Source organism: Pseudophryne corroboree, chromosome 1, assembly GCF_028390025.1.
Source record: "Pseudophryne corroboree isolate aPseCor3 chromosome 1, aPseCor3.hap2, whole genome shotgun sequence".
NCBI classification, from domain to species: domain Eukaryota; kingdom Metazoa; phylum Chordata; class Amphibia; order Anura; family Myobatrachidae; genus Pseudophryne; species Pseudophryne corroboree.
Genome location: NC_086444.1, coordinates 629,972,800 through 630,261,157, shown reverse-complemented (window position 1 = coordinate 630,261,157; position 288,358 = coordinate 629,972,800). Strand labels below are relative to the sequence as shown.

The 288,358-nt window shown below is 47.2% G+C and overlaps 3 protein-coding genes across 4 annotated transcripts in view; 2 read left to right on the top strand and 1 right to left on the bottom strand.

Annotated features, from left to right (window-relative positions):
* HOMER3 (homer scaffold protein 3) overlaps positions 1-55,271 on the top strand; it is a 260,671-nt gene extending 205,400 nt beyond the window's left edge. Inside the window, exons 6-9 of the mRNA XM_063914539.1 lie at positions 22,055-22,211; positions 26,003-26,110; positions 28,887-28,967; positions 54,333-55,271. Of these exons, the coding sequence (XP_063770609.1) occupies positions 22,055-22,211; positions 26,003-26,110; positions 28,887-28,967; positions 54,333-54,521 (535 nt within the window). The 3' untranslated portion in view covers positions 54,522-55,271. The remainder of the gene's footprint in view (positions 1-22,054; positions 22,212-26,002; positions 26,111-28,886; positions 28,968-54,332) is intronic.
* A 49,114-nt stretch (positions 55,272-104,385) lies between these two features.
* On the bottom strand, positions 104,386-190,860 carry DDX49 (DEAD-box helicase 49). Of its 2 annotated transcripts, none has more exons than XM_063914536.1 (13): positions 190,736-190,860; positions 168,840-168,963; positions 161,014-161,099; positions 160,290-160,411; positions 159,897-160,084; positions 143,872-144,012; positions 143,004-143,079; positions 134,108-134,184; positions 133,306-133,403; positions 132,760-132,834; positions 115,376-115,464; positions 115,176-115,247; positions 104,386-104,970 (listed from the first exon to the last, which is right to left on the bottom strand). In XM_063914536.1, the coding sequence occupies exons 1-13, from the start codon at positions 190,755-190,757 to the stop codon at positions 104,794-104,796; spliced, it is 1,347 nt and encodes a 448-aa protein (XP_063770606.1). In that variant the 5' UTR covers positions 190,758-190,860; the 3' UTR covers positions 104,386-104,793. The 2 variants fall into 2 exon arrangements, with proteins under 2 accessions (XP_063770606.1, XP_063770605.1); XM_063914535.1 differs by having other exon boundaries at positions 190,643-190,848.
* Position 190,861: 1 nt separating this feature from the next.
* Positions 190,862-270,366, top strand: COPE (COPI coat complex subunit epsilon). Its single transcript, XM_063914537.1, has 10 exons — positions 190,862-191,107; positions 216,353-216,415; positions 216,506-216,606; positions 230,559-230,711; positions 236,126-236,179; positions 254,595-254,676; positions 255,150-255,305; positions 265,686-265,754; positions 269,079-269,153; positions 270,059-270,366. The coding sequence occupies exons 1-10, from the start codon at positions 190,862-190,864 to the stop codon at positions 270,104-270,106; spliced, it is 1,047 nt and encodes a 348-aa protein (XP_063770607.1). The 3' UTR covers positions 270,107-270,366.
* Positions 270,367-288,358: the final 17,992 nt, after the last annotated feature.

Below are 288,358 nucleotides of genomic sequence, written 5' to 3'. Positions count from 1 at the left end.
GTATGTTTAAAGGAAAGAAACCTGAGGTAACGTTTCCTCCCTCTCATGAACTGAACGCACTTTTTGAAAAGGCTTGGGAAAATCCTGACAAAAAGATACATGTTCCCAAAAGAATTCCAGTGGCATATCCATTCCCCTCTGGGGACAGGGAAAGGTGGGAGTCAATCCCCACGGTAGACAAAGCTTTATCGCGTCTATCCAAAAAGGTGGCGCTTCCGTCCCCTGACACGGCAGCCCTAAAGGATCCTGCGGATCGTAAGCAGGAAAATACCCTAAAATCCATTTATGTCACTACAGGGTCGCTACTCAGGCCTGCCGTTGCTTCGGCACGGGTGAGTAGCGCTATTGAAAAGTGGGCAGATAACTTGTCATCTGAGGTAGATACCCTAGACAGGTATAGTGTGCTTTTGACTTTGGGTCACATCAGGAACGCTGCAGCATATTTAAAAGAAGCTGTAAGGGATATTGGCCTTTTGGGATGCAGTCCTTTCGGCCCAATAAATTCAAAAAAGTACGTGGGTCCTCCTTCCTTGCTGCGAGGGGGAGAGGAAGGGAAAAAAGGTCACAGGCTGTGGCAAGTTCCCAGGAGCAGAAGTCCTCTCCGGCTTCTACCAAATCCACCGCATGATGCTGGGGCTCCTCTGCGGGAGTCCGCGCCAGTGGGGGCACGTCTCAAACTCTTCAGTCAGGTCTAGGTGCACTCGGACCTGGATCCTTGGATAGTAGACATAGTAACCCAGTGGTACAAGTTAGAGTTTCAAGATGTGCCCCCTCACCGATTTTTCAAATCGGCCTTGCCAGCTTCTCTTCCAGAATGGGAGATAGTAAGCGCTGCGATACTAAGGTTGTGTCAAAATCAAGTGATTGTCATGGTACCCCCGTCTCAACAGGGGGAAGGTTTTTATTCGAGCCTGTTCGTGGTCCCGAAGCCAGATGGCTCAGTCAGACCGATTCTAAACCTAACATCCCTCAATTTCTTTCTGAAAAAATTCAAGTTCAAGATGGAGTCTCTACGAGCAGTGATCTCCAGTCTGGAGGAGGGGGATTTTATGGTGTCGGTCGACATAAAAGATGCCTACTTACATGTCCCCATATATCCTCCACATCAGGCTTACCTGAGATTTGCTGTGCATGATTGTCATTACCAATTTCAGACATTGCCGTTTGGTCTGTCTATGGCTCCGAGGATTTTCAGCAAAGTAATGGCGGAAATGATGGTTCTCCTGCGCAAGCAGGAAATCACAATTATCCCGTACTTGGACGATCTCCTCATAAAGGCGAGGTCCAAGGAGCAATTGTTGAAGAATTTTGGCCTTTCACTTACGATTCTGCAACAACACTGGGAAAAGCTCTGGAAATACAGAACATGGTAAGACATATTCTGAAACCGGCAAAGGTGTCAGTTCTTCACTGCACTCGGTTGCTGGGGAAGATGGTGGCGGCCTACGAGGCCATTCCATATGGCAGGTTCCATGCCAGGGTGTTTCAATGGAACCTGCTGGACCAGTGGTCCGGGTCTCACCTGGACATGCACCGGAAAATAATTCTATCTCTTAGGACCAGAATTTCCCTTCTGTGATGGCTGCACAGTTCTCACCTTCTGGAGGGACGCAGGTTCGGGATTCAGGATTGGATCCTGGTGACCACAAATGCAAGCCTCTGAGGCTGGGGAGCAGTCACACAGGGAAGAAACTTTTAGGGAAAGTGGTCAAGCCAGGAAGCTTGTCTACACATAAACATTCTGGTATTAAGAGCCATCTACAACGGCATACTGCAAGCAGAACATCTTCGAGGTCTGCCGGTCTTGATTCAGTCAGACAACGTGACAGCAGTGGCGTACATAAACCGCCAAGGCGGAAGAAAGAGCAGAGCGGCGATGGCCGAGGCCACGAAGATTCTTCGCTGGGCAGAAAGACATGCCAGTGCTCTGTCAGCGGTCTTCATTCCAGGAGTGGACAACTGGGAAGCAGACTCCTCAGCAGACACGATCTCCATCCAGGAGAGTGGGGTCTTCATCAAGAGGTCTTTGCAGAAGTGACAAGTCGTTGGGGAGTTCCTCAAGTGGACATGATGGCATCCCGCCTGAACAAGAAACTTCAGAGATATTGTTCCAGGTCAAGGGACCCTCAAGCGATAGCGGTGGATGCCCTAGTGACACCGTGGGTGTTTCAGTCGGTATATGTGTTCGCTCCACTTCCACTCATTCCAAAGGTGATAAAAATTATAAGAAGAACAAGGGTTCAGGCGATCCTCATTGTTCCGGATTGGCCAAAAAGGGCCTGGTATCCAGATCTTCAGGAGTTGCTCATAGAAGATCCCTGGCCTCTTCCTCTTCGGGAGGACCTGTTACAACAGGGACCGTGCATGTATCAGGACTTACCGTGGCTGTGTTTGACGGCATGGCGGTTGAACACCAAATCCTAGCCCAAAAGGGTATTCCCAGTGAAGTCATTCCTACACTTCTTCAGTCTATAAAAGAGGTAATGGCAAAGCATTACCACCGTATTTGGAGAAAATATGTGTCTTGGTGTGAATCCAAGAGGTCTCCTACGGAAGAATTTCACCAGGGACGTTTGTTCCATTTCCTACAAGCAGGTGTGGATGCGAGCCTAAAGTTAGGCTCTATTAAAGTACAGATTTTGGCCTTGTCGATCTTTTTTCAAAAAGAATTGGCCTCCCTTCCAGAAGTTCAGACCTTCGTAAAAGGCGTGCTGCATATCCAACCACCTTTTGTGCCCCCAGTGGCCCCATGGGACCTTAATGTGGTGTTGCATATCTTGCAATCACATTGGTTTGAACCTTTGCGCAAGGTTGAGTTAAAATTCCTTACTTGGAAAGTGGTCATGTTGTTGGCCTTGGCGTCTGCAAGGCGAGTGTCTGAGTTGGCGGCTTTGTCTCACAAAAGCCCATATTTGATTTTCCATGCTGATAGAGCGGAGTTGAGAACTCGTCAGCAATTTCTGCCAAAAGTGGTTTCATCATTTCATGTGAACCAGCCTATTGTGGTGCCAGTGGCTACTGACGCCTTGGCGGAGTCAAAGTCTCTCGATGTGGTCAGAGCTTGAAGATCTATGTCACCAGAACGGCGCAGATTAGGAAAACAGAGGCTCTGTTTGTCCTGTGGGCTACCAACAAGATTGGGGCTCCTGCTTCTAAGCAGGCTATTGCGCGCTGGATTTGTAATACGATTCAGCAGGCTCATTCTACGGCAGGATTGCCGTTACCGAAATCCGTGAAAGCCCATTCTACCAGATAGGTGGCCTCATCCTGGGCAGCTGCCCGGCGAGTCTCAGCTTTACAACTTTGCCGAGCTGCTACTTGGTCGGGTTCAAACACCTTTGCGAAGTTTTACAAGTTTCATACCCTGGCTGAGGAGGACCTCTTGTTTGGTCATTCGGTGCTGCAGAGTCATCCGCACTCTCCCGCCTGTTCTAGAGCTTTGGTATAAACCCCATGGTTCTTGAAGCATCCCCAGCATCCTCTAGGACGTATGAGAAAATATGATTTTAATACCTACCGGTAAATCCTTTTCTCTGACGTCCTAGTGGATGCTGGGACTCCGTCAGGACCATGGGGATTAGCGGCTCCGCAGGAGACAGGGCACAAAAATAAAGCTTTAGGATCAGGTGGTGTGCACTGGCTCCTCCCCCTATGACCCTCCTCCAAGCCTCAGTTAGGTTTTTGTGCCCGTCCGAGCAGGGTGCAATCTAGGTGGCTCTCCTAAAGAGCTGCTTAGAAAAAGTTTTTAGGTTTTTTATTTTCAGTGAGTCCTGCTGGCAACAGGCTCACTGCATCGAGGGACTTAGGGGAGAGAAGTGAACTCACCTGCGTGCAGGATGGATTGGCTTCTTAGGCTACTGGACACCATTAGCTCCAGAGGGATCGAACACAGGCCCAGCCATGGAGTCCGGTCCCGGAGCCGCGCCGCCGACCCCCCTTGCAGATGCCGAAGATTGAAGAGGTCCAGAAACAGGCGGCAGAAGACTTTTCAGTCTTCATGAGGTAGCGCACAGCACTGCAGCTGTGCGCCATTGTTGTCAGCACACTTCACACAGCGGTCACTGAGGGTGCAGGGCGCTGGGGGGGGCGCCCTGGGCAGCAATGTATAATACCTTTCTTATGGCTAAAAATACATCACATATAGCCCTTGAGGCTATATGGATGTATTTAACCCCTGCCAGATCTCACAAACTCCGGGAGAAGAGCCCGCCGAAATAGGGGGCGGGGCTTATTCTCCTCAGCACACAGCGCCATTTTCCTGCTCAGCTCCGCTGTGAGGAGGGCTCCCAGGATTCTCCCCTGCACTGCACTACAGAAACAGGGTAAAACAGAGAGGGGGGGCACTTTTTTTGGCGATATTACTATATTTAAGCTGCTATAAGGATACAACACTTATATAGGGTTGTTCCCATATATATTATAGCGCTTGGGTGTGTGCTGGCAAACTCTCCCTCTGTCTCCCCAAAGGGCTAGTGGGGTCCTGTCTTCAATAGAGCATTCCCTGTGTGTCTGCTGTGTGTCGGTACGTGTGTGTCGACATGTATGAGGACGATGTTGGTGTGGAGGCAGAGCAATTGCCGGTAATGGTGATGTCGCCCCCCAGGGAGTCGACACCGGAATGGATGGCTTTGTTTATGGAATTACGTGATAATGTCAGCACATTACAAAAATCAGTTGACGACATGAGACGGCCGGCAAACCAGTTAGTACCTGCCCAGGCGTCTCAGACACCGTCAGGGGCTGTAAAACGCCCTTTACCTCAGTCGGTCGACACAGACCCAGACACGGACACTGAATCTAGTGTCGACGGTGAAGAAACAAACGTATTTTCCAGTAGGGCCACACGTTATATGATCACGGCAATGAAGGAGGCTTTACATATCTCTGATACTGCAAGTACCACAAAAAGGGGTATTATGTGGGGTGTGAAAAAACTACCTGTAGTTTTTCCTGAATCAGAGGAATTGAATGATAAGTGGCGTTACCGTCTCCTGATACGGCCGCACTCAAGGATCCAGCTGATAGGAGGCTGGAAACTACCCTAAAAAGTATATACACACATACTGGTGTTATACTGCGACCAGCCATCGCCTCAGCCTGGATGTGCAGTGCTGGGGTGGTCTGGTCGGATTCCCTGACTGAAAATATTGATACCCTGGATAGGGACAGTATTTTATTGACTTTAGAGCAATTAAAGGATGCTTTTCTTTATATGCGAGATGCTCAGAGGGATATTTGCACTCTGGCATCGAGAGTAAGTGCGATGTCCATATCTGCCAGAAGAAGTTTATGGACGCGACAGTGGTCAGGTGATGCGGATTCCAAACGGCATATGGAAGTATTGCCGTATAAAGGGGAGGAATTATTTGGCGTGGGTCTATCGGATCTGGTGGCCACGGCAACTGCCGGGAAATCCACCTTTTTACCTCAGACCCCCTCCCAACAGAAAAAGACACCGTCTTTTCAGCCGCAGTCCTTTCGGTCCTATAAGAACAAGCGGGCAAAAGGACAGTCATATCTGCCCCGAGGCAGAGGAAAGGGTAAGAGAGGGCAGCAAGCAGCTCCTTCCCAGGAACAAAAGCCCTCCCCGGGTTCTGCAAAGCCCTCAGCATGACGCTGGGGCTTTACAAGCGGACTCAGGAGCGGGGGGGTCGACTCAAGAATTTCAGCGCGCAGTGGGCTTGCTCACAGGTGGACCCCTGGATCCTGCAGGTAGTATCTCAGGGTTACAGGTTGGAATTCGAGAAGTCTCCCCCTCGCCGGTTCCTAAAGTCTGCTTTGCCAACGTCTCCCTCAGACAGGGCGACGGTATTGGAAGCCATTCACAAGCTGTTTTCTCAGCAGGTGATAGTCAAGGTACCCCTCCTACAACAGGGAAAGGGGTATTACTCCACGCTATTTGTGGTACCGAAGCCGGACGGCTCGGTAAGACCTATTCTAAATCTGAAATCTTTGAACCTGTACATACAAAAATTCAAGTTCAAGATGGAGTCACTCAGAGCAGTGATAGCGAATCTGGAAGAAGGGGACTTTATGGTGTCCCTGGACATCAAGGATGCTTACCTACATGTCCCAATTTGCCCTTCACACCAAGGGTACCTCAGGTTCGTGCTGCAAAACTGTCATTATCAGTTTCAGACGCTGCCGTTTGGATTGTCCACGGCACCTCGGGTCTTTACCAAGGTAATGGCCGAGATGATGTTTCTTCTGCGAAGAAAAGGCGTATTAATTATCCCTTACTTGGACGATCTCCTGATAAGGGCAAGGTCCAGAGAACAGCTGGAAGACGTAGTACAAGTAGTGCTGCAACAGCACGGGTGGATTCTGAATTTTCCAAAATCTCAATTGAACCCGACGACACGTCTGCTGTTCCTGGGAATGATTCTGGACACGGTTCAGAAAAAGGTGTTTCTTCCGGAGGAGAAAGCCAGGGAGTTATCCGAACTTGTCAGGAACCTCCTAAAACCAGGAAAAGTGTCTGTGCATCAATGCACAAGAGTCCTGGGAAAGATGGTGGCTTCTTACGAAGCGATTCCATTCGGCAGATTCCACGCACGAACTTTTCAGTGGGATCTGCTGGACAAATGGTCCGGATCGCATCTGCAGATGCATCAGCGGATAACCTTATCGCCACGGACAAGGGTGTCTCTTCTGTGGTGGTTGCAGAGTGCTCATCTGTTAGAGGGCCGCAGATTCGGCATACAGGACTTGGTCCTGGTGACCACGGATGCCAGTCTGAGAGGCTGGGGAGCGGTCACACAGGGAAGAAACTTCCAGGGAGTATGGTCAAGCCTGGAGATGTCTCTCCACATAAATATACTGGAGCTAAGAGCGATTTACAATGCTCTAAGCCTGGCAAAACCCCTGCTTCAGGGTCAGCCGGTGTTGATCCAGTCGGACAACATCACGGCAGTCGCCCACGTAAACAGACAGGGCGGCACAAGAAGCAGGAGAGCAATGGCAGAAGCTGCAAGGATTCTTCGCTGGGCGGAAGATCATGTGATAGCACTGTCAGCAGTGTTCATTCCGGGAGTGGACAACTGGGAAGCAGACTTCCTCAGCAGACACGATCTACACCCGGGAGAGTGGGGACTTCATCCAGAAGTCTTCCACATGATTGTGAACCGTTGGGAAAAAGCAAAGGTGGATATGATGGCGTCTCGCCTCAACAAAAAACTGGACAGGTATTGCGCCAGGTCAAGAGACCCTCAGGCAATAGCTGTGGACGCTCTGGTAACACCGTGGGTGTTCCAGTCAGTGTATGTGTTTCCTCCTCTGCCTCTCATACCAAAAGTACTGAGAATTATACGGCAAAGGGGAATAAGAACGATACTCGTGGCTCCGGATTGGCCAAGAAGAACTTGGTACCCGGAACTTCAGGAGATGCTCACGGAAGATCCGTGGCCTCTACCTCTAAGACGGGACCTGCTTCAGCAGGGACCGTGTCTATTCCAAGACTTACCGCGGCTGCGTTTGACGGCATGGCGGTTGAACGCCGAATTCTAAGGGAAAAAGGCATTCCGGAAGAGGTCATTCCTACACTGGTAAAAGCCAGGAAGGAGGTGACTGCACAACATTATCACCGCATTTGGAGAAAATATGTTGCGTGGTGTGAGGCCAGGAAGGCCCCCACGGAGGAATTTCAACTGGGTCGATTCCTACATTTCCTGCAAACAGGATTGTCTATGGGCCTCAAAATGGGGGTCCATTAAGGTTCAAATTTCGGCCCTGTCGATTTTCTTCCAGAAAGAATTGGCTTCAGTTCCTGAAGTCCAGACTTTTGTAAAAGGAGTACTACATATACAGCCCCCGGTTGTGCCCCCAGTGGCTCCGTGGGACCTTAATGTAGTTTTGGATTTTCTCAAATCCCATTGGTTTGAGCCACTCAAATCGGTGGATTTGAAATATCTTACGTGGAAAGTAACCATGCTACTGGCCCTGGCTTCAGCCAGGAGAGTATCAGAATTGGCGGCTTTATCGTATAAAAGCCCATATCTGATTTTCCATTCGGACAGGGCAGAACTGCGGACGCGTCCTCAGTTTCTGCCTAAGGTGGTGTCAGCGTTTCACCTGAACCAGCCTATTGTGGTGCCTGCGGCTACTAGCGATTTGGAGGATTCCAAGTTGCTGGACGTTGTCCGGGCATTGAAAATATATATTTCAAGGACGGCTGGAGTCAGAAAATCTGACTCGCTGTTTATACTGTATGCACCCAACAAGCTGGGTGCTCCTGCTTCTAAGCAGACGATTGCTCGTTGGATTTGTAGCACAATTCAACTTGCACATTCTGTGGCAGGCCTGCCACAGCCTAAATCTGTCAAGGCCCATTCCACAAGGAAGGTGGGCTCATCCTGGGCGGCTGCCCGAGGGGTCTCGGCATTACAACTCTGCCGAGCAGCTACGTGGTCAGGGGAGAACACGTTTGTAAAATTCTACAAATTTGATACCCTGGCTAAAGAGGACCTGGAGTTCTCTCATTCGGTGCTGCAGAGTCATCCGCACTCTCCCGCCCGTTTGGGAGCTTTGGTATAATCCCCATGGTCCTGACGGAGTCCCAGCATCCACTAGGACGTCAGAGAAAATAAGATTTTACTTACCGATAAATCTATTTCTCGTAGTCCGTAGTGGATGCTGGGCGCCCATCCCAAGTGCTGATTGTCTGCAATACTTGTACATAGTTATTGTTACAAAAAAATCGGGTTGTTATTGTTGTGAGCCGTCTGTTCAGAGGCTCCTACGTTTGTCATACTGTTAACTGGGTTCAGATCACAAGTTGTACGGTGTGATTGGTGTGGCTGGTATGAGTCTTACCCGGGATTCAAAATCCTTCCTTATTGTGTACGCTCGTCCGGGCACAGTATCCTAACTGAGGCTTGGAGGAGGGTCATAGGGGGAGGAGCCAGTGCACACCACCTGATCCTAAAGCTTTATTTTTGTGCCCTGTCTCCTGCGGAGCCGCTAATCCCCATGGTCCTGACGGAGTCCCAGCATCCACTACGGACTACGAGAAATAGATTTATCGGTAAGTAAAATCTTATTTTCTCTTAGTCCGTAGAGGATGCTGGGCGCCCGTCCCAATGCGGGCTGTATCTGCAGTTTGGTTATAGTTACGCTCATGTTGCGTTGAGTTCAGTCAATCTGTGACTGTTGTTGGTCATGCCGTTGCATGCGTTGTTGTTGAATGCCATGTTGTATGGCGTGTTAGTGGTGTGAGCTGGTATGTATCTCACCTTAGTTTAAAATAATTAAATAAATCCTTTTCCTCGAAATGTCCATCTCCCTGGGCACAGTTCCTATAACTGGGGTCTGGAGGAGGGGCATAGAGGGAGGAGCCAGTTCACAACCATTCAATGTCTTATAGTGTGCCCATGTCTCCTGCGGATCGCGTCTATACCCCATGGTTCTTGAAGCATCCTCTACGGACTAAAAGAAAAGGATTTACTGGTAGGTATTAAAATCCTATTTTCTCATACCTATAGTTTTATCATGTGCTAAAGCTTTATTTTCTAGAACGGCATACCTACTGTGAACAGGTCTCTTCTGCTAATTGGGTCACCTCTCCTGTGTACCTGCAACAGGTGAACTAGTGACTGCAATAAATTATACCTATTATGCAAATAAACTATGTCATATCAAGTATGCTGTGGAGTTCTAGCTAAGTTAGATCTGGATTTGGACTGGTTTCTGTTAATAAATTACCACTTCCAAATACACCTGTCACAACTGAGGGCCTGAGCTGACGGGAGGCAGCCTCAGTTGTAGGGGCTGAGATGTAACGGAACCTGGGAGGTTGTATCAGACCCCTAGACATGTAAGTAACATGTAGAATAACTGCCCGAAGGCGTGACCACGACAACCAGGATAAAAGTCAATGATGTTTATTAAGACAAACTCCGTAACACAGCAGCAGTAAAGGAAACATAAAAGTCAACAGAGCATAAATACAATTCCTGGGTACTACAGGGTGGCAAGGGCCACAGGCACTGGTAGAGTGAGACAATTCTTATAATCTTCTAGTTGGAAAGTCCTTACCAGGCCTGACTGTAGCAATGGAGAGAACCCAGGATCGTACCAGCTGGTGTTCCAGGAAAGGCTGGGTTGCTGAAGATAAAACGGCTGCTGTGGATACTGGCTGGAACCAGACTGTTGTTGGTACGGAGTGGATACTGGCTGGAACCAGTTAAATAATAAACGAACTTGAGAGCGATGAAATAATAATGAAGTTTGGAGTTTGAGAGCGGTAAAATAATAATACCGGTGGAGAGTGGTAAACTGCAGAAAGGACACCGGCCCTTTAAGAGAAGCTGTACACTGCTGGAAGCTGAGCTGGAAGCAGGTGATTGATGAAGTTGGAGTTTGAGAGCGGTGAAATAATAATACCGGTGGAGAGTGGTAAACTGCAGAAAGGACACCGGCCCTTTAAGAGAAGCTGTACACTGCTGGAAGCTGAGCTGGAAGCAGGTGATTGATGTAACTGGAAACAGGTGAGTCCAGAATGGATCGGAGAGTCAGGCTACACCGCAGATGGAATGCTGGTGCGGGTCTCTATAGCAGAAGTCTGGAGACAGGAGCTGGAACCTGGAAGACAACCACAGGAGAGAGACAAACTGGAACTAGGTTAGACAACCAAAGCACTGACGCCTTCCTTGCTCAGGCACAGCTTACTTATACCTGCAGCAAGGAAGGGGTTGGCTAGGCAATTATGCAAATCAACAATACAGACAGCAGATTGGTGGAAATGCTCAGATGACAAAATCCAAGATGGCTGCGCCCATGCAGACACTTGGAGGGAAGTTTGGTTTGTAATCCATGTGAGAATTGAAACAGTAATGGCGACGCCGGCCACAGGAGACAGGAGACGCCAGACTGACAAGCGCACATTTAACCACGCGGGCACAGCGGAGGCCGCAGCTGATGAAATCACCACTCTGACATTCTGCATGTGGAAACTCAGGAACAGCGGGATCCGGTCCTGGAACGCTGAGCCAGCCTTAGGAGGCATCTGAAGGGTAAGTAATGGCGTCCAGATACCCGGATCGTGACAGCACCCCCCCCTTTAGGAGTGGCCCCAGGACACTTCTTAGGCTTTAAAGGAAACTTTGCGTGGAAATTTCGGACCAAGGCAGGAGCATGGACGTCTGAGGCATTGGTCCAAGAGCGTTCTTCAGGACCATAGCCCTTCCAGTCAATGAGGTATTGTAACTGACCGTAACGGAAACGTGAGTCCAAAATCTTGGCCACCTCGTACTCGACTCCCCGTTGAGTCTGAACTTTGGGAGCTGGAGGAAGTGCGGAATGAAACCGATTCAGGATCAGCGGTTTCAACAAAGAAACATGAAATGTCCTGGGTATTTTCAAGAAGGATGGTAACTGTAACCTGTCGGCAACAGGATTGATGACTTGTTCAATCTTGAAGGGTCCGATGTAGCGAGGTGCAAATTTCATGCTGGGAACTCTCAACCTCAAATTCTTCGTGGACAGCCACACACGATCACCCACCTTGAGGGCAGGAACCGCTCTACGCTTTCTATCGGCAAACTTCTTATACCTGAATGAGGCTTTAAGCAGGGCTGCGCGGACGTTCCTCCAGTTATTTGAAAACTGACGCAAGGTGACATCCACTGCTGGAACAGAAGTTGCGGGAAGCGGTTGGAATTCTGGGACTTTAGGGTGGAATCCATAATTAATGAAGAATGGTGTAGAAGAAGATGAGGAATGGTATTGATTGTTGTGGCTGAACTCGGCCCAAGGAAGGAGTTGAACCCAGTCATCTTGAGAGGAAGACACATATATACGGAGGAAGGCCTCCAAGTCCTGATTCACCCTCTCGGTTTGACCATTGGTCTGAGGATGGTAAGCCGTGGAAAACTTTAACTTGACTTGGAGGGCTTGACACAAACTTCGCCAAAATTTGGCTACAAATTGTACTCCACGATCCGAGATGATCTCTTCAGGAAGACCGTGAAGTCGGAAGATCTCTTGTATAAACACTTGAGCCAACTTGGAAGCTGACGGAAGACCGGTGAGAGGGATGAAATGTGCCATCTTGGTGAACCGGTCAACTACCACCCAGATGGTATTAAACTTGTTGCAGATAGGTAGATCGGAAACAAAGTCCATCGACAAATGGGTCCAAGGTCGACGGGGAACAGATAATGGAACCAGTTGCCCCGCAGGCGACTGGCGGGAGACTTTGTGTTGGGCACACTTTGGGCAGGAGGCAATAAATTCCATAACGTCCTTCTTCAGAGTTGGCCACCAGTAGGACCTAGAAATAAATTCAAGGGTTTTCTGAATGCCTGTATGTCCAGCAAAACAGGAAGCATGGGCCCAATGCATGAGCTTCTTCCTTAGAACTGGTTTAACAAAACTTTTCCCTGGTGGAGGCGTAGAGTCCATCCCTACCGTGGAGAATGCCAACGGATTAATAATAGGATGCTTGTCTGCAGACTCGGACTCATTTTCTTGCTCCCATGAGCGGGAAAGGGCATCGGCCTTACGATTCTGAGAACCCGGACAGAACTGGAGTTTAAAGTCAAACCTAGAGAAGAAAAGTGCCCATCTGGCCTGACGAGGATTCAGACATTGTGCGCCTTTAAGATATAAAAGATTTTTGTGGTCGGTAAGAATGGTGATTGAGTGGGAAGCTCCCTCCAACAGGTATCTCCACTCCTCCAGAGCGAGCTTGATGGCTAGCAACTCCTGATCGCCAATGGCATAGTTGCGCTCAGCTGGGGAGAACTTCCGGGAGAAGAAACTGCAAGGATGTAGATGTCCATCTTTGGCCCTCTGGGATAACACTGCTCCTACTCCAACGGAGGAGGCATCTACCTCTAAGATAAAAGGAGAGTCGGTGTCGGGCTGTTTCAGAACTGGTGCAGAGATGAACCGTTGCTTCAGAAGGTGAAAGGCCTGTGTAGCTTCCTCAGACCACTTGGACGGATTAGCACCTTTCTTGGTTAATGCAGTGATAGGCGCCACAATGGTGGAAAAGTCTCGTATAAATTTTCTATAATAATTGGCGAACCCTAAGAACCTCTGGACCCCTTTGAGGCTTAAGGGTATAGGCCAATTCTGGATTGCTTGGAGTTTCTCAGGATCCATCTCTAGTCCGGAACCGGACACAATGTAACCTAGAAACGGAATGGTTTTAACTTCAAACACACACTTCTCCAATTTACAATAGAGGTGATTGACACGGAGACGGGAAAGAACCTCTTTTACCCAGAAACGATGATCTTCGAGATTATTAGCAAAGATGAGGATGTCGTCTAGATAAACCACGACATGGCGGTACAAGATGTCCCTGAAAATCTCATTCACGAAGTGCTGGAAGACTGCTGGAGCATTGCTCAATCCGAAGGGCATGACGAGGTACTCATAATGTCCGTCACGGGTGTTAAAGGCGGTCTTCCACTCGTCACCCTCACGGATTCGGATGAGATTGTAGGCACCCCTCAAGTCCAGCTTTGTGAAAATAGTTGCACCACTAACTCTATCAAAGAGCTCGGTAATCAGGGGTAAAGGGTATCGGTTCTTGACGGTAATGTCGTTCAGACCTCTGTAGTCGATGCACGGACGCAGACCACCGTCTTTCTTCTTAACGAAGAAGAAGCCTGCGCCGGCTGGAGAAGAAGATGGTCGGATGAAACCCTTCGCCAGGTTCTCTTTGATGTACTCTTCCATGGAGTGTGTCTCAGGCAGAGACAACGGATAAGTTCGGCCTCGCGGTGGAACCTTCCCTGGAATGAGGTCGATTGGGCAGTCCCATTCTCTATGAGGAGGAAGGATATCAGCAGAGGCTTTACTGAACACGTCCGTGAAGTCTTGATATGGAGGAGGCGGAACATCAGATGACCTGGGGAAGGAAGAACAAACAGGAAGAACTTTGGCTAAACAAGTCTCAGCACAGGAGGGACCCCATGCCAGTATTTGCGTAGTCGTCCAGTCAATTGATGGGTTGTGGAGACGGAGCCATGGAAGGCCTAAAACCACTGGATGTGTGGCTCTTGGAATCACTAAAAAAGAAATATACTCAGAATGAAGAACTCCCACTCTCAGACGAACTGGAAGAGTCCTTAAGGAAATGACTGCGTCAAAAATCTTGCTGCCATCCACGGCAGTCAAAGAGATGGACGAGGACAGTCTCTCGGTGGGTAGGGACCACCGTTTAACATAAGCTTCGGTTATGAAATTCCCAGCTGCTCCGGAATCAAGGAGGGCAATGACGTTCCTGTAACGTTGAGCAATTTGGAGCGACACTGGGAGGTTACAGTCATGAGGAGATGGAGAGGAGATCATTACTCCTAGCCGGCCCTCTCCTTGGCGAGCTAGGATCTGGAGTTTCCCGGACGTTTGGGACAGGCATTGATAGTGTGCGACGGAGCTGCACAGTAGAGACAGAGAGACTCAGAGAGACGTCTTCGGCGCTCAGCGAGAGATAGACGGGAACGACTAATTTGCATAGGCTCATCCTTGGATGGAGATGGTTGACGAGGAGGAGGAGCAGAAGATTTAGGAGTAGATGATCTTCCTCGCTCAGTTGCTCTCTCTCTGAAACGTAGATCAACCTTCGTGCAAAGAGAAATTAGCTCATCCAACTTAGAGGGCAAGTCTCTGGTAGCTAACTCATCCTTGATGCGTTCTGATAAGCCATGCCAGAATGCAGCATACAGGGCCTCGTCGTTCCATGCCAGTTCGGATGCCAGGATTTTAAACTGTATAAGATACTGTCCCACAGTACGTGTTCCCTGGCGTAAACGGAGAATCTCAGATGAAGCAGATGTTATCCGGCCTGGCTCGTCGAAGATGCGCCTGAATGTAGCTACAAAGTCAGTATAGGAGGATAGCAGGGGATCAGACTTCTCCCATAAAGGTGATGCCCAGTCAAGGGCTGAGCCACTGAGAAGGGAGATGATATAGGCAATTTTGGTACGGTCACTGAAGAAATTGCCAGGTAGAAGCTCAAAGTGGATTTCACATTGATTGAGAAATCCCCTGCAGAACCTTGGAGATCCATCAAATTTTGCTGGCGTTGGAAGATGAAGATATGGACTGGAAATGGGTAAGGTGGGTGGGGTTACAGCTGGTGTCACTGTAGTGGACGCACCGGACGTGCCAGGTCCACGGAGGGTCGTTTGAATCCCATCCAGCCGTGTAGAGAGATCCTGGAGACAGCGGATGATGTTGCCCTGTGCAGCCTCCTGATGTTCAAGTCGGGCTGCCAGTTCTTGCATTGGCCTGGCCGCTTGATCCTGGTCTCCAGCTGGATTCATTTGGTCAGTGCTTACTGTCACAACTGAGGGCCTGAGCTAACGGGAGGCAGCCTCAGTTGTAGGGGCTGAGATGTAACGGAACCTGGGAGGTTGTATCAGACCCCTAGACATGTAAGTAACATGTAGAATAACTGCCCGAAGGCGTGACCACGACAACCAGGATAAAAGTCAATGATGTTTATTAAGACAAACTCCGTAACACAGCAGCAGTAAAGGAAACATAAAAGTCAACAGAGCATAATTACAATACCTGGGTACTACAGGGTGGCAAGGGCCACAGGCACTGGTAGAGTGAGACAGTTCTTATAATCTTCTAGTTGGAAAGTCCTTACCAGGCCTGACTGTAGCAATGGAGAGAACCCAGGATCGTACCAGCTGGTGTTCCAGGAAAGGCTGGGTTGCTGAAGATAAAACGGCTGCTGTGGATACTGGCTGGAACCAGACTGTTGTTGGTACGGAGTGGATACTGGCTGGAACCAGTTAAATAATAAACGAACTTGAGAGCGATGAAATAATAATGAAGTTTGGAATTTGAGAGCGGTAAAATAATAATACCGGTGGAGAGTGGTAAACTGCAGAAAGGACACCGGCCCTTTAAGAGAAGCTGTACACTGCTGGAAGCTGAGCTGGAAGCAGGTGATTGATGAAGTTTGGAGTTTGAGAGCGGTGAAATAATAATACCGGTGGAGAGTGGTAAACTGCAGAAAGGACACCGGCCCTTTAAGAGAAGCTGTACACTGCTGGAAGCTGAGCTGGAAGCAGGTGATTGATGTAACTGGAAACAGGTGAGTCCAGAATGGATCGGAGAGTCAGGCTACACCGCAGATGGAATGCTGGTGCGGGTCTCTATAGCAGAAGTCTGGAGACAGGAGCTGGAACCTGGAAGACAACCACAGGAGAGAGACAAACTGGAACTAGGTTAGACAACCAAAGCACTGACGCCTTCCTTGCTCAGGCACAGCTTACTTATACCTGCAGCAAGGAAGGGGTTGGCTAGGCAATTATGCAAATCAACAATACAGACAGCAGATTGGTGGAAATGCTCAGATGACAAAATCCAAGATGGCTGCGCCCATGCAGACACTTGGAGGGAAGTTTGGTTTGTAATCCATGTGAGAATTGAAACAGTAATGGCGACGCCGGCCACAGGAGACAGGAGACGCCAGACTGACAAGCGCACATTTAACCACGCGGGCACAGCGGAGGCCGCGGCTGATGAAATCACCACTCTGACATTCTGCATGTGGAAACAACAAACACATTAATTCCTGCGCTAATTAATTCTACAAAATGATATGGCTCAGAGTTTGCTTGACTCAATAAAAACAAAACAAGAGGATAATTAAATATATTTTATATGATTCTTTTTTATTTTTATCACACATACATACATGTATGTTAAGAATGTCAGCTTCAGGTGCGAACCATATGTAAAGCTCCGTTGTGGAGCGTTTGTTGCACTTACCTATTGCATTTTGGCTGAGTGGCAATTTGATGAAGAGTGTCTAACACTACAAAACACAACGAGACGCTGTTGCAATTTATAGCTGGTTTAATTATCTGCACGATCCTATATATGGACTGATTTTTAGCAATTTTATTGATTTTTCTGTGCACAGTAGTTTACCTATGATCCACCTCCTTTAGCTTATTATTAGCTTATTATTATGTTCTGTTTTTTGCTTTTTTTGATTAATGTTTTATTTAAACCGGTCTAATCAATTTATTCTTAATTAATTCTTAACATACATGTATGTATGTGTGATAAAAATAAAAAAGAATCATATAAAATATATTTAATTATCCTCTTGTTTTGTTTTTATTGAGTCAAGCAAACTCTGAGCCATATCATTTTGTAGAATTAATTAGCGCAGGAATTAATGTGTTTGTTGTTTCCAAGTTACCGGAGACTTTAAAGTGCCGGTTTCTCTCTTTTTGACTTGATTTACCCCAAGTCAATTTTTTCTTGCAGCTTGAATACATATTGTATTGTTTCAAATATCGATATTAAATATTTTAATAGCACAACCATTACAGTTGGGTTGTGATGTATTAGCGCCTGGTTAATTTTTGCATGGTAATTCTGCATGTGGAAACTCAGGAACAGCGGGATCCGGTCCTGGAACGCTGAGCCAGCCTTAGGAGGCATCTGAAGGGTAAGTAATGGCGTCCAGATACCCGGATCGTGACAACACCACTTTCATTACCCTGCATTAGTGGTGCTAACTTCTGCCTTCCACTGCTGTCTGCTGTGCATCCCCGTTTCTGTCCTTCTCCATAATGCTTGTTCTATTCTATACTTGTTATTATGTTGTATACTTATTGGATGTCCAGTACTGTTTGTCCCCCATGTCTTTATAACTGGCTGTACCATCACACTGTACAGTGCTGGATCTTATAATCACTAATATTATTTATATATATATATATATATATATATATATATATATAAAACAAGTATGAGCACATGAAAATAATAAACTAATATTATTTATATATATATATATATATATATGTATATGTATATATATATATATATATATGTATATATATATATATATATATATAACAAGTATGAGCACATAAAAAGTTTCTTAAAAGAATGTCCTCTGTGGAACTACAAGTCCAATGTTGGATTAGTCGTTCCAGTTATACACTGACATACAGATCTTTGCAAATGTTCTTTGTCAGTCTGCACACCGGGAATACCAGCTGTCGTCCTCCCCATGAGCCCGATTCCGAGCGGGTGATAATAGTCTACAAAGATACGAAAAAGTGGGGGCGCCACTAGTGCATTAAAAGTATAACAAGTTTATTAAAATTTCCACATGAAGCAAAGCAGGTAAAATCCGTACCAAAGGTGGTGGTTATACTTGTATAACAGTTTTTTAGAAATTACCCAAAGGCATGAACACCGCGTCCTCTGACTGGGATGTTTCCTTGCATCAAACCACGCCTGTACGCGTTTCGTCACCAGACTTCGTCAGTGGGCCTGGTTTGACGCCAGCTGGCAGAGATTTATATACAAAACGGCATCAGAAGTATCCAAAAGGGTTACGCACAGCAAAACCGTATTTGTGCTCAATTGTATCCACAAAAGAGACGTAACCCTTAATCATAACACTATAACAATCACTTCTTTTAACATACATAACCGACTGATTGTGTAGATTTCACAGAATGATATTAATATTTTACAAAAGAAATACTGCAAACGGTAAGTATACAAATGGTAAGTATAGTACAAAAATGCAATAGAGACAATAATGATACTACTAAAATGGATGACAATAGAGCAGATTATAGTAAAAACGGAGTGAGTTCATAGCCGTCGTTTAATCCTTTTGGAAACAATGTATTTAAAGGTACAATCCAAAATGTTTCTCTTCTACTCAGAGTATTAAGTCTGTCTCATCCACGTTTATTCACTGGTACATTCTCAAGCCCTACAATTTTAATGATGCTGGATTACTGGATTGACATTGTTTAAAATGTCGAGGGACACTATGATTCTCAATATTATTCTTTATATTTTTAATATGTTCTAAAATACACAACTTGAGTACTCTTTGAGTTTTCCCTACATATCTCTACCACAACCGCACTGCAATAAATAAATTACTTATGTTGGGTTACAATTAATAAAATCATTTATTTTGAATTGTTTCTCTGGATTTTCATCACTGATAAATGTTTTAGTACCTCTTAATTCATATTTACATACTTTACATTTACCACAGGTATAAAATCCTTCTATTTTATTTACTAACAAGCTCTTATTACCAAGTTTAACGTTTTTATCAAGTACTGAATGTAAACTGGGTGCTAGATAAGTTTTTAAAGTTTTGGCTCTTCTAAATACCATGTCAAGTTTTTTCGACCCATGGTCAGATAAAACATAGTCCATTTGTAATATATGCCAATTCCGTGCCAGACTATTTTGGATCTCTTTATTAAAAGAATTATATTGAGTAACAAAAGGGCAAAACATCTTATTCTTCTTAATCCCTTCTGTCTTCTCACAAGTTTTATACTTTATCAGATCCTTTCTATACAATTGGCTGGCTTTTTTAACCGCTCCTTCAATCAAAGGCAATGGATATCCTTTACAAATCTTCTTTTATATTCCTGAGCTTGTTCTTCAAATTTCTGTAAAGAAGTACAATTGCGTCTCAATCTAATTAGTTGCGAGAAAGGTAGATTACTTTCCCATTTCTTAAAATGGCAGCTTTTAAAGTATAAATAATTATTACTGTCTACCTCTTTAAAAAATGTATGGGTTTCTATATGGTTATTGTTGGCCTGATAATACTGAGCATCCAGGACTAAATCAAGGAACTCTGTCTTTCCTTTCTGGAAATTAGATGTAAAACTCAAATTTTAATCATTACTGTACAAATCTTTCAAATTCTATTTCTGGCCCACGCCAGATAACAATTACGTCATCAATACAGATTGAGTATCCCATATACAAATATTCCAAAATATGGAATTTTTTGAGTGAGAGTGAGATAGTGAAACCTTTGTTTTCTGATGGCACAATGTACACAAACTTTAATACACAAAGTTATTAAAAATATTGTATTAAATAACCTTCAGGCTGTGCGTGTATAAGGTGTATATGAAACATAAATGAATTGTATGAATGTACACACACTTTGTTTAATGCAGAAAGTTATTAAAAATATTGTCTAAAATGACCTTCAGGCTGTGTGTATAAGGTGTATATGAAACATAAATGCATTCTGTGCTCGGACTTAGGTCCCATCGCCATGATATTTCTTTATGGTATACAATTATTACAAAATACGGAAATATCCGATATCCAAAATACTTCTGGTCCCAAGCATTTTGGATAAGGGATACTCACCCTGTATAACGTTTAAAAAGCACAATATTGTCATAAAAAGGATTATTGACCAATACATGTTCCTTCTCCCATTCTTCCATATACACATTGGCGACACTAGGGACACATATCGTCCCCATCGCAACCCCGCAAGTCTGTACAAAAAAAATCTCTAAAAAGGTAAAATAATTATGCTCAAACACAAATTTTAAACATTCCATTTAAAATAGAACTCTGTGTGGATCCATTTCTAAGTCTCTGTCAAGTACTGTTTTTAAACAAGATATACCCTTCCCATGCAGGATAGATGTGTATAGGGATGTAACATCAATAGTCCCCCAACTCAGTTCATCACTCCATACAAACGTCTCTAACAACTGTAACATATGTATGGAATCCTTGACATAAGTATCTAGCTGTGGGACATATTTTTATGTTTAAATATCAATATATTCAGAGACACGTAAGGTTAAAGAATCAATACCCGAGACTATCGGGCGTCCAGGTGGCTTATCCCAATTCTTATGAATGTTAGGTAAATAATATATTGTTGCAATCCTCAGGTGTTCATTCCACAAATAACCATATTCCTAATCAATAAGCACCTTGGATTTACAACCTTTACTTAATATATTTTTTAATTCTACCAAATAATTATTTGTAGGATCACCTTTCTAATTACAATATGAGGTCAAATCCGATAATAACTTATATATTTCAGATTCATAGTCAAGTCTATCCAATAGGACCAAACCTCCCCCTTTATCTGCCTGTTTTATAGTCAGTGCTTTATTATCTGTAAGCTTTTTTAAGGCTTCTTGTTCCACATATATATATATATATATATATATACAAAAAATAATTATTCTTACTAATATAATAATATACAATAGTCTGCAATCTGTGTTGAAGGTCAAATAGAGCCAGGTACACACTGGGTCAACCAACAATCGGAATGGTTTAAGATACAATTTCCCTTGAGCAGGATTGCCGGGAACACACCACAAGATTTAATGAATGATGGAACGATATATCGAAACGGCAAATTGCCCCAGTGTGAAGCCGGCGTTAGCCAACCAATTGATAATGTCTGTGTCAGTGGACTTGCTAATATCCAGTGGCGGATTTTAACTATGGGCTGTAGTCCAGGAAAATCCGCCACTTCAGTGAGCTCAGCTAAGCCAGTTACAGTCTGTGTGACTGCACTGACTCAGCGGCTTCACCGTGACTGGCAGTGACTTCCTGTTGGATGTCCTACGTGCCCATCACCTGCAGGACAGGCAGTCCCATTGGGAGGTGTTTCCTCCCTCTGGGACTGCCAGACTGGGCTGCGAATAGCAAAGAGCAGGCTTCTTGTAGAAAGACACTCCCTGCCTGATCGTAAACTCAATCTGGCTTCTATTGGCTGCAGCTGATATAGTTCATAGAAGTCAGGAGTTTGCGCATGCACACTCAAGCAGCCGCTTGTGCGCATGCATCGGCCCTGGCACCTGCAAGATCCATTCCGCAGGCGCTGGGACCTGTCTGGCCGGGGTTGGCTCTCTCTGTCATGGGTAGCGGCAAAAAAGGTAGAAGCCGCCACTGCTAATATTTCTTTAGCTTCCTACACTCTTAAGTGTGGGAATCTAAGACGCAGGATTGCACGGTAAGTTAGACTTCTCTTATAAGAAAAAAAAGAAAAATGTAGGGGGAGATCTATCAAAGCTTGGAGAGAGATAAAGTGAAGAGAGATAAAGTACCAACCAATCAGCTCCTAACTGTCATGTTTGTGGCCGTTTGAAAATGACAGGAGGTGACTGGCTGGTACTTCTTCTCTCTCCACCTTTATCAGTTACAAGCTGTGATAAACCTCCCCCTTAGTTACATGTGTAAATGTAGAAAGAAAACACATCAAACTCCTATGACTGACTTGTGAATATCTCTTGTCCAGCTCAGTGTGTGAAGTGCAGTGGGAAGCTGAGTTTTTCAGTCTTCAGGACAACAACAACAAGCTGGTGGCTGCTTTGCGGGAAGCTAATGCCAATGTGGAGAAGTGGAAGAAGCAACTGGCTGGGTATCAGGAGGAGGCAGAGGGGTTACGACAAAGGGTATGGAAGTTATGGGTTATTCACAGTATATATCTGATGATTTTGAGACACTTCTAGAACATCATCGCCACCAACGCCCAACATGTTTATGGGTTATAATTGATGCAATTAATTTACACTAGAAACTGTATACAATTAAGCAATGTTAATCAATCTTTTTTTTTCTACATTGAAAAATGTTTTTTGTTTTTTTTATAATTTTGGAAAACCTCTAATGAATACACAACAAAACTACGAATAGCAAGAAATATAAAGGAAAGCACGAAAAAGATGCACAGTATAAATTGTGTTCTTAGTAAATGTAGAAAGAAGACCTTTACATGCATAACAGGATGTATAATTATTCATTTTAGACATTTCTAAAGAAATCAATTTAAAACAAGCCCAATTCCCAAATGCTTGCTGCTTTGAGTGCTCCTATTTTCTACTACTCTACTTAGCAACTTTTAGGGGGTAAGAAGCAGTGAAAATAGTGGAGAAGTGAGCCAGTGGAGAAGTTGTGCATGGCAACCAATCAGCTGCTATGTATAATTTTACAAAATTCACTTTATAAATATTTCTTCAAAGCTGATTGGTTTGCAGTAACATTTGCAAGTGTATTTTGTAAAATTATGCGTAGCAGCTGATTGGTTGCCATGGGCAACTTCTCCACTGGCTCACTTCTCCGCTCTTCCACTCGTTTCACTGCTTCATACATCTACTCTTTGGCAGAATCTCTGATTAGTGCCCGCACTCCCCCCTCTTTCTTCTCCCAGTGGTGGTAATGGTCAGGGAGGTTTACAGCAACACTGTCCTCTTTGAAAACAGTCCTGCAGACACGCACAGTTTCCCCTGGCTAAATGGGTCATTGGTATACAATTTAGAAAAGTCCTCACAAGGCTTGTATTCGGGAGACATTGACACACACCAATTGGAGATCCTCCCGCTTTCTAAAGGCCCGTACACACTGGTCAATATATATCGGCCGTTCTCTTGAACGGCCGATATATCGCGGGACCGTCGCCAGTGTGTACGGCCGATACGTCTGTGAACTCCGTCGTTCACAGACGTATCGCGTCGGCCGCGCAGCACAGCCGGAGGCCAATATATCTACCGACATATTGGCACGTCGCTGTGTGTACGGGGCGTCGGCCGACCGCCCGTACACATGCTGCGGCGGCCGGCGGTGATTGACAGCTGAACTGACAACTGAACTGTGTACACGCCCGCCCAGTTCATGACGTCAGTGTATGCTGAACACACTGCCCGATCCGTCCATAGATATATCTGCAGATCAGTTGATCTGCAGATATATCTACTGGTGTGTACCCACATTTAGAAGAGGGATGATAGGCACCCTAACATTGTTAGACATTGACAGATAATAGAAGCAAAGTGAGACTGAGAACGCTTTCCGTACATCCTATACAATTGTTTCACTTCACTTTCAAGGTTCACTACCAGAGATTTGTGATCCCACTATTTCAGTCTCCGACAAATTAAGCTAATGAGACACAAGGAAAAGATTTCTTGCATACAGGCAGGGACGTTTCTAGGGCTTTTTTAGGGTTACGGGGCACCACAGCCACTGTATTACATGCGGACTGGCTGCCCGCATGTAATACAGCTGAAATGTCCCTACCAAAATGGCCGCCTGAGAGGAGACATGCTAGAGGTCCTACTGGACCTCTAGTAACAGGGAATTGACACAGGAGCTCAGAGTGGTACCGGAGGTGCTGGGATCGCACTGACACGCCAGTGGCAGGGAGAAGGGGGGGGGGGGAGGCTGCGGGCACTAATCATTGACAATGAGCAGACTGTGTGTGCCAGAATCTGCAAGGGGCATTACTGTGTGGGGCATATTATGGTGTTGGGCATAAGGAGTAGGGGGTATTACTGTGTGGGGCATATTATGGTGTTGGGCATAATGTGTAAGGGGTGTTACTGTGTGTTACATATTATAGTGTCACGGGTATAGCTGTTTGGCATAATGTGTAAGAGTCATTATTGTGTGAAGCATAATATAGTGTCAGAGGCACAACTGGGATGTAAGGTAATCTTTTCCTGCAAGGCCACGTCCCTTTTATTGTTGCCATGCGCTCAGCATCTATTCATGAGGGACTGGGGGTATGGTCAGCAGCTCACAGAGTGCTGGAGACTGCCCCTCAGTGACAAAAACAGAGGTGTGGCTTACAATTGTGGTGCCCCCATGAAGCCATGCCTCCTTTAGCTATTCCACACCCCTTTTGGGCGCACGTGTCTTTGCAGAAGTCCCAACTTTCTAAACTTGAATGTTGGAAGGTATGCTAAAGTCTCACTAGTATTTCATGTATTTTCCCTTTAAATATATTTACATCCATATTATGCTAAATAGTAAAATAAGATGTCTGGGTCTGCTCATGTGTGGGTGTTGTAATATATAATCTATGCTTCAACAAGTGGATATGCAATTGCATTGGTCAGACTGACAGCACAGCTAAAGGAGAAATACATTCATGTGCAGAGGCAGGAGAAACACTTAGCAGTGGAATAGGGCAGGACTTCAATCAAGCTTTCTTTTATTATACTGTCTATACTTTAAACTATTTTAAGTCTTACGGCTACTGTAGTACTAGGCAGAAATTGCTCTTACTGTATGTTGGCAACCTGGTAGTATGTCCAACTGTTAGAGGCTTAAAAACCTTTAAAATATAAAATATCTACAAGCAGGGTTTCATTTGTGGAAGAATTAAGTGGAATTTAAAACAGGTAAAAAAGATTACCAGTTAAACATTTTTGACATTATATATTACACAGTGCAAATGTCTAGCTTTCCAAGGTTGTTAGAGCAATATTTTAGTGATATATAATTACGTAGCTTTTCCCAACCAAGTCACTGACTTAAGCTTATAAATCGCCATAATACCAGATTTGTCAAACTTGTCCATAGGGAACTTGGAAGATTGTAAGTGAAGAAGATGACGTTGCCGTGTTCTATTGGATGGAAGTATAGGTATCCAGTGACCCAAACATAAATAATACTTATCTAAAAAGATGAAAAATTAAATTGTGATTTATTTAAACAACTGAGTGTCAGTTAACAGTAGCACCTAATGACCCAGTGCTCTAGGAAGGGTAGGCAAAAAGGATCAGAGAGCGGGATGTACTAATTACCGTAATTTTTTGTGTGATTACTTCGCTGGCTGCTTGCAGTGTCATCGCTGAGACCGCGGCGCCCTCCGGCCTCTTCATCCGCCTAATGTTCTGTGATGCGCTGACGGGATGCGCATGTGCAATAGGTTATGATTGCTGTCATGTGCAGTAGGGGTTTTGTACACGCCGGAATCCTGAGCCGGCGCCATTTTGGATGGAAACTACTCAGCGGAGGAGACAGGTTTCCAGGCGCTCTACTGTGAATGAAATTGTTTATAGACTTAAAGAGCGGGATGTATTATTTTTCTCTGCAGCATTATAATATTAATAATTTAATATGCTATAATATTACAGTGTGCAGTAGGATTATGCAGCAGCTACAGGAACGTCACACCAGCACTAGGACCATTTTTATAATTGAGCAGCATGAAAATTTGCTGCTTTTAAAAGTGTTTAAGGGGGGTACACATGGGTCGATTCTGGCTCAGCGTGATGTGTGCTGAGCCCAATGTGGGCTTAGCACACATCGCAGCGAGTGTCTGTACACTCAATGAGAGCCTTGCGATCTAGCCAGATCTTGACTGCATGCAGTCAAGATCTGAGCCGGTGATATCGACACGTGGGGACTCTTTTCTGCAGTTACATTTTTGTACTGAAAAACATTTATCACTACCTTGCAGGTTGCAGAGTTGGAATCTCAGTCCACCACAGTCTCCTCCACAGACCAGGAGAATGATCTCTCAGAGAGATTGCAGGATCTGGAGATCCTGCTTAAAAGCAAAGAAGAGGTAACTGGATTTGCAGGAGTGGTATATCCAAATAACTTTGTATGACTTTTTGGTAAAATTTTATTGAAATTACATTTATTTTAATAAGAAAAACAATATATTGATTTGTTTGTATTAACATACACATGTCTATAAAAGCATTTGGCCAGCAGATTAGTCTTTCCTCAATGACTCTGGTAGGCTGTATAGCCACTTTCTAAAGCAGTACTAGTTTAAAGTAAGTGTTTGTCATTTTGTTAGTCAAGCATTTTGATATCACATTATAGAGGAATGACACCACTTCACTAAAACATAACTGTGCAGTCTTCTAAATCACCAGAGTAAATATTTGTATTTATTTTACACTTTTGGTGGTCCTATTGCAATAAACTGTAAGGAGGAATTCAAGAGAATGATGTTTCCCAATGTTTATCTTGTATTTTTTTTTTTTTTGGGGGGGGGGGGGGGATCCAATTTGGCTGCCCATTCCCCCCCCCCCCTCCACCCCCCAAACACATTTTCTAACAAAACACACAGGTTCAGACTGGGCCCACTTCTCCCTACATCGAGCCACCTGGATTAGGTTGGAGTCATACCTGGCCGTCAGGCGCTTAATAACACCCAGCGATCCCTTGATCTGATACACGCTATTTGTGCTCAAAAACTTTCAGCTATGATTCTGGGGTTGGAGGTCGAAAACGCATTTGGCAGCAAAGCGTGGTGTTTCATGTTTAGGGTTTTAAGGTCGATGGGTTTCAGAGGGAAGTTCTATAATTGGCTTGCAGGCTTATATAACTGCCCCAGAGATGATTGCCTCTGCTCTTCTTTCTGTTACTAACGGCACCAGGCAGGAATGTCCTTTGTCCCCTTTAAATTTTGTGCTGGTTATAGAGCCCTTGGCGGTGAAGATCTGGGCCAGTTCACATATTAAGGGGATCCAGGTGGGTGGTCTGGAGCATAAAATTGTATTTTACGCAGACAATGTTCTGTTGGCTGTAATGGAACCAGCCTTGTCCCTTAACCACTTACTTAGAGAAATTGATGAATCTGGCAGTCACTAGCTATAAAATGAACCAACAGAAAACAACGGCTAGACTTTTATATCCGAGTGGAAATTAAACCTACCACTATCCTTTCCAGTGACAGTGGAAGTCCATATCACCAAGACTTATCATTGATTATTTTGAGCTACTTATCCCAAACTTGTTGCACAATTTAATATGGACTCTGAGACCTGGAGTTGATGTTATATATCATGGATTGGCCGGAGCAATGCTGTCAAAATGAATTTATTATCGCAAATGTTCTCCCTATTTCAAACCCTTTCTGTGTCAGTTCCCCCATATGTTTTTACATTTCTTCAACATACCACCTCACAATTAATTTGGTCCAAAACGCGTCCTCGGGTGAGTTGACACAGGGGGTGGTCTAGGTGTCCCAATTTTATAACTTTACATTTTATAACTTTACAAATACCGAATTACAGCAATTGAGGCAGAAGCATTAGGGGTAGAATCTCTTCTATGGCTCACCCGATCAGGGTGTCCTAGTTCCTGCGCGCACCATCTTGTCATTTTACATACCTTGGATATCTGGGATTTTGCTAAACATCGTTTTAAACTTGACCCCTGCCCGAGCCTCATTGTTCCACTATAACTGATTCTGGCCCAGGTATAACACGTCTATATTTACACCTTGGCTACTTGGGGAGATAAGGCTACTAAAAGATCTAAAGTGTGATCATGGGTTTCCCAAATTTGCGGATATTCAGGCTAATTACTATATCCCACATAAATATTTTTATCTATTCAGAGTCAGCAAATTAATTATTTGGTTAAAAAAACATTGGCAGTTAGCCCTCTCACTACATGTGAATCATTAGTCCTGAGGAGTGTCGGCACTAAGGGGATTGTATTCACTCTGTGTGTAAAACTCCAGCTGAGTCTTAGTCGGATTTGAGAGTTCCACAAGAATTGGCATGGGAGGCTGACGTGAGGAAGTCCTAGATAATGAATATTGGGAAAATATACACATCAATGTAGCGTCTAGCTCCATTTGTGTACAAGGAAAATTCTTATAAACTTCTTAATTGGTATAAACTTCTTTATTGGTCTTATACGTTCCATATAGACTTAAGGCAGTTAATTTGGAGAGCTCTAGATTATGCTGGAGATGTGGTACTGATATAGGAAAATTTCTGCATCCGTGGTGGGGCTGCCCAAGGCTCATCCCTTTCTGGAACAAAATTAGTTCTCTGGATAGCTCCATTGTAGGCATTATGGGTTAAACCATGCAAACTTAATGCTCGACCTTTGTGATAAGCACTTTCAAAATGAAAAGTGAGCGCAGCGGGAGTGCGCATATTGATAATAGCAAGTAAAGTCCAGAGTAATGTAACCTGTGGTAAAATCGCTGTTTAATGCTACTAATTGAATCAGCAATAGGATTAATGCTCTTGCTGAATGCAGGGTCTTCTTAACAGCATTGTATGCCCTGAGCAAAACCCATTCACGGGGACCAATTGAAAAAAATCATAACATGTCCCACCTACTGTCTCACTTTGTCTCTCCAAATACTTCCATACAGTGAATGATTGTCAGCACTCTGATTGGTGGACAGCTCCAACCATCCACCAGTTAGCATGCTGACAGCTATGTCTGGCTGTGGGTTGGGAGGTGCTCAAAGGCCCCTAGAATTGTGGGGCCCTGTCCAGCTGCCCTGTGTGCCTATACATTAAGATGGCCATGGCTGAATATTCCTGTTGAATATCTAAATATTGGAATGTTGTGTTGCTTAGGAGATTCTTCACTTGAAAGGACAGAGACCAGAGCTCACAGAGCTGGAGAGTGAGAGGGATGATCTGCTGCAGAAACTTCAGGTAACAACCGACACTGTTTTAACACTGGTCACACCAAAGTCACATAGCTAGAGCAGTGGTTCTCAAACTTTTTTGAATCACGGCACCTTAGAATATCAGAATTGTATTCACAGCACTACTAGGCAAAAAGTTTCTTTAGAAATAAATAGTTGAACAGTGGTTCAACTGTGTAGTGAGGGACAAGATTTACTTCTGTTTGTCTACATATTTTATGGTTGACAGCCACCAGCACTGGTCTTGCCTATTACATTGACCATAAATGATTTGGTCCTGGACCACCAATCCAGGGCACACAGTTTGAGAACCACTGGGCTAGAGGAAAAAATACAGCTGGCAGATACACCTCAATGAAACATGTAGTAGTATAAATAAACCTGGTGATTGGAATGACTACAGCAAAAACGTATGGTTAATAAATGTTCTATCACATATAGTTTAATGCATTACATAAGGTTTTGCAGATATGAGGAACATGGACTGTCTTTAGGGACTCAAATTTATAAGCCAATATGAGAATATAAGATGATGAGTATTTTGGACATGTCATTCACTGAGTCATGAGCACACAGAATGCATACAGAATTGTATAGGTAATTGTAGATGTGCCTTTTTCTTCTAGTCTCACACTCTCTGTCCTTGTCTCTTATTCTATCTCTCTCCCTCCCCCTCTGACTCTCTTTATCTTCCTCGTTTTGCCTTAACCCCTCTCTCGGTCGTTGTCAGCCCCCATTTATAGGAATAAGTAGTGAACTTAACTTAAAATAAAAGACGCAATTGCCAGGGAAAAGTGTCAGCTTTTATTTGTTTAGAAACAGAGAAAAGTATGGTGGAAAAGAAGGGCCTAACTGTAACCTAAAGAAAGGCTACTACCCCTTTCACACCGAGCCTCTGACCCTGGACTTTACTGGGGCAACCCATGTTCTGGCCTTGTGTGAAAGGGTCCTGTGCCCCGGGAATTCGACTGTGGTCGGACGGACCCAGGTAGTTTGTGATGTGGAAGTAAGACATGACCCGGTTTTTAGCATGAAAGGGGTCTAACTCTGACATATAAACTGCCCTCTCATAACCTCAATAAAACTAAATAAAGAAGGGGCCAACTGCCAGCTCATCCTCAGTAATCCAACTTGAAAGGGGCACCTACTGCCAGCCCATTCAGCAAAATCAGTTCAGGATGGTGTCCAACTGCCACCCACCCATATAACTTGAGGCATTCAAAGTCCCTGTCTAATAACACAAGAAGCCCACCAGGACCGGTGGTGCCGCTAACCAGTAGGATGATATCAGCCTTAGGGGGAGGTGTACTAAGCAGTGATAAAAGTGGAGAAGTTGCCGATTGCAACCAATCAGCATCAGGATGTAACATTTATAATTTACATACTATAAAATTATACAGAGCAGCTGATTGGCTGCCATGGGCAACTTCTCCATTGATTAGTACATGTCCCCTTAACTTGTGCACTGCTGGGGAGAGCACCTCAGGGCCCAATTCACTAAACATGTTCTTTCCTGCAAAAGCTGACACAGAAAGAACTAAACTAGGATAGCAGGGTCGGCAACTATTCCAGGAAAGAGACCTACCCCTAACTCTGAACAATTGTATAAACTGAAGCACAAACCTACAATATAGTTAACCCCCTACGATTGGTCCAAAAATGACTATCAAACCACTATCAAAACAAAGTTAACAGATTAACCCATTATGTTCCTAAGTGTGACCTGACCCTAAGCTTACAGGTTTATGTGATATCAGCCGCTATTTATACACATGTGTAATGAAATTAACGTAAAATATGACCTAACTGTAAACTAAATCTGGCCTTGAGCAACTTGTGTGTGCCAAAGGCATGACTTTGTGCCATCTGGTGTATGACGTTTTTGGAGGAGTGAGTGCATGTCAAACTCCCCCCCCCCCCCCCCCCATACTACCCCCCATGCCTGTTACTCGTCACGATAGGGGCATGCCCAACGCTGTGGTAGCTCAACTTCTCCCTGTCACCAGTGACAGAGTGCCCCCTAAACCTAAACAGTCTCCAGCCATGGGACACTGCGGGACAGTGGCCAAAAAATGTGAAAATTTGGAGGAATGTGTGTGGCTGTACAACTACCCAGCAAGTTGCATGTTTCCACCAAGCAGCACATTTTGTACTATGTCACACTATGATTAAGTTAAAATGGAAGTGTGACAGGTGCTGCACAGGAACTTGTAGTGTTGTTATAAGAGTTATTCAGTGCTAAAATTACTGTGATAACAATTACAAACTTAAAAAGAAAATCATTGAACTCTTGTCAGTAAAAAGCAGCAGGCGGTGCCAGTGGATTGTGACTCCCAGGAGAAGAGGATACCGGTGTGTATAGAGTCATAAAAAGACTAGATTACGGCATCTGAGGCATGTGGTTGTATATGGGAAGTATGCACAAGGGTCTGTATATGCTAGGCTGTTGGGTCTGATCTATACAGTTCTTACTTATTTTGATGTAATGTGAAATATATATATATATATATATATATATATATACATTAACATTAAAGCCATACATGCCATTTTTTTTTTACCATGCATACGCACATCTTTTTCCAGAACAGCAACGTCTGGTACATATATTTTCTCTATCGTCCTAGTGGATGCTGGGGTTCCTGAAAGGACCATGGGGAATAGCGGCTCCGCAGGAGACAGGGCACAAAAGTAAAGCTTTCCGATCAGGTGGTGTGCACTGGCTCCTCCCCCTATGACCCTCCTCCAAGCCAGTTAGATTTTTGTGCCCGGCCGAGAAGGGTGCAATCTAGGTGGCTCTCCTAAAGAGCTGCTTAGAAAAGTTTAGCTTAGGTTTTTTATTTTACAGTGAGTCCTGCTGGCAACAGGATCACTGCAACGAGGGACTTAGGGGAGAAGAAGTGAACTCACCTGCGTGCAGGATGGATTGGCTTCTTGGCTACTGGACATCAGCTCCAGAGGGACGATCACAGGTACAGCCTGGATGGTCACCGGAGCCTTGCCGCCGGCCCCCTTGCAGATGCTGAAGTAAGAAGAGGTCCAGAATCGGCGGCAGAAGACTCCTCAGTCTTCTAAAGGTAGCGCACAGCACTGCAGCTGTGCGCCATTTTCCTCTCAGCACACTTCACACGGCAGTCACTGAGGGTGCAGGGCGCTGGGAGGGGGGCGCCCTGGGAGGCAAATGAATACCTATTTTGGCTAAAAATACCTCACATATAGCCTCCGGAGGCTATATGGAGATATTTAACCCCTGCCAGAATCCGTTAAGAGCGGGAGACGAGGCCGCCGAAAAAGGGGCGGGGCCTATCTCCTCAGCACACAGCGCCATTTTCCCTCACAGAAAGGCTGGAGGGAAGGCTCCCAGGCTCTCCCCTGCACTGCACTACAGAAACAGGGTTAAAACAGAGAGGGGGGGCACTAATTTGGCGTTAGAAATATATAAAAAAGATGCTATAAGGGAAAACACTTATATAAGGTTGTCCCTATATAATTATAGCGTTTTTGGTGTGTGCTGGCAAACTCTCCCTCTGTCTCTCCAAAGGGCTAGTGGGTCCTGTCCTCTATCAGAGCATTCCCTGTGTGTGTGCTGTGTGTCGGTACGTGTGTGTCGACATGTAGGAGGACGATGTTGGTGAGGAGGCGGAGCAATTGCCTGTAATGGTGATGTCACTCTCTAGGGAGTCGACACCGGAATGGATGGCTTATTTAGGGAATTACGTGATAATGTCAACACGCTGCAAGGTCGGTTGACGACTTGAGACGGCCGACAAACAATTAGTACCGGTCCAGACGTCTCAAAAACACCGTCAGGGGTTTTAAAACGCCCGTTTACTTTAGTCGGTCGACACAGACACAGACAGGGACACTGAATCCAGTGTCGACGGTGAATAAACAAACGTATTCCTTATTAGGGCCACACGTTAAAGGCAATGAAGAAGGTGTTTCATATTTCTGATACTACAAGTACCACAAAAGAGGGTATTATGTGGGATGTGAAAAAACTACCGTAGTTTTTCCTGAATCAGATAAATTAAATAAAGTGTGTGATGATGCGTGGGTTCCCCCCGATAGAAAATTATGGGCGGTATACCCTTTCCCGCCAGAAGTTAGGGCGCGTTGGGAAACACCCCTTAGGGTGGATAAGGCGCTCACACGCTTATCAAAACAAGTGGCGGTACCGTCTATAGATAGGGCCGTCCTCAAGGACCAGCTGACAGGAGGCTGGAAAATATCATAAAAAGTATATACACACATACTGGTGTTATACTGCGACCAGCGATCGCCTCAGCCTGGATGTGCAGAGCTGGGGTGGCTTGGTCGGATTCCCTGACTAAAAATATTGATACCCTTGACAGGGACAGTATTTTATTGACTATAGAGCATTTAAAGGATGCATTTCTATATATGCGAGATGCACAGAGGGATATTTGCACTCTGGCATCAAGAGTAAATGCGATGTCCATATCTGCCAGAAGATGTTATGGACACGACAGTGGTCAGGTGATGCAGATTCCAAACGGCACAAAGGTGTATTGCCGTATAAAGGGAGAGGAGTTATTTGGGGTCGGTCCATCGGACCTGGTGGCCACGGCAACTGCTGGAAAATCCGCCGTTTTTACCCTAAGTCACATCTCTGCAGAAAAAGACACCGTCTTTTCAGCCTCAGTCCTTTCGTCCCTATAAGATCATATCTGCCCAGGGATAGAGGAAAGGGAAGAAGACTGCAGCAGGCAGCCCATTCCCAGGAACAGAAGCGTTCCACCGCTTCTGACAAGTTCTCAGCATGGCGCTGAGACCGTACAGGACCCCTGGATCCTACAAGTAGTATCCCAGGGGTACAGATTGGAATGTCGAGACGTTTCCCCTTCGCAGGCTCCTGAAGTCTGCTTTACCAAGGTCTCCCTCCGACAAGGAGGCAGTATGGGAAAAAATTCACAAGCTGTATTCCCAGCAGGTGATAATTAAATTACCCCTCCTACTACAAGAAAAGGGGTATTATTCCACACTATATTGTGGTACTGAAGCCAGAAGGCTAGGTGAGACTTATTCTAAAAAAATTTTTTGAACACTTACAAAGGTTCAAATCAAGATGGAGTCACTCAGAGCAGTGATAACGAACCAGGAAGAAGGGGACTATATAGTGTCCCGGGACATCAGGGATGCTTACCTCTATGTCCCAAATTTGCCCTTCTCACTAAGGGTACCTCAGGTTCGTGGTGCAGAACTGTCACTATCAGTTTCAGACGCTGCCGTTTGGATTGTCCACGGCACCCCGGGTCTTTACCAAGGTAATGGCCGAAATGATGATTCTTCTTCGAAGAAAAGGCGTCTTAATTATCCCTTACTTGGACGATCTCCTGATAAGGGCATAGTCCTGGGAACAGTTGGAGGTCGGAGTAGCACTATCTCGGATACTGCTACAACAGCACGGGTGGATTCTAAATATTCCAAAATCGCAGCTGATCCCGACGACACGTCTGCTGTGCCTAGGGATGATTCTGGACACAGTCCAGAAAAAGGGTGTTTCTCCCGGAAGAGAAAGCCAGGGAGTTATCCGAGCTAGTCAGGAACCTCCTAAAAACAGTGCATCATTGCACAAGGGTCCTGGTAAAAATGGTGGCTTCCTACGAAGCAATTCCATTCGGCAGATTTCACGCAAGAACTTTTCAGTGGGATCTGCTGGACAAATGGTCCGGATCGCATCTTCAGATGCATCAGCGGATAACCCTATATCCAAGGACAAGGGTGTCTCTCCTGTGGTGGTTATAGAGTGCTCATCTTCTAGAGGGCCGCAGATTCGGCATTCAGGATTGGATGCTGGTGACCACGGAGCCCAGCCCGAGAGGCTGGGGAGCAGTCACACAAGGAAAAAATTTCCAGGGAGTGTGATCAAGTCTGGAGACTTTTCTCCACATAAATATACTGGAGCTAAGGGTAAATTTATAATGCTCTAAGCTTAGCAAGACCTCTGCTTCAAGGTCAGCCGGTATTGATCCAGTGGGAAAAAAATCACGGCAGTCGCCCACGTAAACAGACAGGGCGACACAAGAAGCAGGAGGGCAATGGCAAAAACTGGAAGGACTTTTCGCTGGGCGGAAAATCATGTGATAGCACTGTCAGCAGTGTTTCATCCCGGGAATGGAAACTGGGAAGCAGACTTCCTCAGCAGGCACGACCTCCACCCGGGAGAGTGGAAACTTCATCGGGAAGTTTTTTCCACATGATTGTAAACCGTTGGGAAATACCAAAGGTGGACATGATGGCGTCCCGTCTGAACAAAAAAAACGGGACAGGTATTGCGCCAGGTCAAGAGACCCTCAGGCAATAGCTGTGGACGTTCTGGTAACACCGTGGGTGTACCAGTCGGTGTATGTGTTCCCTCCTCTGCTTCTCATACCTAAGGTGCTGAGAATTATAAGACGTAGAGGAGTAAGAACTATACTCATGGCTCCGGATTGGCCAAGAAGGACTTGGTACCCGGAACTTCAAGAGATGCTTACAGAGGTCTTATGGCCTCTGCCGCTAAGAAGGGACTTGTTTCAGCAAGTACCATGTCTGTTCCAAGACTTACCGCAGCTGCGTTTGTCGGCATGGCGGTGGAAAGCCGGATCCTAAGGGAAAAAGGCATTCCGGCAGAGGTCATTCCTACCCTGGTCAAAGTCAGAAAGGAGGTGACCGCACAACATTATCACCACATGTGGCGAAAATATGTTGCGTGGTGTGAGGCCAGGAAGGCCCCACAAAGAAATTTCAACTCGGTCGTTTCCTGCATTTCCTGCAAACAGGAGTGTCTATGGGCCTCAAATTGGGGTCCATTAAGGTTCAAATTTCGGCCCTGTCGATTTTCTTCCAGAAAGAATTGGCTTCAGTTCCTGAAGTCCAGAAGTTTGTCAAGGGAGTATTGCATATACAACCCCCTTTTGTGCCTCCAGTGGCACTGTGGGATCTCAACGTAGTTCTGGGATTCCTCAAATCACATTGGTTTAAAACCAGTCAAATCTGTGGATTTGAAGCATCTCACATGAAAAGTGACCATGCTCTTGGCCCTGGCCTGGACCAGGCGAGTGTCAAATTGGTGGTTTTTTCTCAAAAAAGCCCATATCTGTTTGTCCATTCGGACAGGGCAGAGCTGCGGACTCGTCCCCAGTTCTCTCCCTAAGGTGGTGTCAGTGTTTCACCTGAACCAACTTATTGTGGTGCCTTGCACCTACTAGGGACTTGGAGGACTCCAAGTTGCTAGATGTTGTCAGGGCCCTGAAAATATGTTCCAGGACGGCTGGAGTCAGGAAAACTGACTTGCTGTTATCCTGTATGCACCCAACAAACTGGGTGCTCTTGCTTCTAAGCAGACTATTGCTAGTTGGATGTGTAATACAATTCAGCTTGCACATTCTGTGGCAGGCCTGCCACAGCCAAAATATGTAAATGCCCATTCCACAAGGAAGGTGGGCTCATCTTGGGCGGCTGCCCGAGGGGTCTCGGCTTTACAACTTTGCCGAGCAGCTACTTGGTCAGGGGCAAAACACGTTTGCTAAATTCTACAAATTTGATACCCTGGCTAAGGAGGACCTGGAGTTCTCTCATTCGGTGCTGCAGAGTCATCCGCACTCTCCCGCCCGTTTGGGAGCTTTGGTATAATCCCCATGGTCCTTTCAGGAACCCCAGCATCCACTAGGACGATAGAGAAAATAAGAATTTACTTACCGATAATTCTATTTCTCGGAGTCCGTAGTGGATGCTGGGCGCCCATCCCAAGTGCGGATTATCTGCAATACTTGTACATAGTTACAAAAATCGGGTTATTATTGTTGTGAGCCATCTTTTCAGAGGCTCCGCTGTTATCATACTGTTAACTGGGTTTAGATCACAAGTTGTACGGTGTGGCTGGTATGAGTCTTACCCGGGATTCAAAATTCCTCCCTTATTGTGTACGCTCGTCCGGGCACAGTACCTAACTGGCTTGGAGGAGGGTCATAGGGGGAGGAGCCAGTGCACACCACCTGATCGGAAAGCTTTACTTTTGTGCCCTGTCTCCTGCGGAGCCGCTATTCCCCATGGTCCTTTCAGGAACCCCAGCATCCACTACGGACTCCGAGAAATAGAATTATCGGTAAGTAAATTCTTATTTTTAGCTGTTCTGTAATGACATATGCCATTTTTGGTATCATGCATTGTGCACTACACTAATTTAACATATTCATTTTGCAGCACACTCGATTTAAAACATAATTTTGCAATAATGCCATGTTAATTTGGCAGCATTCGCTGTGCATTGATTTAAGGGGCCAAATGTAATAGAGTGAGAGTTTCAGAAAGTGAGAGATTTGGTAAGGTTTTTCAGTTTTTTTTAAAGTGGCAATCATTTACACTACAAAACCAGGTTGATCTTGCTGTGTAAATGATTGCCACTTTAAAAAAAACTGCAAAACCTTACCAAATCTCCCACTTTCTGAAACTCTCACTCTATTACATTTGGCATAAGGTGTTAATTTTTACAGTGTGCATGCATATTTGTTCACAATTACATTGTTTATAATAGTCTGCAGTTGTATTTCCTACAGTGAGCTTTGACGGCTAGTCTTCTCTTGAGAAGGGGCAAATGGAGTACCACCCAGAGGCAGAACTCTGGGAGGCAACGGAGTCAGCTGCCGCCGGGCTCCTGCTTTGAAGGGGGGCACCTCTCCTCCTGTTCCGTGTGTTCAGAGACATTAATCAATTAAGTTAATTGACAGCAGCCGGTATCTCTTCCGTAGCCGACTTCCCCACTAGTCACTACACCTTACAAATCACACCCTCTTTATTATAGATACACTGGAAGCAGACAATTTACTGATGAAGCTATTTGCTCCTATAAAGGAAGTATGAGAATTCTAACTATATGATGTTATTTCTCAGACAATTACAAGTAACTTCATATAGTTAGAATTCTCACACTTCCTGTACAGCAGCAAATATCTCTATCAGTGAGGTGCATGCTTCCAGTGTAATAGGTTGTGGGTTCTAATCCTGGGTATGACACTTGCTAATTAATTGTCAGATAAATAATCAGCATTGGGAGGGACTGAGCAGATCTATGTAGTGTGTGGCTGGACCCCTACACAGATCTGCCTAGTTGCAACGGTTTTGTAGTAGCTTCGTATAGTTAGAATCGGCAGGCTTGCTATGCAGGAGCAAAAATAAATAAATATTTTTTTTACACATATATATATATATATATATATATATACACACACATATATATATATATATATATATATATAGGGGGCACCAATATTTTTCTTGCCTCCGGGCAACTGTGACAAACTTACGCCACTGGTACCACCACAGACAGTACTATGGTCAGGGGGGTTGGAAGAGTTGGCAAAAAAATAATGTTGCTTTGCACTGCATTGTTGCGGCCCCACGGCCCTTGTGTCTAGCTAACAGTGTGCCTGGAACAGCATCTTGTGGCCAGTAGCGCACAGGGCATGCTTGTAAGGCTCATTGGGGCACAAACTGATATAAGTGAATAAGGGGTCTATGTATTAAGTCCAGGAGAGAGATAACGTGGATGGGAGAAAAAGTACCAGCCAATTAGCTCCTGCCATGTTACAGGCTGTTTTTGAACAATGACAGTTAGGAGCTGGTTGGTTGATACTTTATCTCTCTCCACTTTATCTCTGTCCAAGTAGGGAAGCCAATACTGGGATCCGGATCAGCAGGATGCCGGCATTCTGTACCAAAAATGCCAGGATTTGAATCCCAGGACTGACGCTTCCAGTGCACATGCTCAGTTCCTTGCCTCCCTCCCCCCAACAGCCACCATCCCTCCAAGCAGCACTGAGCACTCTGAGTGTGACTTCAGATGTCACGCTGCCCAGCCTCCAGCCCTCCTGCCTTCAAGCCCTCCCGCCTTTTCAACAGCCGTTGCACCAGCCAGTCCTCTGAATGCCTGTGCTGCTGCCTCTGTACTTTGGGCCCCCTCTACTCTAGTGAGTAGGGTTTTTTTATATTCTAATTTTGAAATTGAAAGCCCCCCTGCCCCCTCGCCATATACATAAACTGAAGGACAATTCAATCCCGAAAATCACTGGGTTGAGATTTTTTCAATCCTGAATTCCAGGAATGAAAAAGGCTTAGTACATAGGGCCTAATTCAGCTTCAGTTGCAGTTTTGTTAAATTAGCAAAACTGTAACTAACTGCATACGTTTGCATGCTGGGAGCTGCCCAGCACAGGGCAAGGCCGCCCAGCATGCTAAGTGCCGACCAGCGATGCAAATAGAGGTAGACCCCCTGCATACAAAGCAAGACTGCATATGCAGGCACAGCATGGCCATGTTTTCCCCCACAGCGGCCGCATGTGACATCACGTGATCACCCTTAAAACGGTCCGGACATTACTGCATTGTCCGGACCATGCCCTATAATGCTGCATTGCCGCCCATCCAAAGCCCGTCGCTGTCAATCACTGTGTGTTTGCATCCTACTGGGATGTGAAAGTCCGTGCACACGCTGTGCAGCCGCAGCGTACGCACAGACGTCCGATAATTTTCTGACATTTGCAACTGAAGCAGAATCAGTAAACACCAAAAAGAAAGAGAATTGCGCTCATGGGCTCATAGTGAGCTACTCATATGTTCAATAGTATAATATAATCAGAGCCGGTAAATAGTATAAAAACAATTTAATAAGTATTCTACTACAAATCACATCCATATAATATAGCCAATAAACGGTTAATAAATCCTAAGTATATCAGGCTAAAAAAATTCCTTGCTGGCCAGCAGTATTTAATAGCAAAGAGTATTTTGAATAAAGTATCTCTTCTAAAAAATCAGTGCACTGATTAGGCTGTACTGTGTTCAGATGGCAGATGGTAACTTAGTATCAGTCAATGAATGAACTGTAGCGCACTGAAGTAGAAATGTAGCGGCTCGGAGTATTAATTACAAGTGTCCGTTTGCCTCCTGGAGCAAAACAGTGGTGTGGTCTTACCCCCAATGCCGAGCGTCCTCGGATAGTATTACCTTTCCACGGGGGTTGCCTTTTCTGTCACCAACTGTGTGTAGTGAGTTGATCCACGGAGGAAGTGTAGCAGGACACTTGATGCCGATGCTTCGTCCAATATATGAAAACAGCTTACGGCGGGATGGACAGATGGCACAGTCCAATAGAACTCCCGCTCGGCTAAGCCGTGTTTCCCCGTCTTTGCCACTATCACTGCTGCAGCTACGGTAGAGTGGGCGGAGACTAACGCGTTTCGTCACGAATGCCACGTGCTTTCTCAGACTTTCTCAGAAAGTCACGTGGCATTCGTGACGAAACGCGTCAGTCTCCGCCCACTCTACCGTAGCTGCAGCAGTGATAGTGGCAAAGACGGGGAAACACGGCTTAGCCGAGCGGGAGTTCTATTGGACTGTGCCATCTGTCCATCCCGCCGTAAGCTGTTTTCATATATTGGACGAAGCATCGGCATCAAGTGTCCTGCTACACTTCCTCCGTGGATCAACTCACTACACACAGTTGGTGACAGAAAAGGCAACCCCCGTGGAAAGGTAATCCTATCCGAGGACGCTCGGCATTGGGGGTAAGACCACACCACTGGTTTGCTCCAGGAGGCAAACGGACACTTGTAATTAATACTCCGAGCCGCTACATTTCTACTTCAGTGCGCTACAGTTCATTCATTGACTGATACTAAGTTACCATCTGCCGTCTGAACACAGTACAGCCTAATCAGTGTACTGATTTTTTAGAAGAGATACTTTATTCAAAATACTCTTTGCTATTAAATACTGCTGGCCAGCAAGGAATTTTTTTAGCCTGATATACTTAGGATTTATTAACCGTTTATTGGCTATATTATATGGATGTGATTTGTAGTAGAATACTTATTAAATTGTTTTTATACTATTTACCGGCTCTGATTATATTATACTATTGAACATATGAGTAGCTCACTATGAGCCCATGAGCGCAATTCTCTTTCTTTTTGGTGTTTAATAATTTTCAGCTCAGGGGTGTATACAGCCCCTGGAGAGAAGCGAGCGTGGGCTCAGGTGTGTTTTGTTTTATTTTTTAAAGGAAAGTAAGATTTTTTTGTATATATATATTTATATTTTTCATGCATATTTTTATTTATCTATTACTTATTTGCTGAAAACAGACACAGGCGCTTCATTTATTCTGTTGTCATAATGAAGCAGAATCAGGGCCATAGACCCCTAAGTGTTCTCTGAAAACTGCTGTGTAATATGTTAGCGCTGTAGAAATACAGTGCAATTTGGAAAGTATTCACAGCGCTTCACTTTTTCCACATTTTGTTAAGTTACAGCCTTATACCAAAGTGGAATAAATTTATTTTTTCCCCCACAAAATTCTACACACAACAATGTGAAAAAAGTTTTTTTTTGAGATTTTTGCAAATTTATTAAAAATAAAAAACTAAGAAATCACATGTACATAAGTATTCACAGCCTTTGCTCAATATTTTGTTGATGCACCTTTGGCAGCAATTACACCCTCAAGTCTTTTTGAATATGATGCCACAAGCTTGGCACACCTATCTTTGGGCAGTTTCGCCAACTCCTCTTTGCAGCACCTCTCAAGCTCCATCAGGCTGGATGGGAAGCGTCGGTGCACATCCATTTTCAGATCTCTCCAGAGATGTTCAATCGGATTCAAGTCTGGGCTCTGGTTGGGCCACTCAAGGACATTCACACAGTTGTCTTGAAGCCACTCCTTTGATATCTTGGCTTTGTGAGCTTAGGTGCATCCTGTTTCCACTGATCATCCTTGAGATGTTCCTACAGCTTAATTGGAGTCCACCTGTGGTAAATTGAGTTGATTGGTCATGATATGGAAAGGCACACACCTGTCTATGGGCTTAATTCAGACCTGATCAGTGCACAGCAGCCGATCAGGTCTTAACTGCGCATGCGTCGGTGCCGCAGTGCGCTGGCCCATGCCAGACAGCTGATGGCTGTCTCAGCCCTGTGATTGCCTCTGCTTGATTGACAGGCAGAGGCAGTCACTGGGCAGGAGGGGGCGGGCCGGCTGCGTTTGGATGCCATTTAGGGGGCGTAGTCCGGGCAACGCAGGCGTGCCCGGACCATTGAGGGCAGGCTACGTTGGCTGCGTGACGTCACATGCAGCCGCTGCGACCCTCACAGTGACGAGTTGCTCCTGCCAGCGTGCAGTAGCTGTGCTGGCAGGGAGCTACTCCTAAAGTACAAAAGCATTGCCGCTGTGCGATGCTTTTGTACTTGTGCGGGGGAGTCAGGCCTGACATGCGGGGTGGACTAGCCTGTGATGGGCGTCTCCCCGCATGTCTGTGTGACTGATCATAAATGTGCTAAATTTAGCACATTTAGAATTAGGTCTGAATTAGGCCCTATATAAGGTCCCACACTTGACAGTGAATGTCTGAGCACAAACCAAGCTTGAAGTCAAAGGAATTGTCTGTAGACCTCCGAGACAGGATTGTCTCGTGGCACAAATCTGGGGAAGGGTACAGAAAAATATCTGCTGCTTTGAAGGTCCCAATGAGCACAGTGGCCTCCATCATCCATAAAAATGGAAGAAGTTTGGAACCACCAGGACTCTTCCTAGTGCTGGTCGGCCATCTAAACTGAGCTATCGAGGGAGAAGGGCCCTAGTCAGGGAGGTGACCAAGAACCCAATGGTCACTCTGTCAGAGCTACAGCATTCCTCTGTGGAGAGAGGAGAACCTTCCAGAAGGACAACCATCTCTGCAGCAATCCACCAAGCAGGCCTGTATGGTAGAGTGGCCAGACAGAAGCCACTCCTTAGTAAAAAGCACATGGCAGCCCGCCTGTAGTTTGCTAAAATGCACTTGAAGGACTGTCAGGCCATGAGAAACAAAATTCTCTGGTCTGATGAGACAAAGATTGAACTCTTTGGCATGAATGCCAGGCGTCATGTTTGGAGGAATTAGAATCATCTTTAATGGCCAGGTATACTTGCGTATACTAGGAATTTGTCATCGGTTTGCTATACAACAGCCAAGTAGGTAACAGATAAGCAGGTGTGGTGGGGGAGGAGCAAGTAATATCAGACAGATAGGTATAGTGCAGGGACATAAGTGAGTTACATGTACTGTATGTCTAGTCAGTCAATGCTCAGGAGTTCAGCAGGCGAACCGCTTGGGGAAAGAAACCAGGCACCGCACATCACTAGGCCAATACCATCCCTACAGTGAAGCATGGTGGTGGCAGCATCATGCTGTGGGGATGTTTTTCAGTGGCAGGAACTAGGAGACTAGTCAGGATGAATGCAGCAATGTATATTGACATCCTGGATGAAAACCTGCTCCAGAGCGCTCTTGACCTCAGACTGGGGCGATGGTTCATCTTTCAGCAGGACAACGACCCTAAGCACACAGCCAAGATATCAAAGGAGTGGCTTCAGGACAACTGTGTGAATGTCCTTGAGTGGCCCAACCAGAGCCCAGACTTGAATCCGATTGAACATCTCTGGAGAGATCTGAAAATGGATGTGCACCGACGCTTCCCATCCAGCCTGATGGAGCTTGAGAGGTGCTGCAAAGAGGAGTTGGCGAAACTGCCCAAAGATAGGTGTGCCAAGCTTGTGGCATCATATTCAAAAAGACTTGAGGGTGTAATTGCTGCCAAAGGTGCATCAACAAAATATTGAGCAAAGGCTGTGAATACTTATGTACATGTGATTTCTTAGTTTTTATATTTTTTATAAATGAGCTAAAATCTCTAAAAAGAAAAAAAAAATTCACATTGTCATTATGGGGTATTGTGAGTAGAATTTTGAGGGGAAAAATGAATTTATTCCATTTTGTTATAAGGCTGTAACATAAAATGTGGAAAAAGTGAAGCGCTGTGAATACTTCCTGGATGCACTGTAATGCTGCATTCACACCGCAAATGCCGGGTCCTACCCGGTAAGACAAACGTGTACTTACCGGGTGGGATCCGACATTTGCGCTCCGTTGCAGGCTTCCCGACCCGGCAATATACCGGGTCGGTTGCCATGACAACGGAGGCCGCAGCAGCAGCAGGGGCGGGGGTGGAGGCGGCGTCGGGAGATGAGCTCATCTCCAGCGCCGCCTCTCCCTATCTTGTGAATGGGAACCGTGTCGCATCGACACGGCTCCCATTCACACCGCACCTGACCCGGTAATCAACCCGGGTAAAACCCTTCTTTTTTACCGGGTTGATTTACCGGGTCAGGCGACCCGCTAAATCGCCCAGTGTGCTTTCACATCGCACACTGACCCGGTTCGACACGGCAATATGCCGTGTCGGTACCGGGTTATTTGTGCGATGTGAAAGGGGTATAACTGTTAATAAAAGATTTATCAGGATCCTCTAATATGATCAGTGAGATATTGGGGCTTTCTAATAAAAACTAATATACCAATTGTTGCAACTATTTATGCCCAATTTCCTGTGCAAACAGGCTGCCATGGAAAGTACAGCCAGCTCGAGGGCTTCTCCAGCAATAAGATCTGTAGAGCAACAGTTGTTCTTCATATGAAAAATGTGTTTTCATATACTGTGCTGGTGGTGGGGATTTCAGACAAATGCATTTGCCTTTGATACAGTTATATACAACTGTGTCTGAAAATGTATATGTGTGTAGTGACTTATGCGGGTCTACTTCGCTGTGGATTCTCTTTGTCTGTGTGCTCTAGGTTGCCATGGAAATTCTTTGCCCTGATGCTTTGTTGAAGGATGCAGAGCTGGCTCCCTGTTATTTTAGCATGTTGGAAGGGAAAAGTCTGTAGACGGGGGGAGCAATTTACCCACACTCTGTGCAGCAAGCTGATCCATGATCATTCTATAGAGCAGTAGTGCTCATGACCTTGAAGTATGTTTGTTTGTTTGTTTGTTTGTTTGTTTGTTTGTTTGTATATGTATGTATGTACCCTAATACATACGTATAGACGCACACATGAATGTCGTTGTCTTACAATGTAACAGATTTTTACATTTCTTTATGTCTGTTACATAAAAGAATTCATGGAATAGTCACCCTGCTGGTACATGCTTATGTATTTACTGCCTCTAGTAAATATGTTCTGTATGCTCGTGTTTTTTCCTACTGACTGCAGTATACTGCCCTGTGTGTGGCAGACATAGGGATCAGCTGACTATGATGGGCTTTTGTCATTGAGGAAACACACTTTAGGAAATCCACACTATGACAGTGTGTGAGAGGGTGATCACTTTAAAAAAATAAAAACAAGAGGCTTTTAAGTTAATAAAATAATGATACATTTAATCATTCAGAAGGCACATTTTCATGTGATACATAATGATGCTGCATATATACACCAGTACTTGCACTTGTAAGCTCACCAGTCTCCTGTCCAGTCTGGAGGTAAAGAGGACACCAGTAGTCACCAGCAGCTGGCCGGAGGGGTCTGGGCATGGCCTATATAGAGTATGGGAGGGGCAAGCACAGGACCCCACCTCTCTGCCGGCGCACAGTATATATAAATGCAGCTAAGCCGATTATCTGCCCCCTTCTCACCCGCATCATCTGCAGCCCCAGCACCGACCCCTCTTCCTTCCTCACCACACACAGGGTCTCACCCCTTCCTGCCAGGCTAATATTTCACCTTCTCCCCTGCCAGTAAGTGGCCACATGTGCCTCTGGTCACTGAGGGACCGTCTGGTTACTCCTGCATCTGTTTCCTGGTTACTGCTGCTACTTGTTGCCGAGTCCCGGGTTGGCAAGTAACCTGGGGTTACAGCATAGTGTATGGAGGAGGGGGTGCAGAGTATGCGGTATATGGTAAGAGCAGTATATGGAGGAGGGTCCCGGGTGTATCTGTGGTACCAGTGCTCGAAGTGGGCCAGTATAAACGGTATGGCATATCGGCAGTTCTTTGAGCACTGCAGTCTTTAGACCCCCGCCGCTGCATCGAGCTCTCGCTCCTATGACCGCGGCGCTACTATTTCAAATCTGCTGTGGACCAGCAGCCAATCCCGTTCCTGATTGGTTGCCGGCCTGCGGCAGATTTGAAATAGTAGCACCGCGGTCATAGGAGCCGCAGTGTCGCCGACCACAGCCTCCTCCTCCTTGCACCACTGCCGCCCTCTACCTCCTACTCCGCTACACTGCCGCCGCCCAATCCTTCTGTGCACCTTCGCACCATGCGGACCACAGCCTCCTCATCCACTGCACCGCAGACCACAGCATCCTCAGCACCGCCGCTGCTAAATAGGTAATGTTACCTATTGTTACTAATACTAAAAGCGAGCCCTACAAGGGTATGCCTTTCTACAATCGGAGGTCCCAGATGACAAAACTATCTACACAAACCACAAAAATGCAAAAAAAAATGGTGTCTACCTTTTTTGTGTGGACCATTTTCATGTCGACCTTTTGACCCTGTTGACCTTTTGTACTGTCTACCTTTGTCATGTCGACCTTTTGACTGTCCACCTAATGTCTGTCTAACATGTGGTGTCTACTTATTGACTGTCTAACCACAGTTTATCATCCCACACCCGTGAATTTCGGCTCATACCATGTGCTATAATGTGAATTTCGGCTCATACTGTGTGCTACAATGTGAATTTCGGCTCATTCAGTGTGCTACAATGTGAATTTCGGCTCATTCAGTGTGCTATAATGTGAAAGGGGCACCAGTACTAGATAGTATGAGGGGTCCTAATATTGTGGTGCACAATGTGTATAAGGGGTATATGGTGTTGTAAACTACACTGATGGATACGCCCCTTTTGATCGGTCACGCCCCCTCTTCTGGAGCGGAAACCTTCACTTTTCCATACTCCCACTTCAAAATTTCCACTTCGACCTCTGTGTGGCACTATATGGAGAGGTATGGGGGTGCAGTGTATATAGGGTATATGGTAAGGAGTGCAGTGTACACAGGGGTATGTGTGTCTGTGTTGAACGGAGTGGTGCACTTCTGAATCACAATTCAACCTAATGCAAGAGTAAGACAAGGCTCAATCTCCATAACTTTAGATGTGTGGAAAAAAAATAATCCTTTTGCATAAAAATGCAAGCGCATGCCCTCCTAAAATGTAAACTGATTTTAAATTATCTTGTCCTGCAAAACCAAATCTAGGGGGTCATTCCGAGTTGTTCGCTCGTTATTTTTTTGTTGCAACGGAGCGATTAGTCGCTAATGCGCATGCGCAATGTCCGCAGTGCGACTGCGCCAAGTAAATTTGCTATGCAGTTAGGTATTTTACTCACGGCATTACGAGGTTTTTTCTTCGTTCTGGTGATCGTAATGTGATTGACAGGAAGTGGGTGTTTCTGGGCGGAAACAGGCCGTTTTATGGGTGTGTGCGAAAAAACGCTACCGTTTCTGGAAAAAACGCGGGAGTGGCTGGAGAAACGGAGGAGTGTCTAGCTGAACGCTGGGTGTGTTTGTGACGTCAAACCAGGAACGAAACTGACTGAACTGATCGCAGATGCCGAGTAAGTGTGGAGTTACTCAGAAACTGCTAAGAAGTGTCTATTCGCAATTTTTCTAATCTTTCGTTCGCAATTTTGATAAGCTAAGATTCACTCCCAGTAGGCGGCAGCTTAGCGTGTGCAAAGCTGCTAAAAGCAGCTTGCGAGCGAACAACTCGGAGTGAGGGCCCTAATTTTTAGATCTGGGTGTGGCATAACCTGTCACCATTCCAGATATCGATATTATATTATGACGACACCATGTTTTAATGTAGAATGTACATTATGTTTAATGTAGGTCTGAATGTAGATACTGACATGCTGATCTGTTCCTTCTGCCAACGTTATGAATGGTAAAAGTCATAATTATACAGTTCTATTTTAGCCTAACCCTAAATCTAACCCTAATTGCAACCTAAACCAGACTTTCAGAATGCGGAAAATTTTGGATATGTTGACATTTTGTCAGTATAGATGTGTGTCTACATTTTGAAGGTCAACATTCTGTGTACATCCACATGCAAACATGTAGTCTGCATTAAGTAAGAAACACCCTCAAACTGTTCAGTTCCACATCAGGCATTTTGCACTTTCACAGATCACATGACACATAAATACATATGCTTATCCAAAAAAAGGTGCAATTGCAAAAAGGTTGGGTATTTAAAAAAAAAAAAAAAAAAAGCATTTACATTTCAGCTTCATAAGGTACTACCTTACCCGCTAAACCACTGAGCTGTATAGTTGTTTGAAAAATAAAAAATAAAAAGAATCCATGCAACTCAGAACAGGTATAAGACTATACTGAACTCAATCAAAATGAGAAGTATCGTATAAAAAGTGTATTTCACTAAAATATATGCTTTTTTTTTTCAATATATATACATATTCTGTATTAATTATTCAGCTGTGAATTTATATCCCTCTTTGAAGCTTTATTTTGACATCTTTCATGTATTCTTGCTGAAGAAGAGGGAAAATGATATAATACGGATGACCTTGGGCAGATACTAATGAGCTAAAACAGCAAATCTGTTTGTCACAGTTAATATGGTTAATAAACATTGCATTAGTAGTGTGAAGAGCAGAAAGAGTCTAGACCAGGTCGCATCTGCACATTTATTTCAGCCCTCTCACATTGATTATCTACGCTGCTTGTCTAGTGATTTCTAGAAACTTTGTGAAGGATGACATACACAGTGCAACACGCATATATTCATTTGTAGGGGGAGGTTTTATATATTTGTGCAAGCATTGTGACTTTGAAGGTGAAACTTAAAGGCACATATCTTGCACAATTTAAGATGTGATCACTAAGCAAGGCCTTTGGGGAGATTTAGGGGGACATTTACTAAGCAGTGATAAGAGCGAAGAAGTGAGAGCCAGTGGAGAAGTTGCCCCATCCACCAATCAGCAGCTCTGTATAATTCTATAGTATGCAAATTATAGATGTTACTTCAGTGTTGATTGGTTACCAAGGGCAACTCCTCCACTGTCTCACTTCTCCGCTTTTATCACTGCTTAGTAAATGTCCCCCTTAGACTGCATTTTTTTCAATATAATAGTACTGGATTGACCTGTTTATGTTTATTATTAATCATATTTGCCTTTATTTCCAATGACCAATATTTTCATTTCCTTAACAAAAACAGGAATACTTTTAAATATATATTATATACTCTCCTTGATCATTTACACATAGCTCAAGTGTCTGGTTGCTATGGGTTACAGCACACTTACACTTTCTACATAAATAACCCCCAGGTTGCATTGCACTTTGCACTCAAGGATTTAGACAGAATTTCCTGGTGAGAGGCAAACAAAAATCATGAGTTAGTATCTGACGGCTCACAGAACAACTGTTATAATGATTGTCCTTCGCATTGCTTTATATCAGTGTTGGACTGGGGCATTAAGGGTCTGCCGGCGGAATGCAGTATAAGGGGCTCAGGTTATGGGGTGTTGCCAGCCACCACAGAGGCTTGGCTAATCATAAGAGAGTGCATGGTCTGGGCCCTTTGAGATAGATAGATAGATAGATATATATATATATATATATATATATATATATATTGTGACAAGAACACTGGGATAGTGTTTGAGGGCAGGTATATTTGTCCCAGGTTCTTGTCTTACATGTTTTAGAAAATGTTAACTTCTAGGAAAAATGCTTTTTGTTTTGTCTGAACCTTTTCAGTTTGCTGTAAAAGCTGGGTAAAGGCTCTGAGAGAGAGATAAGGCGAGTTCTAGACATTGGGCCCAGTTCGGGTCTTTGGCCTCACAGAGGGCTAATCAGGGTTTCAGCTGTGTAAGAGTGATATAGTGCTTCTAACCTGATTAGTATGGGCAGACTGCCTGGGAAGGCTGCAGGATCTGTGTGTGAGAGACACGCTTTCTGATGCAAGTAAGCTATACAGTATGTACTGAAGAACTCTGTGTTTTGTTTAGTGACAGTTAGGAACATCTTATGTTTAGTTAGTGCCGGACAGGCAAGGTATTTTTATTTTGGGGTTTGTTTTATTTTCTGTTTCAATAAAACTGGCCGGGGTCAGTTGTACCAGAAACTGGACTTGTGTTGTTCCTCAGCTGCTGCGTCCTGCCATATTCCCCAGGAAAAGGCACCTTGCACCCCTACAGTGTTACAACTTGGTGGAGAATGCGAGCAGGCCGTTCTGCGCATAAGTGAAAGCAGCAGCTTTGTGAGGCCTGCAGAAAACGGTGGTTTATGCAGATACAGCCCAGTGTGAAGTTACTGAGACTCACCCCTGAGGGTTTGATATATGTCCTGGGTGAAAGCAGCTGCAAAGCCGCCTGAAAAATCTGTTGACATGGAGGATCTGCTTAAAGCCTTGCTGCAAGCTACAGCGGCTCAGCAGGAGGCCAACCGACAGCAGCAGGTGGCAATGGAGGAAAATTGGAGACTACAGCAGGAGGCCAACTGAAAGCGTGCCTGACCTGGAGGTAAAGAAGGATCTGTTTGCGTCTGAACAGTTAAAGGATCCTACCTTAATAAAGGCTAGAGAGAATGTTAAGATTGTTAATGGGGAACCTGTGGTACCAGGTGACAGGGTTACGTATCCCCACATGGCCATCTGTAATGAGCTCTTGTACCACATTGTCAAAAGGGGTGAGGATGTGGTGGAACAGCTGGTAGTTCCCCAGCCTTATCGGAGAACGGTACTAGATTTAGCTCACAGTCACGTTACCGCAGGACATTTAGGGGCAGAAAAAACCACTGAAAGAGTTTTACAAAGGTTCTTTTGGCCAGGGGTTTATAAAGAAGTGTCTGAATATTGTTCTTCCTGTCCTGAGTGCCAGTATCATGCCCCTAGACCCCATTTCAGGAGCCCACTAGTTCCCATGCCTATTATAGAGGTCCCGTTTGACAGAATAGCCATGGATCTCGTGGGGCCCTTGTTAAAGTCTGCTCGGGGCCATCAGTATATCCTGGTAATTATGGACTATGCCACTCGATATCCTGAGGCTGTCCCTTTACGCACTATCACAACCAAGGCGATAGCTAGGGAGCTGGTGCAGGTATTTAGTAGAGTGGGAATACCAAAAGAAATTTTGACTGACCAAGGTACTCCATTTATGTCAAGGATCATGAAAGAATTGTGCAAGTTATTTAAGGTCACTCACCTCAGGACGTCCATCTACCATCCCCAAACTGACGGGTTGGTGGAAAGGTTTAATAAAACATTAAAAAGTATGTTAAAAAAGGTTGTTGAGAGAGATGGGAAAAACTGGGATTGTTTGTTGCCCTACTTGTTAATGGCCATCAGAGAAGTTCCTCAGTCCTCTACGGGGTTTTCTCCATTTGATTTGTTGTATGGTAGACACCCCAGAGGGCTGTTGGATGTTGCCAAAGAGACGTGGGAAGGACAGCCCACTCCTTATAGAAGCGTTATTGAGCATGTAACACAAATGCAGGATAGGATTGCAGCCGTGGTACCTGTTGTCAGAGAGCACATGGAACAGGCCCAAAGTGCTCAACAGAGGGTCTATAACCGGAGTGCCAAGATACGGGAATTTGCTCCTGGAGATAGAGTTCTTGTTTTGGTACCCACTGTGGAAAGCAAATTCCTAGCTAAATGGCAGGGTCCATTTGAGATTAGGGAAAAAGTGAATGAGGTTAATTACAAAGTATACCAGCCGGGAAAGAGAAAACCCGAACAGATCTACCATGTTAACTTAATCAAACCCTGGAAAGATAGGTTGTCTCTGTCAGCGGAGCCTTGCCCTTCGGTGTCTTCACCCCGGTTGCTTCCCGCAGTGAAGGTGTCAGAGACATTATCAGCTGATCAGAACAATCAGGTTAAAGAATTTCTCATCCAAAATAGGGAGGTATTTTCAGAGCTGCCTGGCCGAACGACCATAATAAAACATGACATTGTCACAGAACCAGGGGTCAGGGTTCATTTAAAGCCATATAGGATTCCTGAAGCTCAGCGAGAAGCTATTTCTAAGGAAGTTAAAACCATGTTAGAACTTGGAGTCATAGAGGAGTCTAACAGTGAGTGGTCCAGTCCCATAGTGCTCATCCCGAAGCCCGACGGTAGCATACGCTTCTGTAATGACTTTCGTAAGTTAAATGAAGTGTCCAAGTTTGACGCATACCCCATGCCCCGTGTGGATGAGCTTGTAGAAAGGCTGGGAACAGCCAGGTTTCTCACCACATTGGACCTGACCAAAGGTTACTGGCAAATACCTTTATCTGATAGCGCCAAAGAAAAAACAGCCTTTTCGGTTCCGGAGGGGCTGTACCAGTATAAGATGTTACCCTTTGGGTTGCATGGGGCTCCAGCAACCTTTCAACGGGCGATGGATAAAATTTTGAGGCCCCATAGAAAATATGCAGCTGCCTATTTGGATGATGTGGTAATTCACAGTACAGACTGGGGGTCACATTTGGTTAAAGTACAAGCAGTACTGGACTCAATCAGAGAGGCAGGGTTAACTGCTAACCCAAAGAAGTGCTGCCTCGCAATGGAGGAGGTCAAATACTTGGGCTTCACCATAGGCAGAGGTCTGATTAGGCCCCAATTGAATAAAGTTGATGCTATTCAAAACTGGCCTCGTCCAGTGAATAAAAAACAGGTAAGGGCTTTTTTGGGAATTACTGGGTACTATAGACGGTTTATTCCTAATTTTGCGACCACAGCGGTGCCGTTGTCAGACCTTACCAAAGGGAAGCAGTCAAATGTGGTGAAATGGAACCCTGATGCAGAAAAGGCGTTCCAAGCGTTAAAAGTGGCTTTGTGTTCACAACCGGTGTTGATAACACCAGATTTTTCAAAAGAATTTGTGGTACAGACAGATGCCTCAGAGGTAGGGATAGGTGCTGTGCTGTCCCAAACCAGAGATGGGGACGAACACCCTATCATTTATTTGAGTAGGAAACTCAATGAGCATGAAAAAAGGTATGCCATTGTGGAAAAGGAGGCTTTGGCCATTAAGTGGGCACTAGATACCTTGAGATATTACCTCTTGGGTAGACAATTCAGACTAGTGACAGACCATGCCCCTTTAAAATGGATGTATGTAAATAGAGGCAAGAATGCTCGTGTAACTAGATGGTTTCTAGCGTTGCAGGACTTTAAGTTTACTGTCGAACATAGACCGGGAACACAATTGGCCAACGCAGATGCATTGTCTCGCATCTTCTGTTTGGGGGCTACAAGTGTTCCGGCCCCTAGGTCGAAACAGGGGAGGGGGATATGTGACAAGAACACTGGGATAGTGTTTGAGGGCAGGTATATTTGTCCCAGGTTCTTGTCTTACATGTTTTAGAAAATGTTAACTTCTAGGAAAAATGCTTTTTGTTTTGTCTGAACCTTTTCAGTTTGCTGTAAAAGCTGGGTAAAGGCTCTGAGAGAGAGATAAGGCGAGTTCTAGACATTGGGCCCAGTTCGGGTCTTTGGCCTCACAGAGGGCTAATCAGGGTTTCAGCTGTGTAAGAGTGATATAGTGCTTCTAACCTGATTAGTATGGGCAGACTGCCTGGGAAGGCTGCAGGATCTGTGTGTGAGAGACACGCTTTCTGATGCAAGTAAGCTATACAGTATGTACTGAAGAACTCTGTGTTTTGTTTAGTGACAGTTAGGAACATCTTATGTTTAGTTAGTGCCGGACAGGCAAGGTATTTTTATTTTGGGGTTTGTTTTATTTTCTGTTTCAATAAAACTGGCCGGGGTCAGTTGTACCAGAAACTGGACTTGTGTTGTTCCTCAGCTGCTGCGTCCTGCCATATTCCCCAGGAAAAGGCACCTTGCACCCCTACAGTGTTACAATATATATATATTAAATACTGCTCATGCATGATAATGTACCAGATTAACAACATCAACATCATGCACTGTAGAAAATACACCATAGTCCTGCGCAGCATTGGGTTATATAGATGCAAATGCAAATGTCACACCTGGAATCTACTCCAGGCCTTTTACCTGCTTAATTGATGATGAAATAACGAGGGAATAGCCCACCCCTGTCCATGAAATAGCTTTTGAGTCGATTGTCCCATTGCTTTTGGTCCCTTAAAAAGTGGGAGGCACATATAGAAACCGTTGTAATTCCTACACCGTTCACCTGATTTGGATGTAAATACCCTCAAATTAAAGCAGAAAGTTTGCAGTTAAAGCACATCTTGTTTGTTTCATTTCAAATCCATTGTGGTGGTGTATAGAGCCCAAAATATGAGAATTGTGTCGATGTCCCAATATTTATGGACCTGACTGTATATATAGTATATATATTTCAAGTGCACAGTCTGGAACAGTCGGGCCCACCAGGAGTTTCCCCTGTGCTCCAGTCCAACTCTGCTTTAATTATATGGTAGTTTTAAGGACATGTCCATACTGAAGACATTTCAGTAGTTGTGATTATCTGTGTTGTATGACCTCTGTGTTGTCATTGCACAATACCACATAATCTTTTTACTGTGTGTTTTGGTAGGAACTTGAAGATCGAAACCAGGAGTTGGAGAAAGAGCTACAGAAGGCCAAGCAGAGTTTGAAAGAAACACACTTAGAAAGAGATAAGATACGGGAGGAAATCAACAGAGCTGGGGATGAGCTGGACATAAAAATTTGTCAGCTCAATGAGTTGCGTTTGGGTCTCTCCCAACTTCTAGAAAGCAACTGAAAATGGATGGGTAGTTGCTGACTAAAGTATTGATTATGATTGTACAACTATTGGGATTTGAGACCTGCTCCTGAGAACTTACAAGAGGCAGAGAAGCCTGAATTACTGCAGGACAACTATAGCTACTCAACATTATACTTACTGGCTTCTTGAGAAATAAAGGTTTCTAGGCCAGTTAGCTGTAGAAGTAGCAAATCCAGGTCACTGCACATCCAAGACCAGCATACTTTCTGCTCTTATTTCTTAGAATTATGCTTCAAGTATAATAGAAATAGTATTATTTTTTTGCGCAATTTTAACCACTTTCCAACAAGGAACAATAGCCATGAAACAAAACCAAAACTAATTATCTGTACTGTGAAACAACTGGTATTTTCCATGTAAAGCATAAATGGAATATTTCCTATTAAGAGGTACAGGACACTGTATAATCACTGTGTATTACCACTTCATAGACCAGATTTATCAGGGCTGTAGCATCATCCCTTCCCGTGACACTTGGGACCATCTATGTAAATGCCTTAATTAAATGTATAGCCGGACTGGCATCATTCTCTCCCAAGGTGGGAATACAGTGACACAGATATTCTGTCTTAATCCATTTTATTAAAGGTACTTTTCATCTACAGGACGAACAGTGATGGTACTGCAGCTTCATAAGACTTGCACACAGATAACAGCAGTCCTCCTTGTCAGGGATAATCCTTTTAAAATGCATGGAATAATTTCTCGATTAAAAAAACAAATGTGTGTGTTTATGATTTTTGTCAGCCAGGCATAAAATCACCAGTAGGTAAATGGTTAGTAATTGTTACTTCCTACAAGTTGAGTTTCCATTTTGCAATGCTTGGTAGTGAGAAGATGGAAACAAAATAGTTCCAGTATGTACATGTCACTTTTTATGCACCCAGTCTGTTGCTTTGATGTGTTTTCCATAATCCTGTGAGCTCAGCATTAATGCACCAACAGAAGATGAGCAATCATAGTGAAAGCAGGATAGTCCATAGCCACAAGAAAATAGAACATGTTATAACTATGGCCCTCATTCCGACCTGATCGCTAGCAGGCTACTTTTAGCACTGCTGCGATCAGGTAATCGCGCCTACAGGCGAGGGGGAATCGCTGTGCAGAGCTGCACTCGCTTGTGCAGAGAGCTGCACAAACAAAAGTTTGTGCAGTTTCTGCACAGCGCAGGACTTACTCGCTGCGATGATCTTGTCCGGAGCGGACGTCAGGAACCCTCCCTGGAAGCGGCTGGACACGCATGCGTTCACCCGGACACCCCCGGCCGGCCTCTTCCTGTCAATCTTCTAGCGTTCGCCGCTGCAAACGATTTCTTCGTTCAATTCGTCGCTGCCCGGTGAGGTGCATATGGCTTATGCACTGGCTTATGTAAACACAATTCAGTATACACTTCATACCGAGGCTGTGAGTGCCGCATTATTATATTATTCAGTCATCTTACATCTAAGTATTTAGTTATGTACAAGAAACATGGCGGAATAAAACCTCTAGCCCTGTCCATAAGGAGGAAAGTGATCTCCCACCTACCTGACTAGTAACTGTTATCCCTTATTTTTTATTCCTTCAGGCTGCAATTTCTTGTCATTATATTATTTTATTTCCTGAAGTTACAAATAAATGCTGATCCTACAATTGTTCCTAGGCCACCAGGGTGTCCTCTAGGCCAGGTAAATATATTCTTAATTCAAAGGGATAGAATACAGTTAATTTGGAGCCAGCTTCTTCTGACTGTTATGGATCACTAGGTCGACACAAAATGGTTGACATGGTCCAAATGTCGACAAGGAAATTAAGTTTTGAATGTTTTTTATGTCAATTTTTACTTCCAGCATGTGGAACCCCAATTAGTGTACTGCTTCGTTCGCCATGCTGCAGGCATGGTGCCTCACTGCGCTCGCTATAGGTTACTATTCCCAATCGTAGTCCACATGGATGGTAAAGTATGAAAAAGTAGAAATGTAGCATTGTGCATATGGATAAATACGCCGGTTTTCAGATATATCTTCTTCACCAAGGATAGGGCTGGTGCAAGAGTGCATTGATAACTAGCATTTCATATAGATAGTGGTGGCCCGGCCTCAGAGATGCATACAACTTAGCACACCTGTGAATAAATGCATTTCCTTCTGTGCACAATGTGTGTAATTACTGCTGATTTATGCTGAACTCTGTATAAAGGTGTGTACACACGGTGAGATAAATCTGTGAGATTTTGACTAAATAGTCAAAATCTTATGAAAAGTTAGTGCATATCTCATGGTGCTAGGCAGCTTGCGATACTGATTAGATCCCGATGCACACTCCCGTGGGGTCGGTATCACAATGCTAGACAGACTGTGCAGGCAAGTCAATCTTGTATAATCTAGTACAAAGTATAGTCAAAACTGGCACTTAGGGGGTCATTCCGAGTTGTTCGCTCGTTGCCGATTTTCGCAACGGAGCGATTAAGGCAAAAATGCGCATGGTACGCAGTGCGCATGCGCTAAGTATTTTAGCACAAAACTTAGAAGATTTACTCACGTCCGAACGAAGAATTTTCATCGTTGAAGTGATCGGAGTGTGATTGACAGGAAGTGGGTGTTTCTGGGCGGAAACTGGCCGTTTTCTGGGAGTGTGCGGAGAAACGCTGGCGAGTCAGGGAAAAACGCGGGAGTGTCTGGAGAAATGGGGGAGTGGCTGGCCGAACGCTGGGCGTGTGTGTGACTTCAAACCAGGAACGAAACGGTCTGAGCTGATCGCAATCTGTGAGTAGGTCTGGAGCTACTCAGAAACTGCTAAGAATTTTGTATTCGCAATTCTGCAAATCTTTCGTTCGCTATTCTGCTAAGCTAAGATACACTCCCAGAGGGCGGCGGCCTAGCGTGTGCAATGCTGCTAAAACCTGCTAGCGAGCGAACAACTCGGAATCACCCCCTTAGTCAAAGTCGTACATAGACAAAATCTTTACCACAGATAGTCAAAATCTGTACTATCTGGGCTCTGGGGGAGTTCAAGGGAAATCTCATAGTCAAAATCGGGCATAGCAGGGATCTCACCGTGTGCACACACCTTAAGAAACATAGGGGCAGATGTATTAACCTGGAGAAGGAATAAAGCAGTGATTAATGCAAAGTGATAACGCACCAGTTAATCATTACGGATTTGAAAAGTGACTGGCTGATGCATTATCACCTTGCACTTATCACTGCTTTATCACTTCTCCAGGCTTATTATATCTGTCCCACTGTCTACTGCCTGCGACCCAATCACTCATCCATAGAAATCCAGTCCTATAATACCTATCCACCATATGGAGGAACCTTCCAGACTAGACAATGGAGCTATAGAAAAGGAATCCAATCTAGGACTCCTTAAAAGTAGGCCCCATCTACTCCTGCCCTAGTATGTACAGGAAATAACTTTCAGTAGAAGAATCCATCTTATCAATGGTGTGTGATCTTGGGATGTAGTAAACTGATCAGTAACTAGATATTTGTTTCAGTAGCCCACCTTGTCGTAACTAAACATCAAGCTATAATAGTATTGGTTGCTATTCAACTAAATTTACTTGACTCTCAAGGACCAGTTTAATAGTCTGGGTCAGGAGTAGAGCAACATCATTTTATTCCGTGCTATGCTTATTCTTTGTTAAATTTAGCATCTGCAATAATCTGTGACTTCCCTGCATGTACCACTACTTCCACAAAGGAGGAACTGGGTAGAAAAGGTATAGTTAAAAAATAAATGAATAATAATTACAATAACAAAATAAAAAGGATTACCCCTGAAGAGGTAGGCTGTTATCGCACAACTAAAATATAATCTACACAAAGTAGTTCTGAACAGGTTTTCTTTTATTGTCCATTAGAAGCAGATGATCTACTAGCTTCACTGGCTGACAGAACCATCATTAAAAGTCAGCGAGGCACTCACCCCACAGACCCATACACTTGGCATCTACAAGCATTAGGACCAGAGGGACTATAAAAGGGCTGCTTGCTACATTCTGGAGAGTGAGGGTTTGTTTGTCACAATGATTGATACATGAAGACTCCACTTGTGTTTAGGAGTTGTCCCATCATATAGACATGGTGTAGGAAGATCATAATCTCATTTGTAATACTATTACAGTTGCTAACATTGGATTTTTTTTTTTGGCCGTTTTTTTTTCTTTGTGATTCTGATTTCCCATCTTCCCAGCATTCCTCTTAAATCAATGGAAAAATATATGACCTTGCACTTGTGGTCTCAATATCTCAGGAATGCAAATTGATTGATAACTGGGAAACACTGGGCTTGCTTCAGAGGCAAGAAGCACTGCACAAGCATCCCGCTGGTCACCACCTGAATTGAAAGATACCATTCCTCTGACACCGGCAGTCAAATACAATTGGACTTTCTGGACCATAGGGTTGCTCTGAAGTCTGATGGTGTGCCTGATGTCCGCTCAGAGATACGCACCACGAGATTAGGGCTGCAGCCAGTGGGCATCTCAGTAGTCGGGCCCTTTGGCTGCAGCATTAGCATTAATTGGCAGCTGCTACTGCTTATCGTCCACCTCTGAATCAGGCCCAAGATTCCATCATCCGTCAGCAGGTTATAATACTACAAGGTAGGTTCATTTTGGCTACACTTGCTGTTCAGGAACAATCCTAATCTATAATAAGGGGAAAAGAGCCATTTGTCTTTGTTTTTATAAAAGCACAAATCTTGTTTGCTACTTCCCTTATTTATCCTTCAAATAGCAGAACACCACAATTCTGTGCTTGGACATCTTATGGACACTTTGGAGCATTTCTCAATTTTAATAAAGCTTCGCAGCTTTGAATAACCTTTATGCATTTGACTTTTTTCTTTTCATCTACAAGGCATTAATGACAAAAATAAAGTTAGTGTGTACATACACACACCCCTTCCTTTTAAGCAGGTATTTTGAGTCAATTCAGAGTTCTATAGCTATATATACCGTATATACTCGAGTATAAGTCGACCCGAATATGACCCGAGGCACCTAATTTTACCACAAAAACCTGGGAACACGTATTGGCTCGAGTATAAGCCTAGGGTGGGAAATGCAGCTCTAGCCGTACACAGCCCTCATACTGCCAGATATGCCCTCACACTGCCAGATATGCCCTCACACTGCCAGATATGCCCCCACAGTGCAAGATATGCCCTCACACTGCCAGATATGCCCCCTCAGTGCCAGATATGCCCCCTCAGTGCCAGATATGTCCTCATAGTGCCAGGTATGCCCCCTCAGTGCCAGATATGCCCTCATAGTGCCAGATATGCCCCCTCAGTGCCAGATATGTCCCCTCATAGTGCCAGATATGCCCCCTCATAGTGCCATATATGCCCCATCAGTGCCAGATATGCCCCCTCAGTGCCAGATATACCCTCATAGTGCCAGATATGCCCCCTCAGTGCCAGATATGCCCTCATAGTGCCAGATATGCTCCCTCAGTGCCAGATATGCCCTCATAGTGCCAGATATGCGCCCCCCCTCAAGTGCCAAATATGCTCCCCCAATGCCAGTTACTTACCTTCTGCCGTTCCCGCGCTGTCTTGTGAAGGAGGGACATGGAGGGCACAGCGCGCGCCTCTCCTGTGTCCCTCCGGCGGCCGCGGCGGGTCTGTTAAATGAAGTGCCGGTTCGTGAGCCAATCAGAGCTCACGAACGGGTACTTCCTTTAATAGACCCGCCGGAGACGCAGGAGGGACACAGGAGAGGCGCGCGCTGTGCCCTCCGTGTCCCTCCTTCACACTGCACTGCACTGCCCTCAGTGTCCCCTGCACTGACTCGAGTATAAGCCGAGGGGGCTTTTTCAGCACAAAAAAAAGTGCTGAAAAAGTCGGCTTATACTCGAGTATATACGGTAATAATATTAGATGCAGATACAAAATTCTGTCACTTTGGAAATAGCACTTGGTCTGAAATCTGACTCTTCCCAACTGTGGGGTATATTTACTAAAATTCGTATTTTCCCGTTTGAGGTCAAAGTTCAATCACGAATGACATCGAAAGTGTAAATATGCAACTTTTTGAATTTAGTACGACTAATTTACTAAGCTGCCGTATTCTGCATTTTCGGTTTTACCGATGTCGATGTCATTCGTTTTTTTAGGCAGTGTTTTACGTGAGTGACTTGTAAAACACTGCCGACTTTAATACAATGAATCTCGGCCGGATCTGAGAGATCCGTGCTGGGCTTCATTGTGCACCTTGTTAAAAAAAAAACCCAGTGTTAAAATAAAAAATAAAATTGCGTGGGGTCCCCCCTCCTAAGCAAAACCAGCCTCGGGCTCTTTGAGCCGATCCTGGTTGCAAAAATATGGGGGAAAAAATGATAGAGGTTCCCCCATATTTAAACAACCAGCACCGGGCTCTGCACCTAGTCCTGGTTCCAAAAATACGGGGGACAAAAAGCGTAGGGGTCCCCCGTATTTCTGAAACCAGCACCGGGCTCCACTAGCCAGATACATAATACCACAGCCGGGGGACACTTTTATATAGCTCCCGGCGGCCCTGGCATTACATAACCAACTAGTCACCCCTGGCCGGGGTACCCTGGAGGAGTGGGGACCCCTTCAATCAAGGGGTCCCCCCCCTCCAGCCACCCAAGGACCAGGGGTGAAGCCCGAGGCTGTCCCCCCCATCCAAGGGCTGCGGATGGGAGGCTGATAGCCGTTTTGTCAAAAAATGAATATTGTTTTTAGTAGCAGTACTACAAGTCCCAGCAAGCCTCCCCCGCAAGCTGGTACTTGGAGAACCACAAGTACCAGCATGCGGAGGAAAACCGGGCCCGCTGGTACCTGTAGTACTACTACTAAAAAAATACCCCAATAAAAACATAAGACACACACCTTGAAAGTATAACTTTAATGCATACATACACACCTCCATATACACATACTTACCTTATGTTCACACGAGGGTCGGTCCTCTTCTCCATGTAGAATCCATGGTGTACTTGTTGAAAAAATTATACTCACAAAATCCAGGGTAGAAGGCTCTTCTTCTTGTAATCCATTTGTAATCCAGGTACTTGTCAAAATAAAAAAACGGACATCCGACCTCGCACTGAAAGGGGCCCCATGTTTTCACATGGGACCCCTTTCCCCGAATGCCAGAAACCCCCTCTGACTTAAGTCTAAGAGGGTTCCATCAGCTAATCAGGGAGCGCCACATTGTGGCACCCTCCTGATTGGCTGTGTGCTCCTGTAGTGTATGACAGGCAGCACACGGCAGTGTTACAATGTAGCGCCTATGCGCTCCATTATAACCAATGGTGGAAACTTTGTGGTCAGCGGTGAGGTTACTTTCGGTCAACCGCTGACCACAAAGTTCCCACCATTGGTTATAATGGAGCGCATAGGCGCTACATTGTAACACTGCCGTGTGCTGCCTGTCATACACTACAGGAGCACACAGCCAATCAGGAGGGTGCCACAATGTGGCGCTCCCTGATTGGCTGATGGAACCCTCTTAGACTTAAGTCAGAGGGGGTTTCTGGCATTCGGGGAAAGGGGTCCCATGTGAAAACATGGGGCCCCTTTCAGTGCGAGGTCGGATGTCCGTTTTTTTATTTTGACAAGTACCTGGATTACAAATGGATTACAAGAAGAAGAGCCTTCTACCCTGGATTTTGTGAGTATAATTTTTTCAACAAGTACACCATGGATTCTACATGGAGAAGAGGACCGACCCTCGTGTGAACATAAGGTAAGTATGTGTATATGGAGGTGTGTATGTATGCATTAAAGTTATACTTTCAAGGTGTGTGTCTTATGTTTTTATTGGGGTATTTTTTAGTAGTAGTACTACTACAGGTACCAGCGGGCCCGGTTTTCCTCCGCATGCTGGTACTTGTGGTTCTCCAAGTACCAGCTTGCTGGGACTTGTAGTACTGCTACTAAAAACAATATTCATTTTTTTACAAAACGGCTATCAGCCTCCCATCCGCAGCCCTTGGATGGGGGGGGACAGCCTCGGGCTTCACCCCTGGTCCTTGGGTGGCTGGAGGGGGGGGACCCCTTGATTGAAGGGGTCCCCACTCCTCCAGGGTACCCCGGCCAGGGGTGACTAGTTGGTTATGTAATGCCAGGGCCGCCGGGAGCTATATAAAAGTGTCCCCCGGCTGTGGCATTATGTATCTGGCTAGTGGAGCCCGGTGCTGGTTTCAGAAATACGGGGGACCCCTACGCTTATTGTCCCCCATATTTTTGGAACCAGGACCAGGCGCAGAGCCCGGTGCTGGTTGTTTAAATATGGGGGAACCTCTATCATTTTTTCCCCCCATATTTTTGCAACCAGGATCGGCTCAAAGAGCCCGAGGCTGGTTTTGCTTAGGAGGGGGGACCCCACGCATTTTTTTTTAAAGAAAATAACACTTTCCCATCCCCTTCCCACTGATAAACATGCACAGATCTCATGGATCCGTGCATGCCTATCCAAACACGGGATAAAAAAGCAGGTCTGTTTTTTTTTAGCACTTTTTCACGAATGGTATTTCTGCACGGCAGTGTTTGGCTATTGTCGGCAGTGTTTGTGATTTGTACTTTTTAGTAAATTACCGATTTCTACCAAATTGCAGGCGTATTTGACCGATGGTGTATTGATTCGTGATTTTTTCCTAGGACTTCCAAAATATTACGAATGCCCTCATCACTGCCGAGATTTTTGCTCAGTAAATTACCGAAATGACACTTTGAAGAAAAAACGGCATCTCGGTCAAAATCGGGACCTTAGTAAATATACCCCTGTGTCAGTGATGCTACTTCCAAAAGGTTCTGGCAAAACACCTATCTACAGTCTCCCAGTGTTGGATTGAGAGTTTGGGGGCAAGGGGTCTCAAAACATTGACAAGCAGGCATTTTTGAGTCAGAGTCCCACACAGATTTAATAGCCGACAGCTCCTGGCTCAAGCCCTGCCTCCCAGGACTGCGGTTATTAAGCTGCACCTCCCAGTTATGTCATCTGCAAATCACCAGGAGAGCAGGGGGAAGCTGGCTGCATGGGGGTGTGGCCTCACAGGACTAAAAGGGTGCATGGCCCAGCAGTAGGAGCAATTGTGACCCATCGGCTGCAACCTATTAAGGGTGACATTTACTAAGCAGTGATAAGAGCGGAGAAGTGAGCCAGTTAAGAAGTTGCCCATGGCAACCAATCAGCACTGAAGTAACATCTATAATTTGCATACTATAAAATGATTGAGCTGCTGATTGGTTGATGGGGCCACTTCTCCGCTCTTATCACTGCTTAGTAAATATCTCCCTAAGTCTATAAAGACTCATGTTCCCAGGTGTAATGTCCCGCAGCACCCAAACATTAGGAGGGGGAGGGCGTGGAACTGCCATGAGGGCAGAGATAGTTAAAGATAGTAAAGTGTAACCTCTGAAGTGCCCTGCCATCTATGAGGAATCGGAAAGCCCCTCTAATAGAGAGGCCCCTTGAAAATACCCCCACATGAGAGAGGGAAGCCCCTGAAGAAAAAAAGAAAGGGACCCTGGGAGACACTTGAAGGTGGCAACACAATATAGAGTTAAGGAGTGCTGTAGAAATGAGATTCAGCTGGAGCCAGAGTGCCTGTGGAGTGAGAGTCACGACAGAAGGAGAGACCCCGCCACACGTAGAGGATCTGAGGGGGGGAGGGAGCTCTCCTTTGAAGAATTAGCCCCTGGGGAAGTGTCCCATAATGAGGGAGATGTTGAGAGATGGCAGCGAGGATAGAAAGGCGTTCCATGGAAGAGTCCTGAGTAACCGTATACTTATGTGGAATGGTTAAGAGGTATGCATAAAGTTAAAAGTTGCCAGCACGTCAGACAAAAGGTACCTGGATAGTGGGATGTGTAATAGCGGTTAGATTCCTTCCGTATGCCTGAAGGAGATGTATGGGGGGTGACAGAAGCAAAGAGGGTATGCGCCACACGTTAGAAGTCTCCCATGGGGATTGAGACGAGTGCGATGACGAGCCTTGAATCTGGAGTCCCCTGTATGCTGTATTTGTTGGACTGACATGCTGAAGAACTATTGTACCCAACAACACAGAGCATGTGCCGTCTTTTCACTGCTGTGACACATGCGCAAGACAGTGCTGGAGGTGTTCGTCTGGAGTGGAAACTGTTCCAAACCATATGTAACCATCAAGCTTAATAAATTTCACCCAATGGCCTACTGAGAAAGCAATGTGTTCCTGTACATAAGAAAAAACGAGATTTATGGTAAGAACTTACCGTTGTTAAATCTCTTTCTGCGCGGTACACTGGGCTCCACAAGGATTAACATCGGGGTGTAGAGTAGGATCTTGATCCGAGGTACCAACAGGCTCAAAGCTTTGACCTTTTTCCCAAGATGCATAGCGCCGCCTCCTAAATCACCCCGCCTCCGTGCACAGGAGCTCAGTTTTGTTAACTAGCCCAGTGCAGTAGCAGGTACCAGAGACGACAAACATGAGTAGCCACAGAGACCACACGCTCAACACAGGGGAGGGTGTCAGCGGCTAATGCCATACCAACCCAAAGAAGCAAAGTGAATCAGGGTGGGCGCCTTGTGGAGCCCAGTGTACCTCGCAGAAAGAGATTTAACAACGGTAAGTTCTTACCATAAATCTCGTTTTCTGCTGCGGGGTACACTGGGCTCCACAAGGATTAACATCGGGGATATCCTAAAGCAGTTCCTTATAGGAGTGGACGCACTGTAGCGGTCACAAGAACCCGGCGTCCATAGGAAGCATCCTGGGAGGCGGAAGTATCAAAGGTATATAACCTCAAAAACGTGTTCACTGAGGACCACGTAGCCGCCTTGCACAATTGTTAAAGGGTCGCACTACAGTGGGCCGCTCAAGAAGGTCCAACCGACCGAGTAGAATGGGCTTCAATGGTAGCAGGAGCTGGACGACCAGCCTGTACATAAGCATGTGCAATTACCAGTTAATCCATCTGGCCAGGATCTGCTTGGAAGCAGACCAGCCACGTTTGTGAAAACCAAACAGTACAAAGAGAGAATCAGATTTCGTAATGGAGGATGTTCTCTTCACAGAGATACGGAGAGCCCGTACCACATCCAAAGATCGTTCTTTGAGAGACAACTCAGGAGACTTAAAGGCTGGAACCACAATCTCCTGGTCAAGGTGGAAGTAAGACACCACCTTGGGTAAATAACCCGGTCGCGTTCTAAGAACTGCCCGGTCACAGTGAAAAATCAAATGGGGGGACTTACAGGATAAGGCTCCCAAGTCAGAGACCCTACTAGCTGAAGCGATAGCCAGCAAAAACAAACACTTAAGGGAGAGCCACTTAAGGTCCGCAGATGCAAGAGGTTCAAACAGAGACTCTTGCAAGGCCTCCAGAACCACCGACAGAGCCCAAGGGGCCACAGGCGGTACATAAGGAGTCTGAATTTGCAACACGCCCTGAGCGAATGTATGAACATCGGGTAGGGCAGCAATCTCTCTGAAACCAAACCAACAAGGCAGAAATGTGAACCTTGAGGGAGGCCAGACAAAGGCCCAAGTCCAAGCCCTGTAGCAGGAAGACCAACAGTTTGGCTGTACTAAACTTGAAAACGTCATGATTGTGAGACACACATCAAGTAAAGTAAGCATTCCAGACCATATGGTAAATCCGAGCAGAAGCCGGCTTATGGGCCTTCAATATAGCTTGAACGACCGCCTCAGAAAAATTCTTGGCCCTCAGGACGGAAGCTTCAAGAGCCATGCCGTCAAAGCCAGACTGGCCAAGTCCTGGTAAACACAAAGGCTCTGAACGAGGAGATCTGGTCATTGTGGAAGTAGAAGGGGACGATCCAACGAGAGGCCCAGTAGATTGGAGAACCAGTGCCGCCTGGACCACGCTGGAGCGACCAGAAATAGGATTCCTCCTTCTTGCTTGAACTTCCGTATTACTCTGGGCAGGAGTGACACCGGAGGGAACACATACGGCAGCCGATAGTTCCATGGGATTGACAGAGCATCCACGAACGCTGCTTGAGGATCCCTTGTCGTTGCTCCGAAGACCGGAACCTTGCGATTGTGTCAAGACGCCCTCAGGTCCGCATCCGGAAGGCCCCACTTGACCATGAGAAGTTGAAACACCTCTGGATGGAGGCTCCAGTCTCCTGCGTGTACATCCTGGCGACTGAGAAAGTACGTTTCCCAGATTAGGACCCCCGGATATGGTCGGCCTATGGCGTTCTGCCCACTGAAGAATCCGTGATACTTCCCTCATTGCCATGCGGCCTCGAGTGCAGCCTTGATGATTGATGTACGCTACTGTGGTGGCGTTGTCCAACAGTACTTGAACAGGTCTGTTCTGTATTAGATGCTGGGCCATTGTCAACACATTGAACACTGCCCGCAGTTCCAGAATATTTATCGGGAGTAGAGACTCCTCCTTGGTCCACCGACCCTGAAGGGAGTGTTGTTCCAACACCGCACCCCAACCTCTCAGACTGGCATTCGTGGTCAGCAGGACCCAGTTCGATATCCAGAAGGGATGGCCCCTGCTCAATCGTTGGTCCTGAAGCCACCAGCTCAGTGACAGGCGGACCGCCGGAGACAAGGAGCTCATGCGAGATCTGGTCTGGTGAGGCAGGCCGTCCCACTTGTTCAGAATTAACTTCTGCAGAGGGCGAGAATGGAATTGATCGTACTCCATCATGTCGAAAGCCGACACCATGAGACCTAGAACTTGCATTGCCGAATGTATCGACACTTGCAGACGAGATAGGAAGCATCGAATCCTGTCCTGAAGCTTCAGGACTTTCTCCTGAGACAAGAACAACCGTTGGTTGTGAGCGTCCAATAACGCTCCCAGGTATACCATACTCCGAGCAGGAACCAGGGAGGATTTCTTCCAGTTGATTAGCCACCCGTGGGCTTTCATGAACTGGACCGTCATATCTAGATGACACAGGAGAAGTTCTGGGGAATTTGCCAGGATCAACAAATCGTCCAAGTACGGTAGGATCCTGACCCCTTGACGGCGGAGTGTAGCCGTCATGACCGCCATTACTTTGGTGAAAACTCAGAGAGCCATTGTCAAACCAAATTAGTAATAAAGGTAGCATACCGCAAACCTCAGGTACTGCTGATAAGACACTGCAATAGGAATATGCAGGTAGGCATCCTGTATGTCCAGGGAGACCATATAGTCCCCAGTCTCCAAGGCCAGAACAATAGAGCGCAGAGTTTCCGTACGAAACTGGGAGACCCGCACATACTTGGTCAAGGACTTTAGATTGAGAATGGGCCGTGAGGACCCGTTCGGTTTCAGGACTAGAAACAGCGGTGAATAGTACCCCTTGCCTCTCTGAGCTAGAGGCACCTGTACTACCACTCCTGTGGTCAGGAGGGAATGTACCACCGAGTGCAACGTGTTTGCTTTTGCGTATCCAGAGGCACATCTGTCAGGCAAAATCAATGAAGTGGACGATTCTTGAAGGGTACGGCGTAACCTCGAGTGACGACTTCTCTTATCCAGGTATCTGAAGTGGTCTTCAACCATTCCTGGGCAAAACCTAGAAGTCGGCCTTCCCCCCTGGGATCCCCATGAGGGAGGCCCTCCGCGTCATGTAGCAGGATTGTCAGTTTTGGAAGCAGGCTGACGGGCAGCCCAGGCCCGCTTCGGTCTGGGCTTGACAGGTCTGGAAGCATGAGCCTGCTTTGGGTACGCCTGACCTTTTGCTTTACTTGGAGGATGAAAGGGGCGAGGGAAAGTACTTTTAGCCTTCTGCGTGGAAGGAGCCGTACTAGGTAGGCAAGCTGTTTAGCAGTAGCCAGATCAGCCACAATCTTATTGAGGTCTTGTCCGAAGAGAATGTCTCCCTTGAAAGGAAGCACCTCCAGAAGTTTTCTTGGAATCCATATCCACCGACCAGGATCTCAACCAAAGGATACGTCTGGCCAAGACGGACGTAATAGTAGCTTGGCTGCCAGCACCCCGGCATCGGAGGCCGCCTCCTTAAGGTACAGAGAAGCCGTGGAAAATAAAATTTTAAACCTACCGGTAAATCTTTTTCTCGTAGTCCGTAGAGGATGCTGGGGACTCCGTAAGGACCATGGGGTATAGACGGGCTCCGCAGGAGACATGGGCACTCTAAAGACTTTAGATGGGTGTGAACTGGCTCCTCCCTCTATGCCCCTCCTCCAGACCTCAGTTATAGAACTGTGCCCAGAGGAGACGGACAGTACGAGGAAAGGATTTTTGTTAATCTAAGGGCGAGATACACACCAGCCCACACCACACACACCGTACAACATGGTATATACTAAACCAGTTAACAGCATGAACAAAACAGCATCAGCCAGAGACTGATCTCATCTGTAACATAACCCTTATGTAAGCAACAACTATATGCAAGCCTTGCAGAAATAAGCCGCACTGGGACGGGCGCCCAGCATCCTCTACGGACTAGGAGAAAAAGATTTACTGGTAGGTTTAAAATCTTATTTTCTCTTACGTCCTAGAGGATGCTGGGGACTCCGTAAGGACCATGGGGATTATACCAAAGCTCCAGACCAGGCGGAAGAGTGCGGATGACTCTGCAGCACCGATTGAGCAAACATGAGGTCCTCCTTAGCCAGGGTATCAAACTTGTAGAATTTTGCAAGAGTGTTTGAACCCGACCAAGTAGCTGCTCGGCAAAGCTGTAATGCCGAGACGCCTCAGGCAGCCGCCCAAGCAGAGCCCACCTTCCTAGTGGAATGGGCCTTTACCGAATCTGGTAACGGCAATCCAGCCGTAGAATGGGCCTGCTGAATCGTGTTACAGATCCTGCGAGCAATAGTCTGCTTAGAAGCAGGAGCGCCAAGCTTGTTGGCTGCGTACGGGACAAACAGTGCCTTAATTCTGCTCTATCCACATGGAAAATCAGATAGGGGCTCTTGTGAGACAAAGCCGCCAATTCGGACACCCGCCGTGCAGATGCCAAGGCCAACAACATGACCACCTTCCAAGTGAGAAATTTTAAATCCACCGTTTGAAGAGGCTCAAACCAGTGAGATTTTAGGAACTGTAACACCATGTTAAGGTCCCATGGTGCCACTGGGGGCACAAAAGGAGGCTGGATGTGCAGCACTCCCTTTACAAAAGTCTGAACTTCTGGAAGAGAAGCCAATTCCTTCTGAAAGAAAATTGATAGGGCCGAAATCTGTACCTTAATGGAGCCTAACTTTAGGCCCATATCCACCCCTGTCTGTAGAAAGTGGAGAAAACGGCCCAGATGGAAATCTTCAGTAGGAGCATTCTTGGCTTAATACCAAGATACATACTTCCTCCAGATGCGGTGATAATGTTTCGCCGTCACCTCCTTCCTAGCCTTTATCAGAGTAGGGATGACTTCCTCCGGAATTCCTTTCCCCGCTAGGATTTTGTGTTCAACCGGCACGCCGTCAAATGTAACCACGGTAAGTCTTGGAACACGCAGGGCCCCTGCTGCAATAGGTCTTCCCTGAGAGGAAGAGGCCATGGATCTTCTGTGAGCATTTCCTGAAGGTCTGAATACCAGGCCCTTCGAGGCCAATCCGGAACAATGAGTATTGTCTGCACTCTTTTTCGTTTTATGACTCTCAGTATTTTTGAGATGAGCGGAAGAGGAGGGAACACATAGACCGACTGAAACACCCATGGTGTCACCAAGGCGTCTACTGCTACTGCCTGAGGGTCCCTTGACCTGGCACAATACCTCTGAAGCTTCTTGTTGAGGCGTGACGCCATCATGTCTATTTGTGGAAGTCCCCACTGACTTGCTATCTCTGCAAAAACTTCTTGATGAAGTCCCCACTCTCCTGGATGGAGATCGTGTCTGCTGAGGAAGTCTGTTTCCCAGTTGTCCACTCCCGGAATGAAGACTGCTGACAGAGCGCTTGCGTGATTTTCCGCCCAGCGAAAAATGCTGGCGGCTTCCACCATTGCCACTCTGCTCCTTGTCCCGCCTTGGCGGTTTACATGAGCCACAGCTGTGACGTTGTCTCCGCTTGTCAGAGGCCGTTGTATATGGCCCTCAATTCCAGTACGTTGATGTGTAGACAAGCCTCCTGGCTTGACCATAGTCCCTGAAAATTTCTTCCTTGTGTGACTGCTCCCCATCCTCGGAGGCTCGCGTCCGTGGTCCCCAGAACCCAGTCTTGAATGCCGAACCTGCGACCTTCGAGAAGGTGAGCACTCTGCAGCCACCACAGGAGAGACACCCTGGCCCTGGGGGACAGGCTTATTTTCTGATGTATCTGTAGATGGGACCCCGACCACTTGTCCAGAAGGTCCCACTGAAACGTCCTCGCATGAAACCTGCCAAAGGGGATGGCCTCGTAGGTCGCCACCATTTTTCCCAGTACTCGAGTGCATTGATGGACTGACACTTTTTTCGGTTTTAACAGGTCTCTGACCATGTACTGGAGTTCCTGGGCTTTTTCCATCGGGAGAAAAACCCTCTTTTGTTCCGTGTCCAGAATCATGCCTAAGAAAGATAGCCGAGTCGTTGGAATCAACTGTGACTTTGGTAGATTTAGAATCCAGCCATGTTGCTGCAGCACTCTCAGGAAGAGTGACACGCTTTTCTGCAATTGATCTCTCGATCTCGCTTTTATCAGGAGATCGTCCAAGTACGGGATAATTGTGACTCCCTGCCTGCGCAGGAGCACCATCATTTTCGCCATTACCTTGGTGAAAATCCTCGGGGCCGTGGAAAGCCCAAACGGCAACGTCTGAAATTGGTAATGACAGTCCTGTACAGCGAATCTCAGGTATGCCTGATGAGGGGGATATATGGGGACATGAAGGTATGCATCCTTTATGTCTAGTGACATCATAAAATCCCCCCCTCCAGGCTGGAGATAACTGCCCGGTGCGATTCCATCTTGAATTTGAACTTTTTCAAGTACAGGTTTAGGGATTTTAGATTTAGAATGGGTCTGACCGAGCCATCCGGTTTTTGGACCACAAACAGGGTTGAATAGTACCCCTTCCCCTGTTGAACTAGGGGCACCTTGACAATCACTTGTTATTGACAAAGTTTTTGAATTGCAGCTAAAACTATCTCCCTTTCTGGGGGAGAAGCTGGTAAAGGCGATTTGAAAAATCGGCGAGGAGGCACGTCTTCGAATTCCAGCCTATAGCCTTGGGATACAATCTCCATCGCCCAAGGATCCACGTCTGACTGAACCCAGACCTGGCTGAAGAGTCGAAGACGTGCCCCCACCGGTGCGGGCTCCCTCAGTGGAGCCCCAGCGTCATGCGGTGGATTTAGTAGAAGCCGGGGAGGACCTCTGCTCCTGGGAACTAGCCGTAGCAGGCATTCTTTTCCCTCTACCCTTACCTCTGGTGAGGAAGGAAGAGCCCCGACCTCTTCTGGACTTATGCGACCGAAAGGACTGCATCTGATATTGCGGTGTTTTCTTTTGCTGTGGGGGAACATAAGGTAAAAAGGTAGATTTACCCGCGGTAGCTCTGGAAACCAGGTCCGCGAGACCTTCCCCAAATAAAACCTCACCCTTGTAAGGCAAAACTTCCGTATGTCTTTTTGAGTCGGTATCACCCGTCCATTGACGGGTCCACAGGGCTCGCCTAGCAGAAATCGCCATGGCGTTGGCTCTTGAACCTAACATCCCAACGTCTCTGGAAGCGTCTCTCATATATAAGACTGCGTCTTTAATATGACCTAAGGTCAATAAAATGCTATCCCTATCTAGGGTATCAATGTCAGATGACAAGGTATCTGCCCAAGCTGCTACAGCGCTACAAACCCAAGCCGATGCTATTGCCGGTCTGAGCAAGGCACCCGTATGTGCATAAATTGATTTTAAGGTAGTTTCCTGTCTGCGATCAGCAGGATCCTTGAGGTCTGCCGTATCTGGAGACGGTAGCGCCACCTTTTTGGACAAGCGCGTTAAAGCCTTGTCCACTTTGGGCGAGGATTCCCACCGTAACCTGTCCTGTGCAGAATAAGAATTCTCTTGGGAATCTGCAGTTTCTTGTCTGGAGTTTCCCAAGCCTTTTCAAATAACGCGTTCAGCTCATGAGTTGGGGGAAAGGTTACCTCAGGTTTCTTTTCCTTAAACATGCATACCCTCGTGTCAGGGACAGAGGGGGCATCTGTGATATGTAAAACATCTTTTATTGCAATAATCATATAATGAATAATTTTGGCCACTCGGGTGTAACCTCGCATCATCGTAGTCGACACTGGAGTCAGAATCCGTGTCGGTATCAGTGTCTGCTACTTGGGACAGGGGACGTTTCTGAGACCCTGGAGGGCCCTGTGATACAGCCAAAGCCATGGCTTGACTCCCTGACTTTTCTCTGGACTCTGCTTTGTCCATTCTCTTATGTAATAAAGACACATTTGCATTTAAAACATTCCACATATCCAGCCAATCAGGTGTCGGCGTCACCGACGGAGACACCACAATCATCTGCTCCACCTCCTCCTTAGATGAGCCTTCCGCTTCAGACATGCCGGCACACATGTACCAACACCCCCACACACTCAGGGATATATGGACAGTCCCCCAATAAGGCCCTTTGGAGAGACAGAGTATGCCAGCACACACCCAGCGCCACCGGATACTGGAATAAAATCCCAGCCAGTACAGCGCTTTTATAAATATACTCACTGCGCCAAATAAATGTGCCCCCCCCCCCCTCTTTTTTGCCCTCTGTATGTGTTCAGCAGGGGAGAGTCCGGGGAGCCAGCTTCTCTGCAGCGTGCTGTGGAGAAAATGCGGCTGGTTAGTGCTGAGGGATCAAGCTCCGCCCCCTCACCGGCGGGCTTCGATCCCGCTCAAATCTTTATACTGGCGGGGGTTTCTGCCATATACTGCCTCCGCAGTATGTATCTCTGCCAGTGTCCCTAAAAGGTTAATAATTGCTGCCCAGGGCGCCCCCCCCTGCGCCCTGCACCCATACAGTGCCGCCAGTGTGCGTGTGTGTTGGAAGCAATGGCGCGCAGCGTTACCTCATAGAAGATCCGAAGTCTTCTGCCGCCTTTGAAGTCTTCTTTCTTCTCATACTCACCCGGCTTCTATCTTCCGGCTCTGTGAGGAGGACGGCGGCGCGACTCCGGGACGAACGGCAAGGGTGAGACCTGCGTTCCGACCCTCTGGAGCAAATGGTGTCCAGTAGCCTAAGAAGCAGAGCCCAACATTTAAATAGGTCTGCTTCTCTCCCCTCAGTCCCACGATGCAGGGAGCCTGTTGCCAGCAGTGCTCCCTGAAAATAAAAAACCTAACAAAAGTCTTTTACAGTGAAACTCAGCAGAGCTCCCCTGCAGTGCACCCAGTCTCCTCTGGGTACAGGATCTAACTGAGGTCTGGAGGAGGGGCATAGAGGGAGGAGCCAGTGCACACCCATCTAAAGTCTTTAGAGTGCCCATGGCTCCTGCGGAGCCCGTCTATACCCCATGGTCCTTACGGAGTCCCCAGCATCCTCTAGGACGTAAGAGAAATATACGAGAGACATTGTCGAGCATGCTCAGATGCGTTGGAAGGCAGCTCCGCCTCTAGCTCCTGAGCCCACGCCTCAACAGCTTCAGCAGCCCATGTTGCTGCAATGGTTGGCCTATGCACAGCCCCCGTTAGGGTGTAAATCGCTTTCAAAACAACCCTCCACACGTCTATCAGTCAGTTCCTTCAGAGAGGTGATGGTAGTTACTGGCAGAGCAGAGGAAACTACCATGCGCGCCACATGAGAATCAACAGGGGGAGGGGTTTCACAATTTTTTACATAGCTCCACAGAGAGAGAGGATAGCGAGTCAACAGTCTCTTATGCTGTGTGAATTCCGTTCCCGGATTTTCCCAGGATTCCTGACGTATGTCAACCAGGTGTTCAGAATGAGGTAAAATTTGTTTAACCACCTTCTTACGTTTAAACCTATCCTGTTTCTTGTAGAGATGAGCGGGTTCGGTTTCTCTGAATCCGAACCCGCCAGAACTTCATGTTTTTTTTCACGGGTCCGAGCGACTCGGATCTTCCCGCCTTGCTCGGTTAACCCGAGCGCGCCCGAACGTCATCATGACGCTGTCGGATTCTCGCGAGGCTCGGATTCTATCGCGAGACTCGGATTCTATATAAGGAGCCGCGCGTCGCCGCCATTTTCACACGTGCATTGAGATTGATAGGGAGAGGACGTGGCTGGCGTCCTCTCCGTTTAGACACTTGATTTACTAATTTTGGGGAGCATTAGGAGTACTCAGTAGTGTACAGTGCAGAGTTTTGCTGATAGTGACCAGTGACCACCACTTTTATTTATAATCCGTTCTCTGCCTGAAAAAAGCGATACACAGCACACAGTGACTCAGTCACATACCATATCTGTGTGCACTGCTCAGGCTCAGGCCAGTGTGCTGCATCATCTATTATCTATATATAATATTATATATCTGTCTGACTGCTCAGCTCACACAGCTTATAATTGTGGGGGAGACTGGGGAGCACTACTGCAGTGCCAGTTATAGGTTATAGCAGGAGCCAGGAGTACATAATATATTATATAGTGAGTGACCACCAGACACACAGTGCAGTTTATTTAATATATCCGTTCTCTGCCTGAAAAAAGCGATACACACAGTGACTCAGTCAGTCACATACCATATCTGTGTGCACTGCTCAGGCTCAGGCCAGTGTGCTGCATCATCTATATATATTATATATCTGTCTGACTGCTCAGCTCACACAGCTTATAATTGTGGGGGAGACTGGGGAGCACTACTGCAGTGCCAGTTATAGCAGGAGCCAGGAGTACATAATATTATATTAAAATTAAACAGTGCACACTTTTGCTGCAGGAGTGCCACTGCCAGTGTGACTAGTGACCAGTGTGACCTGACCACCAGTATATAATATTAGTAGTATACTATCTCTTTATCAACCAGTCTATATATTAGCAGCAGACACAGTACAGTGCGGTAGTTCACGGCTGTGGCTACCTCTGTGTCGGCACTCGGCAGCCCGTCCATAATTGTATATACCACCTAACCGTGGTTTTTTTTTCTTTCTTTATACATACATACTAGTTACGAGTATACTATCTCTTTATCAACCAGTCTATATATTAGCAGCAGACACAGTACAGTGCGGTAGTTCACGGCTGTGGCTACCTCTGTGTCGGCACTCGGCAGCCCGTCCATAATTGTATATACCACCTAACCGTGGTTTTTTTTTCTTTCTTTATACATACATACTAGTTACGAGTATACTATCTCTTTATCAACCAGTCTATATATTAGCAGCAGACACAGTACAGTGCGGTAGTTCACGGCTGTGGCTACCTCTGTGTCGGCACTCGGCAGCCCGTCCATAATTGTATATACCACCTAACCGTGGTTTTTTTTTCTTTCTTTATACATACATACTAGTTACGAGTATACTATCTCTTTATCAACCAGTCTATATATTAGCAGCAGACACAGTACAGTGCGGTAGTTCACGGCTGTGGCTACCTCTGTGTCGGCACTCGGCAGCCCGTCCATAATTGTATATACCACCTAACCGTGGTTTTTTTTTCTTTCTTTATACATACATACTAGTTACGAGTATACTATCTCTTTATCAACCAGTCTATATATTAGCAGCAGACACAGTACAGTGCGGTAGTTCACGGCTGTGGCTACCTCTGTGTCGGCACTCGGCAGCCCGTCCATAATTGTATATACCACCTAACCGTGGTTTTTTTTTCTTTCTTTATACATACATACTAGTTACGAGTATACTATCTCTTTATCAACCAGTCTATATATTAGCAGCAGACACAGTACAGTGCGGTAGTTCACGGCTGTGGCTACCTCTGTGTTGGCACTCGGCAGCCCGTCCATAATTGTATATACCACCTAACCGTGGTTTTTTTTTCTTTCTTTATACATACATACTAGTTACGAGTATACTATCTCTTTATCAACCAGTCTATATATTAGCAGCAGACACAGTACAGTGCGGTAGTTCACGGCTGTGGCTACCTCTGTGTCGGCACTCGGCAGCCCGTCCATAATTGTATATACCACCTAACCGTGGTTTTTTTTTCTTTCTTTATACATACATACTAGTTACGAGTATACTATCTCTTTATCAACCAGTCTATATATTAGCAGCAGACACAGTACAGTGCGGTAGTTCACGGCTGTGGCTACCTCTGTGTCGGCACTCGGCAGCCCGTCCATAATTGTATATACCACCTAACCGTGGTTTTTTTTTCTTTCTTTATACATACATACTAGTTACGAGTATACTATCTCTTTATCAACCAGTCTATATATTAGCAGAAGACACAGTACAGTGCGGTAGTTCACGGCTGTGGCTACCTCTGTGTCGGCACTCGGCAGCCCGTCCATAATTGTATATACCACCTAACCGTGGTTTTTTTTTCTTTCTTTATACATACATACTAGTTACGAGTATACTATCTCTTTATCAACCAGTCTATATATTAGCAGCAGACACAGTACAGTGCGGTAGTTCACGGCTGTGGCTACCTCTGTGTCGGCACTCGGCAGCCCGTCCATAATTGTATACTAGTATCCAATCCATCCATCTCCATTGTTTACCTGAGGTGCCTTTTAGTTGTGCCTATTAAAATATGGAGAACAAAAATGTTGAGGTTCCAAAATTAGGGAAAGATCAAGATCCACTTCCACCTCGTGCTGAAGCTGCTGCCACTAGTCATGGCCGAGACGATGAAATGCCAGCAACGTCGTCTGCCAAGGCCGATGCCCAATGGCATAGTACAGAGCATGTCAAAACCAAAACACCAAATATCAGTAAAAAAAGGACTCCAAAACCTAAAATAAAATTGTCGGAGGAGAAGCGTAAACTTGCCAATATGCCATTTACCACACGGAGTGGCAAGGAACGGCTGAGGCCCTGGCCTATGTTCATGGCTAGTGGTTCAGCTTCACATGAGGATGGAAGCACTCAGCCTCTCGCTAGAAAACTGAAAAGACTCAAGCTGGCAAAAGCACCGCAAAGAACTGTGCGTTCTTTGAAATCCCAAATCCACAAGGAGAGTCCAATTGTGTCGGTTGCGATGCCTGACCTTCCCAACACTGGACGTGAAGAGCATGCGCCTTCCACCATTTGCACGCCCCCTGCAAGTGCTGGAAGGAGCACCCGCAGTCCAGTTCCTGATAGTCAGATTGAAGATGTCAGTGTTGAAGTACACCAGGATGAGGAGGATATGGGTGTTGCTGGCGCTGGGGAGGAAATTGACCAGGAGGATTCTGATGGTGAGGTGGTTTGTTTAAGTCAGGCACCCGGGGAGACACCTGTTGTCCGTGGGAGGAATATGGCCGTTGACATGCCAGGTGAAAATACCAAAAAAATCAGCTCTTCGGTGTGGAGGTATTTCACCAGAAATGCGGACAACAGGTGTCAAGCCGTGTGTTCCCTTTGTCAAGCTGTAATAAGTAGGGGTAAGGACGTTAACCACCTCGGAACATCCTCCCTTATACGTCACCTGCAGCGCATTCATAATAAGTCAGTGACAAGTTCAAAAACTTTGGGTGACAGCGGAAGCAGTCCACTGACCAGTAAATCCCTTCCTCTTGTAACCAAGCTCACGCAAACCACCCCACCAACTCCCTCAGTGTCAATTTCCTCCTTCCCCAGGAATGCCAATAGTCCTGCAGGCCATGTCACTGGCAAGTCTGACGAGTCCTCTCCTGCCTGGGATTCCTCCGATGCATCCTTGCGTGTAACGCCTACTGCTGCTGGCGCTGCTGTTGTTGCCGCTGGGAGTCGATGGTCATCCCAGAGGGGAAGTCGTAAGCCCACTTGTACTACTTCCAGTAAGCAATTGACTGTTCAACAGTCCTTTGCGAGGAAGATGAAATATCACAGCAGTCATCCTACTGCAAAGCGGATAACTGAGTCCTTGACAACTATGTTGGTGTTAGACGTGCGTCCGGTATCCGCCGTTAGTTCACAGGGAACTAGACAATTTATTGAGGCAGTGTGCCCCCGTTACCAAATACCATCTAGGTTCCACTTCTCTAGGCAGGCGATACCGAGAATGTACACGGACGTCAGAAAAAGACTCACCAGTCTCCTAAAAAATGCAGTTGTACCCAATGTCCACTTAACCACGGACATGTGGACAAGTGGAGCAGGGCAGGGTCAGGACTATATGACTGTGACAGCCCACTGGGTAGATGTATGGACTCCCGCCGCAAGAACAGCAGCGGCGGCACCAGTAGCAGCATCTCGCAAACGCCAACTCTTTCCTAGGCAGGCTACGCTTTGAATCACCGCTTTCCAGAATACGCACACAGCTGAAAACCTCTTACGGCAACTGAGGAAGATCATCGCGGAATGGCTTACCCCAATTGGACTCTCCTGTGGATTTGTGGCATCGGACAACGCCAGCAATATTGTGTGTGCATTAAATATGGGCAAATTCCAGCACGTCCCATGTTTTGCACATACCTTGAATTTGGTGGTGCAGAATTTTTTAAAAAACGACAGGGGCGTGCAAGAGATGCTGTCGGTGGCCAGAAAAATTGCGGGACACTTTCGGCGTACAGGCACCACGTACAGAAGACTGGAGCACCACCAAAAACTACTGAACCTGCCCTGCCATCATCTGAAGCAAGAAGTGGTAACGAGGTGGAATTCAACCCTCTATATGCTTCAGAGGTTGGAGGAGCAGCAAAAGGCCATTCAAGCCTATACAATTGAGCACGATATAGGAGATGGAATGCACCTGTCTCAAGTGCAGTGGAGAATGATTTCAACGTTGTGCAAGGTTCTGATGCCCTTTGAACTTGCCACACGTGAAGTCAGTTCAGACACTGCCAGCCTGAGTCAGGTCATTCCCCTCATCAGGCTTTTGCAGAAGAAGCTGGAGGCATTGAAGAAGGAGCTAAAAGGGAGCGATTCCGCTAGGCATGTGGGACTTGTGGATGCAGCCCTTAATTCGCTTAACAAGGATTCACGGGTGGTCAATCTGTTGAAATCAGAGCACTACATTTTGGCCACCGTGCTCGATCCTAGATTTAAAGCCTACCTTGGATCTCTCTTTCCGGCAGACACAGGTCTGCTGGGGTTGAAAGACCTGCTGGTGACAAAATTGTCAAGTCAAGCGGAACGCGACCTGTCAACATCTCCTCCTTCACATTCTCCCGCAACTGGGGGTGCGAGGAAAAGGCTCAGAATTCCGAGCCCACCCGCTGGCGGTGATGCAGGGCAGTCTGGAGCGACTGCTGATGCTGACATCTGGTCCGGACTGAAGGACCTGACAACGATTACGGACATGTCGTCTACTGTCACTGCATATGATTCTCTCAACATTGATAGAATGGTGGAGGATTATATGAGTGACCGCATCCAAGTAGGCACGTCACACAGTCCGTACTTATACTGGCAGGAAAAAGAGGCAATTTGGAGGCCCTTGCACAAACTGGCTTTATTCTACCTAAGTTGCCCTCCCACAAGTGTGTACTCCGAAAGAGTGTTTAGTGCCGCCGCTCACCTTGTCAGCAATCGGCGTACGAGGTTACATCCAGAAAATGTGGAGAAGATGATGTTCATTAAAATGAATTATAATCAATTCCTCCGCGGAGACATTGACCAGCAGCAATTGCCTCCACAAAGTACACAGGGAGCTGAGATGGTGGATTCCAGTGGGGACGAATTGATAATCTGTGAGGAGGGGGATGTACACGGTGATATATCGGAGGGTGAAGATGAGGTGGACATCTTGCCTCTGTAGAGCCAGTTTGTGCAAGGAGAGATTAATTGCTTCTTTTTTGGGGGGGGTCCAAACCAACCCGTCATATCAGTCACAGTCGTGTGGCAGACCCTGTCACTGAAATGATGGGTTGGTTAAAGTGTGCATGTCCTGTTTTGTTTATACAACATAAGGGTGGGTGGGAGGGCCCAAGGACAATTCCATCTTGCACCTCTTTTTTCTTTTCTTTTTCTTTGCATCATGTGCTGATTGGGGAGGTTTTTTTTGGAAGGGACATCCTGCGTGACACTGCAGTGCCACTCCTAGATGGGCCCGGTGTTTGTGTCGGCCACTAGGGTCGCTAATCTTACTCACACAGTCAGCTACCTCATTGCGCCTCTTTTTTTCTTTGCGTCATGTGCTGTTTGGGGAGGGTTTTTTGGAAGGGACATCCTGCGTGACACTGCAGTGCCACTCCTAGATGGGCCCGGTGTTTGTGTCGGCCACTAGGGTCGCTAATCTTACTCACACAGCTACCTCATTGCGCCTCTTTTTTTCTTTGCGTCATGTGCTGTTTGGGGAGGGTTTTTTGGAAGGGCCATCCTGCGTGACACTGCAGTGCCACTCCTAGATGGGCCCGGTGTTTGTGTCGGCCACTAGGGTCGCTAATCTTACTCACACAGCTACCTCATTGCGCCTCTTTTTTTCTTTGCGTCATGTGCTGTTTGGGGAGGGTTTTTTGGAAGGGACATCCTGCGTGACACTGCAGTGCCACTCCTAGATGGGCCCGGTGTTTGTGTCGGCCACTAGGGTCGCTTATCTTACTCACACAGCGACCTCGGTGCAAATTTTAGGACTAAAAATAATATTGTGAGGTGTGAGGTATTCAGAATAGACTGAAAATGAGTGTAAATTATGGTTTTTGAGGTTAATAATACTTTGGGATCAAAATGACCCCCAAATTCTATGATTTAAGCTGTTTTTTAGTGTTTTTTGAAAAAAACACCCGAATCCAAAACACACCCGAATCCGACAAAAAAAATTCGGTGAGGTTTTGCCAAAACGCGTTCGAACCCAAAACACGGCCGCGGAACCGAACCCAAAACCAAAACACAAAACCCGAAAAATTTCAGGCGCTCATCTCTAGTTTCTTGGAGACAGCTTCAGGCTCAGGATCATCAGACACCTGAAGAATGAGCCTGATTGCTTCAATCAGATCCGAGACATCCACCAATGACTTCCCTTCCCCATCAGAAATATCTGTGTCAGTGTCCGAGGGGTCAGTATATGCACCGTCCTCGTCAGAGGACGTGTCTGGAATAGCAGTGGATTGGCAGGAGGTAATGGCCCGGTTAGAAGACGTCTTAGTCTATGCGGGCGAGAGAGACACTTAGATTTAGTCATAGATCGGTTCAAATGCTGTAACTGAGTGGAAAGCGGGGACCATAAACTGTTGCAGTGGCACAGGTGGTCCCACAGGGGGCGTCAATTTAGTTACAAGCGTGTTTAACAATGTGGAAAATGTAGCCCAAGGTGGGTCTTGGGATACCCCGGGTGCTACCGACCCATTGGGGGGTGAGGAACCACCTGAACTCCCAGCTGCCATATTATCCTCCGTAACGTCCGAGGCCTCACTACCACGCATTGTGGGAGGCCCCAACGTCGTAGCCACGTGTAGCAGACATAACCATGTGCACAATAATGGGCAACCTGGTACAAAGTGTAGCAGCACTTTACCTAGCAAGAACTCACAGAAAGGGTGCCTAAGATGGCACAGACTGGGAGTTCAATAGATATAGAATATATGGCGACTATAAATCACAAGTAAAAATAAGAATTTACTCACCGGTAATTCTATTTCTCGTAGTCCGTAGTGGATGCTGGGAACTCCGTAAGGACCATGGGGAATAGACGGGCTCCGCAGGAGACTGGGCACTGTAAAAAAAGATTAGGTACTATCTGGTGTGCACTGGCTCCTCCCTCTATGCCCCTCCTTCAGACCTCAGTTAGGGAAACTGTGCCCGGAAGAGCTGACATTACAAGGAAAGGAAATTTTGAATCCAGTGTAAGACTCATACCAGCCACACCAATCACACCGTACAACTTGTGATAACCTTACCCAGTTAACAGTATGAACAACAACTGAGCCTCACTAAACGGATGGCTCATAACAATAACCCTTAGGTAAGAAATAACTATATACACGTATTGCAGAGAGTCCGCACTTGGGACGGGCACCCAGCATCCACTACGGACTACGAGAAATAGAATTACCGGTGAGTAAATTCTTATTTTCTCCGTAAGGACCATGGGGATTATACCAAAGCTCCCAAACGGGCGGGAGTGTGCGGATGACTCTGCAGCACCGAATGAGCAAACACAAGGTCCTCCTCAGCCAGGGTATCAAACTTGTAGAACTTTGCAAATGTGTTTGAACCCGACCAAGTAGCAGCTCGGCAAAGCTGTAATGCCGAGACCCCCTCGGGCAGCCGCCCAAGAAGAGCCCACCTTCCTTGTGGAATGGGCTTTTACCGATTTTGGATGCGGCAATCCAGCCGCAGAATGAGCCTGCTGAATCGTGCTACAGATCCAGCGAGCAATAGTTTGCTTTGAAGCAGGAGCACCCAGCTTGTTGGGTGCATGCAAGATAAACGAGTCAGTCTTCCTGACTCCAGCCGTTCTGGAAACATATATCTTCAAAGCCCTGACTACGTCCAGCAACTTGGAGTCCTCCAAGTCCCGAGTAGCCGCAGGCACCACAATAGGTTGGTTCAAATGAAACGAAGACACCACCTTTGGGAGAAATTGGGGACGAGTCCTCAATTCTGCCCTGTCCATATGGAAGATCAGATATGGGCTTTTACATGACAAAGCCGTCAATTCCGACACACGCCTAGCCGATGCTAAGGCCAACAGCATGACCACTTTCCACGTGAGATACTTGAGTTCCACGGTCTTAAGTGGCTCAAACCAGTGGGATTTCAGGAAATCCAACACAACATTAAGATCCCAGGGTGCCACTGGTGGCACAAAAGGGGGCTGAATATGCAGCACTCCCTTAACAAATGTCTGAACCTCAGGCAGTGAAGCCAGTTCTCTTTGAAAGAAAATGGATAGGGCCGAAATCTGGACCTTTATGGACCCCAATTTTAGGCCCATAGTCACCCTTGACTGTAGGAAGTGCAGGAATCGACCCAGCTGGAATTCATCCGTAGGGGCCTTCCTGGCCTCACACCAAGCAACATACTTCCGCCATATACGGTGATAATGTTTTGCTGTCACGTCTTTCCTAGCTTTTATCAGCGTAGGAATAACTTCATCTGGAATGCCTTTTTCCGCTAGGATCCGGCGTTCAACCGCCATGCCGTCAAACGCAACCGCGGTAAGTCTTGGAACAGACAGGGCCCTTGTTGCAGCAAGTCCTGTCTGAGAGGCAGAGGCCATGGGTCCTCTGTGCGCATTTCTTGCAGTTCCGGGTACCAAGTCCTTCTTGGCCAGTCCGGAACAATGAGTATTGTTCTTATTCCTCTCTTTCTTACTATTCTCAGTACATTTGGTATGAGAGGAAGAGGAGGAAACACATATACCGACTGGTACACCCACGGTGTCACTAGGGCGTCCACAGCTATCGCCTGAGGGTCCCTTGACCTGGCGCAATAACGTTTTAGCTTTTTGTTGAGGCGGGACGCCATCATGTCCACCTGTGGCAGTTCCCATCGGTTTGCAATCAGTTGGAAGACTTCTTGATGAAGTCCCCACTCTCCCGGGTGGAGGTCGTGTCTGCTGAGGAAGTCTGCTTCCCAGTTGTCCACTCCCGGAATGAACACTGCTGACAGTGCTTGCACGTGATTCTCCGCCCATCGAAGAATCTTTGTGGCTTCCGCCATTGCCATCCTGCTTCTTGTGCCGCCCTGGCGGTTTACATGGGCGACCGCCGTGATGTTGTCTGACTGAATCAGCACTGGCCGGTTTCGAAGCAGGGGCTCTGCTTGACTCAGGGCGTTGTAAATGGCCCTTAGTTCCAGTATATTTATGTGTAGAGAAGTCTCCAGACTTGACCACAGCCCTTGGAAGTTTCTTCCCTGAGTGACTGCCCCCCACCCTCGGAGGCTTGCATCCGTGGTCACCAGGACCCAGTCCTGTATGCCGAACCTGCGGCCCTCAAGAAGGTGAGCACTCTGCAGCCACCACAGAAGAGACACCCTGGCCCTTGGGGACAGGGTGATCAGCCGATGCATCTGAAGATGCGATCCGGACCACTTGTCCAACAGATCCCACTGAAAGATCCTTGCATGGAACCTACCGAAGGGAATGGCTTCGAATGAAGCCACCATCTTTCCCAGGACTCGCGTGCAGTGATGCACCGATACCTGTTTTGGTTTCAGGAGGTCCCTGACCAGAGATGCTAATTCCTGGGCCTTCTCCACCGGGAGAAACACCTTCTTCTGTTCTGTGTCCAGAATCATGCCCAGGAAAAGCAGACGCGTCGTAGGAATCAGCTGCGACTTTGGAACATTCAGAATCCAGCCGTGCTGTAGTAACATTTCCTGAGAGAGTGTTACGCTGATCAACAACTACTCCCTGGACCTCGCCTTTATGAGGAGATCGTCCAAGTACGGGATAATTATAACTCCCTTCTGCCGAAGGAGTATCATCATTTCGGCCATTACCTTGGTAAATATTCTCGGTGCCGTGGACACAGTGCCGTTTCTAGGGGCGGGCGAGCCGTGCAACTGCACGGGGCGCCCGCCGCGGCACTTAGTTACTCCTTCTTGCCTCTCCCGAGCGCTCCTGCTCGGGGGGCGGAGTTTCGCGGAATGACGCGTTGCGTCGTGACGTCACGACGCAAACGCGTCATTCCGCAAAGCCCCGCCCCCCGAGCAGGAGCGCTCGGGAGAGGCGAGAAGGAGAAGCAAGAAGGAGGAGGCGGCCGGCGCGTGACGTGAGGCGGCGGGACCGAAGAGCGGGAAGACGTAAGTATTCTCTCTCTCTCCCCCCCTCTCCCCCTTCCTTCTCCTCAGCTTGAAACCTGCCTGCCGCACTGTGTAAAATGAGGGCACCTGCCTATGGGGATACCTGCCTGCCACACTGTGTAATATGGGGGCACCAGCCTATGGGGATACCTGCCTGCCACACTGTGTAATATGGGGGCACCTGCCTATGGGGATACCTGCCTGCCACACTGTGTAATATGGGGGCACCTGCCTATGGGGATACTTGCCTGCCACACTGTGTAATATGGGGGCACCTGCCTGCGTACTGTGTAATATGGGGGCACCTGCCTGCGTACTGTGTAATATGGGGGCACCTGCCTGCGTACTGTGTAATATGGGGGCACCTGCCTGCGTACTGTGTAATATGGGGGCACCTGCCTGCGTACTGTGTAATATGGGGGCACCTGCCTGCGTACTGTGTAATATGGGGGCACCTGCCTGCGTACTGTGTAATATGGGGGCACCTACCTGCGTACTGTGTAATATGGGGGCATCTGCCTGCGTACTGTGTAATATGGGGGCACCTACCTGCGTACTGTGTAATATGGGGGCATCTGCCTGCGTACTGTGTAATATGGGGGCACCTGCCTGCGTACTGTGTAAAATGGGGATATCTGCCTGCCGTGCTGTGTAAAATGGGGATATCTGCCTGCCGTGCTGTGTAAAATGGGGATATCTGCCTGCCGTGCTGTGTAAAATGGGGATATCTGCCTGCCGCGCTGTGTAAAATGGGGATACCTGCCTGCTGCACTTTGTAAAATGGGGATACCTGCCTGCGTACTGTGTAAAATGGGGGCACCTGCCTGCGTACTGTGTAAAATGGGGATACCAGCCTTCCGTGCTGTGTAAAATGGGGACACCTGCCTGCCGCGCTGTGTAAAATGGGGACACCTGCCTGCCGCGCTGTGTAATATGGGGACACTTGCCTGCTGTAATGTGTAAAAAGGGGACATTTTTATTTTTTCCGTACTGTGGTGGGTGTGATGATATCAGATGAGGCCATGTCCACTTTAATGAGACCACGCCCATTTTAATCAGGCCACACACCCTTGTCGGGAGCGCGCGCGCCTACGGCGCGCGCATGCTTTTTCTTTTTATGGCTATATGGGGGGGCACACTTTTTTTTTTTTTTTAGAGCAATAGGGGGGGGGGCGCATTTTTAAATCTCGCACTGGGAGCCAAATTGTCTAGAAACGGCCCTGCGTGGACAGGCCAAACGGCAACGTCTGGAATTGGTAATGATAGTCCTGTACCACAAATCTGAGGTACTCCTGGTGAGGTGGGTAAATGGGGACATGCAAGTAAGCATCTTTGATGTCCAGCGACACCATAAAATCCCCCTCTTCCAGGCTTGCAATAACCGCTCTGAGCGATTCCATTTTGAACTTGAATTTCTTTATATAAGTGTTCAAGGACTTTAAATTCAGAATGGGTCTCACCAAACCGTCCGGTTTCGGTACCACAAACATTGTGGAATAGTAACCCCTTCCCTGTTGAAGGAGGGGGACCCTGACAATCACTTGCTGGAGGTACAGCTTGTGAATTGCCGCCAGCACTACCTCCCTTTCCATGGGGGAAGCTGGCAAGGCTGATTTGAGGTAACAGCGGGGGGGAGTCGCTTCGAATTCCAGCTTGTATCCCTGAGATACAATTTGTATAGCCCAGAGATCCACCTGTGAGTGAACCCACTGGCTGCTGAAGTTTCGGAGACGCGCCCCCACCGCACCTGGCTCCGCCTGTGGAGCCCCAACGTCATGCGGTGGACTTAGTGGAAGCAGGGGAGGACTTTTGTTCCTGGGAACTTGTTGCATGGTGCAGCTTCTTACCTCTACCCCTGCCTCTGGCAAGAAAGGATGCACCCCTGACCCTCTTGCCTTTTTGGGAACGAAAGGACTGCATTTGATAATACGGTGCTTTCTTAGGCTGTGAGGAAACCAGAGGCAAGAAAGTTGACTTTCCAGCTGTCGCTATAGACACGAGGTCCGACAGACCGTCCCCAAACAATTCCTCACCCTTATAAGGCAAAACCTCCATGGGGTATATTTACTAAGGTCCCGATTTTGACCGAGATGCCGTTTTTTCATCAAAGTGTCATCTCGGTAATTTACTAAGCAAAAATCACGGCAGTGATGAGGGCATTCGTAATATTTTGGAAGTCCTAGAAAAAAATCACGAATCAATACACCATCGGTCAAATACGCCTGCAATTTGCTAGAAATCGGGAATTTACTAAAAAGTGCAAAACACAAACACTGCCGACAATAGCCAAACACTGCCGTGATAAAATACAAATCGTGAAAAAGTGCTAAAAAAAAAACAGACCTGCTTTTTTATCCCGTGTTTGTATAGGCATGCACGGATCCATGAGATCCGTGCATGTTTTTCAGTGGGAACGGGGGGGAAATGTTATAAATTTTCAGAAAAAAAATTGCGTGGGGTCCCCCCTCCTAAGGCAAACCAGCCTCGGGCTCTTTGAGACGATCCTGGTTGCAGAAATATGGGAAAAAAATGGACAGGGGTTCCCCCATATTTAAGCAACCAGCATCGGGCTCTGCGCCTGGTCCTGGTTCCAAAAATACGGGGGACAAAAAGAGTAGGGGTCCCCCGTATTTTTGAAACCAGCACCGGGCTCCACTAGCTGGACAGATAATGCCACAGCCAGGGGTCACTTTTATACAGTGCCTTGCGGCCGTGGCATCAAATATCCAACTAGTCACCCCTGGCCGGGGTACCCTGGGGGAGTGGGGACCCCTTCAATCAAGGGGTCCCCCCCCCAGCCACCCAAGGGCCAGGGGTGAAGCCCGAGGCTGTCCCCCCCATCCAATAGGCTGCGGATGGGGGGCTGATAGCCTTTGTGAAAAGTGATTGATATTGTATTGTTTTTAGTAGTAGTACTACAAGGCCCAGCAAGCCTCCCCCGCAAGCTGGTACTTGGAGAACCACAAGTACCAGCATGCGGCGGAAAAACGGGCCCGCTGGTACCTGTAGTACTACTACTAAAAAAATACCCCAATAAAGACAACACACACACACCTTGAAAGTATAACTTTAATACATCCATCCACACCTCCATATACACATACTTACCTTATGTTCCCACGCAGGTCGGTCCTCTTCTCCAGTAGAATCCATGGTGTACCTGTTGAAAAAATTATACTCACATAATCCAGTGTTTTCGGCTCCTCGTAATCCATTTGTAATCCACGTACTTGAAAAAAAAAAAAACGGATACCCGACCTCGCACTGAAAGGGGACCCATGTTTTCACATGGGCCCCCTTTCCCCGAATGCCAGAAACCCACTCTGACTGATGTCTAAGTGGGTTTCTTCAGCCAATCAGGGAGCACCACGTTGTGGCACCCTCCTGATCGGCTGTGTGCTCCTGTACTGTCTGACAGGCGGCACACGGCAGTGTTACAATGTAGCGCCTATGCGCTCCATTGTAACCAATGGTGGGAACTTTCAGGTCAGCGGTTGACCGAAAGTGACCTCACCGCTGACCGTTCATATCTTTCAGTGTGGAGACTCCAGCGATGAACGATGCGCGGCCCCGCGCTCGTTCATCGCTGGTCTCCCGTCGGCTGTGCATGCAGGCCAATATGGACGATCTCGTCCATATTTGCCTGCACTTCAATGCAGCCGCGTGACGAGGGGAGTGAAGAAACTTCACTCCCCCCGTCACTGCCCCCCCGCCGCCGGGTCGCTCGTCGGCCGTTTCGGCCGTTGGGCACCTCGGCGGCGCATCGTCAAATGTGTAGGGCCCCTGAGTCCCACGTAGCAGTGAGTCTGTTGCCAGCAGAAACTCACTGAAAATAAAAAACCTAATAAATACTTTCTTTTCTAGTAAGCTCAGGAGAGCCCACCAGGAGCACCCAGCTCTGGCCAGGCACAGATTCTAACTGAGGTCTGGAGGAGGGGCATAGATGGAGGAGCCAGTGCACACCAGATAGTACCTAATCTTTTTTTAGAGTTCCCAGTCTACTGCGGAGCCCGTCTATTCCCCATGGTCCTTACGGAGTTCCCAGCATCCACTAGGACGTCAGAGAAAATACCCTGTCAGTATATCTTGTGATACAATCCTATATTATTTATGGAAAAAAACCTGAAACACTTAGCCCCCTCAGGTATAGCAATATAGGAATAGAATGCTGAGTGAAATACCCTGCAATAAGGCATCCATGCAGCAGCTACATGCACACACACACATATATAGTCACAAGTGTACCATGCAGAAATTATGTACCATAAACTGCACTGGACTAGCAATACAAAGTAATACTCAGTATGGCTATATGTGATATATCAGGATTTTGGTACTTAACGATAAATCCCTTTCTCCGATTCCACAGGGGCCACTGGAGCGTAGTTACAATGGGGAAATAGTAGGCAGTAATTGGGAGCTGGCACTTCAAAATTCTTCACTCTGTGGCTAGCTCCTCCCCTACTATCTCCCCTCCAAGCCAGTCTACGTAAAACTGTGCCCGAGGAGAGATGGAAAAAACCAAACCGTAAGGTAGAGGAGGTTAATGAAGCCCTGTAAACCAGGATAACACAAACCAAACCTGGAACAGAACCTAACCAACAACCGGCTAGCCCGAACTCAACAAGCAGTCATATGGTGATCTGCAAACCGTTAAGCAAAAAACAAGGAGGAACAGCGCTGGGCGGGCGTCCAGTGGCCCCTGTGGAATCGGAGAAAGGGATTTATCAGTAAGTACCAAAATCCTGATTTCTCCTTCATCCACTAGGGGCCACTGGAGCGTAGTTACAATGGGGACGTCCCAGAGCTCCCAAAACGGGTGGGAGAGCGCTGAGAGTCCTGTAAAACCGCTCGGCCAAACTGTGATGCAGAGGCCGCAAAAGTGTCAAACTTGTAGAATTTGACAAAACGAATGTCGGTCCAACCAAGTAGCCGCTAGAGATGAGCGCCGGAAATTTTTCGGGTTTTGTGTTTTGGTTTTGGGTTCGGTTCCGCGGCCGTGTTTTGGGTTCGACCGCGTTTTGGCAAAACCTCACCGAATTTTTTTTTGTCGGATTCGGGTGTGTTTTGGATTCGGGTGTTTTTTTCCAAAAAACCTAAAAAACAGCTTAAATCATAGAATTTGGCGGTCATTTTGATCCCAAAGTATTATTAACCTCAAAAACCATAATTTCCACTCATTTTCAGTCTATTCTGAATACCTCACAATATTATTTTTAGTCCTAACATTTGCACCGAGGTCGCTGTGTGAGTAAGATAAGCGACCCTAGTGGCCGACACAAACACCGGGCCCATCTAGGAGTGGCACTGCAGTGTCACGCAGGATGGCCCTTCCAAAAAACCCTCCCCAAACAGCACATGACGCAAAGAAAAAAAGAGGCGCAATGAGGTAGCTGTGTGAGTAAGATTAGCGACCCTAGTGGCCGACACAAACACCTGGCCCATCTAGGAGTGTCACTGCAGTGTCACGCAGGATGTCCCTTCCAAAAAACCCTCCCCAAACAGCACATGACGCAAAGAAAAAGAAAAGAAAAAAGAGGTGCAAGATGGAATTGTCCTTGGGCCCTCCCACCCACCCTTATGTTGTATAAACAGGACATGCACACTTTAACCAACCCATCATTTCAGTGACAGGGTCTGCCACACGACTGTGACTGATATGACGGGTTGGTTTGGACCCCCACCAAAAAAGAAGCAATTAATCTCTCCTTGCACAAACTGGCTCTACAGAGGCAAGATGTCCACCTCATCATCATCCTCCGATATATCACCGTGTACATCCCCCTCCTCACAGATTATCAATTCGTCCCCACTGGAATCCACCATCTCAGCTCCCTGTGTACTTTGTGGAGGCAATTGCTGCTGGTCAATGTCTCCACGGAGGAATTGATTATAATTCATTTTAATGAACATCATCTTCTCCACATTTTCTGGATGTAACCTCGTACGCCGATTGCTGACAAGGTGAGCGGCGGCACTAAACACTCTTTCGGAGTACACACTTGTGGGAGGGCAACTTAGGTAGAATAAAGCCAGTTTGTGCAAGGGCCTCCAAATTGCCTCTTTTTCCTGCCAGTATAAGTACGGACTGTGTGACGTGCCTACTTGGATGCGGTCACTCATATAATCCTCCACCATTCTTTCAATGGGGAGAGAATCATATGCAGTGACAGTAGACGACATGTCCGTAATCGTTGTCAGGTCCTTCAGTCCGGACCAGATGTCAGCATCAGCAGTCGCTCCAGACTGCCCTGCATCACCGCCAGCGGGTGGGCTCGGAATTCTGAGCCTTTTCCTCGCACCCCCAGTTGCGGGAGAATGTGAAGGAGGAGATGTTGTTGACAGGTCGCGTTCCGCTTGACTTGACAATTTACTCACCAGCAGGTGTTTGAACCCCAGCAGACTTGTGTCTGCCGGAAAGAGAGATCCAAGGTAGGCTTTAAATCTAGGATCGAGCACGGTGGCCAAAACGTAGTGCTCTGATTTCAACAGATTGACCACCCGTGAATCCTTGCTAAGCGAATTAAGGGCTCCATCCACAAGTCCCACATGCCTAGCGGAATCGCTCCGTGTTAGCTCCTCCTTCAATGTCTCCAGCTTCTTCTGCAAAAGCCTGATGAGGGGAATGACCTGACTCAGGCTGGCAGTGTCTGAACTGACTTCACGTGTGGCAAGTTCAAAGGGCATCAGAACCTTGCACAACGTTGAAATCATTCTCCACTGCGCTTGAGACAGGTGCATCCCACCTCCTATATCGTGCTCAATTGTATAGGCTTGAATGGCCTTTTGCTGCTCCTCCAACCTCTGAAGCATATACAGGGTTGAATTCCACCTCGTTACCACTTCTTGCTTCAGATGATGGCAGGGCAGGTTCAGTAGTTTTTGGTGGTGCTCCAGTTTTCTGTACGTGGTGCCTGTACGCCGAAAGTGTCCCGCAATTCTTCTGGCCACGACAGCATCTCTTGCACGCCCCTGTCGTTATTTTAAAAATTCTGCACCACCAAATTCAAGGTATGTGCAAAACATGGGACGTGCTGGAATTGGCCCAGATTTAATGCACACACAATATTGCTGGCGTTGTCCGATGCCACAAATCCACAGGAGAGTCCAATTGGGGTAAGCCATTCCGCGATGATCTTCCTCAGTTGCCGTAAGAGGTTTTCAGCTGTGTGCGTATTCTGGAAACCGGTGATACAAAGCGTAGCCTGCCTAGGAAAGAGTTGGCGTTTGCGAGATGCTGCTACTGGTGCCGCCGCTGCTGTTCTTGCGGCGGGAGTCCATACATCTACCCAGTGGGCTGTCACAGTCATATAGTCCTGACCCTGCCCTGCTCCACTTGTCCACATGTCCGTGGTTAAGTGGACATTGGGTACAGCTGCATTTTTTAGGACACTGGTGACTCTTTTTCTGAGGTCTGTGTACATTTTCGGTATCGCCTGCCTAGAGAAATGGAACCTAGATGGTATTTGGTACCGGGGACACAGTACCTCCAACAAGTCTCTAGTTGGCTCTGCAGTAATGATGGATACCGGAACCACGTTTCTCACCACCCAGGATGTCAAGGCCTCAGTTATCCGCTTTGCAGTAGGATGACTGCTGTGATATTTCATCTTCCTCGCAAAGGACTGTTGGACAGTCAATTGCTTGGTGGAAGTAGTAAAAGTGGTCTTACGACTTCCCCTCTGGGATGACCATCGACTCCCAGCAGCAACAACAGCAGCGCCAGCAGCAGTAGGCGTTACACGCAAGGATGCATCGGAGGAATCCCAGGCAGGAGAGGACTCGTCAGAATTGCCAGTGACATGGCCTGCAGGACTATTGGCATTCCTGGGGAAGGAGGAAATTGACACTGAGGGAGTTGGTGGGGTGGTTTGCGTGAGCTTGGTTACAAGAGGAAGGGATTTACTGGTCAGTGGACTGCTTCCGCTGTCGGCCCAAGTTTTTGAACTTGTCACTGACTTATTATGAATGCGCTGCAGGTGACGTATAAGGGAGGATGTTCCGAGGTGGTTAACGTCCTTACCCCTACTTATTACAGCTTGACAAAGGGAACACACGGCTTGACACCTGTTGTCCGCATTTCTGGTGAAATACTTCCACACCGAAGAGCTGATTTTTTTGGTATTTTCACCAGGCATGTCAACGGCCATATTCCTACCACGGACAACAGGTGTCTCCCCGGGTGCCTGACTTAAACAAACCACCTCACCATCAGAATCCTCCTGGTCAATTTCCTCCCCAGCGCCAGCAACACCCATATCCTCCTCATCCTGGTGTACTTCAACACTGACATCTTCAATCTGACTATCAGGAACTGGACTGCGGGTGCTCCTTCCATCACTTGCAGGGGGCGTGCAAATGGTGGAAGGCGCATGCTCTTCACGTCCAGTGTTGGGAAGGTCAGGCATCGCAACCGACACAATTGGAGTCGGACTCTCCTTGTGGATTTGGGATTTCGAAGAACGCACAGTTCTTTGCGGTGCTACTGCTTTTGCCAGCTTTAGTCTTTTCATTTTTCTAGCGAGAGGCTGAGTGCTTCCATCCTCATGTGAAGCTGAACCACTAGCCATGAACATAGGCCAGGGCCTCAGCCGTTCCTTGCCACTCCGTGTGGTAAATGGCATATTGGCAAGTTTACGCTTCTCCTCCGACAATTTTATTTTAGGTTTTGGAGTCCTTTTTTTACTGATATTTGGTGTTTTGGATTTGACATGCTCTGTACTATGACATTGGGCATCGGCCTTGGCAGACGACGTTGCTGGCATTTCATCGTCTCGGCCATGACTAGTGGCAGCAGCTTCAGCACGAGGTGGAAGTGGATCTTGATCTTTCCCTAATTTTGGAACCTCAACATTTTTGTTCTCCATATTTTAATAGGCACAACTAAAAGGCACCTCAGGTAAACAATGGAGATGGATGGATTGGATACTAGTATACAATTATGGACGGGCTGCCGAGTGCCGACACAGAGGTAGCCACAGCCGTGAACTACCGCACTGTACTGTGTCTGCTGCTAATATATAGACTGGTTGATAAAGAGATAGTATACTCGTAACTAGTATGTATGTATAAAGAAAGAAAAAAAAACCACGGTTAGGTGGTATATACAATTATGGACGGGCTGCCGAGTGCCGACACAGAGGTAGCCACAGCCGTGAACTACCGCACTGTACTGTGTCTGCTGCTAATATATAGACTGGTTGATAAAGAGATAGTATACTCGTAACTAGTATGTATGTATAAAGAAAGAAAAAAAAACCACGGTTAGGTGGTATATACAATTATGGACGGGCTGCCGAGTGCCGACACAGAGGTAGCCACAGCCGTGAACTACCGCACTGTACTGTGTCTGCTGCTAATATATAGACTGGTTGATAAAGAGATAGTATACTCGTAACTAGTATGTATGTATAAAGAAAGAAAAAAAAACCACGGTTAGGTGGTATATACAATTATGGACGGGCTGCCGAGTGCCGACACAGAGGTAGCCACAGCCGTGAACTACCGCACTGTACTGTGTCTGCTGCTAATATATAGACTGGTTGATAAAGAGATAGTATACTCGTAACTAGTATGTATGTATAAAGAAAGAAAAAAAAAACCACGGTTAGGTGGTATATACAATTATGGACGGGCTGCCGAGTGCCGACACAGAGGTAGCCACAGCCGTGAACTACCGCACTGTACTGTGTCTGCTGCTAATATATAGACTGGTTGATAAAGAGATAGTATACTCGTAACTAGTATGTATGTATAAAGAAAGAAAAAAAAACCACGGTTAGGTGGTATATACAATTATGGACGGGCTGCCGAGTGCCGACACAGAGGTAGCCACAGCCGTGAACTACCGCACTGTACTGTGTCTGCTGCTAATATATAGACTGGTTGATAAAGAGATAGTATACTCGTAACTAGTATGTATGTATAAAGAAAGAAAAAAAAACCACGGTTAGGTGGTATATACAATTATGGACGGGCTGCCGAGTGCCGACACAGAGGTAGCCACAGCCGTGAACTACCGCACTGTACTGTGTCTGCTGCTAATATATAGACTGGTTGATAAAGAGATAGTATACTCGTAACTAGTATGTATGTATAAAGAAAGAAAAAAAAACCACGGTTAGGTGGTATATACAATTATGGACGGGCTGCCGAGTGCCGACACAGAGGTAGCCGTGAACTACCGCACTGTACTGTGTCTGCTGCTAATATAGACTGGTTGATAAAGAGATAGTATACTACTAATATTATATATACTGGTGGTCAGGTCACTGGTCACTAGTCACACTGGCAGTGGCACTCCTGCAGCAAAAGTGTGCACTGTTTAATTTTAATATAATATTATGTACTCCTGGCTCCTGCTATAACCTATAACTGGCACTGCAGTGCTCCCCAGTCTCCCCCACAATTATAAGCTGTGTGAGCTGAGCACAGTCAGATATATATATACATTGATGCAGCACACTGGGCTGAGCAGTGCACACAGATATGGTATGTGACTGAGTCACTGTGTGTATCGTTTTTTTCAGGCAGAGAACGGATATATTAAATAAAACAAACAACTGCACTGTCTGGTGGTCACTGTGGTCGTCAGTCACTAAACTCTGCACTCTCTTCTACAGTATCACAGCCTCAGGTCAATCTCTCTCTCTCAACCCTAATCTAAATGGAGAGGACGCCAGCCACGTCCTCTCCCTATCAATCTCAATGCACGTGTGAAAATGGCGGCGACGCGCGGCTCCTTATATAGAATCCGAGTCTCGCGAGAATCCGACAGCGTCATGATGACGTTCGGGCGCGCTCGGGTTAACCGAGCAAGGCGGGAGGATCCGAGTCTGCTCGGACCCGTGAAAAAAACATGAAGTTCGTGCGGGTTCGGATTCAGAGAAACCGAACCCGCTCATCTCTAGTAGCCGCCCGACATAAAGTATTCATGGAGACCCCACTGGCAGCTGCCCACTAAGGTCCCATAACGCGCGTAAAGTGCGCTGAAATGGAAAAACGGAGGCTCCCGAGCCACCGCCAAGAAGCCTGTCTGATGGTCAGATGTATCCAACAGCCCAGCATATGCTGGTACCCCGGCTATTTAGTACGGGAGCATCGTACAGAACAAAGAAGAAAAACCCTTTGTCGAATAGCCTAAGACCTCTGTAGAGAGAGTTGGCGAGCCTTGACAACAGTCAACTAGTAACTGAAAAACACTAGTGTCAGATTTATATGAAAAACGGACATCCCCTTTGGAAGAAACGACCTCTTGAGGCCGAAGCTCAGCCGGGGGAGTTGCCAATAGAGTACTCCCTGAAAGAGAGCCCAAACTTACGGCCGCCAGGCTAATCTCTTTTGGAAGAAAACCGAAAAAAAAGGCAGAGACCTAAAATTCAGGTCAATGTGGTTTTAAGCGCAGCGGAGCAAAACCTCCCAGAGAAACCAAAGATGACGGCTGAATGGTAACCGAAAGAAGGGGAAAACCCCCTTTTATCCTTATTATGTCCCATACAGTTTTCCAAAAGTGGCAAAAGCGAGGAAAGGTAACAGACTTCTGAAATCGGGGCCCAGTAGGCCTAACCGAACTAGGGAACTCCTCCCTTCTGAGGTCTCGTGAACAGTCACACGGTTAAATGAAACCAGTGTAAGATTGAACAAGGAAAAGGACCCTGTTGTCCAGTCTAGGTAGGAGCCAAGGGTCCTCTACTGACAACAGGTGCAGGCTGGATCTTCAAGTCATGGGTGGCCCAACCAGAGCCACCGAGAGGACTAGCACGCATATTCTCCTCCTGTGTTACCGAAAGTGAGGTAAAAATAGAAAAGGAGGCAAGATAGAATAACCAGAAAACTCCCAGGAGCCCTGAGGGCATCCTCGGCTACTGCCAGCAGAGCTCACGTCCCTGAGTAGTAAAGGGTTAAAGAGTCAGTCAGAACGCCCTGAGGTCGATTCGGAATCTCCGCCCACAGCAGACCAGCTGACAAAACTCCGGGGAATGTTCCCTCACCCTGGAGTCTGACCTGGTGGCCTGACCTGGAAAGAAGATTGTTGTCCCCCGCTCAGAGGGGAATGTAGGCGACCACTCATTGCGTCACAACTTGACTGAAGAAATAGAGTACCTGGTGCCGAGGAAGGAAAAATCCTTCGACGGACCGTGTTGAAAAAACGTCTACGAGGAGCATAACTTGGATCTGTGTCGAACCAGAAGCTCCTGGATCCTCCGGATATTCAGAAGCCACCTAATGTACAGAGTGGGATAGTAGCAGTAGATTGTCCCATTAGGGAACCAACGTCACCTCCTGCCTTTGAAAAAGTTATTCTGCGAACTTCCAGAACCCTGTGGGATCGGAAGAGACCGAAAGGAAAGGACTGACAGTGAAAATGAGAATCCTGTAATGCGAATCTGAGAAAAGCCCGATGAGGAAACCCAACCGAAATCAGTAAACAGGCATCTCTGAAGACAAGGGACACGTAAAACTCCCTTTCTTATTCAAACTAGCAATCACAGACTGAAAGGATTCTAAGGCCAGAATATGCCTGGCCAAGCCCACTGGCTTCGGAACGTGAAAAGAAAACAAAGACCTGAGAACTGTCCCGATTCAAATGATATGTGAAAAACAGGAATCAACACCCTTTGCGGTTAGGAGCATATGACGCGCCGCCTGCAGTATGACTCTTGTCATCGTAAATCGTCCGACCCATGCCGAGGGACTCCTGAGACGGTTGTACTCCAAAATCTAGACTTTAACCGCCCAAGCCTTCTCCCACTGACATGCGCCTATCCTGGGACCCTCCAGGTGGTAGGAAGGTCTGACCTGTAGTGGGTGTATAGGATGACCTAAAATCAGACTGGACCGAGGCTGTTGAACCTCTGCTTCAGCCTTTTACCCTGAGATCCCCTGGCGACGGAGATATCGCCCGTGTGGAGTCGAAAGCTTGAAAGGGCACGGAAAAATCTAAAGGAAAGACCGGTAAAGGTCTATCTTGGAGCTGGGGCAGTAGTAGGATAAAGCAGTGGACTTACCTCCAATGGCTCAAGAAATCCTGCAGAAAGTTCCTTCCTCTGAACCATCTGCCCTGTAGGATTTCATGTTCACCTGTCACTGTCGCAGCCCCAGAGGTCGTCGGGTTAAGACAGCCCAAACGAAAATGCAGGTTCCGAGTCTGCAGATGTGGAGACCTCCAAAGAACATAAAGCAGAATCGTGATTCTGACCTATACCAAAGTATCAAATGATCCTGATGCGAAACATCCTGTAACCTAGAGGACAATTGTTCCACAACCTACCTGCTCCGGACAAGGTAGAACCCAGCTGCCACATATGCGTCTTCGATGGATCCCTGAGCAAGGTTGCCTCAGGAAAAAGGCAGCTTGTTGGACCGGCTATGCATCGAGGGGTATACCCTGGAGAGGTCCTGATACCATTTCCTGCCGTCTGCGGGGAAAGGATAGGAAAACAAACATTGTTTGATACCTGAAATTGTGTATTCGGGTGTCTGCCGGCCGCCCACCGGAGCCTACCCAGCTCATCCGAAACTGGACCAGTCGCTGTCATTTCATCATCGGCGTCGAACCCTGATGGCTTTACCTGCAGTATCAGACGAACTGCTGTATAATGCACCTGGATATTCTGAGACACTGGTTCAGACTCCACAGAAAACGGACCTCATCAGTATCCTGGACATCTTTCTCCACCTCCCGGAGAGGCCTTTCCACTGCTGAGTTGTGTAACATGGAAGGTTATCAAGGCTCTTTTAGAAACCTGGAGAGGTGAAATGACGTACAAGGTCTCTGGTTAACAGCGACATTACCTGCATAATCTGAGCTTGTCAAACAGGAGTGTCCTGCAGGTGCGTGGAGGGCTAAGCAGATGGCTCCACCGCATACTTCACACCTAAGAGGGAATTCCTTGACTATCCCAGGTGAGACAAACGAAAGGAGAAAAGGTGGGTTAAATAAACACAGCCCTATGTAAGGTCTGCACTATAATGTGTAGTGACCGACACGATGCAAATAAACTTTCTGGAGCAGCGGAGACCTAAACCAGTAGGTCTGCGCTGTGGGACAGGAGTCTTAGCCACTAGACTATAGGAGCTCCCTTAAGGTATTATTTATTTATTTTTTATTTTATTTATTTTATTTTATTTTTTATTTTTTTGGGGATTCAAACCCTGGTCCCTTCAGATACCCGCTACAGCGACTGTCTGATGCCACACACATTCCCCAAATTACTACCAGTATTATTATTATTAAGTGAAACAAAGGAATAATAAAGGGAAGGTAACACCCGCCCTGTATGTAGAGTACTGCTAAATTAGGAAGACGCAATACATGTTTCTCGGAGGCTCCGCTGGTTTCCCAAAATGGCGTGCAGTCTGCGAGAAAAGCCGGGGGGAAAAGTTATGTGGCAAGGCGGAGCTAATGTGAAACCAGGTCTGTCTTATAATAAAAACATTGCCACTATATATGGTATATGGTAGTGTAACAGTATACACATATATATACATATATATATATATATATATATATATATACACACACACACCCATACATAACCCCATACATATATATATATATATATATATATATCCACATATTTACATATATATACATAATTAAGCCAATTGGGTAGAGGGTGATATGTGAACCTGGGTTCCTATGCATAATCTGCTCCACTATTATGGCCACCAATGCATTCATGAGCCCCTGATATAGAGCAGGCTCTAATCCATGTGTGTGTGTGCTGGGGAGTGGGGAGCCCGCTGAGCAAAGCGGGATTATCCCAGTACAAACATTAAATGAAGCAGTAAGCTCCCTGACTCTCCCTCCAGCAATGTGTGAAATGAAGCAGGGAGCCCGCTGTGCAGAGCAGAATTAGGCCGGCCCTCAAAATTTAACTAACCCGCTTCAGTTCCACGAAGCGGTGAGCGACCTAGCGGGAAATGCAGTGGCTGGGGAGCGGGGCGCTGAGCCCGCTGTGCAGCGCGGGAGCCTGTAGCTTACCCGGAGCGGTGAGCGTGTATCCCCTGCCGGCAAAGCGTGAGCCGGGAGCCCGCTGTACAGAGCGGGAAATACAGTGGCTGGGGAGCGGGGCGCTGAGCCCGCTGTACAGCGCGGAAGCCTGTACCGAGCAGGAGTTAGCTCCGCCCCCCGCTCTGGCGCAAATTTTAAACGAACCCGTCGGTGAGTGCCCTGCATCCCCCGCCGGCAATGTGTGTCGCGGGCGGGGAGCAGGGAGCGCTGAGCCGCAGTACAGAGCGGGCGCTGTGCATAGCGCACTGAAGCTCCGCCCACCCCTTAAAGGCGCCAAATTTGAACCAGAAAAGGCGCCTCTGATTATAATCTGACTCCAGACATGAGATCATACAGTGGCACACTGAAGGAATAAACATATTACTTAGAGCACATTGCACCAGTAAATGTGTAATGTAATAGATAAATTATACCTCAATGTGAAGGGGGGGTGTTTACTCACCACTGCTTGCAGATGATGGAATGGCCCCGACACGCGCCGCACGCAGCGGTGTCCGGTCTCTGTTGACGGAGTGGCCTCAACACGCGCCGCACGCAGCGGTGTCCGGCCTCTGTGACGGAGTGGTCCCAACACGCGCCGCACGCAGCGGTGTCCGACCACTGTTACCGCTGCCATGCTGCCGGAATCTTCTGCTGGAGTGGTCCCGACACGCGCCGCACGCAGCGGTGTCCGCCAACTCAGGAGAGCTCAGTGTCTCCCTCAGCCGGGGCCCATCCCGAGCCGCACGCAGCTGCGATGGGACCCCGCCGGCAGCTCCCGCGGTGCAGACTGGCAGTGACAGAGCTGCCAGTCTGTGAGTGTAAGTAAGAAAAAATAAAATAATAAAGAAAAAAGAAAAATTCTTCAGCTAAACCCAAGTGAACCAGCTACCTCGGGCACTAAACTAAGACTGGCTTGGAGGGGAGATAGTAGGGGAGGAGCCAGCCACAGAGTGAAGAATTTTAAAGTGCCAGCTCCCAATTACTGCCTACTATTTCCCCATTGTAACTACGCTCCAGTGGCCCCTAGTGGATGAAGGAGAAAGATATAACAAACACAGAAAGCACTGGATGTGTATCATAGGGTGTTTGTACCACACAACCCTGAATATGTATGCACTCTTTCTTAACTAACACAGTCCCAGTGACAGGTAGAATACTCAAGTGTCCTGTAGGAAGCACAGCACTGGCAGTCAGGCGGTTCCACAGAGGATGATTTGCCCCAGCAATCCCAGGAACAGCAAGGCTCAATCTGTAATGGCCGCTGACCAGGAGTGAAGGAGAAGGAAGCAGCTCCAGGGCGGGAACATTGTAGAAATGGCGCCCTGGGGCTGGGGGGAGGGCCTCAGGTCTGGTCTGCTCCCCCTGCTGGCATCCCCACCGGGTGTGCGGGCAGAATACAAAATGGGGGAATTGTACTAAAAAAAAACCCTGACCTGTGCCCAAATTAATACCCTGGTGGCTAGTGGAGAAAGCTGCCCAGTAATCAGTGCCCACACGGCCCGCCTCCTACGGCAGCGCTGGATCGCGATAAAGTGCAGCACAGGAGCCCCTTACCTCCCCCTTGTCTGCGGCCCCGCAATCCGGTGGCGTGTGTGTGACTCACATTTAGGAAGAAGCCTGCGTCTCCGCTGCCATGACCCGGCAACCCCGGCGCGGGAGTATACAGCGCCGCTGGGGGTGATGGAGCTGCACGCTGGAAAGTCTCTGAAACTTTGCCAGCAGCAGCGCTTGAAGTCTTCAAACAGATTCCTCTGTTCAGTCTTAGAAAAATAAACTCTGAAAAGACTTCTTAAGGCAGCCACCTGTAAAGTGCCTGCATACTGCAAGGAACCAACTTACAAACTGAGCTCCTGTGCACGGAGGCGGGGTGATATAGGAGGCAGCGCTATGCATCTTGGGAAGAAGGTCAAAGCTTTGAGCCTGTTGGTGCCTCGGATCAAGATCCTACTCTACACCCCAATGTTAATCCTTGTGGAGCCCAGTGTACCCCGCAGCAGAAACATTTACACACATTACCTTTTTTTCTTCTTCAGTTTTAGGACACCCATAAAACTGGCACACAGATATAGGTTAAAGAACATATGGTGTTTCTCAGTTGTTCGATATCCACTACCTATAGCACAGGTCCTCAAACTTGGTCCTCAGGACCTAAATACATATGCGTTCTTCCTCATCTAGCCTCCGTGCGTAACGAGTCCCAGCACACAGTGTGCATGAGAGCCACTAGCTCCCATGCAACTTGTCCAGCATTGCTATGTGAATAAACCACACGGGCAGACTATGATGATTAAAATTATATATTCTGTTTGCGACTGTAGGTGCATAGGAACCGTAAAGTTAGTATTTTCGCATAGCATATTACACACAGCGATGCAAATAAGACACACTGACAAGGAAAATAAATGCATAAAGACGCTAGCCGTTAGGAAAGACAATCACCACTAGGTGCATCTAGAGGGATTGTTTAACTTGACTGCAGCAAGAATGAGGCAGGACACATGTGTAGTTTATGTTTTAGAGGTCTCACAGAATCACAAGTGAAATAATTTGATTTGAAAATGTGTCAGTGAGTAATGACATCATCTGTGCCCCTGTTAGGTGATCTAGAAAAAGTCTTGTTTGGAGTACTGAGGAGAGAGTTTGAGAACCCCTGACCTATAGAAATGATACAGCAGCAGTTGTTATGAAGAGTTTGAAAACACATAGCGAAATGTTTAGTTAATTTAGATGCAAATGATATGGCATATCCAACAAACTAAACCAGCTATACAGGATTGTGTATTACATCAGTAGATTGCCTCCTAAAATTAATAATTTAACTTCTTAAATGTTCTCTGCCAACCCCCACTGTCAGGTCACCAGCTCCGAATTGTATGGCATGTCTACCTTCTCATGCTGTTTAATTTACATTTTTACACATTGGGCCTGCATTCCCATAGAGCCTGTATTGGAATTTGACATAAAAAAAAAAACATATGCAAGTTGTTTCCAGGGTTACTGGAAGTAGACCATTATATTTTTAAATGACAGCAAGGTAGTGCTAATGATTCAGGACTGCAGGGTTTGTATTTTGGGCCTACTGAGAGGTTCAGGGTACTTTGTACCAGACACGGAATTTATGGATTTGGCATGTATCCACAATTTGAAATCTGAGTTGTCCACTATACTAGTGGTTCTCAAACTGTGTGCCGTGGCACCCTAGGGTGCCTCAGGACACTTTCTGGGGTGCCTTGGATTGTTTGTCCAATACCAATTCAAATTATTTAATGTCAATATAAAAGGTAAAACCAGTGCTGGTGGCTGCTAATCAATCAATCAATCAATCATAAAATGCACTGTAAGACCCCTTTACCTGTGTTTTCTGGGTAATGGTGTGTATTTAAACTCTTCCCGCTTTGCAATGCTTCTCACCTTGTACTCCTCTTGGTATTAGTGCCTTGACATGACATGCTCTTCTGGGGAGTGTTCAATTTCAGGACCACCAGAGGGAGATTCAGGAAACCCCCTGCCCACCACTTGCTTAGGGGCAGTACGGATGGTGTAATGGTTAGCATTACTGCCTCATAGCACGGAGGTCATGGGTTCGATTCCCACCATGGCCCTAACTGTGTGGAGTTTGTATATTCTCCCCATACTTGCGTGGGTTTCCTCCGGGTACTCTTGTTTCATCCCACAATCCAAAAATATACTGGTAGGTTAATTGGCTCCCAACAAAAATTAACCCTAGCGTGAATGTGTCTGTGTGTACATGTGATAGGGAATATAGATTGTAAGCTCCACTGCGGCAGGAACTGATGTGAATGGGCAAATATTCTCTCTGTACAGCACTGCGGAATATGTGTGCGCTATATAAAATAACTGATAATAAATGTACGGACAAACAGAAGCAAATCTTGCCCCCACCACAGAACTGAGCCTAAGGATAACATAAATACAATTTACTTAAATTTGATATTTCTCAAAATTTCTCAGTAAGATATTTTGTCCTCGGAGTGCCGTGAAAAAAAATCTGATACTCTAGGGCCCCATGATACAAAAAAGTTTGAGAACCTCTGCTCTATACCAAACTGTAAGGATTGTGTTCATGCTGCTCTGCTTTTCATACCAGCTGTTCATTGTAAACAAAATATTTCCAGCAAAAAAAAAAAAAAATAACTGTCCATATGACCAGTATGTTACAAATTCTATAAACTGTATGTGTTGAGCAGAAATGTCAGAAAATGGCTTTAAAAAATATATTAAATAAATATATTATGGTACTTTATTTCCGTGGTGTCTGTGTGCCCCCCGAACAATTCAACTGATACATGGATATAGAAAACTCCTCTCCTCACTGGTTCAGCAGTGAGTGGTGAGAACAAGTAGATTACAATGAAATAGAAGAACTTGTACAGCAGAGAAACAGTCTCTTACATAATAAAGCACATGATGAATTCAGTAGAGGTTTATAAAAACTGGATGAATTTGGTAGAAAAACAAGGTTTCAGTCCAAAAACAAATTGTTTCCACTGAGTTAACGGAGTCCAGATTTTGTTAAATAGACACTTGAGGCCAGTTGCCTGCTGCTCCAATTTCAGACTTCCATTTAGGGGTCATCCGCAAGTAAACAGTAGGACCATCTTCTGATTTCCTCACTACAAACAATGTCACTGCTGAGCTTTAGCTGCCCTCTTCTCTTGTTTCAAGTGTTTCTTCTTTTGTTTCCTGCGCAATTGGAGATCTAATTTTTTCTGCATAGTTTCCTGGATGTGTTCCTTGAATTTCTTTTTCTGTTTTTTTATTTTCTCAAGCTCCGCCTTTCTTTTTGCCTCCAGATCAGGATCCTTAAATCAGGTATAAAAAAAAAAAACATAGTCAGGCCCCATACTCCCAATATATTAGGTCACCATACTGCAGAAAGCTTCAGGTTACCCTCTCTAAGCTGCCATTTTTGTATATCTGTCCCATAAGGTCATCTCATAACTCTCCTATCCATGTTATTTTTAATAAACCACAACAAATTGCTTTGGGGGTAACGTAGCATTGTTATCTGGTTGGGATCAGATGTCACTGATAGCATGAAGAGACCGAAAGTGATGTAAGAGTCCAACACAATAAACCTGTGACTAAATGATGGAACTACATGGGCTAGGCAAAAGTGACCAAACACTTTTGAAGCTTGAATGCCTAACAGTGGACAGTAATGAGTTAAATCCTAGTTTTGATTCCATGATTTGAGTGATATCAGAATTTTAGGCTTAAAGTGTATATGTCATCTACATAGAGTTCATTATTTTAAGAGCTAAATCATTCAAATTATAAAAACCTGTGAAATAACCAAAGTGCTTTTATGGCCATATATTCGCACTGCCTTCCAGAGAATGGATAGGCTGCAAGTTGATGAATATTGGGACATCCTGCAAAATGGCAGCTTCTGCTGTGTGTGGGTAACCGGTAAAGTCACCAGTGCAGTATACTGAAGAAAGATTATTGTTCACAGTCAGGCAAGTAGCACCACAACAATCATTACAATGGATATCTCCAGTAAGACAGCGTTGCAAATACCAAGACAATAGATGTAGGAACCTTTTGGAGAGTGACAATCAGTAACTGGGCCATTTAACAAACAGTATTTGTGGCTATATCCCCGAAAACACGTTTTTGGGGGTTAACCGCAAATATTAGGTATCTCCTGAATGTTTTAATTCAGGCATGTCCAAACTGCGGCCCTCCAGCTGTTGTGAAACTACATATCCCAGCATGCCCTGAAACCGTTTTGCTGTCAGTGAATGCTAAAGCTGTGTCAGGGCATGCTGGGATGTGGTTTCTCAACAACTGGAGGGCCGCAGTTTGGACATGCCTGCTTTAATCCCTCCATTGCCTCCCGCATCTGCATCACCCATAGGTTTCTATGGGGGGGATGCGATGCTGCCCCATGTATCAATACTGACAGCTGCAGCTACTGGAATCTCCTGATTGCAATAGCCCATTGTTGTAGCCTATGGACTACACATTGTGGGATGCAGTTCAGGCAGGGTTCCCCAAGAACACTCTGCCGGAAATGACCCCTGTGCACAGTAAAGCAGGCTTAGATAACCTGATCCATAAATGGCTACTATGTGGCTAAGCCAACAAGAAACATGTACCACTGTCTCCCAGTTTGTGGAGAATTCAAGATATTCTAACACATGCTGTTAAGGTCAATGCCTAAAAATTGGGAAATGAGAGGGAGCAGAATTAAATTAGAATACTTGGGGGTATATTCAATTAGGGTCGGATCCATTCCGGCATGCATTTGTCGAAATGGATCCGAGAACCCCTATTCAATCCCATCTCAATTCGACTTTAAAAGAAGTTGAATTGACATGAGACCTGTGAGCAGAGGAGAGGGGGAAGACCAGCGGGGACAGTTGCAGGCAGACGGAGGAGAGCAGCACTACAGCAGTGCTGCCGAAGGATGTCTCACAGCCGCCAGACCTCACGCCAGTGTCCACCCGGCTCCAGCCGGCTGTGACACATCCTCCTGCAGCGATGTGCTGTAGCGCTGCTTTCCCCTGTCTGCCCGCGGCTCTCCCCCCTCTCCTCCTCTCGGGTCCCACATCTCAGTCCGACATTTTTTTATCTCGGACTGAGATGGTCGGAAATGGGGCCAAATTAGCTGCCCATTCACGTACTTTTGAGTGAAACGGGGCAAAATTCGAATTGTCGAATTCCCCCGACTTGTCGAATAACAACAGCTGGGATTGAATAGGTCGAATCAGGATTCGAGCTTAAAAAAAATCGAAAACCGCTGTCTTTTCGACAGACGGCAGCTTTCAACCCTAATTGAATATACCTCTTGGAACGGTATTCAATTAGTTGTGGTAATTTACCCCAGCTAATTGATTCACCTCAGGCTATTAAATTAGCCCTGTTACCAAGCACTTATTGGGGGTTATGCTTTAGGTGTCCCCAATCAGCACCCCTCAGAACCCCGATAATACATGAAAACGAGACATTTTTTCCCTCCCCCCCAAAAAAATAAGAATTTACTTACCGATAATTCTATTTCTCGTAGTCCGTAGTGGATGCTGGGAACTCCGTAAGGACCATGGGGATTAGCGGCTCCGCAGGAGACTGGGCACAAAAGTAAAGCTTTAGGACTACCTGGTGTGCACTGGCTCCTCCCCCTATGACCCTCCTCCAAGCCTCAGTTAGGATACTGTGCCCGGACGAGCGTACACAATAAGGAAGGATTTTGAATCCCGGGCAAGACTCATACCAGCCACACCAATCACACCGTACAACCTGTGATCTGAACCCAGTTAACAGCATGATAACAGAGGAGCCTCTGAAAAGATGGCTCACAACAATAATAACCCGATTTTTGTAACAATAACTATGTACAAGTATTGCAGACAATCCGCACTTGGGATGGGCGCCCAGCATCCACTACGGACTACGAGAAATAGAATTATCGGTAAGTAAATTCTTATTTTCTCTGACGTCCTAGTGGATGCTGGGAACTCCGTAAGGACCATGGGGATTATACCAAAGCTCCCAAACGGGCGGGAGAGTGCGGATGACTCTAGAGCACCTAATTAGAGAACTCCAGGTCCTCCTCAGCCAGGGTATCAAATTTGTAGAATTTAGCAAACGTGTTTGCCCCTGACCAAGTAGCTGCTCGGCAAAGTTGTAACGCCGAGACCCCTCGGGCAGCCGCCCAAGATGAGCCCACCTTCCTTGTGGAATGGGCTTTTACAGATTTTGGCTGTGGCAGGCCTGCCACAGAATGTGCAAGCTGAATTGTACTACAAATCCAACGAGCAATAGTCTGCTTAGAAGCAGGAGCACCCAGCTTGTTGGGTGCATACAGGATAAACAGCGAGTCAGATTTCCTGACTCCAGCCGTCCTGGAAACATATATTTTCAAGGCCCTGACTACGTCCAACAACTTGGGAGTCCTCCAAGTCACTAGTAGCCGCAGGTACCACAATAGGTTGGTTCAGATGAAACACTGAAACCACCTTAGGGAGAAAATGAGGACGAGTCCTCAATTCCGCCCTGTCTGAATGGAAGATCAGATAAGGGCTTTTACAGGATAAAGCCCGCCAATTCTGACACGTGCCTGGCCGAGGCCAGGGCCAACAACATGACCACTTTCCATGTGAGATATTTTAACTCCACAGATTCAAGTGGTTCAAACCAATGTGACTTTAGGAACCCAAAACTACATTGAGATCCCAAGGTGCCACTGGAGGCACAAAAGGAGGCTGTATATGCAGTACCCCTTTTTACAGACTGAAAAGATTATACCTGATGGCGCAAGCGATATAAAATAATTATTGTTGTATAAAATTCTGCCACCTTGTGATCATAAGAAAAAAGGTTCTATTTCGTCAGACCCCAGAAGCCTGTCTCTAATGGCTTCAATAAAGCAATTATAGTTAAATGGAAAAGAGGTCGCGCTATAGAACCAATTTAATTGTTCCACACCGTTCTTAATTGTAAATATTTATTAAAACATATAACCATGTAAAAACATCGATGTATAATTTGTTTCTAAAATATTAAGATCTGGTGTGGTCACAACACCCTCAACTGCATACCAATAATCATTTAATAATTCTCATTCGTAAAATTAAGTGTGCTGATTAGAATAATGTCCAGACCGGCAATATATTATGCCACAGATTCAGTCCGTAATAGGATCCTTTATATTAATTTACACCCAATAATAGAAGGACACCGGTGTTTTCATCCAGAAACTGTGCACCACAAATAAATACAGTCACAGGTACCTTTGCTCACTCTGTCCCTTGTGCTTGTGATACGGGACCTGTTTGCAAGTTTGAGGAGCTTTAAGTGTGACCCGAGCGTCCCCGGGATTACACAGTGTAATGGACAACTGTTACCTGTGCGTTGTAGCGGTGTGGTGATATATGAGACAGCTTCTGTGTCCGTGCTGCAGGGTGAAATAAGGTTTCCGTACGGGCAACCCGACTGTTCTCACGAGGGGGCTAATATTGTTGCTCAACCCACTTCAGCAATCAGCCGCCTCGCTACTCCGGCTTCAAAAGATCACTGTTCTCTCCGACACTGTGTGGATATAATTTCCACGGTTTGCTCGTAGCAGGTGCCAAGTGCTCTGGAGATGCCGGGAGACGGTCTGGACAATTCAGCAGTCAGCAGTCACTTAAACGAGGAGTCCTAGACGCGTTTCGTAACATCCAGTTACTTCTTCCATAGGCGGTACTCCAAACGTTCACAGAGGGTCCTTTTATATGCTGATTTTCTTCTTGTGAAGATAGCACACCTGTTTCAGTTCAGGGAGGGTTTTCCTGATTATCTGTCAGCCTCTGCAATTAATTTACGAACAGGCTCTTTCTATCTATCACATTGCACAGTAAATAATACCTAATCACAAGAGTGGCATTTAACAGAATCAATATTCTATTCATATACCTATAATTTTTAAGAAATACATCTACATTAAAATATTAACCTTGGAAAAAGCTGAGTTCACGTGTTATTTTAATGTAGATGTATTTCTTAAAAATTATAGGTATATGAATAGAATATTGATTCTGTTAAATGCCACTCTTGTGATTAGGTATTATTTACTGTGCAATGTGATAGATAGAAAGAGCCTGTTCGTAAATTAATTGCAGAGGCTGACAGATAATCAGGAAAACCCTCCCTGAACTGAAACAGGTGTGCTATCTTCACAAGAAGAAAATCAGCATATAAAAGGACCCTCTGTGAACGTTTGGAGTACCGCCTATGGAAGAAGTAACTGGATGTTACGAAACGCGTCTAGGACTCCTCGTTTAAGTGACTGCTGACTGCTGAATTGTCCAGACCGTCTCCCGGCATCTCCAGAGCACTTGGCACCTGCTACGAGCAAACCGTGGAAATTATATCCACACAGTGTCGGAGAGAACAGTGATCTTTTGAAGCCGGAGTAGCGAGGCGGCTGATTGCTGAAGTGGGTTGAGCAACAATATTAGCCCCCTCGTGAGAACAGTCGGGTTGCCCGTACGGAAACCTTATTTCACCCTGCAGCACGGACACAGAAGCTGTCTCATATATCACCACACCGCTACAACGCACAGGTAACAGTTGTCCATTACACTGTGTAATCCCGGGGACGCTCGGGTCACACTTAAAGCTCCTCAAACTTGCAAACAGGTCCCGTATCACAAGCACAAGGGACAGAGTGAGCAAAGGTACCTGTGACTGTATTTATTTGTGGTGCACAGTTTCTGGATGAAAACACCGGTGTCCTTCTATTATTGGGTGTAAATTAATATAAAGGATCCTATTACGGACTGAATCTGTGGCATAATATATTGCCGGTCTGGACATTATTCTAATCAGCACACTTAATTTTACGAATGAGAATTATTAAATGATTATTGGTATGCAGTTGAGGGTGTTGTGACCACACCAGATCTTAATATTTTAGAAACAAATTATACATCGATGTTTTTACATGGTTATATGTTTTAATAAATATTTACAATTAAGAACGGTGTGGAACAATTAAATTGGTTCTATAGCGCGACCTCTTTTCCATTTAACCCTTTTTACAGACGTCTGAACTTCAGGTAGTGAAGCTAGTTCTTTCTGGAAGAAAATTGACAGGGCCGAAATTTGAACCTTAATGGACCCCAATTTTAGGCCCATAGACACTCCTGTTTACAGGAAATGCAGGAATCGACCTAGTTGAAATTCCTCCATCGGGGCCTTACTGGCCTCGCACCATGCAACATATTTTCGCCAAATGCGGTGATAATGTTTTGCGGTTACATCCTTCCTGGCTTGACCAGGGTAGGGATGACTTCATCCGGAATGCCTTTTTCCTTCAGGATCCGGCGTTCAACCGCCCTGCCGTCAAACGCAGCCGCGGTAAGTCTTGGAATAGACAGGGTCCTTGCTGGAGCAGGTCCCTTCTTAGAGGTAGAGGCCACGGGTCCTCCGTGAGCATCTCTTGAAGTTCCGGGTACCAAGTCCTTCTTGGCCAATCCGGAGCCACGAGTATAGTTCTTACTCCCCTCCGTCTTATAATTCTCAGTACTTTTGGTATGAGAGGAAGAGGAGGGAACACATACACTGACTGGTACACCCACGGTGTTACCAGAGCGTCCACAGCTATTGCCTGAGGGTCCCTTGACCTGGCGCAATACCTGTCCAATTTTTTGTTTAGGCGGGACGCCATCATGTCCACCTTTGGTTTTTCCCAATGGTTTACAATCATGTGGAAGACTTCTGGGTGAAGTCCCCACTCTCCCGGGTGGAGGTCGTGCCTGCTGAGGAAGTCTGCTTCCCAGTTGTCCACTCCCGGAATGAACACTGCTGACAGTGCTATCACATGATTTTCCGCCTAGCGAAAAATCCTTGCAGCTTCTGCCATTGCCCTCCTGCTTCTTGTGCCGCCCTGTCTGTTTACGTGGGCGACTGCCGTGATGTTGTCCGACTGGATCAGCACCGGCTGACCTTGAAGCAGAGGTCTTGTTTGGCTTAGGGCATTGTAAATGGCCCTTAGCTCCAAAATATTTATGTGAAGTGATGTCTCCAGGCTTGACCACAAGCCCTGGAAATTTCTTCCCTGTGTGACTGCTCCCCAGCCTCGCAGGCTGGCATCCGTGGTCACCAGGACCCAGTCCTGAATGCCGAATCTGCGGCCCTCTAGAAGATGAGCACTCTGCAACCACCACAGGAGAGACATCCTTGTCTTTGGTGACAGGGTTATCCGCTGATGCATCTGAAGATGCGATCCGGACCATTTGTCCAGCAGGTCCCACTGGAAAGTTCTTGCGTGGAATCTGCCGAATGGAATTGCTTCGTAGGAAGCCACCATTTTCCCCAGGACCCTTGTACACTGATGCACTGACACTTGGCCTGGTTTTAGGAGGTTTCTGACTAGTTCGGATAACTCCCTGGCTTTCTCCTCCGGGAGAAAACACCTTTTTCTGGACTGTGTCCAGGATCATCCCTAGGAATAGAAGGCGTGTCGTCGGGATCAGCTGGGATTTTGGAATATTGAGAATCCAACCGTGCTGCCGCAGCACTATCTGAGATAGTGCTACCCCGACTTCCAACTGTTCCCTGGATCTTGCCCTTATCAGGAGATCGTCCAAGTAAGGGATAACTAAAACTCCCTTCTTTCGAAGGAGTATCATCATTTCGGCCATTACCTTGGTAAAGACCCGGGGTGCCGTGGACGATCCAAACGGCAGCGTCTGAAACTGATAGTGACAGTTCTGTACCACAAACCTGAGGTACCCTTGGAGAACGGTAAATTGGGACATGTAGGTAAGCATCTTTGATGTCCAGAGAGACCATATAGTCCCCTTCTTCCAGGTTTGCAATCACTGCTCTGAGTGACTCCATCTTGAATTTGAACCTTTGTATATAAGTGTTCAAGGATTTTAGATTTAAAATTGGTCTCACCGAGCCGTCCGGCTTCGGTACCACAAATAGTGTGGAATAGTACCCCTTTCCCTGTTGCAGGAGGGGTACCTTGATCACCTGCTGGGAATACAGCCTGTGAATGGCTTGCAATACTGTCTCCCTGTCTGAGGGAGACGTCGGTAAAGCAGACTTTATGAAACGGCGAGGGGGAGACGTCTCGAATTTCTTGAGACGGGCCCCCACCGTGCCTGAGACCGTTTGTAAAGCCCCAGCGTCTGCTGCAGCCTTTTTCCTCTCCCTCTGCCACGGGGCAGAAATGAGGCGCCTTTTGCCCGCTTGCCCTTATGGGGCCGAAAGGACTGCGCCTGATAATACGGCGTCTTCTTAGGTTGAGAAGCTACCTGGGGTAAAAATATGGATTTTCCAGCCGTTGCCGTGGCCACCAGGTCTGTTAGACCTACCCCAAATAACACCTCCCTTTTATAAGGCGATACTTCCATATGCCTTTTGGAATCAGCATCACCTGACCACTGTCTTGTCCATAACCCCCTTCTGGCAGAAATGGACAGCGCACTTACTCTTGATGCCAGTCGGCAAATATCCCTCTGTGCATCACGCATATATAGAAATGCATCTTTTAAATGCTCTATAGTTAGTAATATACTGTCCCTATCTAGGGTATCAATATTGTCAGTCAGGGAATCCGACCAAGCCACCCCAGCACTGCACATCCAGGCTGAGGCGATTGCTGGTCGCAGTATCACACCCGTGTGAGTGTATATACATTTTAGGATATTTTACTGCTTTCTGTCAGCAGGTTCTTTAAGGGCTGCCGTATCCGGGGACGGTAGTGCCACCTGTTTAGACAAGCGTGTGAGCGCTTTATTCACCCTAAGGGGTGTTTCCCAACGTGCCCTATCCTCTGGCGGGAAGGGGTATGATGCTAATAACTTTTTAGGAATTAACAGTTTTTATCGGGGGAAACCCACGCATCATCACACACTTCATTTAATTCCTTAGATGCAGGAAAAACTACAGGCAGTTTTTTCTCACCCAACATAATACCCTTTTTAGTGGTACTGGTATTATCAGAAATGTGTAAAAACATTTTCCATAGCCTCAATCATGCAACGTGTGGCCCTACTGGAAGTCACATTCATCTCTTAATCGTCGACACTGGAGTCAGTATCCGTGTCGGCGTCTGTATCTGCCATCTGCGGTAACGGGCGTTTTAGAGCCCCAGATGGCTTTTGAGACACCTGGACAGGCACAAGCTGAGTCGCCGGCTGTCTCATGTCATCAATCTTTTGTAAAGAGCTGACACTGTCACATAATTCCTTCCATAAGCTCATCCACTCAGGTGTCGACTCCCTAGGGGGTGACATCTCTGTTACAGGCAATTGCTCCGCCTCCACCTCATTTTCCTCCTCATACATGTCGACACAACGTACCGACACACAGCACACACACAGGGAATGCTCTGATAGAGGACAGGACCCCAACTAGCCCTTTGGGGAGACAGAGGGAGAGTATGCCAGCACACACCAGAGCGCTATATATATATATATATATATATATATATATATATATATATAGGGATAACCTTATATAAGTGTTTTTCCCCTTATAGCTGCTGTATTGTTATACTGCGCCTAATTAGTGCCCCCCTCTCTTTTTTAACCCCTTTCTGTAGTGTAGTAACTGCAGGGGAGAGCCAGGGAGCTTCCCTCCAACGGAGCTGTGAGAGAAAATGGCGCCAGTGTGCTGAGGAGATAGGCTCCGCCCCCTTCTCGGCGGCCTTTTCTCCCGTTTTTCTGTGGAATCTGGCAGGGGTTAAAATTCATCCATATAGCCCTGGGGGCTATATGTGATGTATTTTCGCCAGCCAAGGTGTTTTTATTGCTGCTCAGGGCGCCCCCCCCTAGCGCCCTGCACCCTCAGTGACCGAAGTGTGAAGTGTGCTGAGGAGCAATGGCGCACAGCTGCAGTGCTGTGCGCTACCTTGGTGAAGACAGGATGTCTTCTGCCGCCGATTTTTCCGGACCTCTTCTTGCTTCTGGCTCTGTAAGGGGCCCGGCGGCGCGGCTCTGGGACCGAGCTCCGAGGCTGGGCCTTTGTTCGGTCCCTCTGGAGCTAATGGTGTCCAGTAGCCTAAGAAGCCCAATCCACTCTGCACGCAGGTGAGTTCGCTTCTTCTCCCCTTAGTCCCTCGATGCAGTGAGCCTGTTGCCAGCAGGTCTCACTGAAAATAAAAAACCTAAAACTAAACTTTCACTAAGAAGCTCAGGAGAGCCCCTAGTGTGCACCCTTCTCGGCCGGGCACAAAAATCTAACTGAGGCTTGGAGGAGGGTCATAGGGGGAGGAGCCAGTGCACACCAGGTAGTCCTAAAGCTTTACTTTTGTGCCCAGTCTCCTGCGGAGCCGCTAATCCCCATGGTCCTTACGGAGTTCCCAGCATCCACTAGGACGTCAGAGAAATGGGTTTTATTTGAATAGCCCAATAATAACCATCGGCCCGAGAAAAATGATCGGTGCAAATTAAATACTGGTTTTAGAAGTACTCTAAGGATGAGATAAGTTATTCCACTAATAATGTCTCCATACCCAAATTGATTAATCACGGATTGAAACATTTTTGCCTGGGGTCATTACCTTCCCTTCTAGAATGAGCTGTTTCCTCTTGTGTATCTCCTTCTTCTCATCAAAGTCCGTACATTCAAGTTTCTAGGATAAAGAGACTTAATTTCACTATACACAGGCTTAATATCAACAGTAAAACACAGCAGCCTTCTGAAATATAATATACATTAATAGCCACATGCAGAGATTACTATTAAGCAAGTGGTACTCACAATTTCACATTCCCGCCGGGTCACATTCACCTGGGTGAGGATTTGCAGCACCTCACTTTCCTTCACTGCAAATTCTTTTAGTTTTATATCTATACATAGAGATTGTTAGGGGTGATTAAAACATTCCAACATTTTATGTCTGCATGAGATAGGCGTTAGAGTACAAGCTATAATGCAAATATATATTGCGTCTTTCATTAGTCTAAATAAAGTGCATCAGGAACAGGCTGTCTAGCTCCACTTTAATGATGACAAATATCAGTAGTAATCTACCTAGCAATGAACCCTGGGGCTGACCAACTCCTTTTCTGAACATCATAGAGGAAAGACTAAGAAATCCTCTGTCTTGCAACACATCACTTGTGTGCTAAATATTAGGCTTCAAAGTCCAGACAACATCCAAAGAAAGAAGTGAGCACTCTTATTTCGAGACCTATGACAGTCTAAAACCAGGATCAAAATACCCTGATTAACCTGAAAACGGCAGACCTCATTGGGCTAAAAAAAAAAGTACGAAGCAATTGGACAATAAGAGAAGACTTGCAAGACAGAGCACCCACCTATAAAACTCCTAGCAATAGAAAGGTTAGCAAAAAGGTCTCACCTGACCCAGCCCCTATAGCACTTTGGGGTTTTCACTTCTCCAAGATACAAAGACACTGCAAATGAGCCTAAATTATGACTGATCACCATTCCCAGAGTCTGGCCTCGCAAGCATCCACTCTCAAAGGCCACCCTCAGTAGACGATGTGATATGGCAGCAGCTCAGCTGCATTTTTGTCTTTATCCATTAATCCTACCAGGCTTACTTTCTCGGATTGATGAGAGGCTGACCTACTTACCTGTGGTGAATACAATCCTATATCATTTGCTGTTGGGTGGATTCATCTAACATCCTAAAAATCATTACTCTTTACACACCATGTGAAGGACTCTAAATGCCCCATTCATGTTTACATTTCCAGTTCCTGTAGACAATTTATGTGGCTAGCTATAAAGGAACAGATGTCGAGCACTTAAACAAAGCTTGTTTTTTACTCAGAAGACAAAATCAATCATGATCATGGGGCACAATCTGAGCTTGTAATGATTCTGCACAGAATCTGTGCCTCAGCACATGAGCAGAATAGTTACCTCGTACTCATCCGACATTAGTATGTATGCATGCATGATGAGAAACTGAAAATCTGTGGCAGAGAATTAGAAAAATCAGAAAGCCTAGCTAATCTAAGGGCAGTATTTAGCATTGGAAAAACACTATCTCCACACCACTACATTTTTATATTTTTGTTTTTACAGCCACTGACTATAACTAGAACTATATCTATATGTAAAAGTATATATAATGCCTGATCTCAGCTGCTGGCATGTTATTAAACACAGTATTTATCAATTTACTCAACACAGACAATTTTATCCCAGTTGACAAAAAATAGGATTTTGGTACTTACCAGGTAAATCCTTTTCTTTGAATCCATAGGGGGCACTGGAGTACTCTTGGGATATGGACGGCCTCCATAGGAACAGGGCACTGAATATTTAAATTTAGAACACTCCACCCCTCCATATCCCAGAGTACCTCAGTGTTTTTTACTGAGCCGAACAGGAGCTATAGAGAGGTTGACAATGGAGTATTACATATAACATAACGGACAACAATGAAGTTGACACATAACGTTACTGACAACTAAACAGTTGACACCATAACCAGCACTTGATAATTTGAACCAGTCGGTGAGAGTGTGCTACCATAAGATCCCCTGAACTTACCACAAACCAGGTAAAACTGCTCTGGGTGGGCGTCCAGTGCCCCCTATGGATTCAAAGAAAAGGATTTACCTGGTAAGTACCAAAATCCTATTTTCTTTTTCATCCACTAGGGGTCACTGGAGTACTCTTGGGATGTACCAAAGCTTCCCCCGTGGGCGGGAGAGCTGTTTGGCACCTGTAACACTAGGCGGCCAAAGCTAGATGCTGATGCCGCAAACGTATCAAACTTGTAAAAGCGCACAAACGTGTGCACTGAAGACCATGTAGCCGCATGGCAAAGCTGAGTCGTAGAAGCTCCACGACCAGCTGCTCATGAAGTTCCCACAGAACGTGTGGAATGAGCTGTTACTGATGTAGGCGGCTGTAACCTAGCATGAAGGTAAGCCTGACGTATGGTCAGTTTTATCCATCTGGATAAGGTCTGCTTAGAAGCTGGCCAACCCATCTTGGCAGCATTATAGAGAACAAACAACGTATCCGTCTTACGAACTGTAGACGTTCGGGATACATAAACGCGTAATGCGCGTACCACATCCAGAGTTCCAGAATGTGCTGTTAACACAGGAACTACTATTGGTTGATTGATGTGAAAAGATGACACTACCTTTGGTAAGAAAGCGGGATTCGTCCGAAGTTCCGCTCTGTCATCATGAAACACCAAATACGGTGGCTTGCATGACAAGGCACCCAAATCTGAAACACGCCTTGCCGAAGATAAGGCTAGAAGAAAAATTGTTTTCCAAGTGAGAAACTTTATATCCACTTGCTGTAAGGGTTCAAAATATGAAGACTGTAAGAAATCTAAAACCAGATTCAAGTCCCATGGCGCTGTAGGTGGAATGAATGGAGGCTGTACTCTGAGGACACCTTGCAGAAAAGTGTGTATCGACGGCAATAGAGCCAATCGTCTTTGAAAATAAATTGACAACGCAGATACCTGCACCTTTAGTGTAGATAAACGCAGTCCTCCATCTAACCCCGTCTGTAGAAATAACAAAATACGGGATAACTTGAAAGATGATGTCGGAAACTTCCGAGCTTCACGCCAACCTATATAGGCACGCCAAATTCTGTAATAATGAGCTGCCGTAACTGGCTTCCTAGCGCGTAACATGGTTGGTATAACAGATTCTGGAATGCCCTCACTTCTTAAGAGTGCGGTCTCAATAGCCACCCCGTCAAACGCAGCCGCGCTAAATCGGGGTAAAGGAACGGACCCTGTTGTAACAAGTCCGTACGTAGTGGGAGCGGCCAAGGATAGTCTGCGAGTAGTCCGTGGAGATCCGAGAACCAAGCTCTCCGAGGCCAATGAGGTGCCACTAGTATGACTGTGACAGACTCTCTTTTGATCCGTTTTAGCACCAGAGGGAGCAGCGGAAACGGTGGAAACAGATACACTAGGCTGTACGGCCAAGCAATTGTGAGAGCATCCACCGCCACTGCCTTTGGATCTCTCGTTCTGGACACATACTGGAGCGTTTGGCGATTGTGGCGAGACGCCATCAGGTCCACTTGAGGGTAACCCCACCGCTGAACCAACATGTGAAACACTTCTGGATTTAATGCCCATTCTCCTGGATGAAAATCCCGACGGCTGAGATAATCCGCCTCCCAGTTGTCCACTCCCGGAATGAACACTGCCGACAATATCACCTGGTGGTATTCTGCCCAATTGAGGATTCGAGCTACTTCCCGCATTGCCATGCGGCTTCTCGTTCCTCCTTGTTTGTTGATGTATGCGACTGCCGTCGCGTTGTCTGACTGCACTTGGACAGTCTGAGAGCGAAGCATGTGTACTGCTTGTCGTAGTGCATTGTAAATTGCGCGGAGTTCCAAGACATTTATAGACGGCAATCTTTCGTGATCCGCCCAGAGACCCTGGAGCTGACAATTTTGAACTATAGCTCCCCAACCTCTGAGACTCGCGTCCGTCGTTAGAATGATCCAATTCCAGACGCCGAACAGTTTCCCTGTGGTTAAATTGTGTACCTTGAGCCACCAGAGTAGAGACACCCTTGCCCTTGGCGACAACCTCACCCTGTGGTGAATCTGCAGATGCGAGCCCGACCACTGTGCGAGCACATCCAGTTGAAATGGACGTGAGTGAAATCTTCCGAACTGAAGCGCTTCGAAAGCCGCCACCATTGTTCCTAAGAGGCGAATGCACAAATGTACCGAGACTGTGCGTGGCTTGAGCACTAATTGTACCAGATGGCGAATAATCTGTACTTTCTGTTGTGGTAGGTAAATTCTTTGATTTACCGTATCGAGAATCATACCTAGGAATTGAAGGCGTTGAGACGGAATTAGATGTGATTTCTTGAAGTTTTCAATCCAACCGTGGTGAACCAGTACATTGTACGTTAGCAGCGCATGTTGGAGAAGCATCTGTTGAGACAGGGCTTTGATGAGCAGATCGTCTAAGTACGGAACTATTGTCACTCCCAGGGATCTGAGATGAGCTATCAAAGACATCACTTTGGTGAATACCCTAGGCGCTGACGAAAGGCCAAACGGTAGAGCCTGAAACTGGTAATGGTTCTGGCTTATTGCAAACCGCAAGAACCTCTGATGAGGTTGCCAAAATCGGAATGTGTAAGTATGCATCCTTGAGATCTAGCGCAATCATGAATTCCTTTGGCTCTAAACCTGCAAGTACTGAGCGCAGAGATTCCATCTTGAATCTGTAGTAAGTTACGTACCGATTGAGACCCTTTAAGTTCAATATTGGCCTGACTGAGCCATCCGGCTTCGGTACCACAAACAGACTGGAATAATAACCCTGACCCTGTTGGTGTACAGGGACCGGAATCAAAACTGCTGAATCCAGTAGGGACTGAATGGCAATTTGCAGAACCGCCCTCTTGTCGTCCGAGAGAGGTAGGCCTGTCTTGAAAAACCGCAGTGGTGGAAGACAGTCGAACTCTATTTTGTAACCTCTTAACACTAAAGTGCGGATCCACCCATCCGCGGATGTCTGGAACCACGCCAAATGGAATGTCTGAAGGCGTGCTCCCACAATCGGAGAACCGAGATGGGCTGGTAGCCCGTCATGCCACTGGCTTGTCGGTGACCTTAGCGTCCTGACGACTTGTGTTGGTTTGTTGGAAACTACGTCCTCGACCCCGTCTACCAGGCAGGGCTGTTCCTCTGCCACGTCCGCGAAAGGACTGAGGTCTAAAGGATTTGAACGCAGGTCCAGAGTATCTCAGTCTTGGTACCGGTGGAGGCAATGGTAAGAAAACCGACTTTCCTCCCGTGGCCTCAGAAATCCATTTGTCCAATTCAGGACCAAACAACTTCTCGCCACCGTAAGGTAACGCCTCTATACCTCTTTTGACCTCTGCCTCCGCTTGCCAAGAACGCAGCCAGGGAGCTCGTCGTACTGTAACCAGCGACGATGAAATGCGAGAAGTGAGCTGACAGATGTCAGTAAAAGCTGTACATAGATACTCCGCAGCCTCACACATTTGATCAGCAAGAAGTATAAGGTGTTCGTCATGTAGGGCAGACTTGAGTTCTGTTATCCATACTATGAGCGCCTTAGTGACCCAGATGCCAACCAAGCCAGGTCTCAGCAGCACTCCTGCTGCTACATACATGGACTTTAGCATAGTTTCTATTTTGGGATCTGAAGGGTCTTTAAGCGTATTAGCAGCTGGCACTGGTATGGTTAATTTCTTTGTAAGTTTCGACACTGACGAATCAACCATTGGTGGATTCTCCCATGTACATGTCACAGAGTCTGGAAACGGGTAACTAGACTTAAATCTGTGAGGTATAGAAAACCGTTTATCTGGATTCTGTCGTGTTTCTACTAACATCTTATTAAGAGACTCCGAAACAGAAAACACATTGGAGTTCTCTGTCGTTTAGTAAATACGACTTCATCATTTGTCAGAGGCTCCTCAGTTTCTGTAAACTTCAGAGACTGACGCACCGCTCTGATGAGATTATCAATGCCTGAGCTGTTAAAATCCTCACTATCTGACTCCACTTCGCCCTCCTCACCCTCATCTTGTGCCGTGAGGTCTGGCATTGAATCGTCAGAATGCAACATAGCAGAAACTAGTAAATCATAAGACATATGAAATTTATCCCGTCTACCCAAAATGGATTTGGACCTTTCGCAAGGCTGAGACGCCTCCGGTAGTTCTGGCGGTCTCACCCTAGACTCAGATCTTGCCGCTTCCCGCTCTTGTCGAGCGGCGGTCAATTCTGATTGCAACCCAGCCAGTACATTGGCTAGCATTTCCCATGGAGGGTCCGGGGAGGAAACTGGCTTTAAAACCGGAGCAGAAATTGTATTCGTAACTGAATCCACAAAACATACTGTACATGTGGTAGATCCATCCGGTAACACACTGCTACAGAGTTTGCAGTGATGCTTTTTAATTTTTGCTGGTGCCTTACTCATTATGGAGACAGACAATACAATACACAAAAAACAGACACTTGCACGACTCAGTAAAATAGTACGAAGGTGTCATATATATATATATATATATATATATATATATATATATATATATATCTCTCTATATCTATCTGGCCAAGTGCAGTGCACGTGGCCAGTCCTATGAAATGTGATCCCAAATTCCCACTAACACCCCTGCGCCTCAGGTGGAGTAGAGATGTAGTACTGGAACGTTCTGGAATCACAACAGGAAGACAAAGGAAGCATGGTTAAAATGGCCCCCATGCCATGCTTACAGTTATAATCACAGTACAGGTTATAAGCTTTTAAACGGATAAATAACCATGTATGAACATCCTGTGTAAATCATCCTGCAGCCTAGCATACTGCTGTTGCTGCTGTTTATCCCCCCTTGTGCCGCTGATTGTACCCCCTCGTGCAGCTGCTTGCAGCCTGTAATGCGCGCCCCCCCCCCACCATGCTCCGTTGCGTAGGCAGCATGCGGGGCGGGCAGCTTTAGTGTGGGGCGGCCAGCGGGAGCTGGGTAGCGGGACGCGCTGGAAACAGACAGCGGAAGGTGGGGAGCGCGGTCCTTTGAAGCGCTCTGATCAGCGGCGGACGGAGCAGCGGCGGCGGGCTGTATAGGGATCCAAGCGCCCAGTATGGTGCGCCAGCGTAACTATTAAAGAAAACATTGTCCCCACACAGCGGGGCGGCAGCGCGAGCTGACCGCCCCGACCAACATACCTGGACTCCTGTGGTGAGGCTCCGACGGGGCTTCTCTGTAAGCACCGGCCAGCCTTTCTGCAGGATGTCTGTCTGGCTGTGAGGGTGCTCATTTAGTGAGGACCGACACGCCACAGCTGCTTGTAGCAGCTTGCACTATCCCTGACCCTGCCTTTTGGAAGGGGAAAGGGATGTGTATGAAAAAAGAAAAAATATTAACAAAAAAATAAAAATATTCAAAAGAATTGTGGACTAAGCCACAGAACCTGTTGCTACTTGAGCACAGAAAAAACACTGGAGGTACTCTGGGATATGGAGGGGTGGAGTGTTCTAAATTTAAATATTCAGTGCCCTGTTCCTATGGAGGCCGTCCATATCCCAAGAGTACTCCAGTGACCCCTAGTGGATGAAAAAGAAATAGGTCTCCAGTGAGATTTCAGCTGTCACAAGACAGAAAAGGAGGAAGAAATAGGAGCACCAAATTCAAAAGGGAAACAAATGTAAAGCATACATAAAAACCACAAGGTAACATGGCTGTAGTCATAAATACTGAATTGTGATCTCTGAACACAGGATATCTAACTACATCCATTTTCACCTTCTGGTTCTTATGTAGGAGATATAGATTGTGTATATACACACACATTTTATATATATATATATATATATATATATATATATATATATATATATATATATATTTCTGGGAAAAGACAGCACTCAAAGCTATTGTAAATCACTGGCAAGGTGGTGGTGCAGGGTAAAAGATAATAATTACACTCACTTTTTCAGCTATTTAGAAAAATAAATTACCAGCATTTACGGTTTAGAGGAACGTGAAGAGAGTTATATTCTTCAAGAAAAATCCATGGGCCACGGCTACCAGATTGGGCTTCATATGGATTTTTCTTGAAGAATAAAACTCTTCTCACATTCATCTAAACCATGAGTGCTGGTAATGTCTTTTCCTAAATTGCTTAAAAAGTGAGTGTAAATATAATATATACACACACATACAGTGTGTATAATTTATATATATATATATATATATATATATATATATATATATATATATATATATATATATATATATATATATATAGCAGAAGCAAACGGGCGGCACTCCACAGGATTTCAGAATCAACACAGCAGCAGACAGCTTGTTAAATCAACGAGCATAGGATTATATAGGTTAGCGATTTAGCATGCAAGAAGGTAGGAGTCACCATTATTGCGTTTTGCACAAATGTATTTGTATGTATTTTGTTTTGTTTATTTTCTTAGGTATATGGGATGGTGTTTCCTGTTTATTGTGGGTTGTTATAGATACTGCCGCGCCCACCAGCGCCGGACTAGTGGAGTCACGGACGACTCTGCACGCCCCTGGAGTGACTGCTGGGGATTGGGAGGAGCACGGATTGGTGCTTGGTCACCATGGTTACTATGCCCCGCCCCTCCAGACGGCACGTTCGCGTCGCAGGGAGTGACGTAATGACAACTAGTTCCGGAAATGCGGTGAGACGCTGGGAGGTGGTGTACACTGGCTGCTATAAAGGTATGTGCACTTATGTTGTTTCTTTGTCCTGACGAAAGGCACTAATAAAGAGTGCCTGAAACGTTGACTTAACAAGCTGTCTGCTGCTGTGTTGATTCTGAAATCCTGTGGCGTGCCGCCCGTTTGCTTCTGCTATATCCAGTCCCTCACAGGTCGTTGGGAGGGCGCCCAGGTGCTAATGTTTGGTTTGTGGAGTGCCAGTCAAACATACGCTTCTTCTATATATATATATATATATATATATATATATATATATATATATATATACACATACATACATATATACACTGTATATATAAAGAACACTGTTCTTGTCAAGCAAACGAAATCTTCCTCAGCCGAAAGAAGGACACCAGCACACCACCAGTAGCAAATTCATAAAGTGCTGTATTTCAGCATGGCAACAGTCACATACATGATCATGTTATATTCCAGCCAGGATTAACATGATACTTTACATGTCCCTTGAGGAAGGTGGTGACACCGAAATGGCTGTTGGGCATAGGGGACCTGGATTCTCCGTTCTGTTATCCAGAGGGACATGTAAAGTATCATGCTAATCCTGGCACATTATGAATTTGCTACTGGTGGTGTGCTGGCTTCCTTCTTTCGGCTGAGGAAGATTTCTTTTGCTTGAAGAGAGCAGTGTTATAGTATTTGTATGAAATTGTAGCACCTGGATAGAATCTCCATTGAAATGTGTGCGGTTTTTCCGATTTGCAATACAGGTTGAGTATCCCATATCCAAATATTCCGAAATACGGAATATTCCGAAATACGGACTTTTTTTTAGTGAGAGTGAGATAGTGAAACCTTTGTTTTTTGATGGCTCAATGAACACAAACTTTGTTTAATACACAGTTATTAAAAATATTGTATTAAATGTACTTCAGGCTGTGTGTATAAGGTGTATATGAAACATAAATGAATTGTGTGAATGTACACACACTTTGTTTAATGCACAAAGTTATAAAAAATATTGTCCAAAATGACCTTCAGGCTGTGTGTATAAGGTGTATATGAAACATAAATGCATCCTGTGCTTAGATTTAGGTCCCATCACCATGATATCTCATTATGGTATGCAATTATTCTAAAATACGGAAAAATCCCATTTCCAAAATACCTCTCGTCCCAAGCATTTTGGATAAGGGATACTCAACCTGTATTATTATATATATATATATATATATATATATGTGTGTGTTGCCTTTATTTTTTTGAGCAATATATTATATATATATATAATAAGATTTTACTTACCGATAAATCTATTTCTCGGAGTCCGTAGTGGATGCTGGGGTTCCTGAAAGGACCATGGGGAATAGCGGCTCCGCAGGAGACAGGGCACAAAAAGTAAAGCTTTTCCGATCAGGTGGTGTGCACTGGCTCCTCCCCCTATGACCCTCCTCCAGACTCCAGTTAGGTACTGTGCCCGGACGAGCGTACACAATAAGGGAGGATTTTGAATCCCGGGTAAGACTCATACCAGCCACACCAATCACACCGTACAACCTGTGATCTAAACCCAGTTAACAGTATGATAACAGCGGAGCCTCTGAAAGATGGCTTCCTTCAACAATAACCCGAATTAGTTAACAATAACTATGTACAATTTATGCAGATAATCCGCACTTGGGATGGGCGCCCAGCATCCACTACGGACTCCGAGAAATAGATTTATCGGTAAGTAAAATCTTATTTTCTCTATCGTCCTAGTGGATGCTGGGGTTCCTGAAAGGACCATGGGGATTATACCAAAGCTCCCAAACGGGCGGGAGAGTGCGGATGACTCTGCAGCACCGAATGAGAGAACTCCAGGTCCTCCTTAGCCAGAGTATCAAATTTGTAAAATTTTACAAACGTGTTCTCCCCTGACCACGTAGCTGCTCGGCAAAGTTGTAATGCCGAGACCCCTCGGGCAGCCGCCCAAGATGAGCCCACCTTCCTTGTGGAATGGGCCTTTACAGATTTAGGCTGTGGCAGGCCTGCCACAGAATGTGCAAGTTGGATTGTGCTACAGATCCAACGAGCAATCGTCTGTTTAGACGCAGGAGCACCCATCTTGTTGGGTGCATACAATATAAACAACGAGTCAGATTTTCTGACTCCAGCTGTCCTTGCAATATATATTTTTAATGCTCTGACAACGTCCAGTAACTTGGAGTCCTCCAAGTCACTTGTAGCCGCAGGCACTACAATAGGCTGGTTCAGATGAAATGCTGACACCACCTTAGGGAGAAAATGCGGACGAGTCCGCAGTTCTGCCCTGTCCGAATGGAAAATCAGATATGGGCTTTTGTAAGATAAAGCTGCCAGTTCTGACACTCTCCTGGCCGAAGCCAGGGCTAGAAGCATGGTTACTTTCCATGTGAGATATTTCAAATCCACCTTTTTTAGTGGTTCAAACCAATGAGATTTTAGGAAGTCCAAAACCACATTTAGATCCCACGGTGCCACTGGAGGCACCACAGGAGGCTGTATATGCAGCACTCCCTTAACAAAGGTCTGGACTTCAGGGACTGAAGCCAATTCTTTTTGAAAGAAAATCGACAGGGCCGAAATTTGAACCTTAATAGATCCCAATTTGAGACCCATTGACAATCCTGATTGCAGGAAATGTAGGAATCGACCCAGTTGAAATTCCTCCGTCGGAGCACTCCGATCTTCGCACCACGCAACATATTTTCGCCAAATTCGGTGATAATGTTGCACGGTTACTTCCTTCCTTGCTTTAATCAAAGTAGGAATGACTTCTTCCGGCATGCCTTTTTCCTTTAGGATCCGGCGTTCAACCGCCATGCCGTCAAACGCAGCCGCGGTAAGTCTTGAAACAGACAGGGACCCTGCTGAAGCAAGTCCCTCCTTAGAGGTAGAGGCCACGGATCTTCCGTGATCATCTCTTGAAGTTCCGGGTACCAAGTCCTCCTTGGCCAATCCGGAACCACTAGTATCGTTCTTACGCCTCTTTGCCGTATAATTCTCAATACTTTTGGTATGAGAGGCAGAGGAGGAAACACATACACCGACTGGTACACCCAAGGCGTTACCAGCGCGTCCACAGCTATTGCCTGCGGATCTCTTGACCTGGCGCAATACCTGTCCAGTTTTTTGTTGAGGCGAGACGCCATCATGTCCACCATTGGTCTTTCCCAACGGGTTACCAGCATGTGGAAGACTTCTGGATGAAGTCCCCACTCTCCCGGGTGAAGATCGTGTCTGCTGAGGAAGTCTGCTTCCCAGTTGTCCACTCCCGGGATGAACACTGCTGACAGTGCTATCACATGATTCTCTGCCCAGCGAAGAATCCTTGCAGCTTCTGCCATTGCCCTCCTGCTTCTTGTGCCGCCCTGTCTGTTCACATGGGCGACTGCCGTGATGTTGTCCGACTGGATCAATACCGGTTTTCCCTGAAGCAGAGGTTCTGCCTGGTTTAGAGCATTGTATATTGCTCTTAGTTCCAGAATGTTTATGTGAAGAGACGTTTCCAGGCTCGTCCATACTCCCTGGAAGTTTCTTCCTTGTGTGACTGCTCCCCAGCCTCTCAGGCTGGCGTCCGTGGTCACCAGGATCCAATCCTGTATGCCGAATCTGCGGCCCTCCAATAGATGAGCACTCTGCAACCACCACAGAAGAGACACCCTTGTCCTTGGAGACAGGGTTATCCGTAGGTGCATCTGAAGATGCGACCCTGACCATTTGTCCAACAGATCCCTTTGGAAAATTCTTGCGTGGAATCTGCCGAATGGAATCGCTTCGTAAGAAGCCACCATTTTTCCCAGGACTCTTGTGCATTGATGTACAGACACCTTTCCTGGTTTTAGGAGGTTCCTGACAAGCTCGGATAACTCCTTGGCTTTTTCCTCCGGGAGAAAAACCTTTTTCTGAACCGTGTCCAGAATCATCCCTAGGAACAGCAGACGAGTTGTCGGCATTAACTGGGATTTTGGAATATTCAGAATCCACCCGTGCTGTTTTAGCACTTCTTGAGACAGTGCTAATCCCATCTCTAGCTGTTCTCTGGACCTCGACCTTATTAGGAGATCGTCCAAGTATGGGATAATTAATACGCCTTTTCTTCGAAGAAGAATCATCATCTCGGCCATTACCTTTGTAAAGATCCGAGGTGCCGTGGACAATCCGAACGGCAGCGTCTGAAACTGATAGTGACAGTTTTGTACAACGAACCTGAGGTACCCCTGGTGTGAGGGGTAAATTGGAACGTGGAGATACGCATCCTTGATGTCCAAGGATACCATAAAGTCCCCCTCTTCCAGGTTCGCTATCACTGCTCTGAGTGACTCCATTTTGAACTTGAACTTCTTTATGTACAGGTTCAAGGACTTCAGATTTAGAATAGGCCTTACCGAGCCATCCGGCTTCGGTACCACAAAAAGAGTGGAATAATACCCCTTCCCTTGTTGCAGAAGAGGTACCTTGACTATCACCTGCTGAGAGTACAGCTTGTGAATGGCTTCCAACACCGTCTCCCTTTCGGAGGGGGACGCTGGTAAAGCAGACTTCAGGAAACGGCGAGGTGGATCTGTCTCTAATTCCAACCTGTATCCCTGAGATATTATCTGCAGGATCCAGGGATCTACTTGCGAGTGAGCCCACTGCGCGCTGTAATTTTTGAGACGACCGCCCACCGTCCCCGAGTCCGCTTGAGAAGCCCCAGCGTCATGCTGAGGCTTTTGTAGAAGCCGGGGAGGGCTTCTGATCCTGGGAAGGAGCTGCGTGTTGCTGTCTCTTCCCTCGACCTTTGCCTCGTGGCAAATATGAATAGTCCTTTGCTCTCTTATTTTTAAAGGAACGAAAGGGCTGCGGTTGAAAAGTCGGTGCCTTTTTCTGTTGGGGAGTGACTTGAGGTAGAAAGGTGGATTTCCCGGCTGTAGCCGTGGCCACCAAATCTGATAGACCGACTCCAAATAACTCCTCCCCCTTATACGGCAAAACTTCCATATGCCGTTTTGAATCCGCATCGCCTGTCCACTGTCGCGTCCATAAAGCTCTTCTGGCCGAAATGGACATAGCACTTACCCGTGATGCCAGTGTGCATATATCCCTCTGTGCATCACGCATATAAAGAAACGCATCCTTTATTTGTTCTAACGACAGTACAATATTGTCCCTGTCCAGGGTATCAATATTTTCAATCAGGGACTCTGACCAAACTACCCCCGCACTGCCCATCCAGGCAGTTGCTACAGCTGGTCGTAGTATAACACCTGCATGTGTGTATATACTTTTTTGGATATTTTCCATCCTCCTATCTGATGGATCTTTAAGTGCGGCCGTCTCAGGAGAGGGTAACGCCACTTGTTTAGATAAGCGTGTTAGCGCCTTGTCCACCCTAGGAGGTGTTTCCCAGCGCTCCCTAACCTCTGGCGGGAAAGGGTATAATGCCAATAATTTCTTTGAAATTATCAGCTTTTTATCAGGGGTAACCCACGCTTCATTACACACGTCATTTAGTTCTTCTGATTCAGGAAAAACTATAGGTAGTTTTTTCATACCCCACATAATACCCTGTTTAGTGGTACCTGTAGTATCAGCTAAATGTAACGCCTCCTTCATTGCCAAAATCATATAACGTGTGGCCCTACTGGAAAATACGGTTGATTCGTCACCGTCACCACTGGAGTCATCGCCTGTGTCTGGGTCTGTGTCGACCGACTGAGGCAAAGGGCGTTTCACAGCCCCTGACGGTGTTTGAGTCGCCTGGACAGGCACTAATTGATTGTCCGGCCGTCTCATGTCGTCAAACGACTGCTTTAGTCCATAAATAAAGGCATCCATTCTGGTGTCGACCCCCTAGGAGGTGACATCCCCATATTTGGCAATTGCTCCGCCTCCACACCAATATCGTCCTCATACATGTCGACACACACGTACCGACACACAGCAGACACACAGGGAATGCTCCTAATGAAGACAGGACCCACTAGCCCTTTGGGGAGACAGAGGGAGAGTTTGCCAGCACACACCAAAAGCGCTATATATATATCAGGGATAGCCTTATAATAAGTGCTCCCCTATAGCTGCTTTGTTATATAAAAATATCGCCATAAATTTGCCCCCCCTCTCTGTTTTACCCTGTTTCTGTAGTGCAGTGCAGGGGAGAGACCTGGGAGCCGTCCTGACCAGCGGAGCTGTGAGAGGAAATGGCGCCGTGTGCTGAGGAGATAGGCCCCGCCCCTTTTCCGGCGGGCTCGTCTCCCGCTATTTTGAGAAATCAGGCAGGGGTTAAATATCTCCATATAGCCTCTAGGGCTATATGTGAGGTATTTTTAGCCTTTATAGGTACTCATTTTGCCTCCCAGGGCGCCCCCCTCCCAGCGCCCTGCACCCTCAGTGACTGCCGTGTGAAGTGTGCTGAGAGGAAAATGGCGCACAGCTGCAGTGCTGTGCGCTACCTTTAGAAGACTGCAGGAGTCTTCAGCCGCCGATTCTGGACCTCTTCTGTCTTCAGCATCTGCAAGGGGGCCGGCGGCGCGGCTCCGGTGACCATCCAGGCTGTACCTGTGATCGTCCCTCTGGAGCTTGATGTCCAGTAGCCAAGAAGCCAACCCATCCTGCACGCAGGTGAGTTGACTCCTTCTCCCCTCAGTCCCTCGCTGCAGTGATCCTGTTGCCAGCAGGAATCACTGTAACATAAAAAAACCTAGCTAAACTTTCTCTAAGCAGCTCTTTAGGAGAGCCACCTAGATTGCACCCTTCTCGGCCGGGCACAAAAATCTAACTGGAGTCTGGAGGAGGGTCATAGGGGGAGGAGCCAGTGCACACCACCTGATCGGAAAAGCTTTACTTTTTGTGCCCTGTCTCCTGCGGAGCCGCTATTCCCCATGGTCCTTTCAGGAACCCCAGCATCCACTAGGACGATAGAGAAATATATATATATATATATACTGCTCAAAAAAATAAAGGGAACACAAACACAATGTAACTCCAAGTCAATCACACTTCTGTGAAATCAAACTGTCCACTTAGGAAGCAACACTGATTGACAATCAGTTTCACATGCTCATGTGCAAATGGAATAGACAACGGGTGGAAATTATAGGCAATTAGCAAGACACCCCCAATAAAGGAGTTGTTCTGCAGGTGGTGACCACAGACCACTTCTCAGCTCCTATGCTTTCTGGCTGATGTTTTGGTCACTTTTGAAAGCTGCCGGTGCTTTCACTCTAGTGGTAGCATGAGACGGAGTCTACAACCCACACAATTGGCTCAGGTAGTGCAGCTCATCCAGGATGGCACATCAATGCGAGCTGTGGCAAGAAGGATGCTGTGTCTGTCAGTGTAGTGTCCAGAGCATGGAGGCGCTACCAGGAGACAGGCCAGTACATCAGGAGACGTGGAGGAGGCCGTAGGAGGGCAACAACCCAGCAGCAGGACCGCTACCTCCGCCTTTGTGCAAGGAGGAACAGGAGGAGAACTGCCAGAGCCCTGCAAAATTACCTCCAGCAAGCCACAAATGTGCATGTGTCTACTCAAACGATTAGAAACAGACTCCATGAGGGTGGTATGAGGGCCCGACGTCCACAGTTGGGGGTTGTGCTTACAGCCCAACACCGGGCAGGACGTTTGTCATTTGCCAGAGAACACCAAGATTGGCAAATTCGCCACTGGCGCCCTGTGCCCTTCACAGATGAAAGCAGGTTCTCACTGAGCACATGTGACAGAGTCTGGAGACGCCAAGGAGAACGTTTTGCTGCCTGCAACATCCTCCAGCGCATTTCTTTGGGGGGCCGCACAGCCCTCCATGTGCTCGCCAGAGGTAGCCTGACTGCCATTAGGTACCGAGATGAGATCCTCAGACCCCTTGTGAGACTATATGCTGGTGCGGTTGGCCCTGGGTTCCTCCTAATGCAAGACAATGCTAGACCTCATGTGGCTGGAGTGTGTCAGCAGTTCCTGCAAGATGAAGGCATTGATGCTATGGACTGGCCCGCCCGTTCCCCAGACCTGAATCCAATTGAGCACATCTGGGACATCATGTCTCGCTCCATCCACCAACGCCACGTTGCACCACAGACTGTCCAGGAGTTGGCGGATGCTTTAGTCCAGGTCTGGGAGGAGATCCCTCAGGAGACCATCCGCCACCTCATCAGGAGCATGCCCAGGCGTTGTAGGGAGGTCATACAGGCACGTGGAGGCCACACACACTACTGAGCCTCATTTTGACTTGTTTTAAAGGACATAACATCGAAGTTGGATCAGCCTGTAGTGTGTTTTTCCACTTTAATTTTGAGTGTGACTCCAAATCCAGACCTCCATGGGTTAATAAATTTGATTTCCATCGATAATTTTTGTGTGATTTTGTGGTCAGCACATTCAACTATGTAAAGAACAAAGTATTTAATAAGAATATTTCATTCATTCAGATCTAGCATGAGTTATTTTAGTGTTCCCTTTATTTTTTTGAGCAGGATAGATAGATAGATAGATAGATAGATAGATAGATAGATAGAGATGTATAGGTAAAGATATATATCTATGTGTGTACTTTTTAAACGTATATATACACACTATTCTCTCTGCTGAATTTGACAACCCTATTTCTTCCTCCCTTTCCATGTAATATATAAATAGATGCATATCCTATTTCCCTGTGAGCATCCAGCACAGGTGGGTAATTAGTGCTCCATATATCTATCTATTCTATCTATCTATCTATCTATCTATCTATCTATCTATCTATCTATCCATACTTTCATTACAATCCAAGAACTGTAACTAGGCTTGAGAATAGATAGTTGACCACCCATCAGCATAAAGCAATAGACATTAATACATGCAATTACTCCAGTATATCTAAGTATGGACAAATGTATTACACAGTCTGTGGTGTTACTCTTGCTTTGGCCTAGCATATTGTGCCACCAAATGTAGTTTTCACAATCTGCTACTTACTGATCTGTTCTTCTATTGCATGTACTAGATGAATGTCATACTGAGTCACCAGTGTTACTGCCATGCCAGTGCGTCCTAACATAGAAGAAAGCACATTACATAGAATTACATTTTGTATAACGCTACTAAAAATAACAACAGATGTAGCAAAGGAATTTTAAGGTGGACATGTACTAAGCAGTGATAAAAGTGGAGAAGTGAGCCAGTGGAGAATTTGCCCATGGCAACCAATCAGTATTGACGTAACATTTATAATTTGCATACTATAAACATATACAGAGCAGCTGATTGGTTGCCATGGGCAACTTCTCCACTGGCTCACTTCTCCACTTTTATCACTGCTTAGTACATGTCCCCCTAAGTGTAGTGTATTTAGTGCTTCTTATCTGAATAATTTTAAATAAGACATTGCATGATGTATCTAGCATCTGTATACAACTTGCAGGTCTTCCTGTGCTGTTTTTTTTTTTTTGTATTATCTTTATTAAGCAACTAACCCCCAATGTGACCCCTTACTAAGCCCTTTGTAACTGAGCAGAATCATACCTGCTCTCGCGGTGCGCCCGACACGGTGGATGTAGATCTTGGGGAGGCCTGGGGTATTGTGGTTGATCACAACCTGGACTGAGGGAATATCCAGCCCCCTACAAAAGTAAACAAATAGTGTAGGTTTATTCAGTTTTTTCAATATATCTCCACTTATGCATTATGCAAATTTGTAACAGCCGCCCCTTCAGTTACTTTACTCCAGCATTATTTTCTTCCCACTTCTTTTTTTTTTTTATTGCTCGTGAGCCACTGTTGGATAAGTGAAGAGCAAGTCTGTGAATACCAGAAAAGACTTTACTTGGGTCTAAAATAATGTTTTCAGCTATTCTCAGATGCACACTTAAAGACCACTACGTCACACTAAAGGGCCCCATACACTACAACGATCTCATGTCGGAGCAGCCTCCCGGTGTGCAGGATCGGCCAAGATAAATTGGATGCTATCCATTTGCATACGATATATCTTGGCGATCCTGGGCGATCCCCAAGCCATGCCCTCAGGTCGGACCAGATTGAATCTGCAGCACATTCAATCTGGAGGATCCGATCAGATGCTCACGGGAACGCGCATCGGATCGGGAACACCTCTATCCCTTAAGGGATATGTATCAAAGCATGGAGAGAGAGTGAGATAAAGAACCAGCCAAATCAGCTCTTAACTGTCACTTTATACGCGGTGACAGTTTTTGGTTGGTACTTTATCTCTCTCCACAGTTTAGTACATCTACCCCTAAAACTGTTATTTCCTGGAAGAGAGTTAAAGAGCGATATTACAATTACTGCGGACATAATTCCTCACCTGGCTGCCACATCTGTCGCAATGAGAATCTTGAAAACACTGGATTTGAATTTTGAAAGTGCAGCAAATCTTTGTTTCTATGGTGAGAGAAGACAAGTGGGGTATTCACTATCAGCTGGTCATCATTAATCATGGTGGTGACATAAGACTGCTGGAGGTGAATACATTAATGAATAATATGACATAATTAAGGATTTCACAAAAGGTTCTTGGCCAAGCTAAAAATGGACCTGCCAGCTGTAGGTGGGGCAGATGTAACATGTGTAAAGAGATTTAGATTTGTGTGGGGTGTATTCAAAGCGAAATCTAAATGGCAGTGCCATAATAAAGCTGTCCAACATTTGTGGACTACACGCAAAAGCAACCAGCATTTACCCGACACAGAAAAAAATATAAATGTATTTGCTCCCTTTGCATGGCAACAAGGTTTGTTCCAGACACAAAGTTCTTTCTTTTTTTAAGCTTTACTCCCACCTCAGAATCAGCCCCATAGTGAATGAGCAGCACTGCTATAGGTCATATCGGGATAAAATGGAGATGTTGCCCATAGCAACCAATCAGTTCTGGGTAGTAACTTCTAGAAGGTGCTAGATAAACGATACGTAGAATCTGCTTGGTTGCTATAGGCAACATCTCCACGTTTGAAAACCCACACTTTAATAAATATACCCCATCAACTCGAAAGTCCAAGTAGAGCTATAATCTAATGATCATAAAAGCACATGGCCCACCTGGTGAACAGCCCAGTGCAATAAAGAGAGGATTTTGGTACTTACCGATAAATCCATTTCTCTGAATCCACTTAGGGACACTGAAGTTAGACAGCTGGGGTGTGAAGATTGCAGACCGGAGGTAGCACAATGTAGTTATAAAAAATAAATAAATAATTCAAAGCTGGCTCCTCCCCCTTCAAGCCCCCCCATCCCTCCAGTTTGAAAAATTGACGGAGAGAAGAGTGAACATGAAAATGTAAAGGTCTATGGGAAGGAACCAACAATACCATAACGTCAAACAGCAACCAAGAACTATCAAAAAAATTAACCAACATGTTTGAGCTAATATAACAAGAACACACAAGCTGGCAGCACCGAGGTGGGGGTACAGCTCAGAGAAATGGATTTATTGTTAAGTACCAAAATCCTCTTTTCTCTATCATCCACTAGGGGATACTGGAGTTAGACAGCTGTGGATGTCCTAAAGATACCCCCTAGGGTGGGGGTGCTGTCCGAAGTAGCCTGGTCAAGTTAGGTAGCCGACTCACGAATGTGTTCCGCCAGTCGAACTATGGCTTCCTGATTATTTTCCTCCGCCGCTGCTCGGACTATTTGCCGAGCCCAAGTGGCAATAGTCTTATTAACCCATGCACTGACAATCGTAGGCCTTCTAGGTCTTTGTTGACAATCTAGCTAGAGACGCATCCACAATTGGAGGCGCCTCCCATTTGGACATGACTTCCTTAGGTGAGGGATAATTAACTGTGAACTTTTTAGATAATTGGAAGAGTCTATCCGGTTGCTTCCATGCTTCTCCCATCTTATTCTGGAGTGTTTGAGGAATCGGGAATACTGCGGTTTTTGAGACTCAAACAGATCAAAAACGTCAGGTTCCTTAATCTCCTCTTCTTTAAAGTTAAGCACCTGTTTAACAGCCTCAATAAGGGATTCTAGCCCCATGACCTCTGAATCCTCCTCCTGAGGCTTACGCATCAAATATCTCCTCAACTGACTCCCTGTCTTCCTCATCCGCCAAAAGACCTTCCTCCTCTTCTTTTAGGAAAGGAAGAGGTCTTTTCTACATGTGCGGGCGGAGTAAGTCTAATTAGGAATTCCTACATAGTCTTTGAAAAACAAGCAGCCCATTCTAAATGTTGCTTGCGAGATTCTGTCATTTATTTAGAAATATCTGCCAAGACATTCTCCCATGACCCAGATGGACGACTGCTCCCAGGTTGAGTATCCATTCCTAAACATATGTAGCACACCCCAGAGCTGCCAACACCTGTGCTCTTTTTCTCCCATTTTGAGCACACATAACATATTTTTGTAGTCTTGGTTGGTGCTTTAGACGCCATGTTAAACACACACAAACACACACACACACACACACACACACACAAGCAGTGCTTTCACCCTATTAGTATAGATGGAGAAAGACCATGGGGATATGGAGAGCAATGAAAATCTGAGTCACACAGCCGGAATTGTATATAAATTTTGTTAAAAAAATAAAATAAAAAATAATTTTACCAGCCCCACACCACCAACTGTTGAGACAGTTTGAGTTGTAACAGGTTTGAAAATTCCAATGCTCCCCCACACCACCAACTGTTGAGACAGTTTGAGTTGTAACAGGTTTGAAAATTCCAATGCTCCCTCCTCGCAGGACCTGTCAGCAGAGTCCTTTGGAAGACATTAGATTAGATTTTTTTTTAATATAAAATCATACCTACAGTTCAGTGGGATCTTCAATAAACAGTGCTCCTATTCTATCACTATATTGCCTGCCTGAGTCCAGAGCCAGCGCAATTATGACATCAAGCCTTACACTACATTTGCTGTGGTAAAACCATAAATCAGATATGGCTGCTGGTATTAGACTACATCTGCAGGGTAAAGCTGCTCCTCACATCTCCGCCCCCTTCACTGTGGAGATTCCTGCTCTACCAGTGCGCCTAAACTGGAAGAAAAAATAAGATTTTACTTACCGATAAATCTATTTCTCGTAGTCCGTAGTGGATGCTGGGACTCCGTCAGGACCATGGGGATTAGCGGCTCCGCAGGAGACAGGGCACAAAAATAAAAGCTTTAGGACTAGGTGGTGTGCACTGGCTCCTCCCCCCATGACCCTCCTCCAAGCCTCAGTTAGGATACTGTGCCCGGACGAGCGTACACAATAAGGAAGGATTTTGAATCCCGGGTAAGACTCATACCAGCCACACCAATCACACCGTATAACCTGTGATCTGAACCCAGTTAACAGTATGACAAACGTAGGAGCCTCTGAACAGACGGCTCACAACAATAACAACCCGATTTTTTTGTAACAATAACTATGTACAAGTATTGCAGACAATCCGCACTTGGGATGGGCGCCCAGCATCCACTACGGACTACGAGAAATAGATTTATCGGTAAGTAAAATCTTATTTTCTCTGACGTCCTAGTGGATGCTGGGACTCCGTCAGGACCATGGGGATTATACCAAAGCTCCCAAACGGGCGGGAGAGTGCGGATGACTCTGCAGCACCGAATGAGAGAACTCCAGGTCCTCTTTAGCCAGGGTATCAAATTTGTAGAATTTTACAAACGTGTTCTCCCCCGACCACGTAGCTGCTCGGCAGAGTTGTAATGCCGAGACCCCTCGGGCAGCCGCCCAAGATGAGCCCACCTTCCTTATGGAATGGGCCTTGATAGATTTAGGCTGTGGCAGGCCTGCCACAGAATGTGCAAGTTGAATTGTGCTACAAATCCAACGAGCAATCGTCTGCTTAGAAGCAGGAGCACCCAGCTTGTTGGGTGCATACAGTATAAACAGCGAGTCAGATTTACTGACTCCAGCCGTCCTTGAAATATATATTTTCAATGCCCTGACAACGTCCAGCAACTTGGAATCCTCCAAATCGCTAGTAGCCGCAGGCACCACAATAGGCTGGTTCAGGTGAAACGCTGAAACCACCTTAGGCAGAAACTGAGGACGCGTCCGCAGTTCTGCCCTGTCCGAATGGAAAATCAGATATGGGCTTTTATACGATAAAGCCGCCAATTCTGACACTCTCCTGGCTGAAGCCAGGGCCAGTAGCATGGTTACTTTCCATGTAAGATATTTCAAATCCACCGATTTGAGTGGCTCAGATCAATGGGATTTGAGAAAATCCAAAACTACATTAAGATCCCACGGAGCCACTGGGGGCACAACCGGGGGCTGTATATGTAGTACTCCTTTTACAAAAGTCTGGACTTCAGGAACTGAAGCCAATTCTTTCTGGAAGAAAATCGACAGGGCCGAAATTTGAACCTTAATGGACCCTAATTTGAGGCCCATAGACAATCCTGTTTGCAGGAAATGTAGGAATCGACCCAGTTGAAATTCCTCCGTCGGGGCCTTCCTGGCCTCACACCACGCAACATATTTTCTCCAAATGCGGTGATAATGTTGTGCAGTCACCTCCTTCCTGGCTTTTACCAGGGTAGGGATGACCTCTTCCGGAATGCCTTTTTCCCTTAGAATTCGGCGTTCAACCGCCATGCCGTCAAACGCAGCCGCGGTAAGTCTTGGAATAGACACGGTCCCTGCTGAAGCAGGTCCCGTCTTAGAGGTAGAGGCCACGGATCTTCCGTGAGCATCTCCTGAAGTTCCGGGTACCAAGTTCTTCTTGGCCAATCCGGAGCCACGAGTATCGTTCTTACTCCCCTTTGCCGTATAATTCTCAGTACTTTTGGTATGAGAGGCAGAGGAGGAAACACATACACTGACTGGAACACCCAAGGTGTTACCAGAGCGTCCACAGCTATTGCCTGAGGGTCTCTTGACCTGGCGCAATACCTGTCCAGTTTTTTGTTGAGGCGGGACGCCATCATATCCACCTTTGGTTTTTCCCAACGGTTCACAATCATGTGGAAGACTTCTGGATGAAGTCCCCACTCTCCCGGGTGTAGATCGTGTCTGCTGAGGAAGTCCGCTTCCCAGTTGTCCACTCCCGGAATGAACACTGCTGACAGTGCTATCACATGATCTTCCGCCCAGCGAAGAATCCTTGCAGCTTCTGCCATTGCCCTCCTGCTTCTTGTGCCGCCCTGTCTGTTTACGTGGGCGACTGCCGTGATGTTGTCCGACTGGATCAACACCGGCTGACCCTGAAGCAGGGGTTTTGCCAGGCTTAGAGCATTGTAAATCGCTCTTAGCTCCAGTATATTTATGTGAAGAGACATCTCCAGGCTTGACCACACTCCCTGGAAGTTTCTTCCCTGTGTGACCGCTCCCCAGCCTCTCAGACTGGCATCCGTGGTCACCAGGACCCAGTCCTGTATGCCGAATCTGCGGCCCTCCAACAGATGAGCACTCTGCAACCACCACAGAAGAGACACCCTTGTCCGTGGAGACAAAGTTATCCGCTGATGCATCTGCAGATGCGATCCGGACCATTTGTCCAGCAGATCCCACTGAAAAGTTCGTGCGTGGAATCTGCCGAATGGAATCGCTTCGTAAGAAGCCACCATTTTTCCCAGGACTCTTGTGCATTGATGCACAGACACTTTTCCTGGTTTTAGGAGGTTCCTGACAAGTTCGGATAACTCCCTGGCTTTCTCCTCCGGAAGAAACACCTTTTTCTGAACCGTGTCCAGAATCATTCCCAGGAACAGCAGACGTGTCGTCGGGGTCAATTGAGATTTTGGAAAATTCAGAATCCACCCGTGCTGTTGCAGCACTACTTTGGTTAGTGCTACTACGTCCCCCAGCTGTTCTCTGGATCTTGCCCTTATCAGGAGATCGTCCAAGTAAGGGATAATTAATACGCCTTTTCTTCGCAGAAGAAACATCATTTCGGCCATTACCTTGGTAAAGACCCGAGGTGCCGTGGACAATCCAAACGGCAGCGTCTGAAACTGATAATGACAGTTTTGCACCACGAACCTGAGGTACCCTTGATGTGAAGGGCAAATTGGGACATGCAGGTAAGCATCCTTGATGTCCAGGGACACCATAAAGTCCCCTTCTTCCAGATTCGCTATCACTGCTCTGAGTGACTCCATCTTGAACTTGAATTTTTGTATGTACAGGTTCAAAGATTTCAGATTTAGAATAGGTCTTACCGAGGGGTTCACTACGGCTGGCCGGCGGTCGGGCTCCCGGCGACCAGCATCCCGGCGCCGGGAGCCCGACCGCCGGCTTACCGACAGCTTGGCGAGCGCAAATGAGCCCCTTGCGGGCTCGCTGCGCTCGCCACGCTACGGGCACGGTGGCGCGCCACACTATTTTATTCTCCCTCTATGGGGGTCGTGGACCCCCACGAGGGAAAATAATTGTCGGTATTCCGGCTGTCGGGCTCCCGGCGCCGGTATACTGAGCGCCGGGAGCCCGACCGCCGGCAAACAGAAGACCACCCCTTACCGAGCCGTCCGGCTTCGGTACCACAAATAGTGTGGAATAATACCCCTTTCCCTGTTGTAGGAGGGGTACCTTGACTATCACCTGCTGAGAATACAGCTTGTGAATGGCTTCCAATACCGTCGCCCTGTCTGAGGGAGACGTTGGCAGAGCAGACTTTAGGAACCGGCGAGGGGGAGACTTCTCGAATTCCAACCTGTAACCCTGAGATACTACCTGCAGGATCCAGGGGTCCACCTGTGAGTGAGCCCACTGGGCGCTGAAATTCTTGAGTCGACCCCCCACCGCCCCTGAGTCCGCTTGTAAAGCCCCAACGTCATGCTGAGGGCTTTGCAGAAGCCGGGGAGGGCTTCTGCTCCTGGGAGGGAGCTGCTTGGTGCACTCTCTTACCCTTTCCTTTGCCTCGGGGCAGATATGACTGTCCTTTTGCCCGCTTGTTCTTATAGGAACGAAAGGACTGCGGCTGAAAAGACGGTGTCTTTTTCTGTTGGGAGGGGACCTGAGGTAAAAAGGTGGATTTCCCGGCTGTTGCCGTGGCCACCAAATCCGATAGACCGACCCCAAATAATTCCTCCCCTTTATACGGCAATACTTCCATATGCCGTTTGGAATCCGCATCACCTGACCACTGTCGCGTCCATAAACTTCTTCTGGCAGATATGGACATCGCACTTACTCTCGATGCCAGAGTGCAAATATCCCTCTGAGCATCTCGCATATAAAGAAAAGCATCCTTTAATTGCTCTATAGTCAATAAAATACTGTCCCTATCCAGGGTATCAATATTTTCAGTCAGGGAATCCGACCAAACCACCCCAGCACTGCACATCCATGCAGAGGCGATGGCTGGTCGCAGTATAACACCCGTATGAGTGTATATACTTTTCAGGGTAGTTTCCAGCCTCCTATCAGCTGGATCCTTGAGGGCGGCCGTTTCTTGCTTTGATAAGCGTGTGAGTGCCTTATCCACCCTAGGGGGTGTTTCCCAGCGCGCCCTAACCTCTGGCGGGAAAGGATATAATGCCAATAACTTCTTTGAAATTAGCAGTTTTCTATCGGGGTTAACCCACGCTTCATCACACACTTCATTCAATTCCTCTGATTCAGGAAAAACTACAGGTAGTTTTTTCAGACCCCACATAATACCCCTTTTTGTGGTACTTGCAGTATCAGAGATATGCAAAGCCTCCTTCATTGCCGTGATCATATAACGTGTGGCCCTACTGGAAAATACGTTTGTTTCTTCACCGTCGACACTAGATTCGGTGTCCGTGTCTGGGTCTGTGTCGACCGACTGAGGTAAAGGGCGTTTTACAGCCCCTGACGGTGTCTGAGACGCCTGGACAGGTACTAACTGGTTTGCCGGCCGTCTCATGTCGTCAACTGATTTTTGTAACGTGCTGACCTTATCACGTAATTCCATAAACAAAGCCATCCATTCCGGTGTCGACTCCCTAGGGGGTGACATCACCATTACCGGCAATTGCTCCGCCTCCACACCAACATCGTCCTCATACATGTCGACACACACGTACCGACACACAGCAGACACACAGGGAATGCTCTTATCGAAGACAGGACCCCACTAGCCCTTTGGGGAGACAGAGGGAGAGTTTGCCAGCACACACCAAAGCGCTATAAATATATAGGAACAACCCTACAGAAGTGTTGTTTCCTTTATAGCAGCTTAATATATCAATATCGCCAAAAAAGTGCCCCCCCTCTCTGTTTTTTTACCCTGTTTCTGTAGTGCAGTGCAGGGGAGAGTCCTGGGAGCCTTCCTCGCAGCGGAGCTGTGCAGGAAAATGGCGCTGTGTGCTGAGGAGATAGGCCCCGCCCCCTATTTCGGCGGGCTCTTCTCCCGGTGTTTGTGAGACCTGGCAAGGGTTAAATACATCCATATAGCCCCAGGGGCTATATGTGATGTATTTTTAGCCAGAACAAGGTATTATCATTGCTGCCCAGGGCGCCCCCCCCCAGCGCCCTGCACCCTCAGTGACCGCTGGTGTGATGTGTGCTGACAACAATGGCGCACAGCTGCAGTGCTGTGCGCTACCTCATGAAGACTGAAAAGTCTTCTGCCGCCGGTTTCTGGACCTCTTCACTTTTCGGAATCTGCAAGGGGGTCGGCGGCGCGGCTCCGGGACCGGACTCCATGGCTGGGCCTGTGTTCGATCCCTCTGGAGCTAATGGTGTCCAGTAGCCTAAGAAGCCAATCCATCCTGCACGCAGGTGAGTTCACTTCTTCTCCCCTAAGTCCCTCGTTGCAGTGAGCCTGTTGCCAGCAGGACTCACTGAAAATAAAAAACCTAATAACTTTTTCTAAGCAGCTCTTTAGGAGAGCCACCTAGATTGCACCCTGCTCGGACGGGCACAAAAACCTAACTGAGGCTTGGAGGAGGGTCATGGGGGGAGGAGCCAGTGCACACCACCTACTCCTAAAGCTTTTATTTTTGTGCCCTGTCTCCTGCGGAGCCGCTAATCCCCATGGTCCTGACGGAGTCCCAGCATCCACTAGGACGTCAGAGAAATGTCCGCAACTGAAATTTTTTAGACACCTCGCTGCAGCCCTTAGGCAAAGAAACTTACCCTTTGCATCCGCCCCTTGGGGGGCGTGAAGGGGGAGGAGCCAGCTGTGAATATTTTTTTTTTTTTTTAATTACATTGTGCTACCTCTGGTCTGCAATCTTCACACCCCAGCTGTCTAACTCCAGTGTCCCCTAGTGGATGATAGAGAAATAATCTTCACAGTGTAATAGTAACCTATAAAAGCCACCTGCAGGGCCCTTACCTGCTTCATCATAGAGTGCAGAGCTACAGATGGGAAGCTGTATTCACGTAACATCATGTTCAGGATCTGGCAGTTCCTGTATCAATACAAGAAAGTAACCATTAGCTTGTGGATATACACACACAAGCAGATGGGTTTGGTTATATTCTGAGACAAAGGGCAGTACTCAATTGTTTTCTGCCCTCAATCTGAAGACTAAAGTGACAGGAGATTGCGGGGCGCAATTCAATTTTTTTTCACACTGATCGGCCCATTAAGGTCAGGGTTTAGCTGTGTAAAGCAGCTAAACCTGACCAAAGTGCTGGACGCGATCGCAAAATGTGCCTTTTGGGTGCCCAAACGGGTCACTGTTCGCGCATTTCAGCTAGCCATCCCCAGGGGGTTACGAGCTGAAATGCAGACGCTGGCAGCGATCACGCCCGAACAGAGCTACAATTGAATTGCTCCGTTTGGGCGACATCTAGTGGCTGCCAGCGTACAACTGAATTCCGCCTTAAGTATTTGGACAGCATTTAATCCATCTGCTCAAACTTTGGATGCTGCTGTGAGATCACAAAGTTGCATCATACTTGCAGTGGCTCTATTCCAAAACTGAGCAGACACTCTGGCCTCAGTGGATTTTGGAACTTCAACACAACATCCACAACATAACGCTACCGTCCTTGTACAGCTTGCAGCAGTGTCCGAGCATAATGTTTCCTCCACTCTTAGAGGACTTTTTCTGCACAAACACTTCAGTCTGGGTCACACATATCACCACTTCAGTAATTGACTCATCCCAGCCATAATTTAATGGCACTCATATCTGTCTGGAGACAATCATACACATTCCTCTATCACTGGGCACCAAAGTAGCTGCAGCTCTTACTTGCAAGTGTTGGTAAAGATCATGATGGACCAGTCCTCGTGCTCATCCTGGAACTTCTGGATGAGATGCACTAAATATGCATCCTTCACTCTCTCAGGCACAAGAATATACCGCTGATCTAACTGCTCCACAGTCCGCACCCTGAAGGAAAAAAAAAAAATACACAAATTGTATAGAAGACATAGTGCAAAGTGTCCCACAATACAGCTTAACTAGATATTACTGGTTTCCCACAACAGTAGCAGAGAAACTGCAACAGAGGATTCACATTCCCATTTTTACCTTTCATGCCAGTATATATAAACGGTCATATTCTATTATCTTACAAAACTATGGGGCAGATGTATTAAGCCTGGAGAAATTATAAAGCAGTGATAAGTGGCCAATCATTACGGGTTTGAAAAAGGACAGTTATAATAATAATAATAAATTTTATTTATATAGCGCTCTTTCTCCAATAGGACCCAAGGCGCTTAACAGATACATAGCATAATATAGTACAGAAAATAATGAAGTACATTTTCATAAAATACAGAAGCATGAAGATACTAAAAGGGACACTATGGAAATGCTTGAGTAAACAGGAAAGTCTTGAGTCTACTTTTGAAGGATTCTATAGTTGGAGCCTCTCGCACTGTGCGGGGAAGCGAGTTCCATAGAGTCGGAGCCGCATGACTAAAAGCTCGACCCCCAGATGAATTACGGTAGATTCTAGGTACTGCTAAAAGTCCTTCATCTACAGATCGCAGTAATCGAGTGGGGCAGTATGGGGTCAGAAGCTGTTTCAGGTACCTTGGGCCTTGGTCATGTAATGCTTTGAAACTCAGTAAGCCAATCTTGAAGATGATTCGCCATCTTACAGGCAGCCAGTGAAGGGAGTAGAGGATGGGTGTTATGTGGCTAGAACGGGGCTGGTTGGTTAATAGCCTGGCAGCTGTGTTTTGCACCAGCTGTAAGCGTTGCAATTCTTTTGCTGGTAGACCAAGGTAGAGGGCATTACACTAGTCTAAACGAGATGATACAAATGCATGTATGACTTTTGGCATGTCATCTGAGGGAATTAAGTGCTTGATTCTGGCTATGTTCCTCAGGTGAAAGAATGAGGATTTGATTGTGGCTGATATCTGATGTTTAAGTGTCAAGCCACCATCCAGGACAACGCCAAGATTCTGCACACGATCACTGGTCTGTAATTCTGAATCCCCCAGTGTAAGTCCAGTTGGTTGGCTATGCTGCAGTCTTGTCCTTTGGTGTTGCGGTCGTATCAAAAGGACCTCTGTTTTATCTGGGTTCAGTCGCAGCCAACTGGCGCTCATCCACTCCTGTAGTTCAGCTAGACAGCCATTTAGGGTTGCTATTGGGTTATCAGTGCCCGGAGCAAAGGACAAGTACAGTTGTGTATCATCTGCATAGCAGTGGTAGACCAGGCCATGGCGCCTGATTATTTCGCCCAATGGGAGCATGTATACTGCAAAAAGCATGGGGGATAGTATAGAACCTTGTGGGACACCACATGGCAATGGCACTGGTGGTGATGAGTATAATCCAGATGATACTCTCTGTGACATGCCTGTGAGAAATGATTTGAACCAGCTTAGGACTGTGCCATCCAGACCACAGAAATGTATCAGTCGCTCAATCAGAAGCCCATGGTCCACGGTATCAAATGCTGCCGAGAGATCCAGAAGGATTAATATTGAACAGTCACCTCTGTCTTTTGCCATCAGAAGATCATTTAACACACACACCAGGGCTGTTTCAGTGCTATGTCTTCTCCTGAATCCTGATTGAAATGGATCATAAATATCATGGGTTAGGAGCTGACTGACTGGTGCGTTATCACCTTCCACTTATCACTGCTTTATCACTACTCCAGGCTTAATACATCTGCCCCTAAATGCAGAAATAAAGGGGACATTATCACCAAAATAAGATGGAAAAGACCCCATGGCTTTACCTGGATATAGCACATTATCTGTCATCAGCAAAAAATACGATTTTAAACCTACCGGTAAATCTTTTTTCTCGTAGTCTGTAGAGGATGCTGGGACTCCGTAAGGACCATGGGGATAGACTGGCTCCGCAGGAGACATGGGCACTTTAAGAAAGACTTTGGATCTGGGTGTGCACTGGCTCCTCCCTCTATGCCCCTCCTGTAGACCTCAGTTAGAGAAACTGTGCCAGGAGGAGACTGACAGTACGAGGAAAGGATTTTAGTTAATCTAAGGGCAAGATTCATACCAGCCACACCAATCACACCGTATAACCTGTGATATACAATCTAGTTAACAGTATGAACAACAACATATCATCGGTCCATAACCGACAAAACTATAACAGAACCCTTATGAAAGCAATAACTATATACAAGTCTTGCAGAAATAGTCCGCACTTAGGACGGGCGCCCAGCATCCTCTACGGACTACGAGAAAAAGATTTACCGGTAGGTTTAAAATCTTATTTTCTCTAACGTCCTAGAGGATGCTGGGACTCCGTAAGGACCATGGGGATTATACTAAAGCTCCCAAACGGGCGGGAGAGTGCGGATGACTCTGCAGCACCGATTGAGCAAACAGGAGGTCCTCCTCAGCCAGGGTATCAAACTTATAGAACTTTGCAAAGGTGTTTGACCCCGACCAAGTAGCAGCTCGGCACAGCTGTAGTGCCGAGACCCCTCGGGCAGCCGCCCAAGACGAGCCCACCTTCCTAGTGGAATGGGCCTTAACCGATTTTGGTAACGGCAATCCTGCCGTAGAATGCGCCTGCTGAATCGTGTTACAGATCCAGCGAGCAATAGTCTGCTTTGAAGCAGGGCCGCCAACCTTGTTGGCTGCATATAGGACAAACAGTGCTTCTGTTTTTCTGATCCTAGCCGTTCTGGCCACGTAAATCTTCAAAGACCTGACCACATCAAGGGACTCGGAATCCTCCAATCCCGTGTAACCACAGGCACGACAATAGGTTGGTTCATATGAAAAAATTAGACCACCTTAGGTAGGAATTGAGGACGGGTCCGCAATTCCGCTCTATCCATATGGAAAACCATATAGCGGCTTTATCACATAAAAGCCCCTATTCCGAAACACGCCTAGCCGAAGCCTAGGCTAACAACATGACCACCTTCCAAGTGAGATATTTCAACTCCACTGTTTTAAGTGATTCAAACCAATGTGACTTAAGAAAACTTAACACCACGTTAAGGTCCCAAGTCGCCACCGGAGGCACAAAAGGAGGCTGAATATGCAGTACTCCCTTCACAAAAGTCTGTACTTCAGGCAGAGAGGCCAATTCCTTTTGAAAGAAAATGGATAAGGCCGAAATCTGAACTTTAATGGAGCCTAATTTTAGGCCCAAATTCACTCCAGTTTGTAGGAAGTGAAGAAAACGGCCTAGATGGAATTCTTCCGTAGGAGCATTCCTGGCCTCGCCCCAAGAAACATATTTTCGCCATATTCGGTGATAATGTTTAGATGTCACGTCCTTCCTAGCCTTTATTAGTGTAGGAATGACCTCATCCGGAATACCTTTTTTCGCTAGGATCCGGCGTTCAACCGCCATGCCGTCAAACGCAGCCGCGGTAAGTCTTGGAACAGACAGGGACCCTGTTGCAACAGGTCCTGTCTTAGAGGAAGAGGCCACGGATCTTCTGTGAGCATTTCCTGCAGATCCGGATACCAGGTCCTTCGTGGCCAATCCGGAACAATGAGTATTGTCCTCGCTCCTCTTTTTCTTATTATTCTCAATACCTTGGGTATGAGAGGAAGAGGAGGAAATACATAGACCGACTGGAACACCCACGGTGTCACTAGGGCGTCCACAGCTACCGCCTGAGGATCTCTTGACCTGGCGCAATACCTTTGCAGCTTTTTGTCGAGACGGGACGCCATCATGTCTATTTGGGGCAATCCCCACCGACTTGCAATCTGTGCGAAAACCTCCTGATGAAGTCCCCACTCTCCTGGATGCAGGTTGTGTCGGCTGAGGAAGTCTGCTTCCCAGTTGTCCACTCCCGGAATGAACACTGCTGACAGTGCACTTACATGATTCTCCGCCCAGCGAAGAATTCTGGTGGCTTCCGCCATCGCCACTCTGCTCCTTGTGCCGCCTTGGCGGTTTACATGAGCTACTGCGGTGACGTTGTCCGACTGAATCAACACCGGTCGGTCGCGAAGTAAGGTCTCCGCTTGACGTAGGTCGTTTAATATGGCCCTCAGTTCCAGGATGTTGATGTGAAGACAAGTCTCTTGACTTGACCAAAGGCCTTGGAAATTTCTTCCCTGTGTGACTGCTCCCCAACCGCGGAGGCTCACGTGCGTGGTCACCAGGATCCAATCCTGAATGCCGAACCTGCGGCCCTCTAGAAGGTGAGCACTCTGCAGCCACCACAGGAGAGAAACCCTGGCCCTTGGGGACTGGGTAATCCGCTGATGCATGTGCAGATGTGACCCGGACCATTTGTCCAATAGGTCCCACTGGAAAGTCCTTGCATGGAACCTGCAGAAGGGAATGGCTTCATATGTCTCCACCATTTTTCCCAGGACTTGAGTGCAATGATGTACTGACACTTGTTTCGGCTTCAACAGGTTCTTGACTAGAGTCATGAGTTCCTGCGCTTTTTCTTCAGAAAGAAAAACCCTTTTCTGGTCTGTGTCCAGAATCATGCCCAAGAAGGACAAGCGAGTCGTAGGATCCAGCTGCGACTTTGGAATATTGAGAATCCAGCCGTGTCGCTGTAACACCTTCAGTGAAAGGGATACGCTGTTCTGCAACTTCTCCCGTGATCTCGCTTTTATGAGGAGATCGTCCAACTACGGGATAATTGGGACACCCTGCTTTCGCAGGAGCACCATCATTTCCGCCATTACCTTGGTGAAAATTCTCGGGGCCGTGGAAAGCCCAAACGGCAACGTCTGAAATTGGTAATGTATCGCAAATCTCAGGTACACCTGATGAGGAGGATATATGGGAACATGCAGGTATGCATCCTTTATGTCCTTTATATCATAAAATCCCCCCCTTCCAGGCTGGCAATGACCGCTCTGAGCGATTCCATCTTGAACTTGAACCGTTTTAAGTAAAGGTTCAGGGATTTTAAATTCAAAATGGGTCTGACCGAACTGTCCGGTTTCGGGACCACAAACAGGGTTGAGTAGTACCCCTTCCCTCTCTGAAGCAGGGGAACCTCTGCCACCACTTGTTGAAGACACAATTTTTGAATCACCTGTAACACTATCTCCCTTTCCAGGGGAGAAGTTGGTAGCGCCGATTTGAAAAACCGGCGAGGAGGCACCTCTTCGAATTCCAGCCTGTATCCCTGGGAAACAATTTCCATTGCCCAGGGATCCACCTGTGATTGAACCCAGATGTGGCTGAAAAGTCGAAGATGTGCCCCCACTGGAGCGGACTCCCTCAGGGGAGCCCCAGCGTCATGTGATGGATTTTGCAGAGGCCGGGGAGGACTTCTGTTCCTGGGAACTAGCTGTGTTGTGCAGCTTTTTTCCTCTGCCCTTACCCCTGGCAAGAAAGGACGATCCACGTACTCTTTTGCTTTTATTTGAACGAAAGGACTGCATTTGATAATGAGGCGCTTTCTTAGATTGTGAGGGAACATAAGGCAAAAAATTCGATTTAACTGCCGTAGCTGTGGAGACGAGGTCCGAGAGGCCCTCTCCAAACAATTCCTCACCCTTGTGAGTCCCATATGCCTCTTTGAGTCGGCATCCCCCGTCGGGTCCATAAGACTCGCCTAGCAGAAACGGACATAGCGTTTATCCTGGAACCCAGTAAACTAATGTCTCTGAGCATCCCTCATATATAAGACAGCATCTTTTATATGCCCTAGGGTCATTAAAATGGTATCCTTATCAAGGGTCTCAATATCCGCTGATGAAGAATCTGTCCATGCTGCTACAGCACTACAAACCCAGGCCGACGCAATTGCCGGCCTGAGCAACGTACCAGAATGAGTGTAAATGGACTTCAAGGTAACCTCCTGCTTGCGGTCAGCAGGAACCTTGAGGGTAGCCGTATCTTGGGACAGGAGCGCTATCTTTTTCGATAAGCGTGTCAAAGCTTTGTCTACCCTAGGGGAGGATTCCCACCGTATTCTGTCCTGTGACGGGAAAGGATGCGCTGTTAGAATCCTTTTAGGAATCTGCAGTTTTTTGTCTGGAGTTTCCCACGCTTTTTCGCATAATTCGTTCAGGTCATGTGAGGAGGGAAAGGTGACCTCAGGTTTCTTTCCCTTATACATGTGTACCCTCGTGTCAGGGACAGGGGGTTCCTCAGTAATATGCAAAACATCTTTAATGGCAATAATCATGTACCGAATACCTTTTGCCACCTTCGGCTGTAATTTTGCATCTTCATAGTCGACACTAGAGTCAGTATCCGTGTCATCGATCTGGGATATGGTGCGCTTCTGAGGCCCCGAAAGTCCTGGCGACATAGGGACAGACATGGGTTGACTCCCTGACTGTACCCTAGCTTCAGCTTTGTCTAATCTTTTGTGCAATAAATTAACATTAGCACTTAAAACATTCCACATATCCATCCCGTCAGGTGTCAGCGCTGCCGACGGAGACCTAATATTCATACACTCCCCCTCCTCCTTAGGCGAGCCTTCAACCTCAGACATGTCGACACACACGTACCGACACACCACACACACACAGGGAAGCTCTTTTCTGAAGACAGGTTCCCCACCAGGCCCCTTGGAGAGACAGAGAGAGAGTATTCCAGCACACACCCCAGCACTATATGACCCAGGAAAAAACACAGAATGTTTACCCAGTAGCGCTTATGTATAATATATATGCGCCAATTATGTGCCCCCCCTCTACTTTAAAACCCTCTTTCACCGTGTGTCAAGCAGGGGAGAGTCCGGGGAGCTTCCTCTCAGCGGTGCTGTGGAGAAAAGATGGCGCTGGTGAGTGCTGAGGGAGAAGACCCGCCCCCTCGGCGGCGTGCTTCTGTCCCGCTCAAATTTACTAATAACATGGCGGGGGCTCTTTTTATACATGTACAGTGCCCAGCTGTACATGTATATATGTGCATTTGCCACCTGAGGTGTTTATTGCTGCCCAGGGCGCCCCCCCTGCGCCCTGCACCCTTACAGTGACCGGAGTGTGTGAGGTGAATGGGAGCAATGGCGCACCGCTTCACTGCTGTGCGTTACCTCTTATGAAGATCATTTCTTCTGCCGCCTCTGGAGTCTTTTCCTCACATACTCACCCGGCTTCTTTCTTCCGGCTCTGCGAGGAGGACGGCGGCGCGGCTCTGGGACGGACGGCGAGGGTGAGACCTGCGTACCGATCCCTCTGGAGCTAATGGTGTCCAGTAGCCTAAGAAACAGAGCCCTGAAACTCAGAGAAGTGGGTCTGTTTCTCTCTCCTCAGTCCCTCGATGCAGGGAGTCTGTTGCCAGCAGGCTCCCTGAAAATAAAAAACCTAACTAAAATACTTTCTTTTACAGGAAACTCAGGAGAGCTCCCTGAAAGCACCCAGTCTCCACTGGGCACAGTATCAAACTGAGGTCTGGAGGAGGGGCATAGAGGGAGGAGCCAGTGCACACCCAGATCCAAAGTCTTTCTTAAAGTGCCCATGTCTCCTGCGGAGCCAGTCTATCCCCATGGTCCTTACGGAGTCCCAGCATCCTCTAGGACGTTAGAGAAATATATTTTACCTTGGCCACCAAAGATCTAGTTGTGACCTCAATATACGGATTAGCATGAGGCTAATGGCTTGCACTGTCCCACACTTAAACCCAGTTCTGCAAAGTCCGGATGATAAAAGTATTTGAGTGGGATTTTATAGCGCCAGAGTTTGCCGGAGGGGCGGGATACCGGCAGAACTCAATGTTCTTTTTAAAGGGGCAGTCATTTACAAGGTAAGACACTATTACATCCCGCCTCTTGAGTGAACAGATCCTTCCCTTAAGGAAGATAATATGATGGACTCACAGATATCCTGTGAAGACTGGTGTCACCAATAGTACCTGAACCCTTTCTCTGTCTAAATTTTAGAAGTTTGTGGAAGAATCACTTGAGAGAACAGGAAAATCTCATCTCTTGCTCTTCTACAGAATTGCTACATGTTGGGGTTCAACTGGAACGCCATTATGTTGAGGGCTGGCTGTCCCCATCTTTACAATCTGTTCAAGTTTAGAGCCCATTCGTGGGGATGTAGGACCTGTTTGCTGAAATATTCAGCCTCAGTATTCCACCCGAGAAACACAGCCAAATGCATGGGCATCAAAACAGGCAATACCTGCAGTAGATGGATCACTCCTCTAATTAGGCATGCATGGGGGCCCGGAAAACCTATTCCTTAAAATGTGAAGGCACACTCTAGAACAGTGGTTCCCAACTGTGGTCCTCAAGTACCCCCTACAATTCATGTTTTCCAGGTCTCCTCACAGGATTGCAAGTGAAATAATTAGCTCCACCTGTGGGTCTTTTAAAAATGTGTCAGTGAGTAATGAATACACCTGTTCAACTGCTAGGTGACCTGGAAAACATGAACTGTTGGGGGTACTTGAGGACTGAGAAGGAAAGCAGGTCATAGTGACCCCACAAATTGCCTCACTGTCAGCGTCCGCGGGCTTACCGTGGGACTGGGGCTGCGAGGGTTTCCGGTCCCGTGGTTGGTAGGCGGGGACTGCTGCGCTGGGTCCGCCCGCAGCGAGTGCGGTTGCCGGGGCAGAGGTCAGGAGCTGTAGATCACCGCGGCCAGCATGTCTGCGGCGCTGGGGGTAGCCATATTGGAAGACCATACCAAACCAATGGCAGCGGTTCCACTGTGTGACCAGCCAATCCAGGGAGGCATCTCCTGTTAAAATAAGATTTTAAACCTACCGGTAAATCTTTTTCTCCTAGTCCGTAGAGGATGCTGGGGACTCCGTAAGGACCATGGGGTATAGACGGGCTCCGCAGGAGACATGGGCACTCTAAAGACTTTAGATGGGTGTGCACTGGCTCCTCCCTCTATGCCCCTCCTCCAGACCTCAGTTAGAGAACTGTGCCCAGAGGAGACTGACAGTACGAGGAAAGGATTTTTGTTAATCTAAGGGCAAGATACATACCAGCCCACACCATCCACACCGTACAACTTGGAACATACGAACCAGTTAACAGTATGAAACAAAACAGCATCAGCCCGAGACTGATCAAAACTGTAACATAACCCTTATGTAAGCAATAACTATATACAAGTCTTGCAGAATTTAGTCCGCACTGGGACGGGCGCCCAGCATCCTCTACGGACTAGGAGAAAAAGATTTACCGGTAGGTTTAAAATCTTATTTTCTCTTACGTCCTAGAGGATGCTGGGGACTCCGTAAGGACCATGGGGATTATACCAAAGCTCCAGACCGGGCGGGAGAGTGCGGATGACTCTGCAGCACCGATTGAGCAAACATGAGGTCCTCCTCAGCCAAGGTATCAAACTTGTAGAATTTAGCAAAAGTGTTTGAACCCGACCAAGTCGCCGCTCGGCAAAGCTGTAATGCTGAGACGTCTCGGGCAGCCGCCCAAGAAGAGCCCACCTTCCTAGTGGAATGGGCCTTTACCGAATTTGGTAACGGCAATCCAGCCGTAGAATGAGCCTGCTGAATCGTGTTACAGATCCAGCGAGCAATAGTCTGCTTAGAAGCAGGAGCGCCAAGCTTGTTGGCTGCATACAGGACAAACAGTGCCTCTGTTTTCCTAACCCGAGCCGTCCTGGCTACATAAATTTTTAAGGCCCTGACTACATCAAGGCACTTGGAATCCTCCACGTCACCCGTAGCCACAGGCACCACGATAGGCTGGTTCATATGAAAAGATGAAACCACCTTAGGCAAAAATTGAGGACGAGTCCGCAATTCTGCTCTATCCACATGGAAAATCAGATAGGGGCTCTTGTGAGACAAAGCCGCCAATTCGGACACCCGCCTTGCAGATGCCAAGGCCAACAACATGACCACCTTCCAAGTGAGATATTTTAAATCCACCGTTTGAAGAGGCTCAAACCAGTGAGATTTTAGGAACTGTAACCCCACGTTAAGGTCCTATGGTGCCACTGGGGGCACAAAAGGAGGCTGGATGTGCAGCACTCCCTTTACAAAAGTCTGGACTTCTGGGAGAGAAGCCAATTCCTTCTGAAAGAAAATTGATAGGGCCGATATCTGTACCTTAATGGAGCCTAACTTTAGGCCCATATCCACTCCTGTCTGTAGAAAGTGGAGAAAACGGCCCAGATGGAAATCTTTAGTAGGAGCATTCTTGGCTTCACACCAAGATACATACTTCCTCCAGATGCGGTGATAATGTTTCGCCGTCACCTCCTTCCTAGCCTTAATCAGAGTAGGGATGACTTCCTCCGGAATACCTTTCCCCGCTAGGATTTGGTGTTCAACCGCCATGCCGTCAAACGTAACCGCGGTAAGTCTTGGAACACGCAGGGCCCCTGCTGCAATAGGTCTTCCCTGAGAGGAAGAGGCCACGGATCTTCTGTGAGCATTTCCTGAAGATCTGAATACCAGGCCCTTCGAGGCCAATCCGGAACAATGAGTATTGTCTGCACTCTTTTTCGTCTTATGATTCTCAGTATTTTTGAGATGAGCGGAAGAGGAGGGAACACATAGACCGACTAAAACACCCATGGTGTCACCAAGGCGTCCACCGCTACTGCCTGAGGGTCCCTTGACCTGGCACAATACCTCCGAAGCTTCTTGTTGAGGTGTGACGCCATCATGTCTATTTGTGGAAGTCCCCACCGACTTGTTATCTCTGCAAAAACTTCTTGATGAAGTCCCCACTCTCCTGGATGGAGATCGTGTCTGCTGAGGAAGTCTGCTTCCCAATTGTCCACTCCCGGAATGAAGACTGCTGACAGAGCGCTTGCGTGATTTTCCGCCCAGCGAACCATTGCCACTCTGCTCCTTGTCCCGCTTTGGCGGTTTACATGAGCCACAGCTGTGACGTTGTCTGATTGAATCAGAACCGGTAGGTCGCGAAGAAGATTCTCCGCTTGTCGTAGGCCGTTGTATATGGCCCTCAATTCCAGTACGTTGATGTGTAGACAAGCCTCCTGGCTTGACCATAGTCCCTGAAAATTTCTTCCTTGTGTGACTGCTCCCCATCCTCGGAGACTCGCGTCCGTGGTCACCAGAACCCAGTCTTGAATGCCGAACCTGCGACCTTCGAGAAGGTGAGCACTCTGCAGCCACCACAGGAGAGACACCCTGGCCCTGGGGGACAGGCTTATTTTCCGATGTATTTGTAGATGGGACCCCGACCACTTGTCCAGAAGGTCCCACTGAAACGTGCTCGCATGGAACCTGCCGAAGGGGATGGCCTCGTAGGTCGCCACCATTTTTCCCAGTACTCGAGTGCATTGATGGACTGACACTTTTTTTCGGTTTTAACAGGTCTCTGACCATGTTCTGGAGTTCCTGGGCTTCTTCTATCGGGAGAAAAACCCTCTTTTGTTTCGTGTCCAGAATCATGCCTAAGAAAGATAGCCGAGTCGTTGGAATCAACTGCGACTTTGGTAGATTTAGAATCCAGCCATGCTGCTTTAGCACTCTCAGGGAGAGCGACACGCTTTTCTGCAATTGATCTCTCGATCTCGCTTTTATCAGGAGATCGTCCAATTACGGGATAATTGCGACTCCCTGCCTGCGCAGGAGCACCATCATTTCTGCCATTACCTTGGTGAAAATCCTCGGGGCCGCGGAAAGCCCAAACGGCAACGTCTGAAACTGGTAATGAGAGTCCTGTACAGCGAATTTCAGGTATGCCTGATGAGGGGGATATATGGGGACATGAAGGTATGCATCCGTTATGTCTAGTGACTCCATAAAATCCCCCCCTCCCAGGCTGGAAATAACTGCCCGGAGCGATTCCATCTTGAATTTGAACTTTTTCAAGTACAGGTTTAGGGATTTTAGATTTAGAATGGGTTTGACCGAGCCATCCGGTTTCGGGACCACAAACAGGGTTGAATAGTACCCCTTCCCCTGTTGCACTAGGGGAACCTTGACCATCACTTGTTGTTGACACAGTTTTTGAATTGCAGCTAAAACTATCTCCCTTTCTGGGGGAGAAGTTGGTAAAGCCGATTTGAAAAATCGGCGAGGAGGCACGTCTTCGAATTCCAGCTTGTAGCCTTGGGATACAATTTCCATCGCCCAAGGATCCACGTCTGACTGAACCCAGACGTGGCTGAAGAGTCGAAGACGTGCCCCCACCGGCGCGGACTCCCTCAGAGGAGCCCCAGCGTCATGCGGTGGATTTAGTAGAAGCCGGGGAGGACTTCTGCTCCTGGGTACTAGCCGTAGCAGGCATTCTTTTCCCTCTACCCTTACCTCTGGCTCTGACTTGTGCGTCCGAAAGGACTGCATCTGATATTGTGGTGTTTTCTTTTGCTGTGGGGGAACATAAGGTAAAAAAAAGTAGATTTACCCGCGGTAGCTGTGGAAACCAGGTCCGCGAGACCTTCCCCAAATAAAACCTCACCCTTGTAAGGCAAAACTTCCATATGTCTCTTTGAGTCGGCATCACCCGTCCATTGGCGGGTCCACAGGGCTCGCCTAGCAGAAATCGCCATGGCGTTGGCTCTCGAACCTAACAGCCCAACGTCTCTCGAAGTGTCTCTCATATATAAGACTGCGTCTTTAATGTGACCTAAGGTCAATAAAATGCTATCCCTATCTAGGGTATCAATGTCAGATGACAAGGTATCTGCCCAAGCTGCTACAGCGCTACAAACCCAAGCCGACGCTATTGCCGGTCTGAGCAAGGCACCCATATGTGCATAAATTGATTTTAAGGTAGTTTCCCGTCTGCGATCAGCAGGATCCTTGAGAGCTGCCGTGTCTGGAGACGGTAATGCCACCTTTTTGGACAAGCGCGTTAAAGCCTTGTCCACCCTGGGCGAGGATTCCCACCGTAACCTGTCCTGCGCAGGGAAAGGATACGCCATAATAATTCTCTTGGGAATCTGCAGTTTCTTGTCTGGAGTTTCCCAAGCCTTTTCAAATAACCCGTTCAGCTCATGAGATGGGGGAAAGGTTACCTCAGGTTTCTTTTCCTTAAACATGCATACCCTCGTGTCAGGGACCGAGGGGTCATCTGTGATATGCAAAACATCTTTTATTGCAATAATCATATAATGAATACTTTTGGCCACCCTTGGGTGTAACCTTGCATCATCGTAGTCGACACTGGAGTCAGAATCTGTGTCAGTGTCTGCTACTTGGGACAAGGGACGTTTCTGAGACCCTGGAGGGCCCTGTGATACAGCCAAAGCCATGGATTGACTCCCTGTCTTTTCTCTGGACTCTGCTTTGTCCATTCTCTTATGTAATAAAGACACATTTGCATTTAAAACATTCCACATATCCAGCCAATCAGGTGTCGGCGTCGCCGACGGAGACACCACAATCTGCTCCACCTCCTCCTTAGATGAGCCTTCCGCTTCAGACATGCCGACACACGTACCGACACCCCCACACACTCAGGGATGGAGATTATATATATATATATATATATATATATATATATATATATATATATATATATATATATAGGATAGATAGATAGAGAGATATATATATATATATATATATATATATATATATATATGATAGATAGATAGAGATATATAGATAGAGATATATAGATAGAGATATATAGATAGAGATATATAGATAGAGATATATAGATAGAGATAAAGACTTTTTGTTAGGTTTTTTATTTTCAGGGAGCACTGCTGGCAACAGGCTCCCTGCATCGTGGGACTGAGGGGAGAGAAGCAGACCTACTTAAATGATAGGCTCTGCTTCTTAGGCTACTGGACACCATTAGCTCCAGAGAATCGGAACGCAGGTCTCACCCTCGCCGTTCGTACCGGAGCCGCGCCGCCGTCCTCCTCACAGAGTCGGAAGATAGAAGCCGGGTGAGTATGAGAAGACAGAAGACTTCAAAGGCGGCAGAAGACTTCTGATCTTCTATGAGGTAACGCTGCGCGCCATTGCTCCCAACACACACACACACACACACACACACACACACACACTGGCGGCACTGTATGGGTGGAGGGCGCAGGGGGGGGGGCGCCCTGGGCAGCAATTATTAACCCTCTGGGGACACTGGCATAGATATATACTGCGGAGGCAGTATACTGCAAAAAACCCCGCCAGTATAAAGATTTGAGCGGGATCGAAGCCCGCTGGTAAGGGGGCGGAGCTTGATTCCTCAGCACTAACCAGCGCCATTTTCTCCACAGCACGCTGCAGAGAAGCTGCGTCCCCGGACTCTCCCCTGCTGAACACAAGTACAGAGGGCAAAAAAGAGGGGGGCACATTTAATTGGCGCAGTGAGTATATTTATAAAAGCGCTGTACTGACTGGGATTTATTCCAGTGTCCGGTGGCGCTGGGTGTGTGCTGGCATACTCTCTCTCTGCCTCTCCAAAGGGCCTTATTGGGGGACTGTCTCTATCTCATATATATATATATATATATATATATATCTATATCTCTCTATCTATATCTCTCTATCTATATTTTCAGCAGCAAGTTTGTTAGCAATTGGGCAAAACCATGTGCACTGCAGGTGTGGCAGGTATAACATTTGCAGAGAGAGTTAGATTTGGGTGGGTTATTTTGTTTCTGTGCAGGGTAAATACTGGCTGCTTTATTTTTACACTGCAATTTAGATTTCAGTTTGAACACACCCCACCCAAATCTAACTCTCTCTGCACATGTTATATCTGCCCCCCCCTGCAGTGCACATGGTTTTGCCCAACTGCTAAAAAAAATTCCTGCTGCGATCAACTTGGAATTACCCCCATAATTCAGTATATTTTCAAACAACTGTTCTGCAAGTACTGATTGAGAAGTGTGACAGAGGAACTAACCTTATAGCTCTTTTATATACATATTTTATGAGAGATAACTTTTGCTTAACTTATACAAAGGTTCACCATGTCTATTATCTTTTTAATGGATAGATGCAGGCATTAAGATAAACACTGCATCTACACATTATATTCTGTCCTTATTATATATCGCATGCTATTGTACTTTAACATTTCAGTGTTGGAAAGCTGCAGAGAAAACCTGATGGGACCATCCTTGCATTCCAAAGCAGAATGTGTCCACACCTAATATGTGATTGGATGAAAATATATTTTGAAAGAATCACACAACAGAATACCTTTTACTAGTATTCGGGAGTACTGCTGCTGCCATCCAATGTCATTTACACTAAGCAGTCAAATTATTATAACCACCAGGTGATTTTATGCAAATCAGCCGTTCCAAAGCTAATGCTTATGTGTGATGACTGGATCTGTATAAGAACGGAAAGGTGACATTATGCAGAGGCTAATGAAGTGAATCACTCATGCAATAATGGGTAAAATACATGATCTGATGGACTTTGTACATGGAATGATTTTTGGCGCTTACAGAAGCGGTACAAGCATTAACATAAACGGCTGCACTCAAACTGTGAGTGCAGCAGTTGTCACAGCGTACACAGAGCAGACAAAACTGTCTGAGCGCCAGGCCTGTGGTCGTAAGCGGTTACTGGATGCTTGAGTGCAATGGAGAATAGGCAGACTTGTTTTATCCCACAGACGGCCTACAGCAGGAAAACTGTGGGTGTTGTGGATGGAAACGTGGATTCTATATGGTTATTACATAAAGTAAAATAATTATATATATATATATATATATATATTTTTTTTTTATTACACATACATATATATCTATAATATATATTAAAAAGTATCATTGACTAATAGCTAAAGATTCAACTAGTCAATTGTATCTATGGTTTTGTATGCATATACTACAGTCCTTCTGCAAATCTCATTTTGAGTAATAATCCACTCACAAAATAATATGACAAAAAGCAGGCAAAGTAGTAGCAGCCACAACTTCAGTTTGCAAAACACCCACAAAGGAAAAACAAAAATATGATGTCCATATGCTAAGCACAATTAACCAGAAATGACTATATATTCTGCTCCTTACTCTGAAGTGGATTCCCAAAAGAAAGGCTTGTTCATTGCAATGGATTTCAGCTCTTGCAAGGTGTCCGTCAAGGTGGCACTAAACAGCAGAGTTTGGCGCTGAGCAGGAACTGCTCCAAGGATTACCTGCAAGTCTTGAGTAAAGTCAGTGCAACCCTGTTCAAGGAGGCGATCTGCTTCATCCAGAACCTGAGGGGTACAGACATCAAGACAACTAAACAGCTACACCAGTGTTTCTAAACACACTTCATCGGGTAGTTTATTTTTACATTAAAAAATAATTATATATAATTATATTTATTACATGTTACTAGTGTAATGGCATGCATTAGTCATTTAGAAAATAGGCAGACTAATAAGTCCAATTACTTTTAAAAAGCCCCCAATATCTTACCAAGAACCTTATCTTCTTCATGCTGAAAGTGTTAGAACTCCGAATGTGGTCGGCCAGACGACCAGGGGTGGCTATAACTACATGTGGCTTTTTGGACAGTTCCAAGGCTTGTGCAATCATATCTGGGAGGGATAAAGGAAATAAATGTAGAAAGAGAATACAAAAGACAATTGCCAATGTAGACACCAGGTACACACTGGGCGACCTTCCCTAGTTAGCAATCAGTGCTACATTGCTGATTGCTAATTAGGGGAGATCGCCAGTGCATATACACTGAATGATATCGTTCAGTGACGTCATTCCCTGCACTCCCCGAACATGCAGCTCAACGATTTGGTTGGAGTTGAGCTGCATGTTCAGTAGATAATGCCTGAACGATTCATATCGTCTAGTGTGTCACCCAGTGTATACGGGGCTTTAACCACTTGCCTGGCATGGCCTCATCAGATGCGACCACACCAGCAAGTGCTGATCTGATGTTTGAAAAAACTATATTTTTACAAATATTTAAAAAAATCTATATTTTTTTTAAATAAAATAATTTTGGATAAGTTTAAACACATGCTCATCACCTAATTCACTCAATTAAAAAAAAGACAATTTCTGAGCGTTTTGAAAAAAATATCAGCAGTTAAGTGGTTAAAGATGCATTCAATGTCATGTTTGAAGGTTACAATTCTTTTAGGACTAGTTTATTAAAGAGTCAAGAATACTCAATACATACCCATTCCTCCAACAATAATGCTGTTCTTCAAACCTATTGGCTTGCCAAGTACTCGAAACTGTTCAGCAATCTGATATGCCAGTTCCCTGTGTGTGAAAGAAGGCAAGCCAATATACATTATATACCTGGTAATAAAGGTTTCTGATAGAAGTGTTTTGTCTTTGATGAAAATACCTATTTCTGACACATCTTGCTCTACGACTAATACAGACAGGTTACACTTACCACTGGGGCTTGTGGGTGATTTGTACGGATAAGAGTAGTTAAGAAATAAAACTGCTAATATTTAGCAGTTTAAAAGCAGTTCAACATCAACCCTCATTTCCAACAGGTCATGTTATAAGGACTTCTGTTTGTGGAAGCAGGTGGGATAAGTACTGACCCAGCAAACTAGATTAACTCACATGTGCATGATTAAAGAAATCTACAAAACATGACCTGTTGGCAGTACTTGAGGACTGGAGTTGAAAATAGGATTTTTATTACCTACCGGTAAATCCTTTACTCGTAGTCCGTAGGTGATACTGGGAATCCATTTAGTACCATGGGGTATAGACGGGTCCACTAGGAGCTATGGGCACTTTAAGAATTTTATAGTGTGCGCTGGCTCCTCCCTCTATGCCCCTTCTACCAGACTCAGTCTAGGAAACTGAGCCCAAGGAGACGGACATAATTTGAGAGAAGGATAGATAAGGAAAGTGGTGAAATTATGAACTAGCACACATAGAACAAGAGGAAAGCCATGCTAACCAAATTTGAAACAGGAACAGCAACAGCTGAACAAACCAGAATACTTAAACAAGTAACAGTGCAGGAAGAACGAAGCGCTGGGCGGGCGCCCAGAATCCCCTATGGACTACGACAAAAGGATTTACCGGTAGGTAATTAAAATCCTATTCTTTCTTGCGTCCTAGGGGATACTGGGAATCCATTTAGTACCATGGGGATGTACAAAAGCTCCCAAACCAGGTGGGAGAGTGCTGAGGTTCCTGCAGAACTGATTGACCAAACCTTTCTTATCCATTAAACCTGTTCAACACAGGTGCCGGCTATCACATATTAAGAGGAAAGTTCAGGAGCAGAGCATTGTGTCCCTCCTGGAGAGGGTCATGTTGGGAGGTATGCAATTTGTTCTCACAGTATAAATACAGCTGGCAGTATAGAAAATAAGATTTTACTCACCGGTAAATCTATTTCTCGTAGTCCGTAGTGAATGCTGGGACTCCGTAAGGACCATGGGGAATAGCGGCTCCGCAGGAGACTGGGCACAACTAAAGAAAGCTTTAGGACTACCTGGTGTGCACTGGCTCCTCCCACTATGACCCTCCTCCAGACCTCAGAAAGGAATACTGTGCCCGGAAGAGCTGACACAATGGGAAAAGGATTTTGAATCCCGGGTAAGACTCATACCAGCCACACCAATCACACCGTATAACTCGTGATATTATACCCAGTTAACAGTATGAAATATAACTGAGCCTCACTACAGATGGCTCATAACAATAACCCTTTAGTTAGGCAATAACTATATACAAGTATTGCAGACAATCCGCACTTGGGATGGGCGCCCAGCATCCACTACGGACTACGAGAAATACCGTATTTGCCGGCGTATAAGACGACTGGGCATATAAGACGACCCCCCTACATTTCCACTCAAAATATAGAGTTTGTTATGTACTCGCCATATAAGACTACCCCCTCTTCCGCACACCTTCCACACACCAAATAAAACGTAAAAGAACATCAGATTTTATTTGATTTCTCAGGAACACAGGCAGGCAGCCCACAACCCAGAGGAACTGTATACTGTAAGAGACATGTCAGTGCTGCCGCTGTCCTCCCTGCCTAACCGCCTGTCACTGCTGAATGTCGGCTCCTGCTCAGTGACATGAGCCGGGTGCTGCACTGTAACAATACGTGCAGCACCTGGCTCCTGTCCCTGTGTTAGGAGCCGGACTTCACACAGCTTCACCCGCCGGCAGCGCCGTACACTCACACAGGTGAGATAGAGGCACTTCACGGGGGAAGTGGGGGGGGGCAGCCAACATCATCTTCTTAACCCCCTGGATTGCTGAAAACGGGGGTCAGCCCGTGAGGCCACGCCCCCTTATGCTAGGCCACGCCCCTGTTTCGCGACTTCCCGCACCGGGTGTATAAGACGACTTTCCGCCCCGCGTATAAGACGACCCCCGGCGTATAAGACGACCCCCCGCTTGGAGGCCTGTTTTTCAGGGGGAAAAAGTCGTCTTATACGCCGGCAAATACGGTAGATTTACCGATGAGTAAAATCTTATTTTCTCTGACGTCCTAAGTGGATGCTGGGACTCCGTAAGGACCATGGGGATTATACCAAAGCTCCCAAACGGGCGGGATAGTGCGGATGACTGCAGCACCGAATGGGCAAACTCTAGGTCTTCCTCAGCCAGGGTGTCAAACTTGTAGAATTTAGCAAATGTGTTTGACCCCGACCAAGTAGCTGCTCGGCAAAGTTGTAGAGCCGAGACACCCTGGACAGCCGCCCAGAATATCCAGCACTCCCTTAACAAAAGTCTGAACTTCAGGCAGTGAAGCCAGTTCTTTTTGGAAGAAAATGTACAGAGCCGAAATCTGGACCTTAATGGAACCCAATTTTAGGCCCGTAGTCACTCCTGACTGTAGGAAGTGCAGAAATCGACCCAGTTGAAATTCCTCCGTTGGGGCCTTCCTGGCCTCACACTAAGCAACATATTTTTGCCATATGCGGTGATAATATTTTGCGATCACATCTTTCCTAGCCTTAATCAGCGTAGGAATGACTTCCTCCGGAATGCCTTTTTCCTTTAGGATCCGGTGTTCAACCGCCATGCCGTCAAACACAGCCGTGGTTAGCCTTGGAACAGGCAGGGCCCCTGCTGCAGCAGGTCCTGTCTGAGCGGCAGATGCCATGGGTCCTCTGAGATCATTTCTTGAAGTTCTGGGTACCAAGCTCTTCTTGGCCAATCCGGAACCACGAGTATAGTTCTTACTCCTCTCCTTCTTAGTATTCTCAGTACCTTGGGTATGAGAGGCAAAGGAAGGAACACATACACCGACTGGTACACCCACGGTGTTACCAGAGCGTCCACAGCTATCGCCTGAGGGTACCTTATCCTGGCGCAATATCTCTTTAGCTTTTTGTTGAGGCGGGACGCCGTCATGTCCACCTGTGGCCTTTCCCAATGGTGTACAATCATTTTGAAGACTTCTGGATGAAGTCCCCACTCTCCCGGGTGGAGGTCGTGCCTGCTGAGAAAGTCTGCTTCCCAGTTGTCCACTCCGGGAATGAACACTGCTGACAGTGCTAACACATGATTTTCCGCCCATCGGAAAATCCTTGTGGCTTCTGCCATCACCATCCTGCTTCTTGTGCCGCCCTGCTGGTTTACATGGGCGACCGCCGTGATGTTGTCTGACTGGATCAGCACCGGCTGGTGTTGAAGCAGGGGTCTAGCCTGACTTAGGGCATTGTGAATGGCCCTTAGTCCCAGAATATCTATGTGTAGGGAAGTCTCCTGACTTGACCACAGTCCCTGGAAGTTTCTTCCCTGTGTGACTGCCCCCCAGCCTCGAAGGCTGGCATCCGTGATCACCAGGACCCAGTCCTGTATGCCGAATCTGCGGCCCTCTAGAAGATGAGCACTCTGCAGCCACCACAACAGCGACACCCTGGCCCTTGGAGACAGGGTTATCAGCCGATGCATCTGAAGAAGTGACCCGGACCACTTGTCCAACAGATCCCACTGGAAGATCCTTGCATGGAACCTGCAGAATGGAATTTCTTCTTAAGAAGCTACCATCTTTCCCAGGAGTCGCGTGCATTGATGCACCGACACCTGTATTTGTATTAGGAGGTCTCTGACTAGAGATGACAACTCCTTGGCCTTCTCCTCCGGGAGAAACCCTTTTTCCTGTTCTGTGTCCAGAACCATAGCCAGGAACAGTAGACGCGTCGTAGGAACCAGCTGCGACTTTGGACTATTCAGAATCCAGCCGTGCTGTTGTAGCACTTCCCGAGATAGTGCTACTCCGACGAACAACTGCTCCCTGGACCTCGCCTTTATAAGGAGATCGTCCAAGTACGGGATAATTATAACTCCCTTTTTTCGCAGGAGTATCATCATTTTGGCCAATACCCTTGTAAATACCCTCGGTGCCGGGGACAGACCGACGGCAACGTCTGGAATTGGTAATGACAGTCCTGTACCACAATTTTGAGGTACTCCTGGTGAGGAGGGTAAATGGGGACATGAAGGTAAGCATCCTTTCCTTCGTATATAAGTGTTCAAGGATTTCAATTTTAGAATGGGTCTCACCGAACCATCTGGTTTCGGTACCACAAACATTGTGGAATAGTAACCCCGGCCTTGTTGAAGGAGGGGTACCTTGATTATCACCTTCTGGAAGTACAGCTTGTGAATTGCCGCCAGTACTACCTCTCCTCGAGGGCAGCAGGCAAGGCTGATTTGAGGTAACGGCGAGGGGGAGTCGCCTCAAACTCCAGCTTGTATCCCTGTGATACTACTTGCAGAACCCAGGGATCCACCTGTGAGCGAGCCCACTGGTCGCTGAAGTTCCCGAGACGCGCCCCCACCGCACCTGGCTCCACCTGTGGAGCCCCATCGTCATGCGGTGGACTCAGAGGAAGCGGGGGAAGATTTTTGATCCTGGGAACTGGCTGTCTGGTGCAGCTTTTTCCCTCTTCCCTTGTCTCTGTGCAGAAAGGAAGCGCCTTTGACCTGCTTGCTTTTCTGAAGCCGAAAGGACTGTACCTTATAATACGGTGCTTTCTTAGGCTGTGAGGAGACTTGAGGTAAATTTTTTCCTTCCCAGCAGTTGCTGTGGATACGAGGTCCCAGAGACCATCCCCAAACAATTCCTCACCCTTATAAGGCAGAATCTTCATGTGCCTTCTAAAGTCAGCATCGCCTGTCCACTGCCGGGCCCCTAATACCCTCCTGGCAGAATGGACATTGCATTAATTCTGGATGCCAGCCGGCAAATATCCCTCTGTGCATCCCTCATATACAAGACAACGTCTTTAATATGCTCTATGGTTAGCAAATAGTATCCCTGTCCTGACAGGGTAATAGACCACGCTGCAGCAGCACTATTCATGCTGAGGCAATTGCAGGTCTCAGTATAGTACCCGAGTGTGTATATACAGACTTCAGGATAGCCTCCTGCTTTTTATCAGCAGGCTCCTTCAAAGTGGCCGTATTCTAAGACGGCAGTGCTACCTTTTTTGACAAACGTGTGAGCGCCTTATCCACCCTAGGGGATATCTCCCAACGTGACCTATCCTCTGGCGGGAAAGGGTACGCCATCAGTAACTTTTTAGAAATTACCAGTTTCTTATCGGGGGAACCCACGCTTCTTCACACACTTCATTCACTCATCTGATGGGGGAACAAAACACTGTCTGCTTTTTCTCCCCAAACCTAAAACCCCTTTTTTGTGGTACCTGGGTAATGTCAGAAATATGTAACACATTTTTCATTGCCGAGATCATGCAACGGATGTTCCTAGTGGATTGTGTATATGTCTCAACCTCGTCGACACTGGAGTCATACTCCGTGTCGACATCTGTGTCTGCCATCTGAGGTAGCGGGCGTTTTTGAGCCCCTGATGGCCTTTGAGACGCCTGGGCAGGCGCGGGTTGAGAAGCCGGCTGTCCCACAGCTGTTACGTCATCCAGCCTTTTATGTAAGGAGTTGACACTGTCGGTTAATACCTTCCACCTATCCATCCACTCTGGTGTCGGCCCCCCAGGGGGCGACATCACATTTATCGGCATCTGCTCCGCCTCCACATAACCTTCCTCCTCAAATATGTCGACACAGCCGTACCGACACACCGCACACACACAGGGAATGCTCTGACTGAGGACAGGACCCCACGAAGTCCTTTGGGGAGACAGAGAGAGAGTATGCCAGCACACACCAGAGCTATATATAATGCAGGGATTAACACTATAACTGATCGATTTTTTCCCAATAGCTGCTTGTATACACAATATTGCGCCTAAATTTAGTGCCCCCCCCTCTCTTTTTAACCCTTTGAGCCTGAAAACTACAGGGGAGAGCCTGGGGAGCTGTCTTCCAGCTGCACTGTGAAGAAAAAATGGCGCCAGTGTGCTGAGGGAGATAGCCCCGCCCCTTTTTCGGCGGACTTCTCCCGCTTTTTTATGGATCTCTGGCAGGGGTATTTTACACATATATAGCCTATATGACTATATATTGTGTAGATTTGCCAGCCAAGGTGTTTAATATTGCTGCTCAGGGCGCCCCCCCCCCCCCCCAGCGCCCTGCACCCATCAGTGACCGGAGTGCGAGGTGTGCATGAGGAGCAATGGCGCACAGCTGCAGTGCTGTGCGCTACCTTGTTGAAGACCGAAGTCTTCTGCCGCCGATTTTCAGGACCATCTTCATGCTTCTGGCTCTGTAAGGGGGACGGCGGCGCGGCTCCGGGACCGAACGATCGAGGTCGGGTCCTGTGTTCGATCCCTCTGGAGCTAATGGTGTCCAGTAGCCTAAGAAGCCCAAACTATCTCCAGTCAGGTAGGTTCGCTTCTTCTCCCCTTAGTCCCTCGTAGCAGTGAGTCTGTTGCCAGCAGATCTCACTGAAAATAAAAAACCTAAAATATACTTTCTTTTCTAGGAGCTCAGGAGAGCCCCTAGTGTGCATCCAGCTCAGCCGGGCACAAGATTCTAACTGAGGTCTGGAGGAGGGTCATAGTGGGAGGAGCCAGTGCACACCAGGTAGTCCTAAAGCTTTCTTTAGTTGTGCCCAGTCTCCTGCGGAGCCGCTATTCCCCATGGTCCTTACGGAGTCCCAGCATCCACTTAGGACGTCAGAGAAAAGGGTTTGTCAGACCTGAAAATTCCATGGCAGGCCTTAAATAACTTCTGACTATATTATGTGAAATTAACACTAAGAGTGATGCTGTCAAGACATGCAGCCCACTCTAAAGAGTATATTTACTAAAGTGTGGGTTTTTAGAAGTGGAGATGTTGCCCATAACTACCAGATTCTAGCTATTATCTTCTAGAACGTGCTAGATAAATGATACATAGAATCTAACTGGTTGCTATGGGCAACATCTCCACTTCTAAAAGCCTGCACTTTGGTAAATATACCCCTATGGTAATTAATGACAAGTTTTCATATACTGGTAGCCAGGATAACACATGCATATACACTTTACAGTAACTCGCAACTATGAGTAAAAGGTCAGAACATGGGGTACACTAATCAAACCTAAAATAGGATTTTGGTACTTACCAGATAAATCCTTTTCTTTGAATCCGTAGGGGGCACTGGACTACTCTTGGGATATGGACGGGCTTATATAACCTAACAATAGTACACTTTTACATCTATACTATACTTTTATACCTATACACACATATACTATACATCTAGTCTATGGTAAAAGGTTAATGTACCCCATATTCAGCCACAACTTTGATACTTTCTAGTAGTAACAGCTTTTACAGAAAGCAGCACAGTAATGTATTGTAGACTAGTCTTTGTTCTGTAGAGCCATAAAAAAAATAATACAGGATAAAAAAAAAATATACGAGAAAGCTTCTTTTGATGATTTGGCTTTGCATTTATGAAAATGATTTGTATAATGTTGAATATTGCAGAGCTAAAATAGTAGAAATCATTTATAAAATCTACTACTACAGAATGCTTTTTCCGCTTGGTATATAAATAGACAAATATATAGTCCCAACTATTCAAACAGCTGCGTGGCAAGAAAAATTATACAATTACATTTATGGAATATAGACTATACTAACCGGGTAGGTGTGAGCACCAGGCAAAATATTCCAAAAGGATCCTCAGAGAGTTTCTGAAGTATAGGCAGAACAAATGCAGCAGTTTTTCCACTGCCAGTTTTAGCGCAGCCCATGCAGTCCCGGCCTACAGGAAAAGAAGATTGCTGTTGGAAAGGCTGTCAGTACAAACTTGGCCTATAGTTGAGCCAAAGCTGGGTACACACTCGAGTGATGTGTACCCAGCCGATATGTCAGGCCAACACATCTGAACTTGGGTACACATTGAGCGATGATAGCATACTACAAATCTGACAGTGTTGCTAGCGACCGCGGGCACATGCATATTGGGCATACACACTGTCTGACCTGCCTGATCGGACAACATATCGCTCAGTGTGTACCCAGCTTAACACAGGTCCATATAACTCTGGACAGCACAGCTGCGGAATAATGACGTTAATTTAAACCAACCTATCCACAAATGTACAATTGCGCATGAACTGTGCTTAAACAAACCACCTCTAAAACGCATACAGAGTCAACTTCCGAATCCACACAGGTTAATTACCAGAGGGTGCACTTTTCCTCGCAGCCTCAGAAGTTACAAGGAAAAAGTCTACATTAAAATGTACGCATGTGATTTAACGTGCAGGAAAACCTCATAGATTCCTGCATTTTATGCAGAATCTGTGGGTTACCATGCGGGGAAAAAGGAGATTTATGGTAGACTTACCATTGTTAAATCTCTTTCTGCGAGGTACACTGGATTCCACAGGGAATAACATTGGGGTGTAGAGTTGGATCTTGATCTGAGGCACCAAAAGGCTAAAGCTTTGACTGTTCCCATGAGTCACTGGCGCTCAGTTTCGTTAACCAGTCCAATGCAGTAGCAGGTAAAAATAGGATTTTAATTACCTACCAGTAAATCCGTTTCTCATACTCCGTAGAGGATGCTGGGGTCCATATTAGTACCATGGGGTATAGATGGATCCATTAGGAGCCACTGGCACTTTAAGAGTTTGAGAGTGTGGGCTGGCTCCTCCCTCTATGCCCCTCCTACCAGATTCAGTCTAGAAACTGTGCCCGAGGAGACGGACATCTTCGAGCGAAGGATTTTACAGATAGTGGCGAGATTCACACCAGCTCACACATACAAGGCAAATCAAGCTAAGTAGCTTGAAACACAGCAACGGCTGAAATATTACTTACCAAGTAACAATGCAGTACTCAACTAAAAACAAAGTTGTACTGAACCAGATAACCACTGCAGGAAAACGAAGCGCTGGGCTGACGCCCAGCATTCTCTACGGACTACGAGAAAAGGATTTACCGGTAGGTAATTAAAATCCTATTTTCTCTTGCGTCCTAGAGGATGCTGGGGTCCACATTAGTACCATGGGGTTGTACCAAAGCTCCCAGAACGGGAGGGAGAGCGCGGAGGCTCCTGCAGAACCAATTGACCAAACTTAAGGTCCTCAGAGGCCAAAGTATCGAACTTGTAGAACTTTGGGAACGTGTTCGACCCCGACCAAGTAGCCGCTCGGCAGAGTTGTAAAGCCAAGACACCCTGGACAGCCGCCCAGGAAGAAACCACCTTACGAGTAGAGTGGGCCTTAACAGACGTAGGATGCGGCAAGCCTGACGTAGAATACGCATGCTGGACAGTGAACCTGATCTAGCGAGAGATCGTCTGCTTGGAAGCAGGACACCCAATTTTCTTGGGATCATACAGGACAAACAGAGTCCGATTTTCTGCTCCGAGCAGTCCTCCACACATAGGTTTTTAGAGCCCTTACAATATCTAAGGACTTTGATGAAATTGAGGAGTCAGTCGCAACTGGCACCACAATAGGTTGGTTGATATGAAATGCCGACACAACCTTCTGAAGAAACTGACGTGTCCAAAGCTCATCTCTAACCTCGTGGAAGATCAAGTATGGGCTTTTACATGACAAAGCCCCCAACTCCGACAAATGTCTAGCAGAAGCTAAGGCCAACAAAGTGACGACAGCCTTCCACGTGAGAAACTTGACCTCAACCTCCTGTAGAGGTTCAAACCAGTCCGACTGGAGGAACTGCAACACCATGTTAAGATCCCAGGGCGCCGTAGGCGGTACAAAGGGAGGTTGCATGTGCAGAACTCCCTTCAAAAAAGTCTGAACCTCAGGGAGGGCAGCCAACTGTTTCTGGAAGAAAATGGATAGGGACGAAATTTGGACCTTTATGGATCCTAACCTCAGGCCCATATCCACACCTGCTTGCAGGAAGAGGAGAAAACGTCCCAGTTGAAACTCCACCGTAGTAAACTTCTTGGACTCACACCAAGATACATATTTCTTCAAAATACGATGATAATGTTTACGTTACTCCTTTCCTAGCCTGTATCAGGGTAGGAATAACCTTGTTCGGAATGCCCTTCCGAGCTAGTATCTGGCGTTCAACCTCCATGCCGTCAAACGAAGACGTGGTAAGTCTTGATAGGCGAATGGCACACCCGCTGCAGCAGGTCCTCCCGAAAAGGAAGAGGCCTCGTGTCATCTAGCAGTAGATCTAGATCCGCATACCAAGACCTTCTTGGCCAGTCTGGAGTAATGAGGATCGCTTGAACCCTTGTTTTCCTTATGAGCTTTAGGGCGTCCACCGCCACTGCTTGCGGGTCTCTCGACCTGGAACAATATCGCCGAACCTTCTTGTTGAGAAGAGAGGCCATCATGTCTATTTGAGGTACACCCCAAAGATCTGTTACCTTCTTCCCCTGGATGGAGATCGTGTCTGCTGAGGAAGTCCGCTTCCCAGTTGTCTACTCCCGGAATGAAGATTGCAGACAGTGCCAAAGCGTGTTTTTCTGCCCAGAGGATGATTCTTGTTACCTCCGACATTGCAGCTCTGCTCTTCGTTCAGCCCTGTCGGTTTATGTAAGCCACTGTCGTTAGATTGTCCGACTGCACTTGAATGGCTCGATTTCTCAGAAGATGGACCGCTTGGAGAAGACTGTTGTAGACGGCTCTTAGTTTCAGAATGTTTATCGGCAGACCGGCTTCCAGACTTGACCACGTTCCTTGGAAGGTTTCCTCTTGAGTGACTGCGCCCCAGCGACTTGTATCCGTGGTTAGAAGATCCAGTCCTGAATCCCGAACCTGCAGCCCTCCAGAAGGTGAGGTAATTGTAGCCACCAGAGGAGTGAAATTCTGGCCTTTGGCGACAGACGTATTCTCTGGTGCATGTGTAGATGGGATCCCGACCACTTGTCCAGGAGATCCAGTTGGAAGGAACAAGCATGAAACCTCCCATACTGCAGAGCCTCGTAAGAGGCCACCATCTTCCCCTAAAGGCGAATGCACTGATGAACCGACACCCGGGCTGGCTTCAGGACATCCCGGACCATAGTTTGTATCACCAATGCTTTTTCCTCCGGAAGAAACACCCTCTGCACTTCCGTGTCGAGGATCATTCCCAGAAAGGACAACCTCCTGGTTGGTTCCAAATGTGATTTTGGAAGATTCAGGATCCAACCGTGTTCCCTGAGTAGATGGGTCGTGAGAACAATGGACTGTAACAGCTTCTCCTTGGATGATGCCTTTATCAGCAGATCGTCCAGATATGGAATTATGTTCACCCCGTCTGCGGAGGAGAACCATAATTTCCGCCATCACTTTGGTGAATACCCTCGGTGCTGTGGAATGGCCGAATGGCAGGGCCTGTAACTGAAAATGACAATCCAACAGTGCAAATCGGAGATAAGCTTGATGCGGCAGGTAAATCGGAATGTGGAGGTACGCATCCTTGATATCCATGGATACCAGGAATTCCCCCTCCTCCAGACCTTAAATCACCGCCCTTAGAGACTCCATTTTGAACTTAAACTCCCTCAGAAACGAGTTTAGTGATTTTAAGTTCAGAATGGGCCTGACCGAACCATCCGGTTTCGGTACCACGAAAGGGTTCGAATAGTAACCCTTGTTTTGCATCTGGGGAGGAACTGGTACAATAACCTGTGCCTCCACCAACTTCTGGATGGCTCCCTTTAGAATAGCCCTGTCTGCCGGCAAAGCTGGCAAGCCTGATTTGAAGATCCGGTGAGGAGGGAGATCTTGAAATTCCAGCCGGTACCCCTGGCACACAATATCTTGTACCCAGGGATCCAGGCCGGACGACACCCAGACGTGACAGAAATGTCTAAGTCTCACCCCCACGGCCCTACCTCCAGGCCGCACGGTCCACATTCATGCTGAGGACTTCGGTGTACCTGAAGCGGGCTTCTGTTCCTGGGAACCCGCAGCAGCAGTTTTCTTGGATTTTGGTCGACCTCCTCTAAAGAAGGTGTTGGACGGTTTGGCCTTTCTTGTTTTAGAAACCCGAAAGGACTGTGATACAGCTGAAGAAAAAGGTTTCTTCGTAGCAGGTGCAGCTGAGGAAAGAAAAGGTGACTTACCCACTGTAGCCGTGGAGATCCACGCATCCAACGCTTCCCCAAAGAGCCTGACCTGTGTAGGGTAGGGTCTCCACACCTCTCCTAGATTCCGCGTCGGCATGCAACTGGCGCAGCCACAGTCCTCAACAAGCTGGGACAGACATGGAAGATATTCCTGCAGCCATTGAACCCAGGTCTTTCATGGATTCCACCATAAATCCTGCCGAATCCTGAACGTTACGTAAAAACAATTCAACGTCACTTATCCATTGTAATCAAATACTCAAGTAATGTGCCTGACCACTTTACTATAGCTTTGGAAATCCATGCACAGGCAATAGTAGGACATAGTATCGCCCCTGAAGCCGTGTATATGGATTTGAGCGTAGTATCAATTTGCGATCAGCCGGCTCCTTTAAGGCGGTAAATCCTGGAACCGGTAAAACCACCTTTTTCGAGAGTCTGGATACAGACGCGTCCACTATGGGTACATTTTCCCATTTTTTTTCTATCCTCCTCATGGAAGGGGAAAGCAACCAGAACCCTTCTAGGGATCTGGAATTTTTTCTCCGGGTTTTCCCATGCTTTCTCAAATATAGCATTTAATTCTTTGGACACAGGCAAGGTTAGTGAGGCTTTCTTAATGTCAGTGAAGTAAGCCTCCTCAACCTGCTCAGATGTTGTATCAGCAATATTCAACACATCCCTAATAGCTTCTATCATGAACTGCACCCCTTTAGCAAGAGATGCGGCCCCCCTGAGCACCTCCCCATCACCGTCTGCCGTGTCAGAATCGGTATCCGTGTCATCTTGCATAATCTGGGCAAGAGCACGTTTGTGGGAACCTACAGATGGGGGCCCTGAGGTAACAGAACCAGACCAAACTGCCATAGAGTTCTGTAAAACCTGAGTTGCAGATTCATTCTGTGCAACCCTAGTAGAAATCTGAGAAATCATACATTTGATAGAGGATAACCATTCAGGCTCCCTTGCTGGTATCTGCGTTAAAACAGTGCAATCCTGATTACATGGAATGAGATCATCCTGAGAGGACATATCCTCTGCAGCATATGACACAGAGTCCATGGACATAGCTAAATGGAGACCCCAAACACTCCACACACACACACACACACACACACACAGGGGAGGCTAGACAGAGATTCACCCCCAAGAATGGCAAGAGAGAGACAGAGATTGGAGCCAACCCATACACAGCGCTTTCAAGGTATAGGGAGACCCCAACCAGCACTGACTGTGTACCATAATAGGTTACATAGCCTGTACACAGCTCTTCACTGAAAGCGTTTCTGCAGGCAGGAAAATGGCACTGAACGCTGTCTTCCCGCTCTTCTGGATATTATACTGGCCTGAGGAATCATCTGGTAGCGATCCTGGGACCCTGACCCTGGGAACAGTCAAAGCTTTAGCCTGTTGGTGCCTCGGATCAAGATCCAACTCTACACCCCAAAATTATTCCCTGTGGAACCCCCGCTGCAGAAAATAAGATTTTACTTACCGATAAATCTATTTCTCGTAGTCCGTAGTGGATGCTGGGGACTCCGTCAGGACCATGGGGATTAGCGGCTCCGCAGGAGACAGGGCACAAAACTAAAGCTTTAGGATCAGGTGGTGTGTACTGGCTCCTCCCCCTATGACCCTCCTCCAAGCCTCAGTTAGGATACTGTGCCCGGACGAGCGTACACAATAAGGAAGGATATTGAATCCCGGGTAAGACTCATACCAGCCACACCAATCACACCGTATAACTTGTGATCTAAACCCAGTTAACAGTATGACAAACGTAGGAGCCTCTGAACAGACGGCTCACAACAAATAACAACCCGATTTTTTTGTAACAATAACTATGTACAAGTATTGCAGACAATCCGCACTTGGGATGGGCGCCCAGCATCCACTACGGACTACGAGAAATAGATTTATCGGTAAGTAAAATCTTATTTTCTCTGACGTCCTAAGTGGATGCTGGGGACTCCGTCAGGACCATGGGGATTATACCAAAGCTCCCAAATGGGCGGGAGAGTGCGGATGACTCTGCAGCACCGAATGAGAGAACTCCAGGTCCTCTTTAGCCAGGGTATCAAATTTGTAGAATTTTACAAACGTGTTCTCCCCCGACCACGTAGCTGCTCGGCAGAGTTGTAATGCCGAGACCCCTCGGGCAGCCGCCCAGGATGAGCCCACCTTCCTTGTGGAATGGGCCTTGACAGATTTAGGCTGTGGCAGGCCTGCCACAGAATGTGCAAGTTGAATTGTGCTACAAATCCAACGAGCAATCGTCTGCTTAGAAGCAGGAGCACCCAGCTTGTTGGGTGCATACAGTATAAACAGCGAGTCAGATTTTCTGACTCCAGCCGTCCTTGAAATGTATATTTTCAATGCCCTGACAACGTCCAGCAACTTGGAATCTTCCAAATCGCTAGTAGCCGCAGGCACCACAATAGGCTGGTTCAGGTGAAACGCTGACACCACCTTAGGCAGAAACTGAGGACGCGTCCGCAGTTCTGCCCTGTCCGAATGGAAAATCAGATATGGGCTCTTATACGATAAAGCCGCCAATTCTGATACTCTCCTGGCTGAAGCCAGGGCCAGTAGCATGGTTACTTTCCATGTAAGATATTTCAAATCCACCGATTTGAGTGGCTCAAACCAATGGGATTTGAGAAAATCCAAAACTACATTCAGGTCCCACGGAGCCACTGGGGGCACAACCGGGGGCTGTATATGTAGTACTCCTTTTACAAGAGTCTGGACTTCAGGAACTGAAGCCAATTCTTTCTGGAAGAAAATCGACAGGGCCGAAATTTGAACCTTAATGGACCCCAATTTGAGGCCCATAGACAATCCTGTTTGCAGGAAATGTAGGAATCGACCCAGTTGAAATTCCTCCGTGGGGGCCTTCCTGGCCTCACACCACGCAACATATTTTCTCCAAATGCGGTGATAATGTTGTGCAGTCACCTCCTTCCTGGCTTTAACCAGTGTAGGAATGACCTCTTCTGGAATGCCTTTTTCCTTTAGAATTCGGCGTTCAACCGCCGTGCCGTCAAACGCAGCCGCGGTAAGTCTTGGAATAGACACGGTCCCTGCTGAATCAGGTCCCGTCTTAGAGGTAGAGGCCACGGATTTTCCGTGAGCATCTCCTGAAGTTCCGGGTACCAAGTTCTTCTTGGCCAATCCGGAGCCACGAGTATCGTTCTTATTCCCCTTTGCCGTATAATTCTCAGTACTTTGGGTATGAGAGGCAGAGGAGGAAACACATACACTGACTGGTACACCCACGGTGTTACCAGAGCGTCCACAGCTATTGCCTGAGGGTCTCTTGACCTGGCGCAATACCTGTCCAGTTTTTTGTTGAGGCGAGACGCCATCATATCCACCTTTGGTTTTTCCCAACGGTTCACAATCATGTGGAAGACTTCTGGATGAAGTCCCCACTCTCCCGGGTGTAGATCGTGTCTGCTGAGGAAGTCTGCTTCCCAGTTGTCTACTCCCGGAATGAACACTGCTGACAGTGCTATCACATGATCTTCCGCCCAGCGAAGAATCCTTGCAGCTTCTGCCATTGCTCTCCTGCTTCTTGTGCCGCCCTGTCTGTTTACGTGGGCGACTGCCGTGATGTTGTCCGACTGGATCAACACCGGCTGACCCTGAAGCAGGGGTTTTGCCAGGCTTAGAGCATTGTAAATTGCTCTTAGCTCCAGTATATTTATATGAAGAGACATCTCCAGGCTTGACCATACTCCCTGGAAGTTTCTTCCCTGTGTGACCGCTCCCCAGCCTCTCAGACTGGCATCCGTGGTCACCAGGACCCAGTCCTGTATGCCGAATCTGCGGCCCTCTAACAGATGAGCACTCTGCAACCACCACAGAAGAGACACCCTTGTCCGTGGCGATAAGGTTATCCGCTGATGCATCTGCAGATGCGATCCGGACCATTTGTCCAGCAGATCCCACTGAAAAGTTCGTGCGTGGAATCTGCCGAATGGAATTGCTTCGTAAGAAGCCACCATCTTTTCCAGGACTCTTGTGCATTGATGCACAGACACTTTTCCTGGTTTTAGGAGGTTCCTGACAAGTTCGGATAATAAGAATTTACTTACCGATAATTCTATTTCTCGTAGTCCGTAGTGGATGCTGGGGACTCCGTCAGGACCATGGGGTTTAGCGGCTCCGCAGGAGACAGGGCACAATAATAAAAGCTTTAGGATCAGGTGGTGTGCACTGGCTCCTCCCCCTATGACCCTCCTCCAAGCCTCAGTTAGGATACTGTGCCCGGACGAGCGTGCTTAATAAGGAAGGATATTGAATCCCGGGTAAGACTCATACCAGCCACACCAATCACACCGTACAACCTGTGATCTGAACCCAGTTAACAGTATGATAACAACGAAGGAGCCTCTGAAAAATGGCTCACAACAAGAATAACCCGATTTTTGTAACAATAACTATGTACAAGTATTGCAGACAATCCGCACTTGGGATGGGCGCCCAGCATCCACTACGGACTACGAGAAATAGAATTATCGGTAAGTAAATTCTTATTTTCTCTAACGTCCTAAGTGGATGCTGGGGACTCCGTCAGGACCATGGGGATTATACCAAAGCTCCCAAACGGGCGGGAGAGTGCGGATGACTCTGCAGCACCGAATGAGAGAACTCCAGGTCCTCCTCAGTCAGGGTGTGCCCCTGACCAAGTAGCAGCTCGGCAAAGTTGTAAAGCCGAGACCCCTCGGGCAGCCGCCCAAGATGAGCCCACTTTCTTGTGGAATGGGCTTTTACTGATTTTGGCTGTGGCAAGCCTGCCACAGAATGTGCAAGCTGAATTGTACTACAAATCCAGCGAGCAATCGTCTGCTTAGAAGCAGGAACACCCATCTTGTTGGGTGCATACAGGCTAAACAGCGAGTCAGATTTTCTGACTCCAGTCGTCCTGGAAACATATATTTTCAGGGCCCTGACAACGTCAAGTAACTTGGAGTCCTCCAAGTCCCTAGTAGCCGCAGGTACCACAATAGGTTGGTTCATGTGAAAAACAGAAAACACCTTAAGGAGAAATTGAGGACGAGTCCTCAATTCTGCCCTGTCAGAATGAAAAATTAAGTAAGGGCTTTTATATGATAAAGCCGCCCATTCTGACACACGCCTGGCTGAAGCCAGGGCTAATAGAATCTTCACCTTCCATGTGAAATATTTTAATTCCACAGTGGTGAGTGGATCAAACCAATGTGACTTTTGGAAACTCAAAACAACATTGAGATCCCAAGGTGCCACTGGGGGCACAAAAGGAGGCTGTATATGCAGTACCCCTTTAACAAATGTCTGAACTTCAGGCAGTGAAGCCAGTTCTTTCTGGAAGAAATTCGACAGGGTCGAAATTTGAACCTTAATGGACCCTAATTTTAGGCCCATAGACAGTCCTGTTTTCAGGAAATGTAGGAAACGACCCAGTTGGAATTCCTCTGTAGGGACCTTCTTGGCCTCACACCACGCAACATATTTTCGCCAAATGCGGTGAAAATGTTTTGCGGTTACATCCTTCCTGGCTTCGACCAGGGTAGGGATGACTTCATCTGGAATGCCCTTTCAGGATCCGGCGTTCAACTGCCATGCCGTCAAACGCAGCCGCGGTAAGTCTTGGAACAGACAAGGCCCCTGCTGGAGCAGGTCCTCTCTTAAAGGTAGAGGCCACGGTTCTTCCGTGAGCATCTCTTGAAGTTCCGGGTACCAAGTCCTTCTTGACCCATCCGGAACCACGAGTATCGTTCTTACTCATCTCCTTCTTATGATTCTCAGTACTTTTGGTATGAGATGCATAGGAGGGAACACATACCCTGACTGGTACACCCACAGTGTTACCAGAGCGTCCACCGCTATTGCCTGAGGGTCCCTTGACCTGGCGCAATATCTGTCTAGTTTTTTGTTCAGGCGGGACGCCATCATGTCCACCTTTGGTTTTTCCCAACGGTTTACAATCATGTGGAAGACTTCCCGCTGAAGTCCCCACTCTCCCGGGTGGAGGTTATGCCTGCTGAGGAAGTCTGCTTCCCAGTTTTCCACTCCCGGAATTAACACTGCTGAGAGTGTTATCACATGATTTTTCGCCCAGCGAAGAATCCTTGCAGTTTCTGCCATTTCCCTCCTGCTTCATGTGCCGCCCTGTCTGTTTACGTGGGCGACTGCCGTGATGTTGTCCCACTGGATCAATACCGGCTGACCTTGAAGCAGAGGTCTTGCTAAGCTTAGAGCCTTGTAAATTGCCCTTAGCTCCAGTATATTTATGTGGAGAGAAGTCTCCAGACTTGATCACACTCCCTGGAAATTTTTTCCTTGTGTGACTGCTCCCCAGCCACTCAGGCTGGCATCCGTGGTCACCAGGACCCAGTCCTGAATGTCGAATCTGCGGCCCTTTCATAGATGAGCACTCTGCAGCCACCGCAGAAGAAAACACCCTTGTCCTTGGAGACAGGGTTATCCGCTGATGCATCTGAAGATGCGATCCGGACCATTTTCCCAGCAGATTCCACTGAAAGGTTCTTGCGTGAAATCTACCGAATGGGATCGCTTTGTAAGAAACCACCATTTTTCACAGGACCCTTGTGCAATGATGCACTGATACTTTTCCTGGTTTTAGGAGGTTCCTGACTAGCTCGGATAACTCCCTGGCCTTCTTCTCCGGGAGAAAACATCCTTTTCTGGACTGTGTCCAGAATCATTCCTAGGAACATTAGACGTGTCGTCGGAAAAGCTGCGATTTTGGAATATTTAGAATCCACTCGTGCTGTCGTAGAACTACTTGAGATAGTGCTACTCCGACCGCCAACTGTTCTCTGGACCTTGCCCTTATCAGGAAAGCGTCCATATTTCTTTTAGGAAGAATCATCATTTCGGCCATTACCATGGTAAAGACCCGGGGTGCCGTGGACAATCCAAACGGCAGCGTCTGAACTGATAGTGACAGTTCTGTACCACGAACCTGAGATACCCTTGGTGAGAAGGGCAAAATTTGGACATGTAGGTAAGCGTCCCTGATATCCAGTGACCCATATCGTCCTGGTTCGCTATCACTGCTCTGAGTGACTCCATCTTGATTTGAACCCTTGTATGTAATTGTTCAAATCTTTTAGATCTCACCGAGCCGTTTGGCTTCAGTACCACAATATAGTGTGGAATAATACCCCTTCCCTTGTTGTAGGAGGGGTACTTTGATTATCACCTGCTGGGAATACAGCCTGTGAATTTTTTTCCCAATACTGCCTCCCTGTCGGAGGGAGACGTTGGTAAAGCAGACTTCAGGAACTTGTGAGGGGAAGACGTCTCGAATTTCCAATGTACACCTGGGATACTACGTGTAGGATCCAGGAGTCCACTTGCGAGTGAGCCCACTGCGTGCTGAAACTCTTGAGATGACCCCCCACCGCACCTGAGTCCGCTTGTATGGCCCCAGCGTTATGCTGCGGACTTGGCAGAAGCTGTGGAGGACTTCTGTTCCTGGGAATGGGCTGCCTGCTGCAGTCTTCTTCCCTTTCCTCTAACCCTGGGCAGATATGACTGGTCTTTTGCCCGCCTGCCTTTATGGGTACGAAAGGACTGAGACTGAAAAGACTGTGTCCTTTTCTGCTGAGATGTGACTTGGGGTAACAAAAGTGGATTTTCCAGCTGTTGCCCTGGCCACCAGGTCCGATGGACCGCCCCTTTATACGGCAATACTTCCATGTGCCGTCTGGAATCTGCATCACCTGACCACTGTCGTGTCTATAAACATCGTCTGGCAGATATGGACATCACATCTACTCTTGATGCCAGAATGCAAATATCCCTCTGCGCATCTCGCATATATAGAAATGCATCCTTAAAATGCTCTATAGTCAATAAAATATTGTTCCTGTCAAGGGTATCAATATTTTCAGTCAGGAAATCCGACCAAGCCCCCCCAGCGCTGCACATCCAGGCTGAGGCGATTGCTGGTCGTAGTATAACACCAGTATGTGTGTATATACTTTTTAGGATATTTTTCAGCTTCCTATCAGCTGGCTCCTTGAGGGCGGCCGTATCTGGAGACGGTAACGCCACTTGTTTTTATAAGCGTGTGAGCGCCTTATCCACCCTAAGGTGTGTTTCCCAACTCGCCCTCACTTCTGGCGGGAAAAGGTATACCTCCAATAATTTTCTATCGGAGGAAACCCACGTATCATCACACACTTTAATTTATCTGATTCAGGAAAAACTACAAGTAGATTATTCCCACCCTACATAATACCCTTATTTGTGGTACTTGTAGTATCAGAAATATGTAACACCTCCTTCATTGCCCTTAACATGTAACGTGTGGCCCTAAAGGAAAATACGTTTGTTTCTTCACCGTCGACACTGAAGTCAGTGTCCGTGTCTGTGTCGACCAACTGAGGTAAATGGGCGCTTTTACAAGCCCCTGACGGTGTCTGAGACGCCTGGACAGGTACTAATTTGTTTGCCGGCCGTCTCATGTCGTCAACCGACCTTGCATCGTGTTGACATTATCACGTAATTCCTAAATAAGCCATCCATTCCGGTGTCGACTCCCTAGAGAGTGACATCACCAATACAGGCAATTTGCTCCGCCTCCTCACCAACATCGTCCTCCTACATGTCGACACACACGTACCGACACACAGCACACACACAGGGAATGCTCTGATAGAGGACAGGACCCCACTAGCCCTTTGGGGAGACAGAGGGAGAGTTTGCCAGCACACACCAAAAACGCTATAATTATACAGGGACAACCCCTTATACAAGTGTTTTCCCTTATAGCATTTTCACATATGTAATCATATCGCCAAATAAGTGCCCCCCCTCTCTGTTTTAACCCTGTTTCTGTAGTGCAGTGCAGGGGAGAGCCTGGGAGCCTTCCTCACAGCAGAGCTGAGCAGGAAAATGGCGCCGTGTGCTGAGGAGAATAGGCCCCGCCCCCTAAAACGGCGGGCTCTTTTCCCGGAGTTTGTGAGATCTGGCAGGGGTTAAATACATCCATATAGCCTCAAGGGCTATATGTGATGTATTTTAGCCATAAAAAAGGTATAATACATTGCTGCCCAGGGCGCCCCCCCCAGCGCCCTGCACCCTCAGTGACCGCTGGTATGAAGTGTGCGGACAACAATGGCGCACAGCTGCAGTGCTGTGCGCTACCTTATGAAGACTGAAAGTCTTCTGCCGCCTGTTTCTGGACCTCTGGACCTCTTCAACTTCGGCATCTGCAAGGGGGGTCGGCGGCACGGCTCCGGGACGAACCCCAGGGTGAGACCTGTGTTCCGACTCCCTCTGGAGCTAATGGTGTCCAGTAGCCTAAGAAGCAAATCCATCCTGCACGCAGGTGAGTTTACTTCTCTCCCCTAAGTCCCTCGTAGCAGTGAGCCTGTTGCCAGCAGGACTCACTGAAAATAAAAAACCTAACTTAAACTTTTATTCTAAGCAGCTCAGGAGAGCCACCTAGATTGCACCCTTCTCGGCCGGGCACAAAAATCTAACTGAGGCTTGGAGGAGGGTCATAGGGGGAGGAGCCAGTGCACACCACCTGATCCTAAAGCTTTTATTATTGTGCCCTGTCTCCTGCGGAGCCGCTAAACCCCATGGTCCTGACGGAGTCCCCAGCATCCACTTAGGACGTTAGAGAAAACTCCTTGGCTTTCTCCTCCGGAAGAAACACCTTTTTCTGAACCGTGTCCAGAATCATTCCCAGGAACAGCAGACGTGTTGTCGGGGTCAACTGAGATTTTGGAAAATTCAGAATCCACCCGTGTTGTACAGCACTACTTGGGTTAGTGCTACTCCGTCCTCCAGCTGTTCTCTGGACCTTGCCCTTATCAGGAGATCGTCCAAGTAAGGGATAATTAATACGCCTCTTCTTCGCAGAAGAAACATCATTTCGGCCATTACCTTGGTAAAGACCCGAGGTGCCGTGGACAATCCAAACGGCAGCGTCTGAAACTGATAATGACAGTTTTGCACCACGAACCTGAGGTACCCTTGATGTGAAGGGCAAATTGGGACAAGCAGGTAAGCATCCTTTATGTCCAGGGACACCATAAAGTCCCCTTCTTCCAGATTCGCTATCACTGCTCTGAGTGATTCCATCTTGAACTTGAATTTTTGTATGTACAGGTTCAAAGATTTCAGATTTAGAATAGGTCTTACCGAGCCGTCCGGCTTCGGTACCACAAATAGCGTGGAGTAATACCCCTTTCCCTGTTGTAGGAGGGGTACCATGACTATCACCTGCTGAGAAAACAGCTTGTGAATGGCTTCCAATACCGTCGCCCTGTCTGAGGGAGACGTTGGCAAAGCAGACTTTAGGAACCGGCGAGGGGGAGACTTCTCGAATTCCAACCTGTAACCCTGAGATACTACCTGCAGGATCCAAGGGTCCACCTGTGAGCAAGCCCACTGTGCGCTGAAATTCCTGAGTCGACCCCCCACCGCTCCTGAGTCCGCTTGTACAGCCCCAGCGTCATGCTGAGGGCTTTGCAGAACCCTGGGAGGGCTTCTGTTCCTGGGCAGGGGCTGCTTGCTGCCCTCTCTTACCCTTTCCTCTGCCTCGGGGCAGATATGACTGTCCTTTTGCCCTCTTGTTCTTATAGGACCGAAAGGACTGCGGCTGAAAATACGGTGTCTTTTTCTGTTGGGAGGGGGTCTGAGGTAAAAAGGTGGATTTTCCGGCAGTTGCCGTGGCCACCAGATCCGATAGACCTACGCCAAATAATTCCTCCCCTTTATACGGCAATACTTCCATATGTCGTTTGGAATCCGCATCACCTGACCACTGTCGCGTCCATAAACTTCTTCTGGCAGATATGGACATCGCACTTACTCTCGATGCCAGAGTGCAAATATCCCTCTGAGCATCTCGCATATAAAGAAAAGCATCCTTTAATTGCTCTATAGTCAATAAAATACTGTCCCTATCCAGGGTATCAATATTTTTAGTCAGGGAATCCGACCAGACCACCCCAGCACTGCACATCCAGGCTGAGGCGATGGCTGGTCGCAGTATAACACCAGTATGTGTGTATATACTCTTTAGGGTAGTTTCCAGCCTCCTATCAGCTGGATCCTTGAGGGCGGCCGTATCAGGAGACGGTAACGCCACTTGTTTTGATAAGCGTGTGAGCGCCTTATCCACCCTAGGGGGTGTTTCCCAGCGCGCCCTAACCTCTGGCGGGAAAGGGTATAATGCCAATAACTTTTTTGAAATTAGCACTTTTCTATCTGGGTTAACCCACGCTTCATCACATACATCATTCAATTCCTCTGATTCAGGAAAAACTACAGGTAGTTTTTTCACCCCCACATAATACCCCTTTTTGTGGTACTTGCAGTATCAGAGATATGCAAAGCCTCCTTCATTGCCGTGATCATATAACGTGTGGCTCTACTTGAAAATACGTTTGTTTCTTCACCGTCGACACTAGATTCAGTGTCCGTGTCTGGGTCTGTGTCGACCGACTGAGGTAAAGGGCGTTTTACAGCCCCTGATGGTGTCTGAGACGCCTGGGCAGGTACCAACTGGTTTTCCGGCCGTCTCATGTCGTCAACTGATTTTTGTAATGTGCTGACATTATCACGTAATTCCATAAACAAAGCCATCCATTCCGGTGTCGACTCCCTGGGGGGTGACATCACCATTACCGGCAATTGCTCTGCCTCCACACCAACATCGTCCTCATACATGTCGACACACACGTACCGACCCACAGCAGACACACAGGGAATGCTCTTATCGAAGACAGGACCCCACTAGCCCTTTGGGGAGACAGAGGGAGAGTTTGCCAGCACACACCCAAGCGCTATAATATATATGGGAACAACCTCATATAAGTGTTGTATCCTTATAGCAGCTTAAATATATAAAATATCGCCATAAAAAGTGCCCCCCCTCTCTGTTTTACCCTGTTTCTGTAGTGCAGTGCAGGGGAGAGTCCTGGGAGCCTTCCTCACAGCGGAGCTGAGCAGGAAAATGGCGCTGTGTGCTGAGGAGAATAAGCCCCGCCCCCTATTCCGGCGGGCTTTTCTCCCGTAGTTTGTAATATCTGGCAGGGGTTAAATACATCCATATAGCCTCAAGGGCTATATGTGATGTATTTTTTAGCCATAAAAGGTATTTACATTGCTGCCCTGCACCCTCCGTGACCGTTGGTGAGAAGTGTGTGACAAACAATGGCGCACAGCTGCAGTGCTGTGCGCTACCTTCAAGAAGACTGAAGAGCCTTCTGCCGCCGGTTTCTGGACCTTCAATCTTCAGCATCTGCAAGGGGGGTCGGCGGCGCGGCTCCGGGACGAACCCCAGGGTGAGACCTGTGTTCCGACTCCCTCTGGAGCTAATGGTGTCCAGTAGCCTAAGAAGCAAATCCATCCTGCACGCAGGTGAGTTTACTTCTCTCCCCTAAGTCCCTCGTAGCAGTGAGCCTGTTGCCAGCAGGACTCACTGAAAATAAAAAACCTAACTTAAACTTTTATTCTAAGCAGCTCAGGAGAGCCACCTAGATTGCACCCTTCTCGGCCGGGCACAAAAATCTAACTGAGGCTTGGAGGAGGGTCATAGGGGGAGGAGCCAGTGCACACCACCTGATCCTAAAGCTTTTATTATTGTGCCCTGTCTCCTGCGGAGCCGCTAAACCCCATGGTCCTGACGGAGTCCCCAGCATCCACTTAGGACGTTAGAGAAAACTCCTTGGCTTTCTCCTCCGGAAGAAACACCTTTTTCTGAACCGTGTCCAGAATCATTCCCAGGAACAGCAGACGTGTTGTCGGGGTCAACTGAGATTTTGGAAAATTCAGAATCCACCCGTGTTGTACAGCACTACTTGGGTTAGTGCTACTCCGTCCTCCAGCTGTTCTCTGGACCTTGCCCTTATCAGGAGATCGTCCAAGTAAGGGATAATTAATACGCCTCTTCTTCGCAGAAGAAACATCATTTCGGCCATTACCTTGGTAAAGACCCGAGGTGCCGTGGACAATCCAAACGGCAGCGTCTGAAACTGATAATGACAGTTTTGCACCACGAACCTGAGGTACCCTTGATGTGAAGGGCAAATTGGGACAAGCAGGTAAGCATCCTTTATGTCCAGGGACACCATAAAGTCCCCTTCTTCCAGATTCGCTATCACTGCTCTGAGTGATTCCATCTTGAACTTGAATTTTTGTATGTACAGGTTCAAAGATTTCAGATTTAGAATAGGTCTTACCGAGCCGTCCGGCTTCGGTACCACAAATAGCGTGGAGTAATACCCCTTTCCCTGTTGTAGGAGGGGTACCATGACTATCACCTGCTGAGAAAACAGCTTGTGAATGGCTTCCAATACCGTCGCCCTGTCTGAGGGAGACGTTGGCAAAGCAGACTTTAGGAACCGGCGAGGGGGAGACTTCTCGAATTCCAACCTGTAACCCTGAGATACTACCTGCAGGATCCAAGGGTCCACCTGTGAGCAAGCCCACTGTGCGCTGAAATTCCTGAGTCGACCCCCCACCGCTCCTGAGTCCGCTTGTACAGCCCCAGCGTCATGCTGAGGGCTTTGCAGAACCCTGGGAGGGCTTCTGTTCCTGGGCAGGGGCTGCTTGCTGCCCTCTCTTACCCTTTCCTCTGCCTCGGGGCAGATATGACTGTCCTTTTGCCCTCTTGTTCTTATAGGACCGAAAGGACTGCGGCTGAAAATACGGTGTCTTTTTCTGTTGGGAGGGGGTCTGAGGTAAAAAGGTGGATTTTCCGGCAGTTGCCGTGGCCACCAGATCCGATAGACCTACGCCAAATAATTCCTCCCCTTTATACGGCAATACTTCCATATGTCGTTTGGAATCCGCATCACCTGACCACTGTCGCGTCCATAAACTTCTTCTGGCAGATATGGACATCGCACTTACTCTCGATGCCAGAGTGCAAATATCCCTCTGAGCATCTCGCATATAAAGAAAAGCATCCTTTAATTGCTCTATAGTCAATAAAATACTGTCCCTATCCAGGGTATCAATATTTTTAGTCAGGGAATCCGACCAGACCACCCCAGCACTGCACATCCAGGCTGAGGCGATGGCTGGTCGCAGTATAACACCAGTATGTGTGTATATACTCTTTAGGGTAGTTTCCAGCCTCCTATCAGCTGGATCCTTGAGGGCGGCCGTATCAGGAGACGGTAACGCCACTTGTTTTGATAAGCGTGTGAGCGCCTTATCCACCCTAGGGGGTGTTTCCCAGCGCGCCCTAACCTCTGGCGGGAAAGGGTATAATGCCAATAACTTTTTTGAAATTAGCACTTTTCTATCTGGGTTAACCCACGCTTCATCACATACATCATTCAATTCCTCTGATTCAGGAAAAACTACAGGTAGTTTTTTCACCCCCACATAATACCCCTTTTTGTGGTACTTGCAGTATCAGAGATATGCAAAGCCTCCTTCATTGCCGTGATCATATAACGTGTGGCTCTACTTGAAAATACGTTTGTTTCTTCACCGTCGACACTAGATTCAGTGTCCGTGTCTGGGTCTGTGTCGACCGACTGAGGTAAAGGGCGTTTTACAGCCCCTGATGGTGTCTGAGACGCCTGGGCAGGTACCAACTGGTTTTCCGGCCGTCTCATGTCGTCAACTGATTTTTGTAATGTGCTGACATTATCACGTAATTCCATAAACAAAGCCATCCATTCCGGTGTCGACTCCCTGGGGGGTGACATCACCATTACCGGCAATTGCTCTGCCTCCACACCAACATCGTCCTCATACATGTCGACACACACGTACCGACCCACAGCAGACACACAGGGAATGCTCTTATCGAAGACAGGACCCCACTAGCCCTTTGGGGAGACAGAGGGAGAGTTTGCCAGCACACACCCAAGCGCTATAATATATATGGGAACAACCTCATATAAGTGTTGTATCCTTATAGCAGCTTAAATATATAAAATATCGCCATAAAAAGTGCCCCCCCTCTCTGTTTTACCCTGTTTCTGTAGTGCAGTGCAGGGGAGAGTCCTGGGAGCCTTCCTCACAGCGGAGCTGAGCAGGAAAATGGCGCTGTGTGCTGAGGAGAATAAGCCCCGCCCCCTATTCCGGCGGGCTTTTCTCCCGTAGTTTGTAATATCTGGCAGGGGTTAAATACATCCATATAGCCTCAAGGGCTATATGTGATGTATTTTTTAGCCATAAAAGGTATTTACATTGCTGCCCTGCACCCTCCGTGACCGTTGGTGAGAAGTGTGTGACAAACAATGGCGCACAGCTGCAGTGCTGTGCGCTACCTTCAAGAAGACTGAAGAGCCTTCTGCCGCCGGTTTCTGGACCTTCAATCTTCAGCATCTGCAAGGGGGGTCGGCGGCGCGGCTCCGGGACGAACCCCAGGGTGAGACCTGTGTTCCGACTCCCTCTGGAGCTAATGGTGTCCAGTAGCCTAAGAAGCCAATCCATCCTGCACGCAGGTGAGTTGAACTTCTCTCCCCTAAGTCCCTCGATGCAGTAAGCCTGTTGCCAGCAGGACTCACTGAAAATAATAAACCTAAAAACTTTTTCTAAGCAGCTCCTTAAGAGAGCCACCTAGATTGCACCCTGCTCGGACGGGCACAAAAACCTAACTGAGGCTTGGAGGAGGGTCATAGGGGGAGGAGCCAGTACACACCACCTGATCCTAAAGCTTTAGTTTTGTGCCCTGTCTCCTGCGGAGCCGCTAATCCCCATGGTCCTGACGGAGTCCCCAGCATCCACTTAGGACGTCAGAGAAATTATAAATAGTTGAATAGCTTCAGACAAAAAACCCAGAGCTTAACCCCATGCCTAATTAGATATGCCCCTAAGTACTGTACACTGCTTATGGGTAAAAGTAGAAGGTGATTAGTTAGACACATGATGGTGTTGATGTATAATATCAAGCAATAAAAGAAGTGGACAATCAGAACCATGGTACAATTTATCAAGTACAGGCGATAGAAAAGCTGATACATCAGCCCCATGGTTTCCAGCACTTCAGAATGATTACCAAGCAGAGAGTAGACACTTTGTGGTCATAACAGTCCCTGTGGACCTTGTGGTACTACATTTTCTATCATGGCTAGTTACTCTACTTGGGGTTCAATTCAATTAGGGATAAGTTGCTGTAGCACCTGGCGTAGATACGCTGACAATGGCAGCAGAACACTGCCCCTCGAGCCCAATCTTGCCCTGGACTTGCTGATTTTTCTACGCAGCCCTTGGGGCTGCTGTAAGTGCAGCATATAGCTGTGTTGTGGGGCAAGATAGTTGAATTGATCACTTACTTAGAATTAACATTGAGGGGTCTATTCATCTATTCATGAAGCATTGAAATTGGTAGAGAAGTGAGCTAGAGAAGAAGTTGCCCATGGCAACCAATCAGCATTGCAGTAACATTTATAATTTACTACACAATTGTACGGAGCAGCTGATTGGTTGCCATGGGCAACATCTCAAGAGGCTCAATTCTCCACTCTTTTCACTGCTTCATGAATAGACCCCTTAGTGAGGTGGGTGCGTAAAGCAGATTACACACCGGGCGGTGCTGAAATGCTGGCGTTCAACGATATAGCACGTGCACACTGGACTTTATCATTCAACGATAGCGATCAGTGACGTCACCGCCGGCATTCCGGGACATGCAGCTCAGCTCGAAATTGACGGTTGGAGTTGCATGTCAGCTCAATATTGGTGATCGCTGAACAATGTGCGGAAGTGTGTATCGTTCACCAATATTACCCCCATACACACTGGATGATTTCAGACTAAAAATAAACGATAACAGCATTTATATTGTTATTATTTTTTAGGCTGAAATCGCCTCATGTGTACCAGGCTCTACTCCTCATAATCACATGTAATGCATGAAGCCATGAGAATACGCATAGACAGGGAGACGCACATCACACACGCATACCTCCCAACATGACCCTCTCCAGGAGGGACACAATGCTCTGCTCCTGGACTTTTCTCTTAATTTATGATTGCCCTCACCTGTGCTGAAACACCTTTTCTTATCCATTTACCTGTTCAAAACAGGTGTTGGCAATCATAAATTAAGGAAAAGTCCAGAAGCAGAGCATTGTGTCCCTCCTGGAGAGGGTCATGTTGGGAGGTATGCCCTCTTCTGGAGGGACAGAATGCTCTGCTCCTGCACTTCCCTCTTAATGTATGATTGCCATCACCTGTGCTGAAACACCTTTCTTATCCATTACCCTGTTAAACACAGGTGCCAGCAATCATACATTAAAAGTCCAGAAGCAGAGCATTGTGTCTCTTCTGGAGAGGGTCATGTCGGGAGGTGTGTATAAACACACACAATTCCCTGTCACCTGGGCAGCTACAGAAGAGGAACAGCTTGAGGTCACACCGCACTCTGGCTATAACCCCAAGCACGTACCGCTCAGGATGGGCGGAATGCAGTTCTCCTGTACCGGGGTGGGCCTACACACCCCCATCTGCTTGCACTGCTGGATCAGCCACTGCGACAGACCTAAATCTGTGAATTCCTCCATGATACGGACTACCAGGTAGTACACACGCGTGACTCTCACTGACACTTCCGGCGCAGGTGCTAACTCGTCAGCCGGTCACAACCTGGGCGGGGCGATGATCTGCGATGCCACTGGGGGAGGGTGAGCGCCCGTACTCCGGCCCATCACGCAGGCTGCGTCGTGTGCGCATGTGTAGGGTGCTCGCTGGATCGGGCGGAAGTGAGTGTCAGGGGCTGCTACTGCTGCTGGCGGGTGACGTGTCCGGCTCAGCGATGGCAACTCAGGGGGAAGTGGACGAACTGTTTGATGTAAAAAATTGGTTTTATATTGGCAGCTACCAGCAGAGCATCAACGAGGCCCAGAGAGTGAAGGTGTGTGAGGGGGCGCTCACTTGATGTAATTGGGTCTTGTTATTACTGTTCCTTATATAATGCGCCCATATCGGGTTATCCTTCTTTTTTTATATTTCTATTCTCTTTTCTACCCATATTAGTATCTGGTGATAAATGTACTAAGCCTTGGGGAGAGATAAAGTACCAACTAAGCGTCTGTCATTTTCAGACACAGCCTGTAACATGGCAATTAGGACCTGATTGGCTGGCACTTTATCTCTCTCCAAGGCTTAGTACATCGGTTGTGTCTATGTTCCCTTCGTGATCAGGACAATGAAGTGACAGCATGAGAGGGCAGTAGAGAACTTCCTCCCTTACAGTGCTTTAATGATTTATCCATTCTCCATTTGTTTGAGGTTATTTTGTTTTATTTATGCACCATTGTACCCTTGTGGGGTCGTTTCGCTCGCTACGCTTCGGGCTCGGTGTCTCGCTCCGCTTCGCTCTCCACAGGTTACTATTCCAAATAGTTGGTGACATGGACCCAGTGGCTTATGGGAAAGGTCCTCTCCACGAAGGGTAACTAGACGCTACCCTTCTCTAGTACATCTGCCCCACTGTGTTTTAGTTTGGCAAAATCTACTTGTTTGTTAAATGTATAAAGCTAATTGCTTACACTTGATATGCTACAAACTACATGCAAAGTATAAATCAATGGGGTAGTACAGTGTTCATGTGAATAATGAGACACGTTGTTTCCCTCAATAGCCGGTTTAAACTTAATTTCTCTGACGTCCTAAGTGGATGCTGGGACTCCGTAAGGACCATGGGGATTAGCGGCTCTGCAGGAGACTGGGCACAACTAAAGAAAGCTTTAGGACTACCTGGTGTGCACTGGCTCCTCCCACCAAGACCCTCCTCCAGACCTCAGTTAGATTCTTGTGCCCGGCTGAGCTAGATGCACACTAGGGGCTCTCCTGAGCTCCTAGAAAGAAAGTATATTTTAGGTTTTTTATTTTACAGTGAGATCTGCTGGCAACAGACTCACTGCAGCGAGGGACTAAGGGGAGAAGAAGCGAACCTACCTAACTGGTGGTAGCTTGGGCTTCTTAGGCTACTGGACACCATTAGCTCCAGAGGGATCGACCGCATGGAACCGGCCATTGATGTTCGGTCCCGGAGCCGCGCCGCCGCCCCCCTTACAGAGCCAGAAGCAAGAAGTGTTCCGGAAAATCGGCGGCAGTAGACTTCAGTCTTCACCAAGGTAGCGCACAGCACTGCAGCTGTGCGCCATTGCTCCTCATGCACACCTCACACTCCGGTCACTGATGGGTGCAGGTCGCTGGGGGGGGGCGCCCTGAGCAGCAATATAAACACCTTGCCTGGCAAAATCATCACAATATATAGCCCCAGAGGCTATATATGTGATAAATACCCCTGCCAGAATCCATAAAAAAGCGGGAGAAAAGTCAGCGAAAAAGGGGCGGAGCTATCTCCCTCAGCACACTGGCGCCATTTTCTCTTCACAGTGCAGCTGGAAGACAGCTCCCCAGGCTCTCCCCTGTAGTTTTCAGGCTCAAAGGGTTAAAAAGAGAGGGGGGGCACTAAATTTAGGCGCAATATTGTTTATACAAGCAGCTATTGGGGGGAAAATCACTCAGTTATAGTGTTAATCCCTGCATCATATAGCGCTCTGGTGTGTGCTGGCATACTCTCTCTCTGTCTCCCCAAAGGACTTTGTGGGGTCCTGTCCTCAGTCAGAGCATTCCCTGTGTGTGTGCTGTGTGTCGGTACGGCTGTGTCGACATGTGGGGTGAGGAAGGTTACGTGGAGGTGGAGCAGAGGACGATAAATGGGATGTCGCCCCCTGTGGGGCCGACACCAGAGTGGATGGATAGGTGGAAGGTATTAACCGACAATGTCAACTCCTTACATAGAAGGCTGGATGACGTAAAACAGCTGTGGGACAGCCGGCTTCTCAGCCCGCGCCTGCCCAGGCGTCTCAAAGGCCATCAGGGGCTTAAAAAAAGCGCCAGTTACCTCAGATGGCAGACACAGATGTCGACACGGAGTCTGACTCCAGTGTCGACGAGGTTGAGACATATACACAATCCACTAGGAACATCCGTTACATGATCTCGGCAATGAAAAATGTGTTACGCATTTCTGACATGAACCCAAGTACCACATAAAAGGGGTTTTATTTTTGGGGAGAAAAAGCAGACAGTGTTTTGTTCCCCCATCAGATGAATGAATGAAGTGTGTAAAGTAGCGTGGGTTCCCCCGATAAAAAATTGGTAATTTCTAAAAAGTTACTGATGGCGTACCCTTTCCCGCCAGAGGATAGGTCACGTTGGGAGATATCCCTTAGGGTGGATAAGGCGCTCACACGTTTGTCAAAAAGGTGGCACTGCCGTCTTCGGATACGGCCACCTTGAAGGAGCCTGCTGATAAAAAGCAGGAGGCTATCCTGAAGTCTGTATATACACACTCAGGATATATACTGAGACCTGCAATTGCCTCAGCATAAATAGTGCTGCTGCAGCGTGGTCTGATACCCAGTCAGATAATATTAATACTCTAAGACAGGGATAATAGTTTGCTAACATAGAGCATATTAAAGACGTCGTCTTATATATAAAGGATGCACAGAGGGATATTTGCCGGCTGGCATCCAGAATTAATGCAATGTCCATTCTGCCAGGAGGGTATTAGAAACCCGGCAGTGGACAGGTGATGCTGCCTATAAAAGGCACATGGAGATTCTGCCTTATAAGGGTGAGGAATTGTTTGGGGATGGTCTCTGGGACCTCGTATCCACAGCAACAGCTGTGAAGAAATTTTTTTACCTCCAGTTTCCTCACAGCCTAAGAAAGCACTGTATTTTCAGGTACAGTCCTTTCGGCTTCAGAAAAGCAAGCGGGTCAAAGGCGCTTCCTTTCTGCACAGAGACAAGGGAAGAAGGAAAAAGCTGCACCAGCAGCCAGTTCCCATGATCAAAAATCTTCCCCCGCTTCCTCTGAGTCCACCGCATGACTTTGGGGCTCCACAGGTGGAGACAGGTGCGGTAGGGGCGCGTCTCGGGAACTTCAGGGACCAGTGGGCTTGCCCACAGGTGGATCCCTAGGTTCTGCAAATAGTATCACAGGGATACAGGCTGGAGTTCGAGGCGACTCCCCCTCGCCGTTACCTCACATCAGCCTTGCCTGCTGCCCTCGGAGAAAGGTAGTACTGGCGGCAATTCACAAGCTGTACTTCCAGCAGGTGAAATCAAGGTACCCCTCCTTCAACAAGACCGGGGTTACTATTCCAAAATGTTGTGGTACCGAAACCAGACGGTTCGGTGAGACGCATTCTAAAATTGAAAGCCTTGAACACTTATATACGAAGGTTCAAGTTCAAAGTGGAATCGCTCAGGGCGATTATTGCAAGCCTGGAGAATTTCATGGTATCACTGGACATCAAGGATGCTTACCTGCATGTCCCTATTTACCCTCTTCACCAGGAGTACCTCAAAATTGTGGTACAGGATTGTCATTACCAATTCCAGACGTGCCGTTGGTCTGTCCCCGGCACAGAGGTATTTACCAAGGTAATGGCCGAAATAATTATCCCGTACTTGGACGATCTCCTTATAAAGGCGAGGTCCAGGGAGCAGTTGTTCGGCGGAGTAGCACTATCTCGGGAAGTGCTACAACAGCACGGCTGGATTCTGAATATTCCAAAGTCGCAGCTGGTTCCTACAACGCGTCTACTGTTCCTGGGTATGGTTCTGGACACAGAACAGGATAAAAAGGGTTTCTCCCGGAGGAGAAGTCCAAGGAGTTGTCGTCTCTAGACAGAGACCTCCTAATACGTATACAGGTGTCGGTGCATCAATGCACGCGAGCCCTGGGAAGGATGGTAGCTTCTTACGAAGAAATTCCATTCGCCAGGTCCCATGCAAGGATTTTCCAGTGGGATCTGTTGGACAAGTGGTCCGGGTCGCATCTTCAGATGCATCGGCGGATAACCCTGTCTCCAAGGGCCAGGGTGTCGCTGTTGTGGTGGCTGCAGAGTGCTCATCTTCTAGGGGGCCGCAGATTCGGCATACAGGACTGTGTCCTGGTGACCACGGATGCCAGCCTTCGAGGCTGGGGGGCAGTCACACAGGGAAGAAACTTCCAAGGCTATGGAAAAGTCAGGAGACTTCCCTACACATAAATATTCTGGAACTAAGGGCCATTTACAATGCCCTAAGTCAGGCTAGACCCCTGCTTCAACACCGGCCGGTGCTGATCCAGTCAGACAACATCACGGCGGTCGCTCATGTAAACCGACAGGGCGGCACAAGAAGCAGGATGGCGATGGCAGAAGCCACAAGGATTCTCCGATGGGCGGAAAATCATGTGTTAGCACTGTCAGCAGTGTTCATTCCCGGAGTGGACAACTGAGAAGCAGACTTTCTCAGAAGACACGACCTCCACCCGGGAGAGTGGGGACTTCATCCAGAAGTTTTCCAAATGATTGTACACCGTTGGGAAAGGCCACAGGTGGACATGATGGCGTCCCGCCTCAACAAAAAGCTACAAAGATATTGCGCCAGGTCAAGGGACCCTCAGGCGATAGCTGTGGACGCTCTGGTAACACCGTGGGTGTACCAGTCGGTGTATGTGTTCCCTTCTCTGCCTCTCTTACCCAGGGTAATGAGAATAAGAAGAAGGAGAGGAGTAAGAACTATACTCATTGTTCCGGGTTGGCCAAGAAGAGCTTGGTAACCAGAACTCCAAGAAATGATCTCAGAGGACCCATGGCCTCTGCCGCTCAGACAGGACCTGCTGCAGCAGGGGGCCTGTCTGTTCCAAGACGTACCGCGGCTGCGTTGACGGCATGGCGGTTGAACGCCGGATCCTGAAGGAAAAGGGCATTCCGGAGGAAGTTATCCCTACGCTATTTAAAGCTAGGAAAGAAGTGAACGCAAACCATTATCACCGCATATGGTGGAAATATGTTGCGTGCTGTGAGGCCAGGAGGCCCCAAAGGAGAAATTTCAGCTGGGTCGATTTCTGCACTTCCTACAGTCAGAGGTGACTATGGGCCTAAAATTGGGTTCCATGAAGGTCCAGATTTCAGCTCTATCGATTTTCTTCCAAAATAGAATTGGCTTCACTGCCTGAAGTTCGGACTTTTGTTAAGGGAGTGCTGCATAGTCAGCCCCCGTTTGTGCCTCAAGTGGCACCGAGGGATCTCAACGTGGTGTTGGATTTCCTGAAGTCGCATTGGGTTGAGCCACTTAAATCCGTGGAGCTACAATACCTCACGTGGAAAGTGGTCATGCTGTGGGCCGTGGCGTCGGCCAGGCGTGTATCAGATTTGGCGGCTTTGTCATACAAAAGCCCTTATCTGTATTTTATATGGATAAGGCGGAATTGAGGACTCGTTCCCAATTCCTTCTTAAGGTGGTATCAGTTTTTCATGTGAACCAACCTATTGTGGTGCCTGCGGCTGCTTGGGACTTGGAGGATTCCAAGTTACTGGACGTAGTCAGGGCCCTGAAAAGTATGTTTCCAGGATGGCTGGAGTCAGGAAAACTGACTCGCTATTTATCCTGTATGCACCCAACAAGCTGGGTGCTCCTGCTTCTAAGCAGACTATTGCTCGCTGGATCTGTAGCACGATTCAACTTGCACATGCTGCGGCTGGACTGCCGCACCCTAAATCTGTAAAAGCCCATTCCACGAGGAAAGTGGGCTCTTCTTGGGCGGCTGCCCGTGGGGTCTCGGCTTTACAACTTTGCCGAGCTGTTACTTGGTCGGGTTCAAACATTTTTGCAACAGTCTACAAGTTTGATACTCTTGCTGAGGAGGATCTAGAGTTTGCTCATTCGGTGCTGCAGAGTCATCCGCACTCTCCCGCCCGTTTAGGAGCTTTGGTATAATCCCCATGGTCCTTACAGAGTCCCAGCATCCACTTAGGACGTCAGAGAAAATAAGATTTTACTCACCGGTAAATCTATTTCTCGTAGTCCGTAGTGGATGCTGGGCGCCCATCCCAAGTGCGGATTGTCTGCAATACTTGTTTATAGTTATTGCCTAACTAGAGGGTTATTGTTGAGCCATCTGTTGAGAGGCTCAGTTATATTTCATACTGTTAACTGGGTATAGTATCACGAGTTATACGGTGTGATTGGTGTGGCTGGTATGAGTCTTACCCGGGATTCAAAATCCTTCCTATTTGTGTCAGCTCTTCCGGGCACAGTATCCTAACTGAGGTCTGGAGGAGGGTCTTGGTGGGAGGAGCCAGTGCACACCAGGTAGTCCTAAAGCTTTCTTTAGTTGTGCCCAGTCTCCTGCGGAGCCGCTAATCCCCATGGTCCTTACGGAGTCCCAGCATCCACTACGGACTACGAGAAATAGATTTACCGGTGAGTAAAATCTTATTATTTTTAAATCAGGTTATCCAAGCTATACATTAACCTAACAATATGTAACAGAATACTAAATAAAAACATGGAGGTAAAACATACAATATAGTGATATGTGACGCCTCAAAGAGCACTTTTCCTGTCACACTTTGGGGGCTATTCATTACCATGGCTAATTGTCTTGCTGGGGCTATCCTATTAGTCCCGATGCTGGCGCTCATAAGGGGTTTGGTTTCACCTGCCCCAGGCAGACTAAACCAAATCCGTGATGAGTGGTTTTTTTCACCGTTCGCAAAAAGATGTATTTCTGCACGAAAAACTATTCCCCTCCCCCCCCAACCCTTAGCAATAAGGTAGGTATGAAAAACATTGAAATTGCGATCAACCCAAGTTTTCTGCTGGCACGTAATTTTCGGGGCTAATAGGATATAACCCTTTGGGGAAGGTGATAACGCACCAGCCAATCAGCTCCTAGCTGTCATTTCTCTAACGTCCTAGTGGATGCTGGGGACTCCGTAAGGACCATGGGGGATAGCGGCTCCGCAGGAGACTGGGCACAGCTAAGAAAGAATTAGGACTACCTGGTGTGCACTGGCTCCTCCCACTATGACCCTCCTCCAGACTTCAGTTAGAATCCTGTGCCCGGCCGAGCTGGATGCACACTAGGGGCTCTCCTGAGCTCCTAGAAAGAAAGTATATGTTAGGTTTTTTATTTTACAGTGAGATCTGCTGGCAACAGACTCACTGCAGCGAGGGACTAAGGGGAGAAGAAGTGAACCTACGTAACTGGTGGTAGCTTGGGCTTCTTAGGCTACTGGACACCATTAGCTCCAGAGGGATCGACCGCATGGAACCGGCCATTGGTGTTCGGTCCCGGAGCCGCGCCGCCGGCCCCCTTACAGAGCCAGAAGCAAGAAGAAATCCGGAAAATCGGCGGCAGAAGACATCAGTCTTCACCAAGGTAGCGCACAGCACTGCAGCTGTGCGCCATTGCTCCTCATACACACTTCACACTCCGGTCACTGAGGGTGCAGGGCGCTGGGGGGGGTGCCCTGAGAAGCAATAAATACACCTTGGCTGGCAAATATATCACAATATATAGCCCCAGAGGCTATATATGTGATAAATACCCCTGCCAGAATCCATAAAAAAACGGGAGAAAAGTCCGCGAAAAAGGGGCGGAGCTATCTCCCTCAGCACAATGGCGCCATTTTCTCTTCACAGTGCAACTGGAAGACAGCTCCCCAGGCTCTCCCCTGTAGTTTTTAGGCTCAAAGGGTTAAAAAGAGAGGGGGGGCACTAAATTTAGGTGCAATATTGTTTATACAAGCAGCTATTGGGGGAAAAATCACTCAGTTATAGTGTTAATCCCTGCATTATATAGCGCTCTGGTGTGTGCTGGCATACTCTCTCTCTGTCTCCCCAAAGGACTTTGTGGGGTCCTGTCCTCAGTCAGAGCATTCCCTGTGTGTGTGCTGTGTGTCGGTACGGCTGTGTCGACATGTGGGATGAGGAAGGTTACGTGGAGGTGGAGCAGAGGCCGATAAATGGGATGTCGTCCCCTGTGGGGCCGACACCAGAGTGGATGGATAGGTGGAAGGTATTAAACAACAATGTCAACTCCTTACAAGGCTGGATGATGTAAAACAGCTGTGGGACAGCCGGCTTCTCAGCCCGCGCCTGCCCAGGCGTCTCAAAGGCCATCAGGGGCTCAAGAAAGCGCCCGTTACCTCAGATGGCAGACACAGATGTCGACACGGAGTCTGACTCCAGTGTCGACGAGATTGAGACATATACACAATCCACTAGGAACTTCCGTTACATGATCTCGGCAATAAAAAATGTGTTACGCATTTCTGACATGAACCCAAGTACCACATAAAAGGGGTTTTATTTTTGGGGAGAAAAAGCAGCCAGTGTTTTGTTCCCCCATCAGATGAATGAATGAAGTGTGTAAAGTAGCGTGGGTTCCCCCAATAAGAAACTGGTAATTTCTAAAAAGTTACTGATGGCGTACCCTTTCCCGCCAGAGGATAGGTCACGTTGGGAGATATCCCTTAGGGTGGATAAGGCGCTCACACGTTTGTCAAAAAAGGTGGCACTGCCGTCTTAGGATACGGCCACCTTTAAGGAGCCTGCTGATAAAAAGCAGGAGGCTATCCTGAAGTCTGTATATACACACTCAGGATATATACTGAGACCTGCAATTGCCTCAGCATAAATAGTGCTGCTGCAGCGTGGTCTGATACCCAGTCAGATAATATTAATACTCTAAGACAGGGATAATAGTTTGCTAACATAGAGCATATTAAAGACGTCGTCTTATATATAAAGGATGCACAGAGGGATATTTGCCGGCTGGCATCCAGAATTAATGCAATGTCCATTCTGCCAGGAGGGTATTAGAAACCCGGCAGTGGACAGGTGATGCTGCCTATAAAAGGCACATGGAGATTCTGCCTTATAAGGGTGAGGAATTGTTTGGGGATGGTCTCTGGGACCTCGTATCCACAGCAACAGCTGTGAAGAAATTTTTTTACCTCCAGTTTCCTCACAGCCTAAGAAAGCACTGTATTTTCAGGTACAGTCCTTTCGGCTTCAGAAAAGCAAGCGGGTCAAAGGCGCTTCCTTTCTGCACAGAGACAAGGGAAGAAGGAAAAAGCTGCACCAGCAGCCAGTTCCCATGATCAAAAATCTTCCCCCGCTTCCTCTGAGTCCACCGCATGACTTTGGGGCTCCACAGGTGGAGACAGGTGCGGTAGGGGCGCGTCTCGGGAACTTCAGGGACCAGTGGGCTTGCCCACAGGTGGATCCCTAGGTTCTGCAAATAGTATCACAGGGATACAGGCTGGAGTTCGAGGCGACTCCCCCTCGCCGTTACCTCACATCAGCCTTGCCTGCTGCCCTCGGAGAAAGGTAGTACTGGCGGCAATTCACAAGCTGTACTTCCAGCAGGTGAAATCAAGGTACCCCTCCTTCAACAAGACCGGGGTTACTATTCCAAAATGTTGTGGTACCGAAACCAGACGGTTCGGTGAGACGCATTCTAAAATTGAAAGCCTTGAACACTTATATACGAAGGTTCAAGTTCAAAGTGGAATCGCTCAGGGCGATTATTGCAAGCCTGGAGAATTTCATGGTATCACTGGACATCAAGGATGCTTACCTGCATGTCCCTATTTACCCTCTTCACCAGGAGTACCTCAAAATTGTGGTACAGGATTGTCATTACCAATTCCAGACGTGCCGTTGGTCTGTCCCCGGCACAGAGGTATTTACCAAGGTAATGGCCGAAATAATTATCCCGTACTTGGACGATCTCCTTATAAAGGCGAGGTCCAGGGAGCAGTTGTTCGGCGGAGTAGCACTATCTCGGGAAGTGCTACAACAGCACGGCTGGATTCTGAATATTCCAAAGTCGCAGCTGGTTCCTACAACGCGTCTACTGTTCCTGGGTATGGTTCTGGACACAGAACAGGATAAAAAGGGTTTCTCCCGGAGGAGAAGTCCAAGGAGTTGTCGTCTCTAGACAGAGACCTCCTAATACGTATACAGGTGTCGGTGCATCAATGCACGCGAGCCCTGGGAAGGATGGTAGCTTCTTACGAAGAAATTCCATTCGCCAGGTCCCATGCAAGGATTTTCCAGTGGGATCTGTTGGACAAGTGGTCCGGGTCGCATCTTCAGATGCATCGGCGGATAACCCTGTCTCCAAGGGCCAGGGTGTCGCTGTTGTGGTGGCTGCAGAGTGCTCATCTTCTAGGGGGCCGCAGATTCGGCATACAGGACTGTGTCCTGGTGACCACGGATGCCAGCCTTCGAGGCTGGGGGGCAGTCACACAGGGAAGAAACTTCCAAGGCTATGGAAAAGTCAGGAGACTTCCCTACACATAAATATTCTGGAACTAAGGGCCATTTACAATGCCCTAAGTCAGGCTAGACCCCTGCTTCAACACCGGCCGGTGCTGATCCAGTCAGACAACATCACGGCGGTCGCTCATGTAAACCGACAGGGCGGCACAAGAAGCAGGATGGCGATGGCAGAAGCCACAAGGATTCTCCGATGGGCGGAAAATCATGTGTTAGCACTGTCAGCAGTGTTCATTCCCGGAGTGGACAACTGAGAAGCAGACTTTCTCAGAAGACACGACCTCCACCCGGGAGAGTGGGGACTTCATCCAGAAGTTTTCCAAATGATTGTACACCGTTGGGAAAGGCCACAGGTGGACATGATGGCGTCCCGCCTCAACAAAAAGCTACAAAGATATTGCGCCAGGTCAAGGGACCCTCAGGCGATAGCTGTGGACGCTCTGGTAACACCGTGGGTGTACCAGTCGGTGTATGTGTTCCCTTCTCTGCCTCTCTTACCCAGGGTAATGAGAATAAGAAGAAGGAGAGGAGTAAGAACTATACTCATTGTTCCGGGTTGGCCAAGAAGAGCTTGGTAACCAGAACTCCAAGAAATGATCTCAGAGGACCCATGGCCTCTGCCGCTCAGACAGGACCTGCTGCAGCAGGGGGCCTGTCTGTTCCAAGACGTACCGCGGCTGCGTTGACGGCATGGCGGTTGAACGCCGGATCCTGAAGGAAAAGGGCATTCCGGAGGAAGTTATCCCTACGCTATTTAAAGCTAGGAAAGAAGTGAACGCAAACCATTATCACCGCATATGGTGGAAATATGTTGCGTGCTGTGAGGCCAGGAGGCCCCAAAGGAGAAATTTCAGCTGGGTCGATTTCTGCACTTCCTACAGTCAGAGGTGACTATGGGCCTAAAATTGGGTTCCATGAAGGTCCAGATTTCAGCTCTATCGATTTTCTTCCAAAATAGAATTGGCTTCACTGCCTGAAGTTCGGACTTTTGTTAAGGGAGTGCTGCATAGTCAGCCCCCGTTTGTGCCTCAAGTGGCACCGAGGGATCTCAACGTGGTGTTGGATTTCCTGAAGTCGCATTGGGTTGAGCCACTTAAATCCGTGGAGCTACAATACCTCACGTGGAAAGTGGTCATGCTGTGGGCCGTGGCGTCGGCCAGGCGTGTATCAGATTTGGCGGCTTTGTCATACAAAAGCCCTTATCTGTATTTTATATGGATAAGGCGGAATTGAGGACTCGTTCCCAATTCCTTCTTAAGGTGGTATCAGTTTTTCATGTGAACCAACCTATTGTGGTGCCTGCGGCTGCTTGGGACTTGGAGGATTCCAAGTTACTGGACGTAGTCAGGGCCCTGAAAAGTATGTTTCCAGGATGGCTGGAGTCAGGAAAACTGACTCGCTATTTATCCTGTATGCACCCAACAAGCTGGGTGCTCCTGCTTCTAAGCAGACTATTGCTCGCTGGATCTGTAGCACGATTCAACTTGCACATGCTGCGGCTGGACTGCCGCACCCTAAATCTGTAAAAGCCCATTCCACGAGGAAAGTGGGCTCTTCTTGGGCGGCTGCCCGTGGGGTCTCGGCTTTACAACTTTGCCGAGCTGTTACTTGGTCGGGTTCAAACATTTTTGCAACAGTCTACAAGTTTGATACTCTTGCTGAGGAGGATCTAGAGTTTGCTCATTCGGTGCTGCAGAGTCATCCGCACTCTCCCGCCCGTTTAGGAGCTTTGGTATAATCCCCATGGTCCTTACAGAGTCCCAGCATCCACTTAGGACGTCAGAGAAAATAAGATTTTACTCACCGGTAAATCTATTTCTCGTAGTCCGTAGTGGATGCTGGGCGCCCATCCCAAGTGCGGATTGTCTGCAATACTTGTTTATAGTTATTGCCTAACTAGAGGGTTATTGTTGAGCCATCTGTTGAGAGGCTCAGTTATATTTCATACTGTTAACTGGGTATAGTATCACGAGTTATACGGTGTGATTGGTGTGGCTGGTATGAGTCTTACCCGGGATTCAAAATCCTTCCTATTTGTGTCAGCTCTTCCGGGCACAGTATCCTAACTGAGGTCTGGAGGAGGGTCTTGGTGGGAGGAGCCAGTGCACACCAGGTAGTCCTAAAGCTTTCTTTAGTTGTGCCCAGTCTCCTGCGGAGCCGCTAATCCCCATGGTCCTTACGGAGTCCCAGCATCCACTACGGACTACGAGAAATAGATTTACCGGTGAGTAAAATCTTATTATTTTTAAATCAGGTTATCCAAGCTATACATTAACCTAACAATATGTAACAGAATACTAAATAAAAACATGGAGGTAAAACATACAATATAGTGATATGTGACGCCTCAAAGAGCACTTTTCCTGTCACACTTTGGGGGCTATTCATTACCATGGCTAATTGTCTTGCTGGGGCTATCCTATTAGTCCCGATGCTGGCGCTCATAAGGGGTTTGGTTTCACCTGCCCCAGGCAGACTAAACCAAATCCGTGATGAGTGGTTTTTTTCACCGTTCGCAAAAAGATGTATTTCTGCACGAAAAACTATTCCCCTCCCCCCCCAACCCTTAGCAATAAGGTAGGTATGAAAAACATTGAAATTGCGATCAACCCAAGTTTTCTGCTGGCACGTAATTTTCGGGGCTAATAGGATATAACCCTTTGGGGAAGGTGATAACGCACCAGCCAATCAGCTCCTAGCTGTCATTTCTCTAACGTCCTAGTGGATGCTGGGGACTCCGTAAGGACCATGGGGGATAGCGGCTCCGCAGGAGACTGGGCACAGCTAAGAAAGAATTAGGACTACCTGGTGTGCACTGGCTCCTCCCACTATGACCCTCCTCCAGACTTCAGTTAGAATCCTGTGCCCGGCCGAGCTGGATGCACACTAGGGGCTCTCCTGAGCTCCTAGAAAGAAAGTATATGTTAGGTTTTTTATTTTACAGTGAGATCTGCTGGCAACAGACTCACTGCAGCGAGGGACTAAGGGGAGAAGAAGTGAACCTACGTAACTGGTGGTAGCTTGGGCTTCTTAGGCTACTGGACACCATTAGCTCCAGAGGGATCGACCGCATGGAACCGGCCATTGGTGTTCGGTCCCGGAGCCGCGCCGCCGGCCCCCTTACAGAGCCAGAAGCAAGAAGAAATCCGGAAAATCGGCGGCAGAAGACATCAGTCTTCACCAAGGTAGCGCACAGCACTGCAGCTGTGCGCCATTGCTCCTCATACACACTTCACACTCCGGTCACTGAGGGTGCAGGGCGCTGGGGGGGGTGCCCTGAGAAGCAATAAATACACCTTGGCTGGCAAATATATCACAATATATAGCCCCAGAGGCTATATATGTGATAAATACCCCTGCCAGAATCCATAAAAAAACGGGAGAAAAGTCCGCGAAAAAGGGGCGGAGCTATCTCCCTCAGCACAATGGCGCCATTTTCTCTTCACAGTGCAACTGGAAGACAGCTCCCCAGGCTCTCCCCTGTAGTTTTTAGGCTCAAAGGGTTAAAAAGAGAGGGGGGGCACTAAATTTAGGTGCAATATTGTTTATACAAGCAGCTATTGGGGGAAAAATCACTCAGTTATAGTGTTAATCCCTGCATTATATAGCGCTCTGGTGTGTGCTGGCATACTCTCTCTCTGTCTCCCCAAAGGACTTTGTGGGGTCCTGTCCTCAGTCAGAGCATTCCCTGTGTGTGTGCTGTGTGTCGGTACGGCTGTGTCGACATGTGGGATGAGGAAGGTTACGTGGAGGTGGAGCAGAGGCCGATAAATGGGATGTCGTCCCCTGTGGGGCCGACACCAGAGTGGATGGATAGGTGGAAGGTATTAAACAACAATGTCAACTCCTTACAAGGCTGGATGATGTAAAACAGCTGTGGGACAGCCGGCTTCTCAGCCCGCGCCTGCCCAGGCGTCTCAAAGGCCATCAGGGGCTCAAGAAAGCGCCCGTTACCTCAGATGGCAGACACAGATGTCGACACGGAGTCTGACTCCAGTGTCGACGAGATTGAGACATATACACAATCCACTAGGAACTTCCGTTACATGATCTCGGCAATAAAAAATGTGTTACGCATTTCTGACATGAACCCAAGTACCACATAAAAGGGGTTTTATTTTTGGGGAGAAAAAGCAGCCAGTGTTTTGTTCCCCCATCAGATGAATGAATGAAGTGTGTAAAGTAGCGTGGGTTCCCCCAATAAGAAACTGGTAATTTCTAAAAAGTTACTGATGGCGTACCCTTTCCCGCCAGAGGATAGGTCACGTTGGGAGATATCCCTTAGGGTGGATAAGGCGCTCACACGTTTGTCAAAAAAGGTGGCACTGCCGTCTTAGGATACGGCCACCTTTAAGGAGCCTGCTGATAAAAAGCAGGAGACTATCCTGAAGTCTGTATATACACACTCAGGTTATATACTGAGACCTGCAATCGCCTCAGCATAAATAGTGCTGCTGCAGCGTGGTCTGATACCCTGTCAGATAATATTAATACTCTAAGACAGGGATAATAGTTTGCTAACATAGAGCATATTAAAGACGTCGTCTTATATATAAAGGATGCACAGAGGGATATTTGCCGGCTGGCATCCAGAATTAATGCAATGTCCATTCTGCCAGGAGGGTATTAGAAACCCGGCAGTGGACAGGTGATGCTGCCTATAAAAGGCACATGGAGATTCTGCCTTATAAAGGTGAGGAATTGTTGGGGATGGTCTCTGGGACCTCGTATCCACAGCAACAGCTGGGAAGAAATTTTTTTTTTTTTTTTACCTCAGGTTTCCTCACAGCCTAAGAAGGCACCGTATTTACAGATACAGTCCTTTCGGCTTCAGAAAAGCAAGCGGGTCAAAGGCGCTTCCTTTCTGCACAGAGACAAGGGAAGAAGGAAAAAGCTGCACCAGCAGCCAGTTCCCAGGATCAAAAATCTTCCCCCGCTTCCTCTGAGTCCACCGCTTGACGTTGGGGCTCCACAGGTGGAGACAGGTGCGGTAGGGGCGCGTCTCGGGAACTTCAGCGACCAGTGGGTTTGCCCACAGGTGGATCCCTAGGTTCTGCAAATAGTATCACAGGGATACAGGCTGGAGTTCGAGGCGACTCCCCCTCGCCGTTACCTCAGCCTTGCCTACTGCCCTCGGAGAAAGGTAGTACTGGCGGCAATTCACAAGCTGCACTTCCAGCAGGTGAAATCAAGGTACCCCTCCTTCAACAAGGCCGGGGTTACTATTCCAAAATGTTGTGGTACCGAAACCAGACGGTTCGGTGAGACCCATTCTAAAATTGAAAGCCTTGAACACTTATATACGAAGGTTCAAGTTCGAAATGGAATCGCTCAGGGCGATTATTGCAAGCCTGGATGGTATCACTGGACAAGGATGATTACCTGCATGTCCCTATTTACCCTTTTCACCAGGAGTACCACAAAATTGTGGTACAGGATTGTCATTACCAATTCCAGACGTTGCCGTTGGTCTGTCCCCGGCACCGAGGTATTTACCAAGGTAATGGCCGAAATAATTATCCCGTACTTGGATGATCTCCTTATAAAGGCGAGGTCCAGGGAGCAGTTGTTCGGCGGAGTAGCACTGTCTCGGGAAGTGCTACAACAGCACGGCTGAATTCTGAATATTCCAAAGTCGCAGCTGGTTCCTACGACGCGTCTACTGTTCCTGAGTATGGTTCTGGACACAGAACAGGATAAAAAGGGTTTCTCCCGGAGGAGAAGTCCAAGGAGTTGTCGTCTCTAGACAGAGACCTCCTACTACGTATACAGGTGTCGGTGCAACAATGCACGCGAGCCCTGGGAAGGATGGTAGCTTCTTACGAAGAAATTCCATTCGCCAGGTCCCATTCAAGGATTTTCCAGTGGGATCTGTTGGACAGGTGGTCCGGGTCGCATCTTCAGATGCATCGGCGGATAACCCTGTCTCCAAGGGCCAGGGTGTCGTTGTTGTGGTGGCTGCAGAGTGCTCATCTTCTAGGGGGCTGCAGATTCGGCATACAGGACTGGGTCCTGGTGACCACGGATGCCAGCCTTCGAGGCTGGGGGGCAGTCACACAGGGAAGAAACTTCCAAGGCTATGGAAAAGTCAGGAGACTTCCCTACACATAAATATTCTGGAACTAAGGGCCATTTACAATGCCCTAAGTCAGGCTAGACCCCTGCTTCAACACCGGCCGGTGCTGATCCAGTCAGACAACATCACGGCGGTCGCTCATGTACACGACAGGGCGGCACAAGAAGCAGGATGGCGATGGCAGAAGTCACAAGGATTCTCCGATGGGCGGAAAATCATGTGTTAGCACTGTCAGCAGTGTTCATTCCCGGAGTGGACAACTGAGAAGCAGACTTTCTCAGAAGACAAAGATATTGCGCCAGGTCAAGGACCCTCAGGCGATAGCTGTGGACGCTCTGGTAACACCGTGAGTGTACCAGTCGGTGTATGTGTTCCCTTCTCTGCCTCTCTTACCCAGGGTAATGAGAATAATAAGAAGGAGAGGAGTAAGAACTATACTCATTGTTCCGGGTTGGCCAAGAAGAGCTTGGTAACAAGAACTCCAAGAAATGATCTCAGAGGACCTATGGCCTCTGCCGCTCAGACAGGACCTGCTGCAGCAGGGGGCCTGTCTGTTTCAAGACGTACCGCGGCTGCGTTGACGGCATGGCGGTTGAACGCCGGATCCTGAATGAAAAGGCTATTCCGGAGGAAGTTATCCCTACGCTATTTAAAGCTAGGAAAGAAGTGAACGCTAACCATTATCACCGCATATGGCGGAAATATGTTGCGTACTGTGAGGCCAGGAAGGCCCCAAAGGAGAAATTTCAGCTAGGTCGATTTCTGCACTTCCTACAGTCAGAGGTGACTATGGGCCTACAATTGGGTTCCATTAAGGTCCAGTTTTCGGCTCTATCGATTTTCTTCCAAAATGGAACTGGCGTCACTGCCTGAAGTTCAGACATTGTCAAGGGAGTACTGCATATTCAGCCTCCTTTTGTGCCTCTAGGGGCATCGTGGGACCTCAACGTGGTGTTGGGTTTCCTAAAGTCACATTGGTTTGAGCCACTCAAAACCGTGGATTTAAAATATCTCACGTGAAAAGTGGTCATGCTTTTGGCCTTGGCTTCGGCAAGGCGGGTGGCAGAATTGGCGGCTTTGTCATGCAAAAGCCCCTATTTGATTTTCCATATGGATAGGGCAGAATTGAGGACTAGTCCCCAGTTTCTTCCTAAGGTGGTATCAGCTTTTCACTTGAACCAACCTATCGTGGTGCCTGCGGCTACTAGGGACTTGGAGGACTCCAAGTTACTGGACGTAGTCAGGGCCTTGAAAATTTATGTTTCCAGGACGGCTGGAGTCAGGAAGACTGACTCGCTATTTATCCTGTATGCACCAAACAAGATGGGTGCTCCTGCTTCAAAGCAGAGTATTGCTCGCTGGATTTGTAGCACAATTCAGCTTGCGCATTCTGTGGCTGGCCTGCCGCAGCCTAAATCTGTAAAAGCCCATTCCACGAGGAAAGTGGGCTCTTCTTGGGCGGCTGCCCGAGGGGTCTCGGCTTTACAACTTTGCCGAGCTGCTACTTGGTCAGGGGCAAACACGTTTGCAAAATTCTACAAATTTGATACCCTGGCTGAGGAGGACCTGGAGTTCTCTCATTCGGTGCTGCAGAGTCATCCGCACTCTCCCGCCCGTTTGGGAGCTTTGGTATAATCCCCATGGTCCTTACGGAGTCTCCAGCATCCACTAGGACGTTAGAGAAAATAAGATTTTACTCACCGGTAAATCTATTTCTCGTAGTCCGTAGTGGATGCTGGGCGCCCGTCCCAAGTGCGGACTGTCTGCAATACTTGTATATAGTTATTGTTAACTAAAAGGGTTATGGTTGAGCCATCTGTTGAGAGGCTCTGTTATGTTCATACTGTTAACTGGGTATAATATCACGAGTTATACGGTGTGATTGGTGTGGCTGGTATGAGTCTTACCCGGGATTCAAAATCCTTTCCTTATTGTGTCAGCTCTTCCGGGCACAGTATCCTTACTGAAGTCTGGAGGAGGGTCATAGTGGGAGGAGCCAGTGCACACCAGGTAGTCCTAATTCTTTCTTAGCTGTGCCCAGTCTCCTGCGGAGCCGCTATCCCCCATGGTCCTTACGGAGTCCCCAGCATCCACTACGGACTACGAGAAATAGATTTACCGGTGAGTAAAATCTTATTTTTTCAAACCTGTAATGATTGGCTGGTGCATTATCACCTTCCACTTACCACTTCTTTATTACTTTCCTTTTGATGTTTAACCAGCCCCTCAGTTACACTGGAAATGCATATATTTAGGGAGACATGCATATATTCATGAAATAATTACCAATGCCATGTAGAAATAGTAACAACTATCTTCCTCCTGCTTTCCTTTATAAACCATCTCCATTCTGTGCAGCAGGAAAATAAATATTGCACAACTTAATGCTGATATCTTTCTCCATCTGGTGCAGGCACAACACGGATAGTACCTTTCTTTTTCATCCACTAGGGGTCACTGGAGTACTCTTGGGATATGGACGGCTTCCGTAGGAAACAGCACTGAATATTTAAATTTAGAACACTCCACCCCTCCATATCCCCGAGTACCTCAGTGTTTTTTCTGTGCTCAAAGTAGTAACAGCTCTGTGGCTGAGTCCACAATTACTTTGAATTATTTATTTTTTTGAATATTTTTTCTATTTTTTTATACATCCCTTTCCCCCTTCCAAAAGGCAGGGTCAGGGATTGTGCAAGCTGCTGAAGCAGCAGTGGCGTGTCGGTCCTCGCTGAATGAGCTCCCTCACAGCCACACACAGATCTCCTGCTCAGGCTGGCCGGCGCTTGTACAGAAGCCCCGTCGGAGCCTCATCACAAACAGGAGTGCAGGTATGTGTACGGGGCGGTCAGCTCCCGCTGCCGCCCCGAGGTGTGGGGACATTGTTATGCAGGATCCTATGCAGACGCCCGGCCGCCGCCGCTGCTCTGCCCGCTCACACGGCTCCGGCCGCCGCCGCTCACACTGCTCCGGCCGCCGCCGCTACTCTGCCCGCTCACACTGTTCCGGCCGCCGCCGCTGCTCTGCTCACGCTGCTCCGGCCCCCACCGCTGTACTCCCGCTGCTCACAGCGCTCGATACACAGCGCTTCACGATCCCCGCTCTCTGTCTCTAACGGTCACTGGGAGATGCGGCTCCACACGCTGCGCTGGCCGCCGCTTTGTGTCTGAAAGCATACAGGGGGGAAAGGGGACATAATTAGGGGGCAATACAGTAAGATAAACCTGCAGCAGCAACAGCAGATGCTAGGCTGCAGGGGTATTTACACAGGATTTCATGCACTGTGATTATATGTGAGAGCATGGCAGCCATTTTAACCATGCTTCCTGCTGTGATTCCAGAACGTTCCAGTACTACATCTCTACTCCACCGGAGGCGCAGGGGTGTTAGAGGGAATTTGGGATCACATTTCATAGTACTGGCCACGTGTACTGCACTTGGCCAGATATATATATATATATAGAGACACCTTACTACTATTTTACTGAGTCGTGCAAGTGTCTGTTTTTGTGTATTGTATTGTCTGTCGCCATAATGAGTAAGGCACCAGCAAAAACTAAAAAGCATAATTGCAAAGTCTGTAGCAGTGTGTTACCGGAAGGATCTACCACATGTACAGTATGTTTTGTGGATTCGGTTCAGAATACAATTTCTGCTCCAGTTTTACAGCCAATTTCCTCACCGAACCCTCCTTGGGAAATGCTAGCCAATCAGAATTGGCCGCCGCTCGACAAGAGCGGGAAACGGCAAGATCTGAGTCTAGGGTGAGACCGCCAGAACTACCGGAGGCGTCTCAGCCTTGCGAAAGGTCCAAATCCATTTTGGGTAGACGGGATAAATTTCATATGTCTTATGATTTTCCAGTTTCTGCTATGTTGCATTCTGATGATTCCATGCCAGACCTCACGGAACAAGATGAGGGTGAGGAGGGCGAAGTGGAGTCAGATAGTGAGGATTTTAACAGCTCCGGCATTGATAATCTCATCAGAGCGGTGCGTCAGTCTCTGAGGTTTACTGAAACTGAGGAGCCTCTCACAAATGATCAGGTCGTATTTACTAAACGACAAAGAACTCCAATAAGTTTTCCTGTCTCGGAATCTCTTAATCAGATGTTAGTAGAAACACGACAGAATCCAGATAAACGGTTTTCTATACCTCGCAGATTTAAGTCTAGTTACCCGTTTCCAGACTCGGTAAAATGTACATGGGAGAATCCACCAATAGTTGATTCGTCAGTGTCGAAGCTTACCAAGAAATTAACCATACCAGTGCCAGCGGCTACTACGCTTAAAGTCCCTTCAGATCGCAAGATAGAAACTATGCTAAAGTCCATGTATGTAGCAGCAGGAGTGATGCTGAGACCTGGATTGGTTGGCATCTGGGTCACCAAGGCGCTCATAATATGGATTACAGAACTCAAATCTGCTTTACATGACGAAAATCTGATACTTCTTGCAAATCAAATGTGTGAGGCTGCAGAGTATCTCTGTACAGCGTCTACTGACGTCTGTCAGCTCACTTCTCGTATTTCATCGTCGCTAGTTACGGCACGACGAGCACTCTGGCTGCGTGCTTATCAAGCGGAGGCAGAGGTCAAACGAGGTATAGAGGCGTTGCCTTACGATGGCAAGAAGTTGTTTGGTCCTGAATTGGACGCATGGATTGCTGAGGCTACGGGAGGTAAGCCGGTTTTCTTACCATTGCCTCCACCGGTATCAAGAAGGAGGTACGCTGGACCTCCGTTCAAATCCTTTAGACCTCAGTCCTTTCGAGGACGTGGGAGAGGAACAGCCACGCCTGCTAGACGTGGTCGTGGACGTGGTTTCCAACAAACCAACACAAGTCGCCAGGACGCTAAGGCTACCGACAAACCAGTGGCATGACGGGCTACCAGCCCATCTCGGTTCTCCGATTGTGGGAGCACGCCTTCAGACGTTCCATTTGGCGTGGTTCCACACATCCGCGGATGGGTGGATCCGCAATTTAGTGTTAAAAGGTTACAAAATAGAGTTCGACTGTCTTCCGCCTCTGCGGTTTTTCAAGACAGGATTGCCTCTGTCGGACGACAAGAGGGCGGTTCTGCAAATTGCCATTCAGTCCCTACTGGATTCAGCAGTTTTGATTCCGGTCCCTGTACATCAACAGGGTCAGGGCTATTATTCCAGTCTGTTTGTGGTACCGAAGCCGGATGGCTCAGTCAGACCAATATTGAACTTAAAGGGTCTCAATCAGTACGTAACTTACTACAGATTCAAGATGGAGTCTCTGCGTTCCGTGATTGCGGGTTTAGAGCCAAAGGAATTTATGATTGCTCTAGATCTCAAGGATGCGTACTTACACATTCCAATTTGGCAGCCTCATCAGAAATTCTTGCGGTTTGCAATACGCCAGAACCATTACCAGTTTCAGGCTCTACCGTTTGGCCTGTCGTCAGCGCCTCGGCTATTCACCAAAGTGATGTCTGTGATGATAGCTCATCTCAGATCCCTGGGAGTGACAATAGCTCTGTATTTAGACGATCTGCTCATCAAAGCTCCGTCTCAACAGATGCTTCTCCAACATGCGCTGCTAACGTACAATGTACTGGTTCACCACGGTTGGATTGTCAACTTCAAGAAATCACATCTAATTCCATCTCAACGCCTTCAATTCCTAGGTATGATTCTCGATACGGTCAATCAAAGAATTTACCTACCACAACAAAGTACAGATTCTACGCCATCTAGTACAATTAGTGCTCAAGCCACGCACAGTGCCTGTACACTTGTGCATTCGCCTCTTAGGCACAATGGTGGCAGCTTTCGAAGCGCTTCAGTTCGGAAGATTTCACTCACGTCCATTTCAACTGAATGTGCTCGCCCAGTGGTCGGGCTCGCATCTGCAGATTCACCACAGGGTGAGGTTGTCGCCAAGGGCAAGAGTGTCTCTGCTCTGGTGGCTCAAGGAACACAATTTAACCGCAGGGAGACTGTTCGGAGGCTGGAATTGGATAATTCTAACGACGGACGCCAGTCTCAGAGGTTGGGGAGCGGTAGTTCAAAATTGTTAGCTCCAGGGTCTCTGGGCGGATCACGAAAGATTGCTGTCTATAAATGTCCTGGAACTCCGCGCAATTTACAATGCGCTACGACAAGCGGTGCACATGCTTCGCTCTCAGACTGTCCAAGTGCAGTCAGACAATGCGACGGCGGTCGCATACATCAACAAACAAGGAGGAACGAGAAGCCGCATGGCAATGCGGGAGGTAGCTCGAATCCTCAATTGGGCGGAATACCACCAGGTGATATTGTCGGCCGTGTTCATTCCGGGAGTGGACAACTGGGAAGCGGATTATCTCAGTCGTCGGGATTTTCATCCAGGAGAATGGGCATTAAATCCAGAAGTGTTTCACATGTTGGTTCAGCGATGGGGTTATCCTCAGGTGGACCTGATGGCGTCTCGCCACAATCACCAAACGCTCCAGTATGTGTCCAGAACAAGAGATCCAAAGGCAGTGGCGGTGGATGCTCTCACCGTTGCGTGGCCGTACAGCCTTGTGTATCTGTTTCCACCGTTTCCATTGCTCCCTCTGGTGCTAAAACGGATCAAAAGAGAGTCTGTCACAGTCATACTAGTGGCGCCTCATTGGCCTCGGAGAGCTTGGTTCTCGGATCTCAGAGGACTACTCGCAGATGATCCTTGGCCGCTCCCACTACGTCCAGACCTGTTACAACAGGGTCCGTTCCTTTACCCCGATTTAGCGCGTCTGCGTTTGACGGGGTGGCTGTTGAGACCGCCCTCTTAAGAAGAGAGGGCATCCCGGAATCTGTTATACCAACCATGTTACGAGCTAGGAAGCCGGTTACGGCAGCTCATTATTACAGAATATGGCGTACCTATATAGGTTGGTGTGAAGCTCGGAGGTTTTCGACATTATCTTTCAAGTTATCCCGCCTTTTGTTATTTCTACAGACTGGTTTAGATGGAGGACTGCGTTTATCTACACTAAAGGTGCCGGTATCTGCTTTGTCAATTTACTTTCAAAGACGATTGGCTTTATTGCCGTCTATACACACTTTTTTCCACGGTGTCCTCAGAGTTCAGCCTCCATTCATTCCACCTACAGCGCCATGGGACTTGAATCTGGTTTTAGATTTCTTACAGTCTTCATATTTTGAACCCTTACAGCAAGTGGATATAAAGTTTCTCACTTGGAAAACAATTTTTCTTCTAGCCTTAGCTTCGGCCAGGCGTGTTTCAGATTTGGGTGCCTTGTCATGCAAGCCACCGTATTTGGTGTTTCATGATGACAGAGCGGAACTTCGGACGAATCCCGCGTTCTTACCAAAGGTAGTGTCATCTTTTCACATCAGTCAACCAATAGTAGTTCCTGTGTTGACAGCACATTCTGGAACTCTGGATGTGGTACGCGCATTACGCGTTTATGTATCCCGAACGTCTTCAGTTCGTAAGACGGATACGTTGTTTGTTCTCTATGATGCTGCCAAGATGGGTTGGCCAGCGTCTAAACAAACCTTATCCAGATGGATAAAACTGACCATACGTCAGGCTTACCTTCATGCTAGGTTACAGCCGCCTACATCAGTAACCGCTCATTCCACACGTTCTGTGGGAACTTCATGGGCAGCTGGTCGGGGAGCTTCTACGATGCAGCTTTGCCGTGCGGCTACATGGTCTTCAGTGCACACGTTTGTGCGCTTTTACAAGTTTGATACGTTTGCGGCATCAGCATCTAGCTTTGGCCGCCTAGTGTTACAGGTGCCAAACAGCTCTCCCGCCCACGGGGGAAGCTTTGGTACGTCCCAAGAGTACTCCAGTGACCCCTAGTGGATGAAAAAGAAAATAGGATTTTGGTACTTACCAGGTAAATCCTTTTCTTTGAATCCATAGGGGGCACTGGACGCCCACCCAGAGCAGTTTTACCTGGTTTGTGGTAAGTTCAGAGGATCTTATGGTAACACACTCTCACCGACTGGTTCAAATTTATCAAGTGCTGGTTATGGTGTCAACTGTTTAGTTGTCAGTAACGTTATGTGTCAACTTCGTTGTTGTCCGTTATGTTATATGTAATACTCCATTGTCAACCTCTCTCTATAGTTCCTGTTCGGCTCAGTAAAAAACACTGAGGTACTCGGGGATATGGAGGGGTGGAGTGTTCTAAATTTAAATATTCAGTGCTGTTTCCTACGGAAGCCGTCCATATCCCAAGAGTACTCCAGTGCCCCCTATGGATTCAAAGAAAAGGATTTACCTGGTAAGTACCAAAATCCTATTTTTCCTAAGAGCCCCCATTTATGTCAGTGACCCATGCCCCTGACTACTAATACCCCTTTTCCATCTACACGATGCGGTTCGCAGCCGGGAGCCTGACACAGGTGCTACCCTGTTGCGACCCGCATCGGCCCCTTTCCCATCAGCAGTCACCATCCCGGCATATTGCCGGGTTGGTGACGCGGCAGGGATGGCGCTGGGAGATCACATGATCTCCCAGCGCCGCCCTTCCATACAGTGTAAACGCACGGCTTCCGTTTACACTACAACCTTACCCGGATCATTCCCGTCTCCTACCCAGGTAGCTATCCGGGTAGGATTCCCGGGTCACTTGATCCGGGTTTTTCCTGAGGGATCCAATTCCACTAGCAAAAAACACGGGTAAATGCGCTCCTGGTTCCAATAGTTAGGCAGCTCTTCACACTTATGGGCAGATTAAACAACGAGTGATATCCTTGTTATCACTTGTTACTAATCTTCAATGGTGTTCTAACCAATCAGCTCTCACCTGTCATTATCAAACACATTCCAATCTGGAGCTGATTGGTTGGAGCACCATTTAAGATTAGTAGCGAGTGATAACAAGCATATTGTTTGTTGTTTAATCTGTCCCTTATTATTGTTGACATTTCATAAGTGTTGAATTATGATGTTTGTCTTCCTGTAGCCTTCAAGTCCAGAGAAAGAGGTGGAAAGAGATGTATTCCTGTATAGAGCATATATAGCGCAGGTAAATGTAATTATCAAACTCTGCTCCATTCTCAAGACTTCGTCATTCGTTATCACTGATGTTCCCTTCTCTCTCTGTTTCTGGGACTAGAGGAAGTATGGAGTAGTTCTGGATGAAATTCGCACTAATGCCAGTGCTGAGCTGCAAGCTGTCCGTATGTTTGCAGAATATTTGTCCAATGAAAGTCGCAGGTGTGTTTCGCACTTTTACGTATATTTTGAGGCTTGTTTCTTATAATCCTGTAGCGCTTCATGGAAGTTTTCATTAATATCACTAAAGCCGGGATCATAAATTAGCAAGCCTATAATTGTTTCATGGGGATACGGTTTAAAAACAATAGCTTGTTCATTTTTAATTTGTCCACAAATAAAACGTAAAAAAATACTACTGAAAATAATTGACAAATTGAATTACATTAAGACTTTATTTTATCACAAGTGTGGCTACGGTGGCCAATCCCGGGCTCTGGATCAGCGTGATACCGGGATTACGGAATAAAATTGGCCGGGATTCAGTCCCGGGATTGGAGCTTCCAAACCCGGGGATTTCGGGATTGGCCACCACAGTAGTATTTTCCATGCTGGGCAGCGTTGAGCTTCCTCAGCAGGCTCAGACGCTGCCCGGCTCCTCCTGCTGCCCTCGCTCCGTCTGGGCACACTACGCAGCATTATGTGAAGTCAGGGGTCATGCTGCGCAGCCAGCCATCCGCTGGACCTCACCGCCGCACTCCCGCCAGACCTCACCGCAAATGACGTTATCTGGGAGGGTGGGACACATTGAAAAGCAGTCAATCCTGCGATTGATAATTTTTTATTCCCGATTCCCAAGATTGAAAAAATGGCCCGGGATTGGCCACCCTAAGTGTGAACAAATTGTAGAATTTGGAGTCAATTGGACCAATCTAGGGGGGCAATTCAATTGGCTATGATAGCTCAGATGTGCTATTCAAAAAGGCATCAAACAACCAGCAATGTCTCTAGTTTTCTGATGCACCACATAGAGTTGTGCAGGAGAATTAGCTGTTTTGCAGGTACAGTATAGCAGCAGCACGTTTAACAAAACTGAATTGTCTTCTGGGAATAAGGAAGATATTTTTAGGAGCCAGTATACATGAAATGAATGACCTTCACATGTTAGACACCAGCAGCAATATATTTGGTGTCCTGGCTCATGAGATTTGTTTAGAGCTGCTTTGACCATATAATTGTGTGCATGTCCTTTTCAGCTTACGTAATTATGGACCAGATGTACTAAACCTTGAAAAGTGAGAAAGTAGAGGGAGATAAAGTACCAACCAGCTCCTAATTGTCATTTTCCAAACCCAGCCTGTAACATGGCAGTTAGGAGCTAATTAGTTGGTGCTGTCTTTCTCCACTTTATCACTTTTCAAGGCTTCGTACATCTGCCCCTATGTAGGTTCTATGGTAAGTATAGATTTGAAATCATACCAAAACAGAGCATGGAGACTCTATTAAAAATATGCATGATGCTATAGCCACATCCAGAAGCAATCCTGTACAACGCAAATTAACTCATACCCCTTTCTGACATTTTAGAACCCTTCTTCAACCTCAGCTAGGGACCCCCTTTTACATTGCACCTTGGACCTGGGAAATTCCCTGGTCAAACCCGTTCACACTGAACAGGTCTGTCTTTCACACATAGCTTTTGGATCCAGGATATTGCCGGCTGTCCTCTGTTTGCGACAATGCACGGTAGGTTTAGACACATTGTTTGTTTTCCAGTGTTTGGGAGCAAATGGTCGATGTGCCTATACATTACCAGATTTTTGTTCCCACAAGACAGATACATCTTTAAGTGTGTACCCAGCCTAAAGGCCCGTACACACTGGCCGATATATCGGGCGTTCTCTTGAACGGCCGATATATCGCGGGTCCGTCGGCCAGTGTGTACGGCAGATACGTCTGTGAACTCCGTCGTTCACAGACGTATCGCGTCGGCCCCGCAGCACAGCCGACGGCCAATATATCTACCGATATTTTTGCTGTGGGGTACACTGGGCTCCACAAGGATTGGACAATGGGGTGTAGAGTAGGATCTTGATCGAGGCACCAACAGGCTCAAAGCTTTGACTGTTCCCAGAATGCACAGCGCCGCCGCCTCTATAACCCTGCCTCCCTGCACAGGAGCTCAGTTTTGTAAGTTGGTGCTGCAGTAAGCAGGCACTTAACAGAGGGGCTGCTCAAAGCAGCCCTAAGAAAAGATTTTATGAGGTAAAAAGTGAAGACTTCAAGGGCAGCAGTGGTGGTAAATGTCTTGTGACATTCACTGCTGCAGCTCCAGCTCTCCCCAGCGGCGCTGTACACTCCCGAGCCCTGGTTGCCGGGTACCTACAGCGCAGACTCCGGTTTTCTTCACGTTAGACACACACGGCTGGGGCTCTCCAGGAGGGAGGTGGTAAGTGGGTCCCGCTTGCGGGACCCGGTCTTTATCGCGATCCGGCGCGGTCAGTGGGAGGCGGGCCGCGCGCGCTGGCGGTGGACACTGTGGATACAGGCGATCCCACTAGATCACCAGGGCATGGGCGCAGGTCAGGTTTTCTCTCTAAACCAATTCTTATATCGCCCACAGTACCCAGTGGTTTTGCCAGTTGAGGGGGTAAGGCTTAGACCTGAAGCCCCTCTCCCAGCCCCAGGGCGCCATTTCTAGCAAGTGTTCCCGCCCTGGAGCTGCATCTCTGTCTTTTCCACACTCCCTGTCAGTGTCTGCGGCGCCATTATCCCTCAGCTCACTGTTCCTGGGACTGCTTGGGCAAATCCTCCTATGTAAAGCCGCCTGGTTGTCAGTGCTGTGACTTTACATGACACTTAAGTATTCTACCTGCCTTTTTAGTCGGTGTTAGTTAAGAAAGACTGCACTTAGTCAGGGTTTTATAGTACAATTACCCTGTGATATACATCCAGTTCTTACTGTGTACTGTTATATCTATTGTTATATAGCTGTATAAGCTAGTCCAGTGCAGTATTATTGTCAGTAATAACCTCTGCATTGTACAAACTGTGACTATCTGTGTGTGCATTTGATAGCTGAGTGTTGTCCATTTCGTGTCTTTCACTCAACTTGCTATCCCTATATTCTATAACCTGAGGGGGCTTGGTGCGTCAGGTTTTATCTAATATAGGATTTTCACAAAGATATACTGTATTACGTATTTTTCTCTGTGATTTAGTCACCATATCTCTCCTTTCTCTAACGTCCTAGTGGATGCTGGGGACTCCGTAAGGACCATGGGAAATAGCGGCTCCGCAGGAGACTGGGCACAGCTAAGAAAGAATTAGGACTACCTGGTGTGCACTGGCTCCTCCCACTATGACCCTCCTCCAGACTTCAGTTAGAATCCTGTGCCCGGCCGAGCTGGATGCACACTAGGGGCTCTCCTGAGCTCCTAGAAAGAAAGTATATGTTAGGTTTTTTATTTTACAGTGAGATCTGCTGGCAACAGACTCACTGCAGCGAGGGACTAAGGGGAGAAGAAGCGAACCTACCTAACTGGTGGTAGCTTGGGCTTCTTAGGCTACTGGACACCATTAGCTCCAGAGGGATCGACCGCATGGAACCGGCCATTGGTGTTCGGTCTCGGAGCCGCGCCGCCGGCCCCCTTACAGAGCCAGAAGCAAGAAGAAATCCGGAAAATCGGCGGCAGAAGACATCAGTCTTCACCAAGGTAGCGCACAGCACTGCAGCTGTGCGCCATTGCTCCTCATACACACTTCACACTCCGGTCACTGAGGGTGCAGGGCGCTGGGGGGGGGGGGGGGGGGCGCCCTGAGAAGCAATAAATACACCTTGGCTGGCAAATATATCACAATATATAGCCCCAGTGACTATATATGTGATAAATACCCCTGCCAGAATCCATAAAAAAGCGGGAGAAAAGTCTGCGAAAAAGGGGCGGAGCTATCTCCCTCTGCACACTGGCACCATTTTCTCTTCACAGTGCACCTGGAAGACAGCTCCCCAGGCTCTCCCCTGTAGTTTTCAGGCTCAAAGGGTTAAAAAGAGAGGGGGGGCACAAAATTTAGGTGCAATATTGTTTATACAAGCAGCTATTGGGGGAAAAATCACTCAGTTATAGTGTTAATCCCTGCATTATATAGCGCTCTGGTGTGTGCTGGCATACTCTCTCTCTCTGTCTCCCCAAAGGACTTTGTGGGGTCCTGTCCTCAGTCAGAGCATTCCCTGTGTGTGTGCTGTGTGTCGGTACGGCTGTGTCGACGTGTGGGATGAGGAAGGTTACGTGGAGGTGGAGCAGAGGCCGATAAATGGGATGTCGTCCCCTGTGGGGCCGACACCAGAGTGGATGGATAGGTGGAAGGTATTAAACGACAATGTCAACTCCTTACAAGGCTGGATGACGTAAAACAGCTGTGGGACAGCCGGCTTCTCAGCCCGCGCCTGCCCAGGCGTCTCAAAGGCCATCAGGGGCTCAAAAAGCGCCCGTTACCTCAGATGGCAGACACAGATGTCGACACGGAGTCTGACTCCAGTGTCGACGAGATTGAGACATATACACAATCCACTAGGAACATCCGTTACATGATCTCGGCAATAAAAAAAGGTGTTACGCATTTCTGACATGAACCCAAGTACCACATAAAAGGGGTTTTATTTTTGGGGAGAAAAAGCAGCCAGTGTTTTGTTCCCCCATCAGATGAATGAATGAAGTGTGTAAAGTAGCGTGGGTTCCCCCAATAAGAAACTGGTAATTTCTAAAAAGTTACTGATGGCGTACCCTTTCCCGCCAGAGGATAGGTCACGTTGGGAGATATCCCTTAGGGTGGATAAGGCGCTCACACGTTTGTCAAAAAAGGTGGCACTGCCGTCTTAGGATACGGCCACCTTGAAGGAGCCTGCTGATAAAAAGCAGGAGATTATCCTGAAGTCTGTATATACACACTCAGGTTATATACTGAGACCTGCAATCGCCTCAGCATAAATAGTGCTGCTGCAGCGTGGTCTAATACCCTGTCAGATAATATTAATACTCTAGGACAGGGAAAATAGTTTGCTAACATAGAGCATATTAAAGACGTTGTCTTATATATAAAGGATGCACAGAGGGATATTTGCCGGCTGGCATCCAGAATTAATGCAATGTCCATTCTGCCAGGAGGGTATTAGAAACCCGGCGGTGGACAGGTGTTGCTACCTATAAAAGGCACATGGAGATTCTGCATTATAAGGGTGAGGAATTGTTGGGGATGGTCTCTGGGACCTCGTATCCACAGCAATAGCTGGGAAGAAAAATTTTTTTACCTCAGGTTTCCTCACAGCCTAAGAAAGCACCGTATTTTCAGGTACAGTCCTTTCGGCTTCAGAAAAGCAAGCGGGTCAAAGGCGCTTCCTTTCTGCACAGAGGCAAGGGAAGAAGGAAAAAGCTGCACCAGCAGCCAGTTCCCAGGATCAAAAATCTTCCCCCGCTTCCTCTGAGTCCACCGCTTGACGTTGGGGCTCCACAGGTGGAGACAGGTGCGGTAGGGGCGCGTCTCGGGAACTTCAGGGACCAGTGGGTTTGCCCACAGGTGGATCCCTAGGTTCTGCAAATAGTATCACAGGGATACAGGCTGGAGTTCGAGGCGACTCCCCCTCGCCGTTACCTCACCTCAGCCTTGCCTGCTGCCCTCGGAGAAAGGTAGTACTGGCGGCAATTCACAAGCTGTACTTCCAGCAGGTGAAATCTAGGTACCCCTCCTTCAACAAGGCCGGGGTTACTATTCCAAAATGTTGTGGTACCGAAACCAGACGGTTCGGTGAGACCCGTTCTATAATTGAAAGCCTTGAACACTTATATACGAAGGTTCAAGTTCGAAATGGAATCGCTCAGGGCGATTATTGCAAGCCTGGATGGTATCACTGGACATCAAGGATGCTTACCTGCATGTCCCTATTTACCCTTTTCACCAGGAGTACCTCAAAATTGTGGTACAGGATTGTCATTACCAATTCCAGACGTTGCCGTTGGTCTGTCCCCGGCACCGAGGTATTTACCAAGGTAATGGGCGAAATAATTATCCCGTACTTGGACGATCTCCTTATAAAGGCGAGGTCCAGGGAGCAGTTGTTCGGCGGAGTAGCACTATCTCGGGAAGTGCTACAACAGCACAGCTGAATTCTGAATATTCCAAAGTCGCAGCTGGTTCCTACGACGCGTCTACTGTTCCTGAGTATGGTTCTGGACACAGAACAGGATAAAAAGGGTTTCTCCCGGAGGAGAAGTCCAAGGAGTTGTCGTCTCTAGACAGAGACCTCCTACTACGTATACAGGTGTCGGTGCATCAATGCACGCGAGCCCTGGGAAGGATGGTAGCTTCTTACGAAGAAATTCCATTCGCCAGGTCCCATTCAAGGATTTTCCAGTGGGATCTGTTGGACATGTGGTCCGGGTCGCATCTTCAGATGCATCAGCGGAAAACCCTGTCTCCAAGGGCCAGGGTGTCGTTGTTGTGGTGGCTGCAGAGTGCTCATCTTCTAGGGGGCCGCAGATTCGGCATACAGGACTGGGTCCTGGTGACCACGGATGCCAGCCTTCGAGGCTGGGGGGCAGTCACACAGGGAAGAAACTTCCAAGGCTATGGAAAAGTCAGGAGACTTCCCTACACATAAATATTCTGGAACTAAGGGCCATTTACAATGCCCTAAGTCAGGCTAGACCCCTGCTTCAACACCGGCCGGTGCTGATCCAGTCAGACAACATCACGGCGGTCGCTCATGTACACGACAGGGCGGCACAAGAAGCAGGATGGCGATGGCAGAAGCCACAAGGATTCTCCGATGGGAGAGTGGGGACTTCATCCAGAAGTCTTCCAAATGATTGTACACTGTTGGGAAAGGCCACAGGTGGACATGATGGCGTCCCGCCTCAACTAAAAGTTACAAAGATATTGCGCCAGGTCAAGGACCCTCAGGCGATAGCTGTGGACGCTCTGGTAACACCGTGGGGGTACCAGTCGGTGTATGTGTTCCCTTCTCTGCCTCTCTTACCCAGGGTAATGAGAATAATAAGAAGGAGAGGAGTAAGAACTATACTCATTGTTCCGGGTTGGCCAAGAAGAGCTTGGTAACCAGAACTCCAAGAAATGATCTCAGAGGACCTATGGCCTCTGCCGCTCAGACAGGACCTGCTGCAGCAGGGGGCCTGTCTGTTTCAAGACGTACCGCGGCTGCGTTGACGGCATGGCGGTTGAACGCCGGATCCTGAAGGAAAAGGGAATTCCGGAGGAAGTTATCCCTACGCTATTTAAAGCTAGGAAAGAAGTGAACGCTAACCATTATCACCGCATAGGGCGGAAATATGTTGCGTACTGTGAGGCCAGGAAGGCCCCAAAGGAGAAATTTCAGCTAGGTCGATTTCTGCACTTCCTACAGTCAGAGGTGACTATGGGCCTACAATTGGGTTCCATTAAGGTCCAGATTTCACCTCTATCGATTTTCTTCCAAAATGGAACTGGCTTCACTGCCTGAAGTTCAGACATTTGTCAAGGGAGTGCTGCATATTCAGCCTCCTTTTGTGCCTCCAGTGGCACCATGGGACCTCAACGTGGTGTTGGGTTTCCTAAAGTCACATTGGTTTGAACCACTCAAAACCGTGGATTTAAAATATCTCACGTGGAAAGTGGTCATGCTTTTGGTCTTGGCTTTGGCAAGGCGGGTGGCAGAATTGGCGGCTTTGTCATGCAAAAGCCCCTATTTGATTTTCCATATGGATAGGGCAGAATTGAGGACTAGTCCCCAGTTTCTTCCTAAGGTGGTATCAGCTTTTCACTTGAACCAACCTATCGTGGTGCCTGCGGCTACTTGGGACTTGGAGGACTCCAAGTTACTGGACGTAGTCAGGGCCTTGAAAATTTATGTTTCCAGGACGGCTGGAGTCAGGAAGACTGACTCGCTATTTATCCTGTATGCACCAAACAAGATGGGTGCTCCTGCTTCAAAGCAGAGTATTGCTCGCTGGATTTGTAGCACAATTCAGCTTGCGCATTCTGTGGCTGGCCTGCCGCAGCCTAAATCTGTAAAAGCCCATTCCACGAGGAAAGTGGGCTCTTCTTGGGCGGCTGCCCGAGGGGTCTCGGCTTTACAACTTTGCCGAGCTGCTACTTGGTCAGGGGCAAACACGTTTGCAAAATTCTACAAATTTGATACCCTGGCTGAGGAGGACCTTGAGTTCTCTCATTTGGTGCTGCAGAGTCATCCGCACTCTCCCGCCCGTTTGGGAGCTTTGGTATAATCCCCATGGTCCTTACGGAGTCCCCAGCATCCACTAGGACGTTAGAGAAAATAAGATTTTACTCACCGGTAAATCTATTTCTCGTAGTCCGAAGTGGATGCTGGGCGCCCGTCCCAAGTGCGGACTGTCTGCAATACTTGTATATAGTTATTGTTGACTAAAAGGGTTATTATTGAGCCATCTGTTGAGAGGCTCTGTTATGTTAATACTGTTAACTGGGTATAATATCACGAGTTATACGGTGTGATTGGTGTGGCTGGTATGAGTCTTACCCGGGATTCAAAATCCTTTCCTTATTGTGTCAGCTCTTCCAGGCACAGGATTCTAACTGAAGTCTGGAGGAGGGTCATAGTGGGAGGAGCCAGTGCACACCAGGTAGTCCTAATTCTTTCTTAGCTGTGCCCAGTCTCCTGCGGAGCCGCTATTCCCCATGGTCCTTACGGAGTCCCCAGCATCCACTACGGACTACGAGAAATAGATTTACCGGTGAGTAAAATCTTATTTTATCTCTGCTGGTGCTGACTACACTGCGCAGGGGTTTGGGTTTAGAGGTATAGTGCTGCTGATAATTGTACTGTGTTACCTCATACTGCAAGTTATATCATGTCTGCTTCTGAGGGTAACGGTTCTGGGGCTGAACACACTGCCGGTGTTGCTGAAGCCACAGATCCATATGAGGAGAATATAGCAGCTGTGGGCTCTGGTTCTGGGGGATCCTTGCCCCCCAGTGGGACTGTGGCAACGGAGGCACATACTGACCCACCGTGGGCCGCTTTTTCCACGCTTCTGCATACACTAGTTCATAAACTAACACCCCCTATGGGACCCCCAATGCCGGTACAACCGTATGTGGTCCCTGCAGCCAAGTTGAACCAGTCTCTGACTGCTAAAAAGTCTGACCATCGCTCGCCTAAGTCAAAGGGGTCCTCTAAGCGAGCGCTTGTCTCCTCACAATCCACTGCTGTCACTGACGCCTCGTCTGATGAAGATTGCACGTATACTGACCCCACAGGTTCTGACTCGGATACGGCTGATGGGGAGGGTAGTTCACATGTGGATGTTCCTGATCTTGTGGAGGCTATTAAGTTAATTTTACAGATTACGGATGATCCCGAGCCATCCGTCCCTCCTAAGAAACCATATAGGTTCAAGCGTCAGAAGGTGGTTAAACAAGTTTTACCTCACTCTGACCACCTAGTGGATATACGTGAGGAACCCTGGGAAAACCCGGGTACGAAGTTTGTGCCTCCAAAGAAGATGCTGGCTCGCTATCCCCTCGCGCCAGAGCTGTCTAAGAATTGGGAAACGCCTCCTCCAGTGGACTCACATGTGGCTAGGATGGTGGTTTCCTCAGCTCTGCCTGTCACTACCGTCATGTCTCTAAAAGAGCCTACGGATAAGCGTGTGGAGGGTTGTCTGAAAGCGATTTACACCCTCACGGGTGCTGCACAAAGGCCCACTATTGCAGCTACACGGGCTGCCGGGGCTATTGAAGCGTGGGCCTTGGAGTTAGATGCTGAAATCTCCTCTGACCATGCTAGACAATACTTGTCATATATTGTCACAGCTTCTCGCTATATTAAAGAGGCGGCTTCGGATGCCGGTATCCTAGCAGCCAAGGTCTCTACTACGTCAGTCCTGGCTCGCCGGATATTGTGGCTGAGATCCTGGTCTGTGGATCTGGACTCTAAAAAAAACCCTGGAGGTACTCCCTTTCAAGGGAGATATTCTGTTTGGGGAGGACTTAAATAAGATAGTGGCTGACTTGGCTACTGCCAAAACTGCCTGTCTACCAAATACCGCTCCTTCTGTGTCGAAGGTTAAAGGTACGTCCTTTCGCCCTTCAGGTAAAGCAAAAGGTCAGGCGTACCACAAGCAGGCCCGCACTCCCAAACCTGGTAAGCCGAAGCCCAAAAGAGCCTGGGCTGCCCGTCAGCCAGCTTCCAAGACCGATAAGCCTGCCGCATGACGGGGCGGGGATCCCAGGGTGGGGGGCCGGCTTCTAGGGTATACCCAGGAATGGTTGAAGACCACTTCAGATGCCTGGGTACGGGAAGTCGTCACTCGAGGTTACACCATAGCCTTCAAAAACCGAACCCCTCATCGATTTTGCCAGACAGACGTCCCGTCGGACCAGACAAAGGCAAACAGTCTGCATTCGGTGGAACAGACCCTCCTGGATACTGGAGTCGTAGTGCAGGTGCCTCTTGCTCAGAGGGGCCGGGGGTACTATTCTCCGCTGTTTCTAGTCCCGAAACCGAATGGGTCCTCCCGGCCCATTCTCGACCTTAAGGCATTGAACAGGTTTGTGAAGGTTTCCAAGTTCCGTATGGAAACCCTTTGCTCTATAGTTCTGGCCTTGGAACCTGGGGACTACATGGTCTCCCTGGATATACAGGATGCTTACCTGCATATTCCTATAGCAGCGTCACATCAGCAATACCCGAGGTTCGCTATTGGCAACCTTCATTACCAGTTTGGGGCGTTACCTTTTGGTTTGGCAACGGCTCCGCGAGTCTTCACCAAAGTAATGGCGGTGATGATGGTGGTACTCCGCCGTCAAGGGGTCAGGATACTGCCGTACCTGGACAACTTGTTAATCCTGGCAAATTCCCCAGAACTTCTACTGTGTCATCTGGATATGACGGTCCGGTTTCTACAAGCCCACGGGTGGCTTTTCAACTGGAAGAAATCCTCCCTGGTCCCTGCTCAGAGCATGATGCACCTGGGAGCGCTATTGGACACTCACAACCAGCGGTTGTTCTTGTTTCAGGAGAAAGTCCTGAAGCTTCAGGACAGGATTCGTTGCTTCCTTTCTCGTCCGCAAGTGTCGATACATTTGGCAATGCAGGTGCTGGGCCTCATGGTCTCAGCATTCGACATGATGGAGTATGCTCAATTCCATTCTCGCCCCCTCCAGAAGCTGATTCTAGCCAAGTGGGACGGCCTGCCTCACCGGATCAGGTCTCACATGATCTCATTGACTCCGGAGGTCCGTCTGTCGCTACTTTGGTGGCTCCGGGACCACCAGTTGTGCAGGGGCCGTCCCTTCTGGATATCCAACTGGGTCCTGTTGACGACAGATGCCAGTCTAAGAGGTTGGGGCGCGGTGCTGGAGCAAAACTCCCTTCAGGGTCGGTGGACCAAGGAGGAGTCTCTCCTCTCGATCAACATTCTGGAATTGCGGGCGGTCTTCAATGCGTTGAACCTGGCCCAGCATTTAATTCAGAACCGTCCTGTTCAAATACAGTCGGACAACGCCACCACTGTGGCTTACATAAATCATCAAGGCGGCACTCGAAGCCGTTCAGCAATGAAGGAAGTCTCACGGATTCTACGTTGGGCGGAACGCCATCTACCGGCCATATCGGCAATATTCATTCCGGAAGTCCTGAAATGGGAAGCTGACTTTCTCAGTCGTCAGGACGTGCATGCCGGCAAGTGGAGCCTCCATCCAGAAGTGTTTCAACTCCTAGTGGAAAAGTGGGGTCTTCCAGATGTAGATCTGATGGCGTCTCGACACAATCACAAGGTTCCGGTCTTCGGAGCAAGAACAAGGGATCCTCAAGCAGCATTCGTGGAGGTTTCGGCTGCCGTACGTGTTTGCTCCGGTGTCACTCCTGCCCAGGGTAATTCGGAAGTTCAAGCAAGAAAAAGGAAATCTGCTTCTCATAGCTCCGGCGTGGCCCAGACGGCACTGGTTTTCAGACCTGCAAGGCATATTGTCAGAGCGCCCAATTCTGCTTCCACAACACCCAGACCACCTCGTTCAGGACCCCTGTGTCTACCAGGACCTAGCCCGGCTGTCTTTGACGGCTTGGCTCTTGAAGTTTCCGTCTTGAGGGCTAAGGGTTTTTCTGAAGAGGTCATTAAAACTATGTTGCGGGCCCGGAAACCGGCTTCTGCTCGGATTTACTATAGGGTCTGGCATTCCTACTTTCTTTGGTGCGCATGTAATAATTATGACGCTTCCAAGTTTAGTACAGCCAAACTTTTGGCTTTTCTGCAGCAGGGCCTAGATTTAGGCCTGCGTCTGGCCTCCCTCAAGGTTCATATTTCTGCCTTGTCGGTGTGGTTTCAGAGAAAAATTGCGACTTTACCTGATGTTCATACTTTCACTCAGGGTGTGTTGCGTATCCAACCTCCCTATGTCCCGCCTGTGGCTCCTTGGGACTTGTCGGTGGTTTTGGAGGCGTTGCAGGAGCCTCTGTTTGAACCCCTGGGTTCAGCTGACCTTAAGTGGCTTTCCCTTAAGGTGGTGTTCTTGCTGGCTATTGCCTCTGCTAGAAGAGTGTCGGATCTGGGTGCCTTGTCTTGTAGTTTCCCATATCTGATTTTTCACCGTGACCGGGCGGTTCTTAGGACTCGTCCCGGAAATTTACCTAAGGTGGTTTCTTCGTTCCACCTTAATCAGGAGATTGTGGTTCCGGCCCTTGTCTCTCCTGATCTGTTTCCCAAAGAGAGGTCTTTGGATGTGGTACGGGCTCTCCGTATATACGTGAAGAGAACTGCTTCTGTTCGAAAATATGATTCTCGCTTTGTTTTGTTTGGATTTCACAAACGTGGCTGGCCTGCTCACAAGCAGACCCTGGCCAGATGGATTAGAATGGTGATTGCACATGCTTATGTGAAGGCTGGTCTGTCAGCTCCTACTCACATTACGGCCCATTCTACTCGGTCTGTTGGACCTTCTTGGGCGGCCCAACGTGGTGCGACCCTTGAACAATTGTGCAAGGCGGCTACGTGGTCCTCCGGGAACACGTTCATAAGGTTCTATGCCTTCGATACTGCCGCTTCCCAGGAAGCTTCCTTTGGACGCCGGGTTCTTGTGCCCGCTACAGTGCGTCCCCTCCCATAAGGAACTGCTTTAGGACATCCCCATTGTCCAATCCTTGTGGAGCCCAGTGTACCCCGCAGCAGAAAACGAGATTTATGGTAAGAACTTACCTTTGTTAAATCTCTTTCTGTGAGGTACACTGGGCTCCACAAGGCGCCCACCCTGACGCACTTAGCTTCTTTGGGTTGGTATGGCATTAGCCGCTGACACCTCTCTTGTCGTGAGAGTGTGGTGTATGTGGCTACTAACCGTTGTCGTCTCTTTTCCTGCTACTGCATTGGGCTGGTTAACTAAAAACTGAGCTCCTGTGCAGGGAGGCGGGGTAATAGAGGAGGCGGCGGCGTTGTGCATTCTGGGAACAGTCAAAGCTTTGAGCCTGTTGGTGCCTCTGATCAAGATCCTATTCTACACCCCATTGTCCAATCCTTGTGGAGCCCAGTGTAGCTCGCAGAAAGAGATTTAACAAAGGTAAGTTCTTACCATAAATCTCGTTATTGGTGCGTCGCTGTGTGTGTACGGGTACACATGCTGCGTCGGCCGGCGGTGATTGACAGCTGAACTGGGCGGGCGTGTGTACACGCCTGCCCAGTTCATGACGTCAGTCCCCGACGGATCGGGCAGTGTGTATGCACAGCACACTGCCCGATCCGTCCATAGATATATCTGCAGATCAATTGATCTGCAGATATCTTTCTAGTGTGCACCCACCTTAAGCCAGAAAAATTTAAATCCCAGGTGACCACTGCTATTCCAAATGTTTGCAAGCATTTTTTTCCTCTCTTGCTGTGCCCTAAACCTGCGTAAGCAATAGCACAGCATGGAGATGTACTATCCTATAGTATGCTGCATATGCTGTCTAAGTTGTGTAGGGGAGATGGAGTCAGTTTCCAGGAGCAAATAAAGTTTACAATCTCTTAAACATCTGTATTAAAAGTGGCAGCCATCACGTGATCATCAGCTATTCTCATGCCCTTGGTGTGGCAGATAAGTGCATTTATAATGCAGCTGTTTCTCTCCTGCTTTTGTGTGGCTATAATATGCTGTTTCCTTCTTCCTTCTAGAGATGCTATAGTCTCTGAGCTGGATAAAAAGATGGCTAAGAGTGTTGATGTCACTAACACAACCTTCCTCCTGATGGCAGCTTCAATTTATTTCCATGATGGCAACACAGATGCTGCCCTGCGAACTCTTCACCAGGGAGACAGCCTGGAGTGGTATGTTGGCAATCTTAAACTTGCACAGAATATGGATGTCTTTAGTATTGTGCAGCTGGCAGTAAATTGCTTACTTTTTACTCTAGTGTGGCATATCAAATTGCTGCCTTTTGTCATATAACCTTTGTTTGCCAACCTGCCTAGCTTTCCCTGTGTTACTGTATGTCACTGCAGTCAGGGCCGACACCTTTCCCTGTATTACTGTATGTCACTGCAGTCAGGGCCGACACCTTTCCCTGTATTACTGTATGTCACTGCAGTCAGGGCCGACACCTTTCCCTGTATTACTGTATGTCACTGCAGTCAGGGCTGACACTTATGTGTTTGGCCAAGTAAGTGGGGGGGTGGCCGTGCTTTGTTGTATATTGGGGCTCTATGCATAGTTTTACCCCCTGACAGGCCTGGGTATTTTATACCTGACTACAATTAAAAAAATAAATGTGTTTGTATAAACAGGGAGATGGTGTGCCTTGTAAGCAGTAACAGATTAAACGGGATGCGTCTAGCATCCCAGCTGATGGTAAACTGGCGGTCATGTGACCGACCCCGGAATCCCAACACCATTCAGGAGACTAGTGCCAGATCACCATCAACCGACATCCCGAAGGTGAATATCGTGGTGAGGATTAGGGTTAGGGCCCCGGAGGGGAAAGGGGGGGGGTTAGGCACTGGGGGGAAAGTTAGCCCTAGCTGACACCCCCGGAGAGTAAGGGCAGTGGGAGGGTGTGGAAATACTTGCCCCCTCTGGTGTCAGGATCTCCAGTGTCAGGTTGCTGCGGTTGGTCATGTGACAGTCAGGATATAGTATGTATTCTATTTAAACATTACAATCTGTTCTATAGAGCTCTCTTTTTCCAGAAATAAGTATTATTATTATCCTTTATTTATATGGCGCCGCAAGGGTTCTGCAGCGCCCAATTACAGAGTACATAAATAATCAAAACAGGAAAACAGCAACTTACAGTTGAAGACAGTATAGGACAATACAGGCTAAATAAACATAGTTACTTATTCCAGTGTTGTCTACTGATGTATCAGGTGGCAGAAGACTGCTGGACTTGGTGCAGTTGAAGGATTATTAAAGTAAGAAAAAGGATAAGCACATGAGGGAAGAGGGCCCTGCTCGTGAGAGCTTACATTATAAAGGGGAGGGGTAGACAGACAGGGGTGACACAGTCGGGATAGATAGAGAGTGTGGAACAGAGGGTTAGGATGAGATTTGGCTGGGTTTGGTGAAGTAGCAGCTTGATGAGGGCTGCAATATTACCAGCAAACATGGTAGAGCTGCCTTCATTGATTTCAGCTCATAGATCCTAAAGTCAGGGGCAGAAATTAGCCTTTATTTAAATTTCAGTTATTTGGAGGAATTCAATTGTTTGTGAGTGCCCATCGGAGCAATACAAATCGTGTTTTGGCATGACTAGGTCGCAAAACATATGGCAAGTTAAACAGAAATTTGGAGAGAGAGAGAAAGTTAGTTACTGGGGTGTGTGTCTGGAGTTGAGATCTAGCAAGGGGCTGAGTCTTGCAATGTTGAAACAGGTGTTTGCTCACAGTATTTGACTGATTGGGGTCAATTCAATTTACCAACAGTTGAATAGCGCCGGGAATTAGCTCCCGGCGCTATCCAATACAGCGCCATGTGACACTTAATAAGTGCTAAACCATGGCTGATATGCTTTCTTAGTAGTTTATTGCCTTCCAAAGGCATTATTCAATGTTCTTTGTCTGCCAGTGGTACTACTCCACTCTTTATGGCTTATATAGTTTGTCTTTGACAGCAATTTGATGCCTCCCACAAACACTGAAATATACAAATATGCAGACAAAGAAAGGTTTCCTTTTGTGGAAGAAATGTTGTTGATTGATGTACATAAAATGCATTAAAAAGAAACCCTATTAGTTATACCTTCTGTATGAAACTAAAGCTACTGTCTGTGTTTTTAAATGTATGGAAATACAGGCATAATTGGACCCTGCAGAATATTTAACTAGAGAGTTCTTGCTAGAGATACTTTTATGTGACAGTATTTACACGTGTTGCAACAGTGACATCTGCTGGTGATATAGAACAGGAGCGTCACACCAAATTAAACATTTTTATCTTGTGTCAAGCTAAAAAGTCATTAATTTTGAATATGATGATGTTGATACTATAATTCAAGTTGGAACAATTACCAAAATCAGAATCTGTGCAATTAATCTCAATAAACAGCTAAACCTTAAGCTGTTTGTGTCTTTCCGTTTCGAGACTCCAAACGTCTTTAGTTCCTGTGATAAGATTACCTAAAGTTCTTGCAAAGCGTTCTACCTTTTTGTCCAACAGCAAAAAATTATCAAAATCATTTTGGTTTTTTTGAAACGACCTTCGTTAAAAAGAGCAAATTTCACACTACAACATACCTTTTCCTGGATATTTGCAACTAAAGGGAGAAAACAAGCTTTAAAGTAAGGTAATTTTTGGCTTGTGGAAACAATATTCTAAATATAAGGCATTTCTCAATGGCTGTTATAAAGCAACAAGCGTCAGAACACCCTGTGTTTAGGTGTCTTTGTAAAACTTTTGGTTGTGATTTCAGAAATGTTTATCTGGATTGCTAAAGACCAATTTTTTTTTGCAAAATAAACTGAAAGTTGTAAAAAAATTAAAATATATTGTTACGGCAAGTCTGACGGTACATTTAGACTTTTCTAAATTAAAAAAATAATAATAATAATAATAATAATATTGCATTAGTCCATGGTGGCTGTGCCACTGCCAGCTCTTAAAGAACTGGTAACCCCATCGCCAAGGGGCCACACCCGATAGCCATGCAATAACAGCCACGGGTGGTGTGTGTCTCTTTGTCTCAGGGTCCCAAGCCTGTAATCATTGCCAAGCCTGATTTTGGTCTCTTTCTGGTTCCCAAGAGCTGTGGCTTTTAATTTATGGCAATAGAAAATGTTTTCATCAAAGTTCATCACAGTTGCTGGTTACTGTATTGGCCTCTACCACCTCTGATGGGAGGCTATTCCACTGATCCACTACTGAGACAGCACCGCCGGTCAGGAAACGGGGCCTGTCCATTACTATCCTAAGTGGATGTTATATCCTGCTGTCCACCCTCAGCTCTAAGATTCAAGACCATCATCTTTGCACTAATTAGATCAATAGCTTCAGTGATAGGAGGTGTCACTGCCCACATATGCGTAAGATATGTACAGACATTTTGATAGAGATGCCTTTAGTTCCAGTTCGGATGAAATGACCTCTCAGCACAGCATATAGAGAAACACTACATTGGCTGGAGTGATGAAGCCGACTGTCTGCCAGTATCTAGTGAGAGACTTGTCAGCCATGAATCAATAACTGTGGGTGATAGATGCTGGAACTGCTTACACATGTGACAGATGAACTCTGCAAGACAGCTCAGCAGCTCGCTGGAGGATGCCTGCACCATTGTGCATTTTGGGGGTTGGGGCTGAAATGCCAACGCTGCCCTTACTGCAGCCTAAACAGACCCACTGTCTGGCTAAACTCTCCGACGTCCCGCCAGTCACTCGATCAGGATCCCGGCTGTTGGGATGCCAGCATTGTGATCAGTGTCGGGATTCCGGCGTTGGTCTTTCAACAGCCGGGATCCTGACCAGATCCTGCATTTTGGAGGTGTGCACATTTGCTGGCCTTTACCAGGGTCTTTCAACCCTCCATCAACAAGAGCATTGTGTGAGGCCTGGGTGAAGGCAAATCCTTCGTGCTCTCACTAATGAGGTTGGTTTCACCCTTTTTGCAGTGCCTTCTTTTACCCATAAGTCGCCTAAAGCACCAGATGACGGTCTCAATAGATTTTCAAGTCTCGCTGTTCTGGAATAGCAGGAAACTGGGCCCCAATTGAAGAGTCTTCATCAGGCCGTGTCGCCTAAAGGGCCCCATACACTACAACGATATGTCTGAGGCTGAAGTCGGATGTAATTTCCCTTGAACTCCCCCTGGACCTTCCCGGGAGTGATTCCATGCGGTTTGGTACTTTTGTGCTATTTTAGCATAAGATATATCGCATGCGATTGATGAAGCCGCTATACATCGCATGCAATATATCGTACGGCATACAATTGTACCATGAGATATATCTGATGGGCTGGATAGAGGGCTACGGGGGCTGGGAGTGTCCCGAGAATGCCAGTCAAACTTCCCTGTGATACATCACATGTGATATATCACATGCACAAAAAACACACTTTTTTCATCCAATTCCAATATATCATTAGTGCAGCACCAACGTCCGTCAGCCACGGGGGCGCGCATCAGATTGGATACGATCTAAAACACATACGATTGTACACAATTTCATACAGTATATCAGACGGATATATCGGAATTGTATAAAATCATCCTAGTGTATGGAGCCCTTTACAGAAACGCAGGAATGGGAATCCGTTCCACATTCTTGTTCTTTATGGCACCTGCAAGCTAATCCGATATCTGTGGTCTGTTGTGGTGCAGAAACCAATCCAGTAGTCATGGACTGTTTTCAGCATGTTGCTAATGAAGCTGGCAGTTTGTAGAGTAAGCAGTAACTGAGTCCAGTAACTTGCAATCAGAGGTTTTCCCTGCTTAGACTGTGACATGCCATAATGATTTATATGCGTTATTTATGCTAATGAGCTACTGATAACACCATTCTAGGCAATACAAAAATTGATGAAAATTGGTGAATATATAGAAGGTATTATCACTTTATTTAGAGCCCTATAAGGGAGGGATATGTCTATAAAATAAATGATAGAAAAGTAGATAGGATATTTGAATATTCAAGATAGAGCTAATTCATTGAAAATAAAAGAAAAGCAAATTTGAACATTTCCGTCAGGAATGAATTCATACCGCTTCTCCCTCTTTCTGTGTTAAAAGAAAAAATATATTTTTCCTTTTTAATATTCTATAACGGTAGGTGCATTCATGTCTGTGGATGTAACACTGAGAAAATAGCAAGTCACTGGCTATTTAGACTGGCATTGAAGTAATATTGTAACAGAAACTGAAGGTTATTTGGACATTTAGTGGATATATGCTTAGATACTGTGCCTAACTTTTTGTAATAGATTTTGCGCCTATGCTTTTTATGTAGTTTTTCTTTTCTATTTTTATATCGCCTACCTATCTAAGGCAGACTAGATGGGCCAAGTGATTCTTATCTGCCAGCAGTTTCTATGTATAATTACCTTTTGATTTTCTTCATGTTGGGTACTGTAAATGTGAACGTCCTGTCCTGTCTCTATATCTAGCTCTTATTTACTAATCTGGACAATAGAGTGATACAATTATATTAACTTTAGTATGTTGCAATACCCCTTACATGCTCAAACCCATTCTCTGTGGCACAGGTATGACGTATTGAAATATTGATGTTGACTAATCCTTTTGTCAATTACAGCATGGCAACAATAATCCAAATACTGCTGAAAATAGACAGACTTGATCTGGCTCGGTAAGCACACATTTATTCATTTGTTTATCTATGTTTCTGGAGTAAGAGTAGTGGTGGTACTTGGAGGCCAAAAGAGCAAATTAGCTCTCCCAGAAAATAGGTGCACAATGAGAGAATCAGTGATCCAAGATCAGAACCGGAGCGGTGGTCTATATAAAAGCTGGTTAGAGACGTAATTTAAGCAGTATGACTGTGCAGCCATGTGGTCCTTCTTGCACATTGTCGCATAGAACTGTACTTTGGGACTGTCCCAACGTGAGTATATATCTCTGTTTATTTGTTAAGCACCATTTCTTGTTCACACATGATGGGGGATATCCAATTACCCGCAGTCAATAATTGTCTGGGGTTATCCTATCAGGGTTATCGGGGCTTCTGTTACCGGCTTCTGTGCATGACCTGCTTGACAATCTGCTCCCCAGGTTGCTCATGTGCTCTCGCTCTCTCCATTTTTGGGTCCGTGCTTCACCCCCACCACTCTAACCACATGACCCCGTCTGTCCAGGGCATCCGGAGTGGGGGAAGAGGGCCAGATATTGGCCAAGGGGCTAAGCGATGGCTTTTTGGTGCTGCGGCGGTGTAAACACACAGGTTTCTTTGAACCTGTGTGTTTTTGCACAAAAAAACTCTCTCTCTCTCTCTCTCTCTCTCTCTCTCTCTCTCTCTCTCTCTCTCATCTAAAAATAATTTGTAAACAAAAATCTGTTAAAAATTGCAAAAAATTCTTGTTTTTTGCTCCAGATAAGGCTCACGATAGTACTAATGGGCAATAGTGTAGCTTAGCCTTCTAAAAATGGCCACGCCCACTTTTGGAAAGACACACCCACTATTTATTATTTATTTATTATTATTATCCTTTATTTATATGGCGCCACAAGGGTTCCGCAGCGCCCAATTACAGAGTACATAAATAATCAAACAGGAAAACAGCAACTTACAGTTGATGACCGTATAGGACAAGTACAGGGTAAATAAACATAGTTACATCAGCAGATGACACTGGAATAAGTATCTGGTGGCAGAAGACTGCTGGATGTGGTGCAGTTGAAGATTATTAAAGTAAGACAAAGGATGAGCACATGAGGGAAGAGGGCCCTGCTCGTGAGAACTTACATTCTAAAGGGGAAGGGTAGACAGACAGGGGTGACACAGATAGGGTACATAGAGAATGTGGAACAGAGGGTTAGGATGAGATTTGGCTGGGTTTGGTGAAGAAGTGGGTCTTGAGAGCCCGTTTGAAGTGTTGTAGAGAGGTGGAGTGTCTGAGGGGGAGAGGTAGGGAATTCCAGAGAAGTGGTGCAGCACGTGAAAAATCTTGAGGTGGGAGGAAGTAATCTGTAGGCAGGAGAGTCAGCGTGCATTAGCAGAGCGAAGAGGACGGGTGGGAGTGTAAAGGGAGATAAGATCAGAGATGTAGATGGGAGAGGAATGGGTAAGGGCTTTGTAATCGAGTGTGAGAAGCTTGAAATGGATTCTGAAAGGGAAGGGGAGCCAGTGAAGGTCTAGTAGGAGAGGAGTGGTAGACGTAGTGCGTTTGGTGAGGAAAATGAGCCGGGCAGCAGCATTGAGGATAGATTGGACTGGATTGATGCGTTTGTCAGGAATCCCAGTCAGGAGGAGATTACAGTAGTCCAGTCTGGAGATGACCAGTGAGTGGATAAGAGTCTTAGTAGCATCCTGGGTCAGAAAGGGTCTGATCCTAGAAATATTTTTTAGATGAAAACGGCAGGTTTGTGAGAGGTGCTGAATGTGTGGTTTGAAGGAGAGGGAGGAGTCAAGGATTACTACAAGACCGTGCACTTGGGGGCTAGAGGAGATAGTAGTGCCATCAATAGATAATGAGATTGTAGGAGGTGAGGTTATGCAGGAGGGAGGGAAGATGATCAGCTCGGTCTTAGACATGTTAAGTTTAAGAAAGCGCTGGGACATCCAGGAAGAGGTAGCAGAGAGACAGTTGGAGATACGAGTGAGGAGAGCAGGGGAGAGGTCTGGAGAGAAAAGATAGATTTGAGTGTCATCAGCATAGAGATGATATTGGAAACCAAAAGAACTAATGAGCTTACCTAGTGAGGATGTATAGAGAGAGAAGAGAAGAGGACCAAGGACAGAACCTTGGGGTGCACCTACAGTTAGTGGAAGTGAGGGGGAAGTGGAGTCATGAGAGGAGACAGAATGAACGGTCAGAAAGGTAGGAGGACAGCCAAGAGAGGGCAGTGTCACGCATACCAATGGAGTGAAGGATTTGCAGTAGGAGAGGATGGTCCACAGTGTCAAAAACAGCAGAGAGATCAAGTAGAATAAGTAAAGAGTAGTGTCCCTTAGATTTAGCAGCATGGAGGTCATTGCATACTTTTGTAAGGGCAGTTTCAGTGGAATGGAGAGGACGGAAGCCAGACTGGAATGGGTCAAGCAGTGAGTGTGAGGAACAATATCACTATGTGATAACAATACGCCCCCTGTTCAGCGCGGTGTTTTGTGCACAGTCTAAATGATGATGCTGTCTGTCCCCCAGATTAGACAAGCGCTGCAATGTCAAATTCTTGTCTTCTGCAGTTGTAACTTGGCAAAAACATCAATTGAAATGTCAGTGGTGACACCTCTATGTACAATATATGTCTATTTAAAGTGTTATGACAAGACAATAAGTACTTAATCTATCCTATAACCTTCTTTAAAAAATAAAAAAAATACTTAAGGCTATTAACCAAACTACACCAACATACATCTCTTCGCTCATCTCAAAATATCTCCCTACCCATCCTCTCCAAGATTTGCATGTCTGATCCACACTCATTACTTACTCGCACTCGAGATAACAGGATGTTTTCCGCGCTGCGCCCACTCTGTGGAATGCCCTCCCATGCACAATTATACTTTCCTCTAGTCTCCAAACCTTGAAGCGTTCCCTGAAAATTCACCTCTTCGGACAAGGTTAACAGATTTTAGAACCACCTACATAACCTTCATAAGCTATCTCACTCCCCTCTATACAGTCTACACATAACATCACATATTTTTGTCTTTATTCACTTTTACATCCTCCTGACCCTTGGTACAAGATTGCTGTGTGACTATATCATATAGCCCATTAAGAACCTTTGCAATGTGGCAGAACCAATATTTAATAGGTTGCACCTGTTTCTTGTGTATCAATGCCTATTTCCCTATAATTTGTAAGCTTGCGAGCAGGGCCTTCCTAGTTCTAGGTCTGTCTGTTTATTACCCAGTTTTGTTCTATTACTGTTGTTCCAATTGTAAAGCGCAATGAAATATATATAGTGTGTGTGTGTGTGTGTGTGTGTGTGTGTGTGTGTGTGTGTGTGTGTGTGTACACTGCTCAAAAAAATAAAGGGAACACTAAAATAACACATCCTAGATCTGAATGAATGAAATATTCTTATTAAATACTTTGTTCTTTACATAGTTGAATGTGCTGACAACAAAATCACACAAAAATTATCATTGGAAATCAAATTTATTAACCCATGGAGGTCTGGATTTGGAGTCACACTCAAAATTAAAGTGGAAAAACACACTACAGGCTGATCCAACTTTGATGTAATGTCCTTAAAACAAGTCAAAATGAGGCTCAGTAGTGTGTGTGTGTGTCAGAATCCGTTTGGATTTCCCATTTTGAGAACATATTAGCAGGGACTGATGTTCACGGTATAATAGTAAGTTTAATAAAGCAGTGTACAACTGTAAACAATAAATATCAACCAGGAATAACTAGAGAACACAAAAAGAAAGGGAGAACTGAGGGGACATGGGATGCCAGGAGACTGAGTACTTGAAAACGGTGTAGATTGTGGAAATACTAGAGACACTGTGGACTGTGAAGGCACTTTGCAATAGGATTGTTCAGTAGTGGATATTGCACCATAGCAGGATGCACTGTAGTTGGATCACAGGATAGCACTGGTAGAATATGCACTGTAGCAGGATGACAGGATTGCACTGTGGTAGAGTATGCACGTACCAGGATTGCACTGTAGCTGGATCACAGGATAGTACTGGTAGAATATGCACTGTAGCAGGATGACAGGATTGCACTGTGGTAGAGTAGACATGTACCAGGATTGCACTGTAGCTGGATCACAGGATAGTACTGGTAGAATATGCACTGTAGCAGGATGACAGGATTGCACTGTGGTAGAGTAGACATGTACCAGGATTGCACTGTAGCTGGATCACAGGATAGCACTGGTAGTATATGCACTGTAGCAGGATGACAGGATGGCACTGTGGTAGAGTATGCACGTACCAGGATTGCACTGTAGCTGGATCACAGGATAGTACTGGTAGAATATGCACTGTAGCAGGATGACAGGATTGCACTGTGGTAGAGTAGACATGTACCAGGATTGCACTGTAGCTGGATCACAGAATAGCACTGGTAGAATATGCACTGTAGCAGGATGACAGGATTGCACTGTGGTAGAGTCTGGCAGTTCTATGGACGATTTAGTAGTAGAGACCAGCATAACCAGGACCAGGAGCTGAAACAACTTTGACACGATGAACTGGCAACAGGGAGCCTGTGTGGCTGGCCTAAGTAGTGAGTTCAGGTGCTGCTCACAGCTGTGGTAACAGCTAATTACCAAGCTGCAGATACAGAGCAGAGAGTGCTGAGCACCAGAGCAGAGAGCGCCACCGCAGGCATGGAGGAGAAACTGCATGGATTGTGACAGTACCCCCTCCCTAAGGAGCGGATTCCAGACGCTCAACACATGTCAGAGTCTGAATCCAAAGGTAGAGGACATATCAGGGTATCCTCATGCTGCCAAGGAAGTCCAACAGAGGCTTTCAACTTAGACTTTCCGTTTTTCTTCTTTCTCCTTTTTGTGGATTTCCCAGTAGGAACAGTAGACTGAAGCTGAAGAAAACCAACAGGTAAGCTGATTGCTGGAGTCTCTAAGCTGGCAACAGGATTCTCGGATGAACCAAGATAGATAGGAACCTTAGATGGCCCCGGCTGGGCAGGAACCTCAATTGGGACTGAAGACTGATAAGACCATGAATTTAATTTCTTAATTACCACCTCACTGAAGGCCACAAGATTGAGAAGAACTGGGTCATTGGTTTCAATTAGTGGACTAACCCATTCCAAGGCTTCTCCTCTGAAGGTCAGGAATAACAATTTAACTATGTTGGAGGGAGTAATTCCGAGGGAAGGGTCTGTCTCCATCATGGTAAGATATCTGTTAACTAGTGTGAAGTATTGCGTTAAATCTCCATCAAAGTAATCCAAAGATGGAGTGTTGGATGAATTCTGTGAAGTGGAAGCTTGATTTTCTGGAAACACAGGAGATGGATCATCAGGACACTGAGGAGGGGACAGACTTTCAGGAGACTGGTCAGAAATATATGATGATCTTAACCGAACTTTGACTAGAGACTTGGATGGCACTTTTTGGATTTGATCCTTCCTGGAAGTCCTGGGAGACTGGGCAGTACCCAAATCGTGAGCCAACAGGTTAGTAGTAGGATTGGAACCCAGGACTACAGCAGTGCCTACGTGCCTAGATATATGGCCTGTGTTGTGAAAAACAAGGGTGCTAGATTCCTCTTCTGAGATTGGCATAATGCTCAGAGCCCCCTCCTGGAGCTGGACTAAGGCAGGAACCCCCTCTACACGGGGCTGGGCTGAGGCAGACGCCCCCTCTACACGGGGCTGGGCTGAGGCAGACGCCCCCTCTTCACGGGGCTGAACAGCTGAGGCAGACGCCCCCTCTTCACGGGGCTGAACAGCTGAGGCAGACGCCCCCTCTTCACGGGGCTGAACAGCTGAGGCAGACGCCCCCTCTTCACGGGGCTGAACAGCTGAGGCAGACGCCCCCTCTTCACGGGGCTGAACAGCTGAGGCAGACGCCCCCTCTTCACGGGGCTGAACAGCTGAGGCAGACGCCCCCTCTTCACGGGGCTGAACAGCTGAGGCAGACGCCCCCTCTTCACGGGGCTGAGGCAGACGCCCCCTCTTCACGGGGCTGGGCAGCGCTCTGAAGACTCTCTGGCGCTGGACCCTCTGAAGAACCCCCTCCTGGGGCTGGACCCTCTGAAGAACCCCCTCCTGGGGCTGGACCCTCTGAAGAACCCCCTCCTGGGGCTGGACCCTCTGAAGAACCCCCTCCTGGGGCTGGACCCTCTGAAGAACCCCCTCCTGGGGCTGGACCCACTGAAGAACCCCCTCCTGGGGCTGGACCCTCTGAAGAACCCCCTCCTGGGGCTGGACCCTCTGAAGAACCCCCTCCTGGGGCTGGACCCTCTGAAGAACCCCCTCCTGGGGCTGGACCCTCTGAAGAACCCCCTCCTGGGGCTGGACCCTCTGAAGAACCCCCTCTTGGGGCTGGACGCCCTGAAGAACCCCCTCTTGGGGCTGGACGCCCTGAAGAACCCCCTCTTGGGGCTGGACGCCCTGAAGAACCCCCTCTTGGGGCTGGACGCCCTGAAGAACCCCCTCTTGGGGCTGGACGCCCTGAAGAACCCCCTCTTGGGGCTGGACGCCCTGAAGAACCCCCTCTTGGGGCTGGACGCCCTGAAGAACCCCCTCTTGGGGCTGGACGCCCTGAAGAACCCCCTCTTGGGGCTGGACGCCCTGAAGAACCCCCTCTTGGGGCTGGACGCCCTGAAGAACCCCCTCTTGGGGCTGGACGCCCTGAAGAACCCCCTCTTGGGGCTGGACGCCCTGAAGAACCCCCTCTTGGGGCTGGACGCCCTGAAGAACCCCCTCTTGGGGCTGGACGCCCTGAAGAACCCCCTCTTGGGGCTGGACGCCCTGAAGAACCCCCTCTTGGGGCTGGACGCCCTGAAGAACCCCCTCTTGGGGCTGGACGCCCTGAAGAACCCCCTCTTGGGGCTGGACGCCCTGAAGAACCCCCTCTTGGGGCTGGACGCCCTGAAGAACCCCCTCTTGGGGCTGGACGCCCTGAAGAACCCCCTCTTGGGGCTGGACGCCCTGAAGAACCCCCTCTTGGGGCTGGACGCCCTGAAGAAACCCCCCCCCCCCCTTGGGGCTGGACGCCCTGAAGAAACCCCCCCCCCCCTTGGGGCTGGACGCCCTGAAGAACCCCCCCCTGGGGCGACAGGCTTGGAAACTTTAGGTGGAAGACCAGTTTTGTGACAGATGGTATTTAAAGATTGGAGATGCACTCTGCCCCCATTTCTTGGTTTTCGAATGGGACAAGTTAGAATAAAATGTCCTTGACCCCCACAATACAGGCAAAGTTTATTGTCTCTACGATGCTGGCGTTCTGTTTTCTGAGAGGCTAGGTCGAGGGAAACTTTGGAACCCGCCTCTTGTCTGTGGAGGAGAGGTGCCCCTAGCATGCCTAGTCCATGGGTCAGAAGAAAACTCCTTTTCTGGAGCTATTTTACTGGAGTCCACCAGTCTCCCCAGGAATTCAGGTAGAATGCATAGAATACTGGATACTAAAGTCTGTAGCTGGTCTAACTTTTCCTTTAAAATCCCCAGTTGTAAGAATTCTAAAGAAGGTGATGTCCTGGAAGCTGTGGGGTTAACAAGCTGTGAGAAAACTCCCTCAGGCAGACTGCAATTATCTCCCCTGCTGTTTGTTTTGGGCCAGTTCATACTGTCAGAATCCGTTTGGATTTCCCATTTTGAGAACATATTAGCAGGGACTGATGTTCACGGTATAATAGTAAGTTTAATAAAGCAGTGTACAACTGTAAACAATAAATATCAACCAGGAATAACTAGAGAACACAAAAAGAAAGGGAGAACTGAGGGGACATGGGATGCCAGGAGACTGAGTACTTGAAAACGGTGTAGATTGTGGAAATACTAGAGACACTGTGGACTGTGAAGGCACTTTGCAATAGGATTGTTCAGTAGTGGATATTGCACCATAGCAGGATGCACTGTAGTTGGATCACAGGATAGCACTGGTAGAATATGCACTGTAGCAGGATGACAGGATTGCACTGTGGTAGAGTAGACATGTACCAGGATTGCACTGTAGCTGGATCACAGGATAGCACTGGTAGAATATGCACTGTAGCAGGATGACAGGATTGCACTGTGGTAGAGTATGCACGTACCAGGATTGCACTGTAGCTGGATCACAGGATAGCACTGGTAGAGTATGCACTGTAGCAGGATGACAGGATTGCACTGTGGTAGAGTAGACATGTACCAGGATTGCACTGTAGCTGGATCACAGGATAGCACTGGTAGTATATGCACTGTAGCAGGATGACAGGATTGCACTGTGGTAGAGTATGCACGTACCAGGATTGCACTGTAGCTGGATCACAGGATAGTACTGGTAGAATATGCACTGTAGCAGGATGACAGGATTGCACTGTGGTAGAGTAGGCATGTACCAGGATTGCACTGTAGCTGGATCACAGAATAGCACTGGTAGAATATGCACTGTAGCAGGATGACAGGATTGCACTGTGGTAGTCTGGCAGTTCTATGGACGATTTAGTAGTAGAGACCAGCATAACCAGGACCAGGAGCTGAAACAACTTTGACACGATGAACTGGCAACAGGGAGCCTGTGTGGCTGGCCTAAGTAGTGAGTTCAGGTGCTGCTCACAGCTGTGGTAACAGCTAATTACCAAGCTGCAGATACAGAGCAGAGAGTGCTGAGCACCAGAGCAGAGAGCGCCACCGCAGGCATGGAGGAGAAACTGCATGGATTGTGACAGTGTGGCCTCCACGTGCCTGTATGACCTCCCTACAACGCCTGGGCATGCTCCTAAAGAGGTGGCGGATGGTCTCCTGAGGGATCTCCTCCCAGACCTGGACTAAAGCATCTGCTAACTCCTGGACAGTCTGTGGTGGATGGAGCGAGACATGATGTCCCAGATGTGCTCAATTGGATTCAGGTCTGGGGAACGGGCGGGCCAGTCCATAGCATCAATGCCTTCGTCTTGCAGGAACTGCTGACACACTCCAACCACATGAGGTCTAGCATTGTCTTGCATTAGGAGGAACCCAGGGCCAACCGCACCAGCATATGGTCTCACAAGGGGTCTGAGGATCTCATCTCTGTACCTAATGGCAGTCAGGGCTACCTCTGGCAAGCACATGGAGGGCTGTGCGGCCCCCCAAAGAAATGCCACCCCACACCATTACTGACCCACTGCGAAACCGGTCATGCTGGAGGATGTTGCAGGCAGCAGAACATCCTCCTTGGCGTCTCCAGACTCTGTCACGTCTGTCACATGTGCTCAGTGAGAACCTGCTTTCATCTGTGAAGAGCACAGGGCGCCAGTGGCGAATTTGCCAATCTTGGTGTTCTCTGGCAAATGCCAAACGTCCTGCACGGTGTTGGGTGAAGCACAACCCCCACCTGTGGACGTCGGGCCCTCATACCACCCTCATGGAGTCTGTTTCTGATCGTTTGAGTAGACACATGCACATTTGTGGCTTGCTGGAGGTCGTTTTGCAGGGCTCTGGCAGTGCTCCTCCTGTTCCTCCTTGCACAATGGCGGAGGTAGCGGTCGTGCTGCTGGGTTGTTGCCCTCCTACGGCCTCCTCCATGTCTCCTGATGTACTGGCCTGTCTCCTGGTAGCGCCTCCATGCTCTGGACACTACGCTGACAGACACAGCAAACCTTCTTGCTACAGCTCGCATTGATGTGCCATCCTGGATGAGCTGCACTACCTGAGTCACTTGTGTGGGTTGTAGACTCCGTCTCATGCTACCACTAGAGTGAAAGCACCACCAGCTTTCAAGTGACCAGAACATCAGCCAGAAAGCATAGGAGCTGAGAAGTGGTCTGTGGTCACCACCTGCAGAACTCCTTTATTGGGGGTGTCTTGCTAATTGCCTATAATTTCCACCTGTTGTCTATTCCATTTGCACAACAGCATGTGAAATTGTCAATCAGTGTTGCTTCCTCAGTGGACAGTTTGATTTCACAGAGTGTGATTGACTTGGAGTTACATTGTGTTGTTTAAGTGTTCCCTTTATTTTTTTGAGCAATGTATGTATGTCTATCTATCTATCTATCTATCTATCTATCACTAAATAGGAGAAGAAGCCCTCCAAGCGTGCCTCCATGATTAGGTGCAGTGTGACAGATATATCTGCCCCATCCCATCGGGATAACGTCACGCGCCAGCAGCAACTGGAAAGGCTAACCAACTGCACATGAGCTTGCCCTGTAATTAGAGAACGGTAAAGCATAGAACCGCAGCCACTAAAATATACCCCACCAAAGTGAAAGTAAAGGGCCCCATACACTAGAGTGATAATGCCCGATTTCAGCCCAATTCGGGCATTCAGCCTGATATATCGGCTGAAATCAGGCATTTTAGAGGTGTTCCCGAACCGATCCGATGTGCGTTCCCATGAGCATCGGATCCTCCAGATTGAATGTGCTGCACATTCAATCTGATCCGACCTGGGGGAATGTCTTGGGATCGTCCAGGATCGCCAAGATATATCGTATGCAAATGGGCAGCATACGATGTATCTTTGCCAATCCTGCCCCCTGGGAGGCTGCGACCACCTCCGACATGAGATCGTTGTAGTGTATGGGGCCCTTAAGAACAGTACCCGACACAATATAATTGACATAAAATAGAAAAAGAATAACGTTAAATGAAGAAAAGTAAAGGAATAACAATAAAAATGAAAACAGGCCACAAGAGGAATACAGGTTGAGTATCCCATATCCAAATATTCCGAAATACGGAATATTCCGAAATACAGACTTTTTTGAGTGAGATAGTGAAACTTTTGTTTTTTAATGGCTCGATGTACACAACCTTTGTTTAATACACAAAGTTATTAAAAATATTGTATTAAATGACTTTCAGGCTGTGTGTATAAGGTGTATATGAAACATAAATGAATTGTGTGAATGTAGACACACTTTGTTTAATGCACAAAGTTATAAAAAATATTGGCTAAAATTACCTTCAGGCTGTGTGTATAAGGTGTATATGTAACATAAATGCATTCTGTGCTTAGATTTAGGTCCCATCACCATGATATCTCATTATGATATGCAATTATTCCAAAATACGGAAAAATCCCATATCCAAAATACCTCTGGTCCCAAGCATTTTGGATAAGGGAGACTCAACCTGTAATAGCAAAATGCATTATGTACTGTGGCATATTGAAAAATGCAGTAACGTATCCTAGTAAAATGGCAACATCACAGAAATTAACTAATAAAGCATGTTCCAAGGACATCAAATAAACCTTAAGGGTACTTAAACTAATAGGGACCGATAGAAGAGTACCGTTAGGTAGCAGGACATAATACATTAGAGATCCTGTTAGTGCGTTTAGAAAAAGAGGGGGGGTGGAGGGATTAAGGTTTGGCTGCTGTAAAAAGCTGAAACCATTAAAGAGATAGCCCGGACATGAATGCTGAAAGTCACTTGAAAGCCAGAGGACTTCTTCATCGGGTTCTAAAGTTATACAGGGAAGATAGTACAAAGACTGTTCTGATAGAGGGTTTTCTTAAAGACACTGCATGATCCACTCCGGCTATTTTAAATTGTTCAAACTGGGGCGTAATCACTGAGTAACATTATCAACACTGTGTGCAATAACCACTCACTAAGGACAAATTTAATTCAAGATACTCCAAGTTATCTTATCACTTGCTACTCCTCTTCTCAGTTTTCCTTTTTATTGTTATTCCTTTACTTTTTTCTCTTGCGTCTTAGAGGATACTGGGGTCCATTTAGTACCATGGGGTATAGACGGGTCCACTAGGAGCCATGGGCACTTTAAGAGTTTGAGAGTGCGGGCTGGCTCCTCCCTCTATGCCCCTCCTACCAAATTCGGTTTAGAAAATCTGTCCGGAGGAGCCGGTCATGGTGAAGGAAGCTCCTGAAGGGTTTTCTGCATTTATTTTATGTTTGTTATTTTCAGACAGGGGTGGTTGGCCCCAGCCTACCTGCTTCTTGGGGCTTGGGGGGGGGGGACGGCCCAGCCTCTTGAAGGGTTAATGGTCCCGTTCACCGCTAACAGGACTTTGAGCTCCTGAGGGAACTATTCGTAAGCCCCACCACGGCGAGTGTACATTCCCGCAGCACGCCGCCACCCCTAACAGAGCCTGAAGAATGAAGAGTAGTGAGTATTGAGCCATAGTCCCGGTTGGTGGGGCGCCGGCCATTAAGGCGGCACGAGGGTACGTAGACGCACGACTTCTAAATGGGGCGGAATGTGTCTCCAGACACAGTACACAACTGCGTCTCAGTACACTGTACATGGTACCCATACTGACGACACAGCCTTAAAACGGTTTCTGGACATTTTAAGCACCAAATTCCTCAGCCAGTAAAAAAAAGCGGGAAGACTGCGTCCCATTGAAGGGGCGGGGCTTCACTATGAGAGGGTCCAGCCATTTTCCCTCTGCAGTGGACACAGATGCTGACTGACAGGGACGCGCAGCTCCTCTAGTGTGACTCCAAATTACCTCAGCGGTACCAGGGGGTCATAGCAGGGGAGGAGCAATTACTAGTGTACTAAGTCCTCTATCAGGGTACTTAGTCTGCGACCCGGCTAAGCTTACATTAGCAGTGGGGCTGGCTCCAAACAACTGTGTCTCCCTGAAGGGCTCTTTGTGGGTTAATTGTGCTTAACCTTTTCCTGTGTGTGTGTGTGTGTGTGTGTGTGTGTGTGTTGTCACATTTACATTATGTCAGGCAAAGAGTGTGTTTCTTGTACAGCGGAGTGTTCCTCTTAACCAGGGGGCTCACTGCTGGTTACTCAGGGTTCACAGAATAGCGGGACTGAACCAGAGTGGGTTAATTCTCTGAAAGGAATGATCTCCACTCTTTCTACAAAATTGTTCCGCAATGAGAAAGAGACGCAATACTGTGGATGAGTTTATGAGCAGAGACTCAGTCCCCAAAACAGGGTCTCAATCCCCTCCCATTTGTCCACAAAAGAGATCTCTGGCCCATGTCCCTGCAGTCTGACTCTGACGCTGAAGGATCAGACTTGGAGAAGGGTGAGGTAGACTTGGAGGGGGGGGGGGGTGGATGCAGCTCTGTCACAGGGAATAGAGGCTCTTGTAGAAGCTATCAGAGATGTTCAGCAAATTCCTGATAAGGTGTCAGAGGAGTGTGAGGATCTTATTTTAATGTAAAAAGAAGTTCTCAGTCACTTTTCCTGCGTCAAAGGAATTGATTACCCTGTTTGAAGAACCGTGGGTTTATCCTGATAAGAAATTTCAAATCCCTAAGAGGTTGCGCTCATCTTTTCCTTTTTCCTCTGGAGGATAGGAAAAAATGGGAAAATTCACTGATCGTGGACGCATCAGTCTCTAGGCTGTCACGAAAATTTGTATTGCCTGTCCCTGGTGGAGCCTCCATAAAAGATACGGCTCATCGTAAATCATTGTACACAGCTGTTGGGGTGGCCCAAAGACCCACTATTGCATGTGCGTGGATCATAAAAGCCATTGCAAAATGATCAGGTAACCTAATTGAGGGATTAGAGTCCTTGTCTAGGGGGGATGTTGTTTTACTCCAGCATATACAAGACTCTGCAAACTTTATGGTGGAAGCCATAAAAGTAACGCATGCACCACGGCTATGGCAATGTCGGCACGCAGGGGCTTGTGGCTACGCCAGTGGACTGCTGGCGCGGACTCCAGGAAAGGCGTGGAAGGCCTACCATTCATAGGAGAGGCCTTGTTTGGAGATGAGTAGACAAATGGATCTCCACAGCTACTGCGGGTAAGTCTACGTATTTTCCTTCCGCAGCCCCTCCCAACCAAGAAGACTTATTCAGCTTCTAAGTTAGTCCTCTCGGACGGCCAAGTTCAAGGGCAAATCCAGAGGTGCTTCTATGTCCTCAAGTGGCGCTAGAGGTAAACCACGCAAACCAGCACTTGCAGGTGCTCAGGAACAGAGCTCAGGCTCTGCTTCCTCAAAGACTTCAGCATGATGGTGGACTGCAATGCCTGGAAGACGGTCAGGCGGGAGCCCAACTACAATTCTTCAGTCAGATCTGGTCAAGTTCGTGCCAGTATCCCTGGGTCATAGATTCTATTTCCCAGGGCTACAGACTGGCGTTCCAAGAGCGGCAAGTATGACTTTACAGTATGCCATCCAAAAACTGGTACAGACTCAGGTCATTGTTCCAGTTCCAATAGAAACAAGAGAGTTGTGACTTGCGCCCTGTAGCAGCTTTGCACTAAAACCCTTTAGGAACACCACTCCTAAAATACATATACAACACAAATAGTAGAGTAATACACAAGCACCACTGTTCCTAAAGATATATCCAATTTCTGAGCCTTTATGCTGAATATTCAATGTTCTTCATGGGGTTCGCACCTCCAGACTGACCTCCTCTCAAGTGATGGTACACATATAAAGGTATCTTTTTCACACTGTTTCCGATTCCCCTTTCTTTCCTCTATGGTCACTATATCTCTCCTTGGAGACGCTCACCTCATACACGAGCCCTATATGCTCTGAAAGGTTTCTTTTATTAAGATCCTCATACAACACACCATATCCACCGTAATCTGAGTGCACCCTCTCCCTTATTACAGACGCTCACCTTGGGGCATAGCCCTATGTTCCTTGAAAGTTTCTTTCACTGCCTCCTTACTGGATGGTTATTGTGAGCGTTCTTGTCCTCTGTCCCAGATACTTAATTTTCATAAGTGTAGGTAGATATAATACGTCCAAAAATACAGGTAAAAAATGTATTCCAAAAAAATGAACATACAGTTTAAAAGCAACATAAAAACACACCCCTCAAAAAAGGCCGTCAAGGTTTGTCCCTCTATATTCCCCTAGGAAACCGATGGGAACAATTCCTCCCCAAAAAATATATTTTAAGCTCTTTAAGCTTCGGTCCTGGATAAGGGAAAATGAGAATAGAAAACAAAACCTTACAAAACCCCAGGTTGTAAGGTTTTGTTTTCTATTCTCATTTTCCCTTATCCAGGACCGAAGCTTAAAGAGCTTAAAATATATTATTTGGGAGGAATTGTTCCCATCGGTTTCTTAGGGGAATATAGAGGGACAAACCTAGACGGCCTTTTTTGAGGGGTGTGTTTTTATGTTGCTTTTAAACTGTATGTTCATTTTTTTGGAATAAATTTTTTACCTGTATTTTTGGACGTATTATATCTACCTACACTTATGAAAATTAAGTAAATGGGACAGAGGACAAAAAAAACGCTCACAATAACCATCCAGTGAAGGAGGCAGTGAAAGAAACCTTTCAAGGAACATAGGACTATGCCCCAAGGTGAGCGTCTGTAATAAGGGAGTGGGTGCACTCAGATTACGGTGGATATGGTGTGTTGTATGAGGATCTGAATAAAAGAAACCTTTCAGAGCATATAGGGCTCGTGTATGAGGTGAGCGTCTCCAAGGAGAGATATAGTGACCATAGAGGAAAGAAAGGGGAATCGGAAACAGTGTGAAAAGATACCTTTATATGTGTACCATCACTTGAGAGGAGGTCAGTCTGGAGGTGCGAACCCCATGGAGAACATTGAATATTCAGCATAAAGGCTCAGAAATTGGATATATCTTTAGGAACAGTGGCGCTTGTGTATTGTTCCAGTTCCACCTCATCTGCTCAACAAGGGGTACTATTCCAACTTGTTTGTAGTACCGAAACTAGACGGTTTGGTAAGACCGATTCTGAACCTCAAGTCTTTGAACCCGTACTTACGAGTGTTCAAATTCAAGATGGAGTCTCTGAGAGTGGTAATCTCAGGTCTGGAGGAGGGGGTATACCTAGTGTCTCTGGATATCAAGGATGCGTACCTTCACATTCCGATCTGGCCGCCTCATCAGGCTTATCTACGGTTTGCACTGCAGGACTGTCACTACCAGTTACAGGCCCAGGCCCCGCCCGTTGGTCTCTCCACGGCACCGAGGGTGTTCACCAAGGTGATGGTAGAGATGATGTTTCTACTCCGCAAACAGGGAGTGAACATAATTCCGTACCTGGACGACCTCCTGATAAAAGCACCGTCCAGGGAAAGGTTACTAGACAGCATTGATCTCTCAACCAAGCTCCTCCAGGATCACAGGTGGATTCTGAACCTTCCGAAATCTCACCTAGAGCCAACAAGGAGGCTCCCATTCCTGGGAATGATACTGGACACAGAGTCGCAGAAAGTGTTCCTTCCGTTGGAGAAGGCATTGGTGATCCAGTCGATGGTTCGGGACATCCTGAAGCCAACCCAGGTGTCTGTGCATCTGTGCATTCGCCTACTGGGGAAAATGGTGGCCTCTTACGAGTCTCTTCAATGTGGAAGGTTTCACGCAAGACCCTTCCAGCTCGATCTATCGGACAAATGGTCCGGATCGCATCTTCACATGCACCAGAGGATCAGTCTGTCGCCAAAAGCCAGGATCTCCCTTCTGTGGTGGCTACAGACTTCTCACCTCGTTGGAGGTTCGGAATTCAGAACTGGATTCTGTTAACCACAGACACAAGCCTCAGAGGTGGGTAGCAGTTTCAAGGAAGATGGTCTAGTCAGGAAGTCGTCCTTCAAATCAACATTCTGAAACTCAGGGCCATATACAACGCCCTTCTGCAGGCCTCACATCTTCTTCAAGATTGGGCCATTCAGGTCCAGTCGGACAATGTAACGGCAGTGACGTACATAAACTGGCAGGGCGGAACGAAGAGCAGAGCAGCAATGTCAGAGGTGTCAAGAATTCTCCTCTGGGCAGAAAGAAACGCTGTGGCGTTGTCAGCGGTCTTCATTCCGAGAGTAAACATTACCATCGTATTTGGAAGAAATACGTCTCTTGGTGTGAGAGCAGAAATTATTCTGCGGTGGAATTTCATCTGAGACGTTTCCTGCTCTTTCTGTAAGCAGGTGTGGATGTGGGCCTGCATCTTGGCTCCTTAAAAGTCCAGATTTTGGCCTTGTCCATTTTCTTTCAGAAACAATTGGCTTCTCTCACTGACGTTCAGACGTTCTTGAAAGGTGTCCTGCACATCCAACCTCCCTTTGTGCCTCCCTTGGCACCTTGGTATCTCAACGTGGTGCTGCAGTTCGTCCAATCAGACTGGTTTGAACCGTTACAGGAGGTGGGCGTAAAATATCTTAGCTTCAACAAGACGTGTGTCTGAGTTGGGGGCTTTGTCTCACAAAAGGCCCTACTTAATTTTCCATGAGGACTGAGCTGAACTCAGAACTCGTCAGCAATTTCTTCCTAAAGTGGAGTCTGCGTTTCACATAAACCAATCTATTGTGGTTCAGGTTGTCACCGACACTTCTGTTACTTCAAAGTCTTTGGATGTTGTGAGGGCTTTGAAGGTGTATGTGAAGCGAACAGCTTGTCACAGAAAAACAGACTTAATGTTTGTTCTTTATGATTCCAATAAGATTGGGTGTCCGGCTTTAATGCAGACAATTGCACGCTGGATCAGACTTACTATCCAGCATGCTTATTCCATGGCAGGTTTGCCATGTCCAAAATATGTACAGGCCCACTCTACTAGGTCGTGGGTTATTCCTGGGCGGCTGCCCGGGGTGTCTCGGCTTTACAGCTCTGCCGAGCAGCTACTTGGTCAGGTTCGAACACGTTTGCTAAGTTCTACCAGTTCGATACTTTGACCAAACTGAAGGTCCTCAGAGGACAATCAGTTCTGCAGGAACCTCAGCACTCTCCCACCCGGTTTGGGAGCTTTGGTACATCCCCATGGTACTAAATGGACCCCAGTATCCTCTAGGATGTAAGAGAAAATAGGATTTTAATTACCTACCGGTAAATCCTTTTCTCGCAGTCCGTAGAGGATACTTGGCGCCCGCCCAGTGCTTCGTTCTTCCTGCACTGTTACTTGGTTAAGTAATGTTGGTATAGCTGTTGCTGTTCCTGTTTCAAGTTTGGTTAGCTTGGCTTTCCTCTTGTTTCATGTGTGCTGGTTCGGAATCTCACCACTATCCTTCTCTCAAAGTATGTCCGTCTCCTCTGGCACAGTTTCCTAGACTGAGTCTGGTAGGAGGGGCATTGAGGGAGGAGCCAGCCCACACTATCAAATTCTTAAAGTGCCCATGGCTCCTAGAGGACCCGTCTATACTCCATGGTACTAAATGTACCCCAGTATCCTCTACGGACTACGAGAAAAGGATTTACCGGTAGGTATTTAAAATCCTTTTTATTTCACTCCCCTTATTCTTTCCATAATTTTTGCCAATTATAATGTGACCGGTACTGCTGCTACTTGTCACTTTAGTGGGGTTTATTTCAGCAGCTGCAATTCTGTGCTTTATTGTTCTCTCTTTACATTGCATGCGCAGTTGGTGAGCCTTTCTGGTTGCCTAGGTAGCCAAATGCTGCTGTGACATCATCCTGATGGGATGGGCACACGTCTGTGGTGCTGCTCCCCCGTCTTTTAGACATTCTTGGGCTTATCCTATTTATAAGCAAATTTGTGAATATTGACTTCTATATAATAATTATTTTCTGTTCCACAACCAGCAAGGAACTAAAGAAAATGGTGGACTTGGATGAAGATGCAACACTAACACAGCTGGCAACAGCATGGGTTAACATTGCCATGGTAAGATTTGGGCTTTGCATGGCTGTAGAAAGAAAATGGCATTTGGTTCCTCTTGAAAAACAAAATATCTGGTTACTCCTGGCAAAGGCCCCAAACTTCTCACCTAAGCTGTGTGGCATAGTCTGCTAACCAAAGCTTGCTGCTCTTGGCACTGCATTCAGACTTGTTTCTTCCCCAGTTTCTGTCCCTGTTTTATCTTGTATATCACCCTTCATTAAACTGAATCCTTGCCTTTACTATTTACTTTGTGATTTATAATTAACATATGCTAATGTTGTAAATATCTACTACCACCTAGTAAAACAGACAGGAAAACACTTCCTTGGTAGAGTTTCCCTGCATCTCACATAGCTAAAATGACTGTCTGAGTTTGCCATGATAGTCTGGTAATTCATGAATGTTTCATAGACTGAGACATCTTACACTATGTGTACTAGTGTATCTGTCATATCTGAGTCGGCTTTTTCTATTAGGGTGGAGATAAATTGCAGGACGCCTTCTACATTTTCCAAGAGATGTCTGATAAGTACTCCTCCACTCTCCTGCTGCTGAATGGACAGGCAACTTGTTACATGGGGCAAGGAAAGTGGGAGGACGCTGAAGGAGTCTTGCAGGAAGCTTTGGATAAGGTAAAGGTCCACTGTCACTTCTATAGTTTTTATAGTGTTCATTTTCTGAATGTACCTGTAATAACTGTTCACCTGAACCTTGTGTTTTTCTGTTGTGTGTATTACGTTGTGTTGGAAGAGAACTGTCAAAACATCCTATATAATAATAGGCTAACACTGCTCCTCCCCTCTATGGGGGGAATTAAGGTGTTGCTCTGTTTGGGCGTGCACAACCGCTGGCACTGACATTACTTTTTTTGTTGTTGTTGTTCTGTCATTTTAATAGGCCAATATCTAGAACTGGATATGTGCTTTTGCGAGTCTGGAAGCGAATGAAGTTATCATATTACATATTTTATGATAAAATTAGTAGTGTATTTGCTTCTGTGTGAAGTAGCACCACAATTGCTCTGGGCATGATGATGGACTGACTAGTATTTGTTTTCACATTTACGTATGTAAAATGCATTCAATAAACAACTGCAATTGCATAGATATTCAAAGTTGCAAAAATGACAAGCTATGTGCCAGTACCATATACAGCAGCTTTACATCAGACGTACAATACACTTCCTCACAATATTTTAGTTTACATTTTTTTTTTTTCAAATCTAAATTCACTCTTAAGATTCAATTAAAAGTTTTTTTTTGTTTTTTTTTCTTGAAGCAAGGCTGGTGGGACACAGGACCATGGGATTGCAGGCTGGGACTAGAGCTGGCACTTAAACTGTTGCAGTGTACAGGGTCCCAAATTCAGATCCCGCTGAGCTGTCAGTGACGGGTGGTCTTCAGTTTGCCGGCTGTCGGGATCCCGGCGCACAGTATACCGGCACCGGAATCCAGACAGCCGGCATAACGACACTTTTTCTCCCTCTTGGGGGTCCACGACCCCCCTGGAGGGAGAATAGATAGCGTGGCGCGCCACAGTGCCCGCAGCGTAGCAAGCGCAGCGAGCCCGCAAGGGGCTCATTGGCGCTCGCCCAGCTGTCGGGATTCCGGCGCCGGTATGCTGGTCACCGGGAGCCCGGCCGCCGGCATACCCTACTACACCAGTCAGTGACATTGGGGAATAGGGCCAGTTATCTTACTAAGTTCCTCTACCTATTTTCCAGTTGTCTGCTATGACATTGTACCAAGGGTCTTCTACAGAGGATCATCACCACTGTTATGTATGATAACATAGGGGGATATTCAATTATTGGAAAAGTCAGTTGGCTGTCTGTTTTTTTCCCTATCTAATAGACAGGAAAAAACAGACACCCAACCGACTTCTCAAACATTTGAATTCCCCCCATAATGTGCTCACCCATTCTGTTTTTTGGGTGGAGTTTATGGGTTCGCTATACCATACAGATGTGTCCCACTACAGTGTTGCTGCATATAGCAGCGTTCTATAGCGGGACTGCGATGTGTATGCAGCGTACGTATGCATCGCAAGCTGCTCCCGGCTCCCATTCACTTCAGTCTATAACTTTGCGAACGCATCGCAGTCACAGTATAAATGGACACATCTGTATCTGTATATACTGGGATCCTCTAAACCACATGAGAAAGAGTCTCCCTCCTTCAAATCGTCTTTTTCCCTTCTTTGGGTCTATCCATTCTTATCGGGAAGGCTTAGAAGGCGCCGGATAAACATTTTTATGTTGCTCGCAAATTTTGCTTCCAAAGTATTATGTCCAAGTGGAACTGCCTTCTCATGGTTGTCGCTGCAGTGGCATGTTTAGCTCACCACATGGTCCTTCCAGTTCAGGGTTCAGTATCCCTTAGGGATTCACTAGCTAAATCTTGGAAGGTTGTGTCAAGTATATTTTAATAGATTCTGTGGAGTCTATCCGAACTTTATACTAGCCTCGTTATGGGTTGCTTCAGCAATGGGGACTTCAGCCGGCAAATTCTTAGAGTGTCCTACTGATTCGCCCAGGGATTACCTACTGTATTTTAGTGGAACAGCTTTGCAGTACAGCTGTATGTGTGTGTAAGGCTGTGCTACACGGTGCTAAAGTAGTTTCCAATGTTTCAACTAAGGCTGTATTCGCTCCCACTGGCAGGAAAAGCACTTTTCTTCTGGTGGCTGATCTGGTTTCCAGGCTTTCACTCCTCCTTTCTGGGTGAAGTGTCCACTGTAAGTCTGCTACAGACCAATTCTTCCGCGGCGTGGGTTCGGCTTTAAAGGTAAATTTTTCGGGTGACACCCAGTGTACAGGGGCCAAGGCTCCAAAAAAGCATAGCAACTAACCGAGTCGACTTGTGACCAAGTTTGGTCACAAGTCGAAGGGTGGTAGCGAAACTGTTGAATGGAGTCCTCTTCAGACACCTGGGTTCTGGTCATCGTTTGTAATGGTTCCATCTTTGACCTCAGGGGTCCTCACCACCGCATTATTTGAAAAATCCAGTGGCATTGGACCAGGCTATCATTCCACTCCTCTCTGATGGCGTAATAGCTTTAGTTCCACCGCTGAAATGGAAACTGGGGTACCAATCCATCTTGTCCCTTGTTCAGAAACCGAACGGCTCATTCTGACTGATCTTAAATTTTGCTTCTTGAACACCAGGTTGTAGGCAGTTCTTTTTCAAGTGGAATCTTGGATCTGCAATCCACAGTATGGATGCCAACAAATATTTGGCCTCACTAGTAGTCAGGAAACATATCTTCACATTCTATTTTGGGCAGGTCATCCTTCTTTCCAGCAGGGTTGCTCATTTACTTGCCCTACTGTTCATTCTAATCGGTATAGCAATGGCTCGGCACATATTTCTTCAGCATCAGGTCAGTGATGGGGAGCTTGCAGTGCATAGAATGTATCACAATGATACTTTCTCTAGATATTCTGCTTGTGAAAGGCTATTCAACTTCACAGTTCCGAAACCACCTAGATCGCATGGTTCAAGTACTTCCGGATCACAGCTGGATTAAGAATTTTGGAAAATCTTGCATAATTCCTTGTCAGTGCCTTCAGTTCTAGGGGTGGTCTTCCCACCTCTCCCCAGTGTACTGGACTTGGTCATAATGGTGCTGTCGGAGTCTCATCCGTCAATCTTGTGGTGCATGAAGTTGTTGTTCACAATGGTCTTCACCTTTGAGACCAGTTCAAATTTAGTCGGACAACACCATGGCGGGGATACATGTGAGTCCTCACATAAGCCCAGAGAGCGCATCTGTGATGGCGAAGGCAGCCCAGATCTTTTTCTGGGCAGAGACCTTTGTTCGGACATTCTTAGCAGTGTTTATACCGGAAGTGGAAATTGACAAACAGACTACTTCAGTAAGTACCATGTTCCTCAAGGGGAAATGGTCTCTCAATCCAGTTGTCCTCCAACAGTTAGTTTGAAGTGGGCCCTTCAGCGAGTGGCTCTCATAACCTCTCGACACACATGTAGCAAATCTGTTTCCATTGATCCCAATATTGCTTCGGCTTCTCAAGCATGTCAAGGATTAACAGATGTTGGGTCTTCTAGTAACTCCAGACTGGTCATGCTGTGCCGGTATTCTGAGAAGGTTGGTAGGTCCCAGGCGGCATCTTACATTTAGACCAGACTTGCAAGGTGCATTTCTAAAGGAGGCCCTTCCTCTGTTGGCCATGACACTGGTTTTATCTTGCTAGTATCTCAAAGTTTGGAATATATATATATATATATATATATATATATATATATATATATTATAATTTGTGTAAACAGGAAAGGTTCATTCCTCCAGGTTTTGCCTCTCTCGTTTCTAGGCCTTCCTTCAAGGGGGTTTGGAGGCCAGTTTACAGCTTCATTTTGTGAGGGTACAGATTTCGTCTGTTAAAATATATTTTTAGCTGCTTTTGGCTTTTCTTCCAAAAGTCCAAACCTTTTTACAGGATCTGTTTTCAATTACCATTTCTCTTACGTCCTAGAGGATGCTGGGGACTCCAAAAGGACCATGGGGTATAGACGGGATCCGCAGGAGCTTGGGCACACTAAAAAGACTTTTACTGGGTGTGAACTGGCTCCACCCTCTATGCTCCTCCCCCAGACCTCAGTTAGAATTTGTGCCCAGGAGTGACTGGACACACACTAGGGGAGCTCTACTGAGTTTCTCTAGAAAGACTTTTGTTAGGTTTTTTATTTTCAGGGAGACCTGCTGGCTACAGGCTTCCTGCATCTTGGGAGTGAGGGGAGAGAAGTCAGACCTACTTCTTCTTAGTTAAGGGCTCTGCTTCTTAGGCTACTGGACACCATTAGCTCCAGAGGGTTCGATCACTTGGTTCGCCTAGCTGCTTGTTCCCGGAGCCGCGCCGTCACCCCCCTCACAGAAGCCAGAAGAAAGAAGCCGGGTGAGTATTAGAAGAACCGAAGACTTCAGACGGCAGAAGACTTCAGTAACGGAGGTACAGCGCAGCGGTAGCACTGCGCGCCATGCTCCCACACGCATCACCAACGGCACTTACATGGTGCAGGGCGCTGGGGGGGAGCACCCTGGGTAGCAGTTACTGAGGTCATTAGGACTGGCTAAAGGCATATTCAGTGCCCGGGCACCGTATATAATACCCCAGCCAGTATAAATATTTCAAATTTGAGCGGGACTGAAGCGCGCCGGGAAGGGGCGGGGCTTAGCTGCACAGCTCCCCAGCGCCATTTTCTTCTCTCCACAGCCACTGCAGAGACGCTGGCCCGGTCCTCCAAGCTCCTCACAAGTAAAAGGGAGCAAAACGGGGGGGGGGGGGGGGCACAGATAATTTGGTGCTTTTCTTATTATTTACAGTGCTACTGACATATATTATAGTTGTGTGGTATATGGGCACTGGGGGTGTGAGCTGGCATACTCCCTCTGTGTTTCTCTCTGTAGGCTGTCCCCTTTATTTGGCCAGTGTGAGTGTGGGGGTGTCGGTAACATTCATTTACCCAGATGGTAGATACAGATGCCAACACAGACTCTGATTCCAATGTCGATTTTAATGAAGCTACTTTACACCCAAGGGTAGTTAAGAGTATTCAGTACATGATTGTGGCTATTAAAGATGTTTTACATATTTCTGACGAACCTGCTGTTCAGGACACAAGGATTTGCCTATTTAAGGGGAAAAAACCTGAGGTGAAGTTTCCCCCCTCTCATGAAATGAATGCTCTTTCTGAAAAAGCTTGGGAGTCGCCGGACAAGAGGTGGCAGATTCCCAAGATAATTTTTATGGCGTATCCTCTGATGACAGGGAAAAATGGGAGTCGTCTCCAAATGTCGACAAGGCTCTATCCCGTTTGTCCAAGAAGGTGGCGCTTCCGTCCCCTGACACGGCTGCTCTCAAGGATCCGGCGATCGCAAGCTGGAGACGTCTTTGAAGGCCATTTTCGTTAATACTGGTGCATTGCTCAGACCTGCTGTGGCGTCGGTATGGGTGAGTAGTGCTATTGCTAAATGGGCTAATAATTTAGCTTCTGATATGGATACCCTTGATAAGGATAATATTCTTTTGACTCTTGGTTATATCAAGGATGCTGCAGATTACCTAAAGGATGCGGCGAGAGATGTGGGCCTCTTGGGATCAAGAGCCAATGCCATGGTAGTCTCGGCCAGGAGGGCGCTGTGGATCCATCAATGGAATGCTGATGCCGACTTCAAGAAAAATATGGAAGCTCTCCCCTTCAAAGGTAGTGTCTTGTTTGGTGCGGCCTTGCTGACCTGGTGTCTACCGCTACTGCGGGTAAGTCATCTTTTCTTCCTTATGTTCCCACTCAACAGAAAAAGGGGCCCCATCAGCAGATGCAGTCCTTTCGCCCTAATAAATACAAACGAGGTAAGGGTTCGTTCTTCCTCGCTTCAAAGGGTAGAGGAAGGGGAAAGAAGTCGCCTGCAGTGTCAGGCACCCAGGACCAAAAGTCCTCCCCCGCCTCTACCAAGTCCACCGCATGACGCTGGGGCTCCCCTGCGGGAGTCCGTGCCGGTGGGGGGCCGTCTCCGAACCTTCAGTCAGGTCTGGTTTCAATCAGCCCTGGATCCTTGGGTTTTAGACATAGTGTCCCAAGGGTACAAGCTGGAGTTTCAGGAGATGCGCCCCCCCCCCCCCTTCCCCGCGCCGCTTTTTCAAATCGGCCTTGCCAGTTTCTCTTCCAGAAGGAGAAGTGGTAAATGCTGCGATACAAAAGTTGTGTCAACAGAGGGTCATTGTCCCCGTTCCCCCGTCCCAACGGGGGGCAGTGTTCTATTCAAGCCTCTTTGTCGTACCGAAGCCGGACGGTTCGGTCAGACCGATTCTGAACCTAAAATCCCTCAATCCATATTTGAAAACTTTCAATTTCAAGATGGAATCTCTTCGAGCTGTGATCTCCAGCCTAGAAGGTGGGGATTTTATGGCGTCAGTCGACATAAAGGATGCCTACTTACACGTCCCGATATATCCTCCGCATCAGGCCGTCCTGAGATTTGCGGTGCAGGATTGTCATTACCAATTTCAGACGTTGCCGTTTGGGCTTTCCACGGCCCCGAGGGTTTTCACCAAGGTTATGGCAGAAATGATGGTTCTCCTTCGCAAGCAAGGGGTCACAATTATCCCATACTTGGACGATCTCCTGATAAAGGCGAGGTCCAAGGAACAGTTGTTAAGAAATGTGGATCTCTCCCTGTCGGTTCTGCGACATCATGGTTGGATTCTAAATTTGCCATAGTCTCAATTGATCCCGGCCACTCAGCTGCCCTTCCTGGGCATGATCCTGGACACGGAGCTACAGAGTGTTTCTTCCGGAGGACAAAGCTCTGGAAATCCAGACCATGGTCAGGGAGCTTCTGAGGCCGACAAGTGTCGATTCATCAATGCACTCGGGTTCTAGGGAAGATGATTGCGACTTACGAAGCCATTCCGTTTGGCAGGTTTCATGCCCGGGTGTTTCAGTGGGATCTGCTGATAAAATGGTCCGGGTCTTACCTGCACATGCACCGGAAAATAAGTCTATCTTCCAGGGCCAGGACTTCTCTCCTGTGGTGGCTGCAAGGCTCTCACCTTCTAGAGGGACGACGATTCGGAATCCAGGACTGGGTCCTGCTGACAACAGATGCAAGTCTCCGAGGCTGGGGCGCAGTCACGCAAGGAAGAATTTTCCAGGGAAAATGGTCAAGCCAGGAATCTTGTCTCCACATAAATGTTCTCGAGTTAAGAGCCATTTATAACGGCCTGCTGCAAGCAAAGAACCTTCTTCAGGGTCTCCCTGTCCTGATCCAGTCGAACAACATACCAGCGGTGGCGTACGTAAACCGCCAAGGCGGAACAAGGAGCAGGGCGGCTATGGTGGAGGCCTCAAGAATTCTTTTTGTTGGGCGGAACAGCACGTGAGCGCGCTGTCAGCGGTCTTCCTCCCGTGCGTGGACAACTGGGAAACAGACTTCCTCAGCAGATACGATCTCCATCCGGGAGAGTGGGCTCTTCATCAAGAGGTATTTGCAGAAGTGACAAGGCGTTGGGGAATTTCTCTGATAGACATGATGGCGTCTCGCCTCAACAAGAAGCTTCCGACGTATTGTTCCAGGTCAAGGGACCCCCAAGCCAGTGCAGTGGACACCCTGGTAACTCCGTGGGTGTTTCAGTCGGTGTATGTGTTCCCTCCGCTTCCTCTCATTCCAAAGGTGCTGAGGATCGTACGACGAACAAGGGTTCAGGCAATACTCGTCGTTCCAGATTGGCCACGGAGGGCCTGGTATCCGGATCTTCAGGAATTGCTTGTAGAAGATCTTTGGCCGCTTCCTCTAAGAGAGGACCTGTTACTGCAGGGGCCCTGCGTGTTTCCGGACTTACCGCGGCTGTGTTTGACGGCGTGGAAGTTGAGCGCCAAATCTTAGCTCGGAAAGGTATTCCCGGGGAGGTCATCTCCACTCTCCTTAAAGCTAGGAAAGAGGTGACGGCGAAACATTATCACCGTATTTGGAGAAAGTATGTGTCGTGGTGTGAAACCAAAGCAGCTCCTGCGGAGGAGTTTCACTTGGGTCGTTTTCTCCATTTTTTGCAGGCAGGCGTCGATGCAGGCCTGAAATTGGGTTCCATCAAAGTGCAGATTTCGGCTTTATCTATTTTCTTTCAAAAAGAATTGGCCGTACTTCCTGAGGTTCAGACTTTCGTGTAGGGAGTGCTGCATATCCATCCTCCATTTGTACCACCTGTGGCGCTGTGGGATCTTGAAGTGGTGTTAAATTTTCTTATGTCTCACTGGTTTGAACCTTTGCGTAAGGTTGAGTTAAAGTTTCTCACTTGGAAAGTGGTCATGCTTTTTGGCTCTGGCGTCTGCCAGACGAGTGTCCGAATTGGCGGCTTTGTCTCACTAGAGCCCATATTTGATCTTTCATTCGGATAGAGGACTCATCAACAATTTCTGCCGAAGGTGGTTTCTTCGTTTCACATAAAACAACCTATTGTGGTACCTGTGGCTACAGATGCTGTAGCGGTCCCAAAATCTCTTGACGTTGTAAGAGCTTTGAAAATTTATGTCGCTAGAACGGCTCTTACTAGGAAGACAGAGGCTCTGTTTGTCCTGTATGCTTCCAACAAGATTGGAAATCCTGCTTCTAAGCAAACTATTGCGCGCTGGATTTGTAATACGATTCAGCAAGCTCATTCTTCGGCTGGCCTACCGTTGCCGAAGTCAGTAAAGGCCCTTTCTACCAGGAAGGTGGGCTCATCTTGGGCGGCTGCCCGAGGGGTCTCGGCACTTCAACTTTGCCGAGCAGCTACGTGGTCGGATTCAAACACTTTTGCTAAGTTCTACAAGTTTGATACCCTGGCTGATGAGGACCTCATGTTTGCTCAATCGGTGCTGCAGAGTCGTCCACACTCTGGAGCTTTGGTACAGACCCCATGGTCCTTTTGGAGTCCCCAGCATCCTCTAGGACGTAAGAGAAAATAGGATTTTAATACCTACCGGTAAATCCTTTTCTCCTAGTCCGAGGATGCTGGGTGCCCATCCCAGTGCGGACTGTTCCTTGCAGTTGTATTGATACTGGTTATTTTTGGTTACACGTGGGTTGTGTATCCGTTATATTCAGTTTGTTGTCTGGTTTCCTGCTACTCCGGTTGTACGGTATGTTTGTGGTGTGGGCTTGTATGTTTCTTGCCCTTAGTTTAACAAAATTCCTTTCCTCGAAATGTCCGTCTCTCCTGGGCACAGTTCCTATAACTGAGGTCTGGGGGAGGGGCATAGAGGGAGGAGCCAGTTCACACCCAGTAAAAGTCTTTTTAGTGTGCCCAAGCTCCTGCGTTCCCCATCTATACCCCATGGTCCTTTTGGAGTTCCCATCATCCTCTACGGACTAGGAGAAAAGGATTTACTGGTAGGTATTAAAATCCTATTTTCGTCCGCCGGTGGCTCTGATACAGATCTTATTTCAGCCTATACATACAGCGGATCTTCCGTTTGGATGCTGGTCTTTCTTTTGACTATTGCTTCAACTTGGTGTGTTCTTTACGATGCACTTAACTGCGGTTAGCCAGCTTTCAGGCAAACTGTTGTGTATTTACTCCGCTCAATCATCACTCGAGCCTGTTCTAGTGTGGGGCAATAGACACCATACCGGGTGTCTGTGCATTCCTCTAGGGCGGTGGCTACCTCCTGGACAGCGAGCCAAGGTGCTTCAGTAGAACAAGCTTGTCGTGCAGCTACCTGGTCCCCTGTTTGTACAGTGTTAGGTTTTTTAATCTGGCGGCATCCACTATGGGTGTACCGTTCTCTTGTCAGGCAGCGTGAGTGTTCCCTCCCCTGGGAGTGGCTGGACTATTTTAAATAAGTAGTGGAATTCTGGGTATTGCGGGGTAAGGAGAAGCTTATTTTTAAAGCTACCGTTTAATTTTGCTCCAGCACCAACCTGCAATCCTGTGGTTCACTGTCCCACAGCCTGCTTAAAGAAAAGGATTCAACTGTAAATGACCAAAAATCCTATTTTAATGCAACATATATAACTATCCCACCTGCATATGGAAAGAAAATATAATGCTACAATAAGCTTACAAAATCATGTTATATACGCTATAATGAATTAACATAAATTATCAAGTGTAACTGCAGTTATCCACTAAGAAACAACTAGCATGTGCTGGCAACCATCATCACCATGCATATAATACTGCAATTGACATGGTTTTGACAATGTGTGTGTGTGTGTGTGTGTGTGTGTGTGTGTGTGTGTGTGTGTGTTTTATATACGTGTTTGTCTGTGTAGCCCTTTGTATGTTCTCAGTTACGCAAACATTTCCTTACCTAGAACTTGTCTTTACATTAAACCACCTGTCCAGTTGCAAGCTTTATGCGAGTGTTGGATTGCACATTTGCAGCCTGTTTTCTGGACTTGAGCAGAACTAGTTTGTATTTTGCAATAGTCTGAATGGCATAAATGTAACTCTGCTTCAGCACTTATGGCCTTTCAGTGCAACTATATGACATCATTTTTTCCTTGTCTTGCAGGACAGCAGTCACCCAGAAACTCTGATTAACTTCATTGTACTGACCCAACACATCAGCAAACCCCCGGAGGTGAGGGAGGAAACTGTCTAATTTTCTGCTTATTCATGTTTGTTGGTGCTTTATGAAGCATTTTATATCTTCCTCTGTCGTGTTCTACCACTTTCACTGGACGTATTTTCCTCACTTCTAGGGCCTAATTTGTATGGTTGTCATACCGTTTAATACTGTTGTAACAAGTTCTAGGGCCTAATTTGTATGGTTGTCATACCGTTTAATACTGTTGTAACAAGTTGTAATACCGTTTAATACTGTTGTAACACTGCTAAGAATGTCCGAACAAAGGTCTCTGCCCAGAAAAAGATCTGGGCTGCCTTCGCCATCACAGATGCGCTCTCTGGGCTTATGTGAGGACTTACATGTATCACCGCCATGGTGTTGTCCGACTAAATTTGAACTGGTCTCAAAGGTGAAGACCATTGTGAACAACAACTTCATGCACCACAAGATTGACGGATGAGACTCCGACAGCACCATTATGACCAAGTCCAGTACACTGGGGAGAGGTGGGAAGACCACCCCTAGAACTGAAGGCACTGACAAGGAATTATGCAAGATTTTCCAAAATTCTTAATCCAGCTGTGATCCGGAAGTACTTGAACCATGCGATCTAGGTGGTTTCGGAACTGTGAAGTTGAATAGCCTTTCACAAGCAGAATATCTAGAGAAAGTATCATTGTGATACATTCTATGCACTGCAAGCTCCCCATCACTGACCTGATGCTGAAGAAATATGTGCCGAGCCATTGCTATACCGATTAGAATGAACAGTAGGGCAAGTAAATGAGCAACCCTGCTGGAAAGAAGGATGACCTGCCCAAAATAGAATGTGAAGATATGTTTCCTGACTACTAGTGAGGCCAAATATTTGTTGGCATCCATACTGTGGATTGCAGATCCAAGATTCCACTTGAAAAAGTACTGCCTACAACCTGGTGTTCAAGAAGCAAAATTTAAGATCAGTCAGAATGAGCCGTTCGGTTTCTGAACAAGGGACAAGATGGACTGGTACCCCAGTTTCCATTTCAGCGGTGGAACTAAAGCTATTACGCCATCAGAGAGGAGTGGAATGATAGCCTGGTCCAATGCCACTGGATTTTTCAAATAATGCGGTGGTGAGGACCCCTGAGGTCAAAGATGGAACCATTACAAACGATGACCAGAACCCAGGTGTCTGAAGAGGACTCCATTCAACAGTTTCGCTACCACCCTTCGACTTGTGACCAAACTTGGTCACAAGTCGACTCGGTTAGTTGCTATGCTTTTTTGGAGCCTTGGCCCCTGTACACTGGGTGTCACCCGAAAAATTGACCTTTAAAGCCGAACCCACGCCGCGGAAGAATTGGTCTGTAGCAGACTTACAGTGGACACTTCACCCAGAAAGGAGGAGTGAAAGCCTGGAAACCAGATCAGCCACCAGAAGAAAAGTGCTTTTCCTGCCAGTGGGAGCGAATACAGCCTTAGTTGAAACATTGGAAACTACTTTAGCACCGTGTAGCACAGCCTTACACACACATACAGCTGTACTGCAAAGCTGTTCCACTAAAATACAGTAGGTAATCCCTGGGCGAATCAGTAGGACACTCTAAGAATTTGCCGGCCGAAGTCCCCATTGCTGAAGCAACCCATAACGAGGCTAGTATAAAGTTCGGATAGACTCCACAGAATCTATTAAAATATACTTGACACAACCTTCCAAGATTTAGCTAGTGAATCCCTAAGGGATACTGAACCCTGAACTGGAAGGACCATGTGGTGAGCTAAACATGCCACTGCAGCGACAACCATGAGAAGGCAGTTCCACTTGGACATAATACTTTGGAAGCAAAATATCTAGCAATTGCAGGACTTCATTCGCAGATAAAGTATGGGAATTATTTGTGACTGGTTGAACAGTGTAATAATCTATTATGTGATAATATAAGCTTTACTCCTGGCTTTCAAAAAATCACCTGCGCGTTATGTGTACCTACATTGTGCCAACAGTGTGAAGGATATGAGATTGCATCAATGCTGTATTTTGTCCTGCATACAGACAAAAGTACTGAAACTATATTTTTCTGTTTTTGTAAATTCTATTAATCTGGCATTCATAGTCATACATGCACATAACATGCATTTTGTATATGGTAGATTTATTAAAATCGATCCATTATCCAAAAAAAGTATATCGCCTCTGCCTTTGGCCGCCGTTTCGTGGGTGCGGTCCGGCCAACGCAGGCGTGTCGGGACCGTGCGGGGAATGGCCCGCAGCGGCTGCGTGACATCACACGCAGCCACTGCGGACCGGGGAGCGATGGCCGGGAGCTACTTCTGAAGTGATGCCTACGCACTTCTGCGGGGATGGGGGGGGGGGTGCAGACACTGACATGTGGGGTGGGCTAGCCATGTGCTGGGCGTCCCCCTGCATGTCAGTGTGAATGATCGTAGCTGTGCTAAATTTAGCACAGTTTCGATCAACTCGGAATGACCCCCTATAAGAGCCCGCACTCACGTTTTGAGACACAGATGATGAACTAAAAAGTTCATGTTATCAACTGAAAAGTATACTTCACGGTGTTATCCAGCCACTAATTCAGTATTTGTCAATTTCAAAAGCTCCTTAAAATTAAACGTGATGCCAGCAATATGGATTTATGTAGTATCTTCTAGTTTTGAGAACCCACTTTATTTTAAATGTATGAGGATCTTGCTAAATCTGTAAATTATAGCTGTTCTATTTGAGCCCGTAAATGTTTTTTGGTAATAGTATGAAATACCACGTAAAGGCCTATTATCATTTCATTCTTTAGTCAAAGCTTTTGTTAACATCCATGAATTGCTAGAAAATGTTTAAAATCTATGGAGTCTATTTTCTAAGACTTGGTGGGAAATAAAGTGGAAAGAGAGAAAAAAACAATCAACCAGCTACTAAAGCTGGTCATCCATTCCGGTGGATTGGACCGACATGTTGTGCACATCATCTAGTATTTACATGAAATCGCACACTCCAGCGGGTCCCGGCAGGGCAATCGTGGCAATGACCAGGTGCAGGGGAATGCATCCACGAACGATATCGCGTGATATATCGGTCAGTATGTACGTTCTTTTGGTCGTGCTGTCAGCCAGGTACACTCATTGTTTAGTGTGTACCTGGCCTAAATGTCCTTTTTCAAGCACAGCCTGTAACATGGCAGTTAGGAGCTTACTTTATCTCTCTCCAGGGCTTAGTAAATAGACCTCTGTATCTTTAATAAAATTACTTTTCTGTGTTACTTAGACTTTAGAGTTAGTGAGCTGTAAGCGCTACATGAGAGATACTGTAACTGCTGTCATGTTCTCATTGTCTTACTCAAGGTCACAAACCGCTATCTGTCTCAGCTGAAGGACGGACATCGAAATCATCCATTCATTAAGGAATTTCAAGCCAAGGTAATGACACCGCTCCATGCCTATAGACCTACAGAGGCAAAATGCCCACATGTCTACTCCTGTGTCTCCACAGCCTACTCCATTGTTGGTTTTTAAGCTGTATGAGTGTGTTAGCCAGGCAAATACATTACACAATATGCCATGCCTCTGCACAGCTACTTTCAGGGGGGAGGGGAGACCAGCGCTGGACCTACGTACAGTAAGAGCAATGGTGTTTGAATGAACAGTGCGGATGACTGGAGGTACTGTTATTTTACGCTGTACTGCCTATGGGTATCCGGATGATAGGTCAACAGTGAAAAGATCGACTTGGTCGAAAGGTCAAAGCGACATTGGTCGACACATGAAACAGTCGGCATGACGTTTTTTTGTTATTACTATTTGACTTCTCGGGACTTTTTCATACTTTACCGTACACGTGGACTACAATTGAGAATAGTAACCTTGCCCGATGCACGACGAGCGAAGCTCGATGCTGTGCACGGATTGTGGGCCCAGGTGGCGAAAGGAACGTTTTGACACAGAAAAAGCATTAAAAACTCATGTTGAACTTTTCATGTGTCAAACGTTTCCATTACGCCCTTTTGACCATGTCGAATTTGTGTGTGTCGACCTAGATATTGTCGACTTTCTGACTTTCGTCCCTTTGATCCATAACCCTGCCCATGGGGAGTATTTAGTTTGGGTTTTTTTGTTTTTTCTTCCATTCTTTTCTTTACATTTGTAGAAGAAACACTTGAAAGCATTTGGAGAAAGTAATTGTTTATATAAAACAATAAGTATTTGTCAAGCATTGTTTTTTTTTATATATAAGCTATCTTTTTTTTTTTTTTTTATAGACTTTTTTTTTTTTTTTTAAATGTACCTACTGTAGTTTTAAGTTATATTCTTTCTCTTTCTCGCAGGAGAACGAATTTGACCGCCTTGTCCTGCAGTACGCTCCCAGCTCATGAATTGCATCTGATTTAATTTATATGTATGCTGTTGAAATTTATAATCTGTGTCTGGCAAAAAAACAAGTTCAGAAGTGTAATTACAGGGGAGAATTCCTTACTGTAGTACTTTAATGCCATTTAATATACTGATTCCCTTTTGGAGACTTGGACACCTACATTTCTTTGATTATGTCATTAATTGTAATATGCTCACCTGTTCTCCAGTCGCATTTTTTTCTTTGGCCATGAACATTCCCAATAAAATGACTTTTCTTTCACTATTTGTTCTTCATCCAAATGTTTGCACAAGTATGCTTAGTACAGGTATGGTATATTTACAGAGCATCAGAAATAATGTTGTACAGCTGGACATTTACAGAAATACTGGCACTTTCCAGATACACATTTAATATACCATAAATTATAAAGTAAAGTACAAATTGGCTTATATAAAATTTAATAGAATTTAATCTACGAGTGCAGCCTGGTGACTATGTGGTTACCATTGCCGCATCACAATGCTTGGGCCATGAGCTCAATACTCATGAGGTCTCAACTGTGTGGACTTTGCATGTTCTCATCTGTTTGTGTGGGTTTCCATTGGGTATTTTGGTTTCCTCCCACAGTCCATAACATGTAGGTTATTTCTCCGGCTGGGTCCACAGGTTATCCACAGGATAACATTAGGATATGCCGGAGCGACAGCGGAAATGGCACCAAATAGTCACGAGCTTTCTGGCCTCCCAGGATGCATCGGGCTCCTTCATATAATCCCGCCCACCGACTCAGTCAAATCGTTTTTTTGTTTGGTGCAGCAGGAGCCGGACCATGGTCACAGGGCTGCTGTTAAGGCAGCCCTAAGCTTTTATTATTTTATTTTTATAGCCTTACTATGTTTTGAGTGATCTTTCTTAACAGCATCTTAAACGCATGCTGGAAAGAGTCGCTCCAACAACTCTCCACCGGGTCGCAACAACGCTTACCCTCGGGTATTAGTGCTGTCTCGACGGTCGTCTGTGTCGGATGTTCTAGCAGGTCCAGCAGACGTTACCAGGCTGTGGCCGGAGCATGGGGAGAAGGTAAGGCATCGGTTCCACTTACTAGGGGAATTCGGACACAGCCGTACTGTATTGGAGGAGACTACAAACAGTGGCTGACGCGCCGCTACTCTTAAGTGCTCCAGCGCTGTGCTTTAAGGATCATAGGTGCCAGGACTAGGTTGAGACCGTGATCCCTGGAGTTTGTCAGCAGGGGTAGTCAGACGCTCTCCTGGTCGCCCCTCCCCCCAGTTCATGACCAGTTTCGGTGCGTCTCCCGTCCATGAACTGATGACCTCACTTCCGTCTCATACGCTTCCACGAGGGTACTCGGTCGCAGCTTAGGCCGCTGCGGTTGTGCACACTAGAGTTGCCACCGAGACCGGGTCACAGACAGGAGCGTCTGCATACACTCATCATTCACAGAGCGTCTGAATCCACTCGGCGTCTTTCGAGCTTATTGATCGATCCTGGAAGTGGGGTGAGTCTCCCTGTAACCCACTCTAACTGAGTAAAGGGTTATACAGTACTAAGATTCTATCTACTTGTTAGTATGAATAGTTAATTTTGGTACACAATGCATATGAGACCTTTACAGTACTGTTGTTTTCTGCATAACGTGTCTGAAAAACTTGTGGTAATAGCTGTTTAAAAACAGAAGTGCAGTAATTGTACTCCTACATACTGGAGAAGTATTTTGTGGTTGATTATATTCTCATATGATAATGTCTAATAATTAACATGTGACTGACTGCTAGTGTGATTGCTGACTTTTATGTTTGTCAAGTATTGTTTCTGAAACGAATGAAGGAATACACACTCTGCAACAGTTTTTATTATTGTACAAATGTGAAATCAATGCACAACGCATATTTGTAACCTTTCTTTACTGCAACTTTTCATTGTCTTTGCATCTTTTTGGAATATATTTGCCATGATGTGTCAATAAAAAAATTGTTTAAAAAAAAAAGTATTGTTTCTGAACCTCAATTCAGGTGCACGGATTGTGGTCAGATTGATATCACTTCTATATCTATATAAGTGATTTTCAGTCACAGAGAGTGTAGTATTTGTAAAAACTGATTATTTACCATGTCTGTGAGTGGCAAAAGTGACGAGGATACTTTATCAGGGGATCCTACACCCTTAACATGCTTATCTTGTAAAATAGGAATTTTGGATGGAATAGCCCAGTATCTTACTTATGAGGGGTTATGTGCAAACTGTTTTGCGTATAGGCAAACTAAAAAGCAAACTCTGGTTCAGCAACCAGTAGAGCCACCATGGGGTGTGTTCGCACATACCTTGTCTACAATAGGAGACAGATTAACACCTCCAGTTCCACCCCCGGGAATAGGTTACACTAATAACCCATACATGCAGCTCCCTTCTTATGGTTTGATGCCAACAGCTTCTACAAGTAGCCAGGCTATTAATACCAGGGTAGATACATCCATGTTACAGACTACACGAGATGATACAACAGATGAGGATACAGTGTATTCAAATACCCCATATGATGAACAGTCGGAGGGTTTCAGCACAGACGATATAGCTGAGCTTATTGATGCCATGAAGGCTATTCTGTGTCTGGAGAAACCAGCCAAAGCCGTGTCAAAATCTAAAGCACATGTGTTTAAGCGTCCAAAAACGGTTAGGACTGAGTTTCCAGAGTCAGAAGATCTGACGGAAATTATGGAAGGGCCTTGGGCTATGCCCAATAGGAAGTATAAGATTCCGAAAAAATGGGATTCTTACTATCCTTTTCCAGCTGGGGACTGTTGAAAAAGAGAAGTTCCTCCTAAAGTAGATGCACATGTTGTACGACTTGTGCATAAATCAGTTTTACCATTGCCGTCTACCTCACTGAAAAATGTCACAGATAGAAGAGTAGATGGTTTCTTGAAAAATATTTTCTCTTACGTCCTAGAGGATGCTGGGGACTCCAAAAGGACCATGGGGTATAGACGGGATCCGCAGGAGCTTGGGCACACTGAAAAGACTTAAGACTGGGTGTGAACTGGCTCCTCCCTCTATGCCCCTCCTCCAGACCTCAGTTAGACTTTGTGCCCAGGACTGACTGGACACTCACAGGGGAGCTCCTGAGTTTCTCTGGAAAATACTTTTTGTTAGGTTTTTTATTTTCAGGGAGACCTGCTGGCTACAGGCTCCCTGCAGCGTGGGAGTGAGGGGGGAGAAGCAGACCTACTTCTGTTAGTTTCAAGGCTCTGCTTCTCGGCTACTGGACACCATTAGCTCCAGAGGGTTCAATCACTTGGTGCGCCTAGCTGCTTGTTCCCGGAGCCACGCCGTCACCCCCTCACAGAAGTCAGAAGTCGGGTGAGTATGTGAAGAACAGAAGACTTCAGGACGGCAGAAGACTTCGGTGACCAGGTACAGTGCAGCGGAGACGCTGCGCTCCACGCTCCCATACACATCAGGCACTCGCAGGGTGCAGGGCGCTGGGGGGGGCGCCCTGGGCAGCAGGTCACTGGGGTCCGGAAAGAGCCGGCAGAGACATTTTCGGTGCCTCGGCACCGTTCATCGGCCCCCGCCGGTATTTTTAGATCAGGCGCGCTGAAGCCCGCTGGGAAGGGGCGGAGCTTAGCGCGTGGCTCACTGCGCCATCTTCCTCTGCTCCACGCGGCAAGAAGGAGACGCTGGGCCGGACCTCCATCGCTCCCCGCAAGTAACGGGGAGATTTCTCAGGGGGGGGGCGCAGTGTTTGGTGCATTAGTTACAAAATCTAGCAGCGCTGGAATTATATATCCCCTATAGGGATATATAGGCGCTGGGGTGTGAGCTGGCATACTCCTTCTGGGTCTCTCTCTCTGGGCTTCTCTGTAGGCCTGTCCCCTGGTGAGGCATTTTGTGTGTGTGCCGCAGTGTCAATCAAACGTGTCAACATGTCGGAGGCTGAATGTGATTCCCCGGAGGAGGTGGTAGGGGGTGAAGTTGTGGGTCTGGATTTGGGTCTGTCGGCGCAGCCGACACCTGATTTACTCACGTTATTAACTACAATCAATACGAATGTAGCTTCGTTGTCTAAGAGGTTAGATAAGTCTGAGTCACAGACGTAGGTGTGGAAAAAGTCCATAGAGGAGGCTTTATCTCAGGTACAGACCCCATCGGGCTCGCAGAAGCGGCCGTTTACTCAGGTGGCAGATACGGATACCGACTCGGACTCTGACTCTGAGGTAGATTTTTCTGAGGCGGCTTTGCATCCGCGGTTAGTAAAGAGTATTCAGTACATGATTGTGGCTATAAAGGATGTTTTATACATTTCTGATGAACCTGCGGTGCAAGAAACAAGGATTTGTTTGTTCAAAGGGAAAAAACCTGAAGTAAAATTTCCCCCCTCTCATGAAATGAATACTCTTTGTGAAAAAGCTTGGGAGTCGCCGGATAAGAAATGGCAGATTCCCAAGAGGATTTACATGGCGTATCCTTTCCCCTCTGATGATAGGGAAAAATGGGAGTCGTCTCCAAATGTTGACAAAGCTTTATTTCGTTTGTCTAAGAAGGTTGCGCTTCCGTCTCCGGACACGGCAGCTCTCAAGGATCCTGCGGATCGCAAGCTGGAGACGTCTCTGAAGTCCATTTTCGCAAATACAGGCGCTTTGCTCAGACCTGCAGTGGCGTCTGTGTGGGTGAGTAGTGCTATTGCTAAATGGGACGAAAATTTAGCCACTGACATGGATACCCTTGATAAGGATAATGTTCTTCTGACTCTTGGTTATATCAAGGACGCTGCAGATTACCTGAAGGATGCGGCGAGGGATGTCTGTCTTTTGGGATCAAGAGCCAATGCCATGTCAATATCGGCCAGGAAGGCTTTGTGGATCCATCAATGGAATGCTGATGCCGACTCCAAGAGAGCTATGGAAGCTTTACCCTTCAAAGGTAATGTCTTGTTTGGGGACGGCTTGGCAGACCTGGTCTCTACCGTGACAGCGGGTAAGTCCTCTTTTCTTCCGGATGTTTCCACGCAGCACAAAAAGGCACCACATCAGCTGATGCAGTCCTTTCGTCCTAACAAATACAGGCGTGGAAAGGGTTCGTCCTTCCTCGCTTCCAAGGGTAAAGGAAGGGGTAGGAAGTCGCCTGCCGTGTCAGGCGCCCAGGACCAAAAGTCCTCCCCTGCCTCTACCAAGTCCACCGCATGACGTTGGGGCTTCCCTGGGGGAGTCCGGACCGGTGGGGGGCCGTCTCCGAGTCTTCAGTCAGGTCTGGGTTCGTTCAGGCCTCGATCCTTGGGTCCTCGAGATTGTATCTCAAGGTTACAAGCTGGAGTTTCGGGAGGTGCCCCCCCACCGGTTTTTCGTTTCGTCCTTAACAGCGTCTCTTCCGGACAGGGAGCTGGTGTTGGCAGCGATACAAAAATGGTGTCATCAGAGGGTAATTGTTCCAGTTCCCCCGTCACAGTGGGGGGGGGGGTTCTACTCGAGCCTATTTGTAGTGCCGAAACCGGACGATTCGGTCAGACCAATTCTGAATCTAAAATCCCTCAATCCATACTTGAAAGTTTTCAAATTCAAGATGGAATCTCTTCGAGCTGTGATTTCCAGCCTAGAAGGGGGGGGGGGGGGGGGTTGTATGGCGTCAGTAGACATAAAGGATGCCTACTTACACGTCCCGATATTTCCTTCGCATCACTTCCTCAGGTTTGCGATACAGGACTCTCATTACCAATTTCAAACGTTGCCGTTTGGCCTTTCCACAGCCCCGAGAGTGTTCACCAAGGTTATGGCGGAAATGATGGTTCTCCTTCGCAGGCAAGGGGTTTCAATTATCCCGTACTTGGACGATCTCCTGATAAAGGCGAGGTCCAGGGAACGGTTGCTAAGGAGTGTGGACTTGGTGCTGTCGGTACTTCAACAGCACGGTTGGCTGCAAAATTTACCAAAATCTCAGTTGCTTCCGACCACTCGGCTGTCCTTTCTGGGCATGGTCCTCGACACGGAATTACAGAGTTTTTCTTCCTCAAGAGAAGGCTCTAGAACTGCAGTTGTTGGTCAGGGAACTTCTGAAGCCGAAGACTGTGTCCATCCATCAATGTACACGAGTGCTGGGGAAGATGGTGGCGACGTACGAAGCCATTCCGTTCGGCAGGTTTCATGCCCGGGTTTTCCAGTGGGACTTGCTGAGCAAATGGTCCGGGTCTCACCTGCACATGCACCGGAAGATAAGTCTATCTCCCAGGGCCAGGATTTCCCTCCTGTGGTGGCTACAAGGGCCTCACCTTCTAGGGGGCCGCCGGTTCGGTATCCTGGATTGGGTACTTCTGACAACAGATGCGAGTCTCCGGGGCTGGGGTGCAGGAACTTCCAAGGGAGATGGTCGTTCCAGGAAGCGGGTCTCCACATAAATGTTCTCGAGTTAAAAGCCATTTACAACGGCCTGCTACAGGCAAGAAGCCTTCTTCAGGGTCGACCTGTCCTGGTACAGTCAGACAACGTCACAGCGGTGGCACATATCAACCGTCAAGGCGGCACAAGGAGCAGAACTGCAATGGCGGAGGCCACAAGAATCCTTCGCTGGGCGGAACAACACCTGAGCGCCCTGTCGGCAGTCTTCCTTCCGGGAGTGGACTACTGGGAAGCAGACTTCCTCAGCAGACACGATCTCCATCTGGGAGATTGGGCTCTTCATCAAGAGGTGTTTGCAGACGTGACAAAGCGTTGGGGACTCCCTCTGATAGACATGATGGCGTCTCGTCTCAACAAGAAGCTTCCGAGGTATTGTTCCAGGTCAAGAGACCCCCAAGCCAGTGCGGTGGACGCCCTGGTGTCTCCGTGGGTATTCAAGTCAGTGTATGTGTTCCCTCCACTTCCTCTTATTCCAAAGGTGCTGGGGATCATTCGGCGAACAAGGGTTCAGGCGATTCTCGTAGTTCCAGATTGGTCAAGAAGGGCCTGGTATCCGGATCTTCAGGAATTGTTAGTGGAAGATCCTTGGCCGCTTCCTCTAAGAGAGGACCTGTTGTTGCAGGGCCCATGCGTGTTTCCAGACTTACCGCGGCTGCGTTTGACGGCATGGAAGTTGAGCGCCAGATCTTAGTTCGTAAAGGTATTCCACAAGAGGTTATACCTACTCTCCTCAGGGCTAGGAAGGAAGTTACGGCAAAGCATTATCACCGTATTTGGAAGAAGTATGTTTCCTGGTGTGCGTTTCGGAAGGCTCCTGCGGAAAAATTTAATTTGGGGCGGTTTCTCCACTTTTTGCAGGCTGGTGTGGATGCAGGCCTGAAGTTGGGCTCCATCAAGGTGCAGATTTCGGCATTGTCTATTTTCTTTCAAAAGGAACTGGCTGCCCTCCCAGAGGTTCAGACGTTCGTGAAAGGAGTTTTGCATATCAATCCTCCGTTTGTGGCTCCATGGGATCTGGACGTGGTCTTGCAGTTTCTCATGTCTGCCTGGTTTGAGCCTTTGCGTAAGGTTGAGTTGAAGTTTCTCACGTGGAAGGTGGTCATGTTGTTGGCACTGGCGTCTGCCAGGCGGGTGTCTGAGTTGGCGGCCTTATCTCATAAAAGTCCGTATTTGGTCTTTCATTCGGATAGGGCAGAATTGAGGACTCGTCAACAATTTTTACCAAAGGTGGTCTCCTCGTTTCACATTAATCAACCTATTGTGGTACCGGTGGCCACGGATGCTGGGACTGTTCCAAGGTCTCTGGATGTGATAAGGGCGTTAAAGATCTATGTTGCCCGTACGGCGGTGGCTAGGAAGACTGAGGCACTGTTTGTCCTGTACGCTTCCAACAAGATTGGTCATCCTGCTTCCAAACAACTATTGCACGCTGGATTTGTAGTACGATTCAGCAGGCTCATTCTTTGGCCGGATTACCGGTGCCGAAGTCGGTGAAACACATTCTACCAGGAAGGTGGGCTCGTCTTGGGCGGCTGCCCGGGGCGTCTCGGCTTTACAGCTCTGCCGAGTGGCTACTTGGTCGGGTTCAAACACGTTTGCCAAGTTCTATAAGTTTGATACCCTGGCTGATGAGGACCTTGAGTTTGATCAGTCGGTGCTGCAGAGTCGTCCGCACTCTCCCGCCCGGTCTGGAGCTTTGGTATAAACCCCAGCATCTTCTAGGACGTAAGAGAAAATAGGATTTTGGTACTTACCGGTAAATCCTTTTCTCATAGTCCGTAGAGGATGCTGGGCGCCCATCCCAGTGCGGACTGTTCTTGCTGTGTTCTTGTCGGTTCACTTGGTTTGTGTTTATGGTTTCAGCTTGTTGCTGTTGGTTTTGCATACTGTTCTCTGGTTTGCTATTACTCCGGTTATACGGTATGGTTGTGGTGTGGGCTGGTATGTCTGTAGCCCTTAGTTTTCACAAAAATCCTTTCCTCGAAATGTCCGTCTCTCCTGGGCACAGTTCCTATAACTGAGGTCTGGAGGAGGGGTATAGAGGGAGGAGCCAGTTCACACCCAGTCTTAAGTCTTTTCAGTGTGCCCAAGCTCCTGTGGATCCCGTCTATACCCCATGGTCCTTTTGGAGTCCCCAGCATCCTCTACGGACTAGGAGAAAAGGATTTACCGGTAAGTACCAAAATCCTATTTTCTCTCTCTCAGGGGCTGTTGTAAGGCCAGCTATGGATTCAGCCTGGATGGTGAAAGCAATGGTAGACTGGGTGGAGGAACTAGAAAATGGCCTCTCCGCACCTACCAGGGAGCAGGAGTCTCATCTAGGCTATATAAAACAAGCTGCTCAATATTTGGAAGAAGCAGCAATTGATATGGGTACAATTGCTTCTAAAGCATCTGCCTTAACGGTAGCCGCTCGTAGAGCAATTTGGCTACGTACTTGGAAAGCGGATGCAGAATCCAAGAAAGCTCTTGAAGCGTTGCCTTTCGCTGGTAATATTCTGTTCGGAAAGCAATTGACAGATATTCTGGAATCGGAAGCTGAATCCAAAAAGATCAGGTTTTCGGCTAATTATAACCCTAAACCGAGGGGGGGCAAAATTTCAGCCATTTCGATGGCAAGGTAGAAAGTGGTATCTCTCGGTTATGGTTTCCCTTTCAAGAAGCAGCCTCAAAGGTTTTTTTGCACCAGCCCATCTCGTATAGAGTCGAAGGCCAGAGCTCTGCAAGAAGCAGTTCAGAAATTGCTTCAGTATGTGGTAATTATCCCGGTACCCCTGACACAAAGGGGACGGGGGTTTTACTCAAACCTATTTTTGATTCAGAAGCCAAATGGATCATTCCGACCAATTCTCAATCTCAAGAGGTTAAACGAATACATTTGGGTTCCAAAGTTTCACATGGAGACGTTACGCTCCATAGTCTTGGCCATGGAACCAGGAGATTACATGGTATCTCTGGATGTACAGGATGCTTACCTGCATGTGCCCATAGCACGGTCCCATCAGGGTTACCTCAGGTTTGCCATCATCCAACATTTTCAGTTCCAGGCTTTGCCCTTTGGGCTAGCGACAGCCCCCAGGGTATTTACCAAAAAAATGATGGTGGTTATGGCAGCTTGTCTCTGCAGGCAGGGGATAAGAATTTTTCCATACCTCAACGATCTTTTAATCCTGGCTCAATCCCAGGAGTTAATCTTGGACCATCTCCAACAGACAATAGCTTGTTTACAAAGACACAGATGGCTCATAAATTGGGAAAAGTCGTCTCTGAGTCCATCACAACAGATGGTTCACTTGGGGGCCATATTGGATTCAAGTCTACAAAGGATTATCTTACCGGGGAAGAAGATCTCCAAGGTGCAAGTAATGACTCAGGAATTGTTGCACAGTCAGACAGTATCAGTCCATGCAGCAATGCGAGTGATGGGTCTGATAGTGTCAACATTCGACACGAATATGCACAATTCCACTCCAGACCCCTACAGCACCTCATTCTAACCAGATGGAATGGAAAACATCAGACAATAAAAAGACAGATGATAAAGATTCCAGTAAACGTAAAAAGGTCACTAGCCTGGTGGCTACAGACGGACCATCTAGACAAGGGGAGACCCTTTTGGATAGCAGATTGGAAGGTACTGACAACGGATGCCAGTCTTCAAGGCTGGGGAGCAGTGTTCGAAAATGTGTGGTTCCAGGGAATGTGGACCACAAGGGAAAGTTGCCTGCCAATAAATCTGTTGGAAATAAGGGCCATATATATGGCTCTGGTTCAGGCAAAGGACATTCTGCAGGGAAGACCAGTCCCGATCCATTCAGACAATGCAACAGCAGTAGCGTATCTCATCCATCAGGGAAGAACTCACAGCAAAAGGCTGATGGAAGAAGTAACTCACATACTAAGATGGGCAGAACTCCATCTTCCGGTATTGTCCGCAGTGTTTGTGCCGGGAGTGCTGAACTGGGAAGCGGACTTTCTCAGTCGACACACCATTCAGGAGACCGAATGGGCATTACACCCAGAAGTATTCCAAACTCTAGTAAACAGATGGGGTCTGCCAGAGATAGATCTCATGGCGTCCCGTTTGAACAACAAAGTTCCGGCATACGGGTCGAGAACAAAGGATCCCGGGGCGATCCTTGTAGACGCACTGTCAGTGAAATGGAAATTTCATCTGGCATGTGTTTCCTCCAATCTCCGTTACCCAGGGTGGTGAGGAAAATAAAGCAAGCAAAGGGAGCCATAATTCTAATAGCTCAAGCCTGGCCCAGAAGGCATTGATACATAGATCTACTAAGGATGTCCGTGGAAGCTCCAGTTCTGCTTCCTCAACGTCCAGATCTACTAATGCAGGGGCCTTGTTATCACCATCTGGAACGGCTGTCTTTGACGGTGTGGCTGTTGAAACCTCTATCCTAAGATCAAAAGGATTCTCACAACAGGTAATTCAAACCATGCTTAGAGCAAGAAAGCCTTCTTCAGCTCGTATTTATCATCGAATATGGCAGGCCTATATTCATTGGTGTAACGAAGGGGGTATGGATCCAAGATCTTTTAAAGTATCCAGGATTTTGGATTTCCTCCAAGCAGGAATTGATAAAGGTGTAAAGGTGGCTTCCTTGAAAGTTCAAGTATCAGCATTAACTGTATGGTTTCAGAAGAAGATTGCTAACCTACAGGATGTGTGTACTTTTTTTCAGGGAATGTTGCACATTCAACCACCGTTTGTTACTCCTGCAGTACCCTCGGATTTAAATCTGGTTCTTAAAATCTTTCAGGGGGCTCCATTTGAACCACTTAAGAGAGCAGATCTTAAATGGTTGACGTCTAAAGTTCTCTTTCTACTGACAATGGCGTCAGCTAGAAGAGTGTCAGATTTAAGAGCGCGGTCGTGTAAGTCTCCTTTTCTGATCTTTTATCTAGATAAAGCAGTTCTCAGAACTAAATCTGGTTATCTTCCGAAGGTGGTCTCAAAGTTTCACCTGAACGAAGAAATTGTAGTCCCGGCTTTTCAGGTATTGGGACTTTCTGCGGGAGAAGCATCGCTGGACGTAGTCCGTGCATTAAGAATTTACACAGATCGTACTAGTGCAATCAGAAAGACAGATTCTCTCTTCATTCTCTACGGATTTCACAAGAGAGGATGGCCTGCCAGTGGCGCACCCAGGGGGGGTTTCCGAGTACCCAGAAACCCCCCTCCACTAAAAAAAAAAAAAAAAAAATTTTTTTTTTATTTAGCTGCATGAGTATTAATAATGATTGTCTAGCGTCCTCTGCAGCCTGCTGTCTTCCTGGTGGCACTTGCAAGTGCAATAAAAGTTTACTTTATTTTAATTATAGTACATATATATACATGTGCCTACATATATACACATGTGCCTACATATATACACATGTATATACATACATACATACATACATACACACACACACACACACACACACACACACACACATATATATATATATATATATATATCATATGTGTATATATATATGTGTACTGTGTGTGTGTGTGTGTGTGTATATATATATATATATATATATATATATATATGTATGCATGTTTAATATGCTATGTATATGTGTATATGGGTTCACTACGAACTCCCGGCGGCCGGCCTCCCGGCAACCAGCATACCGGCGCCGGGAGGCCGGCCGCCGGCTTACCAACAGTGTGGTGAGCGCAAATGAGCCCCTTGCGGGCTCGCTGCGCTCGCCACGCTACGCATGCCGCACTATTCTATTCTCCCTCCAGGGGGGTCGTGGACCCCCACGAGGGAGAATAAGTGTCGGTATGCTGGCGGTCAGGCTCCCGGCGCTGGTATGCTGATCGCCGGGAGCCCGACCGCCGGCATACTGAAGACCACCTGTGTATATGTATGTATGTATGTATGTATATATATATATATATATATATATATACACACACACACGGACACACTAGTTTTACGGACCCAGCATATACTGGGTCACCTCAGTCCCCACCCCCGTGATTGGCTCCGCCCAGTTCTGGAAACCCCCCCCCATGCAAATCCTGCGTTTGCCACTGCCTGCTACTAGACAGAGGCTGGCAAGATGGCTTTGAATGACTATTTCAGAAGCATATTCTTGTGCTGATCTCCCTGTTCCGGCTAATGTCTCTGCTCACTCTACTCGTAAGGCAGGTCCTTCATTGGCAGCACAACGGGGTGCATCAGCAGAACAGATATGTAAGGCAGCCACATGGTCGTCCATTAACACATTCATTAGACATTATGCCTTGGATACTTTTGCCTCTCATGACGCGGAATTCCGTTATCAACGGTAAGTTCTTACCATAACGGTATATTTTGCTGTGAGGTATAGAATGATGAGAATGGTTGTACATTCCCAACAACTGATCGTACCTAAGATGCCGCATTGATGCCTCCGCCCACCCCGCAAACTCCTCTGCCTGTCAATCAGGCAGAGGCGTTCGCATAAGTAAGATGCCGTCGTATCTCACGGTGTGCACACACACACACACACAGTGCAGGCTACTGCGCGTGCGCACATTGCACAAGGGATTCAGCATGCGACCGCATCGCAGATGCATCTCATGCTGAATTAGGCCATAAATCCGCACGCATAAACCACTGAATGAACTGTGCACTTCTGCACTATGGGGGTCATTCCGAGTTCGCTCGCTGCCGTTGTTTGCAGCACAGCGATCAGGCTAAAAATCGGCATTTCTGTGCATGCGTACGGGCCACAGAACGCACGCGCGAAGTACTTTCACACAAAACTGCAGTTTTACACAAGGGCGAGCGACGCTTTTCAGTCGCTCTGCTGATCGTTGAGTAATTGACAGGAAGTGGGTGTTTCTGGGTGGTAACTGAGCGTTTTCTGGGAGTGTGCTAAAAAACGCAGGCGTGTCAGGTAAAAACGCAGGCGTGCCAGGGGATACGGAGGAGTGGCTGCCCGAACGCAGGGCGTGTTTGTGACGTCAAAGCAGGGACTAAACAGATTGAAGTGATCGCAAGGTAGGAGTAGGTTTGGAGCTACTCAGAAACGGCATGAAAATTTTCTCTGACGTCCTAGTGGATGCTGGGAACTCCGTAAGGACCATGGGGAATAGCGGCTCTGCAGGAGACTGGGCACAACTAAGAAAGATTTAGGACTACCTGGTGTGCACTGGCTCCTCCCTCTATGCCCCTCCTCCAGACCTCAGTTAGAATTGGGTGCCCGGCCGAGCTGGTTGCACACTAGGGGCTCTCCTGAGCTCTTAGAAAAGAAAGTATATTTAGGTTTTTTATTTTCAGTGAGATCTGCTGGCAACAGACTCACTGCTACGAGGGACTTAGGGGAGAAGAAGCGAACCTACCTGATTGCAGCTAGCTTGGGCTTCTTAGGCTACTGGACACCATTAGCTCCAGAGGGATCGAACACAGGCCCAGCCTCGGTCGTCCGGTCCCGGAGCCGCGCCGCCGTCCCCCTTGCAGAGCCAGAAGCAAGAAGAACGTCCAGGAAATCGGCAGCTGAAGACTCCGGTCTTCATTAAGGCAGCGCACAGCACTGCAGCTGTGCGCCATTGCTCCCCATGCACACCACACACTCCGGTCACTGATGGGTGCAGGGCGCTGGGGGGGGGGGGGGGCGCCCTGGGCTGCAATAAGAGTACCTTAGCTTGGCAAAAAAACACATAATATAGTCAGTAAGACTATATATGTGTAAAATCCCCTGCCAAAAATATCCTGAAAATAGCGGGAGAAGTCCGCCGTGAAGGGGGCAGGGCTATCTCCCTCAGCACACTGGCGTCATTTCCTCTCACAGCTTCGCTGGAAGGACGCTCCCAAGGCTCTCCCCTGCAGTTTCCAGGCTCAATAGGGTAAAAAAGAGAGGGGGGGCACTAAATTTAGGCGCAAACTGTGTATTATAGCAGCTATAGGGGAAATATCACTGTGTGTAGTGTGTATCCCTGCATTATATAGCGCTCTGGTGTGTGCTGGCATACTCTCTCTCTGTCTCCCCAAAGGACTTTGTGGGGTCCTGTCCTCAGTCCGAGCATTCCCTGTGTGTGTGCGGTGTGTCGGTACGGCTGTGTCGACATGTTTGATGAGGAGGCTTATGTGGAGGCGGAGCAGGTGCCGATAAATGTGATGTCACCCCCTGCGGGGTCAACACCTGAATGGATGGACATGTGGAAGGAATTACGCGACAGTGTCAACTCCTTACATCAAAGGTTTGACGACATAGCAGATGTGGGACAGCCGGTTTCTCAGCCCGTGCCTGCCCAGACGTCTCAAAAGCCATCAGGGGCTCTAAAACGCCCACTACCTCAGATGGCAGACACAGATGTCGACACGGATACTGACTCCAGTGTCGACGACGATGAGACTAGTGTACATTCCAATAGAGCCACTCGTTATATGATTACGGCAATGAAAAATGTGTTGCACATTTCTGATATTACCCCAGGTACCACAAAAAAAGGGTATTATGTTTGGGGAGAAAAAGCTACCAGTGGTTTTTCCCCCATCTGATGAATTAAATGAAGTGTGTGAAGAAGCGTGGGCTTCCCCCGATAAGAAACTGGTAATTTCTAAAAAGTTACTAATGGCGTACCCTTTCCCGCCAGAGGACAGGTCATGTTGGGAGACATCCCCTAGGGTGGATAAAGCGCTCACACGTCTGTCAAAAAAGGTGGCACTACCGTCTCCGGACACGGCCGCCCTAAAGGAGCCTGCGGATAGAAAGCAGGAGGCTATCCTGAAGTCTGTGTATACACACTCAGGAATTATACTGAGACCGGCTATTGCTTCAGCATGGATGTGCAGTGCTGCAGCTGCGTGGTCAGATTCCCTGTCGGAAAACATTGATACCCTAGATAGGGACACTATATTGCTAACCGTAGAGCATATTAAAGACGCTGTCTTATACATGAGAGATGCACAGAGGGATATTTGCCGGCTGGCATCTAAAATAAACGCAATGTCCATTTCTGCCAGGAGAGGATTGTGGACTCGGCAGTGGACAGGAGATGCAGATTCTAAAAGGCACATGGAAGTTTTGCCTTACAAGGGTGAGGAGTTGTTTGGGGATGGTCTCTCGGACCTCGTTTCCACAGCGACAGCTGGGAAGTCAGCATATTTACCCCATGTTCCCTCACAGCCAAAGAAAGCACCGTATTATCAGGTACAGTCCTTTCGGCCCCAGAAAGGCAAGCGGGTTAGAGGCGCGTCCTTTCTGCCCAGAGGTGAGGTAGAGGGAAAAAGCTGCAACATACAGCCAGTTCCCAGGAACAAAAGTCCTCCCCCGCTTCCTCTAAGTCCACCGCATGACACTGGGGCTCCACAGGCGGAGCCAGGTACGATGGGGGCCCGTCTCAAGAACTTCAGCGACCAGTGGGCTCGCTCACGGGTGGATCCCTGGATTCTACAAGTAGTATCTCAGGGGTACAAGCTGGAATTCGAGACGTCTCCCCCTCGCCGTTTCCTCGAATCTGCCTTGCCGACAGCTCCCCCGGACAGGGAGGTAGTGCTGGAGGCGATTCACAAGCTGTATTCTCAGCAGGTGATAATCAAGGTACCCCTCCTTCAACAAGGACGGGGTTACTATTCCACAATGTTTGTGGTACCGAAACCGGACGGTTCGGTGAGACCCATTTTAAATTTAAAATCCTTTAACACTTATATAAGAAGGTTCAAGTTCAAGATGGAATCACTCAGGGCGGTGATTGCAAGCCTGGACGAGGGGGATTACATGGTATCACTGGACATCAAGGACGCTTACCTGCATGTCCCCATTTACCCTCCTCACCAGGAGTACCTCAGATTTGTGGTACAGGACTGTCAGTACCAATTCCAGACGTTGCCGTTTGGTCTGTCCACGGCACCGAGGGTATTTACCAAGGTAATGGCCGAAATGATGATACTCCTTCGGAAAAAGGGAGTTATAATTATCCCGTACTTGAACGATCTCCTTATAAAGGCGAGGTTCAGGGAACAGTTGTTGATCGGAGTAGCACTAGCTCGGGAAGTGCTACAACAACACGGCTGGATCCTGAATTTTCCAAAGTCGCAGCTGGTTCCTACAACGCGTCTACTGTTCCTGGGGATGGTTCTGGACACAGAACAGAAAAAAGTGTTTCTCCCGGAGGAGAAGGCCAAGGAGTTGTCATCTCTAGTCAGAGACCTCCTAAAACCAAAACAGGTGTCGGTGCACCACTGCACGCGAGTCCTGGGAAAGATGGTGGCTTCTTATGAAGCAATTCCATTCGGAAGGTTCCATGCAAGGATCTTTCAGTGGGATCTGTTGGACAAGTGGTTCGGATCGCATCTTCAGATGCATCGGCTGATAACCCTGTCTCCAAGGACCAGGGTGTCGCTGTTGTGGTGGCTGCAGAGTGCTCATCTTCTAGAGGGCCGCAGATTCGGCATATAGGACTGGGTCCTGGTGACCACGGATGCCAGCCTTCGAGGTTGGGGGGCAGTCACACAGGGAAGAAACTTCCAAGGACTATGGACGAGTCAGGAGACTTCCCTACACATAAATATTCTGGAACTAAGGGCCATTTACAATACCCTAAGTCAGGCAAGACCCCTGCTTCAACACCAGCCGGTGCTGATCCAGTCAGACAACATCACGGCGGTCGCCCATGTAAACCGTCAGGGCGGCACAAGAAGCAGGATGGCGATGGCAGTGTTCATTCCGGGAGTGGACAACTGGGAAGCAGACTTCCTCAGCAGGCACGACCTCCACCCGGGAGAGTGGGGACTTCATCCAGAAGTCTTCAAGCTGATTGTAAATCACTGGGAACGGCCACAGGTGGACATGATGGCGTCCCGCCTCAACAAAAAGCTAAAAATATATTGCGCCAGGTCAAGGGACCCTCAGGCGATAGCTGTGGACGCTCTAGTGACACCGTGGGTGTACCAGTCAGTTTGTGTTCCCTCCTCTGCCTCTCATACCCAAGGTACTGAGAATAATAAGAAGGAGAGGAGTAAGAACTATACTTGTGGTTCCGGATTGGGCAAGAAGAGCTTGGTACCCAGAACTTCAAGAAATGATCTCAGAGGACCCATGGCCTCTGCCGCTCAGACAGGACCTGCTGCAGCAGGGACCCTGTCTGTTCCAAGACTTACCGCGACTGCGTTTGATGGCATGGCGGTTGAACGCCGGATCCTGAAGGAAAAGGGCATTCCGGAGGAAGTCATCCCTACGCTGATTAAAGCTAGGAAGGAGGTGACCGCAAACCATTATCACCGCATATGGCGAAAATATGTTGCGTGGTGTGAGGCCAGGAAGGCCCCAACGGAGGAATTTCAGCTGGGTCGATTTCTGCACTTCCTACAGTCAGGGGTGACTATGGGCCTCAAATTAGGTTCCATTAAGGTCCAGATTTCGGCTCTGTCGATTTTCTTCCAAAAAGAACTGGCTTCACTGCCTGAAGTTCAGACGTTTGTTAAAGGAGTGCTGCATATTCAGCCCCCTTTTGTGCCTCCAGTGGCACCTTGGGATCTCAACGTGGTGTTGGATTTCCTTAAGTCACATTGGTTTGAGCCACTTAAAACCGTGGAACTAAAATATCTCACATGGAAAGTGGTCATGCTGTTGGCCTTGGCTTCGGCCAGGCGTGTGTCAGAATTGGCGGCTTTGTCATGTAAAAGCCCTTATCTGATTTTCCATATGGATAGGGCGGAATTGAGGACTCGTCCCCAATTTCTTCCCAAGGTGGTATCAGCTTTTCAGTTGAACCAACCTATTGTGGTGCCTGCGGCTACTAAGGACTTGGAGGATTCCAAGTTGCTGGACGTAGTCAGGGCCCTGAAAATCTATGTTTCCAGGACGGCTGAAGTCAGGAAAACTGACTCGCTATTTATCCTGTATGCGCCCAACAAGCT

Bases quoted from the DNA above. Each gene is read 5' to 3' on its own strand.
- COPE (XM_063914537.1), top strand. From the start codon at position 190,862: ATGCCACTGGGGGAGGGTGAGCGCCCGTACTCCGGCCCATCACGCAGG. The intron at 216,607-230,558 runs GTGTGTTTCGCA...TCTTCCTTCTAG, and splicing joins TTGTCCAATGAAAGTCGCAG to AGATGCTATAGTCTCTGAGC. The intron at 269,154-270,058 runs GTAATGACACCG...TCTTTCTCGCAG, and splicing joins TTAAGGAATTTCAAGCCAAG to GAGAACGAATTTGACCGCCT.
- DDX49 (XM_063914535.1), bottom strand. From the start codon at position 190,757: ATGGAGGAATTCACAGATTTAGGTCTGTCGCAGTGGCTGATCCAGCAG. The intron at 132,835-133,305 runs GTATGATTCTGC...CTTCTATGTTAG, and splicing joins CGGGCGCACCGCGAGAGCAG to GACGCACTGGCATGGCAGTA. The intron at 115,465-132,759 runs GTAAGTAGCAGA...CTCTATGTATAG, and splicing joins TGCAATAGAAGAACAGATCA to ATATAAAACTAAAAGAATTT.